At 50.8% G+C, this 231201-nt stretch overlaps 11 protein-coding genes and 1 long non-coding RNA gene across 41 annotated transcripts; 10 read left to right on the top strand and 2 right to left on the bottom strand.

The window, feature by feature from the left end:
* The first annotated feature begins 11173 nt into the window (after positions 1-11173).
* LOC106828186 (protein SPATA31F1) lies at positions 11174-70682 on the top strand. 8 transcript variants are annotated; one of them, XM_070495656.1, is made up of 8 exons: positions 11201-11581; positions 12167-12195; positions 12422-12466; positions 56193-56322; positions 56405-56482; positions 58577-58622; positions 59148-59208; positions 60207-70681. In XM_070495656.1, exons 5-8 carry the CDS (start codon positions 56459-56461, stop codon positions 63973-63975), a joined length of 3900 nt encoding a protein of 1299 aa, XP_070351757.1. In that variant the 5' UTR covers positions 11201-11581; positions 12167-12195; positions 12422-12466; positions 56193-56322; positions 56405-56458; the 3' UTR covers positions 63976-70681. The 8 variants fall into 8 exon arrangements, with proteins under 8 accessions (XP_044612561.1, XP_070351758.1, XP_070351754.1 ...); XM_070495657.1 differs by lacking the exon at positions 12167-12195 and having other exon boundaries at positions 11199-11581; positions 56405-57962; positions 60207-70682; XM_070495653.1 differs by lacking the exon at positions 12167-12195 and having other exon boundaries at positions 11200-11581; positions 56405-57782.
* On the bottom strand, positions 35339-114719 carry LOC123280101 (uncharacterized). 2 transcript variants are annotated; one of them, XR_011497351.1, is made up of 3 exons: positions 114596-114719; positions 35935-36037; positions 35339-35495 (listed from the first exon to the last, which is right to left on the bottom strand). It is a non-coding gene; the product is annotated as an uncharacterized lncRNA (long non-coding RNA). The 2 variants fall into 2 exon arrangements; XR_011497352.1 differs by lacking the exon at positions 114596-114719 and adding an exon at positions 85496-94386.
* Positions 79581-80797, top strand: LOC123280098 (C-C motif chemokine 21). Its single transcript, XM_044756642.2, has 4 exons — positions 79581-79797; positions 79898-80018; positions 80114-80296; positions 80375-80797. The coding sequence occupies exons 1-4, from the start codon at positions 79731-79733 to the stop codon at positions 80397-80399; spliced, it is 396 nt and encodes a 131-aa protein (XP_044612577.1). The 5' UTR covers positions 79581-79730; the 3' UTR covers positions 80400-80797.
* Positions 94515-96281, top strand: CCL19 (C-C motif chemokine ligand 19). The gene is made up of 4 exons (XM_044756643.2): positions 94515-94773; positions 95499-95625; positions 95840-95930; positions 96020-96281. The coding sequence occupies exons 1-4, from the start codon at positions 94713-94715 to the stop codon at positions 96038-96040; spliced, it is 300 nt and encodes a 99-aa protein (XP_044612578.2). The 5' UTR covers positions 94515-94712; the 3' UTR covers positions 96041-96281.
* On the top strand, positions 113139-115279 carry LOC123280097 (uncharacterized). Of its 3 annotated transcripts, none has more exons than XM_044756638.2 (4): positions 113139-114403; positions 114692-114759; positions 114945-115004; positions 115117-115279. In XM_044756638.2, the coding sequence occupies exons 2-4, from the start codon at positions 114713-114715 to the stop codon at positions 115271-115273; spliced, it is 264 nt and encodes an 87-aa protein (XP_044612573.1). In that variant the 5' UTR covers positions 113139-114403; positions 114692-114712; the 3' UTR covers positions 115274-115279. The 3 variants fall into 3 exon arrangements, with proteins under 3 accessions (XP_044612573.1, XP_044612574.1, XP_044612572.1); XM_044756639.2 differs by having other exon boundaries at positions 113139-114498; XM_044756637.2 differs by having other exon boundaries at positions 113139-114759.
* Positions 115280-115420: 141 nt separating this feature from the next.
* On the top strand, positions 115421-119042 carry CCL27 (C-C motif chemokine ligand 27). The gene is made up of 3 exons (XM_014857431.3): positions 115421-118414; positions 118544-118676; positions 118872-119042. Exons 1-3 carry the CDS (start codon positions 118345-118347, stop codon positions 119017-119019), a joined length of 351 nt encoding a protein of 116 aa, XP_014712917.1. The 5' UTR covers positions 115421-118344; the 3' UTR covers positions 119020-119042.
* Positions 119043-119124: 82 nt separating this feature from the next.
* On the bottom strand, positions 119125-133344 carry GALT (galactose-1-phosphate uridylyltransferase). 14 transcript variants are annotated; one of them, XR_011497350.1, is made up of 22 exons: positions 133173-133332; positions 132709-132878; positions 132414-132489; positions 132277-132325; positions 132020-132149; positions 131811-131867; positions 131536-131658; positions 131118-131250; positions 130932-131015; positions 130454-130608; positions 125245-125344; positions 124893-124953; positions 123443-123612; positions 123206-123320; positions 123022-123054; positions 122770-122936; positions 121943-122106; positions 121029-121491; positions 120596-120715; positions 120385-120481; positions 120048-120130; positions 119125-119537 (listed from the first exon to the last, which is right to left on the bottom strand). XR_011497350.1 is itself a non-coding variant. In XM_070495661.1 (22 exons), the coding sequence occupies exons 5-22, from the start codon at positions 132140-132142 to the stop codon at positions 119521-119523; spliced, it is 1971 nt and encodes a 656-aa protein (XP_070351762.1). In that variant the 5' UTR covers positions 132143-132149; positions 132277-132325; positions 132414-132492; positions 132709-132878; positions 133173-133332; the 3' UTR covers positions 119125-119520. The 14 variants fall into 14 exon arrangements, 13 of the variants coding, with proteins under 13 accessions (XP_070351762.1, XP_014712910.1, XP_014712911.1 ...); XM_070495661.1 differs by having other exon boundaries at positions 120048-120157; positions 121029-121170; positions 132414-132492; XM_014857424.3 differs by having other exon boundaries at positions 120048-120157; positions 121029-121170.
* A 3385-nt stretch (positions 133345-136729) lies between these two features.
* Positions 136730-139751, top strand: SIGMAR1 (sigma non-opioid intracellular receptor 1). The gene is made up of 4 exons (XM_044756879.2): positions 136730-137271; positions 137405-137605; positions 137739-137831; positions 138661-139751. The coding sequence occupies exons 1-4, from the start codon at positions 137121-137123 to the stop codon at positions 138885-138887; spliced, it is 672 nt and encodes a 223-aa protein (XP_044612814.1). The 5' UTR covers positions 136730-137120; the 3' UTR covers positions 138888-139751.
* Positions 139752-143477: 3726 nt separating this feature from the next.
* ARID3C (AT-rich interaction domain 3C) lies at positions 143478-151770 on the top strand. The gene is made up of 7 exons (XM_044756765.2): positions 143478-145013; positions 146893-146965; positions 148746-148929; positions 149066-149355; positions 149926-150108; positions 150341-150430; positions 150889-151770. The coding sequence occupies exons 1-7, from the start codon at positions 144423-144425 to the stop codon at positions 150987-150989; spliced, it is 1512 nt and encodes a 503-aa protein (XP_044612700.1). The 5' UTR covers positions 143478-144422; the 3' UTR covers positions 150990-151770.
* A 152-nt stretch (positions 151771-151922) lies between these two features.
* On the top strand, positions 151923-158257 carry DCTN3 (dynactin subunit 3). The gene is made up of 7 exons (XM_014857421.3): positions 151923-152108; positions 153286-153370; positions 154042-154128; positions 155719-155802; positions 157013-157071; positions 157690-157749; positions 157940-158257. Exons 1-7 carry the CDS (start codon positions 152013-152015, stop codon positions 158027-158029), a joined length of 561 nt encoding a protein of 186 aa, XP_014712907.1. The 5' UTR covers positions 151923-152012; the 3' UTR covers positions 158030-158257.
* A 1410-nt stretch (positions 158258-159667) lies between these two features.
* On the top strand, positions 159668-161375 carry RPP25L (ribonuclease P/MRP subunit p25 like). Of its 3 annotated transcripts, none has more exons than XM_044756766.2 (2): positions 159668-159791; positions 160531-161375. In XM_044756766.2, exon 2 carries the CDS (start codon positions 160568-160570, stop codon positions 161057-161059), a length of 492 nt encoding a protein of 163 aa, XP_044612701.1. In that variant the 5' UTR covers positions 159668-159791; positions 160531-160567; the 3' UTR covers positions 161060-161375. The 3 variants fall into 3 exon arrangements, with proteins under 3 accessions (XP_044612701.1, XP_044612702.1, XP_014712905.1); XM_044756767.2 differs by having other exon boundaries at positions 159673-159772; XM_014857419.3 differs by having other exon boundaries at positions 159724-160205.
* Positions 161376-176070: 14695 nt separating this feature from the next.
* On the top strand, positions 176071-216153 carry CNTFR (ciliary neurotrophic factor receptor). Of its 5 annotated transcripts, none has more exons than XM_044756926.2 (10): positions 176071-176303; positions 186325-186437; positions 198022-198106; positions 202282-202515; positions 209078-209195; positions 209372-209538; positions 211222-211385; positions 214703-214883; positions 215267-215435; positions 215515-216153. In XM_044756926.2, coding segments are annotated over exons 3-10 (1119 nt in total). In that variant the 5' UTR covers positions 176071-176303; positions 186325-186437; the 3' UTR covers positions 215516-216153. The 5 variants fall into 5 exon arrangements, 4 of the variants coding, with proteins under 4 accessions (XP_044612861.1, XP_014712903.1, XP_070351707.1 ...); XR_011497295.1 differs by lacking the exon at positions 176071-176303 and adding an exon at positions 177418-177453 and having other exon boundaries at positions 215269-215435; XM_014857417.2 differs by lacking the exon at positions 176071-176303 and adding an exon at positions 177423-178045.
* Positions 216154-231201: the final 15048 nt, after the last annotated feature.

The raw sequence follows: 231201 nt of genomic DNA, 5'->3' as shown, positions 1-231201 counted from the left end.
CCAGGCTGGGAGCATCTGTGGCCCAAGAATCCCCCATTAGGCAGCAGCAAATGGGCCTGGGGCCTGGGGCTGAAGGGAATGTGGCCACTTCCCAATGTGGGGATTTCCAGCTTCTTGCAACACCCACACCTAGGACCTCCACCACAGAGCCTGGCCCAGGTGCCTGTCCTCAAGAGGGAGTGGGCCTGCTGACACGTGAGGGGACTAGGGCGCATCAGCACACCTCTCCTCTGCTCCAGGGTCTCAGTCTGGTGATAGGGTGTGTTGGTTCAAAACTCATCAGCAGAACTAAGGGCAGAGTCAGCCGTGCGAACCTCCCTCACCCCTCACCCTCAGGCACCAGGACCTCCACTGCAGCACCACTGTGCTCCTCGCCCACCCCAGAGGTTGTCAAACACTACCTAGGCTCTCCTGAGAGCTCACCAAGCCAAAACCCTCACCCAAAGGACTGGAACTCTTAGGAGGACACTCACAGCTCACATGTGAGCCATCCAAGTCTCTCTGTTCCCTTCCCCAACGTCTACACCCAGCTCGCCCTAAGAACTGAGAGAGGGGCTTGCTTCTGGGCTGCCAACTCTAAGACATGCATGTGAGGCACTTGAAAAATTAACAAAACCAGCTTTAACGTCTAGAAAAACAAGTGATAGTGACTGTCAAGAACTGTGGGATTGGGGGGCGGGGTGGAGCAAAATGGTGGGGTGAGCTGACCCAGGATTCTCTACCCTCCAAAATACAACAAAGGACTGGAAAAACTGAATTTCAGAGAATAAATCTAATGCCAACATGTTAGAGACCTACAATACCAAGAAGGCGGAGAACACAGACCTTGCTGACGCCCTCGGAGGAGCTGGAACAGGTAGGAGAGAACATCGCTCTCTCCCCTACAGTCTGCAATCCCTGCTGCCTGGTCCAGGAAGGAACGGGTGAGAGGCCGCACAACCGGGGGATCATCCAGGACTCCTGCCGCTGGTTCAGTGGAAAGTCACTGATGGGGGAAAGCTTCCGTGTGCGGGGACCCCATAAACCCAGGGCCTCGGGAAACCAGAGAACAGAACTGATCCGAATCCAGATCGGCGCGAGAGAATAGCAGCCCCTCCCTCACAGAAAAGCACACTGGGCGCCGCCATCTTGCCCAAAGGCAGAGAGCTCAGAACACGCGGCTCTCGGCCCCCATCTAGTGGCGACAGGCTGTAACTGCCACCGAATTCTACCACCACGCGAAAAAACCGCTCCTCTACCATCCAGCAATTTATAAAAGCCCCAGACCAGAAGGAAAACAATAAAAACACAGAATTAAGTCCTGAGGACTTGGAATTAGGTAAACTAAGTGATAATGAGTTCAGAGCAGCTATAATCAAAAGACTCAATGAGGTAGAGAGAAAGACAGAGAAACAAGCCAATGAGTTCTGGAGTTACTTCACAAAAGAGATTGAAATTATAAAGAAGAATCAAACAGAATTACTAGAGATGAAAAACACAATGGACCAGATAAAACAGAATACAGATTCCCTGAATGCCCATGTAGACACCATAGAAGAGCAAATTAACATAACTGAAGATAGACAGGCTGAATGGCTCTAGACAGAGGAAGAAAGAGAACTAAGAATTAAAAAAAAATGAGGAAAATCTCCGAGAGATAGTGGATTCAATGAGGAGTAAGAACTTAAGGATCATAGGGATTCCCAAGAACGTGGAAAAGGAAAATGGAGCAGAAAGTGTGCTTAACGAAATTATTGAAGAGAACTTCCCACATCTAGGGATTGACGGAGAAAGGTGTGTAGAGGAAGCTTTCAGATCTCCTAGCTTTGTCAATGTAAAAAGACCTACTGCAAGGCACATAGTAGTACAATTGGCAAGAAGGAAAGATAAAGAAAGAATACTCAGGGAAGTAAGAAAAAAGAAGAGAATAACCTACAAAGGAGCCCCTATCAGACTTTCAGGGGATTTCTCTACAGAAACCTTACAAGCTAGGAGAGAATGGAGTGACATAGTCAAAGCTTTAAAAGATAAAAATCTTCAGCCAAGAATACTCTATCCAGCAAGAATTTCCTTCAGATATGAGGGAGAAATTAAATCTTTTCCAGGCAAACAAAAGTTAAGGGAATTTGCAACTAAAAGCCCTCCACTACAAGAAATCCTCAAGAAGGCTCTCATACCTGAAAAAAGAAAAAAGGGAGAAAGGTGTCACAAACCACAGACTAGGGAGACTGATGGAGAGAACCAGAACAGGATAGCAAATATTCAACTATAGCATTAGGGTAAAGGTAAGGAAACTACCAAAGCAAGGATGATCTTATCACTCTAACTACAAATTCATAACATGAGTTGGAATAAGAAATGAAAATAATTATTTAGGAGGGGAAGAGCAAAGGGTCTAAATCAGTATAGGCCAAGTAAGTAAGAGACCACCAGAGAATAAACTATATTATACACAAGATTCTAAATACAAACTTCAGGATAGCCACTAAACTAAAAAACAGAACAGAGCCACAAAAAATAAATAAGGAAAAATCTAAGAAACCCAGCATAAGAAGTTGCAGTATTAAATGGGTAGGCTAAAGCACACAGGAAAAGAAACACAGGAAAACAAGATAATGAGTGACAGATTGACAGCATTAAGTCCATATACATCAATAATCACTCTCAATGTAAATGGATTGAACTCTCCAATAAAAAGACACAGAGTGGCAAAATGGATTAAAGAACAAGATCCAACAATTTGTTGCCTCCAGGAAACACACCTCGGCCCCAAGGACAAACACAGCTTCAGAGTGAAGGGGTGGAGGACAATACTTCAAGCTAATAGCAAGCAAACAAAGGCAGGTGTTGCAATTCTTATATCAGACAAAGTGGATTTCAAAATAAGACTGGTAAAGAGACACACAGAGGGACAATATATAATGATCAAAGGGACACTTCATCAAGAAGAAATAACGCTTATAAATATCTATGCACCCAACACAGGAGCACCAAGATTCATAAAGCAACCATTAACAGACCTAAAGGAAGATGTTAAAAACAACACAATTATAGTAGGGGACCTCAACACCCCACTCACATCAATTGACAGATCATCCAGACAGAAAATCAACAAGGAAACAGTGGAGCTAAATGAAAAACTAAAACAATTGGACTTAATAGACATATATAGATCACTTCATCCTAAAACAGCTGAATACACATTCTTCTCAAGTGCACATGGAACATTCTCAAGGATAGACCATATGTTGGGAAACAAGGCAAGCCTCTACAAATTTAAAAAAAATTGAAATAATAACAAGCATCTTCTCAGAGCATAGTGCTATAAGGCTAGAAATTAATTACAAGAAAAAAGCTGAGAAAGGCACAAAGATGTGGAGACTACACAACACACTACTGAACAAGCAATGGATCATTGAAGAAATTAAAGAAGAAATCAAAAAATACCTGGAAACAAATGAAAATGACAACATGCCATACCAACTCATATGGGATACAGCAAAAGCTGTATTAAGAGGAAAATTCATCGCAATACAGGCACATCTTAACAAACAAGAAAAATCCCAAATAAGCAATGTTAAACTACACCTAACTGAACTAGAGAAAAAAGAACAAATAAAGCCCAAAGTCAGCAGAAGGAGAGAAATAATGAAAATCAGAGCAGAAATAAATACTATTGAAACAAAAAAGGCAGTAGAAAGGATCAATGAAACAAAGAGCTGGTTCTTTGAGAAGGTAAATAAAATTGACAAACCCCTAGCCAGACTTACAAAGAAAAAAAGGGAGAAAGCTCAAATAAACAAAATCAGAAATGAAAGAGGAGAAATAACAACAGATTCTGCAGATATACAACGGATTATAAGAGAATACTACGAAAAACTATATGCCAACAGAATGGATAACCTAGAGGAAATGGATAAGTTCTTGAACTCCTACAATCTCCCAAAGCTCACTCAAGAAGAGGCAGACAATTTGAACAGACCAATCACAAGGAAAGAGATTGAAACAGCAATCAAAAACACCCCAAAGAATAAAACCCCAGGACCAGATGGCTTTCCTGGGAAATTCTACCAAACTTTCAGAGAGGATTTAATACCTATCCTTTTCAAGCTATTCCAAAAAATTAGGGAAGATGGAACACTTCCTAACACATTCTATGAGGCCAACATCATGCTGATACCAAAACCTGACAAGCACACCATGAAAAAAGAGAACTACAGGGGCTGGCCCCGTGGCCGAGTGGTTAAGTTCGCGTGCTCCGCTGCAGGCGGCCCAGTGTTTCGTTGGTTCGAATCCTGGGCGCGGACATGGCACTGCTCGTCAGACCACGCTGAGGCAGTGTCCCACATGCCACAACTAGAAGAACCCACAACGAAGAATACACAACTATGTACCGGGGGGCTTTGGGGAGAAAAAGGAAAAAATAAAATCTTTAAAAAAAAAAAAAAAAAGAGAACTACAAGCCAATATCACTGATGAACATAGATGCAAAAATTCTAAACAAAATTTTGGCAACCAGAATTCAGCAATTCATCAAAAGGATCATACATCATGATCAGGTGGGATTCATACCAGGGACACAGGGATGGTTCAACATCTGCAAATCAATCAACATGATACACCACATCAACAAACTGAGGAATAAAAACCACATCATCATCTCAATAGATGCAGAGAAGGCATTTGACAAGATCCAACAGCCATTTATGATAAAAACTCTGAGCAAAATGGGCATAGAAGGAAACTACCTCAACATAATAAAGGCCATATATGACAAACCCATAGCCAACATCATACTCAATGGGCAAAAACTGAACGCCATCCCCCTGAAAACAGGAACGAGACAAGGATGCCCTCTATCACCACTCTTATTTAACATAGTACTGGAGGTCCTGGCCAGAGCAATCAGGCAAGAAAAAGGAATAAAAGGAATCCAAATAGGGAGGGAAGAAGTGAAACTCTCGCTGTTTGCAGACAACATGATCTTATATATAGAAAACCCCAAAGAATCCATTGGAAAACTCTTAGAAGTAATCAACAACTACAGCAAAGTTGCAGGGTACAAAATCAATTTGCATAAATCAGTAGCATTTCTATATTCTAATAACGAATTAACAGAAAAAGAACTCAAGAACACAATACCATACACAATCGCAACAAAAAGAATAAAATACCTCGGGGTAAGTTTAACTAAGGAAGTGAAGGACCTATATAATGAAAATTACAAGGCCTTTCTGAGAGAACTGGATGACAACATAAGGAGATGGAAAGACATTCCATGTACATGGATTGGAAGAATAAACATAGTTAAAACGTCCGTTCTACCTAAAGCAATCTACAGATTCAACACCATCCCAATCAGAATCCCAATGACATTCTTTACAGAATTAGAACAAAGAATCCTAAAATTCATATGGGGCAACAAAAGACCCCGAATTTCTAAAGCAATCCTGAGAAAAAAGAACAAAACAGGAGGCATCACAATCCCTGACTTCAAAATATACTACAAAGCTACAGTAATCAAAACAGCATGGTACTGGTACAAAAACAGGTGCACAGATCAATGGAACAGAATTGAAAGCCCAGAAATAAAACCACACATCTATGGACAGCTTATCTTTGACAAAGGAGCTGAGGGCACACAATGGAGAAAAGAAAGTCTTTTCAACAAATGGTGCTGGGAAAACTGGAAAGCCACATGTAAAAGAATGAAAATTGACCATTCTTTTTTACCATTCACCAAAATAAACTCAAAATGGATCAAAGACCTAAAGGTGAGACCTGAAACCATAAGGCTTCTAGAAGAAAATGTAGGCAGTACACTCTTTGACATCAGTATGAAAAGGATCTTTTTGGACACCATGTCTTCTCAGAGAAGGGAAACAATAGAAAGAATAAACAAATGGGACTTTATCAGACTAAAGAGCTTCTTCAAGGCAAATGAAAACAGGATTGAGACAAAAAAACAATCCACTAACTGGGAAAAAATATTTGCAAGTCATATATCTGACAAAGGCTTAATATATAAAGAACTCTCACAACTCAACAACAAAAAATCAAACAACCAGATCAAAAAATGGGCTGGAGACATGAACAGACATTTCTCCAAAGAAGATATACGGATGGCCAATAGGCACATGAAATGATGCTCATCATCGCTCATCATCAGGGAAATGCAAATCAAAACTACACTAAGATATCATCTTACACCCATTAGAATGACAAAAATATCTAAAACTCATAGTAACAAATGTTGGAGAGGTTGTGGAGAAAAAGGAACCCTCATACACTGCTGGTGGGAATGCAAACTGGTGCAGAAACTATGGAAAACAGTATGGAGATTCCTCAAAAAATTAAAAATAGAACTACCATATGATCCAGCCATCCCACTACTGGGTATTTATCTAAAGAGCTTGAAGTCAGCAATCCCCAAAGTCCTACGTACCCCAATGTTCACTGCAGCATTATTTACAATAGCCAAGACATGGAAGCAACCTAAGTGCCCATCAACAGATGAATGGATAAAGTAGTTGTGGTATATATATACAATGGAATACTACTCAGCTGCAAAACAGAACAAAATCATTCCATTTGCAATAACATGGATGGACCTTGCGGGAATTATGTTAAGTGAAATAAGCCAGCTAGAGAAGGATAATCTGTGTATGACTCCACTCATATGAGGAATTTAAAAATGTGGACTAAGAGAACAGTTTAGTGGATACCAGGGGAAAGGTGGGGTGGGGGGTGGGCACAAAGGGTGAAGTGGTGCACCTACAACATGAATGACAAACATTAATGTACAACTGAAATTTCACAAGATTGTAACCTATCTTTAATTCAATAAAAAAAAGAACTGTGGGATTTTACTCGTTTTGTAAGTTTACAAGCTATCCTTTTACTGTTTCATGAATGCTGACAGAGGATACAATACTCCTAGGTCAGATATAAAGGATTTTATTACTCACAGCACAGCCATAGCAAGACTTTAGCACAGTTTTTTGTATCAGTTCCCCATGTCTACCAAGTGCCATGGGGTGGCACAGGATCTATGATACATGCCCGCACACGTAATAGGCTGTGTTACAGGAGAAGAATACTGAGGTTTGGGGATTCACTGCTTTCCTAGTAAGAAGAAAAAAGCCTGATCTTTGTCCAGGGGAAGATGTTACCTTATCTGTCAAAGTTACTTGTTACAGATACAATCCTGAGAAATAGCCTGGAAACACTCAGGACCTTGCATTCTTGGCATACCCAGTTAGAACATTCAGGAATGCTAAGGGCCCGTGGTGGGTTCATTTCCCAACAGTGACTAACAATGGGTAAAAACAAATGGCTGGTGAAAAAAGACTGGCTTTCCCTCTGCTGGAAGAAGTCCTAGGAGAGATACTCAGATTAAAAAGGAAATCAATTAACAAAGACCCCATGAATTATGCTTAATGATTACTTCTTTAGCTGGTAGGTGGAAGTGGGGTTTTCTGTTTCCTTACCAAGGATGAAAAGAGAGATAAAAGATATCATCATAGGGACAATATGAATGCTGAAGAATTTGTGGTAACTTGAGATGGACTTGGAGGACACTTCAGGGGGCAGGGATACGTGGTGGTAAATAACAGTGGGACAAGAAAGTAGAACAGGCCCTTTTGGCCAAATGAAATGGAAGAAATGAGAGCAGATGACAACCTAAACCTTTCCTTGGTACTCTTTGTGGAGACAGTCTCTAAGTCCATGATTCTCACCTCCTGTTGTTCATGCTTTGTGTAATCCCATCCTGTTGAGTGTGCGTGGACTGTGATTCGATTCTAATCAACAGAACATGGCAAAGGTGATGGGATGTCACTCCTGTGATTACATTACATTTTATAAGACTGTCTCCTGGCATACTTACTCTAGAGACTCTCCTTTCTGGCTTGATGAAGTGACCGTGTTGGGAAAGCCTATGTAGCAAAGAACTGCAGGTTGCTGCTAGGAGCTCTGAGTGGTCTTTAGATGCTGAGGGTGGCCTCCAGCCAACACGCAGCAAGAAGCCAGGGCCCTCAGTGGCACAAGTGGAAAGAAATGAATGCTGCCAACAACCTGAAGGAGCTTGGCAGATCCTTCCCCAGTCAAGCCTTGATTGCAGCTTTGTGAGACCATAAGCAGAGAACGAAGCAAGACACTCGACCCACAGAGACTGTCAGATAATAAATTGTGTGTTTTAAACCACATTTGTGGTAATATGTTACACAATAATAATAAACTAATACACTGCTGTAGTCATGAGGGTAAGAGAAGTGTCTGTCAGGCAGTAAGGCATATGTGAACAGCATGGAATTTGTGTGTGTGCAAGACACATCCATTCTCTGCAGAGCCCCTACTTAAAAGTACAGTGGGGGGGCTGGCCCCGTGGCGGAGTGGTTAAGTTCTGGCGCTCCGCTGCAAGCGGCCCAGTGTTTCGTTGGTTCGAATCCTGGGTGTGGACATGGCACTGCTCGTTGAGCCATGCTGGGGCGGCGTCCCACATGCCACAACTAGACGGACCACAATGAAGAATATACAACTATGTACCGGGGGACTTTGGGGAGAAAAAGGAAAAAAATAAAATCTTTAAAAAAAAAAAAAAAGTACAATGGGATTACTTACAAGGTAGAAGGAAGAGGAGGCTGTTCCACAGTATGAGCTAGGGAAGCAATAGGGAAGAAGGCACTCCTCTCCCTCAGCTCACTCTATAAAGATACATAGCTGTGGAGAATCTGAAGCCCTCCTAAGAGGCTGGAACCACCTCATTCTGCATGTTAAATATAAATTACCACTATGTGCTTTCATTTGATTCTTGATATGGTAGTGGTAGGAATTTGTAAAAGGCTCAAAAATGTACTAACTTGTAATGTAACTTGTAGAACATGGGGAGGGTGTGTCCTCCGGGCAGTAATAAAGCAAAAGAAACCTCTGAAAGGAAGCAGGGGAAACAACCCAAATCAGTGGGTTTCACAGGTAGAAAAAAGAGCTCTAGATTTTCTGAGTTCAGGAAGGAGGAATAATCAAGGTAGTTCCCACTGCTTTATACAGAGCAAGTGTTCAATAAATCTTTCTTGAAGAAATGCCGCAAAGATGATTGGGGAAAGCAAAAAGTTTGTTTGAGATCACAGTGTCAGCATCCTCTCTCTAGTTCAAAGTGGGCCAGTGGAGGCTGAGAAGAGTTATTCTTCAGAACTTGCTTCTAGGAAGTATATAATCATGAGTTCATCAGATCCACTGTGCTTCCTCAGAGGTGGAGCCTGAATGGTGACTCAAGGTTAGCAGGGATGACGATAGGAAACCAAGACAACAGATATGGACCATCTCTGACCACAGGAAAGAGCTACTAAATTTTGGAATTTAGCCAGTTTCCATACCACATCACATTTCTTTGGGATATAAAATTGCTTTTGGAGTAGAATTGCTAGGTCATATGGAAATTCTTTTTAACTTTTTGGGGAATCATGAAACATTTGCCACAGCAGCTGCACCATTTGACATTTCCACCAGCAATGAACCAGGGTTCCAATTTCTCCACATCCTCCCAAATGTGTTATTTTCCATCTTTTTGAGAATGACCATCTGTGGGTGTGAAGTAATACCTTATTGTGGTTTTGATTTGCATTTCCCTAATGACTAATGATGTTGAGCATCTTTTCACGTGCTGTTGGCAATTTGTATATCTTCTTTGAAGAGATGTTTATTCACATCCTTTCCCCATTTTTGAATTAGTTGTTTTCTTGTTGTTGAGTTGTAGGGGTCTTTATATACACTGTATATTAATCCCTTATCAGATACACGATTTACAAATATTTTCTCCCATTCTGTGGGCTCTTTTCAACTTTCTTGACAGTGTCTTTTGATGCAGAAAAGTTTTAAATTTTGATGAAGTCCAACTTACCAATTTTCCTTGTTGTGTTCTGTGCTTTTGGTGTCATACTTAAGAAACCATTATCAAATCCAAGGTCATGAAGATTTTCTCATTTTCTTCTAAGAGTTTTATAGTTTTAGCTCTTAAACATACATTCATCCTTCTGCCTCTCTTTGATATCTCTTCCCAAATAAAATCTGAAAAACAGATTTCATGATCCCAACCTTTGTAACCTTCTCCAAACTGCTTAGTCTCTCTGAGGCTCAGTTTAATTATCCCTCAGGGGACAATTTCACAAGGCTGTTGTAAAAGTTCTATTTTTAAACACAGCTGGTATGGTGCTTAGCATACTGGTGCTCAATAAACCTACAAATCCTTTCTTCTTTCTTTCTTCAAAGGACTTTCTCTTCCAGGACCTTCCAGAATCAATGAATCCACCTTCCCTTGCTGCTTCCTCCCGGATGGTCAAGCCCAGGGCCTCAAGTCTATCTTTGCTTCAGAGGCCTCACTGGTCCTCCCCTCCCCTGCGCCCTATGCTCTCACAGAAGGTCCACTAAAATCCAGCTTAGAGCCCACTAGGCTACCAAGGAGAAAAGAAATTCTAAGGAGGTGGGCGGGGTGATGGACAAAGCGGCGGCCCCACAGGGCCCCCGCCTCTCAACCAGGTTCCAGGGACACAAGTTATGGCACACTGAGCCCTAAAGAAGGTCACGGCCAAAGTCCTTCGGGCATACGGGAAGTTACTCCCGACCTGGACCCCACGGCAGGATCCTCTTCCCCCAGGCAGAGGTTCCTTCCAGGCAGTTCTAGGGCACGGTCTAAGGTCCTCCTTTATACAGAGGGGCTCTGTGGGGTCCACCCCCACCGCGCAGGCTCCTGAGGCTCCCCGGTGTTCCCAAATGATCCACTGAGGCAGCTCCAGAGACCACCCCTGCCCCCCGTAGTCACACAGACGGCGTCTCTGGGGACGGTGCCCTCCACTCTAGGCCTCCCGGTGACAGCAACTGCAGCGAGAGCGCTGGGCGGCTCCATTCACACCTCGAGGGAGGCTCCCACACAACACCTCAGAGTCCTCGAGGGCTGACCGCGGCCCGCAGACCCGCCCCTCAGGGTGTCTGCCGACTCCCCGCCGCCCCCACCCCGCTTACTGGGACGGCCAGGGTGCGAGACGCGGGTCCAGGGCCGGCTGACTCCACACCGCGGGCCGCCATGGCCACTCAAGAGCCGGCGCGCTGAGGGACAGCGCCGAGAGCGGGCGTCGCGGCCTCAGCCGCGGGCTGAGGAGACCGCGGCGCGCTTCGAGCCCCCGCCCCCGCCCCCGGCAGCGGCGCGTGCGCAGGCTCGGGACGACCTCCCCGGGCCGGCGGGCGCGCGCCCCGCCCCCAGCCCTGCGCGTTGAGGCGCGGCGCTCGCTGCTCTGCTAGCGACGTCACGCGGCAGCGAGGCGCCGAAGGACCGTGGGAGGGCGGCAGCTCTGCCCACCTGTGGGTACGGCTGCGGGTGGGCGCCCCCAGCCAGCGCCCGGCTCTGTGGCGCCGGGATTACCCGAGCCCTGGCGCCCGCGGCAGTCGGTGCCTGGAGGCCAGCTGCCCCTCGGGGGTCCCCGCCCGTTGGCAGTGCCCTCTGCGCAGTATCGAGGAGCCTTCGCAAAGCGCTTGGGCCGCACAACTCTTCCCGTGCGCTGTTTTCTGAGAGTGTTGGTCTGCATCTCCAGTCGCAAAGCTGTACCCTGAGGTAACCCGCTCTGCCGCAGCAGCCTATCTCTCAGACGCTCCGGTTAGCATTTCTGAGCTGTAACGTGCACACCAAATTAGGTGCTTTGAAGAAAGTGAGGGTGACAAAAAGAATGTCAAAAGTCAGGAAGCCCTTAACAGCTAATTATAAAGCAACTGAAGAGATGCCAATGATATGCTGAGGATCGTCTTAAGTTATTTTAAATCTTTATAATATACTTCATGTTTCCAAATGAACTCAGTTTTTATGTCACAAATACTATTCACTTCATGGTGTGGGGGATACAAAGAGGAACTCATTGTGTCCTTACCGTCATGAAATTTACCAATAGGGAATATAACATGTACAGTGCTATCTTTAAATGCAAAACGCCGGATACTAAACACTGTACATCTATTAAGTAATTTAAACTTCACAACATCACCATCAAGCACATTTCCACTACTTAGATTATACAGATGTATAATGAGGCACAGTGATTGATAAAACAAGCTGCCTAAGATCACATAGCTAATACATGGAATCTAGTTATTCCAACTCGAGAGCCTATACTCCTAACCATTGGTTTTACCATACTGCTTCCAGGACCACCTTGAGGATATGCAGGATCCCAGGTAAATATTTTTTGCAACGACCCTGTAAACAATTTTTTAAAAATATGTATTATAAAATTCATGGCCCATGTGAGGTATATGGTTTATTAATGAAGATGTGGGACAATGGGTAGAATTGCATATTTGTTTAATATCATAGCAGTGTACATAAAGATTCCCAGTATTGTGTAAGTACTATCTCTTCCTCTTCAAGTCTAAGTACAGTCTCTTTCTGTCTTTGTTTCAGATGCACCATTCCTGGCTGATTTCACATGTCACACATGAGAAAAAGGTAATGATGGTGTTATTACTCACAAGGCCATGACTCTTCAGAACCTGTTTGTCTTGAAGCTATATAGGTCTTTTTGCTCTCTAGTTTCCTAATGCCATTTATTTAAGGCTGGTTGTATCATTACTCGTGACACCACATCATCCATCTTGCCACCTGTGAATACTGGCTTCTACAGACTCTCTCATTGGTTGTTATAGTGTTTCATAAATGATGAGCACAAATGCAAGTCTTACCCAAATGTGAAATGTGTTAGTCAAATGTGAATGGTAATTTGTTTTCTAGATCGTTAAGTTTACCCTTTGGAATTTTATTATGTAAATTTAAAACAGTGTACCTTCCAACCGTGTCTTTTCTTGAATTCTTTAGGCCATAATCACTGCATTCCTAGAATGATCTCTTTCAGTGTTGACTGTACCCCTACCTACTCACACTGCCACCAGCAGGAAGAATAGTTGAGGGGCCATTGACTGATTAGGAAGAGTGATCCCCAGGGCACAGGACTATCCAACCCACCTCCAGCATGGCTTAAGAATGACCAGAGAACAACCCCACGTGATGAACACACTCAACAGACTAGGAATAGAAGGGAATTTCTCCAACCTGAAAAAGGGCATCTATGAAAAACCCACCACTAATGTCACACAATGGTAAAAGACTGAATACTTTCCCCCTAAGATCAGGAATAAGACAAGATTTTTTTTTTACCAGTTCTATTCAACATTGTACTGGAGATTCAAGCCAGGTCTATTAGACAAGAAAAAAAAAAAAGGCATCCGTAATGGAAAGGGAGAGGTACAACTATCTCCATTCACAGAAGATATGATCTTATATGTAGAAAATTCTGAGGAATCCACCAAAAAACTATTAGCACTAATAAATGAGTTCAGCGAGGTTGCAGACTACAAGATCAATACACAAATATCTGTTGTATTTTTATACACTTGCAATGAATAATCCAAAAATGAAATTTAAAAAAAATTCCATTCTTAATAGCATCAAAAAGAATAAAATACTTAGGAATAAATTTAACAAAAGAGGTGAAAGACTTGTACACTGAAAACTGTAAAACATTGTTGAAAGAAATCGAATAAGACACAAAGAAATGGAAAGATATTCCATGCTCATGGATTGGAAGACTTAACATAGTTAAAATGTCCATAATCCCTAAAGCAATCTACAGATTCGGTGCAATCCCTATCAAAGTCCCAATGACATTTTTCACAAAAATAGAACAAAGAATTCTAAAATTTATATGGAACAACAAAAGACCCCAAATAGAGAAATCTGGAGAAAAAAGAATAAAGCTGGAGGTGTCACACTCCCTGATTTCAAAATATACTACAAAGTTATAGTAATCAAAACAGCGTGGTATTGGCACAAAAACAGACACACAGATCAATGGAACAGAATTGAGACCCCAAAAATGAACCTACGCATCTGTAGACGGTGAATTTTTGACAAGGGAACCAAGAACATACAATGGAGAAAAGAAAGTCTCTTCAATAAATGGTGCTGGGAAAACTGGACAGCCACGTGGAAAAGAATGAAAGTAGACCGTTATCTCACACCATACACAGATTAACTCAAAATGGGTTAAAGACTTAAATGTAAGACGTGAAACCATAAAACTTCTAGAAGGAAACATAGGCAGTATGCTCTTTGACATCAGTCTTAGCAGCATCTTTTCAAAAACCATGTCTCGCTAGGCAAGGGAAACAAAAGAAAAAACAAATGAGACTACATCAAACTAAAAACCTGCACCATCAACGAAAACAAAAGGAAACCATCAACAAAACAAAAAGACAACCTAACAATTGGGGGAAGATATTTACAAACCACATATCTGATAAGGGGTTAATATCCAAAATATATAAAGAATTCATACATCTCAACAACAGTAAAACTAACAACCCAATTCAAAAATGGGCAATAGATCTGAACAGACACTTTTCCAAAGAAGATATACAGCTGGCCGACACACGCATGAAAAGATGTTCAACATCACTAGTTATTAGGAAAATGCAAATCAAAACTACGATGAGATATCACCTTACACCTGTCAGAATGGCTATAATTAACAAGATAGGGAATAATAAATGTTAGAGAGGATGTGGAGAAAAGGGAACTCTTATATACTGGTGGTGGGAGTGCAAACAGATGCAGCCACTATGGAAAACAGCATGGAGATTCCTCAAAAAATAAGAATAGAATTGCCATATGACCCAGCTATTCATTCCAATTCTGGGTATTTATCCAAAGAACATAAAAACACGAATGAGTAAGAAGATGTGCACCCCTATGTTCATTGCAGCATTATTCACAATAGCCAAGACTTGTAAACAACCTAAGTCCCCATCAGTAAATGAATGGATAAAGAAAATGGAATACTACTCAGCTATTAAAAAAAAAAAAAAAGATCTAATCTTGCCATTTTCAACAACATGGATGGACTTGAGGGCATTATGCCAAGTGAAATAAGTCGGATGGAGAAAGTCAAATACCATATGATTTCACTCGTAAGTAGACGATAAAGACAACAACAACATAGATACAGAGATTATGTTGGCAGTTACCAGAGGGCGAAGCGGGAGGGAGGAGGGTGAAAGGGGTGAGAGGGCACACGTGTACGATGATGGATGGTAATTAGTCTTTGGGTGGTGAACATGATGTAGTCTACATAAGAATTGAAATATAATGATGTACACCTGAAGTTTATATACTATTATAAACCAATGTTACCTCAATTTAAAAAAAATTAACAAAAGAGGCACAAAACTTGTTCTCTGAAAACTATGAAAAATCATTGAAAAGAAGTAAAGATCTTTTTTATTTTTAAAGATTGGCACCTGAGGTAACATCTGTTGGCAATCTTCTTTTTTTTTTCTTTCTCCCCAAAGCCCCCCAGCACATAGTCGTATATTCTAGTTGTAGGTCCTTCTGGTTATGCTATGTGGGACACAGCCTCAGCATGGCTTGATGAGCAGTGCCATGTCCACATCCAGGATCCAAACCAGCCACCTGGGCCACCGACGTGGATTGCGCAAACCTAACCGCTCAGCCACAGGGCCAGCCCCCTAAAGAAGATCTAAGTAAAGATTTTTTTAAATGCCATGTTCATAGATCAGAAGACAACGTTATTAAGATGGCAATAGTCCCTAGACTGATCTACAGATTCAACACAACACCTACCAGAATCTTAGCTGACTTTTTGTAGAAATTAACAAGATGATTCTAAAATTCGTATGAAATTTCAAGAGACCTTGAATAGCCAAAACAATCATGAAAAAGAAGAATAAAGTAGGAGGACTTATATTTCACAATTTCAAAACTTACTACAAAGCAATAGTAATTGTCAGCATGTTACTGGCATGAGGATAGACATATACATCAATGAAAAAGAATTGAAAGTCCAGGAATAAACCCCATACATCTACGGCCAACTGATTTTTGACAAGAGCGCCAAGACCATTCAATGGGAAAAGAAGAATCTCTTCAACAAATGGTGCTGGGACAACTGGATATCCACATGCAAAAGAGTGAAGGTGAACCCTAAGCTTACACTATATACAAAAATTAACTCAAAAAGGATGAAAAACCTAAATGTAAAAGCTAAAACTATAAAACTCTTATAAGAAAACATAGGGGGAAATCTTCATGACATTGGACTTGGCAATGATTTCTTGGACACAACACCAAAGGTACAGGCAAGGAAAGAAAAATCAGATAGGGGCTGGCCCAGTAGCATAGTGGTTAAATTTATGTGCTCCGCTTTGGTGGCCCAGGGTTCACAGGTTCAGATCCCAGGCACAGACCTACATACCACTCATCATGCCATGCTGTGGTGGCATCCCACATCCAAAATAGAGGAAGATTGGCACAGACATTAGCTCTGTGACAATCTTCCTCAAGCAAAAAGAGGAAGATTGGCAACAGATGTTAGCTCAAGGCCAATCTTCCTCACACACACACAAAAAAAACAGATAAATGGACTTCACCAAAATTAGAACTTTTGTGCATCAAGGACATCAAGATTGTGAAAATGCAACCCATGGAATGGTGATACTGAACCTCTCAATCACAAGTTCACCTCTTAACCTCAAGTTTGTGTGCCTGATGCACAGTAAGCTGATCACTGAGACATCAGTGCCTTGAGATGGAGAAAGGTTTACTTGAATTAGCCAAAATGAGAAGGTGGGAGGATAGGTGATCTCAAATCCACCTTAACAAGAGAAAAAAGCAGGGAGTTTTATAGAGCTAAGGGCCTTGGCAGGAGGAGTTTCAGAGAAACAAAGGGGTAATCCATGTTTCTTTCACTCCAGATAAGCCCCTGGGCAATCTGACTTCTGGGCATCAAGATAGCTGGAGGCTGGTTATCTGGTGATTAAGTAACTTCCCTGAAGGCATCCTTTTTCTTCTGTAAAACAAGCTCATAAATCCTTGTGACCCTTGAGTCACCCCTCAGGTCAACAAGAAAATAGCAAATTGACAAGATTAACTTCTTTTCATCTATGTCTGTGTTGGGAACAAGGTCAAAAAGTCTTATTGAATATTTACAGTAACCTTCAGGTACTCAGCTTCAATGGGAGAAAAATATTTGCAAATCATATATCTGATAATGGGCTTGTATCTAGAATATATAAAGAACTCTTACAGCTTAACAACAAAGTTAACCAAGTTCTAAAATGGGCAAAGGATCTGAATATATATTTCTTCAAAGATAGACAAATAGCCAATAAGTACATGAAAAGATGCTTGACATCATTAGAGAAAGGCAAATCAAAACCACTACGAGATACCACTGCACACCCACTAGAATGGCTCTAATCAGAAAGTCAGATAACAAGTGTTGGCAAGTATTCTTTCTCTAAGAGTTACCAGAGGAGCCTTTTTAAATTTTGTTTTTGCGTAGATAATGCATTCACATTGTTCCAAAAGTCTTGCTCTCTCCCCTTTCTCCACCAAACCCATTATCACCACCTCATTTTTATTGCTTCCCTTAGCGTCTTTTCTTCTATATTCTTCTAGTGTATTGTATGTAAATACAAGCAAATACGGATATATATTCTTACATTTTCCACCTTACTCACACAAAGGGTATGTGTTAGCCTGGGTCCTCTGAAAAGCTGTTGCCAAGACAGAATTAAATGTAACAATAATTCTCAGAGTTGTGACTGTTGCGTCAAAGGAAAAAGGTATTTGTAATTTATAGTAAATATTTCTAAAATTGTTCCCCATAGGGATTGTACCACTTTGCACTCCCACCGGCAAAGTATGAGATTGACACTCACTCTTCGCCTTGCCAAAAGAGTGTGCTGTCAAACCTTTGGATTTGTCAGTTGGCTGTGATGTGATTTTAATTTGCATTTATCTTACTATGAGTAAGTTTGAACGTCTTTTTATGTTTTTAAAAGTCATCGATATTTCTTTTTCTATGGCCTGTTTATGTCATTTGCTAATATTTCTAGTGGGTTATTAGGTACTCTTTATATATAGGTGAGATTAGCCTTTGTTATAAGATTTGCAATTTTTTTCAGGTTGTAATTTGTCTTTTGGCTTTGTTTATGGTGTGTTATGCCACTCAGAAGTTATTTTATGTAGTAGAATGAATATAATCCTTTATTTTATGGTTTCATAGCCTTAATTAGACAGGCTTTCCTCTCTCCAAGTTTCTAAAAGACTTATTCCACATTTTCTTCTAGTCCTTTTGGAGGAAGATTAGCCCTGAACTAACTACTGCCAATCCTCCTCTTTTTGCTGAGGAAGACTGGCCCTGAGCTAACATCCATGCCCATCTTCCTCCACTCTATACATGGGACGCCTACCACAGCATGGCTTTTTGCCAAGCGGTGCCATGTCCGCACCCGGGATCCGAACCGGCGAACCCCAGGCCACTGAGAAGCAGAACGTGCGAACTTAACTGCTGCACCACCGGGCTGGCCCCTCTTCTAGTACTTTTATGTGTGAACTTCTTATGTATGATTTTTTAATTAAACCTTCTATTGATTTGAAGTTTATTCAAGTGTATGATACAAAGAATGAATTCACCTATCCTTTTTGAGAAGGCCACTCAGTTGTCTTAAAACCATTGATTTAAAAGATACATGTTTATTCTACTGATTCTAAATGCCACCTCTATCGTATACTAATATGTATTTGCTCTATTTCTGGACATTTTTGTTCCATTTATCTGTCAGTCTATTCGTGTACAAGTACCATACTGTTTTGTTTTTTGTTTTTTTCAAGATTTTATTTTTTTCCTTTTTCTCCCCAAAGCCCCCCGGTACATAGTTGTATATTCTTCGTTGTGGGTCCTTCTAGTTGTGGCATGTGGGACGCTGCCTCAGCATGGTTTGATGAGCAGTGCCATGTCCGTGCCCAGGATTCGAACCAATGAAACACTGGGCCGTGTGCAGTGGAGCGCGCTAACTTAACCACTCGGCCACAGGGCCAGCCCCACCATACTGTTTTAATAGTTTATTTGATAGCAGTAATCTCAGTACCATCATTGTTCTTCCTTTTGAGAGTTTTACTGACTATTTTTGCTTACTTTCCACCATAAATTTAGAATCAACTTGTCTAATTGCCCCCCGCCAAGAAATCTATTGGTATTTTTTTGGGAATCACATTAATTTATAAATTAACTTAGGAAGAATTTTTTTAGTGTTCCTATCCCTAAGAATACAGTATATCTTTCTATTTGTTCAAAACTGCATTTATGTCTTTGAAAATGTTTTAACGTCTTTCCCAAAAAGGTTTTGCATATGTTATTTCTAGGTATTTATTCCTTTGTGTTGCTATTGTAAAGGGGATTTTCTTCTCCAGTATATCTTCTGATTGTCATTGGTATATACAAAGGCTTTTGATTTCCGCATATTAATTTTGTATTCTGCTACATTACTTTTCTCTCTCTCTCTCACTCATAGTAGTACTAGTAGTAATTTTTGAGTTGATTATCTTGGGATTTTCAGGTATACTTTCAGGTATACTATTACTTTCATCTTACCAATTTTTATGCCTTCAATTTCTTCCTCTTTTCTACTTGTGTTGCCCACTACACCCTCTTCCAAGTGAAGGCAGTGAGCCAGGTGAGCGGGCAGTCAGAGAGGCTGGAAGAGGCCTGCAGTGAGGGTGCTCCTTAGCTTTGCTTTGTCATATTTTTTTTGAAATTACTCTTAACTATTTGGGTACACCTGAGAGCAGCATAAGGAGGTCTTTGCTGTAACTTCGCAGATTATGAAGGACTCTGACCTTGCTGAGGACTCCTGTCTCTGACCTGAGGTCTGTGGTTCCGGCAGGATCCACACGCGTCTCTTAACCAGGTTGCCTGGGCTCCCTGGGGTGTCCCTGAATTGATTTCCAGCTGCCCATAACCTCTGAAATGGAATAAACATTTGTGTGTGGGGTGTAATTTTATCTTTGAACTTGTATTTTGTAAGCGATGTCTGATGGGATCCTGGAGTGTGCATGAGCAGAGGAAACACGTGCTCGTGTATGTCTGCCATCCCTTGCTGCCCCATTCACATAGAGCACTTGCGATGTCCCCGTGAACACAGAATTCTGGTGGACCCATGATGTGTGGGGATTGTTCAAGACTCAAAGTGAATCCAAGGTAAGCATAATATGAAAGCCACTGACTTCCATAGAGTCATGCGCTGGATGTGCACGTAGCAAGACATAAAATAAAAATAATTGAGTTAATTTTGTTCAGTGTTTCCACTGTTCCAGTAAAAATGAAGTACATATGCATGAGTTAGCTACAAAATATGAATTGGGTAATATTGGTGACTCTGCATAAAGGTTAAATGCTCTTATTTGCATTTAAAACTAGCATTGCACAATATAAAGATGAATGGTAAAATTCAGGCTGAGTACTCAAAGTTTTAATTTTTTTTTTTTTTTTGAGGAAGATGAGCCCTGAGCTAACTACTGCCAGTCCTCCTCTTTTTGCTGAGGAAGACTGGCCCTGAGCTAACATCCATGCCCATCTACGCCTACCACAGCATGGCTTTTGCCAAGCAGTGCCATGCCTGCACCCGGGATCCCAACTGGGGAACCCCAGGTCTCCGAGAAGTGGAACATGCGAACTTAACCGCTGGGCCACCTGGCCGGCCCCCTAATTTTCATTTACTTAGAATAACATTAGGCAAGTAAAAATATACCAGGATAGGTCAAGAGAGAGACTATAGTAAAAAGGGAAAAGCTTTATATTTTAGTACCTTTAAAGGCATTTTTTTCCCTACGTTTTGAACAAAGGGTCCACATTTTCATTTTACTATGGGCCCCACAAATTATGTAACCTGCCGTTTTTAACAAGCCTCCCAGTGATCCTGATGTAAGGCCAGGACTGAGAACTGCTGGAGCAGATGAGCTTTTACAGTTCCCGTCGCTGAGAGTCCTTGGGATAAGGAGCTTTGGTGGGCAGGTGCTGCCCCCTAGTGCCTCTGGCTGCCATCTAGCGATAGTCCTACAACTGCATGGCGGTTGCTGGTGATCTTGCTGCCTAATACTACTCTGGGGCTTCCTGTCCAACTCCCTGGAAATCTTAGCCCTTGGGCATTAATAAAAATGCTCGTGTATGAAAATGCTGCTGCTTCAACACACAAAAATATGAAAAGAAAAACATCTGAAAAGAAAATTAAGAAAACAATTCCATTTACAAGAGCATCAAAAAGAATAGAAAACTTAGGAATAACTTAACCAAGGAGGCAAAGAGTTGTTGTTTAATAGATGCAGAGTTTCAGTTTTGTAGGACAAAAAGTTTCTGGAGATCTGCTGCACGACAATGCAAATACACTTCACATTACTGAACTGTACACTTAAAAATAGTTAAGATGGTAAATTTTAAGACCTGAAACCATAAAACTCCTAGAAGGAAACATAAATAATAAGTTCCCTGACACTGGTCTTGGCGATGAGTTTTTGGGTCTGACTCCAAAAGCAAAGGCAACAAAAACAAAAATAAACCAGTGGGATCACATCAATTTAAAAAGCTTCTGCACAGCAAAAGAAATTATCAACAAAATGAAAAGACAACCTATTGAATGGACTGAAATATTTGCAAATCATCTATCTGATAAGAGGTTAATATCGAAAATATATAAACAACTCATACAACTCAATAGCAAAAAAACAAACAATCCAATTAAAGAATGGGCAGAGGATCTGAATAGACGTTTTTCCAAAGACGATATAGAGATGGCCAACAGGTACATGAAAAGATGCTCAACATCACTATCAGGAAAATGCAAATCAAAACCACAATGAGATATCACCAAACACCTATTAGAATGGCTATTATCAAAAACACAAGAAATAACAAGTGTTGGCAAGGATGTGGAGAAAAGGGCACCCTAGTGCACTGTTAGTGGGAACATAAATTGGTGCAGCCACTACGGAAAACAATATGGAGCTTACTCAAAAAAAATTAAAAATAGAACTATCATATGATCCAGCAATTCCACTTCTGGGTATTTATCCAAAGAAAACAAAAACATTAATTTGAAATGATACATGCACCCTCATGTTCATTGCAGCATTATTTATAATAGCCAAGATATGTAAAAAACCTGTGTCCATCAATGGATGAGTGGATAAAGAAGATGTGATATGTATACAATGGTATACTATTCAGCCATAAATAAGAATGAAATCTTGCCATTTTTGACAACATAGATGGACCCTGAGAGCATTATGCTAAGTGAAATAAGTTAAACAGAGAAAGGCAAATACCGTACAATCTCACTTATACATGGAATTAAAGCAAAAAAAAAAAAAAAAAACAAGCTCATAGATACAGAGAACAGATTGGTGAATGCCGAGGGGTGGGGGGTGAAGGGGGCCAAAATGTACAAACTCCTAGTTATAAAATAATTAAGTCGTGGAGATGTTATGTACAGTATGGTGACTCCAGTTAATAATTTGTTGTTAGTGCCATGAGTCAATTCTGACTCCTAGTGATCCTGTGCACAGCAGAGCAGAGCCCCGCCTGATCTTTCTGCACCATCCTCTCATCTTCCGGGGCTACATCAGACGATGCTTCGCTTCTATTCACAGAGTTTTCATGGCCAACTTTTTCAGAAGTGGGTGGTCAGTTCCTTCTTCCTAGTCTCTCTTAGTCTGGAAGCTCTGCTGAAACCTGTCCACCATGAGTGACCCTGCTGGTATTTGTAACACCAGTGGCATAGCTTTCAGCTTCACAGCAACATGCAGCAGCCACAGTATGACAACCGACAGACGGGAGGTGTGGTTCCTTGACCAGGGAATGAACCCAGGGCACGGCAGTGAGAGCGCTGAATCTCAACCACTAGACCCCCAGGGCTGGCTATAGTTAACAATACTGTATTGTATATTTGAAAGTTGCTAAGAGAGAAGATCTTGAAAATCCTCATCACAAGAAAAAAATTTTTTGTAACTATGTATGGTGACAGATGTTAACTAGACTTATTGTGGTGATTATTTCTCACTATATGCAAATATTGAATCATTATGTTCTACACCTGAAACTAAAATAATATTATCTGTCAATTATACCTCAACTTTAAAAAAAAGGATGGTAAATTTTATGTTGTATGTTTCCTAGCAAAATTTTAAAATTAAAAAAATAGCAACATGCTTCTCCGTCTCCAGCCCCTAGTATAATGCTTGGCACATCTTAGGTTTTCACAAGTATTTTCTGAGAATGAAACACAGTAAAACTTCTTCATAAGGTTTCTGTGGAGGGACAAAGTCACATCGGTGGTATGTCTATCTGTCAGGATTTTTCTTTATGGGGCCCTGATATGACCCATGGCACATATAAGTCAGTAACTGTGAACAGTTTCCTGAAGAAATTCTATTACAGTAATTGTGGTACTGTAGCATTATCATGGAAGCAGGGTCTGGCCTTAGCAATTTTCTAGGAACAAACGAATATGAATCCTTTAGAGCTGTGTAGCCATCCACAGTCCACAGAGGCTTTTCATGTCCTTCATCTCCCTTGCTTGCTGTTCACTATAGACCGTGAGGCAGGAAGGGCAAACATGAAGATCCACATCATTAAAAACTCAGTACACAGACTATGCCAGGAAGACCATGATCCCCCTGTCCTAGCCACACAAGCATCCCCCATCAGTGAGCACCAAATCAATAAAGAAACCTCTGCTAAATGCCCACTCTGCACAAAGATTGTCTTTGGCTCTAATTCCTCAGCTCTGAGACAGAGGAGCCAGGGCTTGGTAAGTTCCTGGAGAGGAGTTTGCAGCAGACAGTTTGAATGCTTCATGGGATGACAGTGGCTGTGGGTTATCTGTGAGGTAAACAGTGCACTGGTTGGGGCAGGTGCAAAGTTTGCAGAATTGGATGGTTTTGCATGGGACGAGGTCAGACTAATGGGAGGCTGTGAGCTGTTGCAGCAGCATAGAGGGCAGCAGCAGCATAGAGGGCAGCAGCAGCTGCAGGAAGCAGGAGCAGGTTGGGTAGGAGATATAGTGCTCTGTCACCTCCTCTTCATCCTGTTGGTGAGAGAGAGTCCCACCCTAGCGTTCTGGGGATGGCCGAATGCACAACAGCTGACACTGGACCTCTGAGATTGACAGCAGTTTATTCATCATGTATATCCACAACCCAGGGGAGGAGGACACCAAACACCATGCAGCGCCACACTGGGCTGCTCTCAGGAGTAGCCTGAACAAACAGGGGCTGTGGGAGGCGGTCTTTGTTGTAACAAGAGGACGAGGTGACCCTTGGTTCCCACAGGAGGATGTGTTTGGCTTATTTGAATAATTCCAGAGGCTGCAGGGAGGTGAAGCCCATTAATTTGAGGAGGGTCAGGTGCAGCTGGTCCAGTTCATGGGGAAACTAGTGAGGTTTGGGGCCTTTACCCTGGGTGAGGGGCCCATCCGGTGAGAAGAGAACTCATAGTTAGGCCTTTGGGACCCTGTAAGGCTCAGAGATGTTAATGCAGCATGTGACATTTTAGGCCTTACAATACATATAGGCAACAACAAAAGATTAAGCTACTTTGTAGGTTTCCTGACCTATTAAACACAAGCTGCTTTTCACTTGTATATTCACCTTGTTTGATTTTTATTAACCAATCATTCAGTGATCTTCAGTAGAAAAAGTCTTGTTCTTAGATTATGAAATTTTCAAGTGCAAGAAAGTTGTTGAAGGAGCTCAAATCCATCCCATGTCAGGTGGGAATATTCCTAAATTATCTTAAATGTAAGGATCTTTTTGGTTTTGAAGACATGATAAAAAAGACTAAAAAGATAACATGTAGTAATTTGTTTCTTTGTCTTAAATCATTTTCTAACTATTCTTATTTACACCTAGGGAAAAAATCCTTCATGTTAATGGAGTTTTTTGGTAACATCTTTACTGAGATATAATTCGCATACCATACAATTCACCCACTTAAAAGTGTAAAATTCAGTAGTCTTTAGTATATTCACTGAATTAGACAACCATCACCACTCTCAATTTAAGAACATTTTCATCACCCCAAAAGAAATCCCCTATCCTTTAACCATCACCCCTCAACCTTCCCATCCCCCAACCCTAGGTGTTCACTAATCTACTTTCTGTCTCTATAGATTTCCCTATTCTAGACATTTAATATAAATAGAATCATATAATATTGGTCTTTTGAGATTGGCTTCTTTCACTAAGCATAATGTTTTAAAGGTTCATCCATGTTGTAGCACATATGAATATTTCATTCCTTTTTATGGCTGAATAATATTCCATTATATGGATATACCACATTTGTTTATCCATTCATCAGTTGATGGGCATTTGGGTTGTTTCTGCCTTTTTGCTATTATGAATAGTCCTGCTATGAATATCGGTGTACAAGTTTTTGTGTGGACATGTTTTCGTTTCTTTTTGGGTATATGCCTAGAATGGAATATGAGCCACATGGTAACTCTATGTTTGACCTGTTGAGGGACTGCCACACTGTTTTCCAAAGTGGCTGAACCATTTTACATTCCCACCAGCCGTGTATAAGGGTTCCAATTCCCCCACATCCTCACCAACTCTAGTTATTATCTATCTTTTTTATTAAAACCACCCTAATGGGTGCAAAGTGGTATCCCACTGTGGTGTTGATTTGCATTTCCCTGATGATTAATGATGTTGAGCATCTCTTCATATAGTTATTGGACATTTATATATCTTCTTTGAAGAAATGTCTATTTATGTCCTTTGCCCATCTTTTGGATTGGGTTGTTTGTCTTTTTGTTGCTACATTTATATATTCCTTATATATTCTGGATACTAGACTCTTATCAGGTATATGATTTGCGAATATTTCTCCCATTCTTTGGGTTGTACTTTTTTTTTCTTTTTTGCTGAGGAAGATTAGCCCTGGGCTTACATCTGTGCCAGTTTTCCTCCACTTTATATGTGGGTCATTGCCACAGCATGGCTGATGAATAATGTAGGTCTGCACCCAGGAGCTGAACCTGCAAACCTGGGCCACCGAAGCGGAGGGTGCCGAATTTAATCACTATGCCATGGGGCCGGCACCCTTTGGGTGGTCTTTTCACTCTTGATAGTGTCCTTTGATGCACGAAAGTTTTCAGTTTTGATGAAGTCCAATTTCTCTGTTTCTTCATTTGCTTATGCTTTTGGTTTCATATCTAAAAACAATATTGCCAAATCCAAGGTCATGAAGATTTCCTCCTGTGTTTTCTTCTAAGAGTTTTATAGTTTTAGCTCTTAAATTTAGGTCATTGATCCATTTGGAGTTAACTCTGCATATGGTATGAGGTAGGGGTCCAAATTCACTCTTTTGTGGATATCCTGTTGTCATAGTACCATTTGCTTAAAAAGTTATTCTTTCCCCCACTCTCTTAATGATGTCTTTTGATGAATAAAAGATCTTGATTTTAATGTAGACTGATGTATCAGCCTTCCTTTATGGTTAGTCCTTTTAAATTTTTCCTGTCCTCGAGGTCATGAATATATTCTTCTATGTTATATTCTAGAAGCTTTCTGATTTGTTGTGACTATCCTAAAGCAAAAGGATGGGCCTCCACCCAAAATTTGGTCCAAATGTCAAGACTGATAATGCCATAGACACACATCAAGAGGGTGTGAGAAGTTTATTACTTAGATAAATGAGGTCTCTGGGGAGAGCAGGGCAGGCCTCCAAAGCAGATCCTAAGCAAGCAAAGAAAGGAGACTGGCTTGGCCTTTTTATGGTGGATTTGGCATTGGGGCTGGGGTGAGGGTTCCCAGTGTGGGCAGGGCCTTGTGTGGTTTGAATCTCTCACCAGTACCGAAGGAGACAGCAACCAGGCTTTCTTATCAGTTTGCCTAGATGGGGGGCACAAGGGGAAGGGAGGACTGAGGCTTTAAAAAGCTGTCAGCGGTCAAACATCAAGAAATGAATCAGACTCTTTATGACATGGTTTTACTTTTGTCGATTAGATATACTGTCATTCTGGAGTTAAATTTTGTGTATAGTTTGAGGTAGAGCTTGCTGCTGCTGCTTCTTTTCTTTTTTTTTTTTTTTTAACGTATGGCTATCCGAATGACCTGGGTGCATTTACTTGAAAGTGTCTTCCTTTCTTCACTGTTCTGCAGTGCCACATTTCTCATAAATCAGGTGTCCATGTATATAGGTCTGTTTCTTATTCTCTATTCTGTTCCATTGTGTCAGTTCGTCTATTTTGGCACGAGTATCTCATTATCTAATTACTGTATCTTCATAATAAGTTCTTTTATTGAGATATAATTGACATATAACATTGTATTAGTTTTAAGTGTAAGCTTTAGAATAAGTTTGATACCTGGTAAATGAGCCCCTTTGTTCTTCAAGATTGTCTTGGGAATTCTTGGTTCTTTACATTTGCATACACATTTTCAAATCAGATTGTCAATTTCCACCAAACAACAACAAAAGAGATTATCACTGATATTTAAATTATTTCATTGAGACCATAGATCAATTTGGGAGAAAATGACATCTTTATAATATTGAGCTATCTAATACAAAAACATGATATATTCCTCATTTGAGTCTTCTTTAATTTCTCTGAATGATGTTTTATAATTTATGCGTGGAGCTCTTACACAACTTTTGTTAGATTTATTCTTGGTTATTTGATTATTTTTGTTGATTTTGTAAATTGTATCATTTTTAAGTATCTTTTCTAATGGTTTGTTACTGATGTGTAGAAACCTACTGATTTTTATATCTTGGTCTTCTATCCAGAGATCATGCTAAATTCACTTATTTATTCGAATAGTTTTCATCTATAGATTCTCTTGGATTTTCAACATATGAATCAAGTCATGTGTGAATTATGGCTGCTTTATTTCCTCCTTTCCAATCCTTACCCCTTCCTTCTTTCTCATGCCTTATTACACTGGCTAGGACCCCACTATAATATTGAAGATAAAGAGTGATGGCAAGCATACTTGTCTCATTCCTTATCTCTGGTGAATAGCTTTCACCATTTCCCCTTTAAATATGACATTTGCTTACTAGATATTCTTTATCAGATTTCATTTATTCCTTGTTTGAGAAAACTTTTTTGTCATAAATGGATGTTTAATTTTATCAAATTCTTTTTCTGCACGTATCAATATGATCATGCAATTTTTCTTCCTAATTCTTTTAATGTGAATTGCAGTGATTGCTTCTTCAGTCTTAAACTGGCCTTGCACTCCTGAAATAAACCCAATTCAGTCATAGTGTTATTGCTTTGATATATCATTGGATTTGGTTTGCTAATATTTTGTTTAGGCTTGTAAGATCTATGTTCATAAATGAGATTAGTCTGTAATTTTCCTTTCTCATATTATCCTTATCAGATTTTGGTATCTTATGGCTGGAAGCTAAGCTAGAGGCACTGGCCATCCCAGATGACCACAGTTCAATCAGAAACCGAGAGGATTCAAAGTGGATTCAGTCCCTGTGAGACACGTCTATTTCCAATCCATACTTATTGCTGTGGGCCTGCAGGGTCCCAACCAAAAGTCTGTGGTGTTTACCAGAGCCCCTCCTCCTTATCAGGCCCTGAATTCCAATTCTTGTTCCCTCCATCCCATCAATCTGTCAAATTTTCTGTTCAGCTTTTTAGCTTCTTAGCTCCCATCATTGACAAAAGCCTTAAGAAGGACAGCCCCAAATATCAGGCTTACCTCTGCAAACTTCCCTTCTCACGTGAGTCTTGGCCCCATAATTCTTCACCGTTTTGGTACTGCCTTCAAACAGATTTTTTTTTAACAGACTTTATTTTTTAGAGCAGGTTGAGGTTCAACAGCAAAGTTGAGAGAAAGGGACAGAGGTTTTCCATATATGACCCCTGTCCCCACACACACACACACACACACACACACACACACAGCCTTCCCCACTCTCAACATCCTGCAACAGATCAATACATTTGTTACAATCACTGAACCTACATGGAAACCTCATTATCACCCAGAGTCCTTAGGTTACATTAGGGCTCACTCGTGGTGTTATACATTCTACAGGTTTGGACAAACATAAAGTGACTTGCATCCACCATTACAGTATCACACAGAGTAGTTTCACTGCCCTAAAATCTTCCGTGCTCCACCTATTCATCCCTCCCTCCTCCCTAATCCCAGGAACCACTGATCTTTTTTACTCTCTCCACAGTTTTGCCTTTTCCAGAATGTCATATGGTTGGAATCATGCAGTACGCAGCCTTTTCATATTGGCTTCTTCCACTTAATGATGTGCGTTTAAGGTTCCTCCATGTCTTTTCATGGCTTGATAACTCATTTCTTCTTAGTGCTGAACAATTTTCCATTGTCTAGATGTACTACAGTTTGTTCATCCATTCAGTGAAGGACATCTTGGTTGCTTCCAAGTTTTGACAATTACGAATAAAGTGGCTTTATAAACATTTGTGTGCAAGTTTTTGTGTGGGCATAAATTTTAAACTCCTTTGGATAAATACCTAGGAGCACAATTGCTGGATCATGTGGTGAAAGTATGTTCTGTTTTATAAGAAACCACCCAACTGTCTTCCAAAGCGTCTGTACCATTTTGCATTCCCACCAGCAATGCGTGAGAGTTCCTGTTGCTCCCCACATCCTGGACAGAATTTGGTGTTGTCAGTGTTCCAGATTTGGCCATTCTAATAGGTATGTAATGGTATCTCATTGTTTACATTGGCATTTCCCTGGTGACGTTTGATGTGGAGCATCTTTTCATATGCTTATTTGCCATATGTATATCTTCTTGGCTGAGGTTAAGGTTTGTTAAGGTCTTTGGCCTGTTTTTTAATGGGGTTGTTTGTATTTATTGTTGTGTTTTAAGAGTTTTTTGCATATATTAGATAACATTCCTTTATCAGCTGTGTCTTTTGCAAATATTTTCTTCCAGTCTGTGGCTTGTCTTTTCATCCTCTTGCCAGTGTCTCACAGAACAGATATTTTTAGTTTTGATGAAGTCCAGTTTACAGATTCTTTCTTTCATGGATCATGCCTCAGAAAGTTTTTTTGTTTAATTTGTCAGTCTTTTCTAGTTGTTCTTATTAGGAGGGATGGTCTGAATAAACTTAATTTATCATTGGATTTGCATATCCCTAATTGTTTACTTTGAAATGCTTTTTAAACTATAGAAGGACAGTAGCGTATTCAGAAAAACAGGAAAAATATAGTCACAACTTTACCCCCTCTCAGACACTGCCAACCATCTGGCCTTTCCTTCTGGTCCTTTTTCTCATGGGCACATTTTTACACACCTTTACTAGTACTGGTCAAATGATTTTGCATGCAGGTTTTTTCACTTATATCTCATCATTCTACCTAGCTACTTCTTATTGTAAATATCAATGTTTTCCTAAAGCTATTAAGCTCCTTTTTTTTTTTTTCAATTCTCCCAAGAGAAGACCCACAGCTACTTCTTACCCCCAGTGAACCACCTGGCCTATGGAAAGTGAAACTGAATGATGGATGGGAAATGGAGTAGCTCACACTGCTGGTCCTCCTGACTGTGGCTCCCAGGTTTGGCCAGTGGAGCGGTGGAGCCAAGAAGCCAGGTAGAGGGGAGTAGGAATAGGAGGTCTGATCAGCATCAACAATGCCTTAGCTGTGAAACCTGATCTTCAGCCTATTCCAGCTCCTTCCTGCCCTCTCCCCTGCTCTGCGTCATGGAAGTTAGGCTGTCAGTTGTCTGCTCCATGCTCCAATCCCTCCTCTGCTTCAGTATACCCACCCTGCTCCTGTACATCCATCCCAGGAATGCTGCCAGCCACTGCCCAAGTCTGCTAGTTAGGAGATGGCCTTGTCTCTTCTGCCCCTGTGCTAAAGTACGCCTGTCAAGTTGTACCTAACCCCTGCCTTCTTGTTCACCACCTGTCCAGCTGGTGGAGCAGGTGATTATGAGTATGTTATGGGCCTGGGTAAAAAAAAAAAAAAAAAAGCCTGACAGATGATACTCCCTCCTCCACCTACTAGGAACGTTCCTGTGCCAAAGATTACCTGCTTTCGTCAGGACCTGTTCTTTAGAGAAGCAGCCATTAGCCATTTTTCTGCCCTGATACATTTGACAAATGATATTCAAATGCTCAGTATCCCTCAGTGCACAGTTTCCAGCATACATGCTGTAACTCTACCCCTTTCCCTCCCACACAGCAAAGCAAATGTGAATGCGAGTATGTAAAAGTGGTGCATTATGGAGGTAAACTTAAATCATCTTTATTTTCACTGGGTAAAACATTCACAGATGTTTGGCAGGATATTATTTATGACAAAACATCGAGGCTGAAAACCAATGCTTTGGAGAAAAGTAGTGATTTTTCTCCTCATCAGAAAGCAGCTACTGAGCACCTTCTGATGCACAGCACAGATCCATGTTGCAACCCAATATGCGGTTGGTCATAAGCAAGCTAACTTTGTTATAGTTTTTACCCCAAATATAAACTTGCTGCTCCATGATTTTATGCATTACATCTTTCTCACTCTTACACAGAGGCAGTTTATTGGTTCTTCAAAATCCCAAGCCTGTTTATTCTCCAGTGAAGTCATTGAGATAATTCCCAGAATCAGGTATCCAATTGTACTTTGCTCCCCACTGACCGCCCCATGGCCCCTCCCTGTCTCCAGCCCCTAATCTAGGGTACTTTTGCCATCTTAGAATTGAGATTGTTGGGGAGATATAGGAAAAGAGTGAAGAGGGACGAACCATCTCCCCAGGGAGAAAGGGCAACCGTTTATTAGGCCCCTCTATGCAACCCACGCAGTAATGTACATTCTTTGCTCAAACTCAAGAACAGCTGTAAATATAGAGAGACACTCCTAGGAGACTTGTGGGGTGTTCCCTGACATAAGAATGATGGCTAATGTCATGGGTCCTTCCCAAAATCCCAGGTCCTTAAAAACAATTCATGGCCCTCAAATTCCAAGGAATAGATGCCAATGAATAGAAATGGCTGGATCACCTAAACCCCTTCTTTCTGCTGTTATCTGGAGAGGTGAGGGCAAGAAGCCGATAGGAACTTTAGGGCTTAATATGGTATAAGCCTCCTAAATGGACACTCTAGAGAGGTTTAACCCCTTTCTGTGCTCAAAATTCAACTTTTCCCATTCTGTATTAGATTGTGGCCCTTTTTCAATATAAAAACTCGTGCTAACCTCAAGGTGCTTTACAGAGTTTACTACTTTGTAGAACTGCAGTGCCATGTGTCACATAGGATACGATTGAAATATTTATAAAAGATTTGTAATTTTTGTTAAAGCATTTATATCTAGAGATATAAGGTCTTGAAGCAGAAGGTGTACACCTGCATGAGGGCTTGGGGAAAATGTGCAATCCAAGTGAGAGAATATATCCTTACTGAAACGGTTTCTCACAGCTGCCTTTAACTACAGTACTGTTGCAAGCCACCTTTTCAGACAGTAAATAGCTGAGACTGGCGAGCGTCTGTTGTAATTACTCAGCTACTCACCTCTGCCATGTAGGGAGAAAGCAGCCATAGACAATACCTCAACAACAAAGGGGCGTGACTGTGTTCCATTAAAACTTTACTTATAAAAACAGGCAGCTGGATACTTGAACTCTACTACATTGTCTTGTGTTATGCCTTTATTATAGGTACTTGTCGTGTTAAAGTGTGACTTTTTTAAATGTAAGTGTTCAAGGCAAATTTGTGTAAATAAAGTGCATAATTTTTCACCTTGGACAAGAAAGTAGTGGGCCCACCATATTCACTGATGTAGTTAGTAGTTGTTTTCTCCCTGTGATGTTTGTGGCAACCAGGAGTTAACTGAGGCACAGCTCTTTGTTGGGGGCCCTGCAGCAAAGTTCCTGATTTGCTTAGAGGGGTCTACTCTGTGGAAATGCTGAGAGTGAGCAAGGAGAGAGCTGCTCCAGGACTGGCCCTGGGCAGGGTCCAGGCTCTTTGGGCTCCCTCCCCTACCATCCTGCAGGCCACTCCCCCCCAGGTCTGTTGTTCTGATCTGGGGTTTGCAGGAGAGCTCTTTGGGTGACTTTCACCTACTCCTTTTCCAGGTGAGATTTTCTTCTATATTCATGAAGTTGAAAGCGGTTAATATTCCCTTCAGTCCAGATACACTTGCTCTGTATCTTGCTGAAGTTTCACAAAATACAAATATAAATTTTTGCCCCTCCAGTACTGAAAAAGATTTTCTCCCATTTTTATATTTCCTTGGACATTTCAAAAGTGATTTTGAAGAGAAAAGAATTAAATGGCAAAGGAAATCTAATTAAATGGGTTCACTGCTCATTGGCAGTACTCTTATACCACGACTCCTCTTCTCTCAGTATTTTCAAGAGTTTTCTCAGGAAGAGAGGACATGGACCAATCACACTGACCCCTCACATATCTTAAGAGTGCTTTCTGTTCCCTGTGCCCCCCCATTTAAAATTTTTATCATGAAATATTTAAGCTGTACTATTTGTCTTAGCTCCAGTTCCCTAGAAAACAGAGCCCAGGCAAAGCTTAAGAACCAATCCTTTCTAGGGAGAGTGAGGGCAAAGGGAAGTGAGGCAGGAAAGGATGGGAAGCAATTGTAAGGTGGTGCATTACAGAGCCAGCCCAGCTGTCACTTAGCCACAGAGGACATCTCTCGACAGGCAATACAGAAACACTGTGCCTTGTAACCATCTGTTAGAGATGGAGACCAGAGGGAGACTTCATCTGCCTGTCTGGTAGCCAGCCTCCAAAATGGCCCTCAACAATCCTGTCATATTTATAATATTTTTATTTATATTATATTTATAATATAAATGTGCTATTATAATTAATATAAATATATATTTGTGTGTTCCCCATACTTTTTTAATAAAAATAAGAGGATACTATATACACTTGTTTCATTATATACAAGAGCATATATATCTACCTCATCATTTTCTCCTTTTATTTTGGTGAGGAAGATTCACTCTGAGCTAACATCTGTTGCCAATCTTCCTCTTTTTTTGCCTGAGAAAGTTACCCCTGGGCTAACATCTGTGCCAGTCTTCGTCTATTTTGTATGCGGGTTGCTGCCACATGGCTTGACGAGTCATGTAGGTCTGCAGCCAGGATCCAAACCCGTGAATCCAGGCTGCCAAAGTGGAACACGCCAGACTTAACCACTACACTATGGGGCCAGCCCCTACCTCATCATTTTTAATGGCTGCATAGTATTCCACCATATGGATATATCATGATTTATTTAACCAGTCTCATGTTTAAGTTGTTCCCACTTTTTCACTATTATAAATAATGTTGTAAACACCCTTGCACGTAGTCTTTGTGAGTTTATCTATTAGGCAAACTCCTACAAGGGGAAATGGTAGGTCAAAGGCTATGTGCATTTTACATTTCCTTAGGTACCCTAAATTCACTCCAAAAGTCTATTCCTATTTATGTTCCAACCAGCAGCATGTAAGCAAGCCTTTCCCACACCTTTCCTAACATATTTTACAATCAAACCTTTTTCTTTTTGTCAATCTGAGAGATGAAAATGGTATTTTCCTATTGTTTTAACTTGCATTTTCTTATTATGAGTAAGGTTGATCAGTTTCAAGAAGTTGAATAAGAGCCAGCCCTGATGACCTAGCAGCTAAAGTTTAGCACACTCCACTTCGGTGGCCCGGGTTCAGTTCCTGGGCGCAGAACCACACCACACGTCTGTCAGCAGCCACACTGTGTCAGCGGCTCACTTGGAAGAACTGGAAGGACTTACAATTAAAATATACAACTATGTGCTGGCGCTTTGGGGAGAGAAAAGAGAGAGAGAGAGAGGAAGATTGGCAACAGAAGTTAACTCAGAGCAAATCTTTTCCAGGCAAAAAAAAAAAAAGTTGAATAAAAGGTTTCTTCTAGAAAATCACCTCAAAACAACAACAAAAAGAATCGAAAACTGCTTCTTAGATGAAATTGAGAAACACCTGTAACCCAGAACTATGGTACATGAAAACAAAAAATAGTTGGAAGAAGTGTAAGTGCTCTGGCTCAGAAAATGTAGTCAAACCCAGGAGCTTCCAGGGTTTCTTTAGGGATTCACCGATGCCATCCAACTTCCAAGCACTGTCCATTCTTCTCCGTCATCCTCAGATACTGATATTTTATCCTCTGACTTGTTGCCTCAGGATCACAAGATGGCTGCTCCAGATGTAAGCATTGTGTCCACGCTTCTTATTCAAAGGCAGGAAGCAGAGGCATAGGTTGGGGAGCTAAACACAGGTTCTCATATCCAGTCTATTTTATCAGAAAGCAAACTCTTTCCCAGAAGCGCCCCCCCAACAAATCTCCTCATATATCTTATTAGTCAGAACTGTGTCCACGTGTCCATTCTTAGATGTAAAATAGTCTAGAAATTGGGAATCTGGCAAAGGGGATCAATTGTTTTGACATGTATTGTTGATTAATAAACCATCCCAAAGTGAGTGGATTAAAAGACAATTACAATATTTTATTATTATCTCTCGCTGTTTGGGTGATTGACTGGGGTCAGCAAGGCAGTTTTGTTTGGGATCTGTCCACAATTGCAGTCAGACAACACTGGTGCTGGAATCATCGGAAGACTTCCTCATCCATATATCTGGTGCCTGGATTGAAAAGATAATCAGCTAAGCGAAATAAGTCAGAGGGAGAAAGTCAAATACCGTATGAGCTCACTCACTCATAAAAGATAAAAAAAAAACAACTAACAAACACATAGAGACAGAGATTGGATTGGTGGTTACCAGAGGGGAACAGGGGAGGGAGGAGGGCAAAAGGAATGACTAGGCACGTGTGTGTGGTGGACTGTAATTAGTCTTTGGGTGGTGAACACGATGGAATCTACACAGAAATCAGAATATAATGATCTACACCCGAAATTTATATAACGTTATAAACCAATGTTATGCAATAAAAAATTAATTCATTCAATAAAAAAGAATCAAATTAGATATGATACTAGAGTGGTTTAATGTTTGCTTAAGAAATAAATAAACAAATAAGAAATAAGAAGATAATCAGCTGGGGCTGGAGCACCGGGGGCACCTTAGGCATCTTGCTCTATTTCTGTGTAGTCTCTCCTCATGATCTTCTGGACTTCTTACATGGCTCCTCAGGGATTCAAGGGCACATGTCCTGAGAAAAAGAGCTAGGCAGAAGCCATTATTGCCTTTTAAGACATACCATCAGAAGTCACATAACATTACTTACTCCATCTTCTGCTTGTCAAGTGAGTCACAAAAGTCTGACCAGTTTTAAGGGGAGAGGAAACAGACTCCATCTCTTGAAGGTGGAGTGACAAGTTTCAGGAAAAGCATGTCAGACTAGAAATATTGTGGTGGCTTTGGGAAATGTAATCTCCCTCAACTGGCTTTTACCAATCATGATTCTTCCTGAGGAAGAGGGCATACTGCAGCCCTGACTGAAAATTAGGATTCATCATACATTGCTTGCGGGAATGGGAAATGGTGCAGCCACTTTGGAAAACAGTTCAGTGGTTCCTCAAAAGGCTAAACACAGAATTACCATATGACCCAGTAATTCCACTGTTATGTAGATTCCTAACAGAACTGAAAATAGGTGTTGAAACGAAACCTTGTACAGGAATGTTCATAGCAGCATTGTTCCCAATAGCCCCAAAATGGAAACAACCCAAATGTCCATCAACTGATGAATGGATAAACAAAATGTGGTATAACCATGCAATGGGATATTATTCAGCCATAAAAATGAATGAAGTGGGGTCAGCCTGGTGGCAGTGTGGTTAAAATTCTCTGTGCTTCGCTTCAGTGGCCCAGGGTTCGTGGGTTCGGATCCCGGGTGCAGACCTACTCCTTTCATCAGCCATGCTGTGGAGGCATCCCACGTACAAAGTAGTGGAAGACTGGCACAGATGTTAGCTCAGGGCTAATCTTCCTCAAGCAAAACAAGAGGAGGATTTTCAATGGATGTTAGCTCAGGGTGAATGTTCCTCACACACAAAAATGAATGAGGTACTGATACATGCTACAACATGAATGAACCTTGAAAACCATTATGCTGAGTGAAAGAGGCCAGACACAAAAGGCCACATATTGTATGAATCCATTTGTATTAAACGCTCAGAATAAGAAATTACATAGATACAAAAAGCAGATTAGTGATTGCCAGGGACCGGGCAGAGGACAGAATGGGGACTGACAGCTTAATGGGTACAGGGTATATTTTGGGGGTAATAAAAATGTTCTGGAATTGGTGTGATGGTTGCACAATGTTGTGAATGTACTAAAAGCCACTAAATTGTACATTTTAAAATGGTTAGGGGCCAGCCCCATGGCGGAGTGGTTAAATTCGTGCCCTCTGCTTCGGCAGCCCAGGATTTCACCAGTTTGAATCCTGGGCGCGGACATGGCACCATTCATCAAGCCACGCTGAGGCAGTGACCCACATGCCACAACTAGAAGGACCCACAACTAAAAACACACAACTATGTACTGGGGGGCTTTGGGGAGGAAAAAGGGAAAAAAATGTAAATAAATAAATAAATGGTGAATTTATGTTATGTGAATTTTACCTCAATTTTTCAAAAAGTTAGGGTTCAGTTAGCTAGAAAGAAGTGGGAGAATCAGTGGTTGGCAGCCAATTTCCTGTTTCATGAGGAAGAGAAACCCTATTGGTCTGGAAAAGTCTTCATTTCTCTTTCATTTTTGAAATTTATTTTTTCGCTTGGTGTAGAATTCCAGGTTGACATTTCCTTTCCTTCCAGCACTTTGAAGATGTCAATCTACTGTCTTCTAGCTTATGTAGTTTTTTTTTTTTTGAGTTCATAATGGTTTACATCACTGTGAGATTTCAGTTGTACATTATTTCTTGTCTGTCACCACCTAGATGCTCCCCTTCACCCCCTGTGCCCACCCCCCACCCCCCTTCCCCTGGTAACCACTGAACTGTTTTCTTTGTCCATGTGCTTGTTTATATTCCACATATGAGTGAAATCATCTGGTGTTTGTCTTTTCAGGCTGGCTTATTTTGCTAAGCATAATTCCCTCCAGGTCTTTCCATGGTGTTGCATATGGGATGAACCTGTCTTTTTTTATGGCTGAGTAGTATTCTATTATGTATATATACCACATCTTTATCCAATCATCAGTTGATGGCACTTGGATTGCCTCCATGTCTTGGCTATTGTCAATAGTGCTGAAATGAACATAGGGTGCATATGTTACTTTGGATTGTTGATTTCAAGTTGTTTGGGTAGGTACCCAGCAGGGGGATAGCTGGGTCATGTGGTAGTTCTATTTTTAGTTGTTTTTTTGTTGTTTTTTTTTTTATTTTTCCTTTGTCTCCCCAAAGCTCCACAGTACATAGCTGTAAATATTTTAGTTGTGGGTCTTTCTAGTTGTGGTACATGAGATGCCACCTCAGCATGGCCTGATTTGAACCAGTGAAACCCTGGGCCTCCGAAGCAGAGCATGCAAACTTAACCACTCGGCCACAGGGCCAGCCCCTATTTTCAGTTTTTTGAGGAATCTCCATACTGTTTTCCATGGTGGCTACACCAGTTTGCATTCCTACCAGCAGTGTACGAGGGTTCCCTTTTCTCCACACCCTCTCCAACATTTATTATTTTTAGTCTTAGTGATTATAGCCATTTTAACAGGCATAAAGTGGTATCTTAATGTAGTTTTGATTTGCATTTCCCTGATGATTAGTGATGATGAACGTCTTTTCATGTGTTTAACGGCCATTTGTATATCTTCTTTGGAAAAAATGTCTGTTCATATCCTCTGCCCATTTTTTGATTGGGCTGTTTGTTTTTCTTGTTCAGTGTGTGAGTTCCTTATATATTCTGGAGATTAACCCCTTATCAGATAGATGATTTGCAAAAATTTTCTCCCACTTGGTGGGTTGTCTTTTGGTTTTGATCCTCGTTTCTTTTGCCTTTCAGAAGCTCTTTAGTCTGATGAAGTCCTGCTTGTTTTTCTTTTGTTTCCCTTGTCTGAGAAGACATGGTATTGGAAAAGATCCTTTTAAGTTCTATGTCAAAGAGTGTACTACCTATAGTATCTTCCCGGAGTTTTATGCAATTTCTTATGCTGGGTTTCTTAGATTTTTCCTTATTTATGATTTGTGACTCTGTTCTGTATTTTATTTTAGTGTCTACCCTGAAGTTTGTATTTAGAATCTCATGTATATTCTATTCTCTGGTGGTCTCTTACTTACTTGGCTAATACTGATTTAGACCCTTTGCTCTTCCCCTCCTAAATAATTATTTTCATTTCTTATTCCAACTCGTGTTATGAATTTGTAGTTAGAGTGATAAGATCATCCTTGCTTTGGTAGTTTTCTTACCTTTACCCTAATGCTATAGTTGAATATTTGCTATCCTATTCTGGTTCTCTCCATCGGTCTCCCTAGTCTGTAGATTGTGACCCCTTTCTCCCTTTTTTCTTTTTTCAGGTATGAGAGCCTTCTTGAGGATTTCTTGTAGTGGAGGGCTTTTAGTTACAAATTCCCTTAACTTTTGTTTGCCTGGAAAAGATTTAATTTCTCCCTCATATCTGAAGGAAATTCTTGCTGGATAGAGTATTCTTGGCTGAAGATTTTTATCTTTTAAAGCTTTGACTATGTCACTCCATTCTCTCCTAGCTTGTAAGGTTTCTGTAGAGAAATCCCCTGAAAGTCTGATAGGGGCTCCTTTGTAGGTTATTCTCTTCTTTTTTCTTACTTCCCTGAGTATTCTTTCTTTATCTTTCCTTCTTGCCAATTGTACTACTATGTGCCTTGCAGTAGGTCTTTTTACATTGACAAATCTAGGAGATCTGAAAGCTTCCTCTACACACCTTTCTCCGTCAATCCCTAGATGTGGGAAGTTCTCTTCAATAATTTCGTTAAGCACACTTTCTGCTCCATTTTCCTTTTCCACGTTCTTGGGAATCCCTATGATCCTTAAGTTCTTACTCCTCATTGAATCCACTATCTCTCGGAGATTTTCCTCATTTTTTTTTAATTCTTAGTTCTCTTTCTTCCTCTGTCTAGAGCCATTCAGCCTGTCTATCTTCAGTTATGTTAATTTGCTCTTCTATGGTGTCTACATGGGCATTCAGGGAATCTGTATTCTGTTTTATCTGGTCCATTGTGTTTTTCATCTCTAGTAATTCTGTTTGATTCTTCTTTATAATTTCAATCTCTTTTGTGAAGTAACTCCAGAACTCATTGGCTTGTTTCTCTGTCTTTCTCTCTACCTCATTGAGTCTTTTGATTATAGCTGCTCTGAACTCATTATCACTTAGTTTACCTAATTCCAAGTCCTCAGGACTTAATTCTGTGTTTTTATTGTTTTCCTTCTGGTCTGGGGCTTTTATAAATTGCTGGATGGTAGAGGAGCGGTTTTTTCGCGTGGTGGTAGAATTCGGTGGCAGTTACAGCCTGTCGCCACTAGATGGGGGCCGAGAGCCGCGTGTTCTGAGCTCTCTGCCTTTGGGCAAGATGGCGGCGCCCAGTGCGCTTTTCTGTCAGGGAGGGGCTGCTATTCTCACCCCCGATCTGGATTCAGATCAGTTCTGTTCTCTGGTCTCCCGAGGCCCTGGGTTTATGGGGTCCCCGCACACGGAAGCTTTCCCCCTTCAACGGGTTTCCACTGAACCAGTGGCAGGAGTCCTGGATAATCCCCCGGTCATGCGGCCCCTCCCCCGCTCCTTCCCTGACCCGCAGCAGCAATCCCAGTCTCTAGGGGAGGGAGTGAAGTTCTCTCCTACCCGTTACAGCACCTCCAAGGCCGTCAGCAAGGTTTATGTTCTCCACCTTCTTGGTATTGTAGGTCTCTAACGTGTTGGCATTAGATTTATTCTCTGAAATTCAGTTTTTCCAATCCTTTGTTGTATTTTGGAGGGGAGAGAATCCTGGGTCAGCTCACCCCGCCATTTTGCTCCACCCCTTCAATCTTCCTGGAGTTTTATTTTTTCAGGACTTATCTTCAAGTCTTTGATCCATTTTGAGTTCGCTTTCTGTGTATGGCATGAGATAGTGGTCTACTTTCATTCTTTTGTATATGGCTGTCCAGTTTTCCCAACACCATTTATTGAAGAGACTGTCTTTTCTCCATTGTATGTTCTTGGTAACTTTGTTGAAGATTAGCTGTTTGTAGATGTGCTGTTTTATTTCTGGGCTTTCAGTTCTGTTCCATTGATCTGTGTACCTGTTTTTTGACCAGTACCATGCTGTTTTGATCACTATGGCTTTGTAGCACATTTTGAAGTCAGGGATTGTGGTGCCTCTAGTTTTGTTCTTTTTTCTCAGTATTGCTCTTGCAATTTGGGGTCTTTGTTTGCCCCTTATGAATTTTGGAATTCTTTGCTCTATTTCCATGAAGAATGTCCTTGGGATTCTGATTGGGACTGCATTGAATCTGAGATTGCTTTGGGTAGTACAGATATTTTAACTATGTTTATTCTTCCAATCCATGTGCATGGAATCTCTTTCCATCTCTTTACGTCATTGTCTATTTCTTTCAATAATGTCGTATAGTTTTCATTGTATAAGTCCTTCGTCTCCTTAGTTAAATTTATTCCTAGGTACTTTATTCTTTGTTTTGCAATTGTAGATGGGATTGTATTCTTGAGTTCGTTTTCTGTAAGTTTATTAGAGTACAGAAATGCAACTGATTTTTGTAAGTTGATTTTGTACCCCTCAACTTTACTGTAGTTGTTAATTATTTCTAATGGTTTTCCAATAGAGTCTTTAGGTGTTTCTATATACAAGATCATGTCGTCTGCAAACAGCGAGAGTTTCACTTCTTCACTCCCTATTTGGATTCCTTTTATTCCTTTCTCTTGCCTAATAGCTCTGGCCAAAACCTCCAGTACTGTGTTGAATAAGAGTGGTGAGAGTGGACACCCTTGTCTTGTTCCTGTTCTCAGAGGGATGTCGTTCAGTTTTTCCCCATTGAGTATGATGTTGGCTGTGAGTTTCTCATATATGGCCTTTATTATGTTGAGGTAATTTCCTTCTATCCCCATTTTGTTAAGAGTATTTTCATAAATTGCTGTTGGACCTTGTCAAATGCTTTCTATGCATCTATTGAGATGATCATGTGGTTTTTATTCCTCATTTTGTTAATGTGGTGTATCACATTGATTGATTTGCAGATGTTGAACCATTCCTGTGTCCCTGGAATAAATCCCACTTGATCATGATGTGTGACCTTTTTGATGTATTGCTGTATTCAGGTTGCCAATATTTTGTTGAGGATTTTTGCATCTATGTTCATCAGTAATATTGGCCTGTAGTTTTCCTTTTTTGTGTTGTCCTTGTCGGGCTTTAGTATCAGAGTGATGTTGGCCTCATAGAATCAGTTAGGAAGCATTCCATCTTCCCTAATTTTTTGGAATAGGTTGAGAAGGATAGGTATTAAATCCTCTCTGAAAGTTTGGTAGAATTCCCCAGGGAAGCCATCTGGTCCTGGGCTTTTATTCTTTGGGACACTTTTGATTACTGGTTGACTCTCTTTACTTGTGACTGGTCTATTCAGATTCTCTATTTCTTCTTGATTCAGCTTTGGGAAGTTGTACAAGTCTAAGAATTTATCCATTTCCTCTAGATTGTCCATTTTGTTGGCATATAGTTTTCCATCGTATTCTCTCATAATCTGTTGTATTTCTGTGGTGTCTATTGTTATTTCTCCTCTTTCATTTCTAATTTTATTTATCTGAGCTTTCTCTCTTTTTTTCTTTGTAAGACTGGCTAAGGGTTTGTCAATTTTATTTATCTTCTCAAAGAACCAGCTCTTTCATTGACCCTTTCTCCTGCCTTTTGTGTATCAATAGCATTAATTTCTGCTCTGATTTTATTTTATTTATCTCCTAATGACTTTGGGGCTTTGTTTGTTTTTCTTTTTCTCTTTCAATTAGGTGTAGTTTGAGATTGCTTATTTGGGTTTTCTCTTGTTTGTTAAGGTGATCCTGTATTGCAATGAATTTCCCTCTTAATACGGCTTTTGCTGTATCCCATATGAGTTGGTATGGTATGTTTTCATTTTCATTTCTCTCCATATATTTTTTGGTTTCTTCTTTAATTTCTTCAACGATCCATTGCTCGTTCAATAGCATGTTGTTTAGTCTCCACATCTTTGTCCTTTTCTCAGCTCTTTTCTTGTAATTAATTTCTAGCTTTATGGCATTGTGATCAGAAAAGATGCTTGTTATTTCAATTTTCTTAAATTTATTGAGGCTTGCCTTGTTTCCCAACATATGGTCTATTCTTGAGAATGTTCCATGCACACTTGAGAAGAACATGTATTCTGCTGTTTTTAGGTGGAGTGTTCTATATATGTCTATTAAGTCCATCTGTCTAGCTTTTCATTCAATTTCACTGTTTCCTTGTTGATTTTCTGTCTGGATGATCTATCCATTGATGTGAGTGGAGTTTTGAGGTCCCCTATTGTTGTGCTATTATTAATGTCTTCTTTTAGGTTTGTTAATAGTTGCTTTATGTACTTTGGTGCTCCTGTGTTGGGTGCATAGATATTCGTAAGTGTTATTTCTTCTTGATGGAATGTCCCTTTGATCATTATATACTGCTCCTCTTTGTCTCTGTTCACCTGTTTTATCTGGAAGTCTGCTTTGTCTGATATAAGTATTGTGACACTTGCTTTCTTTTGTTTGCCGTTAGCTTGGAGTATCATCTTCCACCCCTTCACTCTGAGCCTGTGTTTGTCATTGGAGCTGAGATGTGTTTCCTGGAGGCAGCATATTGTTGAGTCTTGTTCTTTAATTCATCTCACCACTCTGTGTCTTTTTATTGGAGAATTCAATCCATTTACATTTAGGGTGATTATCAATATATGAGGGCTTAATGCTGCCATTTTATCACTCGTTTTCTGGGTTTCCTGCATTTCCTTTGTTTCTTGTCCTGTTTATTTTGGTCTACCCATCAAGTTATGGAGTTTTTTATGTTGTGTTTCTTTGTTTTCCTCTTACTTATTATTTGTGTCTCTGTTCTGCTTTTTTGTTTAGTGGTTACCCTGAAGTTTATATTCAAGATCTTGTGGACAAAATAGTCCCTTTTCTGATGGCCTCTAATTTCCTTAGACTAAATCGATTCAGTCCCTTTCTTCTTTCCCTCCTAAGTTTTTCTCACATCTTATTCCATGTTGTGTTATGAGTTTGTGGTTAAAACGACCAGATTATCTTTGTTTTTAGTGCTCTCCTTCCCTTTGTCTTTAATGCAATACTTCAGTATTTGCTATCCTGCTCTGAATCTGTCTACCTATTTAACTCCATGCTTTGTAACCCTTTTCTCCTCCCTTTTTTTTCCAGGGATGAGGGCCTTCTTGAGAATTACCGGGGGGGTGCGGGGGGGGCATGGCTGCAAACTCCCTTAGCTTATGTTTGTCTGGGAAAGTTTTTATTTCTCCATCATATCTGAAGGATATTTTCACAGGATAGAGTATTCTTGGCTGAAAGTTTTTGTCCTTCAATGATTTGAATACATCATTCCAGTCTTACCTAGCCTATAAGGTTTCTGCAGAGAAATCCACTGAAAACCTGATGGGGGTTCCTTTGTAGGTCATTTTCTTCTGCCTTGCTGCCCTTAGTATTCTTTGTCATTCAGTTTTGCCAGTTTCACAACTATATGCTTTGCAGTAGGTCTTTTTACATTGACATATTTAGGAGATCTGGCAGCCTCTTCCACATGGATTTCCTTCCCTAGGTTTGGGACATTCTCCACTGTTATTTCTTTGAACAAGCTCTCTGCTCCATTCTCCTATTCTCCTTCTTGAATACCTATAATTCTCATGTTGCATTTCCTAATTGAGTCGGATATTTCTTGGAAACTTTCTTCATTTCTTTTTGGTCTTAGTTCTTTCTCCTCCTCTATCTGGAGCACTTCAACATGTCTATCTTCAATTACACTGATATACTCCTCCATGGTGTCTGTTCGAGCATTCAGGGAATCCATATCTTATTTCTTCCATTGTCTTTCATCTCTAATATTTCTGATTGATTCTTCTTTATAGTTTCAATCTCTTTTGTGAAGTAGTTCCTGAACTCGTTGAATTGTTTCTCTACATTCTCTTTTACCTCATTGAGTTTTTTGATGATAGCTGTTTTGAATTCTTTGTCACTTAGATTACATATTTCTGCATCCTCAGGACTGAGTTCTGGGTACTTGTATTTTCTTTCTGGCCTGGAGATCTAATATAGTGTTTGATATTGCAAGAGGCTCTGTTTTTTCACATCCTGGCGTTATTAGGTCGCAGTTACCACCTATCACCACTGGGTGGGGGTCAAGAGCCCCATATTCTGAGCCCTCTGCCTTCAGCCGAAATCCCAAGGGTTGGAGCTGTGCTGGACGGGTGGGGGGAGGGGCTCTTTCTCCTGCATGCTCTCTGGGTTTCCTCCCTCTGCTCTCCTGGGGTGTTGGTTTGATGAGGTCACCCCCCATGAAAGCTTTTGCCCTGGTAGAGGGCTTCCATCTAGGCTGCAAGAGCCCTAGGGAGTCCTTGACGTTCCCACAAACTAATGCCCCCTGCCCCGCTCCTTCCCTCTCAGAGGCCTCCAACCACCCCATCACAGTCTTTAGGGGAGGGAGCGAAGATTTCTCTTACTCTATTCCAGCTTCTTTGAGGGAGGCTCCAGCCTCTCCGCCATCCATCATATGGCTGTGTGGATCCCTCTGACGTTTTTTTGGGTTGAGTTTGGATGTTCTCTGTTGGAGTATGGATGTTTTTTTCATTGTATATGGGGGGGGGGGCGATTTCTGTGAGATCTCACTCTGCCAGGATGCTGATGTCAAAGCCTAGCTTATGTAGTTTTTGATGAGAAGTGTGCTATATTCTTATCTTTGTTCCTCTTTATGTAATGTTTCTTCTTTTTCTCAAGCTGCCTTCAAGATCTCCCTGTCTTTAATTCTCAGCAGTTCAAATATGATATATCTAGCTGTATTTTTAGTTGTTTATCCTGCTTAGTATTTGTGGATCTTGGATTTGTGGTTTGGAATCTGTCATTAATTTTGAAAAATTCTTGGCCATTATTTCTTCAACTATTTCATTTGTCCCATTCTTTCTGTCTTCTCCTTCTGGGATTCCAATTGCACATATGTTAGACTATTTGATATTATCCCACGGATGCTGGATGCTTTGTTTTGTTGTAGTTCTTTTTTCCACTTTTTTCCTTTTGTTTTAGTTTGGATCATTTTTATTGAATTATCTTCAGATTCACTGATTCTTTTCTCCTCTGTGTCAAGACTACTGATGAGCCAGACAAAAGAAATCTTTATCTATGTTACCATGTTTTCTATTTCTAGCATTTCCATTTGCTTCTTTCTTAGAGTTTCCATCTCTCTGCTGAAATCACCCATCTGATCATGAAGGCTGTCCACCTTTCCTACTAGATCCTTTAACATATAAATCATAGTTCCTTTAATTTCCCTGTCTGATCATTCCAACATCTGTATCAAATCTGAGTCTGGTTCTGTTAATTGCTTTGTCTCTTAACAGTGTGTCATTTTTCTCTTCTTTCTTTGTATACCTTATAATAATATTTTGTTGAAAGCTGGACATCTACTGTAAGGCAGTAAATTCTGAGTTTTTATGCCTGGAAATGGGCACACCTTTCCTTCCACTATGACTTTGTGAAAGAGATCGACTCAATCTACTCAGGAGCTGACTTGCATTTGGGGGGTTTTTTTGCCATGGATACTTTCAGTTCTCAACAGGCTTCAAGTTTCTTCAACATTCACTACCTGTGTTTATAGTTGAGGTTGGTTTGCCAGAGGTTTGTTTTTCTTGTTTTGTTTTTTTTTCTTTTTCTCCCCAAATCCTCCCAGTACATAGTTGTATATTTTAGTTGTGGGTCCTTCTACTTGTGGCATGTGGGACACCACCTCAGTGTGGCCTGACAAGCAGTGCCATGTCTGCACCCAGGATCCGAACCTGTGAAACCCTGGGCCACCAAGCAGAGCATGCAAACTTACCACTCAGCCACAGAGCTGGCTCCAGCCAGAGGTTTTATCATTGTCCGCTTCACCCTCAGCTTTACATTTTCCCCTTGAGCCTGCTCTTCATAAAATGCCTCTTTCCATGCTCTTGATGCTATTTCAGCAGTAGACTGCTGTGACTTGTTACTTGATGCTTGTTAGCTGGCTTGGTGGTTGGGGGCAGGAGAGGGTGCTCTCTGTTTTCTGACTCACCATCAGATTTAGGTAGACACTGTACCCCTGGGTCTTAGGGGTAGGGCCTTCTCATCATCCTATGCCATCCTCTGCTGGAACATTGCTAATGGTCTGGGCCCAACAGAGGTAGAAAGTGTTGTTTCTTTTTTCCATTTCCCCAGCTGCAATAAGTCTTCACCAATACAGATTTACTGCCTAATGACAGGATTTACTGCCCTTCACCTAGTAGCTTAAGGCTTTTATAACAAAGACAGGGGAGAAGGATCTGGGTAGGGCTTGGTGCCTTTCCCTACAGTGGCTGCTTTTCCTTCCCCCAGGCCTGGGCCACAAGGGAAACTTTCTCAGGACTCGGACACTGCCCCCAATATTTCTTGTGAACATACAGGAAGGTCAGTGGAGAAGAGCCTGAGAGTGAGTGTGAATTATCCTTGTGCTTGTGGCTCCTAGAGTTTCTGTATTTTCATGCTGGCCTGCATTCGGCCTTTAGCAATTCCTTAAAACTTATAGCTGAATTCTTACCAGCTTGATGGTGTGTGGGGGGGGTGGAGTCAACCCCAAATAAGCAAGTGCACCTGTGCTGTCTCCTGAAGGCACCTGCTTTCCTCAGATTAAGACAAATGAGGTTGTCCTGGAACCTCAGCTCTGATAAATTCAAAAAAAGTTGTGAAATTTCAGATTGCCTTGTGATTTCTTTTGTTGAAATAGTGAAAGCTATGCTATTTCCAGCTTTTCTTTGTCCTAAGCAGAATCCCAAAGCCCCTGATAAACCCTGTTCTGTAGTTAAATCTGTTACATGTACTTGAGTAAAACTCTTAATACAGGTACCAACTTCACTTATTACTCAGAAATAAATTCTAAATGCAGCAAAGGTGTAAACATAAAAATTGAAACCATGAGTACCTGAAGAATTGGGGAGAACTTCATTATAACTTCAGTGAGGGAAAACATTTTTAAGCTTTCTTAAAACACAGAAACCATAAAATAAAAGAATAATAATAAGACTAATAAATTCAACTACATAAAATGCAAAAATTTCTACATGGCAACAAATCATTGTAGAGGCCGGACTGGTGGTGTAGTGGTTAAGTTCGTGCACTCCACTGTGGTGGCCTGGGGTTCACAGGTTCAGATCCTGGGTAAAGACCTAGCAGACCTACACACCGCTTATCAAGCCATGCTGTGGCATCATCCCAAATACAAAATAGAGGGAGATTGGCACAGATGTTAGCTCAGCAACAATCTTTTTCAAGAAAAAGAGGAAGATTGGCAACAGATGTTACTCAGGGCCAATCTTCCTCACCAAAAGAAAGAAAGAAAGAAAGAAAGAAAGAAATCATAAACATCAAATAACAAACTGAGAAGAAAAATATTTGCAACACTAATTTTCTTAATTTAAAAAGCACTTATAAATCAACAAGCAAAAGATCAATAATCTGTGAGCAAAGAATAGGAACAGATATTTAACAGAAAAGGAAATAAATATACAAAAGTGATTAGCCTACCTTAAACAAATCTGTAAATTTACAAGATACAATTACCACTACTCAGGTTGACAAAGATTAAAAAATCAATAATATTGAATCAACAAGCATGAGACAGAGATGGTGTCAAGATGGCGGTGTATGCAGACTCTGAACTCACCTCCTCCCATGGACACAGTGAATTTACAACTACTGTTGGAACAATTACCCCTAAGAGAGAACTGAAAACTGGATAAAAAGAATCCACACAACAAAGGACAGTACTGACTGAGGTGGAAGAAGCAGAAATTCTTTTCTGGAGAGAAAATAGCCACCTTTGAGCTGCAACACTTCATGACAGGCCAGGAGCAACCTTAAGGTATGAAGTCTTCCCTGGAGGAGTTGGGGAACTGAGCAGGGGAGTGTTACCATAATAAGCAGCATTTGGACTCAGCACAACCAAGACAAGTGTCATAATACCTGTCTTTGCTGGCTATTAACTACAATGGGGAATACCCCCAGAAAAGCTATCAGACATAAGTGAAAAAAAGCCTGCTCTTAAAGGGCTCATGCACAAATTCATTCATTTCAGACAGCAACCTAAAATCCCCAGAAAGAAAGGTGCACAGTCCTTTGGTGAAGAGACTCACCTGATAGGCTCTGGGCACATCTCAGTGAGAGTTAAGATCTCTCCAGGGACTGAGACACTGGCTTCAGCCATTATTGTGACCTAGCACAGGCATGCTGATGTAGATGCTGGCAGACACCATTGGAGTTCTTCCCCTAACCTGTTAGCCTAGGGTCTGCCACACTCACTAGAGCACCAATGTAATCCAGCTCAGCCAGGGCAGGCAGCCCACCCCAGGGACTGGCCCCACCCAACAGCAAGCCCTTGGGCAAGTTGTGGGCCCACATTAGCAGGGTACCTGGAACCTCAGCAACCGCCCGAGTGTGTCCCCCTTGGTGGAGCAGGGCATGCACGAGGAGTGGGCCTGCTTGGTGGAGTTTGTGGGGCCTCTGCAGTGGGGCGAGTGGGTCCACTTCCATGGGCCAGGCCACATATGCAGGGCAGGACTGTGTTGATGAAGTGTGCGGCCCTGTGGGTGATGGGGCCTGACACCTGCAACAGACTTGTGCTTCTAAACAGCCACATAAGGGATCGGTCCCACCTTCCAAAGCCTGAAACAATTGGGTGCTCTCATGCCTGGAGCCAGGCCTACTCAACTGCAACCCTAAGAGAGCTGACAATAGCCTTGCAGGCCAGAGGCCTACAGCAATTGTAAGCCCCTGAGCCTAGCAACCAGCCATGCTGGGGGCCTACTCACTTAACAGAAAAACTGCAACATGAACGTGCTATTAGACCTTGCAGCCAACTGTGCTGGGGCTCCCCATGCCCAATAAAGAGACTGAAAGGACCATAGCAGCCACACATAGCTGAGCATTACAACCAGCCAGCCAGGGGGGCAGCCTGGCCTCCCCAGGCACCTGCAGCAAAAGAAACCCTGCCATAATAGAATGACACACGTAGTCCACACAGGGGACACTCCTGGAACATCTGGAACTGCTGATGAGAGGGAAGCACACTGCTGGGCCTCATAAGGCATCTCTTACATAAGGCCACCTCTCAAAGATCAGGAGACACAGACACACACAGGTATAAGCACAGAGAAAGAGGCAAAATGAGGAGACAAAGGAATATGTTCCAAGTAAGGGAACAGGACAAAACCACAGAAAAACAACTAAATGATACAGAAATAAACAGTCTGAGAAAGAGTACAAACAAATAGTCATAAGGATGCTCACCAATCTTGGGAGACGATGGATGAGCTAAGTGAGAACTTCAACAAAGAATTGGAAAATATAAAAAAGACCAAACAGAAATCAAGAATACAATATTGGAAATGAGAAATTCACTAGAGGGACTCAGTAGGAGAGTAGGTGATACAGAAGAACGGATCAGTAAGCTGGACAAAGAACTAGAGGAAATCACCAAAGCTGAACAGATTTTAAAAAAAGAATTAAAAAGAACAAGGACAGTTTAAGGGACCTCTGGGACAACATCAAGCTCACTAACATCCGTGTTATAGGTGTCCCAGAAGGAGAAGAGAGAGACAAAGGGGCAGAGAATCTATCTAAAGAAATAATAGCTGAAAAATTTCCTAACCTAAGGAAGTAAACAGACATCCAGGTACAAGAATCACAGAGAGCACCAAATAAGATAAACCCAAAGAGGCCCATAACAAGACACATTATAATTAAAATGTCAACAATTAAAGATAGAGAATCCTAAAAGCCACAAGAGAAAGACAACAAGTTATGTACAAAGGAAACCCCATAAGGCATTGGCTGACTTCTCAGCAGAAACCTTACAGGCTAGAAGGGAGTGGCACAATATATTTAAAGTGCTGAAAGGAAAAAACCTACAGCCAAGAATATCCTACCCCACAAGGTTATCATTCAGAATGGAAGGAGAGATAAAGAGTTTCCTAGACAAGCAAAAACTAAAGAAGTTTATCACCAAGAAACCAGCTTTACACGAAATGCTACAGGGATTTATTTAAGTGTAAAAGAGAAGACCACAAATAGGAATAAGAAAATCATCCAAAAACAAAAGGCAATAAAATCACTGGTAAAGGCAAATATACAATAAAGGTAGAAGATCAACCACCTATGAAGCTAATATGAAGGTCAAAAGACAAAAGTAGTAAAATTATCTATTTCCATGATAAGAGGGTAATGATACACATGCACAAAAAAAGAGGTTAGATATGATATCAAAAACATAAAATGTGTGAGGAGGGGAGTAAAAGAGTAGAGCTTTTAGCAAGAGGTGAAACTAAAGAAACCATCAACTTAATATAGATTGCTATATAAATAGGTTATTATATATGAACCTCATGGTAATCACAACCCAGAAGCCTATAATAAATACACAAAAATTAAGAGAAAGGAACCTAAACATAATACTAAAGAAAGCTATCAAACCACAAGAGAAGAAGAAAGAAACAGAGAACTACTAAGACACCCAGAAATAAAGTAACAAAATGGCAATAAGTACATTCTTAATCAATAGCTACTTTAAATATCAATGGACTAAATATTCCAATCAAAAGGTATAGTGAGGCCAATTGGATTAAAAAACAAGACCCATATATATGCTACATACAAGAGACACAATTCAGACCTAAAGACCCTCACAAACTGAAAGTGAAGGGATGGAAAAGGATACTCCATGCAAATGGCAATGAAAAGAAAGCTGGGGTAGTAATACTTATCTCAGACAAAATAGACTTTAAAACAAAAACTGTAACAAGAGACAAAGGAAGGCACCACATAATGATAAAGGGAACAATCCAACAAAAGGATATAACACTTGTAAGTTACCATGCACCCAAGATAGGAGCACCTAAATATATAAAGCAATTATTAACAGACATAAAAGAAAAAATAGCAACACAATAATAGTAGGAGGATTTAACACTCCACTTACACCAACAGATAGATCATCCAAACAGATCAATAAGGAAATGTTGGCCTTAAATGACACATTAGACCAGTTGGATGTAGTAGACATATACAGAATATTCTATCCCAAAGCCACAGAATACACATTCTTTTCAAATGCACATGGAACATTCTCCAGGATAGATCACATATTAGGCCACAAAACAAGTCTCAATAAATTTAAGAAGACTGAAATAATACCAAGCAGCTTTTCTGACAACAATGCTATGAAACTGGAAATCAACTGCAGGAAGAAAACCCAAAAGGCCACAAATATGTGGAGATTAAACAAAATGCTACTGAACAACGATTGGGTCAATAAAGAAATCAAAGGAGAAATAAAAAAATAGCTGGTGACAAATGAAAATGAAAATATGACATGCCAAAATTTATGGGATACAGCAAAAGCGGTTCTAAGAAGGAAGTTTATAGCAATACAGGCCTACCTCAACAAACAAGAAAAATCTCAAATAAACAACCTAGCAGTGCACCTAAAGGAACTGGAAAAAGAAGAACAAACAAAGCTCAAAATTAGTAGAAGGAAGGAAATAATAAAAATCAGAGCAGAAATAAATAAAATAGAGACTAACGAAATTGAAAAAATCAATGAAATTAAGAGCTGGTTCTTTGAAAAGATAAACAAAATTGACAAACCTTTAGCTGGACTCACCAAGAAAAAAATAGAGAAGGCTCAAATAAATAAAATGAGAAATGAAAGGGGTGAAATTAGAACAGATACCTCAGAAATACAAAAGATTACAGGAGAATACTATGAAAAGCTATACACCAACAAATTGGATAATCTGGAAGAAATGGATAAATTCTTAGAAACATACAACCTTCCAAAACTGAATCAAGAAGAAATAGACAATTTGTATAGACCAATCACCAGTAAGGAGATCAAAGCAGTAATCAAAAACCTCCCAAAAATTAAAAGTCCAGGACCAGACAGCTTTCCTGGTGAATTCTACCAAACATTCAAAGAAGACTTAATACCTAACCTCTCAAAATCTTCCAAAAAATTAAAGAGGAGGGGAGGCTTCCTAAGTCATTCTACGAAGCTAACATTACCCTGATACCAAAACTAGACAAGGACAAAATTAAAAAAAGAAAATTATGGGCCAATATTACTGATGAACATCAATGCAAAAATCCTCAACAAAATATTAACAAATCGAATACAACAATACATTCAAAAGATCATACACCATGATCAAGTGGGATTTATTCCAGGGATGCAGGGACAGTTCAACATCTGCAAATCAATCAATGTGATAAACCTCATTAACAAAATGAAGAATAAAAATCAGATGATCACCTCAATACATACAGAGAAAGCATTTGACAAGATACAGAATCCATTTATGACAAAAACCCTGAAGAAATGGGTATAGAAGGAAAGTACCTCAACCTAATAAAGGCCATATATGACAAACCCACAGCTAATATTCTCAATGGAGAAAAACGGAAAGCTATCCCTCTGAGAACAGGAACCAGACAAGGATGCCCACTTCCATCACTCTTATTTAACATAGTATTGGAAGTCCTAGCAAGAGCAATCAGGCAAGAAAAAGAAATAAAAGGGATCCAAATTGGGAAGGAAGAAGTGAAACTGTCACTATTTGCAGATGAAATTATTTTATATATAGAAAACCCTAAAAAATCCTCCAAAAAACTTTTAGAAATAATAAATGAATACACAAAAGTTGCAGGATACAAAATCAACATAGAAAAATCAGTTGCATTTCTATACACTAACAACAAAATAGCAGAAAGAAATTCAGTATACAATCCCATTTACAATCGCAACAAAAAGAATAAAATACCTAGGAATAAACATAATCAAGGAGGTGAAAGACCTGTACACTTAAGACTGTAAAACATTGTTGAAAGAAATTGAAGAAGATGCAAGGAAATGGAAAGATATTCCATGCTCTTGGATTGGAAGACTTAACATAGTCAAAATGTCCATACTTCCTGAAGCAATCTACAGATTCAATGCAAACCCTATCAAATTTCCAACAACATTTTTCACAGAAATAGAACAAAGAATCCTAAAATTTGTATGGAACAACAAAAGATCTTGAATAGCCAAAGGAATCCTGAGAAAAAAGAACAAAGTTGGAGGTATCACACTCCCTGATTTCAAAATATACAAAACTATAGTAATCAAAACAGCATGGTACTGGCAGAAAAACAGACACACAGATCAATGGAACAGAATCAAGAGCCCAGAAATAAACCCACACATGTATGGACAGCTAATTTTCGACGAGGGAGCCAAGAACATACAATAGAGAAAGGAAAGTCTCTTCAATAAATGATGTTGAGAAAACCAGTCAGCCACATGCGAAAGAATGAAAGTAGACCATTATCTTACACCATACACAAAAATTAACTCAATATGGATTAAAGACTTGAATGTAGACCAGAAACTTCTAGAAGAAAACATAGGCACTACGCTTTTTGACATTGGTTTTAGCAGCATATTTTCAAGTACCATGTCTGACCAGGAAAGGGAAACAACAGAAAAAATTGACAAAAGAGACTACATCAAACTAAAAACTTCTGCACAGCAAAGGAAACCATCAACAAAATGAAAAGACAACCTAAAACTTGGGAGAAGATATTTGTAAACTATATATCTGATAAGGGGTTAATATGCACAATATATAAAGAATTCTTACATCTCAACAACAAAAAAACTAACAACCCAATTCAAAAATGGGCAGAATATCTGAACAGACATTTCTCCAAAGAAGATGTACAGACGGCAACAGGCACATGAAAGGATATTCAACATCATTAACTATCAGGGAAATGCAAATCAAAATTACAATGAGATATCACATCACGCCTGTCAGAATGGCTGTAATTAACAAGACAGGAAATAACAAGTGTTGGAGAGGTTGTGGAGAAAAGGGAACCCTCATACACTGCTGGTAGGAATGCAAACTGGTACAGCCACTATGGAAAACACTATGGAGAGTTCTCAAAAAATTAAGAACAGAACTACCATATGACCCCTCTATTCCACTGCTGGGTATTTATCCAAAGAACATGAAAACACAAATGTGTAAAGATCTATGCACTCTTATGTACATTGCAGCATTATTCACAACAGCCAAGACTTGGAGGCAACCTAGGTGCCCATCAAGGGACAAATAGATAAAGAAGACGTGGTATATACACACAATGGAACACCACTCAGTCATAAGAAACGGTGACATCTGGCCATTTGTGACAACATGAATGGGCCTTGAAGGTATTATGCTAAGAGAAATAAGTCGGAGGGAGAAAGTCAAATACCATATGATCTCACACATAAATAGAACATAAAAACAACAACAAACAAACACATAGAGATAGAGATTGGATTGGTGGTTACCAGAGAGGAAGAGGGGAGGAAGGAGGGTCAAAGGAGTGGTTAGGCACGCATGTGTGCTGATGGATGGTAATTAGTCTTGAGGTGGCGAACATGATGCAATCCACACAGATATCAAAATATAATGATGTACACCTGAAATTTATATAATTTTATAAACCAATGTTACCACAATAAAAAAATAAACATGGGAAGAAAGTACACTTTACACAGTGTTGGTGAGAATGCACATTCATACAATTGGTGCGGCAATAAGGCAATATCAATATTTAAAATACTCACACCCTTTCCTCCATTAATTCAATGCTTATGAATTTCTCCCATACATATACTCATACCCATGTACAATGACTTATGTACGTGAGGTTTGTGTCAGCATTATTATTCAGAGCAAAAGATGGTAAACAACTAAACATCCATCAATGTGAAGTTGAAGGTAAGTTATGTTATAGTTCTATCAAAGACTTTACAGCCAACAAGGAAAATTATATATGTAAGATATATTCACATTATTAAATAAAACAAAGAGAAAAAAATACCCATCATAAGTTTCCATTTGTCAAGCAAAATATATCAGTTTATTTATGCTTCCTGTGCTAAATTAATTCTGAAAGATGACAGGGGGAAGAAAATTCTGAAGGATACACATGGATGACAAAGGAGAGAGAAGGGGAGAAAGAGACATACTACATACCTTCTTTTGCCTTTTGAGTTTTGTACAATGTATATATATGACTACTTTTTAGAAACCAATTATTTTCACTGATTTAAATCAATTAAATGCACTGGCTCTTCATCAACAGGCCGCACCTCTGCACCTCCAGTCTTTCCCCACAAGTCCCCTGAGTTCGCCCACCTGCACCTCTGCTAGAGCTAGATGCACTTCTTACTGCCACACTCCGTGCCCCATTCCTCAGGGTTCTGCATCTGTTGGTAAGTTTCTCCCCCACCTGGAACACCTCCTTTCCCTCACAGCCTGCACCTTTAGAACCAACTCCAACGTCACTCTACGCAGGAGCCCTGTCTGACCACCCTGGTCCTCACTATACCTTCCCTCCTCTGAAATGGGATGTGTGTGACCTGGGCTTTACAAGTGAGTATATAATTCTATTTGTTCTAGATTGTCGGCTCTTGCTTCATGTGAATTAGTCTTATCTTGGAAACTAGATTAAATGGCTTGAGAGCAAGAAGGCAACATGACTCATATGTCTTTGTACCCCTGACACTGCCCACCTTAGGGATGAGCACAGACTGAGGGCTAACCATGCCAGCTTGGTGGAGGATTGGATGCTACAGGGAGGACCAATTAGCCTCTTCAGAGATGGTGAGCCCAAGGATTTTTGGCTGTGACAGACCATGATCACTAGGCCAAGATCCTCTCAAGGAAATGCCGGAATCCTGGAGTATTAGAGAAATACGACAATATCGACAGAGGTCAAGAAGGGAACATAAACATGTAAATAAATGCACAGAGTATAGGAGTGATGGGATGCAGGGAGCAATTAGAAAATGTGCCCTGCTCAAAGACGTCAAAAAATCCAGGTTAAAAAAAAAACACAACAACAAAAAAATCTCCTTCAGGGAAACAGTATACATCCAGAGCAGATGAGTAGATCTAACCACGATCAGCAACTAGTTTATGACCTTGAGTCAGAAGTGGCCACTAACCCATCTCTGCAGGTAGCCATCACCATGAACAGACAGAATTCTCTAACACGGTAACAACAGCTCTAGAAAACTCTTAAAAACTCCTAAAGTAAGTGAGTCTCATTAGTGCCTCCATGGAAGGCAGTGTTTACAATCTCTTCTCACCACACAGACTTCCTCCACGTCTGTAAATTTCAAGGTATTGCCACCTTGGCCTTTCTCTGCCACATCAGCCTTGGTCCCTTCATAAATCTCTAATTGCCCGTCGCCCACTGCCTGTAATAAAAAGCTCTCCATTTCCAAGCATAACCAGACTCTGCCCTCCCTCATCTCGTGTGTGCTTCTAGGACATATTTCCAGTATCGGGGCAGCAGCTGGTGGAGGTTCCTCTGTCCCAGCCACTCGTCCTCAAAAGTGCCCTGTGTCCCTAAACACTGTTTTCTGGGGATGGGTGACCAGACAGTTGTCGTGAAGGACAGAGCTGAGCCACCGGGCTGGTGTAGGGTGTGGAGAGTGAAGACAAAGTGGGAGCAGACACTGCCTGGGAGTGGGCACCTTTGGGCTAAGGCTCGGCAACCCTTACAGACAACCAGACTCCCTCACCTACCGACTGCATCAACACATAAGCTTCCCGAAGACAGGTCAAGACTCTGTCACTACACCTGCTTGTGAAACAGAAGGGCTCTGTGATGCAGTCTGCTCACCTGGTTCCGTCTTCTGTGAGGCGTACCACTGGGAGTCATCAGGTACCAGGACCCTGACTGCCTAGAGAGAAGGATGGTTGGTCTCCTCATGCTAATCAGGTTTAGACCATGTTGAGCCCTACTTTTGTTTATGGCTCCATCTTCATTATTACCCTAATTATCTGGCAAGTGAAAAGGAGTTATGATGGATTAAGGTTGGAACCAAAAAGGAGCTGCTGCCAGGTAGGGAAACGCTATGACCATGACAGAACTAATTAAGCCCCAGATAAGAAGCTTGTCAGAGTCTCTCTTTTTACCCATCCCCTCCCTCAATTTTTATACCACAAATTCAGTTACTCTTAAATGGCACTGCTCTTCTCAGAGTCTAGAAATAATTCCTTACCAGGCCATCCCTGCAGTGTATTCTAATTGAAAAATCAAGAACCTATCAGGCTTGGGCTGAGACTGAGATGAACTAGAATCTACTCACTGGATCTCAGTAGATCTCTCAATATGAGGGACTTTTCCAGTTAGCAGTTCAGTAAGGTAATTGTTAGCAGCAGTCCTTTGGCTTTAGACCTACACACCCTTTAATCTGTTCCACTCTGTCTCTTGTTTCATCATAAGCCTGAGGCAGAACTTCCCCTGGGAAATAACTGGGAGGTAGAAAGTAAGGAAGAGCCTCGAAATGCTGGGATGAGAAAAGGTGGAGTACGGAAAGGAAGGTTAGGAAAGTCAGTAAAATACAGACAGATATATAGAAAGGGATTGGGAAATGAATATTTCCTTTGTCTCATTTTGGACTTGAAAAAGAAAATGGAGCGCCAGCTTCACACTCTAACTTTTTTGTCTTTAAGCGTCACCGAAAAGCCAGGCAAAGGGCTAGAGAGGCAGCATCAAGAGGTAATCCCATTCTCTGCTCTGGCCCCTCCATTGTGTGTGTGGTTCCCATGGATCCTGTCCCTCTAAGACCCCTGATGCCAGGAGCCAGTGCTCTCCCTACTGAAGGCTCTAGCTTCCCAAGTCGACAACTTCTCCCAGAAGACTTTCTTGGGTGGAAATCAGAGCCTGGGAAGCTTCCAAAATTCTCAACCTTCCCCCCGGGAATGAAGAATGAGGAAGTAGGGCAGAAGTCCCTAGCTGTGTCATTTACTAGTTTTATGACCCTATGGCGGTAAATTCATCTCAGTTTTGTCATCCAGGAAATGGGCATCTGATGATCTGGCCTCAATCACAGTGTGCTGGTGATGATCAGATGACATTGGGTCCCGGACAGCACATCATAACTGGCTAAGTTGTATGCAGACATGTCTTAGAGCATTGACTCTTGGGGTTTCCAGTCTCCTCTCATTCAGAGGCCTTCAGCTTCCTATAGGATGTCCCTGAATCCTCTCCCATTCCATGTAACACTGTCTCCCGTTTTCTCAGCCAGGAGAATTTCCCAGGAGGAAGCTGAGAAGCCATGGGAACTGCTCTCTGTCATGAAAAGGTGATCTCTTGCTCTTTGCAGCCTCTCTACTGCCAGCCTGGCCTGTGATGAGTTCTCTCCTTGACTGGGTGCAGGGATGAGGAGAGGGATAATGGCAGGGAGGGAGCAAGACACAGCGGAGGCTGGAGCACTGATGGAGAGGGTTGCCAGGGCACTGGGGGAACAAACATCTCCGGAGGGAGGAGTCTCCCAGTTCTGCTCGGGCCTGGCTCACATTGGTCCTGGAATTCAGGATTGACTAGTGCATGATTCATAAACAACTCTACATGGCCTTGCGCTCAGCCACAAGACAAGCTATTGAGGTGAAAGAATGGATAAAGAAGTGCATAAATAAGTCCTCATTGTCATACTCTCTTTACAGCTACACCCTTTCGAGGGCAGACCCCTCGGAGTCTGGCTGGGCCCTGCTGACATTACCTCCTCTGGTTCTGTCTTCAGGGAAGCCAGTCCCTGAGACAACCCTCAGACAGGAGCCTGTCATCTTATCCTCTTCTTAAGATCTCCAGAGCATGTGGCTGTCTCCCAAGAGATGTTGTGTGCACCCCAGAGCCCCCAGAATGCAGAGTTCCCACAAGCACCTCATGTTCCACAGTTTGGCAATACTGAATAGCAGGCTGTGGCCTTCTTAGCCCCAAATGAAACTGATTCCAGGTTCCCCCTGGTGATGCCCCATCAGCTACCACTGGCTTCCGCTTATCCTAGTTCAGCTTCTCAACACAGGCCAGCAGAGAATTCGCCCCACCACTGGGTCTCGCATGGCCCTGCGCTCCCACGGCTTCTCTGACACCTTGCCCAACAAGCCCCAGAACTTCAGGCAGCACACCACAACTTATCAAAAGCCATTTTCCTAGGAAGAAAAGTAGATGGGTAAACAGCCAGGCAGTGTAGGCCCGAGGGCCTCCAATGATAGGGAAGGGCAATGCCAATCTTCAGGCCACACACTTCCAAAGAGGCAAGTGTCACTCCATCAGTAACAGCTGCCACGTTTCCCTTCCCAGCCAGGGCTGGCTTCCTCGGGAGGGAAGTGTGCGGCGGCTCCTGTGTGCAGATACCTGCTGCCAAATCTGCAATGCCCTGGCTCTGGAGATTCAGCAGCTGCTGGCGGGTGAGAACAGCCTGATCTCTTCCACTTCATCGAGGCCATCGCAGGGTTCCTCTTGCCTAGAGATGTTGTCCCTGTCTACTGTGTCTTTCGAGCAGAGTCTGCAGCATCCTTCTCCACAATCCAAAGAGCTTTCACTTCCATCTGCAATCCCCACAGTGTTGCAATTAATGGATCAGAGATCCTTAACACAGTCCGCTGCCCAGTCCGCTGGTGCAGTCAGCCTCCACCATTACTGGGCTGAACACCTCCAGCGGGGGCAGGAATTGCAAGTGCTCGAGATGCCCAGGGGCCCAGAGATAGAGTCTTCTTCAAGATTTGAGGAGCCTGTGGTTCCAGGGTACCAGCAGAAGATGATGCAAAGCAACCCCAACCTTGTCTGTGGGAACAAAGGTCAGCCACCATTGAATCCTCAGGTTGCTCTGCTGACCCAGAACCCAGAAATCGCTACCCTGACACATCCTGTGGGCTTGCATATGGTCAGTGTCCTCCCTGCCCACCTGCCATTCCTCAGTCCTCATGTCCTGAGGTTTCTAGAGGTACATGTAAGAAAATGGATGCATTTCCAGAGGTGGGGGCTCCCCCGACGAGTGGAGGAGTCCCTGAGGCACTTTATGCCAAACCCACCATTGTTTTACCAACCTGTAAGTGAGCAACCAGTTTCTTTCATCCAGAGTGATACTTCTCAGATCTCTGTTGAGGAATGTGGGACCATTTCCTACCAGACCTGGGGTACATGTATGGCTGGCCAGCCCACCCAGGCCTTCTGGGTTTCTGAATGGTCCATTGTGGACCCAAAACAAAGACACCACTACCAGCAAATCCCAAACCATATGACTCTAGCCTTGCCCTCTGCAGCCCTTAAGGACTTCAGTGGCCTCTATCCACTTCCTGGGCCACAGGCTCATGACGCAGTGGGCACTTCAGAGCAGAAATACAGCCAGCTATTCTGTGGCCTCCCTTCTCTGCACAGTGAGTCCCTGGTTGATATCTTCTTTGGCTCTCAAAGTCTCTCCATAAATGGGAACTTGTCCAAGCCTCCTTTGAAGGATCCTTTTCTCTTCAAGGAGCTCTCCTTCCCTCTGCCATCTAAAATTCCACCACACTCAGCCCCACCCTCTTCCCCATCTTCCCCAAATTGGGTCACTCCGTCTGACCACCAACAAGCTCAGATCAAGGTCCCATTTCTGACACTGGCCCAGTGTCAAGCCCTGGAGTGGCATCTGCGGCAGAGGCAGCTCCAGCTTCAGTGGGGTTTGCCAGCAGTTTTCCAGAGATCTCAGCACACTCAGAGCCCCGGGCAGTATAAGCTCTGTGACAAAGCCCAGTCTCCTGAGACTGGGAAAACTTCTTCGCCAGGGAAGTCCAGCTCAGTCCTGACCAGAGAACTCCGCTTCTTCCCGGAGCATGGCCGGAGGCTGCTGGGATTCCACCTCCAGAGGCAGCTGATTCACCATCGCTGGGGCCTGCCCCAGAAGATCCAGCAGTCCATCCAGTTGTTCCTGTCCCCCACTGACCAGCAGACTCTGTCCTGGAACAGCACGGCCCAGGCCAATGTGACTGTTCCCCAACCTACAGCCCTAGAGGTCATAGGGGCTGGTGACCCATTCTCACCTGTCACGGACCCAGTGTCAGGCCCTGTGCCACACTTACTCAACCAGGCCAGGGCAATACTGCAGAGTCACATCAACTCCAAACGTGGGCAGATTCACCAGGGCAAGGTCCCTGCCTGTGTCTACAGCTCGTGGGAATGCATCATTCCCGGGGGCCTGGAAGGGGCTCCCTTCACCTGCATCCCCGAAAGCAAGCCCCTCGAGGGACAGCCAGCCACTGACTCTGATCTACAACAGGAAGTTACACCCTGGATGCCAACAGCCCTCGATCAGCAGCAACGAGCCTCTGAAGATGCTGTCAATGAACATCCTAAGCTGCCCCGGGCCCTGTCCAAGGGGTCCCTTGAGAAACTGGAGACGACTTTAAGGCACAAATATCTGGCCTTCTTGTCAGGGCTGCCCACTCTCTATTATGTGGCTCTGTCCCGGGCCACGGCCCCAGCAATCACTACTCAAGCTCTAACCCCAGAGAAGGTGCCTGGGCCTGTCGGATTCCCCAAAGAACCTGTGACTCAGGTGACCTCATCTGAAGAGCAGTGTCGAAGTCCTGGGCCATGCTTTCAAGATGCCAACAAGACTTGTGCAGACTCTGCAGATGAGCTGCAGGCTGAAGTGCAGGTGGAAGGAATGATCGAGACCGTGCCTTTAGAAAGCCAGACAGAGTCCGCTAGCCCCTACTCACTCAAGAAACCCATCTTGGCCAAACTAAACTTCCACCTGAGAAAGAAGATCCTAGAGATACAATTGGGAATTCCCATAAGGGCAAAGGCGTCCAGAGAACAAACCGTAGCAATCCCAGAGAACACATCCACACAGGAGTCTCCTGGGAGTCTAAGCAAGCCAGGAAAAACACTGCTCCAGGAACTCCCCAGCAGACTAGACACTCTTCGTGCCCCAGATCCAGCATGGCTCCACTTTAGAGAACAGCTGGCCAGTGAGTTAAAGGCATTGCAGCAGAGCCAGAAGCACCCTAGTTCCACAGCAGTGCCCCATGGTTCTGCCCACTGGGCCTCCAAGATCTCACAGCCCAGTGAGGAAGCGACAGAGGCCCAGGTGCTTTGCATTCAGCTGGAGGCCAGTGTGAACCACCCCAGCCCGGTGCAGCCCCGGAGCCCTGAGCCCCACAGCCCTGGCAAGAGCAAGGACTCAGCCCAAGTCCCCATGCTGGCAGGAAACAGAGAGGACCCAGGGAAACCCAAGTCAGCAGGGGACCTCGGAGAAGGGGATGCGGGGTTTGGGCTCTCCTCAACAAGAGAAAACGGCCACCCTGCTGAAGCCCAGAGGCCAGAAGGCATGCTTCTGCACAGGATACCCGACAGCCCCTGGCGACCGAGACCGAGCTTTCACCTTGACGCTCCCTGTCCACACAGTCGCCAGCATCGCCCTCAGCTTAAGCTCCTGGAGCTGCCTCCAGGAGTCGCTGCGGGGAAGCAACCTGAGAAGAATGACCTGCCAAACAGTCAAACCAAGATCAGTGTCATCCTCAAACCAGCAGCGCTGCCTGAGCACACCCTGCCTGTGGTGCCCCAGGCATCCCAGGCCCAGCCTTTCCTGGGCCAACTCATTCAGGGTCAGCCACGGCAGGGCCAAACTTGGCCAGGTCAGGTTTTGCAGGGGCAGGTGATGCCAGCCCATCCTTATAAGAGGCCTGGCCTTCCAGAATCTGGCTTGAGAAATAAGATGAAATCCTTTCTGCACTGGATTAACCCCAAGACAAAAGGCAAAGGGCACAAGGAATCTGTGTTCTCCACAGCTGAGAAAGTGGCCAGCACCACACAAAATGTAGAAAAGAGCCTGGCTCCAGCCAAAAGTCCCACAGGGCGACCTAAGAAACCGAAGACAAGAGGGGACCCCAAGGCCCAATCTACCCCCACTGAGCAGCACGTGGGCCTGGCCTTCTTGGATAACCCTCCTTCCTCAGATGGTAAGCTCCAGCACTGCTCCCACTCCCACCAACTCCACTCTGCCTCAGTCCTGGGCCACCCCCGCCACTGCCCTCGCCACTGTCCTCGAGTGGCGTGTGCCCCCACCCAACCAGGGAACCCACCCTAACTCTCAACTGTCCCCTCAGAGGGAAACATTGGCCTCCTCCTCAAGAAGCCCAGTGCAACCAACAGACTTTGTAGGCTCCCAACGCCTGCATCCCTTGAAGAGGACTGATACTGTCACTTTCCTTACTGTGCAGGTGCGGACGAGCACCACCCGAAATACACTCCATAAGTTAAGCAAAGAGTGGTCTGTCTGCGCCTTCTCTCCACTGGGGAGGGTTAAGGGAAGGCATGGGGGAGGCTAAAATGTCCTCCCTCTCTAGGGAAGGAGCTTAACCCACACTTAAGCTGGGTCAGCATTCCACACAACTCCACCCAGCCCCACCCTGGACTGTGGGTAAAGGGACTCAAGCAGAGAAGGAAGCCCCTTGTCAAAGGTGCATTGAACATAAAGGTCAGGCTTGAATTCTATCGTGGTGTCCCATGACATCCTTGGACCCAGAGGAGCAATGTGGACGTGAGGACAGTACCGACAAGAAGGAGCAGCCAAGATTCATACAGGCACAATTCACTGAGGACATCTGTGTAGGCCCACAAGCTGGAGGGAAGCTTTTAGAGGAGTGTCACAGTGTTCCACCCTTAAGGAGGTGCTTGGGGTTTATCAAAAGTCCACAGCTAATATGACACAATGTCAAAAGCAAATGACCCAATCTCCCCCTCTCTGCTCCCTGTTGGTTAGTGGTTAGATCTTTCTGGAGAACTCATCTGGGAGGCTGCTGTAGCTTTCTTGCCTATATCCCACCTCCACTGCCTATCTGCTGCATGGAATGAGTGACACCTGGAATGAAGATCACAGTAGGACATGGGGAAGGACTTGTGCCCCATCCCACCCCCAAGAGCAGGCAGGGAGAGAAGCAGGGAGGAGGAGCATGTATATGGAGGTCTGAGTACCTGGGACAGAACCTGACAGGTTCCTGACCAGGATATGATAGAGGAGAAAAGCCAATTTCCCTTGAACTCAAAAGAACCTAGCTCCAGGAAGCCAACCCAAGGTCCAAGTGCCTTAGGGGATGGAGGTGAATAAACTGAGTTTCTTGTTGCCCATTGTATAATGAAGAGCAGAGAGTTGAGCCTTGTTGTCCAAAGGCAATGAAAATTAATTCAAAATTTCTGAACACTCACCCTCCACCCCACCCAACTGTTTCCCAATGTCAGGGAATGGTATAACTATAAATCCATGCTTTTGTTCAGCCCAAACATGAAGTCAGTCACTGGGTTCTAATCTTAATATCTCTCAACTTTGCCCCCTTTCTCCTATTTTTACTGACTCTGCTTGTATTCAGTTTCTCATCCATTCTTGCCTAAATAATTACAATAGTGTCTCATATCCCCAGGGTTTAGGATAGTGGCTGGTGCATAGTAATACCTTAATAGTACTTCAATCCAAAGTCTAGCCTGGGGAGACAGACACATCATCACACTAGTATGATGAGGGAGTGGAATGGGGGATCCTGCCACAGAAGGAAGTACACAGCTGATGAGGACCCCAGAGGGTCACAGTAAAAACAATCCTGGGGCCAGCCCTGTGGCTGAGTTGTTAAGTTCACTCGTTCCACTTTGGCGGCCCAGGTTTCACCAGTTTGGATCCTGGGCACGCACATGGCACCGCTCATCAAGCCATGCTGAGGCGGCGTCCACATGCCACAACTAGAAGGACCCACAACTAAAACATATACAATATGTACCAGGGGCCTTTGGGGAGAAAAAGGAAAATTTTTTTTTAAATCTAAAAAAAAAGATCCTGAGAAGCATCTTACATTCAACAATTAAAATATTTGAGCACTTACTATATGCAAGGCACCAAAGCAAACACAACAATGAACAAGATACAGAACTTCCACAATGGAGGTCATGATCTCATGGGATAGACAGTCTCACATGCCCAATTGTCTCAGCAACACATACACTTGGATCCCAATATTCATCTCAAACTATAGAAAAGTGAACTCCTGATTTCCCACTCCCACCATCACCCAATCAATCAAAACCTGCTCCAATCACAGTATTCACCACATCAGTTAATGGCAGCTCCATCTTTCCAGTTGTTCAGGACGGAAACACTGGTGTCATCCTTTAGGTTTTTTTCCTAACAGTCCACATCCAATCCATCAATAATCCTATTGTCTCTACCTTCAAAATGGATTCAGAACATGCCCACTTCTCCTTCTGCTGCTGTGATTCCTACAGTAGTATCACAGCTAATCTCCTAGCGCCTTCCTGAGACCATACCTTCAAAAGTCCATTCTCAATGCAGAAGCCTGATGGTCTTCAGGGAGTATCCTGACTACAGATGACTGGTGATAGATGATCGATAGATAGATGGATGGATAGATGGATAGATAGATAGATAGATAGATAGATAGATAGATAGATGTAAAACCACAAGACAAGACATGATCACCAAGGAATGAGTGTAAATGAGGGAGAAATATAAGGACTGGATTCTGGGACATTCCAAAGTTAAAAAATGGGGGGGAAATGTAGGAACCAATAAGCAGAGACTGAGAAGTAGTAGCCAGTGAGGCAGGAGGAAAACCAGGAGAGTGCTATACTAGAAGCCAAGAGAGGAAAGCATTGCAAGGAAAAAGTGTTCAATGGCATGAAAAGTAGCCAATTGGGCAAGTAAGATGAGGACTCAGAGTTAACCATTAGATTTAGCAAAACAGAGATCACTCATGGCTTTGAGAAGAACAGACTCAGGTGAATGATGGAGGTGAAGGCATAAGTAGAGTGGATTCAAGAGAGAATGGAGAGCAATTGGTGATAGCAAGTGTAATCAATTTCTTCAAGGAGGTTTGTTCCATAGAGTGCAAAATAATGAGGAAATAGGACCAAGAGGGTTTTTTAAAGGTACGAGATATAAGCACGTTGGATGTTGATAGAAAAGATCCAGTAGAAAGGAATAAACTTATGATGCAGAAGAGAAAGGGAGAACTGTTGCAGCAACGTCATGGCGCAGAAGTAATGGAATAGGGGCGAGTCCCCAAGTCGCTAAAAGCACAAACACTTCACTGTTGGTAATTAGAAGGTGACATTAATGAAGAAGGACTTTGTACATCAAGAGAAGAAAGGTTTCTGCACAATTAAGAGAGTGGGGACAAAGACCTAGAGGGGTAAAGGAGAAGCTGGTAAGTGATGATGATGGCACGAGGGAACGGGCAATATGGAGAGCCAAAGCCAGAGATGGAGAGGAATTCTGGAAGTTACCACGACAGGTTATTTTTTAGGGCCTAAGAAGTCTGTACCAGCGTCTGAGGCCAGGTGGGCAGAAAAAGTTGTTGACATTACTGATCACGTGTGTGAAGCAAGTACTCTTGGAACAGTGGAAGAGAGAGCAGAGAAAACTCTAGATGCATGGAGCATGAGGAAAGGATGGGGCTTAACCCACAGAAACAGGGCAGGTGTGGCATCCTAGGGTTCAGGAAAGGACTAGGCAGGCTTGGAGGTGGGAAGAGAGAACTAGAAAGCAGAAAGACAAAGAGGTTGCCCTGAGTGGATGAGATGGACCTCTGTTTTGGACACCCCATATCTCTCAGACAGTGGCACCTCTGCATTCACCTTCTGACCTAGAGGAGCCAATAGCTGAAGGAAGTGCAGGAAGTATTGTAGCTTCATTATGAAGTGGTAAAGGGGACTGGGGGATGCTCCTGCCTCAATTGATTCCTAAGGAAATCCAAAATGACTCAACATCCCATCAAACCAGGAGGTAGTGGGGGCAGGACTCTCTTCCTCTGATAGGACCCTAACACTTAGCACAATGTGTCCACTGCTAGCAGGATGCAAAATGCCAGGAAGGGAAGAGGCATGAATGTGTCCCTCCTCTGAATGGTGATTGTGTACCCAAGGGATAGAGACCCAGCCCCTATTGTGGCCTCCAGGGTCAGGAAGCACAAGGCCCCAGTCTGCTGAGCCACCACCCTCCAGGTGTTTTCCTAAAGCATCCTCAAAGATCATAGGAGGTCTTGTGACAGGCACATCCTCCATGCCTGATGGAAGTTGGGCAAAGCGCCACAGAGCAAGGAGACAAGAGGGAGGCCCAGAATGAAGGGAATGACCCAGAAGGGTCACAGCCGCATCAGGTGGGAAGCCGAGGTTAATGTGCACACATCCTGCTTTAGGTGGATCAGGTCCTTCCCATGGTCCCCCACAGGCTCCTACCAGTGTCAGAGCAGTGTGAGTTCACAGTGCTGACCAAAGTCCTGCAACAAAGGGTTGGGAACAGAGAGATGAGCTGGAACCAAACCTTCAGGATTCTCAATTCTCAGCAAAGTCAAGAGCTGAGAGAAAACAAGGTCAAAGCCTATGACTCATGCAGGATTTTGTGGGATGTTGTTGAAGGATGAAGCCTTGGTCATCCCATCCCATACCGCTAGCACAACCCCCACCCGCAGAGCCCCCTACGCTCAAAAGAGGTAAAATGAGAATAAAATGTCTCATGGCAGGGCACAAAGTCAACTATTTACTCTCCAGAATTGGTGGTAGATGCTAGGAATATATCAACGGTTGCTTGGGAACTTTGGAGTTCACCTCTGGTCCTCTGAGGTGCCATCATGTCTTGGTGGACAGCCCTGACCTCCTGGAGCCCTTCTCTTGGCTCAGCAGAGGGCACTTCAGAATTCTATGGAGAAAAGTTCAGGCAACTGACCACCTGCAATGAAGGAGAGGGGCTTCTCCACAAAACCACTTCTCCTCTTAAACACTGAGTCCTGCAAGTTAGGGACCACGGCTCTCTCTTTTTTTTTTTCCATTTAGTCGCATTTATTGAGCACCTTCCATGCACCAGGTACCTAATATGTGCCTGGGAGAAGATAGAAACAGTCCCTGCAGTCTTGGAGATTATGATTTTAGAAATGGCTTGCCTGGAATTGCTGGATGTCTACTAGTCAATATTTTTGGTTACAAATTTTGGCAAAAAAAAAAAAAATTTATTGGCAGGATCATGGGGAGGCCACAGAATCAATGGGAAGCTAGAGAATCAGATCAGGTAACTGGTATGCTGGGAACATGGCTCTCTCATTTTTGTACCTGCTGACTGCAGCCCACGCAGGGATGGCAATGAACACAGGATGAGAACAGGAATAGACTCCATAGTGATGCTGCTTCTTGTACCATATGAAGGGGGCTGGGCCTCTGCTCTCTACCAGCCATCCAAAGCCAAATGCTCGACCTGGGCTCAGGGGCCCATGGCATAGACCAGGCCTGTCAGAGAAGGAAGGACAAAAATAGTTCCTCTGTCCACAACAGGGAGAGGAAAGATGGGAGGAGAGCCTTGAGAACGAGTGGAAATGTGAGGAACGAGCACAATGCAGGCATGTAAGGTCCTGGGGGACGCAGAGGACCAGATCCCTACCAGGTCTCCCTGGGCTTGGAGAGGACAGTCTGTTCCCATCTCCAGAGACAGTGGGGCCAGGACTCTCAATACTTGATCTGGATGGGAGCATGAGAAGAAACAGGGGGCCTGGGAAGGGGCCAGAGGGAGAGCTCTGTTTCCAGGAGGAGGGGTGGGTGCTGCCAACTGCCCCCCTTTCCTGCCTTGTAACCCTCCTCCACTGAAACTTCTCCGAGTCCACGGCCAGGCAAGGAGCATATTAGGGGCTTTCCAGAATGTATCACTCCCAAGGTCAAGCCAACTACAGAGGCCACAGGGGCGGGGCCCTGGGCAGGCAGCTGGACACACAGGAATCCAGACGGCGGGAAGGGAAGGGAAGCCATCCTTGCGGTAAATAGTGCTGGCAGCTGGGGTGCATCAGGGGAGAGAGGCAGGGAAAGTGAGAGGACAGAGCAGAATGCCACACACGGTCAGAGACATGTGGACGCAGACACCCAGCCCAATACATACATAAACAGAAAGACACAAATTCAATGATGCCAGAAACTCATGAAGATTACCCAGGGACATGGCCAGGAAACACACCTAGAGACATGAACACCCTGAGTCAGACATGCTCGAGCAGACACAGGCACAAACACACATACAAACACATAGACAGGCTTGCACACATGCGAACAAAGACCATCTTGTAGACCCACAAACCCAAACGCAGTCCAAATCCATCCTCAAACTGCTCTCCTCCAGAAAGCCTCCCAGGCTGCCTCAGACCAGCTTCTTTATGCTTCCTCTAAACTCCAGTTTGTAATTTCTGTCCCATTGCTTGTCCTTTAACAAGCATAGTCCTGCACTCACATGCATACCCCTGGTCTCTACAACTTGGCTGTGTGTTCTTTTTATTTTTTCTGCTTTATCTCCCCAAAGGCCCCAGTACACAGTTGCATATCCTAGTTGCAGGTCCTTCTAGTTGTGGCATGTGGGACGCCACCACAACATGCCCTGACGAGCAGCGCCATGTCCATGCCCAGGATCCAAGCCAGCGAAACCCTGGGCCGCCACAGTGCAGCGCATGAACTTAACCACTCTGCCACAGGGCCAGCCTCTTTATGCTTCCTCTAAACCCCAGTTTGTAATTTCTGTCCCATTGCTTGTCCTTTAACAAGCATAGTCCTGCACTCACAAGCATACCCCTGGTCTCTACAACTTGGCTGTGTGCTTTCAAAGAAATGACAAGGTCAGCAAGTGAGTCCATGACCTACACGCCCATCCCCATCCCTACGATGTCCCCAGTTTACTGCACAGACCTGACCCCAAGCCTCCCTGACGCAGCAGATGCAGACCTAAGGGGAGAGTAAACCAGACAGACACACCCTGTCTGGGTAAGGCTGGTGGGTGTCACAGAACAAATCTTTTTTTTTTTTTTTTTTTTAAAGATTTTATTTTTTCCTTTTTCTCCCCAAAGCCCCCCGGTACATAGTTGTGTATTCTTCGTTGTGGGTTCTTCTAGTTGTGGCATGTGGGACACTGCCTCAGCGTAGTCTGATGAGCAGTGCCATGTCCGCGCCCAGGATTCGAACTAACGAAACACTGGGCCGCCTGCAGCGGAGCGCGCGAACTTAACCACTCGGCCACGGGGCCAGCCCCCACAGAACAAATCTTTACACAGCCCGATGCTCACCCCTAACTACATCCAATCTGTAACCACTATGTCAATGCTATCGAAGCATAGTCCTCACTCTAACCCTGACTCTAGGCAGCTACACACTGAGTAATGTCTGCAGCTACCAGGCACACAAATATCACACATTAGGAAGGCATGGGTCATTTGCACTCCAGGAACTCAGCAGCTCCTTCAGTAACACCTACATCGTCATCAGGGCAGCTTGTCCCTGGAAGGCTCAGTGTGCAGCTGGGAACCCAGGAGCACCAAGGTACCCATGCCCTTTGACCCCTGTTAACATAGAAGCCCAGGGGGCTCAGGCCACCCCAAGCCCTGTTCTGGGACTAGCCCAGCCTCTGAGCTGAAATTCCTGCCATACCCCTCCCCTGCTCCTGCCTGCCAGGCTGGGAGCATCTGTGGCCCAAGAATCCCCCATTAGGCAGCAGCAAATGGGCCTGGGGCCTGGGGCTGAAGGGAATGTGGCCACTTCCCAATGTGGGGATTTCCAGCTTCTTGCAACACCCACACCTAGGACCTCCACCACAGAGCCTGGCCCAGGTGCCTGTCCTCAAGAGGGAGTGGGCCTGCTGACACGTGAGGGGACTAGGGCGCATCAGCACACCTCTCCTCTGCTCCAGGGTCTCAGTCTGGTGATAGGGTGTGTTTGTTCAAAACTCATCAGCAGAACTAAGGGCAGAGTCAGCCGTGCGAACCTCCCTCACCCCTCACCCTCAGGCACCAGGACCTCCATTGCAGCACCACTGTGCACCTTGCCCACCCCAGAGGTTGTCAAACACTACCTAGGCTCTCCTGAGAGCTCACCAAGCCAAAACCTTCACCCAAAGGACTGGAACTCTTAGGAGGACACTCACATCTCACATGTGAGCCATCCAAGTCTCTCTGTTCCCTTCCCCAACGTCTACACCCAGCCTGGCCTAAGGACCAAGGGAGGGGCTTGGTTCAGGGCTGCAAGCTCCAGACCCCCTCCACTGAGCTTAGGGCTCCAGAGGGCCCATGGGATGGGATGAGCCCAGGCCAGCAGCTGAGGGCAGAGAAATGGCTGCGTGCAGACTCGGGTCCCAGAGAAGGGTAGCACCTCCTCTCGTTATCTCACCCTCTCTCCTGGGGACTGTGTCTATACCTGGGCTCTACTCCCTTCTAGGCTCCCTCAGTGCCTCCCTCTCATGACCTCACCTCCACCCAGTTAGGCTCAGACACCGGCAGCCCAGCGTGGGGCAGGGGCTTGCTGTCACCTTCCTGCTCCGAGAGCAGCTCTTTCCAGCCCTGGCTATCTGTCCAGCCAGGCACACACTTCCGGCAAAGCCCCCACTGTTTCGCTCCCTTCCCTCAGGGCCCCTAACTTAGGTTCTAAGGCCCAGAAGCAAGCAGGCCCCAGAATCTTCAGGACGAACCATCTCCCTGAGGCTGGTCTACCACCGCAGGCCCAAGTTCAGAGGTAGGGACTTAGGTTGGATCTAAGGAAGAGCTTCCCGAATCTACTAAAGGCAGTCACAGATGGGACCTATGGGGGCTGTGGACACCATCTGACACAAACAAGAGGACCCTCATAACGGCATAAACAAGGGGAAGGGGTGGGATGTCTCGGGAGAGAGCGGGAACCCGGGGTTTCAGGGGAGGAAACAGCACAGTCCCTGACTCTCCCTGCCATGTGCCCCCTTTGCCCACCAGCTGTGCCTGGACAGAAAGTCCCCTCCCTCAGGAAGGCTGGGGTGCATCACCCCAGCTTCCTCTTTCCCCAGACCACCTTTGTTCCCTTCCGCTGGCTCTGTGCCCATCTGCACTTTGAAATGGGGAGCAAAATAGGCCCACGTGGCTCTCCCAGCCCCCACCACCAGACGCTTGGAAGTACCGGGAGAATGTGGGAAAAATACAGATTCTTTGGCTCTATTCTGAGAGTCTATTTAAGATGGTCTGCTGTGGTGCCTCTAATTCCGCATTCTTAATAAGCTCCTCATGTGCAGCCAAGTTTAGAAACAGTGGAAACATCTAATATGCTATGACTCCAGAATCATCTACACACACCCCCACCAGGGCCCATGCTATCCTATCTCTCTGGGAACTCTTCAGAGACAGGCTGCTCACTACTCAGCCACTTCCACAGAGGGTGGGGCAGCTGGGGAAGGGGAGATTGGAGAGACGGGAATTAAAAGCTTTCTGGTGCCAGGACCTGCCATCAGACCAGGTAAAAGACCCAAGAAATATTATCTCCTTGTTGTGGCCCAGTCCTGTCCCAGGAATGTCGGCCTCTTGCCAGTTGGGGCACTCCCTGCCCTGCTGAAGGTCTCAGCTTGTTGTAAAACCTCACACTCAAGAACTTGGTTCTCTCTCTCAAATTCACTCAGATCCCAGCCCCTTTCCTCTACGAGCCTTGGGACAAAATACCATGTCCTCATCCGCAGCCCACAATATCTCCAATCCCCACCCCTCTGCGTCCCATCCTCCCCGAACACCAGCACCCCTATCATGGCACAGTCTTCCTGTCAGTGCCCTGCACCTGGCCCACCCTGTCCTGACTGCACCCCTCCCAATCCTTGTCCTCGCCACATCGCCCCATGGTCTCTCCGGCCCCATCCAAGCTGCCCTTCAGGACACTGGGATAAGCCTGGGCATGAGGGGCATGCTGCTGGGTTTAGCACTCTGGGAACCAGATGAATTTTCCAGTCCTAACGTGGTGAACACAACTCTGAGGTCCCAATCTGGTTTTACACACAGATTCTAAGTCATGACCCAATAATCCGCGCATACCATACACCAGCATAAATTCCAAATGGATAAAAGATTTTAAAATGCTAAAAATTAAACTGCAGGAATGACAGCATGCAGAATGGCAGAGTAGGAGGCTCTAGGGCCAGTCCCTCCACCGAAGCAACTATTGAGCTGGAAAGTACAATGAGAATCGCCTACCTCAGCACTCTGCAACCTGACTGGACACTTATTCTGGGGAGTGCTTGATGAAGGGAGAGGATGCTGATCTTTCATAAGAGAGCATCATGCATGAACTAGTGACCAGCTAGCGCTGTGGGGATAGCAGCCCACATTCCTGGAGTGGCTGGCTGATGGCAGAGAACCTTGTCTTCCAAAAATTGGGAGTCCTGCATTTTGGTTGGTCTGGTGCTTCTCTGAGGGACAAGTTGCCTTGGTTTCAGCCCTCTTGGGCTGCAGCAGCTCCCACAGTGGCATATGTCAGAATATTTAAAGGGACAGAAACCTTTTAGTGGGATAGGGGAAGAGAAGCCTTTGTCAGGTCAATGGCTGACCCCAGAGATAACAGAACAGAAACTTCAGGGGCCACACACAAAGAATACACATTTGGCAAAAATCATTCAGAAAAATCAAAATGGAAGGCTGCAGCCCTTAAAGAGTAAATATCTACAAGCCTCAAGGAGTGAAAGAATCAGATTTCCAGAGCTACCACATTCTAATACTCAGAATGTCCAGTTCTCAACAAAAAATTACAAAGCGTATAAAGAAACAGCAAAGTATGGCCCATTCACAGGAAAAAAGGATTTAACAGGAACCATCCCTAAGGAAGCCCACACACTGGACACACTAGGTGAATACTTTAAATTAACCATCTGAAATATGCTCAAAGAGCTGAAGGAAACCATGGGCAAAGAACTAAGGGAAACCTGGAAAAGGATGTATGAACAAAATGAGACACAAATTATTAAAAAAAAAAAAAAGGACCCAAATTCTAGAGTCAAAAATACAATAACTAAGATGAAAAAATTCACTGGGAGAGTTCAACAACAAACTTGAGAAGGTCAGAGGAAAGAATCCACACACTTGAAGATAAGGCAGTTGAAATTATTGAGTCTGAGGAGCAGAAAAAGGAGAAGAAAAATGAAAGAGTCTGAGAGACATGTGGGATACCATCACACATACCTCACCAGAGGACTCCCAAAAGGGGAAGAGAGAGAGAGCAGGGCAGAAAAAATTTTTGAAGAAATAATGGCCAAAAATATACCAAATTTAATGAAGGTATGAAAGTACATATCCAAGAAGTCCACAAATTCCAAGCAGGATAAACTCAAAGATATCCACAACAAAACACATTATGGCAAATTGTTGAAACCCAAAGACAATTTTGAAAGCAGCAAGAGAAAAGTAACTTATTATGTACAAGAGATTATCAGTAAGATTAAAAGCTGATTTCTTCTCAAAAACCATGGATGCCAGAAGGCAAGGGGATGATATATTTAAAATCCTGAAAGAAAAAAACTGTGAAACAAGAATTCTATATCTGGAAAAGCTATCTTTCAAGAATGAAGGAGAAATTAAGACATTTCCAAATAAACAAAACTTGGGGAAGTTCATTACCAGCAGAAATGCCTATGAGAAATGCTAAAGGGAGTCCCTCAGGCTGAAACCAAAAGACAATAAATGGTAACTCGAAGCCATACAAAGACATAAAGGTCTCTAGTAAAGACAACTATATAGGTAAATGTAAAACCTAGTAGATTGCATTTTTTGTTTGTAACTGTTCTTTTTTTCCTATGTGATTTAAATGGCAAATGCACAAAATAATAATTATAAATCTATGTTATGGAAACCGTATGTAAAGATGTAATCTGTGACAATAACAATATAAATTGAAGAAGAGCTAAAATATATAGGGGCAGAGTATTGTATACTGTTGAAACTAAGTAGGTATTATTCAAACTAGAATAAGTTTAACTTGTTAACTGTAATCCCCAAGGTAACTACTAAGAAAATAACTACAAAATATACAGAAAAGGAAGAAGAAGGGAATCAAAATGGTACACTACATAAACTTAATTGAATACAAAGAAAGGCAGTAATGGAGGAAATGAGGAAGAAAAATCAGCTAAGACACATACAAAACAAATAGCCAAATGACAGAGTTAAATCCTCCCTTGTAACTGATTGCTTTAAAGTAAGTAGATTCAACTCTCCAATTAAAAGGCAGAGAGTAGCAGAATGGATAAAACATGATCCATCTACATGCTATCTACAAGAGACTCACTTGAGATACAAAGACAGAGTTTGAAAGTAAAAAGATGGCGGTGGTGGGAATCTCATGCAACTAGTAAACAAAAGAGAGCTGTGGTGGCTATATTACTTTTAAAGAAAATAGACTTTTTGTCAAAAAAGGTTGTAAGAGACAAGGACACTACATATTGACAAAAGGTTTTATATGGTAAGATATAACAGTTATAAACAAACATCAGCAGAGCCTCATAATATATAAAGCAAAAACTGACAAAACTGAAGGGAGAAATCAACAGTTCTACAATAATAGTTGAAGATTTTAATATCCCACTTTCAATAAAAGATAAACCAACCAGACAAAATATCAATAAGGAAATAGAGAACCTGAACAACACTACAAATGAATTAGACCTAACAGACATACACAGAAAACTCTGTCCAACAACAGCAGAATATACACATTCTTCTCAGGTTCACATGGAACATTCTCCAGGATAGACCATATGTTAGGCCACGAAACAACTCTTCATAAATTTTAAGATGAAATGATACAAAGTATCTTTTCTGATCACAATAGAATGAAACTAAAAATCGGTAACAGAAGGAAAATTGGAAAACTTACACACGTGGAAATTCAACAACACACTCTAAACAATGAGTCAAAGAAGAAATCACAAGGAAAATCAGAAAATACCTTGAGACAAATAGAAATAAAAATTTCCCTGTTTGCACTGCTTTCACTGCATCCCATAAGTTTGGTATGAGGTGCAGTGAAAGCAGTGAGAACAGGGAAATTTATACCTGTGAATGCCTACATTAAAAAAGAAGAAAGATTTCAAATCAATAATATAACTATACACTTTAAGGAGCTAGAAAAAGTCGATCAAACTAAACCCAAAGATAACAGAAAGAAGGAAATAATACAGATTAAAGCATAAGTAAATAAAATAGAGAATAGAAAGACAATAGAGAAAAATCAACAAAACCAAAAGGTGGTTCTTTAAAAAGATCAACAAAATTGACAAACCTTTAGCTAGACTGACTAAGAACAAAAGAGATAAGACAAATTATTAAAATCAGAAAGGAAAATGGGGACATTACCACTGATTTTATAGAAATAAAAAGGATTATAAGAGGATACTATCAACTGGGTAACCTAGATGAAATGGATAAATTCCCCAAACACACAAACTATCAAAACTGACTCAAGAAGAAATAGAAAATCTGAATAGATCTATAATATGTAAAGAGACTTAGTCATCAAAAACATTCTAACAAAGAAAAACCCAGGACCAGATGGCTTCACTGGTGAATTCTACCAAACATTTAAAGGAGAATTAGCATCAGTCCTTCTCAATCTCTTCCAAAAAACTAAAGAAGAGGGAACACCCCAAAACTCATTCTATAAGATCAACATTACCCTGATACCAAAGCCAGACAAAGACACTACAAGAAAAGAAAGCTACAGACCAATATCCCTAATGAATACAGATGCAGAAATCCTCAAAAAAAATTAGAAAATCGATTTCAGCAGCATATTAAAATCATTATGCACCACGATCAAGTGGGATCTATTCCTAGAATGCAAGGATGGTTGAACCTATGAAAATCAAACAGTGTACCACACCACATTAATGGAATGAAGGGGGGAAAAATGATCATCTCAGTTGATGCAGAAAAAACTTCTGACAAAATCCAACACCCTTTCATGATAAAGACACTCAAAAAACTAGAAATAAAAGGGAACTTCCCCAATATGATAAAGAGCAGATATGAAAAACCTACAGCTAACATCATACTCAATGAGGAAAAATTGAAAGTTTTCTCCTAAGATTGGGAACAAGACAAGAATGCCCACTTTAGCCACTTCTATTCAACATAGTTCTGGAAGTTCTAGCCATAGCAATTAGGCAAGAAAAAGAAACAAAAGGCATCCAAATTGGAAAAAGGTAAATATATCTCTGTTCACAGAACATGATCTTACAGATTGAAAACCCTAAAGAAAACACAAAAAACAGAACTAATAAATGGCTCCATCAAAGTTTCAGGCTCCAAAACCAACATACAAAAATCAATCGAATTCCTATACACTAGCAATAAACAATCCTAAAAAGAAATTAAGAAAGCAATTCCATTTACAATAGCACTAATAAGAATAAAATACTTATGAATAAGTTTAACCAAGGACACATAAGACTTGGACACTGAAAACTACAAAACATTGCTGAAGGAAATTAAATAAGACCTAAATAAACAGAAAGATATCTTGCGTTCATGTATTGGAAGATTTAATATTGTTAAGATAATAACACTCTCCAAAGCAATCTACAGAGTCAATGCAAGCCTCATCAAAATCCCAATAGCGTTTTTTGAAGAAATAGAAAAACCTATCCTAAAATTGATACGGAATTTCAAGGGACTCTGAGTAAGCAAAACCATCTTGAAAAGAAGAACAAAGGTGGAGGACTCACACTTCCTGATTTCAAAACTTACTGCAAAGTTCCAGTAATCAAAACTGTGTGGCACTAGCCTAAGGAGAGACACGTAGACCAATGGAACAGAGTAGACAGCCCAGAAATACACCTTCACATATATGGTCAATTGACTTTTGACAAGAGGGCCAAGACCATACAATGAGGAAGGACAGCCTTTTCAACACATAGTGCTGGGAAAACTGGATGTCCACATGCAAAAGAATGATCTTGGACCCTTACGTCATACTAAATACAAAAAATAATTCAAAATGAATCAAAGACCTAATTGTAAGACCTAAAACTATTAAACTCTTAGCAGAAAACATACGGAGAGGTAATGTCAGCAAAATGGGAGACCAGGAGATAGCAGCCTTCTTCCCCCACAATGCCAATTAGACAGCTATATAGGAACATAAATAGCCCCAGGAGGGTGCAAGAGTTCACCAAGATCCTACACTAACACAGTGGAGCAAAAAACAGAGAATAACCACCCAGAAAGGAGCACTGGGGAGCTCAGCTTAGCTGAGACGTCTGGGAAGGGCCAGGAACAAAGACGGATGGGGCGGTCCACAGCGGCTGCTCTGCAGAGGACAACAGCAGCTTTCACCACTGAGGAAACCAACAGCCATCCCCACTGTGCACCCCCTGGAGACAGATTTGGCAATATATTTTTCTTAGATATGATACCAAAAGCCTAGGCAAATAACAAAAAAACAGAAAAACTGGACTTCATCAAAATCTAAAAATTTTGTGTGTCAAAAGACACTATCAAGAGAGTGAAAAGACAACCCACAGAACGGGAGGAAATATTTGCAAATTGTCTGTCTGACAAGGGTCTCCTAAAGAGAATGTGCAAAGAACTCTTACAATTCAATAACCAGATTTGCATTTTAGGAGCAGTGCTCAGCCTGCTGGAAGGAGGGGAGAGCACGGAGCCTGGAGTGCAGTGAGGGGACAGTCACAGTGTCCGGGGAGAGGTGGTGGGGCCTGCACCCGATGGTGGCTGGGGAGGGAAGGAGGGCCTGAGGGATTCGGCTGATGCTGGGGAGGCCGACTCAGGCGGCCAGGGCACTGATTGGCTGTGCGCAGTTTTCGTTTCCGCATACTAGTCAGGCTGGGTGCCAGGACAGGATCTGCCGCTCAGGAAGGAAAAGGAGGGAGATCCTTACTCTTGCCTGGACAGAGTGGCTGGGGATGGGGGAAGTGAAAGTGTCCGCCTGCATAAATAGGCAGCAGACCAGTCCCAGCCCACACACAGACCCCCAACTTGGAGCTGAACCTCTCCCACAGCTCGGGTCTCATCCTCACCCTCGACCACAGTCATGGCTCAGTCGCTGGCTCTGAGCCTCCTTGTCCTGGTCCTGGCCTTCTGCATCCCCTGGACCCAAGGTATCAAGGAGGGAGTTGCCTAGGATGGGGGCAAGGGGCTGGACAGGCCTGGGGGGAGCCTACAAGCAGCCCCTGGCTCACTCTGAATCCCACCCTGCAGGCAGTGACGGAGGGGCACAGGACTGTTGCCTCAGGTACAGCCAGAGGAAGATTCCCCCCAAGGCTGTCCGCAGCTACCGGAAGCAGGAGCCAAGCTTGGGCTGCGCCATCCCGGCTGTCGTGTGAGTGGGCGCCAGGGGGTGGGTGCCGGCTGGCAGCTGAGTGGGGAGGGCACGGTGGGCAAGACTGGACAGGCTTGCTAATGCCCGACCCCCAGGTTCTCACCTCGGAAGCGCTCTCAGCCAGAGCTGTGTGCCGACCCTAAGGAGGCCTGGGTGCAGCAGCTGATGCAGCGTCTGGACAAGCCACCAGCCCGACAGAAACCAGTCCAGGACTGCAAGAAGGATAAAGGGGGCTCCAAGTCTGGCAAGAAGGGAAAGGGCACCAAAGGCTGTAAGAGGTGAGGAAGCTGAAAGGGTGGGGAGGGAAGAGACGGGAACCTCCACCAGCCCCTCACACCCCTCATCTGCTCTCCCAGGACTGAGACTCCGAAAGGACCATAGCCCAGTGCCCAGCCTGGAGCCCAGGAGCCCACACCACCTTACCAGGGCTTTGAGCCCCAATCCAAGGGGCAAGAAGCGGGCCGGAAGAAAGGAAGGACTCGGCCACAGAACAGCCAGCTGGTGCAGACCTCCCTCACCCCTTCTCCTGCAGCACCCTCCCCTTCTGTATTCCCTGCCCTACCCTGCATGGCTGAGCGGCCCACACCGGGCCAGGCCCAGAGAGGCAGAGGAGGGAGAGTCTCCCAGGAAGTGTGAGAGGAGGCAGCAGGACTGTCCCCTCAGAGGAAAGGTCACCCAGGATACTGGACCTGACCCTGCTCCCCACTGCAACCCACCCCTTCCTTATAAATGCAATTTGTACCTTACTGAACAAAGAGCTGTTCCGGCCTCCTACCCGAGCATCTGTTCCTGTGTGTTTGTGTCCACGGGGAAGCCAGTGTCACTACAGTGTGGGGTCACACACTCTGGGGTCCCAGGCAAGAGCTCAGGCTGGCGAATTCTATGTTCTCAACTACTGCGAGAGTCTCTTTGCCTCCCAGGTGCCCACACCTGTGGGCGGTAGAAGGGAGGCTGAGGGGCAGGGTGGGACCTGAGCTGCTCCTGGTCTCTGAGAAATCCCTGCCACTGGGGAGACGGTGACCCAGAGCACACACCTCACTGCCCCACCTCCCCATGGCGCTGCAGCCCTCTGAGACCCTGTTGAGATCCTTTCCCTGACTATGTCCAGCATACCCTCCCTCCCAGCTCTACCAGGGACTGCCTCACCTTTGCTTGGGACCAACTGAATGTGAACCTCCAAGAGGGACCTCCTTGGGAGGGTCCCCAGGAGGGAGGCTGGAGCCCGGACCCGCCTGTAACACAGGCAAACACAAGTTCTACTGAAACCTTCCCCACGCAGAGTTCCAGCCCTGGGAGCCCTTCAGAGCCCCACCCCTCCCAAAGAGCCCAGAGGATTCCCTCGTGCCCCAGTGATCAAGATGATCAACGACCCCTGGAGCTCGGTCTGGCCTCTCCCCTTTGTTTAATGGGGCTGTGCTCTCTGTTCCTATCTGGCCTTCCTGACTCCCTCAGCTGCCTTCCAGTTGGGAAGCCTCCTCCCCTTCCTTTCTTTTCCCTTTCCCCCTGGCAGGGACCCAGGGAATTTTAGCCCCTTTAGTCTCTGGAGGCCAAGGAATAAATCTTGGTGGCAGGTATTTGGAACCCCAGAATTCAGATGCAAATCAGTCTCCTCTCCCAGAAGACTCCTGCCTGGCTCTCCCCCACCTCTTCAGCCCTAGAGCAGAGATCCTCCTAGTCCCCCCCTTTGCTCCAGGCAGGGGTAGGGAGGACCGTCAGATGGCACCAGGCCATGTGGGAAAGAACGAACAGATCTTGAGAGGGGGCAGGGAGCGGGAGGAGGCTGCCCCCACCTCTCCTCCCTGGGAGCCTGAGCCTGTCACAGCCCAGACCACTGATCATGAAGTCTTGAAATGTTTGCTGTCTGCTCCTCCTGAGGCCCGTGAACACAGGGCTCCTCCCCACCTATCCTCGTGCAGCAGGTGTGATCTCAGTCTACAAACTCAGGTGTGCAAGAATTCCTGCATCTTAAAATGGCCTTTCGATGAACTCGATTCCTACTCCAAGCCCCTGCGCTGGAGTGCTAGGGAGAAATTCAGCATCAGGCGCTCTTGGGATCCCATTTGCCGAGGGCTGTGCAAAGCTCACAGAAACCTCAAGGCACAGGGGAGACCTCCTACCTGCCCCCACACCATCCCGTCATTGGACAGCAGTCTCATCAACGCTGTGGCCCCTGTGGTCACAGCGGCTAGGACTCTCCAGGTCCTACACTCTCAAACTTAGCTCTGTGCCCCCTTTCAGACACGAGAATTCAGCTGGGAGACACTCTGGGCTTACATCTGGCCACCAGACACCTATCAGAGCCGTCTACTCAGTTCCTGCCATGGCTCCATCAGAGCCAGGGATCACAGCCCAGTGCCCACGCTGGCTGGACCTGGACACCAATCCCTCCCCAGCCTTAAAGAACTCTCTCCAAACACTCCCCCTCTGCAACCCCTCCAGGGCAGAACCTCTTCCCAGGCTTGCTCTGGACTTTCACGAAAGCAGAGAGGCCTCTGACATTAGGATGCCTCTCTCTCAGCCCTGCCAAAACCCTTGCCTGCTCTAAAGAGAAAGGACACACAGGCAGAACAAACGAAACTTCATGTTTCACTGAGCTATCCTGCCACACTTACAGGCCTGCTATTTGCCTCAAGCCCTGCCCTGAGTAGAGATGCAACAGAGTATTTATTCCATCAAGAATGAGGGGCCACTCTCCTTGCCTGCCTTCATCTTTGACAATGTCGTCGTGTTCTTCCTTCTCTCTGTAAGATGCATAATTTTTAAAAATATCAGGGGCTGGCCCCGTGGCCAAGTGGTTAAGTTCGCACACTCCGCTACGGCGGCCCAGGGTTTCGCTGCTTCAGATCCTGGGCGCAGACGAGGCACCACTCATCAGGCCATGTTGAGGCAGCATCCCGCATGCCACAGCTGGAAGGACCCACAACTAGGATATACAACTATGTACTAGGGGGCTTTGGGAAGAAAAAAAACCAGAAAGAAAAAAAAAAAAAAAAAGATTGGCAACAGTTGTTAGCTCAGGTGCCAATCTTAAAAAAATAAAAAATAATAAAAATATCAAATAATACATGCTCATGATTTAAAAAAAATATCAAAAATATCAAAAGGCTTCTGCTGAACCACCATTTCCTACAACTTTTAACTGTTAAGTTACTTCTTCAAGGATTTAGTGCCACACGTCTAAATACTTTGTACATACCTCTGTTTCTTGATTTATCTATTTTGAATATTACCAATGGACTGCCTATTACATAAATATATATATTTTTTTTTTGCTGAGGAAGATTAGCCCTGAGCTAACATCTGTGCCAATTTTCCGCCACTTTATATGTAGGTCGCTGCCACAGCATGGCTGACAAGTAGTATAGGTTCGGGCCAAGGGTTTGGGGCCTGTGAACCCCAGCTTCTGAAGCTGAGCACACCAAACTTACCCACTACGCCACGGAGCTGGCCCTTGACTACCTATTATAAAAGGTGGAGATTTAGCTCTCTTACCAACCCTCCCTATCCTCTAAATCTACCACCATATTTAGATCACAGTCAGAATTTACATTGTTATGACCATGTAAATGTTGTTCCCTGCAGAGCAAAGTAGCGTACTGTACTTGCTTTTCCTTGTTACTCACCTATTTGTTTTTCTTCAAAGTTCTAATTGTTCCTCTTCTTTATTTAATACATCTATATCACTATTATTATAGCCTCAATATTTTTCAAATGCTTCGTCATATTAGGATTAAAGACAATATTTAAAATATATGTAATAGAAGAGAATATAGGTGAGTGTGTTAATAACCTTGCGGTAGAAAAGAACTTCTTATACGAGACATAAAACCGTAAGGGAAAAGATAGACACCATTAAATTCAAAGACAAGCAGGAGTTCAGGGTAAAGATGACAAATTAGAAACCTACGTTGAGTTTTACTCCTTCCTGAGCCCCAACTAAAACTACAGCAAATGTTTAGGTGTGTGTATGTGTGTAGAGGCATAAACCCAAAAGGACCCAAATAGGAGGGGAGATAAATGTAACTTTCCAGAACACTGCTGCTTATACAAGTAAATAATTCTGTGAAAATAGGTCTAAAGCATAAAACGAAATTATAAATTTGGAAGACTGCCAATGCCTTGCTAGCTCATAGAGAAAAATATTTCACTGAATAGTAGTATGCCAGTGTTCAAGAGGAACACAATCAATCGCTTCTACTAGAAATGTAAAAGGAAAAGAAAAAAAGATTCTAAAGATCAATCATCCCCCAAACTTACAAAATTATCATCCCCTAAACATGAAAACTCATTGTAATGCTTGGAATCCTGAGTTTTCCTTTGACACTAAAGCATGTCATTGCTTTAAAACTGAGTCATCACTATCTTCTAACAGAAAGTCACCTTCAGGGCATCCAGAAAATTACTAATACCACATTTTAAAATTTGATCGCTATCTCTTCCATGAAATGACAACCCACACACTTATGAAATGGTGGGCCGGCTCCTTCTTATCAGTGTTGCCTCAGAATTGGACGCTTCCTGCTTCTCCTGGGCCACTCCCTCCTTGTGAATACTTTAAAGGCCCTTTGATACTAATGTAAAGGACTGACAGGGCTTCTAAGATCTCCCAGAATGACCGCTAACAGAAACATCTGAACAACCTCAGTCGTATGAACCTGAAACTACAGCCAACCTAAGCAACCAGATCTAACACTCTCCCACCCTATGATCCCTGGCTAGCCACCATTTCATTCTTCTCTCATCAATCCAGCCTTTAGAAGGACATGATCACCAATGACAGCTTCTTTCTTTTGACATCTTCCTTTTAAAAATTAAAAATGGGGCAGTCTGGGGTACCCGCACAGCACCACTGACACATTCGGGTCTTCTGCTGTGCTTCATGGCACAGCCAAGTCAGAAGGACTGATTACACTTCCTATTTATGAAAGCTCAAAGTTAATGTTTCCTAGCCTTCATCAATTCCCTGTGAAAATGCCTTCAGCTTCAGCTGGCCTCTTTCGTGATGTTCTTTTCCTTTCCCACATGCAGGTGTTATTTCTCCTTGTATTCTGGGGGAAAATGATGCTGTTTTGCTAAAATCATCAATTCTTCCGTCTTTGGAATCAGTCCTGACCAATGAATTAGCATTTTTACAGATGCTGAAATTGCCAAGCCTCTTTTTCTAACGCCTATTTTTATAATTCTCGTGATGTCTACTCTACAAATGCCCTACAGACATCGTGTTAACTATGTCAAGAAGCTGAAAACTTCCTTTTCTTCAAGACATCCGTTTCTCAGTTGGTGGCAAACAAACCCCAGGGAAACTGCTGCCATGTTCATGAAGACCTTTGCTGTAGAGCCATGGATCTGCTAATAGTAAGTTTCAATCCAAAATTAAAGAACAGCGAGACTCCACTTCCTATCACCTGAGCAGCCCGCCCAGTTTCGGTTAGGCCGCCCCCTCCCCACCCCGACCCGCGCGGTGGAACTCCACGCACCCGCGAGATCCGCGTTGCCCCGCTCCGCCACCAGGAGGCGGCATCGTCGCCGCGGTCCTCTGTCCGCCGAAGGCAAACTGCAGGCTTGCGGACTGAACATTCTGTTCTCATTTCCTTCATCTTTCTGGGATCAGTTTTAAAAATTCCTTTCATTATTCATCCTGGAATGTGTCTCATGCTAGGCCGGAGGTCTAGCATTTTCCTGTGTCCACTGATGAGCAGGACAAACTCCTTTTCCGCCCGCGTGCAGGTTGCAGCCCTTCATCCCCAGGCGCCGAGCATCCCGCCCGGTACAGTAGGCTCCCATGAGCCTCCGCTGAACAAAGAAACCTTTTCTTAGAATTGGCGCCGTAACCGCAGGGTTAAGGGTTCAGTCGCTGCAGGCTACTGATGCCGTGAAGGCGGTGCCGGAGGTGATGGGACTTTCTTGGGCCTTCAAGGCAAACGTTAGGGCACGCCCCCCACGTCAGTCGCCCCGCACTCAAGGCGAGTGCGGGGAGACTCGGGGTCGAGGGCGGAAATCAACACTCGCGGACCCACGGCCTTCGGCCTCCCCGCATCTCGGCCGCCCGGCGAGTGCCCGCGGGTCCGGGGCCTGAGCGCGGGCGGTGGCGGGAGGGCCGCTCGCCCGGCCTGGGTCACGGCCGCCAGGCCCATCGGGCCCGTGCTGACCCCACGTCCCCGGGTGCGGGCCCCCCACAGTCCGAGTGTCCCCTCCGCACGACCGGCCCGCACGCCGGGACCTGGGGGCAGACCGGGACCTTCGGCCTCGGGGTGGGCGGGGGCTTGGAGCAGGGAAGGCTCCGGAGGCCGGCCCAAACCGAGGGGCTTTGAGCCCAGTGCCCATCCCATCCTCTCAGAGGAGCCCGCCAGGTCCCGCACTCCGCCTGGCGAGGGCAGCCCCGGCCCGCCAGGGCGCCCCGCACCCTCCGCCACAGCCGCGCCCCACTCCAGAGCCCCCTTCCCAGGCTGCGGCGCCCTCTGCAGGCCTGGAAGCGGGGGCGATCAGGCACACACAGACGTGCACGCACGGCCACATACACCACACACATACACACACACAGACACACACACACACACACACCTTCCGGGCACGCGAGTCACGCACAGCCCCATGGACACAGCTCGGGATGCGCACATTCATCCATCCAACAAACAGTTACTAAGCATCTAGTAGAGGTTCTCTCCCACAGTCTTTCACTCCCCTGTACTCCCATCTATACAGAGGATTTGGTTGACTCCCCAGGCCCAGCTGCTCCCTCCCCTGCCCAATGGCTAAGGCGCCCTCCATGCATGGTCTCCGACCCCTAGGGCATGGATCTGGTCAGACCAGGGAGCAGGAAGGCTGGGCCGGCTCCCTGGAGGAGGGTGGGGCTGGGCTGGGCTGAGCTGCCTGAGCTGGGAGGAGATTTGTCCCAGGCTCACGTTGAACTCTGGCGAATTAGGTGAAGCATGTAGCACACTGAGGACTCTGTGTGTGTGTCCAGAAACTGTTTCAAAGCCACCTCCTTGGCCTCCAACACCCCACCCCCATTGGATCATCTAAACCAACGGCTGGGCAGTGGGGCTTTAAACTTTCCACCCATGGGCCTGTGTCCTTTCCCTTTTTGCCATGATGGTGGGACCACCATAACACCCTGACAGCCCCTCTTCCCTGATTCCTCTTCCTCTCCCTGATCTGTCAAGGTTGGGGACCTCCAGGACTTGGAACTTGGACCTCTTCTATCTATACTCACTCCCTTGGAGACCTCATCGTCTTATGGCTTTAAATACCATCCATGGCTCCCAAATTTGTATCTTCAGCTAGAATCTCTCCCCTGAACTTCAGACTCACATGACCAACTATCCACTTAACATCTCCACTTACATGTCCAAAATGCAGCTTCATCTTGACAAATCAAAACAAGACTCCCGATCTTCCCACAAGCCCATTCCTCTGCAGCCGGTTCCACATCTTGGTAAAATAACTCATCCATCGTCTTGCTCAAGCCAAAAATGTTGCAAGATTCTTGCCTCTTCTTTCTCTCACATCCTATGCTGAATCCCTCAGCCAAGCCCATTGGCTCTACCTTCAAAATATTTCCAGAATCTGACCACTTCTCACCAGCTCCTAGAAACAGATCGCGTCCTCCCTGGGTTATTGCAACAGCCCCTGACCCAGTCTCCCCGCTTCTACTCTTGCACCACTTTGCTCTAGTCTCTATCCAGCTGCCAGAAGGAGCCTTTAAAACAAATCAGATCACGTCAGGCCTCTGTTCAAACCCCTCCAATGTTTCCCCATCTCACTCAGAGTAAAACATAAACCCTGCAGTGCCCCTCAAAGCCCTCCCTATCTGGGCCCTCTTATTGTCTGACTGTATCTCCTACCACTCCACTCTTTGCTCACTTCCCTCCCATGACATGGGCCTCTTTTCTATTCCTCAAGCACACGCTTGCCTCAGAAACTGCACACTTGCTGTTTTCTTGACCTAGAACAGATTCCCCAGATCTCTGCATGACTCTCTCCCTCACCTTCTTCAGATCCGCTCCCTGCTCAAGCGTTATCAGTAACGGCTTCCCTGACCACCCTCCCCAACACTCTCTATCCCCCTGGCCTTCTTTATTTTTCCTCATAGCACTTAGTGCCATCTGACACTCTCTATGTTTTTCTTGTTTGCTTACTGTGTGTCTCCTTCATGAAAATAAAAAATTTGCAAGAGAAGGGATGTCTGTTATGTTTACCGCTGTATCCCAGGGCCAAGAACAGGGTCTGGAACATAGGAAGCCCTCAATAATATTTATTGAATGAATGTGGTACAAATCCCTTGTTTATTATTATTTCATGATTTCACTCTTTCCTGCTGGTTCTCAGGATCTTTCCCAACAGGCATTCCAGGAAGACAGTATTGAAATTTAATTGAAACCTCTACGCCGCCTCTGCACTATACTCTTGTATCATTTAGGATCTTGGCAGGAAACGAACGCCATGTCCAAAAATGTTTAAGGGAAAAGAATTTAGTAAGGGCACCACTTACAGAGGTGAGGGCAGGATTGTTGTAGGCAGCCACTGCACATGACTTAGTATAGCTCAGGCCGTCTCTGCTTCCTGACAAAGTTGACATTAAACGTATGGCCTGAAATTGTGCCCACTCAGAGCACCTTCCTGTCGCCACTGTGTTACAGGGCCACCCCTGAATGTAAGCAACTATCTACCTCTGACAGATGCCAGCATACCTTAGAGACCCATCTGAAAATCTACACCAGGGGTATTCTCCCTCTGTTCATTGTTTGTACAGAACTTCTCCACGAAGGCACAAGTGTGATCAAAAGAAGCAGCAGGAAACAACACAAGTAGGAATCTGAGCCACCTGCCCATCCATTACTCGCGCCGTCTCAAATGTCTAAGGCTTGTTCTCATATGCACAATGTCCATTTAACAATGGACGCTGCTGTGCACATCCAGCTATGTGATTTGCCATAGATAACACTCTTAGGTCGCATTGTCACTGGGTGAACTATAGTCTGAGATTCAGACCAGGACGCTGTGGCAAATCAGGAGCTGCTTTTCAAACAAAAAATAATCGTTAGCAGAAGAGGCATGGCCCTACTCCAACACCCTACGGGTCTTTGCTCTAATTCTCCTATTGCTGCTCCTACAGCACCCTTCCTCAGATGCAGACTATGGGAATTTCATTCGATTTATGAGTCATTAGACTCAAGCAGCTTTCCCTGGAGCCCAGACCTGCTGCAGACCCCTTCCTTGCTCTGGGCCTCATTCAAAACTGTCAGCTTTATGCCATGTCCAGTAAAAATTTCGGAGCAGTACACCTAAATATGGTAAATGTTCCTCCAAAATCCAAACTGTCCCTTAAGCACTGTGCCTCTTTCTTCATGGTGAAGGTGCAACACCCGCCAGATCACTGTTGTTCAGCTGCTCCCTACCCTCAACAAGCCTAGAAATTCCACCTGAATTTTTGTAGGATTTCTTTCCCTCCCTCTAGCATACATGGGTCTTAGTAAGGCATTTAGGGTGATTGCTATTTCTTGCGTACCAGTAAGATATTATCAGTTTCAAGGACCAGTCTGATATTCTGTGCAATATCAAGATTATCTCATGATAATCAGAGCAGGTAAGCTGACATATCCCTGAGGAAAAACAGTAAAGGTATATTGCTGTCATTCCAGTTGAAAAGGAACTGATTTCAAAGGTCTTTAATTGCCTGGTATAGAAAGAAGGCATGTGCTAGAGTATTGGCTGTAACATGCTGTCCCAAGGGCTGAGGCATCTTTTAAGTCTTTGAAGGTGCTCTAATCTTTGCAACTTCTCTAGCAACACAGCATTGCTTTAGGTTTACTATTGTAGGGGGAACGTGATGGGGCAGGCAGAGTTCAAAGGACTTCCACTTGGCCCTTCCTACCATAATTTTCCTCACTCCATGGTCAAGGAACCAGTGTGGAGATCTTGCTAATTACCAAGGATACCATTCTACATGCTGAAACTAGAGAAATAACCACTGGACAGGTCTTACAGACCCACCGTGAGATGGACCTGGACCAAGATCCTCTATCAGCTGACCTCCATAAACCCTCATCTGACTGGTGCACCACAACAGGGATTTGAGTCTCCAGGACTAATATTAACACGAGACAGTATCTAATAAGCCCCCAAAGGTCTGAGTATTTCCTCTTCCCCAGTCATAGTTACCCTGGCAAATGACAACAGATCTCTCTGGAGAAGGTTTAGAGCAGTGATTCTCAAATTTTAGTATACATCAGAATCACCAGAAAGGCTTGTTAAAACACAGATTGCTGGGCCACTCCCAGAGTTTCTGATTCAAAGGATTTGGGGCAGAGCCCAAGAATTTGCATGTCTGACAATTTCCCAGGTGATGGTGATGCTGCTGGTCCAGGGACCACACTTGGAGAACTACTGACTAGGAGAAAAAATTGAAGACTCCACCTGTGAAGGACTCAGGCCTTCCCACCCCTCACCTGATAGAGGGGCTTCAGGTCTGAGGAACTGACTGAAGAAGAGGAATTGGGTCAAAGACTGTAAATCCCAATATAATTTGGATCAAGTTTCTCCCCACCAGGCCTAGAAATTTTCCACCTATATGGGTCAAGTAGCACATCAGGAAGCTGTCCATCTATTTCACTCCCAGGGACACTATGATCAATTAGCTACCACCACAGATCCATGTGGGCAAAGCACCTGGATTACCACTTGTCCCTGCAGCTTATATAGTAATTTCATTCACCTTACTGCTCATGGTTAGGTGCCAAAATCTGGCCTCTCACACTCAAAGATTCCATTATTCCCCTTGAAATAAGATTGCTCAGTCTCAAGAGGGCATCTCCCATTCTCCTCTCCCGCCTACTAAAGAAGCCACCACAGTGCTGTTCAAGGAAGCCAGTGTTCTCCCCTCCAATGCTTTTCTTATTCTCCTGGAGAAGGAAGTAACTTTCTGGGCCCTTAGAGATGTATAGTTAGTGGTTGCACATAATAGGTTCAATCCAACATTCCAATCTCTCTAACCTGTGTACTCCTTCCTCTACTTTGTACTCAGAGTATAGTCTGAGGACGAGTGGCATCAAGCATCACTTAGAAGTTTGTCAGAAATGCAACATCTCAGGCTTCACCTAAAACCTACTCAATCAGAATCTACAGTTTAACAAGATCCTGTGTGATTCATATGCACAGGAAGGTATGAGGAGCAATGTTCTACAATATGCCAGTGAGGTTCTAGCTTCTCAGCCTCATTGATCATAGGTCACAGTTGAGTCCAGCCTCCCAGTAACCAATCCAAACGACTATGAACACCACTCCCAGGTGCTCAAATCTCAGATGCTCAGCTAACACAACAATACTCAAATCCTGGATGAGGGCATCCATATCAAGAAATTTGCTGTCCCAGGTCCCCAGGATTCTTCCAGTACAGCTGACAAACTCCTGCAACTCCTTCAGCATATATGCTCTTGTTCTTGGAGTACATCTGGTACATTCCTGAGTAGGCGATGTTAGGACCAGACTCTCACTATAGGCCTGGAGACTAGGAGGGGTGGTCAGGATGGGTCTGGAAGAGAAAATGCATGCCCTTTTCCAGGGCAAAGTTATTAACAACATTTTTTAACGGAAGGGAAGGCTGGTCATTCATGGCGGGCAGGGGGAGGGGGAATGTTCTTCTCCCAACAAATAAGGAATCTTTCAAGGGGATTTGGAGGTTCAAATTCTCAGCTTTGTTCATCTCTGCCCAACGTCCCCACCCCAAGTGTCACAGTACTACTCTCCCAGCAGTGCCCTTCTTCTAGCACAAGGGATATGGTACGGTTGTGCATTTACTTGGTGTTGCAACTCTACAATCCAGACAATCAGGTCCTGGGCTTCATCCTCAGTCATATCTACCGCGGGGTCACAGAAAGATTCCTTAAGAATTCCATAGAGGTTATCTGGATCTCCACCCATACCTTGAGTTAGAAGTTCACAGTATTCACCTTATCTTTTTCTTATGTAATTTTGCTAGCACAATCAGAAACACGCAGCCCACCCAATGATGTATGTGATCACCATTGGAAATCACCATTTGTGGCCATAGCAATTAAGAGCCTCCCTCATTTGATCTGCTGATGTCCTTCCCTCGACCAACACTCCACCCTATGCCTCACTGGGGATAGTCTAGGTGACTGTGATGCTTCTGCAAGCTCCAGATGACTAGCATCCTCTTTCTGCAACAAGGAGATTATCCATAACTCATCAAATTACAAGCAACCCAATGCTAGGATCCAATTCTGGGAGTCTATTTCTGGGTACCACTTACTTCTGGTACCATTTACTGTATCAGTCAGGATCCTGGCAGGAAACAGATGGCACACTCAAAAAAGTTTAACCAGAAAGATCTTAATAAAGGGGCTATTTCAGTGGTAGGGTCAGAATTAAGGAAACAACACGGGGCGATGAGGCACTCAGGGTTTAGCAATAGTGGGGAACCATTACCATACCAAGGCCTTAGGGGTGAGAGGAGGGAAGAGTGTTTCAAGAGCCTTAGAGATAGACCCACGGAGAGGAGGCAGCCCAAAAGGATCCATGACTGTAGCTCAGTAGTTCTCAAAGCTCAGCATATATCAGAGTCAGCTAGAGGGTGTGTTAAAATACAGCTTACTCCAGCAGGTCTGGAGTAGGACCTGAGAACTTGCATTCCTACTAAGCTCCCAGGTGATGCTGACGCTGCTGTCCAAAGAACACTCTTTGAGAACTGCCAGAGAGAAACGATTCACTGTCAGAGCTACAAGATGAAGATTTAGGGAGTTAATACTCCAACCTCTCTCTCCTACCACCCACTGATCTCCTGCTGCTGCTGCCTGCCCTGGGCCAAACCCAAACAGAAGCTAAAGGGCAAGTAATGCAGTCTGTAGAGGTCAGCCTTCCAGAGAACAGAGCAGGGCAGAGAAGAGTGGAGAATGGAGGTGGGTGGGGCAACAGAGAATAAACAGAACTGCCATAACAGAGAAGCATAGATCAATGGAAAAATGGATGAACTGGCATGTATCTTAATGGAAGGAAAGAGTAATGCTAATGGTTAATATTTAATGAGGGTTAATTATGTGCCAGCCTCTGAACAAAGGGCTTTACTTAGATTACCTCATTTACTCCTAAGAAGTACCTCTATTACCATTCCTATGTTACAGATACGGACACTAAGACAGGGAAACTGGATAACTGACACATGGCCACACAGCTAGCGAGTGGCGGAATCTGAATCCCAACCTGGGCATGCCGTCTGTAGAGTCCCACTCCTCCGTACTGTCTATGTCAACGCACAGTTGGCAGACAGGCAGTGGGGACAGTAGTCAAGTGTATAAACTTGAGAGCAAAGACACCTGAGTTCAAGACACTTGCAGACCTTGTGCTCTGAGCCTCATTCCTTACGGGTGAACAGAGAATAATATGATAATAGTAAAAATGACTTCCTAGTTTGGTTGGGAAAGTTAAGCAAGGTAATGGTGGTAAAGTCCTTGACCAGAGTCCAGCACATAGTAAATAATCAGAAATACCATTACGACTATTATGAACGGACGGAAAGGAAAAAGTCAGCAAACTTATAAAGGAAACATCCCCCATCCAGAAGAGGGTCCAGAGTGTGGGTGGGGATTGTTGAGTGGGTGTCCCACGTATTAACTTCTCTTCTGAGGCCTTCTCTTCTGGTCTATCTCTGGTCTTTCCCATAAGGATGGGAAATCACCCTCCCCCATCTGTCGATTCCTTGAAATTTGGGGATTTGTCTGAATAAGAGCAGGCCAGCCCCTCTCCTTAGAAATCCCCTCTTGGTTCCCAGGATCCACAGGAAGAGAAAGATGAAGGGGGCTATTCTAGGCCAGGCTCCCTCCAGCTGTTCTGTTGACCCAGGTGCTGGACATACGAAAATGGCAAATAGAGAAAGGGGCAGTTCTCGCTGGGCCAGAAGGTTGAATCCCAGAGGCCTGAGATGTGGGATGAGATGCTGAGCTTACTTCCAAGGAACCTTCTCTTTCAGCCAAGCTTGTCCCTGGTTCCCAGATGATGGATGGGCAGGCACTGTAATGATCTGGGGAGGCTACCCCAGGCTCCATGGTTGTTCTGAGGGCACCAGGGAGCCTTCTTCACCACCACCCACACTGGAGAGAAGAGAACCACAGAGAAGAGAGTACAAAGGAAGGATAAACCTAGGGAAAGCGGCACAACTCCTCACTCTGGCCCCCCAGTCCTGACCACCATTTCTGAAGGGCAGCTCTGTGGTTGATGATGCAAATGCCACCAATGAGGTGACAGTGCAGACCCTCTCTCTGGAACCGACAGCACAAGGTCCCCTTCTCTTGGCCAGATGCAGTCTGCTTAGGTTCTCAGAGCTGAAGCCAAGGAAAGCAGAAGAGGGGGGAGCTGCTGAGGGGGGAAGAGGGAGAGCAGTGTCAGGTTCCCTCAGAAAGAGGGGGCCAAAGGGGAATCCAAAGGGGAATGGACACACAGGGGGATTTCTGAGCAGAGAAAGTGAAAGTTCTGGGCCATAAATAGGAGGCAGTTGCAGCCTCACACAGGGTCTGACTCGCACATTCCCAGACACCCTCATCCCCCAAAAGGACGCCTGTGTGCTTCCCGTTGCTCCCTCCCGCTCCCAGCCAAGTCTCAGCCTCGCACACACTCCTGCACACGCCCAGAGATTTGCTCACACTCACACGCTCGCTGTCCGTCCGCCTCTGTGCAGCCTCCATGGCACCCCACGCAGCTGTGCTACTGGGCCTCAGCCTGCTGACTCTCTGGACCTCCCCTGGTAAGGCTGAGTGGGGCTTAGGGCGGGGGGCTGGGGGGATGTCTGGATCTCAGATGGCTTGGTGCTGAACGTTATGGACACTGTGAGTTCGGGCTGCGTGTTTCAGTGAACCCGGGAGTACCTTGTGCCTTGTGTGTGTGCCTGTGAGTGTGGGTGTATCTGGGCCTCTCACTTCCAATGTGCGTCTGTCTCTTGGTGTATCCCAGGGTGTATGGCTGCCCCTCTCTCTGCAGACTCTACTTCCTGCTGCCTCAGTTTTCCGGGCAGAAGGAGAGAACAGTATATATTTGCTTGAGGTGGGGAGAATGGGAGACACTGAGGCAGGGCTAATAGTCAAGGGATCTAGCAATTCATGAGTCCTCTAACACCAGCCTCCGGCAACTCCACCTCCACCCCATTCCCCACCCCCACCGCCACCAGCCCCCCACCAACAACGGGAACATTAACTCTTAACTCTTCCTTTGTGGAGAAGTTGAGAGGTCCTGGGAGAGAAGTTGGGGTGATCAGGGCAGCAGGAAGGCATTGTGGGGCTCAGGGAAGAGGTTGTTTACCCAACAGCTTAGAAGTACCTCAATATGTTTAGAAACAAATAGGGCCCTAGAGGTGCATGCTGGCTGAAAATCATCTAGCTGCCTCCACACACACACAGGCGTCCTTAATCCCATCTAGGGGCCTGGCTTCCCCTCCTCAGGGTCCCCGTGCCCTGACACTACTTTCTTTCCCAGCTCTGGGTGGTGCCAACGATGCTGAAGACTGCTGCCTGACTGTGAACCAGCGCCCCATCCCTGGGAACATCGTGCGAGCCTTTCGCTACCTCCTCCTCAAGGATGGCTGCAGAGTGCCTGCCATTGTGTGAGTTGTGGAGAGGAGTGTGTCTAACCTCATCTCCCCCATCAGCCCCTGGTGATACCCACCCACATCTTCTTTCTCTTCTCCTTGCCAACCCAACCCCTCTAATGAAGACCCTGAAACAGGTTGCCACATGTGGTCCCCAGCCTTGCCCCTCACTCCAGGGCCTGCCAGAAAGCTGGGTTCCACAGCTCCATTCTCTCTGACCTGACTCCAGGTTCACCACAGTGAGAGGTCGCCAGCTCTGTGCACCCCTACACCAGCCCTGGGTGGAGCGCATCATCCGGAGACTGCAGAACTCTGTAAAGGCAAGCCTGACCCTCCCCAGTCCTGCCTCCTCCCTTGAGCACCTGCCCAAGACCCCAGCCCATGACCTTGTCTCTCCTTCCTCCTCCAGAGTAAGCGCCACAGCAGTTAGCCCATGACAGTCCCGGAGGAGGCCCTGTGTCTGAGTGAAAGGATGTGAATCACTGTGACCCCGGGGAAGCCAGGACCAGAAGGAGCTATCAGGCCTCCAGCTCCCCTGCACCAGACCTGACCCAGCTGGGTTGTCAGTGTGAGTGCGAGCGAGAGTGAGGAGGTGAGGGGCAGGAGCACAGCTCCTCCTCGCCCAGACTGCAGTGCTTCCAATAAAGGCCACTGGCACCCACGGGTCGGTCTGTCTGCTGTCTGTTTGCCGTCTGTCCAGGAGGACCAAGATAGGAAGCGGGAGATGGAATGGCAGGATCTGTTTTCCACCCTGCAGACTGAGCAACCTCTTCATTGCCCTCCACCCACCCAACACCCTGCATTCTCAGGATCGGCCCCCACGGTCAGGGCCCCACCTCATGTCTCCTCACAGCCCTCTCACACAACATGGTTCAGCGAACTGTGTCAGTTCCCTGAACGAGCCAAACTCTCTCATGCCTCCCAGTCTTTGCTCTCCAAGACAGGTATTCAAGCATCCAGGTGTCTCAGGGATCCCATGTCACAGGGGGAATTTCATGACCCAACCCAGCACTCAGGGTTGGGGGAGGGACAGGAGGCCCAACTCTACTGCCTTGGGGGAAAGGACCCATCCACCCTTGCCATTCCCTCTGTCTGGAACACTCTTCCCATCAGTGTCTAGATGACTCTTCCTCCAGGAAGCCTTCCCTGATGCAGGCTGGGTTAGGTAGCATCCTTCCCTCCCAAGCTCCCAGGGCCTGCTGCCCCCTCTTCTGGAGCACTCATTGCGCTGAGTTACAAAAACTAGCTTGTTGACGTTCTTGGACAAGGATCATGTCTATTTCCAATTCCACTGTCGCCCTGGTAAAAGGGAGCCACTCAATAAATATTTGTCTTGAGAATGAATAAATACGTGAGGAAAGGTGCCACAGCCAGCAGGGAGGGCCCATCTGTCCCTGTAGAATCGGAACTCCAGGCCAGCCCTCCTTTCTGGTACAGTCAGTCTGGACCAGGAGCAGCCCCATCCGGGCAATTCTGGGGCCATGCTTCTCAGGGACACTGATAGACAGACCTGAGAGTCAGAGGTCAGGGTGGGAGAGGTTTGAGAGTGTGGAAGAAGGAGCAGCCAGAGAGCCAGGGAGATTCGACTTGCAGGAACCCCCCAGCCCAGCCCACAGTCCACCTGGGCCCCAGGGCCAAGGCAACACAGGCCAGGGGAGTCACAGGGAAGGAGTCTCAGCTGTGGGAAATGAAAGCCCTGTGACTCTGGGAGCATCCCACAGGGCTGCTCCAGGAGGAGTGGGCTCCTCATGCTTGGGAAGTTCCCTGGGAAAGCTGGCTGATCTCCTGGCTATGGCCCCTAAGGGCCTGTCCAGCTGGGAACAGCAAGTCTGTGCCACTGGGGTTGGAATGGCAGCCAGGACGCCAGACTGAGCATCCTTGCCTGGGAAGAGGGGCCATCATTAGACCAGATATTCCTCATCTGGTAACAAAAGCAGGCCTGAGCTGGCCTGGACAGCCTGGGAAGGGAGTAGTAGGGAGAGGCTGTGCCAGCCCCTCCTCACTGAGCTGAGAGCATGGCAGCTTCTTCCTCCCCTCTGCTCACAGAATAGCTGTTCAAAACCTCGCATACTGCAGGTCCTGGAGTCACAACGAGTGGGTGGGATGGGGATAGTTTGCAGGAACAACTGCTCTGGCTGGGAAGTTTGGCCTTGCTGCCTGGGGGAAATTACTTATCCATTCACGCATCCACACATCCACCCATCCAGCTGTCTCTGCCTCCATTAGACCTCCACCCACCCATCCACCCACCCCTCCACCTACCCATCCATCCATTAATCCATCCATTAAGTCAGCCATGGAGTTCACAGGTCCCAGCTGTGGACACCATTTGGACCCTGTGCCCTGCTCACCAGCAGGCAGAGGACAAACACAGGTGTCAGGGGGACACATTGCTTCAAATTCTTCTCAGTTCCCAGTGAAGCCAAGTGGAGGTCAGCCCGCCAGAGAGGCAGTCACCACCCCTCCCTCTGGCCCTTTGGGGAACACACAGATGGAGCAGGGGAGGCGAGGGTGGGACCCCGCAGGGAGGGGCTGCCAGGACAGAGACCCCCAGACACTACCTCCCTGACACTGCCACAGAGGGGTCCAGGAACAGTCAGGAGCTCAATGCCCAGCCCCCAACCCCACAATCCTGTTTCTGCTCCTCACTGTGCAACTCTGGGCAAGTCCTCTCCTCACTCCCCACCAACGCCTTTGTTGCCCATCTGTCAGGCAGGGGCAGGGGCTTAATTTTTAAGAGTCTCTCCAAACAAAGACTTCACTCCTAAATATTTGGGTCTCAGGCAAACCCCCAGCATTCACACAGGCCCCCCCAAAGTCATGCACATCAGAAATGTCCCTACTTCCTGGGGCCCCAGGGACCACCCTCTAGGAATAAAGGGAAGCTGAGGTTCCTAAAGAGAGAAAATAATCCAGGAGCTAGTGAAGCAGCTAGAACAGCCCTGTGCTGGACCCTGGAGGCCTGGAGAAGGAAGAATTTGGATAAAGCCTGAGGGGTGAACCCCAGAGCCCTGCGGGGAGCAGGCATGCAGACCTTGCCACCCCTTCTCCAGCCAGTGCCTTCCCTCCTGCCTTCCTCCCTCCCTCTTTTTTTTTAACATATATATCAAAATATTTTTAATTACGGGACTCTTCCATTCAATATGATGCCAGCCTTCTTAGTCATTGACAAAAAATTCAATTCTGGGCACGTAAGTCAAAAATTCAAACATTACTTTTATTAATTGTACAAATGAGAATAGTCTATTTGTTTCCCGGTTCTTTCCTCCCACTTTCTGACAATCTTGGATATAAGCTCATAGGGATTATCCCCAATTTACAATAGGGTTGGCTGGAAAAGTTTTCAGTTGGCTGTCTGACACTGTGAAATAAGTCAGATGGGGAAAGCCAAATACTGTATGATTTCACTCATATGTGGAAGACAAAACAACAATGATAAACAAACACATAGATACAGAGAACAGATTGGTGGTTACCAGAGGGGAAAGGGGGTGGGGGAGGGAGGAAAGGAGAAAGGGGGACATGTGTACGCTGCTGGATGGAAACTAGGCTTTTGGTGGTGAACACGATGGAGTCTACACAGAAGTTGAAACATAACAATGTACACCCAAAATTTATATAAAGTTATAAACCAATGTTACCTCAATAAAAAGAAAACAAACACCACCACGACCAAGTATTGAACACCTATGTTATATCAGTCTTTGATGCACCATATAGCTGCATTTCCCCCATATTTTCCAGTTAGTTCCATACTAAGAAAGAAGGAGGGCATGCTATAACCTCCTCCCCCACTTCCTTCTCTCTGGAAAGACCCTCTCAGGACCCACAGCTTAGGTTTTTTCTATCAATATTCTGGTTATCTACTGCTTGGGATAAAGAAATCTTTGAAAACTCTACTGAGGGCCTCACCCCCATTTCTAACAAAATGCATCATGAGTTTCAGACAGCCAACTTGAAAACCTCTCCCTCCCTTTTTTGCCCACCCCCAGTCACCAACCCTCCTGGGCACTGCATCATACCCCCTTATCTCCCTGCCAGATGCATCCGCTTAGCCCAGCAACCTGTGACTTGTCCCGCCCCACTCAAACATTCTCAGCACTCTGACTTCATCTCATCAACACCTGCTCCCTGTTTCACTGTGATGCCCTGACAAGTGTTGGATCTTGTTTGACCCCGAGTTCTGGTGGGCCAGCAGCCTACCTGCTGACCTGACAACAATGAAGCTGCCGGCTCTCTGAGGGTGGTGTGGACTCCTAGCTCCCCGACCACAATACTGGGACCTTGCTGCCTGCCTGCTTCTTTGTAGACACTTTCCTCTCTAGGGCACATGGCACTTGCTACAGGGTTTAAGGCCAGCAGCTGTGTGATACCTCCCTCCCCTGAAGGCCTGTGGTCCCAGCAGCCAACAACTGCCTAAAGGGACCTGACACCCCTGTTCAGGGAGCTCCCAGTCTTATGTCCCGCTATGTAGTGGACAAAAACTCCCTGTCCTGTCTATCGACAGAGTTCCCAGGGGAAGGGATTGGGCCTGTCCATCTCCACTGCCAACATGCCTGTGGGCTGGCACAGAACAAGCCCAGTACACATTTGATTAACAACAAATGGAACGGAGCACGCCCGTTCCCACGATGCGCCCCCACCTCTCACACCTGGAGCACATCCAGTTCTCAAGACAGTGGGGCTGCCGCTGTGGCGTGGGTAAGGGTTTGGTCAGAGCCAGCTCCAGACGGTTTCGATCATATTTTTACCATCTCAAGTTCGATTTCTCGGTAAACCCCTACCCCTAGCCCCCCTTCTCTGGTCTCCGGGAAACTCAGAAACAGCCAGAAACCCTTGGAAATAACAGTCTCACAAAGGAGCAGGGCTCCCAAGTGGGGAGTGTCCCTCGAGCCCCTCTGCAGGAAGACGCAGGCCCCTCTCTGCTCAGAGAACTTCCTCGATGGCCCTGGGACTTTGTCCACGTGGACGGACATGGCTCTGTGGTTCTAGCTAACTCTCCACCAGCGCCTCCTAGGGGCCGGGCGCGGCTTCCGTGCCGTCGTCATGCTTCGGTTACAGCTGAGGAAATCGAGGTGCGGAGGTGAAGTAACGTGCCGGGCTGCAAGCTGGCAAAGTGGCAGAGCCGGGGGTCCCAGCTGGGCAGTTTGGCTCCAGAATCTGAAGTCTTAGCCACTATGCATACTCTCTCAGTGGACCCATCTCCTAAGTAAAAATGGGGAACAAAAGGGCAGGGTCAGGTCCGAGGAAGTGGCCCTCAGGGAATAGGGAAAGCTGTTACTTTGGGCCGATGGCCAGGTGCCAGGCTCCAAGCTGAGCCCTTTGTGTGCATTACATCACTGCATCCTCAGACAACCCTAGGAGCACTGGATTACTAGTCTCATTCTATGTATGAGGAAACTGAGGCACACAGAGGTAGACTGACCTCCCAAGTTCATTCAGCTAGTGAGTGGCAAGGCTGAGGTCGCAGCCCAAGTCTGCCTGACCAGTAGCACTTGGGTTGAGGGTTGAGGGCTGAGGGCTGAGGGCTGGGGGCTGGGATGTCCACTTGGGTTGGAAAGACTTGGCTCGCTAGGAAGGGCCGGGAAAAAAAGAGAGAAGCTGGAGGCCTCAGGTAGGACCCCATGGCTTGAGCCTCCCGGAGGAAGTGGGCATGGGTTCTGGAGGTCTGCTCAGGCCTCACTTTTCCCAAGAGTGGGCAGTGGAGAAGGGGATCAAGCTACAGCTACGCCCACGTCCTCACTTCCATTCCCAGGGGAGTATCAGAGGCCAGGACCTGGTGACATTGAAAGGAAAGGAGGAATGGAGGGACAGGGCTGGAATCTGAGGGCAGGGGCAGGACTAGGGGTCCTGTGGGCGGGGCTTCTGGGGGAGGGGGCAGGCTTCTGAGCTGGGGCCTCTCTGGTGGCCTCTGAGCCAGCCTGGCTGCCACGTCTGCAGGGGAGAGCATCTCAGGACGGATGGGGTGGGATCAGACTCCTGAAGGACTCGCTTCTAGGGGCCACTTCAATCTCTTGAGGGGCCAGAGACAGGCAGGACTGGGGCCAAGGGCAAGGGCAAACACAGAGCCTCTAAGGATCCAAGCAGCTGGGAGAGTCAGACCCCTCAGCCGCTTCTGTTCTTAGAAACTTAGAGTCTCCCCTGTGCTCCCATGGGGAGGCAGAAGATGTGAGCTGCCCTGCGCCCCAACCTGCCCAAGTGGGATGGCTCTAACTCCAGCAGTTTCCACACTGCCCTACCCAGATAAGTGGACAGCCACCTCAAGACATGTAGTAGAGCCAGGACCATGCAGACAGCCCTCCAGGACAGCACGGCGGCACCACTGAAAGGTGATACCAAATGCCAGTGCCACCCCGACGTCCAGATGCCTGGGGCCCCTGCCCAGCACTCCATGTTTTAGACGGCCCTCCTCCAGCCCTCCTCCAGTCACAGCTCCAGACACAGGGCAAGAGGACACGGGGCTGAGAGGACATACCCACTGGGGGCCCATGCTTCTCCTTCTTGACCACATTTCAGGAACTGAAAGCCAGAGAATGCCCTGCCCCAGGGGCCCCACGCAGCTTCCAGAGTCCATGCAGGCCTCTTGCTCAGGTCTGTCCTTCCTGGGATGGACTATGTCACTGATGTGCACACTACTAGGTGGAGAGGGTGGCCAAGAGGTAGCTATTTGCAGGAAACGTGGAAGGAGCTTGTATCTATGGGGCGGCAGTGTCCACCCTCAGGACATGAGGCCAATCCTGGCACAAGATGGAAGGAAGGTAGGGCAGGAAGGGGAAGGGGACAAGTAGGGTACTGGACCTTGGCTGTCCCCTTACCACCTCATTCCATCATGGAACTCCAAGGAGTCCAAGAATTCTGAATCTGAACCTGGCTTTCAAATTGTTTTGAAATTAGATTTTTCAAGGTAGTTAGATAGATACATGTTTATTTGACTATTTGTTAGCTTGATTTATAACTTTTCAATGTTTAGACACATGGTAAGTGGGCCTCCACTTGTACTGTTGCCACAAAGTTTAGGTGGTCAGCCTGCCAGATTCCACCTCTGGTATCACGGCCACAGCTGCCCCTAGAAAACAGACATCACTTCCGCCACCATTCCTACCACCGCCAAAACGGATGCTCCACTAACCCTGCTCCTTGGCATCACTACCAGCTTCCTGTCACAGTCCTTGGAAGGTGCTTCTGATTGGCTAAGCCTAGGTCATATGCCCAAGTCCTAGCTGCAAAGCGGGCTGGGAAAATTAGGATGTGACCTCTGGGGATTCTGTGATGGAAGGCAAGCTCTTCCAGTGACCAAGACTAATAAAGCAGGAAATTCCTCAAACATAGAAAGGGGTTAAGGTTGTGGGCAGTGAAAAAATGATAACTACCTCTATAGTCCACCCTATGGCTATCCAACATCAACATTCATTCTTCTTCCCAACCCTAAACTTCTTAAAAATCTAAGAGTGTTACCTAACATAATATTACTTTTGCTTATACAACCAAAACAATTCACCTCTCCCGAAAGAGAGACTACTCAGGGCCTTGGCAATTACCACACCTGTCTTTGTCACTTGGGCTGCCATAATAAAATACCACAGACTGGGTGGCCGAAACAACAGAAATTTATTTTCGCACAGTTCTGGAAGTTAGAAGTTCAAGTTCAAGGGGCCAGCATGGTCAGGTTCTGGTGAGAGCTCTCTTCCTGGCCTGCAGAGGGTCACCTTCTCACTGTGTCCTCACACGGCAGAGAGATCTCTCCCTCTTCCTCTTCTTAGAGGCCACAGTCCTGTCTGATTAGGGCCCCACCCTGATGACCTCATTTCACCTTAAGTACTTCCTAAAGACCCTATCCCAGATACAGTCATGTTGGGAGTAGGGCTTCAATGTACGAATTCTGGGGGACACAATTCAATCCATAGCAAAACCCAGTTCTACTTGTGTGTGTGTGTGTGTGTGTGTGTGTGTGTGTGTGTGTGTGAGGAAGATTTGCCCTGAGCTAACAGCCATGCCAGTCTTCATCCACTTTATACGTGGGATGCCTCCACAGCGTGGCTGATGAGTAGAGTAGTCTGCACCCAGGATCCGAACCCTCAAACCTGGGCCACTGAAGCAGAGCATGTGGAATTTTAACCACTCAGCCACAGTGCCACCCCACCCCCACCCCCAACAAAATCCAATTCTAAATCCAAGATCTGGAAGTGACATCCATTCCTCCCCTAGTTTTGCTGTAATCTCATCTCCCTATTCTACCACCTGAGAACCACCACCAAGACACCTGATTGGTTAGGATAGGCTGGGTTACGCTGCAACAACAAATGCCACCCAAATCTGAGTGGCTTAAGGCAACAAAATTCTATTCCCCATGCACACCAAGCCTGCTGTGGGTCCAGGCGAGTCTCTAGCACAGCTGTGCTCCATACAGTGGCTCAACATTTCAGGCTGCCTTGATCTTTTGGCATGCTCCTTCATCTCAACACATGTTCCATGATCATTCCAGCCACGGAAGACAGCAAGGGGAATCCTTGCTTAAATGCTTCTGTCCACAGATGACACATGCCACTTTTGCACACATTTCATTGGCTGAAGTCGGTCACAGAGCCATGCCCAACATCAACGGGGCAACTGCCAGAAGTAAACCAGAATCTTCATGAGTACGAGCAACATCACCACAAGAACCTCTATTCAAGAACGGAACAAAGGAAGATGAAAGAAAAGGGCAGTGAGTGGAAGAAAGAGAGACATTTCACAACCAGGCAGGAAATCTGCATAAAAGCTACAGTCTGAAACTGGTCCTGGGGCTGAGCTGGCATTTACTACTTCCTTCCTGTATTAGTTATCTATCGCTGTGTATCAACTCACCACAAATTTAGCGGCTTCAAAAAATCCAAATTTATTACCTCACAGTTGCTGTGGGTCAGCAGTCCAGGTACAGATTGGCTGGGTCCTCTGCTCGGGGTCTCCCCAGGCTGAACTCGGGGATGCAACCTCATCTCAGGCTCAGAGTCCTCTTCTAAAGCCTCTGGGTGTTGGCAGTTGTGGTTGTAGGACTGAGGTCCTCAGTTCCTAGAGCTGCCTGCAACTCCCTGCTACATGGCCCTCTCCACAACAGGACAGTTTGCTTCTTCAAGGCCAACATGAGAGCATCTTTTGCTGCTCCTTATCTCCAGACACTTTTTTAAAGGACTTATCTGATTAGGTCAGGCCCACCCAGGATAATCTCCCTTTTGACTAACTCAAAGTCAATTGATTAGGGACCTTAATTACATCTGCAAAATCCCTTCATTTTTGCCATATGGCAATAGCTTAATCACATGTGTGATATCCTATCATATTTACAGGTAAAGAGGTCAAGGGGAACCCCTCAAAGAAGGATTATACAGGATACGCAAACCAGGGGACAGGAATCTAGAATTCTCTTTACCACCCTTCCTCTATGACTTATTCCTTTTACCTCCAACTGGCACTTCAGCCAGTTGATATTCTATGCCTGTTAAGGGACCCAAACTTTCACACCCAAGGGATACCAGCCCCTGGTGGTCCAGCTTGATGAAGGTTACAGGGGTTCTCCATTAACTTTGACCACTGGGCATGACGTCACTAGGAGGTACCCCAGGTACCCCCAGGATCACCTGGGTGCCTTTACACTCCTCCACAACCCCATCTTGTAGCAGCAGCCTTATTTCCCCTCAATAGTCAGGATTGACCTCCCAGGCCAGTGTGATAACTCCACATTCACCCCGTGGCATGAGAAGCCCAAGCCAGATGATAGCCTTAGCTTCCAATCTAAGAAAACCACTCCCCTTCCAGAAAAAACGAATGAGATGTTCTGCACACTAGAAAAACGTTCTTCTCCACTGTCCTTCAGGATCACCCTGAATGGAGCTTTAACATTATAGTGGTCCACCACAAGCTAGTCCAAGCAAACTGTGCAGAACCATACAAGCCTGGCTCAAAAATGGCTTTGTGGGTCAATGGCCATAGGGAAGTTTCCATGGGCTATAGGTGTGGACTGATGCAAGGGTGGCGATAACCCAGGAATGGGCATGCTGGGAGTGTAAGCACCCTCACTGACCTTGTACAGCATGGCTATCACCACTGGATCTGCTGAGCTAAAAGGCTGAGCAGCAGAGGCTGGCACTGCTACCACCTTTACCATCACCACTACCAAAATGGATCCCTATGGTCTCTTCTCCTTTTCATCACTAGCTCCAATTTACAGTCCTGAAGGGTGCACCTGATTGGCTGAACCAGGCCACGGGACCACTCCCTAAATGCAGGGGGAGTGAGAAAGTGAGTATCCAGCCTATCAGGCTTTTATGTGGGAAAGAGGTTCAAATGTGGTCAGTCAAAAACAACACAAAGGTCTGCTACAACATATAAATAAAAGAACTTCAAATTGGATATATGTATGAAAGACACAACAAAAAAGGCTAAGAATGATAAAAATGGGAAGAGATGGCAACGACATGTTTTACATTTAAATAGGGTGGTTAGGGAAGGCCTCTTTGAGGAGACAATAGTTAAGCTAACACCTAAAAGAGAAGTCAGCCGCTCAAGGAGAAAAGACCAGTGTGGCTGGAGTATAGTGGGCAAGGAAGAGAGGGTACAAGGTGAGGTAGGCCAGGGAGGCCGGGGTCGCATGATCCGAGTCTTTACAGGACACAGGAAAGAGTGCCAATTTTGTTAAGGCTATGAAAGACGTTAGCAGATGAGTAACATGACCTCATTAACAGTTTAAGAAGATCCTCCTGGAAGTTTTGAAAATGAGTTCTATAGGGCAGTGGGAAGGTCAGAGGGCTCTTCCAGTAGTCCAGGAAAGAAACGATGCTGACCTGACCCAGCTGGTGGCAGCTGGAACAGAGGAGGGTTCTCGACATACTTGTGAAACAGAACAGCAGGCTGAGCTGATAGCTTATATTTGAGGCCTGAGGGAAAGGGGAAAACCAGGATGACACCAGTCTGCAGGCCCAAGCAGCTAGAGGGATGGTGGTGACATCCTCTGCAGTGGATGACTGGAAAAGGAGACCAGCTGGGAGGGAGGTACTGGGAATCGAGAGTTTGGTTTGAAATAAGGTGTCTTTGAGAAAGCCAAGAGAAAATCCCAAACAGGCAGTTGGTTCTACAGCCTGGAACCCGGAAGAAAATCTGTACGTCACTTCCAGTCCTTCTACCTCTTCTTTCCTTCACTCTGGTTGGCCACCAAGTCATGAGCTTTGTGCCTCTTTATGTCTGTGGTGTCTGTGTCTCCCCAGCCCCACAGCTACGGCCAGCCCTGGCTTCAGCCTCCCTCCTCCAGGCAGGAGCAGTACCTGGGCTGGTCATCCCCACGGTTCCATCCTCCGGAATCTTTCCAAAGATAGATCTGACCAGAAATAACTTCCCCAGTCCACCTTCCCCGCACACATAGCTTCTCTCCCCACTTGCCCTTCCCCCACCTCACCCACAGTGGGATTAATCACAAACCCGATCCCTCCTCTGAGCCTTGTGCTTGCTTTTCATTCTCCCTGGAATGTCCTCCCTCCTGCCTCACCCATCCTCATGGCTCTACAGAGCTCCTTCCACCCTGCAGCCTCCCCTCTGATCCCCCAGGGCACACCATCTCCAGCCACATAGGTCACCTTCTGCTTTGTGTTCAGGGGCCCTTGTTTCCTGAGCATCTCCCAAGCAAGCTTAGCCCAGGCTCAGGAACCCTGGGGCTCAGAGTGGCCCAAATTGCAGGAAACAAAGGAGAGGGGGTGTGTGGGAAATCCTGACAGTGGTGTTACTTCAAACTCCAGAGGGCAAGAGGCAGGGAAGGGGGGTGTGCTATTGCTCAAGACTTCCCCCATCCTGGTGTCCCGTCACCTCCGGAAGTCCTATGCAATGTGCCACCCACACTCTGAGCCTGCAGGGCCAAGCCTTCCCTCTGGCTGGGCAGGGACCCTCTGGATATGGACAGAGGCTTTGGAGAAGGAGGTGTGAAGCAGACCCCTTCCCAGGATCAGGGACTTTCAGGAGCTGAGTCATCTGGTTTCTTGCTCATTTCCAGCTCCTTTCTGGAACAAGACAGCCCAGCCTCCTCAGGCCAGAGCTCCCCTTCCACAGGCCATGAGTCCCATATCCCCTTTCTCCTATATGCTAGACGCCCTCTGCAGGCCCCAGGAGGCTGAGCCCAGGCCAGGAGCCCCATATCCCATTTTCCCTGTGCAATGGATGCCCCCTGCAGGCCCTTGGAGGCTGAGAGCCACGAAGGGATGGATTGACAAGCAGTCAGAACACATGCTCACACAAACACACAAGTGCTGACACCCTCATCACCCACATATGTCCATACCCACCCCACACACAGGCATACAGTCAATCACTCACCTACATCAAGGACACACCACGGACATTTAAGCATATAATCACAATATAGACACAAAAGCACATACATGATTACACATACACACAGTCATGGCCACAGACACACAAACATACATGGGCACAATCTTTCCTCCTGGAGAGGAGTGTTTGTTTAGAAGAAATAGGCTGAAAAGCCCCCTGGGGAACGGGTGATATCCTGAGTGGTGGACTTCATAAGAGGGTCCAGCTTCCAGGTCTCATAGGGCCAGTTGACTGGGGAGCCGTTTGTTTTGCTGGGAACTAGAGTGACTTTAGGTTTGGAACAGGGCAGATAAGAGTTAGGGTAGAGCTTCTAGAAAGAGAAATTTGGAGTTGGCAAGAGCTTAATCTATGTAACTTGTATGCAAGCTCATTCTTAGAAGCTGGGCTCCTGAACTCAGCAAGCCAGACTGAGCTGTCCTCACCACATCCCGAGATGCCCTAAAGAGAGAGAGGCCTTCGGATACTGGTGATACATGGTAGGTGATGAATGAGAAAGGGGGACGGACCGAACTTTCACCGACTGCCCACTGTGAGTCAGGCACATGTCCTACCTCACTAGATATATATTATTCCCATTTTACAGATGAGGAAACTGTCACCTGTTCCCTGTTTATGTCCAAGGTCATAAAGCCAAATTCTAACACAAGAGTCTGAGGATGAAAACCCATTGTTTCCGCTACATTAGTAATGGCAAATGCAAGGCATACATGTTCCCACTCCCAACTCATGTTCTCAACAATGACAGGACGTATGCATCTTCCCCACAGATCTATACCAAGGCTCAGCAAATTATGGCCCCTGGGCCAAATTCAGCCTGCCACCTGTTTTTGTAAATAAAGTTTTATTGGAATACAGCCATCCCTCTTCATTTACAGATTGTCTATGGCTGCTTTTTGGCTACAACAGCAAACTGATTAGTCACTACAGAGGCCAGCAAACCTTTAAATATTTACTATCTTTTTACTTTTACAGAAAAAGTTTGCTAATCTCACCCAAACCCAGCCTTAGAATTGGAGTTGGCAACTGGGACAAGGCTTACTGCCTTTGGTATCTTAGCATTGAAGGATGGTCAGATAAATAAATGAATGGGATGGATGGATTGATGGATGGCTGGATGGAGAGATGGACAGACAGACATATATAGGTAGTATACCAGAGTTTTGCTCCAAATGCCAATGTTCTGCCATTTATAAGCTGGGAAACATTGGGTAAACTAATCTTTCTGAGTTTTAGGTTTCTCATCTATAAATGGGGATAATAATACAGTAATCATTATTCAGAGCTCTTTCTCCTGCAAAAGACAAAAACCCAACTTAAAGTAGCTTAAGCAAAAAGTTATATTTGTCATATCACATAACTAGATCCATTAAGATGATTTAGTCTACTTCAGCCCTACTTGATCCAGGGGTTCAAAAGATGTTATCACCATCTCTTAACTTTATTTCTAATTCTTTGTGTGGGGGCCTCATTCCTGTTATAGACAGGTGCTCTTCCAGCAGCAGCAAATATGGCCACTGGAAGCCTCAAGTCTAGATTTTTATAGTGAATGATCTAAAATAGAGACCCTCTTTCTCCTAACATCAAACCCCATGAAAAGCTCTGATTAAGGAGCTTGTGACACATACTCAGTTCTTCAGTATATTACAGTGATGGGGAATGGGGTGCTCTGATCAGGGTACTGTGGTTGACAGACCCACCAAGACTATACGAAGCAGGAGAGGAGCTCCCGAAAGGAACCTTAAAAAGGAGTATAGAACAGTGTCTGCATGAACAAAAACATAGCTTATGGCACTCTACTTCACAGCTTTGTCATGCAACAACAAATTTAAAGTATTTAGCAGGGAGCCTGGCACATAAGGATCAACAAATGTTAACTATTACCATAAATGATAGATAGATAAATGGACGCCTTACTAGATGCATAATGGTTGAACATACAGATGAATAAGTGCAGATGAAGATATGAAAAGACAGATGAAAGGAAATATGGAAGAAGGAAAAATGGACCAATGAAGAGACAAAGATGGGTGGACATATGGACACATGATGGATGGATAGATAGATGGATGGATGGATGGATGGATGGATGGATGAATGATGGATAGATAAGCCAGAAAAAAATGGGCCCACAGTTAAGTGTGTCACATCATATGCTCTACGGCTGGGAATGGGAAACAGAATAGCACTCCACAATTAGTCTTTCCTTAGAGGTCTCCTCCTCTGGTCTCTGTCTCTTGGATCTCTCTCATCAGTTGGGAAAAGTATTTGCTCCCCTCTCTCATCTCTAGATTCCTGGTCTGTAAACTGACCAGCCTCTTTTTCCTCAGAAATCCCCTCGTAATTCTCAGGATAGGTAAGGCATGGTTAGAAGAAGGGAGTGTTCTAGGCCAGGCTTATCTCAATCTATTCCTCCAATTCAGCTTGGAACACAGGAAAATGTGTCAATGGGGAGAGGGGCAGTACTGGGTGGGCCAGGAGGGTGAAGCCCTAGAGTCCCAGGATGTGAGGTAGGGGAGCTGGACCTGCTCCCAAAGAACTTTCCCTTTACCTCTGCTTGTCCAAGGGATGAGTGAGTCTCAGATGATGGATGTGGAAGCACTGAGATAGGCCTACGGAGACCTGGGGAACCTGGGAGGGGACCTTCTCCAGCCTTATCCCGCTTCTTGTGATTGTCCTCAGGGAATCTAGGGGACCAGCTAGGTCCCATCCTTCCCACTCCAGGTGTCTTAGGACCACCGAGAAGAGGTGGAGGTGAGGAGAAACCTGGAAAAGAGGGAGGCACTCTTTACTGAACCTCTAATCCTGAACCAAGCCCTGACCCCTAGCCTTAAGTCTGATAGTTCAAATACCTCGGAGGAGATAACACTGCAAACCTTCCCTAAGGGCAACAGTACAAACCCTCCTTCCTTCTTCCAAACTGCTGATTGCTGAGATTCTCAGAGCTAAAGACAAGGAGTGAGAAATGGGGGAATGGGGACAGGGAGGCTACTGAAGAGTTATGAAAGGGAAAAAAGGTTCTTCCAGAGAGAAGGAGACAGTGGGGAGCATATCCAGTGGAGAGGTATCCTGCGACCAACTCATGTACTGCAATTCAATTCGGACACTAACTACCCAGAGTTAGCGTTAGACTCCACAGGTTTAAGGGCACAGTCCCAAAAAACCTGCCCCCACTTGAGCTGCCAGCTACAAGTGGGGTCCCCAGGCCACCTGCATCTCTGACCAACCAGCTACAAGTCCTGGATGTTCTCACAATGCTCCTCAGGTTCAATAATTCACTGGAGTGGCTCACAGAACTCAGGAGTGCTACACTTACAATTAGTTTTTTACAAAAGATATAAACCAGGAACAGCCAAATGAAGAGATACACAGGGCAAAGTCTGGGAGGGTCTCAAATGCAGAGTTTGCACACTCTCCCCACGGAGACACACAGAGCACATCACCCTCCCAGCACGTCAGTCAGTATGTTCACCAACCAGGAAGATCCATGAGCTTTGGTTTTCATTGAGATTTCATCACACAGACATGAATGAATTGTTGGCCACATGACTAAACAATCTCCAGCCCTCCTCCCCTCCCCGGTCAGGCTGGCTCAAAGCCCCATCTCTGCAATAACATGGTTGGTGTTTCTGGTGACCAGCCTCCATCCTAAATCATCTCATCCCTTAGCATAAACTCAGGTGTGATCCAAGGGGCTCATAAATAACAAAGATACTCCGATTACTTGGGAAATTCTAAAGATTCAGAGTCTCCCTCTCAGGAACCAGGGACAAAGGCCAGACAAATTCTTTATTATACAACAGAGGGAAGAAATTTCTAGGCACAGAAAATAAAAGCTTCAGGCAGCCATAAATAGGAGATAGCCACAGCTTCACACAGGCTCACACATGTACACTCACATGACCCTCGCCATCACACTTCTGTTCACTCTCCCCCATCCAGCCTCACACAGTCTACACAGGCTCCACACAAGCAGGACTCCCACAACCCACACACATGCTGCTTCCAGAGGTTCTACCCATCTGTCCGTCTCTATCCATCCTCCATGGCCTCTTGCGTAGCACTGCTCCTCTTCTCAGCGTGCTGACTTCTCGGTTTCCCCTGGAAAGGGGAGGGGGTAAAATGGTAAGGTGAGGGGTATAGCCAGGACCAGCACACAGGTCTCAGGGAGTCTGTGAAGGAGACTGTGAGTTCAGGTCAACACCCAGGTCTGACAGTGTCTGTGATCCTGAGAGTGTACATGTACCACCAAATGGGTATGCCCTCGTGACCGTGTGTCCCTGTGCACTGTGGGTATATCTGTGCATTGTGTGTGTTCCTATGCAGACTACACATGGGCTTGTGTGGTGTGGGTGTGCCTGTGTCCTGTGTGTGCTCCTAGGTGATGCAGATGCACCTGTGTCCCAGGTGTTCCTCCACGTATCAGTGCCTGGATAGATCCTGGGCCCTGGCTGTCCTTCCCTCTGGAGGCTCTGTCTCCTCCAGCCAGGGTTTCCAGAGGAAGAGGACAGTGCACACAGGTGGGGGAAAGAGGAACACTAAAGCTATGGCACTGGACACAAGTGTCCTGAATTCCAGTCAGGGCTGTGGCCTTCCCACCTCAAGCCCTAAGGCTAACACCAGCCCCAGGCTCTGAGTGATGCCAACTCTATTTCTTGGTGAACCAACACTCACTTCTTGGGAACATTTTTGGTGCCTTTTTGTTCCTATCTCCTCCTCAAGGATGACTACAGGACACTGTTTTCTTGTGGGTGGGACATGGAGAGTAACGGACCTCCCTCCCATTCACCTCCTCCATCACCTCCACCTCCATTCACCATCTTACTTCCCTGCTCCCTGCCGAGTCCCCTGTCACAAGAAAACCCCTGAAACAGGTTCCCAGATGTGGTCCTCGGCTCTTCCCATCACACGACAGCCTGCCAGGAAGCTGGGTTCCACAGCTCCATTCTCTCTGACCTGACTCCAGGTTCACCACAGTGAGAGGTCGCCAGCTCTGTGCACCCCTACACCAGCCCTGGGTGGAGCGCATCATCCGGAGACTGCAGAAGAACTCTGTAAAGGCAAGCCTGACCCTCCCCAGTCCTGCCTCCTCCCTTGAGCCCCTGCCCAAGACTCCAGCCCATGGCCTTGCCTCTCCTTCCTCCTCCAGAGCAAGCGCCACAGCAGTTAGCCCATGACAGTCCCGGAGGAGGCCCTGTGTCTGAGTGAAGGGATGTGAATCACTGTGGCCCTGGGGAACCCAGGACCAGAAGGAGGTATCAGGCCTCCAGCTCCCCTGCACCAGACCTGACCCAGCCGGGGTGGGGCCCAGAGTGTCAGTGTGAGTACGAGTGAGAGTGAGCAGGTGAGGGGGCAGGAGCACAGCTCCTCCTCGCCCAGACTGCAATGCTTCCAACAAAGGCCGCTGGCACCCACCGATCTGCGTGTCACTTGTCTGTCTGTAGCCCAGGCAGGGGAAGACAGGTCTGAGATGGAGAAAGAGGGTGGGATGAGGGGAGGGAGTAGGTGTATCCATTCTCCACACTTCAGCCTGAGGGAACTTCCGCTTCCCTTATTTCTGGTCACTCTGTCCCCTACCGTCCAGCCACAAGGCTCCCTCCACTAGCCGGGGCAGCTATTTCCAACCTCCCACACTGGGGTAATTCCTCTTTCTGGGCTTTGCCGAAGCACCATCTCCTTCCCCCAGCCAGTCTGCCGCGTTTATTGTAATGATCTGATGGTCCTTTTCGATCCCCCATCTCCAAGCCAGATGGCAGCGCTCTGAGGGCAGAGACTCCCTCCGCTTGTCTTCTCTACTGATGTAAGCCCAGGCCCAGCACAGTGCCTGGCACATAGCAGACGCTCAATAAAGATTTGTTGATTGAATGACTGGAGGAACAAAAGTCACGGGAAGTAGCTCTCAGCTCAGAGAGGAAAGGTTGCGACCCTCTGGCCATTAAGGGACCTGGCCCAGGCCACTCAGCCGACAAGTATTCTGGGGCCTGGCCCTTCTAGACTGGGCCGTCCCTGGAGACCTATTCCTCCTCAGCCCAGGGTCAGACAAGTGCAATGGGGCCGACAAGAAAGTCCATCCGCAGGGCAGAAGCCAAAGGCGGCGGGCGGGGATTGGGGAAACAACTTTGGACGCGTCCCAAAGCCCTTTTCTGGCGTCTCCCAGGGTGGGGCGCCAAACTCTGACGCCATCCTTATAAAGCGGGTCCTGTGCCCCGTATCTGATTAAGAAATCCCGACTCCACCCCTTCAGTGACAGGCCTGGCCCCACCTCCTCGCTTGACGTTCCCTCTCCGCCACCTCTGAAGAAAGGCTGGCCCCGCCCCTTCCGGGTGACAGGCAAGCCCCACCCGCCGCGCGCGGAGTCCCTGTGACGTAACCGTAACGGCAGTTTCCGGGGTGGAGCCAGGGAGGGCGGGAGTTTAGGCTGCGCCGACCCTCAGCCCCCCTCCAGGTGACCTCAGCCCCCGAAATTCTTCACCCGGGGCCCCGAATATCCCAGCCCCATGACCGCCCAGCCTTCCGCCCTGAGTGCCCCTCGCCCCCGAGGTGACCGACCTCCTCATCCCTTAAGGTCCAGTGCCTCCCAAACCTCCAATCCCACCCTGTCCCGATGTGGCAACTGCGGCTTCCCGGGGGCACCTACCTCAGATTACCTGGGAACAAGTCAGACCGGTCCCGGGAATGGCCGAGAAGGGGGCCCGGGGCTGGGGAGGCCTTGATCCATCGTGCCGCTTCCCAGGAGACGTTCGGAGCCCGGGACATGTCGGGATTGAGGAGATACGAGGTGGCGCTGGAGGCGGAGGAGGAGTGAGTGGAGGCGGCTCCGCGGAGGAGGAACCCAGCCGCTCCGGGGGGGGGAGGGCGCGAGTTCCCCGCGAGCGGGAGGAGCGGGGGGCGGGGCCTCCTGGGGGCGGGGCCGCGAGGGGAACCGAGGGGCGGGGCCTGCGGGGTCAGCCTGCCCCGCCCGGCCCGCCTCTGCCCTCTCTCCGCAGGATCTACTGGGGCTGCTTCTACTTTTTCCCCTGGCTGCGCATGTGGCGGAGGGAGCGGAGGTGAGGGGCTGCGATACCGCGGATCCGCCCGGTGCGTGGACGCGGCTCGGTCTCGGAGGGACGATCTGGGCGTCCCCGCCCCTCCTCATGCCAGTGTCGGGTCGCCCCACAGCTCGGCGCACCCCCGGGAGCAGAAACTGGAGCCTCTGCGGGGCCTGATGAGCTGTCTGTCAAACGGGCTGGGCCCTGCTCCCCAGCGCTCCGGTCGCGGCCTCCCCCGCCGCACGCCCGCCGCCACTGCCCAGCCCGCCGGTGCATTAAAGATTTAAACCGAAGTCCGCCGTGCTGCCCTCCTGACTCTTACGCCGCCGCCGCCGTTCGGGCTGGGAGCCCCTCTCCAGGCTGACCAGTTTCCTTAATGACAGGGCCTCCCCCAACCCCCCACCATAGGGTGCCCTTCCATGTAAAGGCCCCCGTTATTCCCAAGGATCCCTCGTCAGTGTCAGGCATCCTATTAGTATAGTGACCACCCCCCCCCCCCACACACACACACACGGCGGGAACTAAATAGTCTTGGCCTAGTCTTCCAACTTATCCCCACATTGATGTGTTCTCACTACCCCAGCTCTCTGCTACCACCTTCTTCCTAACCAAGACTTTGCCATTTGTCTGAAGAATCTTCTTTTCCTGGGAGTGGATCTAAAATATTTTAAGCCCAGCGTTGTAGGAAGTAGGCTGTAAGAGGAGAGGAAGATTCCTAGAAGCTGCCTCACTCAGCCTGCCAACAGGGAGTGACTGAGACTGTTGGAGATCTTTCCTATAGTTGATACCCTAACTTCCGGCTCCTCCAGTCTGATCCCAAGTTTAAAGACGCTTGGCATCAGCCCACCTAGCAGTTCTTGCTACCTCCCTAGGAGAACCCAAGAGCCACTGCCCCCTGCCATCCCTTTCTGTCTTGTCACCTAGTGAGCCTGCTTTCAGTTAGGGACTGACCCTAGCCTAAGAAAGGGCACCAGAGGATTAAGTTAAAGAGACAACAACCCAGTTTGTGGGTGAGGGCAAAGCTAACTTTCAGCCTGGGGCTGCTGCTGCCTCAGCAGGTTGTGGCTGGAGAGAAGAGTTGGCCCTTTCTTTGGAGAAGGCAAAAGAGAGAGAGATGGGTGCATACCAGGAAGAATTCATTTCTTGCCTTCTCAAGTCTCTGGACTGACTGGTCCAGGAAAGACAACAAAGTATGTGGCAGATGGCCAGCTGATGGAGCAGATCTGTGACAAGACAATGGCACCTCAATGGCTACACCCAAGTTCTGAGGCACAAATCCAGTCTGAAGGGTGGGAAGAGAGTCCCTAAGGCCTCTGTACTAGAAGTTCAAGATGAGTGACCTCTGGATTGTGGCCACCTTCAAGAACAGACCTGGGCTCTTGAGCCATTGCCTCACAATGTCCACATGAAGAACCCCATCAATAGTGGAGTACCCTGTACAGCCCTGGGCCTGCACCTCACCAAGACACTCAGAATTCCTCCTGAGTACCCACAACACAAACTCTGGGGAAGAGCCTTCAAGCCTCATCCTGGACAGGAGGGAGAAGCTTGAGTTGTTCAGCCAGAGAGGGGGACTAGTCCCTACTCTTGGAGCTGATGGTTGTCTCTGAATTGCTACAGCAGCCCTGCAGCAGAAAGAGATGCCTAGGGAAGGTGCGCATCCCTATTCCAAGAGAAGGCCTGCCCCATAGAGCGTAGCTGGCCACAGAGCAGAAGGCTGCAGAAGGCACCCCTGCCACAACCAGATAAGAGCTGGATTCCTGGGTTATGACTCCGTTTATGTTTCAAATACAGAGCAGGACTTGAGGGTTGAAATCCCCAGACCAGGAGTGGGAAATTCTTCAAGGTGCCAGGGGCACTAAACTTAGCAGCTTGCCCTTACCCTAGGCAGTTCCCAGCTTCCTAGAAAGGACAGGAGGAGGAGGAAGAGGAGGAGTTTTACACTGGCGGGGTGAGAGGAACTGGGGAGTGAGGGCTGGGTATGGGATTAGGAGAGAAGGGACAGAAAGGAGATGGGAGGTTGCGGCTTTAGTAAGAGGATGGGGTGCAGAGGGTGTAGTGGTTGTTGATGAGGTATTACAAGACCTGGGTGGGGAGGGGGGATGTTTCTCCAGGCCCACAGTGGAGAGAGGCTGGAATTTGAATAAAACAAAAGAGAGGTAATTGAGCTCTTGAGCCTGATATCTCAATAAGCCAGAGACTGAGTCTGGAAACCCCAAGCCCTTGCTGGCAAGAGGCTGGCATGTCTGGGACAGGACTAGGCAAAAACAGGAAAGTAAGGGGCCAGCCCCAGGGGCCGAGTGGTTAAGTTCGCACACTCCGCTTAGGCGGCCCAGGGTTTCACCGGTTCGGATCCTGAGCACAGACATGCCATCGCTCATCAAGCCATGCTGAGGCGGCGTCCCACATGCCACAACTGGAAGGACCCACAACTAAATATACACAACTGTGTACTTGGGGGGCTTTGGGAAGAAAAAGGAAAAATAAAATCTTTAAAAAAATAACAAAAACAGGAAAGTAAGATTTCTTAGGTCTTTTACTTGTTTGGCAGCAGCAACCTGGCACTAAAGAACCTTTTTCTTCCCTCATCTGCCCTCCCTATCTACCCCATCCTTCCTCCTTGTCTCATCTTCCTGGGGAAAACAGCCCCCACCTCTGCCCCAAGGCACCTGCAATACCACGACAAGGGCTTCCTCTCAGCTTCCCTGAATGTGACTGACCCTAGCCAAGACTCCTCCTCAGCCAGAAGGGCCTGCTTCGGGGACCAGTTCCCATCAGTTTCTCCTGATAAGACAGGCAGGCTAGGGCAGGAAGTGGGGACGGGGAAATGAAGGCAAGTCGGCACTGGCCTGCCCTCTGCTCCCACCCCACCCACAACTTCCCCATCAGAATTTGTGTGTGCTAGTATGCTTGTGTGATTGGATGATTGTGGAAACACAACTGTGTGGTTGTGGGACGCTGAGTATAAGGCAGGGCTGTGTGATTCCGCCTCTAGTTGTCTGACCATGCGAGGCTGACCGAGGGATTGAGGTGCTACCGTGATTGAGTAGCTACGGGTATGTGAGTGTCAATGGCCATCACTGGATGCCACTGGGGATCCTTGGCTGCCCTTACTCACTGTACTCTCAGTCCCCATATTCTGCACTATCCCTCTCCCCAGCTTCTCTGCCCAGGGCTTAAGAACCCAGGGGGAACAGCATTCCTAGAAGAAGAAGTGATCTGTGGCAATTAGGGCCCAGGAGTGTCACAGGATGAGTAATACATTTCCACCTGCCTCTGACTCACCTGGTGCCCCAGGTGAAAGGCATCTAGATAAAAGGTAGGGGAAGAGCAGAGAGAAGGACCCAGGCTGAGCAGCATGAAGGGGCCCTCACCTACCAGCAGCCTCCTGCTGATACTGTTGCTCCTGAGCACAGACCCTACAGCAGGTGAGTGTTTGGGGGTCTACAAGGCCAGGGGTCTGGGTGAGTGGGATGGAGGGAAAAGGGCCTAGAGTCCAGCCTCCAGCTGTCTGAGGGACAGGAGCCCTCTGAACACATGGCCCTGTTGCCTCCTAGCAATTCTGCTGCCACCCAGCACTAGCTGCTGTACTCAGCTTTACCGACAGCCACTCTCGAGCAAGCTACTGAGGAAGGTCATCCGGGTGGAAGTACAGGAGGCTGATGGGGACTGTCACCTCCAGGCTATCGTGTAAGCTTTGACCCTGCCCCTAATACTGTCCCCTGACTCTGAATCCAGTCCCAACCCCTGATGCTGATCCCAACCCCAGCCCCAACTGCTAATTCTGATGTCGACACAGGTTTTCATTTGGCCTTTTCCCCTAACCCCTGGACCCCAACCTTGTCTCCAAGCTATGACCATGACTTTGGACCCTTCCTTTCCCAGGCTTCACCTGTTTCAACGCAGTGTCTGCATCCACCCTCAGAACCGCAGCCTGGCCCAGTGGTTTGAGCGCCAAAGGAGGAGGCTCCAAGGGATTGTGCCCAACCTGAATTTGGGGCTGACAGGGAAAATGGGCCAGGGCCCCCAATAGCCAAAATAATAAAGCAGCATTGGATAGTCATCTCTGAATGTGGTCTCCAAGTTCTATGCACTCTCCTGTGAGCCCCGAATCTGGAAGACATGGCAGTCAACAGAAGAACCTCCTCATTCTCTTTATTCACACCTTCAGAACCCCTGCCGGGGGCAAGGCCAAGAGGCAAGGACCCACACATACTCCTCAGGCACCTACATACATACATTCAGAGAACACATGTTCCCTGCCTCACATACTCAGGGGCACACATGGACATAGACATTCACATCTACACACATTCCTCAGGTGGACCTCCAGCTCTGGGATGAATCAGAGGTCCAGGCACCTTTCAGACGGCAAGTTTAGAACAGAGTCTCATAGAAATGGGCTCCAAACAGAAGTTCCAGCTGAGACCCCCACTCCATGGGGATCTACTGTCCTGCCTGGGTTCTATCTGTCCGTCCATCCACACCAGCAAGACAGTTACAGGTGGAATCAGCTGAAGCCCTCCTGGATCCTCTATAGGTTTGGGGCTCCTAGAAGAAGCAGGAGGCAAATCAAGGGAGATAGTAGGACTAGATCTTGGCCCAGACACCCTGAGAATGAGGGAGGGGACCCAGATCTGAGCCCAAGAATGGACTCACTCCAAGAATCAACAGGGAAGCCCAGCTCTGAGTGAGCCCCAACACCCTGAAGATGAGAGAGAAAACCTAGCCTTGGGCCCAGGTACATCAAGAATAAGAGAGAGGACCCAGCTCTGACCCAAGACAGATGGATAAGGATGGATATCCAACTCTTAGCCTAACACCCTGAAAATGAGGAGGGAGTCCATCTAGGAGCCCCAGTACTCTGCGAGAGAGGGAAAGACCCAGCTCCAAGCCCAGGGACTCAAGAAGGAAAGGCCCAACCCTGAGCCCAGACATCATAGGACTCAATTCTGATTCTCAACTCCCTTACAATGACCAGGACATCTGGCTCTTAATCCAGACCCTCTCAAAATGAGGGCACACATCACGGAGTCCAAAATTCCTGGAGGTCCTACTCACCTGGAAGCTTATCCACTGGAATCATTGGGGCCAAGAACCCAGGCTTTTGGGGTCCATCCTTCCCACCTGGTCTCAGCCGCAGCCTGGGGCATAAAAAGGCAGCTGTCTCCCTGACAGTGGGGAGCTTCTCAGTATCCTCCAAAAGGGTTCATTAGTAAAGGGTCAGGAGGGTAATCAGAATCATAAAGTTGGGGGCAGGGGAGGAGCTCCAGAATCAGACAGGTTCAGTGGGAAGTCAGTCAGTGGGCAGTCATGAGGGGTGGGGATGCACATGGTCTATGGGTATCAGAGCATCTACATGGGATCAGAGGCTGAAGGGCCATTGGCAGTTACTTACCAGAGCCCCAGTGCCAAGGCCCCAGCTGCCAGTCCCAGGAAAGAGAAGATTCCCAAAGATGCCAGCACCGCCATCTGTTCCAGGGGGTCTCTGTGGTCTGGGGGGAAGGTCACATGCCACTGTGAGAGCGAGCCCGCCTGACTAAACTCAGCACCCTTTCTCTCTGGGGCTTTCCATCGTCTACAACCTGTGCCATTCTGCCCAAGCTCACCAAGTGGCCGAGGGTCTGGCAGGAGGGAGGGCCTCGGGGGAGCGGGGCTGGCCACCTGAGGCTGCTCCTCCGGCTGCGTGTGGGGCTGGCTCCCCGCTGGCATCTCCTTCGGGAGGGGCCCTGTAAGCAGGCAACACCTGAGAACTATCCATGCCGGGTGGAGGCCAAGGCCAGGCCTGGCAGGCAAGACCCGGGGCCGCCAGGACCCAGGGGCGGCCAGGACCCAGGGGCGGCTCAGAAGCGGAGCCTGACGGGGCGTCGCCAGGCTGGAAGCTGAGGGCCACGGCTTAATCGAGGGGAGGTGAGGAGGCAGGCAACCCAGGGAGAAGCTGGACCTCAACCCCACCTGGGCGGGCCTGCCCTGGCCGCTAGCGCCACCCAGGCCGCCCAGAGATGCTACTGGGCGGCCCTCCCTTTCCGCTCGGTCTCTCACCAGTGCTCGGAGTGCCCCAGGCTTCCGGGCTCCAGGCGCTCCAGGTGCCAGCGTCCAGGAAGTCTCGCGCGCTGACCCGGACGGCGTGGGGCAGGCCGGCCACAGCGTCCGTGATCACCTCCTCCAGTCCCGCCGGCTCCACCTGGGAGGGAGGGTGATTCATGGGCCCGTTATTCAGCTTGTAAGCACCACGCCTACCTGCCCCCCAGCCCCCGTCCGCAAAGAGCACCCCTTCTTCCCAGGCCTGGCCGTCAGCCTGCGGCAGCCATCTGGACTTCACGTGGGGTGGCCCGTGGTGTCAGGCCTACACCTAAGGTGTGGAAGACAAAAGTGCACAGTGGTGATGCAGACAGGCTGTGCCCTCAGACTGCCTGGATTCAAATCTTTGCTGTACCGCTTACTGGGTGACCTTGGGCCTCTCTGTGCCTCAGTTTCTTCATTTGTAAAATAGAAGTGAATACACCTAAACGAGATAACACATGTAAAATGTGTAGCATGGTGCCTGGCAGGCAGACAGCGACCAACAAATACTAGTTATTATCTGAGGCAGCCGCTCCCCAACCTGATGCCAGCCAATCTTTGACATCTCCAGATAGGAATTCACCACAACTCTCATCTGGAGATAGGAGTGTTTGTATGAGGATTTGCCTCTGGGTGAAAGGCACTCCTTTTCCTAGAAAAGCTATTTTTAAAAAGTCACTGCTGTCTTCCCACAGATGGGCCTACATCAGAGTTACAGCCCCGCAGGGCAGAGGCTGGGTCTGTGGTCCCCGCTGCAACCCCAGTACTGAGCACAAAGCCTGGCCCATGCAGAGCACTCCGTAGGGAGAGAGGACCCGGCTTCAGTGTACCCGGGAACATGAAACCAGAGACACGACCCACAGCCCCAGACTGCAACACATCCCAGGCCTCACCGTGGACCAGGCTGGATGCTGTGCTGGACGGTACTGCAGCCGGAACTTGAGCAGGAAGTGGGGCTGGCGGGGCCAGGAGGCAGGGTACGTCCAGCTAGCATGCAGGCGGCGAGGGTAGCCAGGTACAGACTCTACCCGCAGCCCCTGGGGTGGGTCAGGGCGCACTGAGGGCAGTAGAGACACAAAGTCAGGGCAGGCGGCAGGTACCCATCCCTTCCCCAGCATGTCCCAGGGGAAGGTGTGTGTGGACCTAAAGGTACCCGAGGGAGACACTTCCAAGGGGTTGGGGAAATCTTAAGCTTGATCATCCATTAGGCTCACGACCTGTCTGTCATCCCTATTATAAAATGAGCTGAGATTTAAGACGGCTTTTTGAAATGTTCGTTGAGTGAATTAAAAAGCGATTCTGCTTTCCAGCCAAGGAAGATGATGAGTTGGCCCAAATTCCAGCCAGAGCGTTAGTGCCCTCCCCCTCCCCACACACAGATCAAGAGCAAGGAGGGGCCAGCAAGGGCTTCCACGGGGTAGGAAGAACAGGAGATAAGGCTGCCTTCAGCATGGGCTCTAAAAGCAGAGAGGCAGCCCCAGGGCTAGGCAGTCAAGAAGGACTTGTGGGGAGGGGTAGAGGCAGTGGCCCCTGGGCTCTGATCTCTTTGGCTTCTTAGTCCTCACAGGGGCCCATCTGTGTGCTGCAATGGGGTCCATGTTGGGAGGGAATGTTTGGGAATTCTGGTGGGGGAGGTTCTGTGTTGGGATATCTGTACTCTGAAATCCGTTTGGGGTCTCTGTGGTGACGACCTGGGGGTGCTGTAGGGGTGGGTACTCACAGATGTTCTGCAAGCTCACATCCAGCAGACGTGTGCTGGCCCCCAGGGGGTTCACCTCAGTCACATTGATCCGGTACTGGCTCCAGAACTCTGCCCCATGGACTACACAGCGGGCTGCCCCTGGGGGGTCCTGTGGGCACGGCCAGGGCCCTGTGGATGGACTCATCCTAGGAGGGAGGATGTGGTCTTGGGCTTTGGAAATGCTCATCGTGGGATCCAGCTAGAGCCCACAGCTTTTCCCTCATGTCCTACCTCTGGCCATCAGCTCCTGGCACTGTCTTCTTCCTGGCAGGGAGGGCGCCATCTGAGGTCAGGAAGGAAAAGAGGGTCCTCCCTCTCTCTAAGCCTCCCTCAGGACCTCCCTCCATGCCTCAAATACCCACACTGTGCCGGCACACCCAGCTGTACAGGCATCCACACCCCATCGCATACGCACCTGTAGGAAGTGAGGTAGCGGGTAGGTAAACCGCTGACCTGGCTGGGACTCCAAGTGCAGGAGAAGTTCTCATAGTCAGCTGCTCGGCAGGAGACAACCGGGCGGGCTGGGGGGTCTGGAGGCAGAGGGTGCAGCTGGAGACTGAGAAGTCCCAGGTCCTCCCCATCTCCATCCTGAGGGCTCACTCAGGAGCCCCATATCTCATCGCTGCCACCCGACGCTCTCTCTCCAACTCACAGCCCAGCTGCAGGGTCACCATGCCCCCAAGTGCACCATCCAGGGTCTGGCAGATGTAGGTGCCCTCATCAGCGCTGTCTGCCCGTGCCAAGACCAGTTCATGCCCTAGCCCAGAGCCAGGTCCCTGGAGCAGCCTTGTCTCCCCGTCCCGAAACCAGGACACCGGGGCCCTGGGGGTGAGATGAGGTGATGAGAGAGAGGGAAGATTCATTACTTATTTTTTTTTAATTTCTTTTTTAAGGAAGATTAGCCCTGAGCTAACTGCTGCCAATCCTTCTCTTTTTGCTGAAGAAGACTGGCCCTGAGCTCACATCCATGCCCATCTTCCTCTACTTTATACGTGGGATGCCTACCACAGCATGGCTTGCCAAGAGGTACCATGTCCGCACCCGGGATCCGACCCGGCAAACCCCAGGCCGCCAAAGCAGAACGTGTGCACTTAACTGCTGCACCACCGGGCCAGCCCCAGAAAGAGGGAAGATTCAAAGTATAAGTCAGACGATGCCCCAGCTCTCCATTGGCATCTCACTGTGCTTGCAATAAAACCCAAACTCCTTTGCGGCTTGCAAAGCCCCTGGTGATCTAGTCCTTGCTTCCTTTCCTTCTTCAGCTCCTCCCTCCCCACCTAACCTGCTGCACCCCAGTCACATTGGTGGTCTTTCTGTTCAAGAGTGCTGAGCTCACCCCCCCCTCAGGGCATTTGCAACAGCTGTTCCCTCTGTCAGCAATGCTTAGACCCCAACCTGTGCATGGCTGCCTCCTTCCTGACTTTCAGAAAGCAGCTGCAATGTCACCTCCTCAGAGAGGCCTTCCCTGATTACAATAAAAAGTAACCACTCAAGGGGCTGGCCTGGTGGAGTAGTGGTTAAGTTCACACGCTCTGCTTCGGCGGCCGGGATTCGCAGGTTCGGATCCCGGGCGTGGACCTAGCACCACTCATCAAGCCACACTGTGGCAGCATCCCACATAAAATAGAGGAAGATTGGCACAGATGTTAGCTTAGGGACAATCTTCCTCAAGCAGAAAGAGGAAGACTGGCAACAGATGTTAGCTCAGGGCCAATCTTCCTCACAAAAAAAAAAAAAAAAAGTCGCCACTCAGGTATCTTCTTCCACATCACTCTCTTTTGATTTTCTGCCCTGCAGGTGTTACTACCTGGCAAGATTCTTATTTGCCCCACCAGGAGGTAAGCTGTGTGAGGGCAGGCATCTTGCCTGGCTTGTGCACAGCTGTGTCCCAGGGCCTGGAATAGACCAGACACTTAGCAAGTGTTTAGTGCAGGTTGTTTGAAACTTTCTACTGAATAAGGATGGTGTGAGGGTTAGACGGACAGATAGAGAGGCTAGGATTACTGACCAGGGGCGGGGGGTGGGGGTGTGAGGGACATGAGAACTGGGCAGAATCAAGAAAGGGTCACGAGTGTGGCCCAACAGGCAGGTGGGGCACTTACCCAGCTGTCACTCCAGGGCAACACAGCGTCATGGACCTGCCAGGCTGCCCATACTGGACTCCTGTGGAGGGCACTTCTGAGAAGAGGCTCTTCCTTTCCCTCTCTCCCACCCCCCACTGTGTGAGAGTGACAGGGTAAGGGGCGGGCTTTGAAGCCCTGGATGGGGTCACTGGGTCTAAGCATCACATTATAATCTAGGGACAGAGGTCAGAGGACAGGGTAGAGAGGGGATGTTGCCAAGTTGATATCAGGGGGTGGGGGGGGGGGTCACAGGTTAGGCATGGGAAGAGGCCACAGTAAGGGTGGCAGGTCACAAGTCAGAGCTGGGGTCATGAAGCAGGCTTCTTCTCACCTGGGGGGCCCCAGGCCTGGGGGCAGGGGGAGGACGCAGACACCAGGGCTGTAGCCACGGCCACCAGGACCCTGCTCAGCCCCGAGTAGCTGCTGCTCATCTGTGGGGAGAGAGGCAGGGTCAGCAGTCCCCCATCCCCGAGGTGGGGGGCTAAAGGCTGCCTCCTCCTCTTCCAGACTGGGGCTTTCCACGAGGTGAATGGAAGTACTGAGTTGGGTAGGGATATCGGAAATCATTGGGGGATCTGACCTAAGGTCCCCTTTCCATCAGACACCAGCGCTGCGCATGCGCACGCGCACACCCCCTCACGCCCTCCATCTCAGTCCTGGGCTTAGGGCCCAGAACAAAACCCGGAGGCGACAGACTGTGCCAGCACTGCTCCCCGCACCACCCTTGACGCCCACCCCTGGCACCAAGTGCTGGCACCAGCTCGGTCACTCCCATTAACTCCTCTCCAGTCCAGCTGTAGGGAATTCCGGTGTCCACCCCCACCTGGCCTAGGGCTACTCATTGCCACTGACTGACCTGAGGCAGCCCTCGTCATCCTGGGGCGGGGGCCTGTAACGGTGGGTCTGAGCCCACCCTGTCCCTCTGCCATGAGGCCTAGCCCTGCTCTGGCTGCCAAGCCTCTTCTCGCCTGGGCCTGGCTCCTTGCTCTGGCTCCTTGGGCCACTCATCTGGGCCTGACTCTGGAATCTTGTTGGTCTCGAGCCTGCGAGGCTGGATGGGGCTAGGGTGCAGGCTGAGGCTGTGGAGTTAAGCAGATCCAGATGCCCTGGCTGCTGCCAGAGGCTGGGGGCGGGCGAGGAGCCAGCAGATGGAGACAGGGTGGCGGGGATGGAAGAGAAGGCTGAGAGGAGCTAGGAGCCTGCAGGGACAAGGGCCTGGGGTGGGGGTCACAGGACCAAGAGATGCTCAGAGATCAGGACTCAGTGAGGCAAGGGCGTGGCTGAGGCAGCAGGAACTCAGAAAGGCCAAGGAGGTAACCAACCATGTCTGTACGGAGGTTGGGGGGTGCTAGGAGAGAGGGATACTAGATGGGGGAAAGCAGGAGGAAGGGTAGCAGAAGTGGCCTTGACAGGAGAAGGGGCAGATGGGTCAAGTGGCGAGGGCTCCAAAAGAGGAAGAGCACAGACCCCCTCCCAAGTAGAGGAGAGAAAGGGCCTCCACGTGTCTGTGTGTCTGTCTGAGTGTGTCTAGTGGCTCACCCCTGACCCCCCAGCCACATTTACCCTGCTCAGCCCCACCCTACCTCGGTGATCCCAGCAGCTGAGTGTCCATAGCCTCCAGGACTTCCTCCCACCAGCTACAGCACCCGTCTCAGCTCCACTCAGTTCTGAGACCCCAGAATCATCCCCTCCTTAGCCTTCCCTGCCCCCGCCCCTCTGTGCCCTGGAGCTCAGCCGCCCCTAGCCAGGCCCCCTCCCCCCTCCTTCTGTCCCATCCTTCTCCTCCCTCCTCCCCTCCCACCCCCTCCCACCAGAGGCCCTGGGAAGGGAAGAGGCCTCCCCCCGAGTCTGGAAAGGAAGCCACAGGCGCAGCCAGGGCCAGCAAGAGGGAAAGGAGGGCTGCTTCTGTCCCCATCATAAGAGAGTCCCTGTGTTTTCACACAGCCACATTTGCTCGTGGACTCACTAGGCTCAGTCAACAAAGACACTCCCTTGAACACACGTGGACACAATCAAATGAAAAATCAGACACATACTCAGCTCCCACTCTTTTCACTCCCAAGCAAATATTTCCTCAGGGCACAGCTGGCTGTGTTTTGAGGGGAAGAGAGGCCCCAGGTTGGGGGATATAAAGAAAAGCCAAAGAGTCCAGCTCCCCCTCCCCTGGACGTTCCAGCAGTTTCTCACCTCCCCCTCCACTCCTTGGGCCCCAGCACCAGGAAATGCCTTTGGTCCCTTGGTGCCAGATACACAAGACCCACACTTACCCTCAGACACACACTCTCAGATACAACCACTCACAGTCACGCCAACACACGCAAACATCCTCACTCAAACTCACACTTAAATTTACACACAGCCATCACTCACACAGTCACACGCACGCACTTAGCATGCTGCCCCTGGGATGGGGTCACAGCACCCCCTGAAAGCAACTCCTCATCACGGTTTAAGCCCCCTCGTCCACAAGCTCTTAGCATGGCAGATCCTGCATCTCATCAGCATTACGAGCCCCCAGGTAGCCAAAGAGACAAAGGTGATCAGGGAGTCAGGCTGAGGAGCAGAGAGACAGAGAGAAGCAGAGAACGAGAGAGGCAGATCCGAAAAGCAGATACACAGAGGCACCTGAGGAGACCAAACTGTGAAGAGACACAGAGATGATAGCTCTAGGAAGACAGAAGGAGAGAAAAAGAGATCTAAGGAAACTGAGTCCCCCTGGGAAATGGCACACAGGGAGCCAGTAGAGCAGCGGCAGAGGTTCTGCAGCACAGAAAGGAGGAGGGGAGCCCACTGTGCTGGGATGGGTCTGTCCCTGATGGACATTAGGTAGAAAGGCCAGTCTCGCTGGCTATGGAAGTGGGTCCCCAAGGTAGGAACTCTACTGCCACACAGTCTAACAGTCAGGACCCAGTGCAAATCTCACTGGCTGCACTACTGCTGAAGTCACACATGGGCACACACAAACCCAGCCACCTACTCTCACCCTGGCACAGAGAGTCTACACCCCACAGAGACCTTCCCCAAACATATGCCCTGATGTGGTCACAGGCCCTCTCAGACACACAAATACACCACCCGGTGTCTCCTCCCAAACTGCACGCTGACACACAGACACATAATCCCACACTTGCACAGCCACATGCATACTCAGCCACATACACACTCACACACGCAGTCACATTGGCAGACGTTTGCACCAAATGACACCCAGTTACAGAGTCTCACACACTGGCATCGTCACACACAGCCTCACAGTCACACACGCTGACAGTCAGTCAGTCACTCGGGGCCCTTCTGATCGTGCGCCACCCCGCCCCGCCCTCCGGGCGAGGCTTCCTCCCTACCCCGCCGCCCGCCAGGCCTCACCTTCCGCGGCCGCCGCCGCCAGCGCCCTCCGCCCTCGCCCTCTGCCCCGGCCTCTCCTCCCTCCCGCCCGGGGCCCGCAGTGGGGGCGGCTCCGCCCAGGCGCCAATGGAAGGAGAGGGGTGAAATAGGGGGGGTCTCGGCCCATTGGAGCCTCCAACTGCCAATCACCTCCACCCCCACCTCTGCCGGACACTTCCTGTCCCGTCCGGGACTGAAGAGGTTGCTGCTGGGGGACAAGGGTCTGGAGCTGAATTCTTGGGTCCTTGCCTGAAGGCCTGTCCTCCAGGGACAGCAGGACAGGAAGCTTCCAAGCCCCCCTCCCCCCACCCCCCCACCCCCAGCTGGCCGCAAACAAAGCCTCAGGGTCAGTGGCTCAGGAGCCACTGGGCAGGTGACTGAGAAGCTGAAGGTGCCCCTGACTCCAGATAAGGAAGGAGGCCTGGTGAAGGGCAGTGGTTTTCAGGCTTTGCTGGACATTGTGGTTTTAAAACCGCCAAGGCACACTCCAAACCAATTAAATTAAAATCTCTGGAGGCTGGAGCTAGGCATCAGTAGTATTGTTTAAAACTCCCCAGAGGATTCCAAAATGGAGCCAAGTCAAACGTGTAGGGTCAGGGGTGTGTGTGCATGTACCTTAAAAAATCAGCAACCCATCCAGGATTCTCATCCACTCCCCAGTCACTGAGGACTCAAGGGAGATGTGTACCATGTCTGTCTGAGCTCCTCCCAGACCAGAGCAACAGTGCAAGTCCCAGACTTTCCCCTCCAGGGTCTCAAGGAAGAAAGAGCCTGGACTGGAAGGCAGGCAGCCAAGGTTCTCTGGGCCAGGTCATCACTGTCCAGCCTTGGTGTGATTTCCCCTTCCAGAGACTTAGTTTCCTTGAGAGAAGAATGGAGACAAAAAGTGTTCTGGCCATCCTTGCACTGCTCACAAGCCCTGTGCTCACCTAAAAGTCTGGAGGACACTAGGTGGCATCAAGTCTCCTAGGTTGCATGGCCTGTTTTCCCACGTGGCTGGTTCTACAGTCTTGCCAGGGAAACAGGTCCAGAGGGGAGGGGGTAGACCCAGGGTCACTCCAAGAACCATCCACTCCTTCCAGGGCCTGGGGCTCCTAACTCTGGCAGCCCTTTCCTTTCCAGAGCTGTTTTACTCCCCTGTGCAATGACTGGGGCACAGGGCAACAGAGGTGTGCAGAGCCTGCACATACATGGCACACGTGGGAGTCTGGAGAAGCCAAGGACACAAAGCCACGTACACGTTCCCTACCCGCCCAGTCAGCCCCTGTGGGCTGGAGCAGAGCCAAGCTGCAGCCACTCACAAAGCCAGGATTCTGGCCAGCAGCCCAGGGTCTGGCCACTGACCACTGGGACCAGGATCCTGCTTGCCTGCTCCCCACCAAAACCCCGGGCCCAGGTTTGGTGAGCTGACACCCTAGGGGTACTGGTGAAGGGGGCTAGGGCCTTCCCAAAGCCTCAGCCACAGACAAGAACACAGGATTTTAACAGTTTCTTAAACTAGGATGCTTTGTTATTCCAGGAGTAAGAGAATCTATAGGCCAGACTTAACAATGAGTATTAATTTCATTCAGAGATTTGGGGTGGAATTTTTGTATCCTTAAGTCTTTGTAGATCTGTAAGCAAAGAAAAGCTGTGGCTGGAGCTGTGCCTTCAGCCTTTAACCCCAGACCCCCAAGGGTTAGAGTTCACACTCCTCTGGCATTAGAATATGTGATTAAAGTTACAGAAGCATAGTTTTATTGATTCCACATCTGCCCAAACCCTAGGCCCTGGTTCCCTCAGGCAGAAGGCCCTGTGGTCAGCGTGGTCAGGCGATGGCTGCTGTCTCCCTGTCCTTCTGCCCCAGACTGTAATGAACCTCAGGAAGTGCCCTTAGTCTCTCCGCAGCCTGGAAGGAGGACAGGGGGCAATCAAGGAGGTTAAGGGCTGCTCAGAATGGTGGTATGGAGTTCTGAGTGCCTAGGAGATGCTGGGAAGCGTTTGTGGGAGCGGGATGCTATGATAAGGATTGCTGGAATAATCAGAGGATGAAGGAGTTGAGCAGCTCCCAAGTCCCTAGGAATGCCCAGGCTCTAGGGGTTCTCAGGGTCATGACTGTTGGGATCCCTTGAAGAAATGGGAAAGAAGAGAGGACCCAGGATGCTCTGAGTCCTGACCTGCTCGGGGGTGAGATCCCTCTGAGCCTGGGCAAGCATTTCGTAGCCAACCATGAATTTCCGGACGGTGGCAGAGCGCAACAGCGGAGGGTAGTAATGAGCATGCAGCTGCCAGTGGTCCCAGTTGGCTCCAGCCTCTGATCCCGTGGGAGCCCCTGCCAGGAGAAAGGCAGACATGGCCAGGGAGGCCCCTTCCTTAGTTCGTCAGCCTAGCTCCTACCCCTAAACCACGCTAGGTACCTGAACACTACATCTCCCAGCATTCTCTGCCAGAGAGGAGACCAGGCATTGGAAAGCACATGGGAGACATAGTTTCACCAAGTTTGCTGCTCCACCCTCCACCCCAGCATCCCTGCTCTGGACACTTCCCCCAGCCAGTGTTTCAAAGCCTGCTGGGAGTTGCTGTCCACTGGGCTGGGCCCCAGGAGCCCAGAAATGGTGTTGGGGCTAGCTAGATATGGGTGCTCAAAAGTCTCACCGTGCCAGCCCATTGAGTAGGGAAAGGATGTCTCAAACAGGTTGTCATACTTGGTCAAGAGCTTCTTCATGATGGAGGCTAGATCTGGAATCAGAGCCTGACTCTCAGCCTGGGGCCCAGATGTTGGCCCCACCAGAGCCATCCCCATCCAGAGCCTGGCCCCAGGGCTCCAGTTGGCAGACTCACCATCACGCTCAGCAGAGGTCAGCTCAGGCAGCCGCCGCACATGCCGACGGGGCAGCAGCAGTGTCTGGAAGGGCCACACTGCCCAGAAGGGGACCAGCACTAGCCAGTGCTCACTGGTTAGGACCAGACGTTCCTGGGCAGACCAAATGGATGTGAGGTCATCAAGGCAAGTGTGAGGGGTCAGCAAATAGGCAGGGGAAGCAGAAGAAAAAAATGTCCCCAGAATCTGATATCTTCTCACCACCTCCACCATTACTGGCCTAGTCCCAACCACCATCATCTTTCCTTTAGATCATTGCTATGGCCCCCCAGCAAGTCTCTCTGCCACTTCCCTTCTACCCATCTCCTTGACACACCTCTCTCTTTTTGGGGTGAGGTTAGGGGCTCCTTGGGGACACAGGGCCTGGCTTTCTCCCACCTTCCTGAGTAGTTCCTGGCGGCCATACTCCATTAGCAGGGGCTCTCCATGCTGACTCTGATAGGCCTGCTGAGATCGTTCCTCACGCTGGGCAACATCTGGCAGGAAACTGCTGGCCCACACCTGTCAAGGGGCAAAAGCAGAGAAGAGCAGGCAGATCCTTCATCCCCAAGCCTCCACATCATTCCTCTGTCCATCCCTTACTCCAGTTCCCCTCCCCACAGGGCTGGCTCAGACTCAGCCCAGAAATCCAAAGGAGCCCCTGACACACTTACCTGGCAGTGGGGGTGAGGATTGGAACAGCCCATCATGGCTCCTTTGTTTTCAAAGATCTATCAGGTAGGGGTAAGGAATTTTAGTAGCCAAAAAGACATCAGTCAACCCCTCCTGACCACACCCTAAGGAAACAGGCATGTCACTTCCCAGAACCAAAGCTGCAACATCCTCTCCCTGCCCATCCAGAGGAGGGGGCGACCTCACAGACCTGCACCCAAGGATACTGGGCACCCAGCTCCTCTATGACTGAGGCCCACGCATCGACAACAGCACGGATCTCAGGGACTGACATGAGTGGCAGCGTCACATCCGACCAAGGGTGGAAGCACATGACCTTACTAGGTGGAGAGGGAGGGAGGGAGGGATGACATAGGTATAAGGCTTGGCTGTGCTGGGGGCAGGGCGCCACTCCAGTGCTCAGTCCAGGCCTGGGTTCAAGGTCTGAGAGAAGAAAGCCATAGTTACCAAACTCCTCGAGCAGCCTCGGCTTGGAAAAGGGGGTGATCACTGGGTCCTAGGATAAAGGGCTATCACTCTCTGCAACAGAAGTCCCCCTGAAGGCCAGCCTCTCTTCCCCCCAACAGCGGCTAGAGCCAGCTTACCTGGATTGGGGGCATCAGGCTGCAGAGCTGGGAAGTCGTTGTCAAACAGGAAGGTGCCATCATAGTGAGGATTCACCTACTGACAAGGATGGGCTAGAAGCATTGGCTGCCCCCTACCACCAGTCGTCTGGTGGGCTTCAAGCGCTGGACAGACTACAAGGGGCCCATTCTGGAGTCAGAAAGACTTCGTGGGATATGACCCAGAAGGAGGTCCCCTACCCCATGGGTGAGGGGCAACTCTAAGGCGCAGTACTCCCCCTGGCCCAGCCTGCAGATGTGAGCTCTAAAGGCTTACCTCTCCATTGGCCCGTGTGGCCCCGGGACACAGAGGGTTGTGGGGGTCATGGCGGGGCACTGTCTTCAGAAGCGAGGGCTCCACCTGCCCCTGCCAGGGCCGCTTCATGCGGTGAGCTGACACCAGTACCCACTCATCTTGTAGCGGGTTGTAGCGGATATGCTGATGCTCTGGGGGCAGAGTCAAGGTCAGTCAGCAAAGTTCTCTGCTCCCTCCCCCCGGGGTCTCAGCCCGCAGCAGGCCCAAGCTCGGAGGCCCCCTCTCGGCCTGGTCCAGCTCAGGAGCTAAAGACCCGGACCTGGGAGTTCCCAGCGCCAATTAGCCGGCAGCCCCACCACGGGCGTGTCCCTTCGCCGCGGGCCGGCCGGGTGGGCGCGCCGACTTCTGGGTAGGGACCACAACTTCCTAAGGAAGGGAAGGGCTCGGCTCCGCGTCACAGCGAGTCCCGGCCGCCCTGCAGTTACCGCTCGCCCGGAAGGCTGTAGCCGTGGCGTCCGCCTCTGACGCCTGCTGGCGCTGCTCAGGACCCTCTTCGTTGCGCGACATGAGGCCACCGACGCGATCGTCTGGAACTTCTGCCCGGCTGCCTCGCTCGCATCTCTAGGTCAGCCCAGCCCCGCCCCGCCCCGCCCCGGTGATTGGCCAGCCGCCAGCACGTGATGGCAGGAGGGGGCCGCCCTGCTCCCTGGGGGCGGGGCTCAGGACTGCCTGGCACTTTAGGGGCCACTTTGATGATCCCACTCCATTCCAGGGCCAAAACCACTGTCCTGGAAGAACCTCCGTGAAAGCTGTTCCCTGCAGATCCCTCAGCTCCAGGACGCTTACAGGATTCTTCGCTGCATGCAGACATTCATTCGGTCATTCATTCAGCAAACATTTACCAAATGTCTACAGTGTGCCAGGCACCTCTCCATGTCGGCAAAGGGACGGCCTTGTGTGCACAAGTCAGGCATGGCCCTCCCGTAGCTTACATTCCAGGGTCAAGTAAGGGTAGAGCCCTGGATCCACAGGGTTCTCACTTACCTACTCAGTGGCTATGGTGGAGGAGGGGCAACCTGGAGGGGATGGGGAGGCTTGATCTGCTTTAGCTGAACCCTGGCCTCAGGTATTACCTGGAGGAGTGGGTACCACACTATAACCGTACCCTATCCCCGCCACCGTCTGGGTGGGGTCAGGAGTGTTTTCTTTACATGCTCCCTTCCCTTCTCCAACTTTTCCTTGGATCAAACCAATTGGCTAACAACTCAGATTAAATTATTTGATAAAATTAGGATATCAAATTAGGATAAAATTCAAATTAATTACTCCCTGGCCCTTTTAAAGAGCCATCTAAATATTGTCTGAACCTCCTCCCCATTTCACAGTGGCGAACAGAGGCCTCAAGGGCACCCAGGAGACGAGTGGCCAAGCTGAGATTGGAACTCAAGTTTCCAAGGCTTTTCCTGCTTCTCTGAAACGCCTCTGATACTTCAGTGAGACTCAAGACAGAAACCTAGTGAGCTAGGCAGTAGCAGGGAGGCCCCCTCCCCCAAGCCAGGCCAGGCCAAGTCAGGTGTTTTGCAGCTCAGATATAACAACTGGGTCATGGGTCACTTAGGTAACCTCTGCCCCAGGGTCCTCACACTGGAATCAGAAGAGGCTGCTAGGTAGGGGGCAGGGAGCAGGGAGCCGAGAAATAGGATTTTACCTGTCCCACTGGCTGCTCATGGTATGGGGGAAAGGGGGATAGAGAAGACCTGCTTTTCTACTCTCAGTTGTCTTTCTTGTTGATTGGATTTTGGAGGCAGCCCCATTTTCCAAAGAACACCAGTGCTTCAGGGCCACTCCCTGGATCATGTCAACTAACTCCTCAGCCCCTTCAGGAACATCTCTTCAGGAGCATGTCCAAAATTCTCCTCTCTCTGTGTCTCCCCAAGGTCACTTTTGGGGGGAAGAAGAGAATGGCTGAGATGGCGCCAATCCAGCCCTTTCCCTCCAAGCTCCCAGAAGTGTGATCTCCTCTACAATATTTAGGGAGATGGCTGTGACCCCAGGTCCTTATTCCCCTTCCTTGGGTCACAGACCCTCTTAAGGCCAAAGGACATTCCTTTTTCTTTTTTAAACATGTGTGCTGGAGAAGCTTTCTTTTCCTTTTTTCTTTCTTTTTTTTTTTTTTTTGAGGAAGATTAGCCCTGAGCTAACATCTGCTGCCAATCTTCCTCTTTTTGCTGAGGAAGGCTGTCCCTGAGCTAACATCCATGCCCATCTCCCTCCACTTTATATGTGGGATGCCTACCACAGCATGGGGTGCCAAGTAAGCAGTGCTATGTCCGCACCCGGGATCCGAACCGGCAAAACCTGGGCCGCCAAAGCAAATGTGCACACTTAACCGCTGCACCACTGGGCTAGCTCTGGAGAAGCTTTCTAAAAGACCAGATAAGGGAGCGGCAGACCTAGACAGTCCCAGAGCACTCCTCCTGGAACAGAGGGACAGAGGCCAGATTTGGGGGCTAGTCCCTGTTACTCAGGATTCTTGGAGAAGTCAGTTCAGGAGTGTCACAGAAGCCAGAGCCAATACAAAAATATGTTCCTTTAATCCTGCATTCTCCTCTGAATAATCCCTTCTGTATCTTTCCCTTGGCGAAGTTTCTCAAAAAATGGTCCATCTTCCCAACCTCTTCTTTTACCTCCACAGTACATTGTAACATGTCTTTTGCCCTGTATTAGTCAGGGTAAGTAATCTTAGTTGCTGTAACAAACAACCCCAAACTCAGTGACTTAGCACTACAGTCCACTGTGGGATAGAGGGGGCGCTCTGTCCCATGCTGCATTCAGAATTCTCCACTAACAGCTTAATTCTATGTAACTACGATAATAGATGAGAGAAGAGAGAGAATGTAAAGAATCTCACAGAAGATTTTAGGAGCCAGACAGGGAAGTGGCATACATCATTCTGCCCATACTGCATTGGCCGGAACACAATCACATGACCTCATCTAACTACAGAGTAAAACTGTGGAATGTAATCTGGCTGCCCAAGAGCAAAAGGAATGGATTTGTGAATGTATAGCATCGTCTTTGCTACAAGCCCCTATTGAGAAACCGGTTGACAATTTTCCTTCATTTTACTGGACCTCTCAGATATATTTGACTGTGCTGACTCTTTTTTTTTTTTTTTTTTGAGGAAGATAAGGCCTGAGCTAACATCTGCCACCAATCCTCCTCTTTTTGCTGAGGAAGACTGGCCCTGAGCTAACATCTGTGCCCATCTTCCTCTATTTTATATGTGGGACACCATGGCTTGACAAGCACTGCATAGGTCTGCACCCCGGATCCAGGCCCACGAACCCTGGGCTGCCAAGGCAGAATTAGCGAACTTAACCGCTGCGCCACTGGGCTTGCCCCTATGCTGACCTTTCATTCCATCACTCTCATGTGTGAGGCTATGCTCCTCCAGTTCTCTTCGTCTTTGTTGTATTTAGATAACACATATGACAAAATGAGGCAGACACTAATTTTTTTATAAGTATTAACTCACTTAATCTTCATCACCATGAAGGCACATGCTATGAGGTAGATACTTTTATTCATCCCATTTTACAGATGAGAAAACTGTCATAAAGAGGTTAAGTAACTTGCCCAAGATCACACAACAAGCAGGTGGCAGAAGCCAGGCTTTTAATCCAGTCCTCCCAGCTCCAGTTTCTTTCTTAATCACTGCCCTGTGCTGCCTTTTCTCTCTTTCGCTTCTCTTCCTTTTTCACTCCCCTGCCAATAACCCGCAGCAGGTTTACAGGGCCCTGCTCTCACATTTTGTGCTTCACAACAAAGAATGAATTGTAGGCCCCTGAAGACCCCACGCTGTCTTTCTCCTCGGTGCCTTTGCTCTTGGAGTAGATCTCGTTGGCTGGACGGCCCTTCCCATCTCGCTTAAAGACACTGCTCAGGTGTCACCGCGTTGAGAAAGCCTTCCCTGACGTTCCCAGGTTGGAGTCGCTCCTCCCACCTTCTGTGCTAGCAAAGGCCGGCCTTGACAATCACCAGTCCCGGAAGGCTCCGCTTCCGGGCTCGCCCGCTTCGCCATCAGTGAGCCCAGGAGGGACAGTCCAGTCCGGGTCTCGCCGCTACCCCCACGTAGGACGGCGCTCGGAGAGACCCAGCTCGGAGGCCCTACGGCGGGCAGCTCGGCGGCTTACGCCCGCCCCCTCACTTCACGCCTGCCCCGCCCCTCGGCGCTCCCCGTTCCCCGCGCGGAGGTGGTTCAACCCGGGGGGCGGTGCCCGGGCACCCGGGCCGCTCCGATTGGCCGCGGCGGGCCGTACCACGGCGGTGGCGGGGGAACGGGCGCGCACGGCGCTCTGCGGGCTCGGCGGCCGTGAGAGTCCCGGCCTGAGGCTCGCTCCCGCGCAGCGCTGAGCCAGGCCGCCGCCGGGATGCAGTGGGCCGTGGGCCGGCGGTGGGCGTGGGCCGCGATGCTCCTGGCCGCCGCGGCCGTGCTGGCCCAGGTGGGCCGGCTCTGGCTGGGCACTCAGAACTTCGTCTTCCAGCGCGAAGAGATCGCGCAGCTGGCGCGGCAGTATGCGGGTGAGCCGGCGGGGGAGCGGGCGGAGCGCCGGGGCGGGGGAGGCCCCAGCTCAGCTGAGGGTTCCGGGGCCCTCGTTCCCGAGTTCGGGACCGGTGCTGGCCCTGACCCTGTTGCTCCTCTGCCCCCCGCCAGGGCTGGACCACGAGCTGGCCTTCTCTCGGCTGATCGTGGAGTTGCGGCGCCTGCACCCAGGCCACGTGCTGCCCGACGAGGAGCTGCAGTGGGTGTTCGTGAACGCGGGCGGCTGGATGGGCGCCATGTGCCTTCTGCACGCCTCGCTGTCCGAGTACGTGCTGCTCTTCGGTACCGCCCTGGGCTCTGGCGGCCACTCGGGTCAGTGCTGGCGGCGGGCTGGACTGGGAGGCTGGGGCAATCCAAGGGCCCACGCCCTCCTTTCTCATGTTTGACCAGACCATGTGATGGCGCGGTCACCCTGATATTCAGTGTCCATCTGATTGTCCCTCAGGACGCTATTGGGCTGAGATCTCGGATACCATCATCTCTGGCACCTTCCACCAGTGGAGAGAGGGCACTACCAAAAGTGAGGTCTTCTACCCAGGTGGGTAAGCAGGCCGTGTCAGATAGTGGGTCCCTTCATTCTGGGGTGCATACAGTTGGGGGAGAGAGCCATGGCAGAGAAAAGGGGTGCGTTGTGGGGCCCGCCCCCTGGTTCCCTTACCCTCCAGATAAGCCACAGGTGGTTGGTTGAGGCGCCGCTGAATGCCTCTGTTGCTTTCCTCTGTCAAAAGGAAGTGAAACATAACAGCTTCCTGTTAACCATGTCTGATTTTTATCTGCCTATTTTAACTCATCCAGTATTCCAACAGTGGTTGGGGAGACAGTTGGGTAATCAGAAATGCTCTCCTACCCCTAAAGGGAAGGCAGACAGTTGTCTTCCTTTTTTTATATGGTGAAACATTTTACATAAAAAGTAGAGCTTTGGGCTTCAAGTAAGTTTGAGGCTGAGTGTTGGTATGGCCTGTAACTGAACAGCTGCATTTCTCAGACAGCCTCACGAGTCTTACAACTACCCCTCCCTATCTAACAGGCCCGGCCCAAGTTTAGCTAAATTTCTGCTTGACATGTGTGAGGCTTGGGAATGCAGACTTCCATCACCCCAAACGATGGCCCATGGCCAGGTGAGGTGGCCCCACTTGGCTTCCCCCAAGAGAGGACAAGAGCCAGGTGATGCCACAAAGGAAACTTTAGGAGTGGCCATCTTGGCCTCTTCCCCCTCCAGATGCGCAACCAGGCCAGTCTGGTAAGGCTTTTTCCTTTCCTGAAGTTCCCTCTCCATTCCCTGCCCCTAGTCAGCCTACGGGCCAGGGAGGTGACAGCAATGGAAGAGCAGGGCTGGGCTCCTGATGTGGGTGCTCCTTATCCCCCAGGGGAGACAGTGGTGCACGGGCCTGGTGAGGCAACAGCTGTGGAGTGGGGGCCAAACACGTGGATGGTGGAGTACGGCCGGGGTGTCATCCCATCCACCCTGGCCTTTGCACTGGCGGACACAATCTTCAGCACCCAGGACTTCCTCACCCTCTTCTATACTCTTCGCGCCTATGCCCGGGGCCTCCGGCTTGAGCTCACCACCTACCTCTTCGGCCAGGACCCCTGACCAGCCAAGCCTGAAAGAGGACCTGTGGATGAACAGGAGCAGGCAGGCCCATACACAGCCACTTGCTGGAGCCCATGTGAGAAGACAAGGACATACTCACAACTTGCAGATACTGAGTTCCTGGTGTACGAGCAGGGACATACATGCTTATACAACCAAACATAGAGACCTGTGGGAACATATGGGACACACATTCAGATCCTGAATCCCATGTGTATGGCACCATCATGCATTCACACCCATCCAGAGAGGGAGCCCCCCGTATACCAAGGGGGCCAGTCATGTTCAAACACACATACCACAAGCTTGACTCACTAACTCAGGCCTTTCCAGAGCTTCCCTGCCCCTAGTCAGGGCTCTGGAGTTAGGGATGGGGGTGGATATTACAGTCTGCCTGGGTCTGACTCCTCAACCCAGCAGCAATTGGGGGGAGGGGGTGAGGGCGGAGAGGAGCTGCCTTTGGAGGCCCCCTTCACCTGCAGCTATGATGCCCTTCCCCTTCAGCCCCCGTCCTCACCATATGCCTTACCCCATTCTTTCCCCTGCTATGCAAGTGCCCTCATGGCCTGCCCCCCTCCCTTTCAGCAGCCAGGTCAGCTGGGGAACCAGAAGAATGTTGAGAATGCTGAGGTCAGGGTCCTTCTATCCTGAAAGACCTCCCATTCCTCCCTCAGGGGTATGATGAGGAGGCCAGCCTCAGCCTGAGACCCACCACTGGAGAGAGGTGGGCCTAGGTCCAGGAGACCAGCCCTGGCCTAGAGAAGGCCTTTTCTGTACACACCCATCATAGCTTCCAGACACTGCCCTTGCTGTGTTTCTGTCCATCTGTTTGTTCTGTTAATAAAGACCTGTAGAACAGTTCCATTTCCTTGTGTGCCTGAACAGCAGGAAATCTGCCAGCTCCAGGGGGATGGGGGCGGGGGGCACTCAAGAAGGTCCCTGCCTTGCTGTGTGATTCAATGTATAAGACAGTGGCTTTGGACTGTAATAAGGACTATACTTTAGTGTGCCCAAGAATCACCTAGGAGGCTTATTGACTCTACAGATTGCTGTGCCAAATCCCCAGAGATAAGTTCTGGGCTGAGGCCTTGAGATCAGCGTGTTTAATGAGATCGGCTCCACCAGTTTTGAATGCTGCAATTTAAGAAATTCAGAGCTGGGTGAGGTGCTGTGTATCTTGGTTTGCCTCTGCCAGTGCCGCCCTGGAAACAGTCTTGGGAATCCTGCCCTGGATGGCCACAGGGTGGCAGTGTGTACCCATTTTTGAACTGAAAGAGGCATAGTCATTTTCCATCTGCTTTTTTCTGGGTTTCCTGGGTATCATGTCCACCCTGACCCAGAGCAGGAGTTCCTCCTCTCCAGTCTTATTCTCTAGGACCCCCCCACTTCTGTGGAGGCTCCCGGCGGCGGAGGTGGGGGGTGTCCTAGGTCAGTGAGGCTGGGACTAGAGGTACCTTAGGTACACTCACTCCCGGGGACCCTGCACTTACCTTCTTGGTTTTTTTTTATTTTTTTAGATTGGCACCTGAGCTAACAAAGCCCCCCAGTACATAGCTGTATATTCTAGTTGTGAGTGCCTCTGGCTGTGCTATGTGGGACGCCACCTCAGCATGGCCCGATGAGCGGTGCCATGTCTGCCCCCAGGATCCGAACTGGCAAAACCCTGGGCTGCTGAAGCGGAGCGCAGGAACTTAACCACTCAGCCACTGGGCCAGCCCCTGCACTTGCCTTCTTAAATTTTGGGTCCTAGGCACCTCACTTGCCTCACCGTCCTGGCCCTGCTCTAAGGTTGAGTGGGGCCTGGGCCACTCTCACTTCTTAGGACTCCTAGTATATTAAAAAGGGAAGAAACATGGTTATAAAAATTGTATACAGGTATTCTAAAAGTTTGACATTCTAGTGAACAAAAGTACAAAAGACTACTTGTATAACTATTTGGAAACAACATAGAAAGTCTAAATTTGTGACTCTGAATGAATGTGAGGTCAAGGCCAGCTGGCCATCCTGACACCCTACCACCATGTTGGCCGTGACACGTCCTGGCTGGGATCTCTCCATTGATCATGGGTTGCAAAGTCAAGGCTCGAAGGATTTCTCCTACGCTGTAACCCAGCTCTGCCTCTAGGCTCAGAGCCCATATCTGTCAGGGATGCCTCCACTCCCCTTGTCATCCCTCCCACATAGGACTAGGCTCCCAGGTTCCTACCCATCTCTGTTGCTAAGCCCAGTGGTTATTTCCTCTCAGCTTTCATTTAACATAGTTCATCACTCTTAAAACACTTGGCTTCCAGGATACTACTCTCTTCCTTCCTTGCCTCCTTTACTAGATCTTTTTTATCTCCTCAACCTCTGACTTCCCAAGACTTAATCCTCAAACTTCTCTATCTACACCTCTCCCAGGTGATCTCAACCATTTCTTGACTTTAAATACTATTTATAAGTCTTCCCCCCCCCCAGTTTTATTGAGATATAATTGGCATATAACATTGTATTAGTTTACTTATTGCCATCTAACACACTATGTATTTCCCCCACTGGAATTATACTATTATAATAGGGACTTCGTTTTATTCACGCCTGTGTCCAGCATTCCTGGCATAAAGTAGGTGCTCAGTAAGTATGTGTTGGATGAATGGAGGTCTAGGTCTGTCCGTCTTTGTCTCTGTGAGGTGTAGGATCAGATGAGGGCTGCGTGGTGGTGAGAGACAGCCATTCCTCATCACAAACAAAGAGAGAGAAACCAGGTCCCACTCGGGCTTATTCCTTCCCCTCAGCCTTTCTCAGTTGTAGCCCTCCTGGCTCAGCCCCCAAAGGTGGGTTTACTATGCTTGATTGATTCTTTTCTTTGGGAAGTAGGCGCCAGCCCCTTGCCCCTCTCCTCTCCCTCTGCCCTTGCAAAAGAATCTCCAAACCCTCAGAACTGGAATTTCCCCAAGCCAGTTCCTACCTTTCCCAGAGGAGTCTTACCTTGTACCTCTCTCCAGGCACCTTCTCTTCTCTGAGCAGCCAGGGGAAGCTATGTGGGGAAAGGGGAACAAGCTGGGCACAGGAGGTCCACAGATCTCTAGGCCCCCAGGAGACCCCCAGGGCATGTTTGTCTGCCTCTGCACCTTCACTGATTCTCCCCTCTGTGGGCCCAGCCTCGCAGAGGGGTGGGAAGAGGAGGGGGCTTCACTCTGCCCCAGGAGAACTCTTACCACACAAAGCTGCGGGAGAAGGGGCATCAGTACTGAAGGTGGTTGGATCACCAAGGCTTCTTGGGGGGAAGGGGGGTCTGCCTGGCTGTCAGGTCTGAAATCTGGGCAGGAGGGCACTGGAGTGAGCCCAAGGTATGAGTAGGACTGAACCTCAGTGTGGGCAGGGATAGGCCAAAGAGAACAAGGACCTAGTGCGGCAGTTGGAGCTGGGCTGGGGATAAGGGTGGAGGCTGGAGATGGGAAGAGCAGGGAGGTGTCACCTACCACAAGCTCCTGGTGAGAAGAATTGGTGGTCCAGGCCTGGGCAAGCTGGGTCTGAATGGAGGGGACTGATGGGGGGTGGGGGAGGCAAAAGTCACTCCTGAATTTCTGCCTTCTAGAGGAATCTTGGCCCTGGGACCAGTGTGCCTCACTGGGTGCGAGGTCAGGGGATGATCCCGGTGCTGAGTTTGGCATAGCAGAGTTTCACACCCCTGCCAGGTGTGACCTGTACAGATGTGTGTTTTCACTCACACTCTTGGCATCACCTCCAGGTGGCCCTCATGCTTTTGGTAGGTTGATGCCCTTGGGCACTGGAAGAAACGGGAATGTATAAGGATGCCTGAGGGGGGTGGGGTCCATGCTGCTCAGAGGAGAAACTGTGGCCTGCCGCTCAGGACCCCCAAAAAAAGAACAGCATCTCAGCATCTGGGGGACGACTGAGGGTAGAGTGGGCCTGAAGCAGTCTGGCCGAAGGGGTCTGGAGATACAGACTGGGGAGTCAGGCACACATGGGTGGAGAATGCATGTGAAGATGAGCAGGCAAAATGCTGATCACTGTTGAAACACGCTATGAGTACCCAAGGTTCGTTATACTATTCACTCCTCTTGTGTATACGTTGGAAAATTTCCATAACAGAACATCAAAAGAGCTAAAAAACGATGTGCTTGTGTATCTGCATGTGGTGTGTGCACCCTGCTGTGGGTGTAGAATCAGCTCAGAGACCTCTGAGAGTGTGAGTGCAGAGGTGTGAGTCCACCACCCACCGGGGGCACATACTGTTGTGCAAACTGCAGCATGCATGCAGTTGGGGATAGCATCCGGGCAGGGCAGGGGGAGAAGCTCCTGTTCTGTCCAGGTCTCCCACACTCACCCCAGCATCCTGCACAGTGATTCCCTTCATGATCATAGCCTGCCCAGGCCATTGGCGCTGCGGCGTCGGTGTAGCCAAGTACGTGAAACAGGGCAGCTGTGCGCCTGAACTTGTGACAGGTGTGTTGGTGTATGAAAGCGGCTGTTTGTGTGTGAATGCCACGCACTGAGTGTGGGTGTCGGGGACACGACTTGTGAGGCTAGGCGGGGCCCTGGTCCGGAGTCCAGTAGCCGTGGACCCCTCATTCTCCTTTGCAGGATTTTCGGCAGCTCTCCAGCGCCCCATTCCCCCGAATCTGGCTATATGGAGGGTGGGAGACACCTGTTGGTGGGCTGGAGCGGCAGAGCCCACCGGGGCCTCCCCGTTTGCGCCTCCGCCCGCCCTGCCCCGCTGGGGTCCCGCCCCCGTGGCCGCAGCCAGCAGAGCGGCGAGTGAGCGCACCGCGGCCAGAGGAGCGCACGGCGGCGGGAGCGCACGGCGGGGACCCGCGCAGGGAACCGGGCCGAGGCAGGGGCCGCCCGAGAGGCGTGCGGAGCAGAGGGAGAGCCGTGGAGACGCCGGGGGCAGCGGGCCGCGCCAGGCTGGTGAGTGCGGCCGCGGGGTGCGGGGAGCCAGAGAGCGGTGGAGACCCCGCCGTCCCCTGCCCGCGCGGTCCCGGCCCCGTCCCGGGCTCTGTCCCCGCCGCCCTCTATCCCCGCGCCTCCTCGGCTCCAGTCCTCTGCGTCTCTGCCCCATCTCTCCGTCTGTCCCCCTCTATTCACTGTCTCGCCCTGTCTCTAATCTCTCCTTTCTGTCTCTGTCTCCTGCTGCGTCGGTCTCTTCTTGTCTCTCTCAACCCCTGTCTCACTATTTGTGTCTCTCGGCCTCTGTCTCTCTGTCTCTGTCCCTCTCTCTGGACTGCCTGTCACTCAGGTCTTTGATATTTCTCTCTTGTTCCTCTCTGTTTTACCTTCCCTGTCTCTCTATCCAATATCTCTATCAGTCTCACCTCTCCCCATCTCTGTCTCTCCATTCTTGTCTCTGTCTGATAGTTCTGTCTCTCCCGGCTTCTGTCTCTCCTTGTCTCTTGGTCCCATTTCCATTTCTATCTCCCTATCTCTCTGTCATTGTCTCTCTCTGCTGGATCTCTCTCTCCTCCATCTCTCTCTGTTTCTTGGTTCTTGTCACCCTTTTTGATCCGCTCAGTCTCTACCTGTCCTCGGCCAATGCCCATTTCTGTCTCTTTGAGTCTGGTCTCTCTCTTTCCTGCTCCTTCTACCTCTCTGTCTCTGTCGATTTCTGGGAAAGCTCTTTCTGCCTTTTTCCTTAGGGCCCCTCTGCTCTTCCCTGAATCCATGACCACCTCCCCTTGTGTTGGGGGTTTTGGGGGCAGCAGGGCCCAACACCCATCATTCCCTCCCCCACAGGCGGCCCTTTCCTCAGGGCCCCGCCTGGTGCCAGCCCCCCCACCAGCCGGGGGACTGCGCCTGGAAGCCGTAATGGAGGCCCTGCAGAGGCAGCAGGCAGCCCGACTGGCCCAGGGGGTGGGGCCATTGGCCCCTCCACACCCACCACCACCTCCTCCTCCGGCTCCCTTGCCTGGTCCCCGGACCCTGCAGGCCCCTGAGGGGGCCTTGAGGGAGGTTGGGGCTGAGGAAGAGGAGGACGCAGAAGAGGATGAGGAGGGGGAGGAAGCTGGGACAGAGGAGGAGGCAGCCAAGGAGAGCCGTCCAGGGACCCAGGACCCCAGCTCACCTTCCAGCCAGCCACCTGGACCTCATCCCCATGAGTGGACCTACGAAGAACAGTTCAAGCAGGTAGGACCACCTCAATGTCAGGCCCTCCCGCCCCACCCCTCCTCTCTGGGCAAAAGCAGAGCCAGGAGATTAGTAGCTCCCCCACCCCCACTGCCCTCTGCAGGATGGAAAGACAGAGACACAGAGACCTGCAGAGAGACAGGGGGAAGAGACCAAAGGATAGATAGTGACAAGGAGGGAGAGACAGACACCCAGAGGCATGGAATAAACTGCATAGGCCTACACTAGAGGTGCGGGAGCCACCCAGAAACGTGGAGGCCCAAAGACTGGAGGCTCCCGGGGAGCTGGAAGGGAAAGTGGGAGGGGTGTAGGAGCCTTCAAGAATTCTTTTGTGGGAGGAGGATCTGGGGACTGGGGATTCCAGGGCCAGCACCATCCTACCCTACCTTCTCACACATCAAGTCACAAGGTCATATTCCAGCAACCAGTGGGGGTGTCCTGGGCTGCCTGCTTCTATCTTTGGGAGCAGAATGGAGGTTGCCACTCGTTTGGCAAGCTGACCCCCCCCCCCTTCTTCTCTTCCCTGTCACACTCCCCCCATCCAAATCCTCTCCCTGGCCTGAGTTCCCTGGGTGACAGTTCCCAGCCTGTGATGGCCACTCCAGCCGCAGTGTGACTAAAGGGCCCTGGTACACTTGAGAATGACGAGATCTTATTCATAGGGCCTTAATTTGAGGTTCTTCCTCCCTGCGGAGCCCATCTGGATGTTATTCTAAGGCACTACTCCAGGCTGTCACTATGACAGTATTACCCAGGCCTGTGACTCTAGGTGTGCTATTCTGGTGGTGTTACTCGTAGGGTGTTGGTCTTGGGTATTTTCCAGAAGTGTTAATCTGTGGCTAACACTCTGTGGCATTAGTGTAAAACTGGGAGTGTTACTCAGGGCTCTGTTACTCTGGATATGTGGCTCTAGCCAGTGTTTCTCCTGGGTATAATTCTGGGGATTATTACTTGGAGAGTGTGTGTTATTTGCAGGTATCCATCTAAGACTTAGGGCTCAGTTCTTGTGGGAGTGTAGCTTTAAAGGTAGATCTTTGGGGTTTTTTACTCATGGGTGTTTTTTCCCTCTGAGAGTTTTTATTGGGGGATGGAGTGTTACCTATGGGTGTTACTCAGGAACTGTTACTCTGGGTAAATGACTCTGTTACTCTAAGGATTGTTCCTCCTGGGTGGTATTTGGGAGGTGATACTGGAGGTGGGGCTCCAGGTGACTGGGCATGGGTGGGATGACCCCTGGGCCTTTCAAGTCCTGACCCCACAGATGCTGGGTGGTACAGGGCCATTGCCTCTGTGGCAGTTTCTGTAGTGGGCAGATCACTGTCCCTGGAAGGAGATCAGACCAGAAGGTGGACTGAGGGGGGGTCCCAGGATTCAATCCAAGAGCTTATGTGCATCTGCCCTGCCTGAGGGATGCATTAGAGGCATCTTGGCCCTTCCTCCCCACCCCTGGCACACAGAGATGAGATGTGAACAGCAAGAAGCCCTTGCAGGAATGAACAAGAGCAAATGAGGGCCTGAGATGGGTCTGTCTGTTTCCTCCGTGTGGAACAGAACCCCAGCCTGTCTTCCTCCCTGGGGCTCTGTGCATGCCCTGGAGGGCAGGCTGAGCCTCCACAGCTTCCTCCCTTCCCCTCCTCCCCAGATGGGTGGTTTGAGCTGCCCAGGGCACCACTGGCCAGTGGAGGGTGGTCTCTGTATCTATTAGAAAGAAGTGCCCCTACCTGCCCCCGGGGGAGAGAGTCTAATGCCAGGGAGTCCATAGTTCAGACCCTACTTACCCCATTAGCTGGGGACCCTTATTCAGGGGACAACCTGAGCTGGGGTCCCAGGGGGAGGCAGGGATCAGCAGAGCTGGAAAATGACCTCAGTCCTTCCCCAGCTGTACGAGCTCGATGCAGACCCCAAGAGGAAGGAATTTCTGGATGACCTGTTTAGCTTCATGCAGAAGAGGGGTGAGTGAGGTGATGTAAGGGAAGGACCCCCACTTACCAGGTTTGAGGAAGAGAGACCCCAGGGTTCAGTCCCCAGGTTGGGTCCTCTCTGCAGAGGCCTGAGTTTGGCAGCACCTATCCTGTGGGCCCTCAAAAGCATCTTTAACCTCTGACCCTGCCCCCCTCCTCCACTCAGGGATTAATTAGTGGCCAGCCCACTGGCAGGTTAATGAGTATGAGATCAATTGGGATGGTGGGAGGGGGACCTGGTTGGGGGCTGGCCTGGGGTGGGAGGAGTTCCCAGGACTGGGAGGCTGGGATGGCCTTGGCCCTCTTTCACTGGCCTTTCCTGCAGCCTTGTCTCTCCTCAGTTTCCCCTTGCTTCAGGAACGGGACACCCAATGTGCTCTACAGCAGGAAGAACTGGGATTAGACTGAAGGAAGGACTTCTCAAGGGGTAGATTGGGGACCATGTGGGTTGGGGCTGTGGAGGAGGAAGAATTCCTTTCCAGGAAGCTCAGAGCTAGAAGAGAAGGCAAGAAGGGTCCAGGAGGGGATCAGGGTGGGCGCAGTCCATCACTTAGGCTTCTCCCCAGATTCATGGGTCCAAAGACTGACTCATTATCTCTCTCTACAAAGCTAATTAACTCACTCGGAGCGCGGCCTGATAAGCCGCTAATTAACTGGCTGCACTGCTCCCCTCCTTAGTGCAGCTGCTGGCCAAAGTCCCCCGGGGCCCCCACCCCAGGCCCGGCACTCCTTCCAGTCCCTTCCTAACCGGGGACCCTCCGTGGGGCCCCAGGTCCTTTGCTCCCCAGAGAGGCCCAGTCATTCTGGTCCCAGTGTCCCTTCCCTGCCCCTTCCTCGAGGTCTCCCCTCCACTGGGGGGGGGGGGCGGGGGGGGGGTAGGTGGTCTGAGCGGATCCCAGCAATCTCCCCCCACCCCCACCTCTGCCTCCCTCCGCTCCCTCTGCGGGGGGAGGGGTCCCGCGGGGCCGATAATTTCCCCCCATTAATCAGGCCGCAGCTAATTGTTCGGGTCCAAAGGCGGCGGCGGAAGGGGACGGGATCGGTAAGGAATTAACTGGGGCCCATCGCTCAGCGCAGACAGGCCCCTTTGTCAGGACTGGCCGGCGGGGGCGGCGCGGGCTGCGGAGTTGGCCAGCCGAGACCGGGGCTGCGGCTTCTCTCACCGCCGTGCCGGCCTCGGGCAGCCACCCGGGCAGCTGCTTAGAGGAGTCCGCCCTGCAGCACTGTCGGGAAGTCCTTCCCACAGTCTACCCAGGGGTCGGCAAACTAAAGCCTGCGGGCTACATCTAGTCGCCTGCGAGAAAAGAATGGTTTTACATTTCTAAATAGTGGAAAAAATTAAAAGACGAACATTTCCGGACTTGTGAAATTCGAATTTCAGAGTCTGTAAATAAAGTTTTATTGGAACACAGCCGCGCCCATTCCTTTAAATTCCTCGATAGCTGCTTTCGGGCTACAATGACAAGAGACTGGCCCGCAGAGTCTAAACCATTTACCATCTGGCCTGTTACAGAGAAAGTTTGCCCACCCCTGGTCCAGCCTCCTGTCCTTCCTGCTACAGTGGAGGTCTGGGGCTCTGTGGGGTCTACCTGGAATCCCACCTCCCCATTCCTCCCTCTTCCCCTCCTTTTTCGAGCGAGGGTCCCACCCTGAACTCAGGGTCCCGCCCTGTACTCGAGCGTCGTCTAGGCAGCGACTCCTTCAGTCCCCAAGGATGCCCGCAAGACAGGGTCTCATTCTAGTGCCCTGACTCTCTATCCGCCCCCACCAGGGACGCCGGTGAACCGCGTGCCCATCATGGCGAAGCAGGTGCTGGACCTGTACGCGCTGTTCCGCCTGGTGACGGCCAAGGGCGGCCTGGTGGAAGTCATCAACCGCAAGGTGTGGCGGGAGGTCACGCGTGGCCTCAGCCTGCCCACCACCATCACCTCGGCCGCCTTCACTCTGCGCACCCAGTGAGGCCGGGCGCGCGCGGGAGGGGGCGCGGCGCCGGGCGGAGGCGGGGGGGTGCAGCTCGGAGCGCCTGGGGCGGGCGGCGGGGCGCGGGGCTGGATCAGCTGGGCCCAGCCGCCCGCCCCCGTCCGTCCGTAGGTACATGAAGTACCTGTACCCGTACGAGTGCGAGACGCGGGCGCTTAGCTCTCCGGGGGAGCTCCAGGCCGCCATCGACAGCAACAGGCGCGAGGGCCGCCGGCAGGCTTACACCGCCGCCCCGCTCTTCGGCTTGGCCGGACCGCCCCCTCGGGGCTCTCTGGGCCCCGCCTCGGGTCCCGGTTCGGCCCCGCCCGCGCCCCCGCCCGGCCCCCGCCCCGCCCAGGGCTCCGCCTCCGGCCTGCCGGCTCACGCCTGCGCGCAGCTGAGCCCGAATCCCGTTAAGAAAGGTGTCGGGGGCGAGGGGCTGGGATTTGGGGGTCTCTGAGACCTAGGGGGCGCCGAGATATAAGGAACTTTACAAATGTGGGGACTCTGAGGTCTGGGAGGCGTTGAGGTATAGGGTAGTAAGGACTGACAGGGCATTGAGGTTTGGTGCACGCTAATGTTAAGGGGTCCTGAGGTTTGGGGTCAATGGAGCCTTGAGGGCTCTGGGGTACAGGTTACTGCGGTGTGGGATTGAAGCTAAGGAAAAGGTCCTTTATCCAGAGCAGCTCCATTCCACACCTCTCCAACCAGTGCTTCCATTTGCATGTGGTCTGTGCCTCCTGTGACCTGAATTATTTAACGACCAAGAGCAAGGAAATTCCCCCCACTTGTCTTGGACCAACCTAGACATATATATTGGCCCTTTGGGCTCTCCAGCTTCAGAGCCTCTAGGCTGAGACTCTGGTTGGAAGGGGAGCTTGAACTTCAAGCTTGAGCTTGGGTGACCTCCCTTGGTCCCAAGCCTGGGGAGAGAACAAAATGCAGAGATGGAGCTGCTTGGGCCAGGGGAGCTGAATGACCTGTTCTTCCAGAGGAGAGTGGAATCCCAACCCCTCGACTGGCACTGCCTGTGGGCCTGGCCTTGGGACCTGCACGGGAGAAGTTGGCACCAGAGGAGCCCCCAGAGAAGAGGGCTGTTCTGATGGGGCCCATGGACCCACCTCGACCTGGCGCACCCCCCAGTTTCCTGCCCCGTGGCAAGGTTCCCCTGAGGGGTGAGGAGGAGCTTGTTGCTGTAAGGGCTTTGGGCCTGTGCACTGAGGGAGGATACACCCATTACCTGATAAGTGTTGGAGATGGCACAGATAGCTCTCTCAACAGACAACTGTGTAATTACCGGTGTGGGGCTGAAGTGCAATGGGGGCTGTCTACAGCAATGGGCGCGGGAGCTGGTAAGTTTGAAGTCTTATTCCCCAAAATTTGACTCCCCTGCCCTCTCCTGGACAGAAGAGCGGCTGGATGGGCCTCTTAATCTGGCAGGCAGTGGTATCAGCAGTATCAACATGGCCCTAGAGATCAACGGGGTGGTCTACACTGGTATGGGTACTGCAGGCTGTCTACACTGGCATGAGGTCAGGGGTATTTACACTGGCATGGGGATTTTAGACTTTCTCTCCTAGCATGAGGTTCAGGGATAGCCAAACTTGCATGGGTAACATGGGGTTCAGGGGATTGCTACACTGGCATGGGTTAAAGGGGTGTCTACATGGCATGGGGTCTAAGGCATGACCTCTCTGGCATGGGTACCATGGGATGTCCACCTCGTCATGGGCCTATGTATCAGTGTAAATATCTCTTGTTTACCTGTTCAAGGGTTTCTATATTGGCATAGGAGTCTCTAACTCTAACAAGCCAAGGGGCTTGTCCTCATTGGTTTGTGGCAGGGGTATGTTCTAGTGATCAGGACACTGACTTTTGTTTCCCTCTTCTGTTTCTGTGCCCTAACCCCCTCCTGCTTGTGTTTGCCCTCTACCATCTCCTCATCCCTTTGCCAGGCATCCTCTTTGCCCGCCGCCAGCCTGTGCCAGCTTCCCAGGGCCCAACCAACCCTGCACCCCCACCCCCTACAGGGGCCCCTTCCAGTGCCTCACCCTGAGAGCTCCCGCTTGGAATTAAGATTTCCAGCCCCATTGCTGAGGGGGAAAGAGACACCCCCACACCTTGATTCTTCCAGGGTGCCCACTCTAGGACCCAGCCCTGGGAGGTGACCACTCCCCCCCCCATGCCACATAGACTTGAAGCCAAAGAGTTTTCTTTTGATGTTACATCTACCTCATTATAAAGGGAGGGCACCTCCTCCCTGGCCAACTCCAGCAGCATCTACCAAAGGGTTCTGCCTCCAGTAACCTCCATCATGTCCTCATGTGCCCCCCTGTGTCATTGTCATCTCTAGGACCCTATCTCTTCGAGTCAGACCTGCTTCTCTCCAGGAGCCAGGTGGAGGGTTGGGTTGGGGTGTTGTGAAGGATATGTCCCTTGGGTCACATATGGATAATAAAGCTGCAGTCCCTCCCTTTCCAGTGCCTCCTCTCCTTGTTTGGGTCTGGGGTTTGGGGAGGAATTATGTGGTGTACACTGCTGCATTGGGCCGGGAGTTCTCAGAGGGGAAGACAGAATAGCAAAGGTCTCTGAGAGTAGAAGAGCTGGGTCTCATGAATCAGACTGCCTGAGTTCAAATCCCGATTCTCCCATATAGTGCGGGGTGGCCTTGGGCAAGACACTTAATCACTTGAACCTTAGAAGACTCCAGAAGATTATGGTATCTCATAGGGCCTCTTACTGATCTATGGGAGCAGACCAATCTTGTCATAATGAGTGTATTTATATGTGCGACCTCGGGGAATGGGGTGGGGAAGCCTTTTTGGTACCCTGAAATTAGAAGAAGAAAGGCAAAGTTTGTCCTGACAAGCAGGAGCTAAAAACTACGGTAATGCCTGACAGGTACCCATTGCCTAGGTAACCAGACAATTGCGGATCACTTCCGGCACAGAAGGCCTGAGTCGTGACGTCACTTCCTGTATAGAGGGGCTCCCTTGCGCTCGGATTGGCCAGCCTTCTTTCTGAGGACGGACGTCCCGCCCCCTGGCTGTGCTCGGGCCGAGGCAGGGCGGCGGTGGCTATGGCGGCAGTGAGCGATGTGCAGCGGCTCCAGGCCCGTGTGGAGGAGCTGGAGCGCTGGGTGTACGGGCCAGGCGGGTCGCGCGGCTCGCGGAAGGTGAGCGATCTGGGGTCCAGTAGTCCCTTCTGGGGCAGAGCAAGAGCCGTCTCCCGGCCTGGTCCTAGGACTGGGTGCCACCGCTCCTGTCCCGTCGCCCGCAGCCCGGCCTCGGAAATAACAAAGATCCGAGACCTCCCGAGCACATCGGACCCTCGAGGTCCTTTCCATGGAGGGCGCTGCAGGTTATTAGGTCCACTTGAGATGGGCTCAGTGTGAACTGTGGCCGAGGCTGCGCCCCTGCCCTCGCGAGCTAGTTGGGGAGACCTGACACACTCGAGAAACTAACGAGAGTTTCAGTAAGAGCTGAAGTCCACGACGGAAGGGCCGTCACGCAGCCCTGCGCAATTCATCGCTAAATGAACTGTGCAGAGAGAGGTCCATGGAACCCCCGAGGAGGCAGAGCAGAGGTGGCTGAGGAAGGCTTCAGCGGGTGAGAGATGAGGTCTGAGAGGGCCCGGATTAGGAGGGGAAGAGGTTGAGTACTGAATGTTCAGATATGGACCGGCTCTCCTTCACACCAGTCACTGAGTTTTGACAACTGTGAAGTTCAGTTGCCCTCAGATCCCTTTTTTTACTATGGGAAGATGTTTTCCTGAAGGTGGCGTGTCAGGCATATCCTGGAGTTGAGTGCATCAGAGAGGATGATGTCTGTTTGTAGACTTCTTGTGGAATTAGTTTTCACCAGCAGGTTGTGCCCTATTTGAGAACTGACTTCTCCAAACGTTCCCTCCCTTTGACAGCTGTGATACTAACCCTCCTGGTTTTCCTCTACCTCTCTGGCTGCTGCTGCTGCTCCGTCTTATTTGCCTGCCCACATATTTGACCCTTGAATATTAGCATTCCTCACCCTCTACTCTTAAAGCCTAGGTAGGTTCAGCCAGAGAGGTAGGAACCAGGGAATATATAGTATGTGCTAGTGCCCCCTAAACTCTAACATAGTTCATTACCTCCCCAGTCAGACTTGAAGCTCCCCAAGGAGTACATGATTATCTCCCCCTTCACACTGAGGTTCTCTGGAAGGTAGTGTTGCATCTCCTTTAGTACAAGAGAAGGGGACCAACCTAGAGTGCTGGGACGAGGCGGTTTGAGAGTCTGAGGGAATGAGGGTTCTTTACCTCTTCCAAGCCTTGAGCCAGGAGGTGAATCTTGGAATTAACTTCCACTTCCCTTACAGGTGGCTGATGGCTTGGTCAAGGTGCAGGTGGCTTTGGGGAACATCGCTAGCAAGAGGGAGAGGGTGAAGATTCTGTACAAAAAGAGTAAGTGCTTCCGTGGGGGGGGCCTGCCTGCCCTCCTTCCATGCCTATGCTTCCTGGGACCTGGCCCTGGCCCTTTGGGGATAGAATGTGAAGACATTTCCCTCTAATAGTGTGAATTGGGGTGTGATTTCTACTTTGTGATTAAACTCCAAGCCCATGACAGTGTCCTAAGTTATGGGATAAGAGCTCTGCCTGAAAGATCTCCTTGATGGAGGGAGGAGGGGTATGGGATTTCCACAGGCAAGGTTTATAGGTGGGAAAGAAATTAGGCACTGAGAGCCCCACCCAGCCTTGGCTCAGCCATGCCTATTGTATTTTGTCAGAGCTAGCACCCTACTCAGTAACTAGAAATCAGATAAAGCTCTGGCTTGTCTTGGTGGCACTGAGGGGCAGGTGTCCCTTCACCCCTGGTGAAGATAGGTCACTGGGAATGCTGAGGACTCCCGGGGTGGTGGAGGCAAGTGTGTTCCCAGCTTTAAAGTTTGAGGTCAGCTAACAGGTGATCAGAGGGGAGAGACAGGGAAATAGGGTTGGGGGCCTGCTGAAGGACACTGTGGGTGTCGGCTCCTCACTCAAGGCTCTCCCCAGAGTTGATCACTCCCCTAATGTCCTTCACAAGACAATCCCCACTCCCCAACACTATTCCATTTTCCATCTTGCTACTTTTCTAGTTGAAGACCTGATCAAATACTTGGATCCTGAGTACATTGACCGCATTGCCATGCCCGATGCCTCTAAGCTGCAGTTCATCTTAGCAGGTAGTGCTGGACAATGTGTGCACATGCATCTGGGGATGTGGATTGTGGGGGAAGCTGGGGACAGAGATGGCCTCTCTGTCAGTCCTCTCATGGATACAGCCCTAGAAGCTGCTCTCTGGAATTCTGGCCTGGCTCTGGGCTGAGGCTTGAGGTGGTCCTGTGGTCCTCTAGCAAGCACTGGGTGCAATATACTTATGCCAGCTGCAGGCCATGGTGCCAGCGACAATGCAGGCTGCTCCAATGTTCTATCAGTGTTTTGCCTCTAGGATTTTCCTTCAGAAACTTCCTCTCTTCCGCTTACTAGACAGAAGCGTCTAGGAAAGGGCGAGGGCAGACAGCATTGCATTTGGGACAGGTGAGAATATTGGCATGAGTTTCAACATCTTTCTTTCATGTGAGAAAGCTCTGGGATTTCAGAGTTCTAGGCAGGAACTGTTGTCTTAGCGATGTCTGCTAATCAGTTAGTCAGCCACTCCACGAGGTAGGGTTTGCCAAGCACCTGGATTTGTTCATTCATTCAAAGATATTTACTGATCATCTGCTGTGATCCAGACTCTCCTAGGTGTGAGGTTTACAATGATGAACCAGGACGTCTGTGAGCCATTGTGGTGGCTCAGGCACCCAAGTTCAGATCTTCTCCTGCACTGACTCTTGAGTCTAGCCTCTCCGCCCTCCCTGTTGCCATGGCCTCAGTGTTCATCCTCTCATGTGTGAGCAGTTGTAGTCTCCTAATTCCTCTTCTTGACCCTAGTCTTTCCCTTCTTACATGTGGTCTAGTATCATCTTCCCAAAGCATTTCCAACATGCTACTTTGTCTGCTTTAGAACCTCAGTGTCTCTCTCTGTCTCCTTGCAAGGATGAGGTCCTAATTCCTTAGTCTGCCCTTCAGGCTTTCTACAGTCTGCCAGATCTACCCTCCCATCCAGCTCTATTTCCTGTACTCTCCTTGCTCCAGTTCAGCCAGTTGAATTCTTTTTCCTCTTCTAATTGACAAGCATTCTTGCCTCCAAACGTTTGACCTAACAGTCCTCCCTTCTTCAGCACCCTTCCCACTCTTTGCAACCATTGAAATCCCCTGTGCAGGGCCCAGCCTCGCTCCTGCTCTCCTCGCTGGACTCTCCTGTTACTGTCCTAGCTCTCCAGGAGCTTGTATTGCCTGTGCCTCTCAGAGCCACTGAGCAGAACCTGCCTGCTAGTCTGCCACATGTCTTCTCTTTCAGACCTCCCTGGGAGCCCTCGAGTGTAGGGACCCAAGTCTGAAGTACTTTGTTTCCTATGACCCAGGAGCAGCTCACTGAGTTTGTTGATAAGAGGCTAGAGGAAGAGGCCTTAGAGTTAAAACTTGGAGAAGGGTGGGATTTGGAGAAACTTAGAGGCTCCTTGGGCTCAAGATGGGTCAGACTAAAGGCATCCAGGAGAGGTGGGGGCAGAATGGGGGAACGTGCACCTAGAGAAGGGGGCAGTGGGCAGAGTAGCTGCCCCAAGCTCCAGGACCCAGCCATCTCCCCTGCTGGGTCCTCAGCCCCTTGCATGGGGTTGGCAGCGCCCAGGCTTGCCTCATTGCCCCTATCTTGTCTGTTTATGCCGCAGAGGAGCAGTTCATCCTCTCCCAGGTCGCACTCCTGGAGCAGGTGGAGGCTTTGGTGCCCATGCTGGACAGCGCTCACATCAAAGGTACCTCTTGGGCTGTAGCTGCACTGCTCTGCCTGGGGACGTGGGGGATGGGCAAGACGTCCCTGTGCCTCAGGTTCCTGAGGCTTGGGCTAGGTCTGCTCCTTGTCTTTACCCTCACCCTGGGGGGACCTGCCACCTGCATTGGGGTTAAAATTGCCAGGGTGGAGAGCTCAATTTCAGAACCTCAGGCAGTTCGGGCCTAAGGACACTAGTGTGAGCCCAGCAGCCCCTAACTCTGGGGATTCCTTCTTTTTTTTAAAAGATTTTATTTTTCCTTTTTCTCCCAAAGCTCCCTGGTACATAGTTGTGTATTTTTAGTTGTGGGTCCTTCTAGTTGTGGCATGTGGGATGCCGCCTCAGCATGGCTTGATGAGTGGTGCCATGTCTGCGCCCAGGATTCAAACCAGCGAAACCCTGGGCCGCCGAAGCAGAGCGCGGGAACTTAACCACTTGGCTACGGGGCTGGCCCCTGGGGATTCCTTCTGCCTTCCACCCCAGTCCTTAGCATCTGTCCTTCAGGGTGCTGCAGAGCCCAGATTCTACTGAAAGAGTCCCTGCTGGTGTGTGAGTGTGTGTGATTCTTCCTGCCACACTGCTGGGAGCAGCCCCTGGAACTGGGTTTTGATGAGCAGACAGTGGCTTTAATTGAATCCAGATATCCATCTTCTCTGGCTCTGGAGGTATTTTTCCCAGCTCCCCGTCCCTAGCCTTGGTCAGCTACCTGCTAAGCATCTGACAGCCTTAAGCTGTGGGCCCAGCATGGTGGCTGAGGCTCTGGGTGTTGGGTTCCAGGTGGCCTGCTTAAGGACCTGGCATTCATCCTCAGCCCACCTCCAGGCTTCCTGTTCCCTAGGCCAGGCAGACCTGGTCCCGCTGGGCTGGGAGCAAAGGGACAGATCCCAAGATAGGCAAACCTCTCTTTACCTGGCCTTGCTGACAGCACTGAGGTGGAGGTACGGGGCAACTCTGGGGACCCCAAGGTTCTGTCTTCTCCTAGGGGCCTGTATGTTCCCCTCCCCTTTGGGTCCTAGAGTAAGACTAGGGTGGGCAGGGAGCCCCACCACCACCTCCAGCTGCAGCGGTCGATGAAGCCTAGCGTTCGTTTAGCTTCTCCACTCAATACTCTAATCCTGCCGAAGACCTAATAGACTATTGAGCAGTCCCGGGGGAAGGCACAGCTTCATCGGGCAGTGTGCGTTGTGTTTTACAGCCGTTCCTGAGCATGCCGCCCGCCTGCAGCGCTTGGCCCAGATCCACATCCAGCAGCAGGTTTGGGAGGGGAGAGGACTGGAAGGGAGGTGGTGAGGTTCCTAGTCCACACCACTGCCACCTGGGGAAGCAGCCTCAGGCTCCCCTGATGTCAGCTCCAGGGGAAACTTGGGGGGTTAATCCTTTACCTTCCATCTGCCTTACAATGGGAAAGGACTTCCCTAGGGCCACATCCAGGTCTCCCAGGATCCAGGATCCTGGTAGGGCTATTCTGAGACACCAGAAGGTTGACGTCAGGAGGCACCCAAGAATTCCTGTGGATTGTGTGTCCTTGACTGTGGGTAGAGGAGCTGTCTTTTCACTATTCCCAGGCCCTCGTGTAAAGTTCAAAGAACGTTCAGAAATAGGGGACGGGGAGGAGAAGACATATACTAGCAGGAATGTTTCCTTAAATGTGTGGTCCACTCCCCCTTCCATCAGCCTTAGGACTGCTGTTGGGGTACCTATCCTGGAACCTGAAAGTGCCCCTTTAGATATTTGCTCCTTTTGTCTCTGGGGTAAAACATCACCTTTTCTGGGCTCTTTGGGGAGTGAGGGTCCCTGATAAGGCAGGAAGGTTAGTGGGAAGTGGTGGGGGCTTTGTCCAACTCCTTTCTCTGCCATACCTTGGCCCCACAGGACCAGTGTGTGGAGGTCACTGAGGAGTCCAAGGCTCTTCTGGAGGAGTATAACAAGACTGTATCCTTTCTGCTCAGCTGGGCCTGGAGGAGTGCTGTCCAAAGCCCTATCTTCTTGCTCCATCCCTAGCTCTGTCTCTCATCCCATCCCAACCAGCCTGTCTTTCACCTACCTGCTCCCATACCCTTTTGGTAGATGCAAAATCTCTCCACTCCCTCAGACTCCTGTTCTCACCTTGACCTATGACCAGACAATGCTTCTCTCCAAGCAGTTCGTGCAGTGGGATGAGCTACTTTGCCAGCTAGAGGCCGCCAAGCAAGTGAAGCCCGCAGAGGAGTGATGACTGCTCTCCATCCCAGGGTGGGCCAGGGCAGCCAGGCTCCAGGGCCCTGTGTCAACCTGCTCTTGTAACAGGGCAGAGGCAGCGCTGTATTTATTGGATTCGTGGCCTAGCTGTCTGCACTCAGGTGGGGTTCTGAGGTCAGAGGTCTGGCTACTTGAGACTTGCTATTTGCACCCCCTCCCCTCATCAGTGTCCTATTCCAGTGATAATAAACTGTAGAGATCACTGGAAGAGTGTGCTGGCTTCCTGGGCTCGGATCGGGATGGGGGTCCGGGAGGGGTGGTAGAGGGCGGAGTTGTCAACCTTCGTAGTGGTTGGACCAGGAGCTGTACTACTCATCCTGGTCTGGCTTTCTGGGAAGTGTAGTGCTCTCAGGATGAATGCGCTCATTTGACTGATGTGAGTGGAACATTCGGGTATGTATCCATTTGTTCCATATTTACCAAGTACCCTCTAAATGTCAGATGCCATGCCAGGTGGGGAGGACGCAGGGAGGGGCCACTTTATCCCTGCTCTGCACAGGCTAGCCAGGGAGACAGTCAAGGAAAAGGGCAGTCCCACCAGGTGGGCACAGTGTCCCCTGGAGCACAGAAGAAAAAGGGATGGGGAGGCAGCCCTGAAGGGTGATATGCAGGGTCTTTGAGAGCCAAGGGAGCCGCATGTGCAAAGGTAGAGAGGAGCCTTGAAGTTTCTCCCTTGGTGCCCTAAACCGAGAAGGGGAGCCCAGAAGAGGTTTGGACGCAGGGGTTTGGGGTTGGCCCCGGCGGCGGCCCCCGTTGGGAAGGGGAGGGAGCACGAAGAGAAAGCGGAGAGATTGACACCTCACTCTACCAGGTGTTTGCTGCCCCCTTGTGGTCTCCGGGTGCTGTGGCTCCTGGTCCCTTTCCAACGGCCTGCCGGCCACACGACCTGCGCAGTCTCCGGCGTCTTAAACTCGGCATGTCCGAACGAAGTCTGAAACCGGGAGTCATCCCAGACTCTTCCCTCCTTCTCCGTCTGAACAGTCGCCAACTCCTTACCGAACCTACCTCCTAATATCTCCCAACTTAATCTACTTTTCTCCATTCCCACTGCCACTTCTCTGGTTCATTCTTTCAACAAGTCATTTAACAGATATTTGAGGGCCTGTTATACGCCGGGCACCGTACGCGTCTCCGTGGGCACGCGCCTGGGACCCTGTGGCCTGGAGGCACCAGGGCTTGTGGCCCGATGTCGCCACCCCCTACTGCAGCCAGAGAGCAGTGCGTAGGACTGGTTTGGCCCCTGATGAAAGACCCCCCCGCCGCCCCCTCGTGGCTGGCCAGTGCCCACAGGATGAGGTCGAAGCTGACAATTCGGTGACCAGGCTCTCGTCGCGCAGCAGCAGCCCCTCCAGCGGAACCTCTCGCCCCGGTCCAGAGCGAACCCCGCCGCCTAGCCGTTGTGACTGCGGCGTGCTCAGCCGGCAACGCCAGCCCTGCCACCTTCTAACGGCCAAACCCTCCCCGCCCTCCGGACGCGGGACCCCGCCGACGGCCGCTCCTCTCCGCCCAGCAGGGCGCCCCTCGCCGGGCGTAACCGCGGACCGCGCGTGTGCGCAGGGTCGCCGGTCGCCGGCCGGCCTGTTTTCCCGCGGTGGCCCCGCCCCACGGCCCTCAGGCCCCGCCCCGCCCGGCGCGCGCGGCCCCGCGGCTTCGGCGCGCTCCCGGCCCGCGCGCCATCTTGCCTCCAGGCCGAGCTCAAGGCGTGCGGGGCCGCGCGGTGAGAGCCGGAGCCGGGGGTAGGGGCGCCGGGGGCAAGGGGCGCAGAGGCGGGGCCGGCTCCCTGCTGCTGCGGGCGGCCGGTGGCGGTGGGTCCGACACCGGGAGTAGCCCAAGCCGCCCCCGCGTCGAGCGAGCGTCCACCCCCGTGCTTCCGAGTGACCTGGGTTGGGGGGATCGACCTGGGAATCTCCGGGTCCTGTGATCCCGAGTCGGGGGAGGGGCCGGTTCTGTGTTGGAGGAGCATTTGGTGGAGGGCTCTTGGCCGTCTCGGGCGCGTGGGGCTCAGGGGCTTGGCTCAGTCCTCCGGGGGCACGAAGTGAGGGGCCCTATCTCTGTCCTTGGGGGACCCGGGTGAGGAGCGCTCAGTCCTGTTCTCAGGGAGTCTGGGGTCGGGCCCGGGCCCTGTCCCAAGGAGCCGAAGATAAGGGAAGGTCGGTCCCAGTCTTAGGGAGGTTGGGGTGAGCGGGCTTGGCCTGTCCCGAGGGCCCAGTGTTTGGGGAATTTGGTTGTGTCTCAGGAACTCCAGGGTGGGGGGACGGTTTGGGCCCTGTCCGGAGGACTAGGGATGTATGGGGTACAGCCCGTTCCCAGGGTGAAGCAGGCATGGCCCCTGTCCCGGGAGGTTGGGGGTGAGGGCCTATGGTCCCGTTCCTGGGAAACCTGAGATGAGGAGGCGCAGGGCGGGGTCCTGGAGAGCCGGGGTGGAGGGATGGCCGGGGGCACACTGCCTAGCGTTCACCTCACGCTTCCCCGCAGCGGGCATCGAGAGGACCTTCGCCCGGCCGTAAGCAGGATGGAGCACTACCGGAAAGCTGGCTCTGTGGAACTCCCAGCACCTTCCCCGATGCCCCAGCTACCTCCTGATACCCTGGAGATGCGGGTCCGAGATGGCAGCAAAATCCGAAACTTGCTGGGGCTGGCACTGGGTCGGTTGGAGGGCGGCAGCGCCCGGCATGTGGTGTTCTCAGGTTCTGGCCGGGCTGCCGGGAAGGCTGTCAGCTGTGCTGAGATTGTCAAGCGGCGGGTACCAGGCCTGCACCAGCTTACCAAGCTACGCTTCCTGCAGACTGAGGACAGCTGGGTGCCAACCTCACCCGACACAGGTCTAGATCCTCTCACGGTGCGCCGTCATGTGCCTGCGGTGTGGGTACTGCTCAGCAGGGACCCCCTGGACCCAAATGAGTGTGGCTACCAGCCCCCCGGGGCACCCCCTGGCCTGGGCTCCACACCTAGCTCCACCTGTGGCCCCCGACCCCGAAGAAAGCCTCGAGATACCCGCTCCTGAGGACCTGCTGAACAAGCTCTTCTCCAGGCCTGAAGGTCTAGGATGGCTGTGCCTTCTCTCAGAAGCCTCTGTAACTGCTCGTCATCTCCATCAAGACTTGAATGCACAGAAATGGGCCTCTCTGTCCTCTTTCCCCTTCCCTCTGGCGTGTGGAAAGAGACTGCTATGAAGAGTGACAGGTGTGGGGTCTCTGGCGGGTCTGGATTGCTTAAGAAGGGCTCATTCTGCCTTCTACCTACGGTGCCTCTGATCTGCCTTCTGACAGAGGTCCAGGGAGTGGGTTATGAAATAAAGGTTCTGACCATTTGTCTGATGAGCCTCTGCTCGGCCTGCTTTGCGAAGGTGGGATTAAGAGAGTGGGAGTCCTTGCCCTTGCTCCCAGGAGCTCACAGGCTGGAGACAGGAAGGGTGCAGCTTAGGCTGCTGCTGGGAGGATCAAGAGATGGTAAGAAGCCTCAGGCAGTAACCTGACTGTATCAAGACCCCTGGGTGGCTGTCTGCCACCTGCTTTGGGCTGGTTTACGGACTCTGCCGGGTCAGACATTTTTCTCCATCTGCAGCATATTTTATAGTGTAGTGGTTAAGATCATGGTCTCAGGCACCAGACTGCCTGGATTTGAATCCTGGTTCTGCTACTTACTAGCAAGTTACTCCTCTGTGCCGTAGTGTTCCCGTAAAACAGGATATAGTACTTACCTCATAGGGTTGTTATGAGGAGTAAATGTAGAAATATTCACATATGACTCTTAGATACCACCTGCGCATATAGTGCTGTATAAATGTTAATTGCCATCATTATTAATGACTCAGCTTACAAGCAGCTTTTTCCTATCTTAAAAAATCTCAATTCCACATCTCCCCTCCGGGTCTCACCCTTGCCTTTTTACACCTTTCTGCTCCTTTTCTGCTTCACCTTGGCCTTAGACTCTCAGGTTCACCATGGGCAGGTCCGGGGCATGAGGAGAGAGGTGAAGATTGCAGTGGTAGCCAGGGGGCTGCAGGGGCCAGAGCAGGACTGTGGGCAGTGGTAGACTCAATGGAAAGCTGAGTCAGTTGGGGCTCCCACTGGATTTTGAGGTCTTCTCCAATGTGTCCAGTAGCCTGGGTGTCCAGTCTTCAGGAATTCTGGGCTCACCTCACATTGTGGCAGGGTTGGCCCAGCAGTTTGAGAGTGTTGAAGTAATGTCTGGCTGAGTCCGGGCAGGAAGGGTCGAGATGTTGGGAGGGATGGAGTTGAGGGACTGGAGGCGTCAATGGGACTTAGAGCAGGGATGAAGGGACCACAGGACCAGCAGGCTGTGGTCAAATCTTTGAACACTGCATCCTTTGCCTTCCAAGGTAGGTTGCCCAGAGTGATATGGAAGATCTTGAGAAAGAGAAGGTGATGGAGATTCAGGGGATATTAGGAGAGAGGAAACCGTCTCAGCAACTGCCCAGCCAGGCCTCTCAAATGCAGAGGCTCCTGGAGCATCTAACACCCGTAGAGGCTGTGGTAGTGCCTTGGGTCTTGCTACCAGCAACTGCCTGACTTCTGATTCTCTTTGTGACTAGTTGGGGGATTTGCTTCCTCCCACCTTCTGCGTATTGCCTTTTCTCTAAGCATCTCCACATGTGTGGAGATTCTACGGTCAATAGCTCTCTGAGTGTTGTGGTCCCTGGAGCTTTGGGGTGTCCCATCCTGATCCAGCCTGCTGTTTCCAGGGTGGAATGATCACGTGGACTAAGCACGGTGACCTGGAGTGCTGAAGGAGTGACTCAGTAAGGTGGCATCACAAGTTTGGGAGTCCTAAGAGGTGCTCCAATTGGGCAGCTCATCAGTAAGGTGCCACCTGGGGTCTCCAGGTTGATGGCAGGGGTAGTGTGGAGGGAAACTGAGCTGGGGACAAAATCCCTTGGGAAGAACAGGATCCACAGCTCAGAGAAGCAGGAAATAGGCCACAGGCTGATGGAGGGATGGCTAGTGATTCTGGGCTGTTTTCTCTCCTTGGCCTCTACAGGGGCCAACTGGGGCCCGCGGGAGGAATTGTAGGAACGGAGCCAGAGAGTGAGGCCTTTAGAGTCAGAAAGCCTGACCAGGATTTGGAAGGAGCATAAAAGTTACATATAATTGCTGATTCAATTTCTCTACTTCCCACTTTCTCCTTAGTCCACTGCTGTATGGCTTCTGCCTCCATCATCCTTAGAAATGGTTATGCCTTGGCACAAAAGGTAGGGAAACAGAGACAGCTGTTTCAAGAAGTTGGATTGTGAATGGGAGGAGAGAGGTGATAACTGGAGAGGAATGTGGGATACAGAGAGAGTTATTTCTTGCTTATTTTTAGTGAATTAGCAGAGACTTGAGCATGTTTGTAGGCTGATAGAAGAAGCCAATAGGGAAAGAGATCAAAAGTGCAGGAGATTGTTTAACTCATACGGGGAGACTGCTGAGGGGGTGGAGGGGAATGGGATCCGGAAGCATGGAGGTACGGGCTTCCCGAAGGGAAGAGGAGCGATGACTCCCCGTACCCGAGGGAAGGAGTTAAGGATGGGCAGCATGCAGGTGGATGGGGAGGTGAAAGTGAGACGTGAGGGAGTTCAGAGTTCCGAAGGCTTCTATCTCCTCTTGAAGCAGGGCTCCAGCTCTGCTGCTGCACGTGGGGTGAGGAGGCTGGTGGGAAGGAAGTATGAGGTAGTTGTTGCAATTGGGAGAGAGAACTAGGAGGGTACAGGAGGATGACCAGGCAGCACTAAAGCCCAGAGGAAGCTGGTGACCATGAACTTGGAGTGTCATCAGTCAGGGTGTGAGCTCCAGCAGTACCCACAGGACAGGTGAGGACTCAGAGGAAACACTCGCATTCTTCCAGACTGAGGTGAAGACACTGGAATGATGGAAGGACAGTGGGGAGACTAGCAAGAAAGTACATGTAGTGAAGGACCAAGGGGTCCCAGCTGGGTTTAGGAAAGAAGTGAAGATAGAAAGGGGCGGGGGTCAGTGGCCCGAAGGTGCCCGTGAAAATGTCTTGGGTGGCGTGGGGTGAGATGGAGTAGTTGAGAGAATGAGGACAGGGCATTGTAGCTCTATCAGGTTCTAGGGCTGCCCTTACAAAGGACCACAAACTGCGTGGCTTAGAACAACAGAAATTTACCATCTCTCAGTTTTGGAAACTAGAAGTCCAAAATCAAGGTGTCAACAGGGCCATTTTCCCCCTGAAATCTTCCTGGACTCTTCCTAGCTTTGGGTTTGCCAGCAGTCTTTGCTCCGTCTTGGCTTTTACTTGCATTACTCCAGTCATTCATCCTCACTTCATCTTCCCTTTGTGTGTGTCCATTTCTGTGTCCAAATTTGTCCTTTTTAGAAGGACACCTATCATATTGTATTAGGGCCCAGCCTAATGGCCTCATTTTAACTTGATTACCTCTGTAAAGGTCCTATTTACAAATAAGGTCACATTTTGAAGTACTAGGGGTTAAGGTACTGCATGTAAACTTCAACATATCTTTTTTGGAGGGACATCAGTCAACCCCTAACAGCAGCTAGAGGATGAGGTGGAGGAGTCAGTGGGTTTGAGAGTTTTAGGAACTAACAGGACTTGGTCGTGGGCACGAGAGTGGATAGCTGGGTGGCCTGGAGGAAAAGTCACTAAAGATGAGGTTAAGGAATTAAGAGGCCAGGCAGGGTAGTGGTGTGTGGCTGGTGGGGAGGGAAGGAGGGTCAGGTGGGCAGTGCAGTCACGCAGGACGGAATGTGCTGAGCGTTCTCACTACCTGCCTTAGAGGTGGCATCTATGGCGAGCTTGTTAGCCTTGAAATGGGGACTTCAGAACATAGTATGGTGGAGGAGTTCTGTACCTCCCATATCCCAATAGGCAGCAAGTCCTGCCTATTTTGCTTCCTTCCGAGGCCTCTCTCCATTCCCACAGCCTCTGTTGGTTTGTGCCCCTCATTATCTTGCAGCAGTCTCTTTAGTGGTCTCCCTGCTTCTCTCTCCTCTGAGCTCTCCTCCAAACCAAGCCACTGGCTGCTCCCTGTGTTTAGAATGCTCTTCTGCCAGATCCTGCACGGCTGTCCCCCTCCCTCCTTGAAGTCTTTGCTCAAATGTCCTCTCAACAAGGCCTACTCACCACTCCATTTAAACCTTCAGGCAAGCACTTCTGCTCTCCCGCACCCTGCCTTTTTCCCCCATGTATGCTTTTTCCTTTTTGCCTTCTAAACATAATTTATTCCTTGAAAATAATGTTTTTTGTTTATCGTCTGTCTCCTGATGAGAATGTAAGCTCCGAATGCACAGGAATCTTTGTTCTGCTCACTGGTGTCACCTGAGGATCTTCAGCATTGCTGGTACATAGTGGGTGCTTGATAGATATTTACTGAGTGGATGAATGAATGTTGAGGCTCCATGTGTGTGGCCACACTCAGATCTGTCATTTTGCTCTCTTAGCCTCCCCATGCCCTGATTAAAGGACAAGATCCAAATTCATTCACTGGATGGCCTTAAAGGACCTCCTTGCTTGGTCACTGCCATGGCTCAGTCCATCTTGGCCTGGTCCACTTGGATCCTGGGCTCTGGCCGCCCTAACACCTCACTCTTCCCACGTGCCATGAGATTTTCTGCCTCTGAGCCTTTGCTCTTGCCATTCTCTCTGCTTGGAACTCATCAGGAGTGTTCAGAGGACACCAGTGCTAGGCTCTGAGAGCTCCCTCCTCAGGGCCTAGCTCCCCACCCCCCACTCCCCAATTCCCACTCCCCACTGTTTGTTTGCACCACCAGCCTGGAGCTTAGGGATCAAGCCTGATTCCCCAGGGCATCTCTGGCTCCCACTTTTGTCCTTGCACTGGGAAGGTGATGTTTGGCTGCGCTTCTGAGTCTGGCCACAAGGTGGCAGCATTTGCAAAGGGACAGCCCATCCCTGCCCTTTGCAGGGTCTGTGCAGAGGTCCTCGGGAGCCCCAAGACACACCGAGGATAGCCTAGGCTTGAAATTTGGCCCTCAGTGGGTTCAGTGACTTCTCAGTTATTCAACAAACAGCTTATCATCACCCACAATGTAACGAATATAGTCTCTGGGCTCAGAACCTCCAGCCCCACTGAGGGCTATAGCCACATATATGGATAATTTCACCATTGGTGTGATAAGTACAGAGATTAGGGAAGTTCATTAGACTTCAACAGTGCAGGGCCCTTCGTCCAGTCTTTAGGGGCAAAGCTTCAAAGAAGAGGAGGTGATGCTGTGTAGAATCTTGAAGAAGAGCTAGCAGCAAAGTAGAAAGGACATTCTGGGTAAAGTGCAGTCATGAGCTAAAGCATAGAGGTGAGAAGAGCACAGACGGTCACTGGAGCATGATGTTCGAGGCAGGGAATGAGAGGAATGAGGCTCGGAGGTGGGTGGGGGCCAGGCTGGAAGGGCCCGAGTGCCTGGCCAGGGAGCTTGGGCTTTTTCTTGAGGGTGGTGGGGAGTCACGGAAGGCTTTATGGAGGGAGTGGTGTGGAATATCAGACTGGTGTTTGTGAGAGAGGTCTGGCTGCTACAGTGTGGAAAGTGGTTTGGGGACACACGGCGGGAAGAGGAGTGAGGAGGCTGCAATAGGGATCCAGGGGGAGATGGTGAAGCCAAATTATGACTGGAGCAGGCCCTGGAGAAGCCCTCTCAGCCCACTCTCTCCCCACCATTCGAGCCGCAGCAGCCCTTCTGTTCCTGAGGCTCCTTTTGCCCGTACCCTAGCATGTCTGGTTATTCTGGCTGGAGCCAGGGTCTCTCTGAGTTTCCATGTGGAGGCCACAGTGTCCTAGGTCCCTCTCTGTTGGTAGGTGTGTCAGCCTTCAGCTCCACCTACACCCCAGCCTCTCTCCATGTGATCCTTTCACGTACTCCTTTCTTTGACAGAAACACTCAGATAGGAGTGTGACTGAGGGGCCCCCTCCATCAGGAGCCAGGGCGAGCACTGATCACTCCCTGCCATGCCCCTCCCCGAGTTCATGTGTGCACGTGAGTGTCTGTGTGTGCACGGGTGCGTGCATGCAGGCATGCGTGTGTTCTGTTGGCAGGACTGATGCTGAGGGACAGCACCCGGCAAGGGGAGGGGCATCACCTGAAGAAAGGTCTGGAGGGAGGAAAGTACAAGCGAGTGTTTGGGGAGCAGGGGCAATGTTGTTAGCAGGGTCTGGCAGGAACAGGTCAGGCCCTGCGGGGTGGGGCCTGGAGCCATGACCATGTACTGCAAGCAGGGGGCACCACAGCCAGGTTTGGAGCAGAGATTGGGAGAGTCACCTTCATTCACAGGCTCATGAATATGCACAGAAACCTGTTGAATTATGCAGACAGAAAGGATGTAAATGTCTATGCAAATTTGGTGCTGCCCTCCCTGTTGCTATGGAAACCAAAGAATAGCAAGGGGGGCCCAAACCCTGGGGAGACCAGGCTGGAGAGACTGGAGACCTGGAGACTCTCCTCTGTCGCCACCTCCCCTTCCTGCTGTTTTGATCCCTTTCTCTGCCTCACTCTGTCTTTGTCTCCTTTTGCCTGGCTCTCTCTCCATCTCTCTGCCTCTCTTCATCTTTCTGTCTCATGTGTCTCTCTCTCTGTCTTCTCCATCTCTATGCTCCATCTCTCTGCCTTCTCATGGTTTTTTCTGTCTCCCGGTCTCTGAGTTTCTCTGTCTGTCTGTGTCTGTATATTGTCGAATCCGTGTCACTGTTGCTCTGACTCTGAGACACCATGTTTCTCTCTGACTTCATGTCTCTCCCTATCTCTGTCTCTGTGTCTTTGATTCCAGGGCTCTCCCTCCTTCTGCATCTCCCTGTCTCCGCATCTCTGACTCACATCTTTCTTTCTCTGCATCTCTATTTTTGTGTCTGACTCTGTCCCTGATTGTGTCTATTTCTTGGTGTCTCTCCCAGGTCCTCTCTTCGCTCTGATCCTTCTCTCTGAACCCCTCATCCCAGTGCTGATCTCTGTCTGACGGGACGGACAGGAAGCTGCACATCTGTCCTTGCCTGATGGGATGCTCCACCCACAGCCCAACTGCCCACATGTTCAAGGATTCCTAGGCACTCTCTCCACGTAAAATCCTGCTTCAAGTCTGTCCCCTGTTACAGTGTTGGTACAGGATCCCCATGACAGGCCCAGGCTGGCTTCCAGGACACCAGGGCTGCTGTCCCCGCCTCTCTTTGCTGTGTGACTGCCTAGTGTTTCTCTGTCTCTGGATCTGTAGTCCCAGCTCTCTCTCCTTGGAGCTGGTGGGCAGCTTGAGGCAATGATGTGTTGGGAATAGGGAACTGAGAGGCGAGTCTTAGTGGTTCACCCATCTGGCGCTCTGCCCAAGGGCTGACATGAGTGGTCTGGCTAGGGCCCAGGTATGGAGGCGTCTGGGGCTAGTTGAGACCAATCCTGCCCCCAGAGAAGACTCTCTCCTGAGCCACAAGTCAAGTGGCAGCCTTTCCACAGTCTCTCCACACTCCCGCCTGCTGAAGCCCTGGCCATCCACTCCCTGTTGGGCTCCTGTTGCCCCACCTCCACTGGTCTCCGTTTATGGAGCACCTATTCCACACCATGCCTCTGCCTTCACAGAACCACAGAGATACAGAAATGACATTTGGACCTTTTGTGTCCTCTCATCCCCCCAAGAAGGGGCTCTCTGGTCCAGGTGAAGAACACAGACTCCTCAATCCCCATACTTTCCTATGCTTGGTGGCCTCAGTTTGGGGGTGCAAAGCATATGTGGCTGCCAAAGTCATGGGTCAAGGTTAAGAGAGACAGAGACACAGAGATAGAGACAGAGAGAGAGATGAGAGGAGCTGGATTGATGGAGGCAACGTGCCTCCATGCAGGGTTTGAGATAGGGTAAGGGAAGCTCAGAGCAGGATGTGGGGCGAGGGTGGGCCAGAGTATTTTGAGAGCAGGAAAGCCACCCTGTGTAGGGGGATGGCTTCCCCTTTCAGTCCTGGGTTCCCGGCAGGCTGCCTTACTTCCAGGCAGGCACTAGACATGGGGGATCTGGCCTGAGCCCAGGTATGGGGGCGGTTGGAGCAGTCAGGGCAAGTCCCCCCTCTCCAAGAGGCTGCCAGGCCGAGCCCCCCGCTCTCCTGGCCTGCTAGAAAGGACGCAGACACAATCACTCGTCCCCTGACTGTGATTCACCCATGTTCAGGCCCAGGCGTGATCCTGCTTCCAGGAATTCTGTGTTTGAATTAAAGACCTCCCTGGACGCCCCACCCCACCCGACCTGGGCCAGCTGTGCCAACCTGGGAGGAGCAGGTTCAAGCAGGGCTGGCTGGGGGGCTGCCGGCAGAGCCAGACACAGGGAGGGAAAGGGGGGCAGGGGAAAGATGCAGGGAGACCAGGACTGAGAGACAGAGGATGATGGAGATGGAGAGATGAGGAGAAAGACTAACAGAAAGAGGAAGAGACATAGAGACATGGTTGGGTCTGATGAAGGGAGCTTTGGTACCACCGGGCTGGTGCTGACACTCGGATGGATCATCTCACTAACTGAACCTTCACGACAGTCCTAGGAAACAGGCACTATTGTGATCCCCTTTTACTCTGGAGTTCCTTGAGGCACAGAGACCTTAAGTTACTTGCCTGAGGCCACTAATCCAGGAAGCGATGGAGTAGGTGTTTGATCCCCTTAAGTCTCACTGAAGAGCCCAGGAAAGAGACAGACGTAGAGACCCAGGACAGGTTCCCAGCCCAGCACTCACAGGGAGCCTGGGGAGCCTGGAGTCATCAGACAGCTGTGCAGGGGGAGGGCCTGCCCATCCGGCCACAAACATGCAGCTTCCTGTCCTCTCGGTCAGAGGTAAGGACTGGGACAGAGGGAGTCAGGGCAGGGAGAGAGATGGAAGGGGAACTCTGTCCGTACTGGCCTTCCTCCTTCCTACCCCCTCATGTGCGGCCTGCCCTGCCCCTGCTTCAGACCCAGCCAGCCAACCCCTCGCTCACGTGGGGCCCAGGCTTTGAGACTCGTTCTTCCTTCCCACATCTTTATTGAGCACCTGCTAGCTGAGAGGCACTCCTGACCACATCTCCTACCTCTCTTTTCTCTTTTGCTATTGAGAAATCCTTCCCATTGTCTGCTTCAACCCCCTAGGATAGGTTCTGCAATAAGGGATTATGATTAGAATTTGGGGATGCTTCAATATGGGGGGTTAGCCTGGTAAACACTGAGGTTGTCTGAGCACAGAGAAGAGGTCCCCGAGGGCTGGCTTCGGGTACCTTCTGGCTGGAGGCCCCTTCTAGCTGGTTTGCGGAGGAGGGTCATCAGCCCAGCTGGTGGGGGCCTGGAGAGCTGAGCTGTCAGCAGCAGGGAGGATGGGGCGAGAAGAAAACCAGGAGCTATCCTGGGGGAGCCGGGGAGTCGGCGTTATGGTTTCTAATGTCTTAGCCCTGGTTTCAATTACCCCCAGGGTCCCCAGGGTTCCCTGACCGCTGCGGGCTCCTGAGCTCGAAGAAGGCTCAGGACCCTCCTGGGAGGCCAGAAACCAGGGGCTCAGGGATGGAAGTCTGGAGGCAGGACTTCATCCTCTTCTTCCCCTGTGCCTGGCTGAGAGAAGCCCCCAGACCAAGCAGGGCTCCAGGGACAGAGGGAGGCTGGAGAAGGGGGCCTGCACTCTGCTCCCGGGCCCCTGTGGAGCATGTAGTTAGCCAGCTCCAAAGATCCAGCTTGGTCCCGCTGGCCCCACCCCACTCCTGGCTGCTGAAGCCCAAGGCTCTTTCTTGGCCTCACCAGGCTCCTTTTTGGTCCCCTGACAACCCTGACTCCTGGCATTCCTCCTACCTCTGGGGCCAGCGCACCTTCCCTGCCCTCTCTGTCTTTTAATCATGGTTCCCAGGGTTTCAACCTCAATCCTCCCCTCCCTCCCTCTCTCTCATCACACCCTTTCCCTGGTCCCTGACCTATCTCATCATCCCAGCACCCTTATGGTGCCCAGGTCGGTCTGGGTCTGAGACTTTGATGAATGCCCACACAACCAGCACAAACCGGGTGCAGGGGCACTGGGAGCTGTTGGCTGGGGACTGCACACCTCCAGCCAGCCAGCCCTCTCGCAGCTTCTCTGCTCTCCCATCCTTGCCCTTGCTGGCCATCATCACACAGACCCCTCAACTGGACCTGGCAAGCCCCAGCTCTCTCTCCAGCTCATGAATGGCACCATCACCTCCCAGTCACTCATGCCCAAAACCGGGAGTCCTCTGTGCTTTTGTACACAATGTTCCCTCTGGGCCTGGCACACAGTAGGTGCTAATAAATGTCTGTCGAACCGAATTTAATTCAATTTTCTCTCCTGGACTCCCCCTCTGCCTCTTTCTGTTTCCCTGGGACATGGTGTCTCTGGCATTCAGTCTTTAAATCTCCAGTTTCTCTCTGCGTTCTGAATCACCACAGTTGAGTTTCTGGGGAAGTTGGGGCCTCTCTTCTCCCTGTCTTCCTACCCCAGGGGATCGCAGGCTGGTGTGGAACAGAGCCGTGGGAGATGAAGGCTGGAACCAATCTTGGGGCCCCGGGGCCCTCACTCCCATTTGGAAGTCCCAGTCTGTTCTCAGGAAGGCAGCTCAACAGCAGCGTGGATCAAGGCCAGACTCTGGGTTGACCCCGGAAGGGGACAATCTGTGAAGACATAGGCCTCCTCCATGAAGAGCTGGGGAGAGGGGCTCAGGGCCCACTGGGGTGGGGAAGGAGGGACGTTCTATTTCTGAGCAGAGAATTAGTTTCATGCAAATTTTTGCAACACACAATGAAAAACTGCATCTGTGGTTTTGCAAGTCTGCCCCGGCTCCCACCTTCAAACACATAATCCCCTAACCTCTAGTTTCCTTGTCCTCCCTTGTCCCTCTCCCCTACCCGCTCTGGGTCCTCTACCCCTTCTCTGACCATCTGCCTCTCTTTCCAAACTCAGCCCAGACCCTGGGATCACCCAGGAGGGCGAGGGTCCTTGGGAGAGCAGACACTGGCCTAGGTGTCCAGGGGGTCTGTTCTCTGTGTATAGGGCGATATGGGGTTCCTCCAGGGTTCGTGGGAACAGATGGAGAAGATGAATCTGAGCGCCCACCCTCCCTTCCCAAAGCCCTTCCTCTCTCTTCAGCCCAGTGGCCCAGCCCCAGGGCAGGCCATTGGTCTCTCTCCTGTAGGTCACTGCACACACTGCCTCCCTAACTGCCCCACCTCCAGCCTTGGCCTTTCTCACCACCCTCCACCCAGCAGCCTCATGACCTTGCTAAAATGCAGATCTGGTTCTGTTCCTCACCTACTTTAAGTCTTTCCAGGCCTGCAAAGCCTTGGCACCAAAGGCACTTCAGGATGTGGTCTCTGAGCCACTCAGGCTGCCTCAGCCTGCCTTCTGGGTCTCTGCTTAATCCCTCACTGGGTCCCATCCCTCCAGCTGTGACCCATTCAGACAGGCTCCCTCCCCCGAGCCCTGAGACTTTACTCCCTCAGGTCGAGGTTGTGCTTCTTGCTTGCATCATTTATTTATTCATTCAACACTTATTTAAACCTATTTCAAATGTTAGTAGCACCTGTTCTGTGCCAGACTCAGCTCTAGGTGCCTGGAGATGGGGGCCACACACACCACCCAGGTAACTAGGCCGTTAACATCACACCAGCCACCATAAAGAAAAAGAGGATGGCACCATGAGAGAGGGCACATGGGGCTTAGTCCAGTCTTTTCTTAGGTGACATTTAGGCTGTCACCTCCTGCCTGAGGGGGCTGTGGAGTCAGACACGGCACTGTCACATGGACAAATTGTATACTTACCTATTTGCTCAGTATCCATCTTCCCTGACTAGAATGTGAGTCCCATGAGGGCAGGAGATCTTTAAGCTTTTTTAAAGGTAAAAGGTAAAGTGCACAAAGCTTAGGAGCACAGCTCAAATTTTGTCATATGTGTGTATTCTCTTGGAACCCCCTCCCACAAAGGTGACTGCGCTCCAGACTTCCACAGCCATGAATGCGTTCTGCCTGTTCTTGAGCTTTATATGAATGAAATCATTCAACAGGCACTCTTTTGTGTCTGGTTCTTTTTTCTTCCTTTGCTTAACATCTTGTCTGTGAGCTTTACCATTTTTGTTGTGTGTAGCTATGGTGGGCTCTTTTCCGTTGCTGTAGCTGTGGCACAATCTATTCATCCATGTGGGTAGCTTCCGGCTTGAATCTATTATGAATAAAGCTGCTGCGAACCTTCTTGGTGACCATGTATGACCATTTCTTTGGGGTGTGTGTCTAGGAGTGGAATTGCTGTGTCACAAGGCGCATGGATATTCAGCTCAGATCCTGCCAAACGGTGTTCCGAAGTGGTTGGACCAACTTGCCCACGCCCAGCAATTGTTCCACATCCTTGAGAGGGAAGGGGTTTTTGTCTGGTGGCTTCACTGCTGTATCCCATCACTTAGATCAAGGCCTGGCATAGAGTGTGTGCTCAATACATATTTATTGACTGCCTTCTGAATGTGGGAGCCCTCAGCATTCCTGGGGTCCTGCGCTGGCCCAGGCAGTAACTTTCTGTGTGACTCTGGGCAGGTGACTCCCCCTCTCTGAGCTGTTTCCCTGTCTGTAGCATAAGGGGACCGACTCTAGGGGCTTTGCTTTCCAGGGCAGCTGGGTGCTGTGAAAGCTGGACACCTGTCCATTCATTTGCTCCACTTGTATTGATTAAGGTCCTACTATGTCCCGGGATGGTGAGGGTGTGATCTGTGACATGCCACTGACAGCCTCTTTCGGGTCACCCAAGACCAAGGGTCACTGCCCATCTTGTCCCCAACTCATCCTCCTGGAGCCTGTCCTCCTCCCTCTGTCCAGCCCTGACCCCAGGGAGAGGGGGTCTGGACTAAGCCTGTGGATGGAAAATGTGATTAATAATCAAAAAAAACATCCAAGAGACCAGGAAAACAACTTGGGGAAGGCTCCTCGCCCAGGGGAGGGGGGCCATGTCCTCGGCCTCGGGACAGCTCCGGCCGCCCTCCCGCCGCCCTTTCTGGGAAGCTGCCACAGGAGTGGGTAATTTTAGCCAAAAGTGAAAAAAAAAAAAAAAAGCTACCCTAATTATTTATGAAAAAAGATGCCCCCCAATATAAATTATGCTTCCCCTGGGGGCTGCCCCTTCTCTGTTCCTCCCCTCCCAGTGGTCCCCCTCTTTGGTCAGGGTAGGAGGCCCTGGAGACACTGGGCTGGGGGCAGGGGAGGAATTTCAACATGAAATGTTTTGTTCATTAACAGAGAACACAGGGGGAAATTCCCTCTCTGCCTGGGCCTGGGCAGCCCAGGCCGATACTCAAAAGCTATTGTGAAAAATCAGGTCTGGGCTGCAGGGAGCAGTGGGGGTTATGTGGTGGGGGACACACAGGCGTTCTCTCCTCGCTTAGACTCCTGACTTTCAGGGGTTTCCTGAGCCTTAATCCTTCTTCCTTTCTGGGATTTGACTCCCAATGTCTCAGGTTGTCCTCAAACTTCCTTCTTAGCAAAACAGGAGGAGCTGAGGTTAGACTGGAGTTAGAACTTCCAGCTACAGAGGAAGGAAGGATGTCAAAGGGAGGAGAGCAGGCCTTGGACCTCTCCAGATAATTTAGGGTTCGGATAGAATAGGCTGGGACGGGTAGGCAGCAATTTGATGGGGCCTGGGCCGGGGTGAGAGCACCTCTCTCTCCCAGGGTGGCTTTGGAGGCCCCGGGGAGGAGGGGAGAGGAGATAGCAGCTGGGGGGTGGGGGGCCAATTCCAGGCTAAATACAGGATCCCCCATTAAGGTTCCAGCCCTCTCCCGTTCTCCACCTTTAGGGAGTCTTCGCCCTTTTCTGGTGCCCGAGGTTGGCAGGGTCAGGGCGCACTTAGGCCTCCAGCCAGCGGCCAGATTCCAGAAGGGGGTCTGCAGGATGTGGGTCTTGTCAGTGGGCCCTGGGCGCAGCCTCAGGATGGTGTTGGGAGCTGTCTCAGGATGGGGGTGACTCCTCCCTGGGGGGCTGGGCTGGACCCTGAGTGTGGGGGGTGCTCTGGGCCCCCCTCCCTGGCTCGGCCTGGGGCTGTGTCGGATCGGGTTTCTCGGCGCCTGGAGCCTCCGCGAGGCCGAGCTGTTCCCGAGCCCCGGCCAAGCCGCCCCGGGCGCTGGCACTGCGTGAGGAAGCAGGGGGGTGAGGGGGAGCGAGGGGGGGCGCGGGCGTTTACGTAACTGCAACCGCCTCCCGGAGCCCGCCCCGACCCGCCAAATCCCAGAGTGGGACTTGGTGTGATTGAGAGCGTGTGTGGCTCTGCGTGTGTGCCTGTGGGACACGCGCTGCGGCTGAGTACATGGCTGAGTGTGTGACCGTGTGTCTGTGTGGCTGTGGCGCATCAGTGTGTGATTCCGGGAGTCCCAGAAATCTTCTGGGACCTCCAGCTCCCAGCCCCGAGCAGGGGACCCTGACTCCCAGTGCGCCACAGTGAGGTTGAATATACACGTGCGACTCTGAGACTGGGTGTGTGGCTTTACATGACATCGTGTTCGTCATTTGTGGGTGAGACAGAGAGCCTGTGTGTGAGTGATAGTAACTCTGGACGGCCAAGTTTGTGCCGCACGGTGGGACTTTCTGTCGGTAGAGCAGCTTAGAAACGAGCAGAGCACCGTTTCCGAGGAGCACAGGAAAAGGCAGACCACGGGAGACGGGGTGGGGCTCTCCGTCCTTGAGGACACATCAGGAGGAACGGGGAAAGGTCCCTTCTACTCAAAGGCTTGGGATGACACGGTCTACTCCAGGGGTGGGGGGTGATCTAAGTTTAGGTCACCTGCTAGGGTGGAGCCAAAAGTCCCGCCGCAGAGCCCTCTTTCACTGTGGACGTAAAACGCCAGGGACTCAACGTCAAGAACTTCCCCCAATTTCCCAAGGCCATTCAGGGTTATCAAATCGGGGATCCCCATCACTTGCAGGGCACTACAGCTCCGAACTGTGGGCATTATTTCCTGCGGCCCCGCACGAAACAGACAGATGGTGAAGACGGGGTGGGGCTGGGGGGAGGGTGTTAGTGAAGTGGGGTTTGGCTTAAGGATAAATGCGCCATGACAGAGAAGGGGGCTGGTGCAGAGCAGGGGAGGCCGGCGATACGGGCTCCTAATACAGCTGGGGAGGAGTCAGGGCCAGCTCCCGCTAGGGCTTTGAAGGCCCGCCTAAGAAGCCCGGCTTCGCCCCATGGTAGTGGGGTCCGGGAGGGGTCAACGCCGAGGCTTAGGAAGCTCCGAAGCTCGTGTGCAGATAGGGCATTGGAGGCGGCAGGAGCGGGGACCCCCGAGCAATCTGTTGCCCAGCTCAGGTGGGAGGAGAATCGGTTCTGGGCCAGGCTGTGGCGGCTGGAGCGAGAGGGGGCCGCACCCCCGTGGTTCGTAGGTGGGCGCTGCCTCTGAGCAGCAGCCTCAGCCTGCGCGGGAGCGCGCGTCCCGCACCGCCCGCCAGGTGTCGCTGCGGCCCCGGGGAAGCGGGCGCGGCCGCCGGTGCTGCGCCCGGACGAGCTGCGGATTGACAGACGCCGGGTCCGGTCCGATGTGCGCCTCCCGTCCTCGCTAACCCGGGACACACCGACCCGTGCGCCTCCCGGATCCCGGCTGCCCGGCGCGGACCCTGCTGCGGCACCCGCGGACTTCTGCACTGCCGACGGCGGCCCCCGCGTCCCCGGGCGGAGGGGGGACGTCGGTCCGGCGCGGAACTCCCCATCGCTCTCAAGCGGGCAGAAAGAGGCCGAGTCCCGACACCGGGGGGTCCGGGGGTCCAATCACCCCACCAGTGACCGCCCATCTCGACGCCCGGCCTCCCCTGAACACCCAGCCTCGCAGGCCTGGTTTCGGCACAGGGGGAGGGGCGCTTCCCGACGCCCCCCCCCAGCCCCCCCCGCCCCGCAGACCCAGTCGCTCAGCCCCCGCCCCTCTCGGTGCCCACCGCCTGGTCCCCATCCGCGGCCCCGGGACCTAGTGGCTGCGGGCGGGAGCGGCCGGAGAGCGCACACCTACTGTGGGTGGGGGGGGGAGGGCGGGATCTCAGCTGGGCGCCGCTACTTCCCTGGGTGTCCCTAAGCCCCCGCCGGCCCTCTCTGAGCCACAGCCCCGGCTGACCCCTGCGGGTTGCACTGGGGGGATTCTGCGGCCACGGAAGTGAAAGTGAAAAGCCCGGGCAGTGGCGGGAAGAAGGTTTTTCCTCTGCAGTGGGAGTCCCTGAGGCGTTTGTTGGGAAAGGGCCCGGGCGCTCTGGGCAGCCTACTGGGGAAGAGAGTGAGGAAACAGCGAGAAGTTTCCTTCCCCTCTCCCCGCCCCCAACCCGGAGCTGCTCCCCGGAGGGGCAAGGCACGGGATTGTGGGTCAAAGGTCAGGTGAAAAATCCAAGGGGTGGAGATGGGGGTGGGCCGCTTGTTCCCCGCCTCTGCCATCCACCACTTTCTGTTGCGCTCTCCCGTGGCGTCAGACGTTGGTCAGGTTGTCTAACCTTAATCCCCCCTCTTGTAGCCAGACCGGAGGCCCGGGGGCGATGCAGTGAGCACGCCGGCCCCTCAGAGGCCCAGGCTGCGAAGGAGAGCTCGAGGGTGGACCTCCACGCCAGAGTCGTCTGCCCTGCGCTCTGGAACTGCCCGTCCTGGCCAGAGGGCGCACCCTCCCGACCCTTTTCATCCCAGCGGAGGGTTCTCCCCAGGCCCTAGATCCCGGAGTGGGGAGGAAGGAGAGGGTGGTTGTGGCGGTGGCACTGGAGACTCGGTGGGAGGCGAGGGCCTGGGCTCCCAGCCTGGTGCGTCCCGGGTCCTGGGAGCGTAGAGCCCCCTTCCCTCCGCCAAGGGGTGTATGTGTGTGTGACCGGGAGGGGGGCATTGCCGGCGGCGGTGGGAAGAGGGCAGGGGCGGAGATGGCTGGTCTCCTCCCCCCAAAGTGGGGCTCTGGCTCGCGCTCCTCTCACCGAGATGCCGGCGGGAGGGCCGGAGAGTTGGCCCGGGGTGTGCCAGGCTGTCGGTACGCGGCAGTCAGGGCCTGCATGTGCGAGTATGCGCAGCCGAGACCTGGCCAAGGCTGAGTGAGGGTGAGTGTGAATGAGCGACCCAGGGGGCTGGGTGCGCGCCCCGCGGCCCCAGGGGATCCGGCCGAGTGGGTGTGGGTATGCATGCGCTCGCGTTTCCGAGCCCCGCGGTCGGGGCTGCGCGTGAAGCGCGGGGGCCACAGCCGTCTGGAGGGCGTTCCCGAGAAAGGGCGAATGTGAGGGGTCCACGCATGCCAGTGCGGGTGACTGTGCCAGTGGGGGGAGGGCGCGTGCCACCGCGACGCGGGTGGGAGTCCGGGCTCACGGGCCTGCGCAGGGTGAGTGTGCCCGCGCGAGCTGACCGCGCGTGCCAGGCGCGGGAGCGTGCCAAGGCGGGGGCGCGCGGGGACCGTGGCAGGGAGGGGGTCGCGGCGCGCGGCCGCGGAGGCGCGGGGAGACAAGGCAGGAGGGGGAGGGGAGCGAGGGCGCGCGCGGCCGAGCGGGCGCCCGCGGTCACATGGGCGAGGGAGGGAGGGAGGGCGCGCGCGCGCGCGCGAGGGAGGGAGGAGGATGGGGGGGTTAAAGCCGCCGAGCGCCGGGGAGCCGGTGCAGAGCGGGCGGCGGCGGCAGCGGAGGCGGCGGCTCCAGCCGGCGCGGCGCGGCGCGGGGCTCGGCGGCGGGATCCGGCAGCGGTGCTCGCGCCGCGCTTGCTGCCTCGCTCCCAGCCGGGGCGGTCGAAGGGCGAGGCGCGGAGCCCCGGCGGCCCGAGGGCGCGGTGAGTACCCCGCGGCGGACGCGCGCGGCCGGACCCTCCAACCCTCGCGCCGACCGGCAGACCCGCGGCCCGCGGGCGCGCGGGAAAAGGGGGGGACACGCGTGGGCCCGCGACTCGCGGGGGAGACGGGAAAGTTCACGGGAAACTTTGCCTGCAAACTCGGGGGCGGGGGCGCAGGAGAAGCGGCCCCCCACGTCCGGGCGCGCCGGGGGCTGGGCGTGGTGGTGGTGGGGGCGGACAGGCGGCGGGGGGGTGGAGGTGGCCGGGGCTGATTGTCCTAGCGTCCCTGTTCTCCCTCACCCTGCAGCAGCCCGCGCGGGGTCTGGGAGAATTCCGGAGCTGGGGGGTCGCAGTGACCCCCGCGCACCGGGAGGCGGCTTCGTTCTCTGGCAGAAATCTGGACTTCAAAGCGCCCAGGGGTGTGAACGGACGGTTGCGCGTCTGCTAGTGTGTGTGTGTGTGTGTCCGTGTGAATCTGCTTGTGTGTGTGTGTGCGCGGGTGTGTCGGCGTGAGCCTGCCTGTGGTTTCCTCGTGAGTCCGCCTGGATGTATCTCCATGTAGTGGGTCTCCTCCAGTGTGTCTTTGTAAGTCTTGTTGTGTGTCCGTGTGAGTCCGCTTGTGGTGTATCCCCGTCTCTTTGTGAGTCTGCCCGTGTGTGTCTCCTCCGGTGCGGCTCTGTGTGAGCCGGCCTGGGTGTCCCTGTGCTGCTTGGAGTAGTGTATCTGCCCGTGCGTGGGGGCTGGGCCGAGGGGAGGTCACCAGACGGACAGCTCTCCTCCTCGGCTTCTCTCCTCTCCTCTCCCGAGCCTCTCCTCCTGCGTCTCGCTCTTGCTCGCTGTCTGGCCCCCTCCCCCCTTCAGTAGCTTCAGGCGGGCAGGACTATTTCACGCCTTGTTGAAAATTCAGGATTTTCTTTCTCTTTCCACCTAGTCTCTCTCTGTCTTTGAGAAGCGTCTGTGTGTGTCTGTGTGGCTGGCAGCTTGTCTGCAACACTGGGTGTGTGTCTGCATGCTGCTGTAGGAGTGCGTCTGTAACACTAGTTGTTTTGCCTGTAATACTTGGTATACTTGTGTCTGTGTCACTGGGGGTGTTCATGTGGCTGTAATCACTGAGGTGGTGGGGGTCCCAAATGCTGGGTGTGTTCTTGCATCTGTAATTGCTGTATGTCCAGGAGGCCTGAAACACTGAGGGTGTTTTCGTGGGTCTAGCTCTGGCTGTGATGATGTGCCATTGCACGTGTGGGGATGGGGCTTGAACGATTGGGTATTCCTGGGGTGTAGGGCTAGCCAGGGCTTGAGGGGTGGAGGGGCCTGTGTGTCTCAATAAAGTCTACCTCCCTGTGTCCACTGTCACAACCCCCACACATCCTCTGGACTGGTTCTTGGTGCTCCTGATCAGCGTAGGTGATGTGGAGTAAAGCTCACACTCCATCAGGGCTGATGCTCCGGCTGGGATCCCAAGTCTTGTACAAGGACTCGGAGCTTAAAGTTCACACTCAAGACTTCTTGGGGCTCTGGAATTCATACCCAGATTCACACTGGGACACTTAGACTCATGTGGACTCACACTTACGTTCCAGTGCTCATATCCAGCTGTGCACTTCAGTCCTGTGGTTCACCCCCAGGCTCACGCTGGGACTCTAGGCTCACACACTCAGATTCGCATTTCTATCCTGAGGCTCAGACTGACATGGAGACCTAGGGCCCACACTCAGACTCACACCAAGACTCTGGAGCTTACTCACATCCACACTTACATTCTGAGGCTCCCACCCAGACTCACACGGCTACCCTGGGGCTCACATGTGAACTCAAGGACACATGGGACACTGGGGTTCATAGACTCACACTCAGACTCACACTAGGACTCTAGTGCTCACATGCAAGATTCTCACTTCCATCCTCGGATCGCTTAGGAACTCAGTGTTCACACACAGACTCACGTGAAGAACCTTAACTCACATTCAGAGTGCCCTTAAGACCAGGGGCCCACACTCAGACTTACACTAGGACTCTGATGCTTATACTGACTTCTATGGGAATCCTGGGACTCACTCTGAGACTCACACCTCAGTCCTGGAGCTCACACTCAGGTGCACACTGGGACCTGGGTTCACACTCACACCTATACTTCCATCTTGGCGTTCACACTTGGGACTGACATCCCTGGCGATTACGTTATACTCGCTTCCATCCTAGGCTTATACTCACACTTGCACGGGACCCTAGTGCTCACACTCAGACTCTTGCTTCGCATGGGGGCCCTGGGTTATGCTTCCCTCCTGGGGCTCACCTTCAAACCCACACCAGGACTGCGGTGCTCACATTCCCGGTGGAGCTTAGAACTCATAGTCAAAGACACCCGGTTCTTGGTTTATGGTGTATGTCGGGACAGTTCAGGTGAGGAACAGATTGCTGCAGGACCTGTCTCCTCCAAAGTGGGGACGGGAGGGGATACATGCTTGGTCACGCCCCTCACTTGGGCTGATGGAGAGGGTGGTGGACCCAGGTACACCGTTCTGCCTTTCCTTCCACAAGAAGACTAGGCTCTTGGCAGGAAGGTGTGAGGGGCTTCCTGGTACAGGGGTGATATGTACTCTCCGAATCCCCCCGTGCCATGTACACACGCATGCCCCTTAAATGGTTCACAGCGCCCCCTCTGTGGTAGAGAGGGTCAGCTGTGGCGAAATAAGACACATCCCCCAAGACGTTGCCCCCATTCCAGTCATCCTTAGGATGGGAGGGGTGTGAAAACTGAATTGGTGAGGGTAGACTTCTGGCTCCTTTGACCCCTCCAGGGGGTTGAATCTGATTCTAGGGAGATGGCAGCCCCAGATGTGTGGCGAGAAGGTGGCTGGAGGAGGAGACTGGACTGAACGCACCCCCCTTCTCTCCTCTGCTCTGGCTGGAACCGGCAGGGGCCCAGTTAAGCTGCATCTCCCAGCGGCTCCTGGAATGCCTGTCGAGTCTTACCTGGCTCCAGGGTATGCCCAGCTTCTCCACTCTGTTCCCCAGAAGAGCAGTAGCGCCCCCCACCCCGGGGTGGGGCTGGGGGGAGGCTAGGTTGCAGCCAACCCTAGGACTTCACCTGCCTTGGCGACACTGCCCGGGGCTTTACACGCCCTCCCGTTATGGAGGCCAGTGGGTGGAGCTGCCTGAGGGGCACTGTCACCCCAAGGGAGCCCACACAGTAGGGAACTGGCCCTCAGGCTCAGATGGCTCCCTGTCCCTGAAGGGGACACATGCTCTCCAGCCCCCCTAGGGAGGTGGGGGGCTAGGAGGCAAGGCGCCCTGCTCTCTGCCCCCCCATGGCGGGTTGAAGTGTAAATGAATTGGAAACATATGGAGCGGATTTTCTTTGAAATGCAGATGGGTTGGGGGGGACCATGTGTGCCTGGTTTGGGGGGGGGTCCCAGAGAGCAAAGAGACTGAGGAGAGCTGACCCCTCCTCCAGACCCACCATGGGGTGAGGGGAGAGGGGGAGACCTCAGCTGTGTAAACTGTGGCCCTGGGTGACCACACCCACCCGGGCTCTGGCTTCCTGTGGGGAGAGCCCCTGGGAGACAAGGGGTGCCTGTGGGCTGAGAGCGCTGAGGTCATCACCCCCTTTACCTCTATGGAGGGCAAAGAGAGCCCCCAAAGCACAAGCCACGCTGGATTGGGGTCCCCAGAGCCAGGAGCTCCAGGGGCCCACGTAGGGGAAGGGTCAGACCCTGCTGCTCCCAGAGGCTGGGGCAGGAGCCATGGTGGAGGGAGCTGGAGTCGGACTGTGCTGGTGGCTTCTGGTCAGCGCCAGGGCCCGACCTGGGGTTGAGGAATGGACGGAAGAGTCCTCGGGCCTGCCGGAGGGGGCTGGTTTTCAGACCCGGAGCGGTCAGTGTGTCCCCTTGTACGCTACCCCACTTAGCAAGGCTGCAGTGGTTGCCAGTGAGCTCGCTGGGGCCCAGGGCTGGGTCTGCCTTGCTCACTGCTGTCCCCTGCCCCCAGCACAGAGCTGGCACACGGGAGGAGCCAGTGCGGAGTTAACAGGACACCTTTTTCTCTCCGTTCAGGCTGCGTGCTCCTGGTGGGCAGGACTGCATCCTCAGCTCCCGGCACAGTGCCTGGCAGAGATTCGGTGCTCAGTGCATGCTGAGGAATGAATCATTGGGTGGGACACGCCGCGGGGAGGGGGGACTCTCTGGGGTTTGTGGCTTGAAACCTAACAGCCTCTGTTGCATACCCTCTTTGGCTCCAGTGACCCGAGTGATCTACAGGCTAGACTAAGGGAAGGACTTCCCTGCACTCAGGGCAGGAGTGCAGAGGACAGGCAGATTCTTACTTGAAAAGAGCTGGCCTAGGGGCGACTGGGGCCGGCAATGACCCTGATTCTGTGGCAGAGGTCGGAGGTCACCTCTGTCCTCTCTCCAGCTTTAGGATTTTTCAGAAGGTTGGAAAGTCCTTTTCTTCCCCCCCCCCCCCCATGGGTGTGAGCGTGTCCCTTGCTCTCTTTAGGTCTGGGTTTCTTGGACTCTAGCTGAGGCAGTGGAGCCCACCTCTGAGCCTCCAAGGCTGGGCTCTGAGGTTGTTTAGCTGCTCTGGGCACCACGGACTGCCCGTATTGGTTATTAACGTCTATTTGAGAACACAGGGTTCAGATCCTAAAAATACCTTGTCCGGCTGGAGCCTAGGAGTTGCCGACCTGGGCTCGTGTAGCAGTGGCTGCATCTTGATCCGATAGATGCAGAGCCAGGAGAAACTAGGAGAATGTGGGGAAACTGAGGCAGCATGGATGGGAGATGCACAGGAGACAGAGCCTTTGTTTTGCATGGAACAAAGGTTTATAAAATGAATGGTGCCAGTTAGTCAAATTATGGCAACATTTAGGGAAATCTGTTATCCTACACTGCAGAGAACTTCCTTCTCAGAGAGTCTGGAGACGCATCTGATATCAGACATAAAAATCAAGGAGTCAATAGTAACCATTTCAAGTCCAGCTTCAGGATGTTCCAAAATAAGTGTGTGGCGAAGAACAAATCTTCACCAAGTAGCTTTTTCTGAGCCACTGCCCCCATGCCTACCTCCTGGACTCCTTCCCTGTAGCCCGAGTTCCAGTGAGGGTCCTGCAACCCCCCTTTGATAGCCCCCTCACCTCTAACCCCAGGCCTCTGTGTAGCCCCTCTCCCCAGGAGAGGAGCCGCACAGTGGTCCCCAAAAGGTAGGAAGAGTCCAGCCTATGAGGGCAGATGCCGTGTGACCTTGGCCCGTGAGCTGACCCCTCTGGGCCCCTCCATGAAATCTCGGGGTGGGGGGCCTGGGCCCTGGCCCAGGCCTGGAGAGAAGGCGGTTTTGGCACCCATCCAGGCTCCTGACGTCAATGACTCTCCAAATAATGGAATCAATATTTGGGGGGGGCAAGCGTGAACCAGGCCCCAGCGATTAGAAACAGATCAGCACAAACCCGCAGCTGATTCTGATAGAGCTGCCTTGGAGAGCGAGGGTGGGAGCCTGGAGAATGTGGACCTAGGGGGCTCAGGGATGGGAGGTGGAGCCACCAAGTGTCCAGAGTGTGAGGGTACACGAGTGGGCAGAGATTCTGGGCTGCCTGGGTTGGAAAGAGGGGGTGGGGACCCCTGTACTGGTCCCTTCTTCCTTTGAGCCTGTGGGGTTCCCGGGCGTGGGGAAGTTAGTGAATGGAGACTTCTTTCAGCCAGGGAGTTATAGAGAGTAGGCCAGGGGAGTTCAGAGTTCCTCTCTGCGCCCCAGCCCTGGGCCTCTAGACCGTATTAGGGGCCACAGGTTATATTCAGGGTAGGGGTGCAGTTCTGAGTGAGACCTATGGAAGATGACCTTTTGCTTGGAGGCAGAGGGCATTCATGCAACATAGAAAGATGGGTATTCCCCCTGAGACTGGGAGGCGGGCCTCCTCCATCAGCCCGTGTCCTCTCAACCTCCTAGAAGGCAGCAGGTGAGGGTGGAGGAGGTTATGGGGTCCATAGGGGGCTGGCCTGGCGGCAGCTGACAAAAAACAGGAAGAAGGGCTGGGGGAGCGGCTGTAATTACGGGGCATTTATTATTAATCAGATGAAATTGCTGGAAGCAGCTGGTGTAATGTGCGTAGTGATACAGACTCTGCATGCCCCCCAACACGTGCGCACACACTTACACACACGCCACACATGGCTTGAGCCTTGTCTGCTTTCACAGTTGTGTTCTTATGCAGGTTGGGTGGCTCTCTCTGTGTCTCTGTGGCTGTGTCTGATGCTGTGGATTTGTCTGTGCTTTTTCAGGGCAGCCCGTAGCCTGCTCTCCCTCTGTTGTCTCCTTTCCCACTGTCACTGTCAGTCTTTGGCCCGATGGCGTGTTTCTCTGTCTCTGGCTCCCTCTTTGGGCCTGTCTCTTGGTGTGTCTCTGTCTGTTACCGTGAGCCAGCCTGTCTCTAACACCTTGGTTTAGTTTCTGGCCACCTCTCCCTGGTTGGTGGTGTCTCTGCATCTCTGGGCCGAGCTGGGTGACGTGGAGTGCTTTTCTCGTGTTTAGGCATCTGATCTGGCCTTTGGCAGATACATCTGGGACCTGTGTTAGGAGGACAGGGGCAGCTGGACCCTGAGGATGTCCTGAGGTCTTGTAGAAGGTGAGGGCTCTGTTAAGTGACTGAGCCTGTAGAAGCAACATGGCCTTGGGTACAATGCCAGCTCCCTTACCAACTACCAGTTGTGTGACTTTGGGCAAGATGCTCTTGCTCTCTGAGCCTGTTTCCTCATCTGTAAAATGGAAACAGGATTACCTCCAAAGGTGGTTTTGATGACTGAGTGCAAAAACGTAGATTAAGTACTTATCATAGTGTCTGGCTCATCTAGGACCCTGAACAAGTGGTAGCCGTGCCTGTCATTACTGGGAAAGGCACTGTGCAGGCATAAGAGAGATCTACAGAGGCAAACTGGTGTAGCAGACAGTCTTTGGAACTGGACTTGGACTCAAATCTGTGCTCTGGAACCGATCAGCTCTGTGGTCTTGGGCAAGTTGCTAACCTCCCTGAATCTCCACTTTTTCAACTGTCAAGTAGGAATAATAATAGAACCTACCTCATGGAGAAGTCATGAGGATTAAATGAGATAATGCATATAAAGGGCCTAACACAGTTCCTGGCACGTAACAGATGCTCAATAAATCACAGTGGTGATGAGACAGAGGAAGAGGATGGTGTGATGGTGGGTGCTTATGCCCTGCTGGTGGCCATGTGTCTCCATGTGAGCACGCATGGGAGAATGTGTGTGATATGGAGGTACTTGTGTCTGTGAACTGGTTGTGTGGGGATTTTGGATTGTGGGTGTGTCTGAGTGTGGGTCTGTGTGGGAGTCGGGCCACTGGCTTCTGGCCTCTCTCTTTCCGTGTGTGTCAGAACCTTGGGTCAGCAAGGTGTGCTGGAGGGAGTCTGCACTGCTCCCAGCTTTTCCTCTTCTAGATGCTTATCCGATATCTGCCTCAGTCTCCCCTTCTCACAGTGGGGTTGTGAGTATGGAGTGAGCTCTGAGTTGGATTAAGGCCTGTGGCTCCTCTCTGACCTTTGTGCCCTTTGCCCTTCTAGAATCCAGCCTTGTCCCGTCATCCCGCCCCCTTGGTTTGGAAGTCTGGGGAAGAGTTTGGTCTGGAGGAGGAGGAGGAGATTGATGCGCTCGGTGTGCGGCCAGTGGTAAAGAGGTAAGTGCTGGGGACCAAGGCCAGCAGGTCAGTCTCAGGACATCAGGCAGGTGCAGGTGCGGTGGCGCTGGAGGTCTGGGGACATGAGCAGAGGAAGGCCTGTGACGCGTCCTCCTCGTCCCTGTCTTTCTTCTTCCTCCTCCATGTCCTTCCTCCGGAGGCTTTTCATGCCCCCATCATAGGCCTGTAGAGGGGAAGAACTTTCCCCAGTCATGCAGGCAAGGGCAAAGCCAGGTCAGAAAACTGGGTTCTGTCCTGAGGGGCTGCAGCCTGGATGTGAGGTATGTTTCTGTCTTGTCGCCAAGCTCCCTCTGCCCCCAAAGCATCTCTGTGGCTTAACTGGGGGAGCAGCCGGGCTTGGAGGAAATGGGATGGGAGGTCAGAAAGTCCAAAATCTTCTGGGGCCAGTCGTGGGGCTGGGCCTGACTCTCCCCACCTTTTATTCAGGCCAGGCAGGGCCCCCGGATTGGCAGCCCCGGGGTGGGGGTGTCCAAGGACTCCAGGCGCTGGAGCGGAACGGAAGGGCCTATTGTCCAAAACCCGCCAGAGGCCCACAAAGGCAGGCGGGCTTTTCATCTCAGCTCCCAAACAGACTGGCCATTTTCCTGGCCTGGGAGTGGGGGGGCACTGACCCTTCAGCACTAGGACTGGGGTGTTGTTGAGGGTGGGGTGGGGTATCCTAGGCTGACACATGGCCATAAAAGGGACTTAAAATGGAGCTGGGGTTGTGAAGAGGAGGCGGGGAGGCTCCAGAGGGCTGCAGAGAGTTAAGCTTCCATCTCACTGTTCCCAGAGGACCCAAGGACACGGAGTCGGGTATCTGACAGAAGTCTGGATTTACACAATAATAGATAATAAATATTTATTGGGGGCACACCTGGGAGGAGTCTGATGGCAGTTGAGAAAGTGAGCTACTGAGCTGTGAGGGCACATAATCCTCCCTCCAAATTGGGAACACTTTAGGGAGCCGGAGCAGGGGCTGGAGAAGAGAAGGCTCGTGGTCAGGCAAGGGAATGGGCTCCCTGCAGCAGGAGGGACTGAGGCCAGACGCAGGAAGGACTTTCTGCCAATGAACAGTAGCTCAGATGCCCTGACCCTGTCCCTGGGGATCCCGGAGGATCGCAGAGAGCAGGGGAGCTGGAGAACCCCCCCGGGTTAAGGCTGAGGCAGCTTCTGTGGGGGCCGAGGAGGAGGCCAGGAGGGAGACTTGGCAGTTCTGTCCACCCTCCCCCACCAGCACCTCCAGCACCACTTTAAAAACAGCTTTTTAATTTAACAAAGTGGATGAAAAACTGTTTTTGGAAATAAAAGGTATCTGCTGTCTCCCAAGCTAGCGCTCAGCCCTTACCAAGAGCCTCTCTCTGGGTTTCTCCCACTGCCCGTGGCTCCTTCCCCCTCTCTCTGTCTCTGTCTCTCTTTTTTTTTTGTTGTTTCTGCTCCTTGGCCCACAGCTTCCCCTCGGCCTCCCGTCGCCCCCTCCCTGCCGTGTCAGCCTCTGTGGGAGTCCCATCCTCAGTCTCTCATCCCCATGTCTCTGCATCACCTTCTGTCTCTCCTCTCCCACTCTCTCTCTTCCGGGGCTTGTCTCTCTCCCCTGCTTCGTCTCTGTCTCCCAGCCTGTCTCAATCTCTGTCTCCCTTCCCCCCCCCCCTTCTCCCCCAACTCCCGCTCTAAATGGGTCTATTTAAAACACCCGACGCTGCCAAGTCAGAAAAGCTCTCCTGATAAAGCGCATTAGGCGGAGGGAGGGAGGAGGAGGGAGCCGCGGGCGGATGGATTGATCCAAGCCGTAACCCCATTAATCAGGCATCGTGGATCCCCCTCCCTCCCCCAGCTTCAGCCCCTTCAGAGCTAAAAGCCCCTTAAATATTTATCACCCCTCCCCCATGGGGGCGAAGGGAGGGCTGTGTGGCCCTTGGTGTGAGCATCCCCAGCTGCCTCCTGCCCCCCAACTGTGTGTGTACACATGTGTGCATGAACACACATGGGCATGTGTTCATGTGTGCATGCATGGGTGTGCACACCTGACTGCCCAGGGCCCAGCTGCCTTCTTGCTCCCTGCCATCTGAGCAGCCTGGTCCCCTGAGCAGCCCCTGGGGACCCTAGGAGTCTGGCCTGGCTCCTACCCCTCCAGAAGGATTGTGCATGCAGAACAGGGAGAACTTGGGGTCAGTTGGGGGGTCCTCATGCCTCCCAAAGTGCGGTCACTGGAGGACCGGGCAGCATTGCACCGTCATTCTCAGAGGGCAGGAAGGTGAGCTGGGGTTCAATGCCCAGATTCCCCAAATTCCCAGTGCAAGATGTAACTTGGGGAATGAAGTTGGGGACTCCATGCTCCTAAAGTGCAGGAAGGAAGCGGGGCTGAAGTCCCCCGTTGATTCTCAGAGAGCAAGAATAGAACCTGGGGGCGGGTTCGGGCCTCCCATTACCCTCAGAAATGCAGGAAGGTGACCTGGGCCTCGGTGGGAGTCCCGTCATCCCCAGAGAGAAGGCGGCTGCTCTCAGGGGTGACAGGGGACTGAGTCCCACATCGCCAGCCTGCTGAGGCCCCGGCAGCAGAGGTCAGCCCTGAGACAGGCAGGGGGCTGTCGGAGTTGTCCCGAGGCGCTTTGCCCCGTGCGGGGGAAGGGAGGCCCTGGCTGGCCCCGGGGTGAGGAGGGGCCGGCCTGGAGCCGGGAGGGTCCCTTCCCCCTCGCCTCCCCCTGCATCAAGTGCCACATCTCCTCCTGACTCAGACAATTAGATTCAAAGGATGACCTCACTGCCTGCCGTCCCTCACTCGCTCCTCCGCTCGCCCGCCGCGCGCCCCTGCCTCCCTCCTCTGGCCCGCGCGCCCCCCCACCCCGCTCCCTCGCGGCCCGGCCCCTCGCCCGCCCGCGCCCGCCCGCGCCCGCCGCGACCCTCGGGGCCGGGACGCCCCAGCCTCCCGAGCCGCCCGGCCCCGGCCCCGATGCCCGCGGGGGGCCGGGCGGACCACGCAGCGCCGTAGGCACCGACGGGGCGCCTGCGCGGGGACCCAGGTCAGTGGCCGCACGGCCGCAGGGCCGGAGAACTTGTCACCCCACCTCCGCCGCCGCCGCGACGCCCCCGCCCGCCCGCCTCGGCGCTTCCCGCGCCTTCCTCGGCCCCCGCCCCCCGCGGATGCTCGGCGCTCCCCCTGCCAAGCTGTCTCTCTCTTCTCCGCTGTCTCCCCCCGCCGCCCCCCTGCCTCTGCAGCCGGTGGGAGGGACTGGGACTTCCTGAGGTCCCGGGGATGGGGCCGGGGCCCATTGGCTGCAGCCGGACCAGGCCTCCCAGAGAGGAGGGGGCTCTGGCTATGTCCATAGGCCTGGGGGAGGGGACCACCATCTGGGTGGGAAGGGGGCTACTGAGAGAGAGGCCCAGGCTGTGGGGTGACACGCAGACTGTGGGGATGAGCTCCTGATATCTTTCTTTTCTCACATCCTGTGGGCCTCTTGCCTGGCTTCAGTTGTCCCCACCTCCTAGCCAACTCAAGTCCCCACTGCCTGGTTTCATTTGGCCCACGTCCTTCGGGGTCCTGCGGGGCCCTTTCACCTGGTCCTCTAGACCCTGCTGCCTGCCTGCCTTTGTTGCCACTGCCTGCTTTCCAAAAGTCCCCCGTCCCCCGTCCCCCCCCCCCCCGCCGCCTGGCTCTCTGGGACTGCCCTGCCTGGCTTCCATGGAGCCCTTGTCAGGCTGCCTTCAGGAGCGGGCACCAGGGCCCAAGCTACACCTGGAGTGGCAAGTGGTGAGGATGTCAACAGCATTGCCAATTGTTCCTGGGTTGGGGCCTGGCCAGCACAGCCTGGATTCCATTCTGCCTGGACAGCGACACAGCGTCCCTCTCTCGTGATGGGGACGGGGCTGCAGGGCCCAAGGACACTTTAGGATTCTTGTCCTCAGTGGTTAGTTAGGGGAGCGCCAGCTTGGCCAGTGCTGTCCCCATCTCTCTTTGGGCCTGATGGTGATGACAGGGCTTTGGCAGGGGCTGGGGATTGAGGGCGAGGCCCCATCTCCTTCCCCTTCCTGCTCCTCCTGCAGCTAGGGCTGACATGCTGGTGCCCTTTAGACACAGAGAGGTTTTGAAGAGGCCTGGGATCACACAGCAGGGAGCTAAGCTGAGGGCTGCTGCTGTTCACCATCCTGGGGGGGGGGGCAGGCAGAAGGGGCCCGGGGGGTGGGCTGGTTTCTAGGGTTTTCCGGCTCCTGCTGCTACCAGTGCCACCATCTCTTCATCCAGGGGCTTCCTCACTCTTCCTGTCTGGCCTGGATCTCCCCTCATTCCCAAATGCTGGTGAAAGTGGGTTTAGGGGACGAAGGAACTGCCAAGGGAATAATCGTCTATTTCCTCGGATTTTTAGGGACCAAAAAGTTCCTCCTTCCCTTCTCTTTCCTGCCTTAGGCCACTCTGAGCTACACCCACTCCCACCAAGTGCAGCCCCTCAACCCCAACCCAAAGTCCCAGCATAGAGTGACTATTCTGAGTGTGTATCTGTGTGTTCCCACCGCCAGGTGTGGGGATGTGAGAGGCGGAGGGTGACCGCGGGGCTCTGAGTTTGCGGAGGTGCAAGGGTGTCTGTGTGGAAGGTGGACTGTTCCGAGTGTGTGATGGTATCCATATGTGAGATCGTGACTTTTTGAGTGAGTGCATGTGAGAGTCTGCGTGTGTGACCGTACACCAGTGTGTGCAAGGCCGAGGCAGCGGTGTCCACATGGGAGACAGTGATGTGTGGCTGCGATGGCAGACTCTGTGTGCCACCGTCTGCGAGAGGCCACCTGGGTGTGTCTGTTGAGCTCTGGCTGTGCGTATGTGGAGCTGGGGGCTTTGGCAAGCCCTGCTGGCTGGTAGTGAGAGTCCAAGTGTGTGCTGTGTCTTGGGTGAAATGAGCCCTGGGTGCTGGGTGACCCTGAATTGCTGGTGTGTGTGTGTGAGCATGTGTGCATGTACTCATGCCTGTGTTTACCCATCAGGAACAGATTGCGCTGGCTTCCCCACTGTGCGGAGGGGAGAAGGGGAGGAAGGATGGCTTGCTTTGCCCAGCAGACCGGCAGCTTCCTCAGAAGTGGTGTGTGCCGTGTGTGTGCACATTAGGGGTGCAGGGAGAAGAGGACACTGTTGCACCAAGACAGTTGAAGTTCCTGTTCCCCCCACTCAACTCTGCTCTGACAGAAAGACCGTCTTCAGTTCCTTTTCTTACAGACCATGCTTCACAGGCACTGTTGCCCCCGCCCCCCACCCTGTGTGTGTATGTATACAAGCTTGCAAGCATAGGCCTCTCTGTGTGTATTTGAGGGTGTGTCTGCACCGTAGCAGTGATGGGGCCAGAGGTGGGGTGTAGTGGGAGATGCTGAGGCAAATAGGTCTTTCTCCTGGCCCCCACGTCTGGAAAGCTATTCTGTCCATCCTCGGTCCCCATGGAGGGCCCTGCAGCCTCCCTCCTGCCCTGGCCTCATCTGCGAGCCCTCTCCCCCGTCGGCTCCGACCCTGCTGCTCTGTCCCCCCTTTCGTGGAGTTCTTCCAGCTGTCTAACCTTCCACTGCAGCGTTCTGTCCTTCCAAGAGGGGCAGCCCCGCTCCCCGCAGACTTAACCTGACTGGTGTGTGGGCCTTTTCTGGGTGGAGGGGTCCTCCTGATTCTTCTAGAAGCCTGAAGGGACTCTGGACTGGGGTTCGGGGGTAGGGGTTTGGCACTTGTGCCTCGGGTTCTGTGAAGCTGTCCAGAGCCCATGTGGCTAAAGGGAGGATTTGGACTTACCTGCTCCTTCCTGCTCCCCATTTGAGAGGCAGGGGATTGGACCAGATGACTTTTGAGGGAGAAAGCCCAGACCTTTTGCACCTAGAGGGCTGCCTAAGCACAGGTCTGCATGTATGTGCGTAGACAAGCCTGTGCCCAGGACAGCAGGCAGCATGCAGGGCCCTGAGCGGGGCTCCCATGTGGGCACGGGCTAGTGGGGTTCAGATTCTCACCTCCTCAGACACCTCGCAGCTGCCCGGCCAGGCCCATCATGTGGGCCTTCCCCCCACAACACGCCCGCACACACGTGCAGCAGGGCACGCACATGCTGATCTCAGGGTCCCCACGGTGCAAGAGGCTGGGGGTGGGGGGTTTGCGCACTCCGAGTCCAGGCTGCTGCCAAAATCCATCGGAATCTTGTCCCCCCCAGGCCCCCATCTCCGGCTGTGTAGGTCACAACAGCAGGTGCGGATACCCACCCCCCCAACTCTCTCACATTGGGCCGCCTCCTTTTCCACAACCTACGCCAGCGCTGGAGCTGGGGGACCGCTCTCTCTGCCTCCCTCCTGGCCCCCCTCCCACTGGTGCTCAGCTTCTCCTGCCCCTTCTATTGGGGGAGGAGGGGCCCCATGTTTGGGTGGGGTCCTTTCCCCTGAGCACTGGGGCTTGTCCCTGGAGTGGGTGGGGATGTGGTAGCGTAGGAGGAGATAAGGCTCAAATCCTGAACTTGGGCATGGCTTCTGGCTCCTATGCCACTTGGGGTGGGGGCACCAAGGGCTGAGAGGAGGGCCAGGTGTGGATTCAGAGAGAGAGGAGAAAGAACAGAGACAAGAGACTCAGAGTCAGGAGGGAGAGACGCCACAGGGAGTGGGAGTCCTCTCCATGGCCAGCCGGCCCCAGCCCAGGAGCTGGCCTCTGACCCGGGCCCGCCCCCTCGCCGGTGGGGGGCCTGCTGGGCCAGCTGCCAGGGGCCAGGCCTCCCTCCTCAGCCTGCCCCCCCAGCCTCTGGACCGCTCAGGCCTCTGCCCCCGCCCCCACCGCCCACGCTGTCCAGGCTGCCTAGGCCTGGTGGGATCTGGGGGCCTCCCGGCCTCAGCCCCTCCTCCCCCTCCTGGAGCTTCCCGCCCGCCCTGACTATCTCTCCTAGGCTCCCCCTCGGCCAGGGCTGTTCCTCCCTGCCCACTACGTCCTTGTCCCTGGCCCTGCCCCTGCTGTCTCTCATTTTCTCTCTCCATCTCCAAGGGTAGGTGTTTTTTCTCGCTCCACCCTAACCCTCTGCAGGTCTGAGGCCTCTGTGTTCCCCAGGCCTTTGCATGCGTGTCCTGTTCTGTGTTAGTCCATGCGTGTCCTGTCCTGTGTTCTTGTCTTGTTCCCAGGATGGGTCCTCCAGGGCCGCTGTGGGGAGAGGGGAAGGGACGGTCCCCAGAACCAAGAGTGCTTGTCCTGCACATTGAGGGATTCTGAGGGGGACTGGAAGCCATGGCGATGTCACTCTAGCCCTGCACTGGTCAGATGCCTCCATCAGATGAATGTTCCTGACCTCATCCCGAGCCATGAGGGGAGTCCAGGCCAGTCACTTTCCTTGGATTTCAGTTTTCGGAGGCACTACATGGGGCCTGCCCACTCATTCATGGTCAGGCTCGATTGAGCCTTCCTGACCCTCAGTGTACCCACACCAGCCAACACCCTAAAGCTCAGAGCACGCTGCTGCCCATCACCACGGACACTTAGGGCTGGGCCCCAGTCAGTGGCGCTCAGAACCCCCCCACCCTGCATGTGGCAGGGGTTCCTCAGGGTTGGGCTTGTGTCACCTAAACCACCTTCTCCTTCTGCAGGGATGAATAGGGGCTCTCCAGAACTCACACCTGCCCTCCCTCAGGTTCTGTCGTCAGCTGGGGAGGGGTGAGGGAGGGGGCGCAGGCCACTTGGGACCTTGCTGGGGCTGGCCAGAGGGGTCTTGGGCCCTGGATCCTAAACCAGACTCAGAAATGGGGTCTTTGAGGTCCCTGATCTGGAGTCTGTCACTGTGTGTGTCGGTGTCATTGCTGGTGACTCTCAACCTCCATGGTGCCAGTGTTACTGTGGACTGGTGTCATTCTGTGACAGTCCATGTTACTGAGTTTGACCGTCAACATCTCTGTGTCACCGTGGATGTCACCATCAGTGTTACTTTCTCTGACTGTCGGTCTCATTGCCTCTTCAATTCTGAGGTTACTGTCACTGTGAGTGTGTCAGTGTCAACAGGTGTCATTGCCTGTTGGTGTCATTGTATGTGACTGTCACTCACTACATCATTGTTACTGTAGTGACTGTCAACACCCCGTATGTCATTGTCAGCTGTGCAACTGTTGTCATTTTCACTGGGCGTTGTCACTGTGTAATGGTGTCTCCGTGTCCCAGTGGGACAGTGACAGTAGGTTGAGGGCCCCAGATTTGTCTCTTGACGTGTCACTCTGTATGTGTTGTGGGGCTCTGTGTCAGGAGAGATGCTGGGCTGCTTGTGCTGACGGGGTTTGGGCTGCTGGGTGCTGTGCTGTTTTCTTGCTGGTGGGGTGCCCTCTGTTCCCTCATTCTGGGCCCGGGGTTGGAGGCCAGGTTGGCCCCTGGAGGGTCTACAGGGAGCCTGGGCCAGTTTGCATAGCCTTTCTCTGGGGCTTTATGGGATTTATGCTCCAGATCTATTCAAGAGCCATGGGGTGTGGATTCGGAAAATTCCTGGGGAAGATGCTCTTTGCCCTGGGATGGGTGGCCTGAGGTGAGCTAGGGCCAGGCGGAAGTGGAGCCTGCATGCCTCTGGCCTTAGCTTCCCTACCTGGGAACAGGCCCAGCTGGGACAGTGAGGGAAGAGGGAAGTGAAATTGGCCTGGGGCTTTCTGGATCTGCAGGGACAGCAGTGGGTGGGGTTTTAGTCCACCCTTATCCCCAGTGCTCCTGGCTGTGCAGGCAGAAGTCCCACAGCCCCCAGGAAGGCCCTGCTCTTGTCTCAGATCATTGGCGAGTGCTGCTGCACCGACACTGTCCTCCCCTCGCACTGGAGGAGATGAGTGGGCTTAGAGAGACGCTCTGGGGTGGGCACGAGACCCTGCCAGTGTGTCTGTTGTTCTCTCTGGGTCTGTCTCTCCTTCTACCATTGAACCTCTGCCCATCTCCTGTGCTCCCCAGCTCCCTTCCCGCGACTCTTCCATTTCCCCCATTTCTGAGTCTCTTCTCGTCCCTCTGGGTCTCTGCTTATGGCTTCCCCTCCCTCCCTTGCCTGTTCCCCACTCCTGGGGTCTCTCTCTTTGCTGGGTGCCGTGAGCCATGCAGTGTCTGTCTTGGTACCCCATCCCCCACTCTCTGCAGCACTTGCTCTCAGCAGCGCCCGTCTCCCATGGCTGCAGCCCCGTTGGCCCAGGGCCCGGCCCTTACAGTAACTCATCGGGCTGATGGAGGCGACTTTGATGAGGAAGCCACCCCTCCCCCAGCAGGGGCCCAAGAGTGTGTGTGTGTGTGTTTGCTTATACCCGTGTACACCCATGCCAGGCTGTCTCCTTGTCCTCACTCCCCAACAGGGACCAGGAAGGAGCTGGGAGCAGAAGGCCACTCTCTCCCTCTTCTGCCGTCCTGTGGTCTAAGCTCCGTCTACTCTGCCTGCCCATCTGCCTCCCCCTGCCCTGGTTCCTGCTCCCACGTGGTGGGCACTGGGCCTGGCACTAAGGCGGCGTATCTTCCTGGCTGTGAGGAGAAAGGCATGGGCAGATGGCAGAGATGGAGGGGGAGAGCCTGTGGGCTACCTGCAAGGTTGAGATGGGGAACCAGGTAGGCGTCCAGCCTCTTGTCGCTCTCCCCAGCACCAGCTCTGAATTCAGACAGCCCCGGGTTCCTTTCGGGGCCCCACCGCCTGCTGCCTGTGCCTTTAGCCATTGTTGTAACCTCCTAGGCCTGAGAAGTAGCTGACGAAGGGGGCGTGGCTGAGGGTCAGGAGCCAGGCCAAGTGGTAGCTAAGGCCCCAGGAGTCACTGACGTGGGAGGGGTAGCCACAGCCGCATGGGGCCTGGAGAGGAGCTGTGCCAGGGAGGGGCAGTCGCAGCACCTGCGGCTGTGGCTGGAGGAAAGCCAGGTGCAGATGAGGGGCTTGCCTGGCGAGAGGCGAGCACAGCAACAGTCAGGCAGGCGCCCTCTCCCATAGAGGAGCCCCTGGAAGTCAGATTCTCTCCAACTCCCCCCCCCCCCCCCCCCCCCCCGCTGCTACAGGCTGACCCCCGCATTTGTCTCCCCCTGCTGTAGCTCTGTCTGCAGTGTCTCTGGCTGTTTCTCTGGCAGTGTTTCTGACAGTGTCTCTGGCTGTGTCTGGCAGCATGTCCGACTGTGTGTCTGAGTGTCCCTGGCAGTGTTTTCAGTGGTGTAGATACTTCCCGAGTGAGCATCTGGCTGTGTCTCTGGCTCTCTCTAGCTGTTTTTCTGGGTGTGCGCCTGTTTGTGTCTATCAGTTTCTCTGGTATTTCTCTGCCTGTGCGTCAGGCAGTTTCTCTGGCATGGTTTCTGACAGTGTCTCTAGCTCTCTGGCTATGTCACTAATGGTTTCTCTGCCTGTGCTTCATGCTCTTTCTGGTGATATGTCTGCTTGCATCTGGCCTAGTCTTTTACAGGTTTCTGGCGGGTCCTTTGGTTGTGTGTTGGCTGTTCTCTGACCAGGTCTCTGGCTGGTTATCTGGTTATGTCTACCTGTTTCTCTGGCTTTGTTTGATTGTGCCTCACAGTCTCTCCAGGATATCTCCACCGTGTTCAGAGCTGTTTCTTTGGGGTTCTGTCTGGTTGTTTTGGGCAGTGTCTGGCCAGTGTCATCTCTGATGGTGGCCCTGGTTGAGAGTCTGGCCATATCTGTCTCTGGGCCTCTGCTTCTGTTGGTTGACAGTCCCCCTCTCTCAGACTGGGGTGAGAGGGTCAGATTTGGAGCCTTTTCAGCAGGAAATAGTTATTTCTCTGCCCTCAGGTGTAAGCGTGTGCTGGGGGAGAATAGGAGGCAGCTGGACCCATCCCAGGAAGCAGGATAACAGGGAGAGGGGGCCACTGGATCCATCCTGGCTCCTGGGGACACATCCTGAGTGTGCTTTGTCTACCCGCATGGGTGCGAATAGACAGTGATGCCCATCTGCTGGGCTAGGGCCCCCATATGGCTGGGGCAATGTATGGGCTGGGACCCCTGACGAGGACCTCTTTGTGAAACTCCCTCCTTCTTCTCTTGGTTATTGGTGTACACTGAAGCAAGAACCACATCTGACCTCGGTCACAACATACCCCTGTCCTGCTCCATGTGGTTCTGAACTTCCCACAACCCAGTGGCAAGGCCCACCGGGAGGGGAATGCAGATCTGAGGGGCTCCTGAGCATCCAGGTTTTGGGCTTTCTCCCCAGGAACACGGCGGGGGGCTTTCCATTCAAGGCAATTTGGAGAAGCACGGGCGTCCAATTAAGTTAAAACATTACCCTTTCAGTTTGTGATGTTTGTAGCTAATTAGCCAACCTCACCAGTGAAGTTATTATTTTTTAGAAGAATGGCCCTGGCATTACCAATGTTCTATAACTCATCCGTGGCGGACTGCATCCTGCAGCCAGCAGCCTTATCGAACAGCAAACCACTGTAGGTTGCCTTCTACCGTCTTAGCAAACCTTTACCTACGGTTGCCCATAATGTTGCTTTCTGTTGCTTGAAAGAGGATCCTGAGCCCCATTAAGAAGGGCATTTGTCTCAGGGTGCCCTGGCTGTAGGGCTGGGATTTCCCAGTCCTGCCTGAGAGCAGGGGGGGCTCGCCAGGAAGTTCCTGCCTGGGCTGATGCTGCCCCTTCTCCTGCCACCCGTTTCTCCCAACAGATGGCCGCTCCTGTCCGTTGGGCCTGTTGTGCTGTGCTTGCTGCCGCTGCTGCTGTCGTGTATACCCAGAGACACAGTCCGCAGGGTAAGTGCTGGGTTGGGGGGCTCCCTGCCGACCCCCTCCTAGAGCTGAGAATGAACCCTCCTTGGCACAGCTGTATGTACCCACCCAAGAGCCACACAGTGGCACATGCTGGCATCATCGCATGAGGGACGTGAGTCATATGACACTGATATGCAAGGTGACCCACTGAAGTCTCATAGACACAGTCCTCCAGTCACTCCTAGGTGGTCTCATGGTGATGGTATCTCTGGCCTGAGATATCTGTTCCTCTGCCCACTAGGGTGGATGTAGGGTACAGGCAGGTGGGATGGGAGTTGGGGATGGCTAGGGCAGGGCCCTTGGACAGTATCTGGTGAAATGGTGTCCTCTGGGGGCTCGTGGGGGTTTGTGAGGGGCACTGAGAGAGACAGTGGGCAAGACTACTTCCCCTCATCCTAGAGGGAAGATGGGAACAGAGACGGTAGACTGGGAACAAGGTGTGGGGCCAGGCAGGGTGAGCAGTAGGAGAGGGCTGGCACACTGAGGCAGGGGCGAGGTCTGGCAGCCGGAGTGGCTGGAGGAGGCAGGGATTGCTCAGGCTGGGCCTTGGCAGCCTCCTGCCCTCCACGACCGCTTGTCCCATGAGGGCTGAGTCCTCCCTGCAGCCCACAGGCCAATGAGCTCACCTCTGCTGGGAAACAGGTACCCTCTTAAGTCCACCACCAGCCTTTCTACTGCTTTTGAGGCAGCACCTCACATGGCTACATCAGGACGAGGTCTGACCTCAAAAGCTCTCCCACAGGCTCTGAGTGTGGGGAGCTCCCCCTTTGATGGATCCTGCACCTGACCTCAGCTGGGTTGGGTAGAGGCTGAGAGGGTGGGGACATCTCAGGGGCCCAGGCACAGAGCAGACCTTGATGGTTAAGTTCTGCCACCCTCAGGCTGTAGGTTCAGGAGGGCAGGGGGTTGAGGCTCCTGTGGCCTCTTCCTTGTGAGGCCAATACTGGGACCTGGAGAGCCTGACCCTCACTGGCCTCTCCTCAGGGGGGAAGGGGTGGACGGAAGGGAACACCAGGCCAGCTTATTGACCTCGCCTGCAGTCAGCCTGCCCTGGGCTCCTGTGCTGACCCCACCTGCCCGGGCCTCCCAGTGGTCACCCCCATTGGCCTGGCCCTTCCCCTGTGTGTAGAGGCAGAGCCACATGTGACCAAGGCCTTGGCATAAGGCCATATCTCTGAGAGTGTGTGTCAGACTGTCCTTGTGCGTTAGGCTGTGGTCTTGTGTGGGTGTGACCATGTCCCTGTTGGAGAGCGTTTCTCTGTGTGGTTGTATCCTTGTGGGCTGTGCCCCATGTGTGACATTGTCTGTGTGTGACCATGCCCTTTGTGGGGCTGCTTCCTTGTGGTTGAAACTGTACCCCACCAGTGAGTGTGATTGTTTCTGTCTCTTTCTGTGTTTGTGTCTCCTTGTGTAACTGTCTCCCTAAGTGTGAGACTGTGTCCCCGTGTGTAAGTCTCCCTGAGTGTGAGACCATGTCCCAACCTGTAACTGCCTCTGGGTGGCAATGCCCTTCCCGTGCATGCACGTGATCTTGTATCAAGTGTTACCATCCCTGAAGTGGGACAGTGTCCTTGTGTGGCTGTGACCTTGTGGACGGTTGTCCTGAGTGTGCTTGTTCTTTGTGGTGACTGTCCTCGTCCTCTGTGTCTGGTGATGTGAAGTTGCTTGGGACGCCTGGGAGGACTGCTTCCGGTATGTGGTCCCCATGTGAGCCCGTGTGCGCAGGTGTGAGGGAGCCATCGGCTCTGTCCCTCTGCGTTCTCCATGTCCATGACCTCATCCTGTCTCTGTCTCTCATCTTGGCTTCTAACAACCTTTTCACAGCTGATTCCTTCAGCGCATTTGTCACCGCGTCAGGGCCAAGAACCCCATCCTCCCCCTGCTGCTTGATTTAATTTCTGAAATGGACAGCACATCAGTAGGGGCACCCACGGGGCGGGAGGAGAGCTGTCCAGAGACAAAGGATTAAATCATTGCCATCTTTGGAGCTGTTGCATGGCTGTGTGTATTACCATTGTTGTGTTAGTGTAGCAGTTGTGACACTGTGATTGTCATGTCATGTTGCCCCCGCCGCCTCTGCGTTGTGGCCTGTGGTTGTCTTCTGTCATTGTGTCGTCATTTTTTCATGCCTGCCCTGCCCTCGCATCGTTGGTTTGTCACTGTTGTCGGGTTGTTTCCATTTCCTTTGTGAGGCAGACAAGGTGTCGTGGGGAAGTGTAATCCGCCACCACTGTGTTTCTTCTGCTGTTGGGCGGCTGTTTCCTTGTCTTGTGGTGGGACCTGCCACGCATCTTAAAGGACCATCTTGGGTCCGAGTACGTTCTGAGCTGCTGTTGGTCAGTGTCGATGTGTTGCCGCTGGGACCATGATGGCCACACCCCCTCCCCAACGGTCAGTTTTCAGCCTTCTCCTCAGGCAGCTGGATGCAGAGTCTCTGCTGGGGGTGGGGGTGGGGGGGTGCAGGCAGAGGGGCTTGGCATGTTTCCTGGAAGCTCCAGGTTTTTGGAAGGGAGGCTGGAGGGGGGCTCAATGTCTAGGGCTCGTGGATTGGGGGGGCTCTATGGCTTGAACCTTGGACACTGGGCCTCTGGTCAGGGGGAGGCCCCCATTCAGTCTCTGGTCCAGCCTCACAGCTGTGGCCTCCAAGGCCCCCAGCCGCCGCCCTTCCGCCCGTTCATCCTCGGCTCGGCTGGTCCCCGGCCCCACAGATGAGTGGTCAGGGCTGGCCAGGTTTCCTGCTTCCCTCTCCTCGGACAGGGACAGAGAGGCTCAGAGAGGGGCAAGACAGAGACAGGCGGCCGGGGAGAGACCCCAGCGCAGGGAGGGTGACAGAGGCAGCAAACAGGGACAGCTGTTCCCATGCAGAGAAAAACAGTACTGGGGAGGGTGCTGAGACAGAGGGAAAATGGAGGGAAGGAGGGCGGGCGGCATAGGGGGCTCCCTACCCCCTGCAGGCCTGAGGGTGTTAACAAGTCTAATTAAGAGGCCACTGGCCCAACTTAATTGGCTCGTTAACAGGAATTGCCTCTGAAAATCCCCCACCTCAGCGGGGTGGCTCTCTGGACGGGAGATGTGAGGGAGTGTTAACGAGGGATCCCACAGCCCCCCCACTGCTGCCCCCGCCCCCCTTGCTCCTTCCCTCCCACCTCACTCCACAGATCCCTGGACCAGGGAGGCGTCTGTCCTCACGGGCTTAGGGGGCAGGATGAGGCGAGGAGACGGCATCTCCCGGCTCTGCGTGCCTGCTGCTCTGCTGTCCTCTGTAGTTGGCATCTAGGACTCTCTCTGTTCCACTCGCCTCCCGCATCTAGTGCTGCCTCCCGACAGGTGCTCCTTCCCGCCCTTCCACTCCGGTCTCCTGGGCTCAGTCCATCACGCCTGGGTTGCCGAGGCCAGGGCTGGGGTTCGCTTTTGGCTCTGACAGGCCCCTCCTGGGGGCAGGAGAGGAATGGTCAGAGAGCTCCCTGGGTCCCAGCACTCCCCACCCCCACCCCAAGCAGTTCCTGCCTCAAGAAGTTGACAGCTGCCAGGAGGTCCCCAGGGCTCCCATCCTCGACCCTGCCCGTTCTCCCTTCTCCTGCTGCTGCCCAAGCCCTGGGTGGCTGGGGGAGGGGGGCTTGTCAGGGGGCCCGAGCTGGGGAGATGGAGCCAGGAAGGACAGAAAAAGACAAGGATGGAGAATAGAAGGAGTTGGGGAGAGACAGAGAATGGGTCCAGAAGTGGAGCCCCTCAGCTCCAGCTTGCCTGGGGAGCAGCTATCAGTGATTGGGGCCCGGCCTGTTGGGGGGTTGGGGGCAAGAGGTTAGGGTCATAGAGGTCAGGAAAACTTTAAAGGACCTAGGGGTTGGAGGTGAACTGGGTTTTCACCCAGCTCTAACCGCTCCCAGCACTCTGCACAAACTCTCACACACACAGTCCCCAGACATGCACACACATACAGACTGGAGACTCTCACATACCTGTACATGTACACAGCCACAGAGAAATTTTGCACACTCCTTATCTCCCCAAGATGCACACTGTCAGACACGGAGACTCTCAGCCTGGACGCCTCACGTGTGACATTCACAGGCTGTCATTCCTGCACATTCACCTGGGAGGTGCTGGACAGAGTTGTGACCCGTAACTTTTGCCCTGTGCCCACCCCACCCCCACAGAGGCACCCCATGTGCAGTACGAGCGTCTGGGCTCAGATGTGACCCTGCCGTGTGGGACAGCAAACTGGGACGCAGCTGTGACGTGGCGGGTGAATGGGACTGACCTGGCCCCTGACCTGCTCAACGGCTCTCAGCTCGTGCTCCGTGGCCTGGAACTGGGCCACAGCGGCCTCTACGCCTGCTTTCACCGTGACTCCTGGCACCTGCGCCACCAAGTCCTCCTACATGTGGGCTGTAAGTGTTGCTCCCATCCCTTCATCCGACCTCCCCACTCAAGGGGGTTGTCAGTGAGGCTCAGACCCTTGGCCCAGATTAGGTCCCCTTCCTGTTGGGGCGGGCGAAGGGCTGCAGCACCCTGACCCTTGCTCTCTGATCCTATCCTTGCCTGCTCTTCTGACCTCTGAGCCCAGTCGTGCCCACTGAGTCCGGACCCCTGGGCGTTTGGTACATGTATCCCACTCCCCACCCGAGGTCTTTGAGATCCTGAAATCCTGTTCCCTGTGACAAGATAGGCAGAGGACGGCTGACAGGGCGTGGCCCATCTGGGGCCTGGTGTGGAGGAATCCTCAGGCCACAGCTCCGAGCTGCAGTGGCCCCACTCCGCTGTGTGCTCCCACGGGGCCTGGCCCTGAGGGCCTTAGGGATGAAAGTGGGATATCCGGTTATGTGGGTGTGGGAATGGGCACTCTGGGAGGCCCCAGGGAAGAAGGAAGGCTGCATGGAGTGGGAGGCACATGAAGACTTGAAGGATTTGGAAGACACATTGAAAAAGTCATTTCTGGCAGAGAGCTGAGTGTGACTGCAGGCCTCAGAGGCTGGGAGGACATGCAAAGGCCACTTGGGCTCGTGTAAAGAGGGGAAGGGAGCTAAAGGAGAGGATAGGGCAGATCATGATTAGGGTCATGTTCTTAAAAGATCCCTCTCACTACGGTGAGGAGATGCAGGGTGGACGGGGCAAAGCCAGGACAGGAAGGAGACTGTTGGTGGGATGCAGGAGAAATGATGGAGACCGGGAACCAAGGCACAGAGTTGGAGAAGTTGAGAGGGGGCGGTTGGACCTCCAGGAGCTGGTGATGGATTGGAGGCAGGGAACACAGGAGAGCAGAGAGCAGGAGGAGTCAAGAGGGCTGGCGGTTCCTGTCACCGCAGCAGAGACCAGGCGGGGGGGCCTGGAGGAGAGGAGAGTGTGTTCCTGTGGGAGGAGAAGATAGTGTGTTCCATTTGGGTTTCCCTAGAATCAGATCCTGAGATGAGAATTTGTATGCAAGTAGTTTATTTGGCAGGTGATGGGAACACCATAAGGGGATGGGAAAGAGACAGAAAAAGGAAGTTATCCAGAAAAAGGAAGTTAGCCAATAAGGGGAGTTCTGCAGCTGTTGCCTCTGGGCATCTGGCGCTTAACCCACTGGGGGAACCCTGGGAGCCCAGGCAGAATGTGCACCTGGGGGTTCTCCTGCCTGAGGAGCTCAGGCGCTGGTCCACTGACTCCCGCCCACCCTTGGTTGCAGTCTCCTGGGTTGGGGGTGGGGATGGTTTATTCCCCAGCACTTTTGGCCCGATGCCTCGCAGGCGGTGCAGGCTTTTGTGGCCACAGAAAGCTCTTAGGCAAATAACTGCCAAAGCGGCAGCGGGTACCGCAAAGGACCTGCGGCACCACAAACATCTGCCAGGACATGTTGGGTTGTGGTCCTCGGGGGACAACCGAGGGTTGATGGCTTGTAGCCAGTGATCTGAGGGCCTGGGACTCAGGGAGAGGCCTGTGCTGGCAATGGGAGTTTGGGGGTTTGTCAGCATCAAGGCCATGTGAGGGGGTGCAATGGCCAAGGGAGGGATTGTGAGATGAGGAGAGACGAGGACCCAGCACTGAGCCCTGAGGACCATCACTGTGTAAGGGGTTGATGGAGAGAAATGAGCCATAAGAAGGAGCCAGCAGGAACGTAGAGGGAAGAACAGGGGAGTGTGATTCTGGAAGAGTCTGAATGATGAGGTTATCAGTGTTGCTGTGGGTCAGCTGGGCAGGCACCCAGACCTCAGCTAGAGGCACCCACCAACAGAATAAACACTCTGAAAACAGTTCCATTTCTTTTCTCCTTGAGCCAAAGATTCAAGCTTCTCTGGCCTCACCCCATTTGAGTCATGCACCCCACTGTCCGAAGATGGTTCCTTTACTCCCTAGGAGCTACTGAAGGGAGGACACACCTGAGGGACCCGGGAGCTGGCCTTTTCCCCATCGTCAGGAGATCTGTGACCGCCTTGGGAAATGTTAGGCTGAAAGGTTGCTCAGGGTCCTCCACAAAAACACTGACCCACCGGCAGGGATAGGGGAAAAGTGAAAATATTTTTTGGTGGGGATATTCTGTCCCCACAGAAGAGCCTTTTGTGTGTTTAAACTGGAGAGATGGTGCTATTACCAAACGTCTTAGTTGCTAGCCACGGGTGGAGTGCCCCCCTGTCGGCCAGCTTGAGAAATGCAGGACCAGCCTACTGGAGTCCTTCCTGGGCCACCACAGGGTCCATCAGGAGTGGAGCCAAGCCCTGGGCCCTCACACGGGGAGAGAGGCCATCCACTGAGTGCCATGGAAGAAGAATGAGGCCAACTTCGTACAAGTCACCACACTCCTGTCTTCTCAGTTTGAGTCCCAGAAGCCCTCAGGATGGACAGGACTGGCTGTGATGGCTGGGTCTTGGTGATCCTGATGACCTGATCTTTTGAGAGGTCATTGGAGGGGAATTGCGTCTGGAAGTAATGTCTGTAGTCCATACCCACAGGACACTGTGACCAGGGCCCAGACCTTTCATATCCAGTGCTGACCCTTCCCCAGGCCCTGACTGTCAGAGGAGAGCTGGCCGTGAATTCGCTGTAGAGGTACTTATCTCTCATGGCCTTATTTCCTTCTAAAGAGCTGGCCAGAGGAACAGGGGACATTCATCATGATTGTCTCAGTCACTTTATATTAGTAACAAGAGACTGGGTTTGGCAACACTCAATATGAAATTATCCTTCTCGCCAGCTCTCAGAGAACAGGACAGAGTTACCCCTGATTTGTGGGTCTTTCAAACCAAACATTATTTAATATTTATCCTAAACATATAAGATTTTCATGTCTCTATTTCCAAGGGAACCTGATCATAAAAATATTCTGTTGAAAGTCTCCGGAACCAGGCAGATCCCTGACTGCTTTCTCCTGAGCCACCTGCCTGCCCTCTGGTGGATGCTCACAAGCAGCTCTAAGGAGCCCCCTCCCCAGGATGGGGGAAGGACCCCCCACATTAGGAAACAGGACCACAGGGTTCCTTTAGGAGCCGCCTTGTTTACTAGACACTGATGATTCACTGTCATTCTGATTTTAAGCTAAAACAAACCAGAGATTAATTGACTAATTTTAAACGGACAGTTCCTTGCCCAGTTTTAAAATCTTTGATTGGTCAGGATGGGAACTCTAGACCCCCTGGTTCAGCACTGCTTCCCCCTCAGCTCTGTTTGCTGGGAAGGAAAGAGCAGCCTGTGGTTGAAGAAGATGCCGCCTGTGGAGCAGTGACGGGTGGGAGGCAGGAGGAGGATTTGGGAGTCAGGAGATGGGGTTCCCCGAGGAGTGTCATGAGATAAAGTTGGGGCAGGCCATGGGCCCCGAATACCAGGCAGGAGGAGGAGTGTGGGTGGGGCCCGGGCAGGGCTGGAGCTGGAAGGGTCACCCTGCCCCACCCGGCCTGCTCTGGCCTGGCCAGGGGTGTGGGCAGCCTGCCCTCCTCCTCTCCGGGCCGGCGGGCAGGCCTCGTGCGTGCCGGGGGCTCCAGCCCAGGCGGGCTGGCGAGATGAGAGGAAAAACATGCGGTTTGGTGGGCTGGACATGGAAAAACAAGCCAATTAGGAGGAAAACAAACAAACCCTGGGCCAGCGGGGGCACACGCACGCATACACACGCACACGCGGCCCCGCATGGGACCCAGGGACACCCTGCCACAGGCTGATGCAGTCATTCGGGCATCTCAGGAGCCCCCACAAGGGACAACTCAGGCTGCCTGGGCATCCAGGAGCTAGCCTGTCTGCCCAGAGTGTGATATTATGACACGTGTGCATACAAGCTTTTGCTTACACACAGCCTCTAACATGCTCTTAGACGGTGTTCAGCTCATACATGCAAACACACTTGGAATTCTGGGCATCTTCCCACACCCACAGTTTGAAAATACATTCAGGCTGAAGCTCCATTTCAGATACAGTGTTTCAGGTATGTCATCTTGCTGTCACTGGTTTCAGACACAATGGCGCGTCTACACGTGTTCTCACAGTGCGCCTCAGCCACACGGCCTCACACGTACAGACAATCTCAAAATCCCACAGCCTCGCCCTGAGTCACACACAAACCCCATCATCCAGTCACACGCAGCCAATTGCACAGTCACACGGCGGCCCCAAGTCTGTCACACACACGAAGCCTCTCAGAGTTACACACACAGCCTCACAATTGCAGTCTCTTAAAAACAGCTTCTCCCCCAACTCACAGCACGCTCACAACGGCCCGATCGCACTGTCCCACAGCCTCGCGCTCGGTCTCCCAGCACCCCCACCTCCGCCCACCCAGCCCCTCAGCTGGGCTCCAGCTGCAGCAAGTCACTCCTTTTCTTCCTTTTCTTTGTTTTTCTTTCCTCCTTTTCCCTCTGAGAAACCTGGTCCCTGTCAGGAAACCCAAGCCCTTCCCTGCTCAGGGCCCAGGGCCAGGCAGGAGTAGCCAGATGACAGACAAAGCCCGGCCTGGCCCCCCGGCCCCCCATGACCTGCCCAGTCAGAGTGGGGAACTGGTTGAGGGGGAGGCTGGTCTGAGGGGGAAGAGGCAGAGGGGAACGGAGGAGAGTGGTAGTGGGGAGGCTGGCCGGGGGAGGGGGCCTGCAGCCCAGTGCCATGGCCTGCTCTGCCCTCCCAGGTCCCAGGCGGCAGGGAGCTGACTCTGCAGGCTTCAGTCCCGCCCCCCCCCCCCAGCGCCCTTCTCCTTTGAAGCTGGGGGTGAGGGGGGGTGGCAGCAGGAGGGGGGAGTGGAGGCTTCTCGGCCGACCTCGGAATGTCCTTTCCTCCTGGGGTGGCTGCCAACTCTGGCCTGGCCCACAGGCCCCCACAAGGCACTTCCTGTGTGTCCTTGGCCACCCCCCACCCCACCCCCACACCTCTGCGCCCCTGGACAGATAGGGAAGGGATGGGAAAGGCACACAGGATGAACATGGAGCAGACACAGGATGGACACGGAGCCGGGAAGGCTTCCCAGGGGAGGCACACAGCAGCGGGCAGAAGGCAGGTTGCCCCTTGTAGGGGCTCAGCTGGGCGCTGGCTCTCCCCTGCAGACCTGGGGTGCGGGGCCGCCTCTGCTCACAGCACGACCCACTCCACCTGCTACACTCAAGTTTCCTTGATGCCTCTCTGACTCCCTCATCTCAGTGGCTGCAAATCCAGATCGGGCCCTGGGGGTTCTGCCCCGGGACCCTCTGCCGCTCCATGAATACTGAACATGCACACACAATCACAGCGTCACTCAGAATCACGTGCACACTGTGGATGAAAGCCCACAGCTCCCCATGTGTCAGCATGGCCACTCGGCAAGCATAGACATGCACTCCCCTTCGCCGTCCCTGGCTTATTGAGCTGCCCCCCTCCCATTTCCTGTCCACCTGTCAGGCAGGGGGTGGGGGGAGGGCACGGGAGGGAGGTGTCAGTGTCCCTGGAGCCACGGACGGACATTCCTTGCCTGGGTCGGATCACAGAAGCTGCCTCCTTCCAGGAACCTGAGCCGGCTGTCCTCACGCCTTACCCAATGCCTGAGGATGGGACAGCTGGGCTAAGTGCTCACAGCAGCAAAAAGAGTGTGGTTAGACAGCAGAAAGGACTTCCCAAGTCCTGCTGTGTGTGTGGTTATGTAAGTGGGTATCCCATCCTGGGGTTTAGCCCAGCTCTGGCTTGCTCTGTGACCCCAGGCAGGTCCCCATCCCTCTGGGCGTCCCCTTTCCAGAGTGAAGGCAGCTGCTGACCAAGTAAAGGGCTTCTTAAAAGGTTTGTGATGGAGAGGCTGGGGGATGGGGCTGTGGGGAGGGGAACAGCAAGGGAACAGCAGCTTCCTCTCCACAGGCACGTGCGCACACACATCATCCATAGACACGCACTCTGAGAGCTGTGCATGTAGACAGACACTCCTCCATCTGTGCCCACGTTCCATCACAGGTCACTCACTCGTGTCTCACACAGACACACATGTAACATGCTCACCCATGCACACAGACACCTACACATGCAGACACACGTGTGAGCAGCTGCCCAGTGCTGTTGTGCCTGTGGAGCCACCAGACCTGTCCTTGTGTTTCTCAGTCGCCACTGAGACGCCTGGGATGTCTCTTCTCGAGGGAGTGCACCATGATCACCCCAGCAACCCCTCAGCCTCGGCTGCACAATCTTCCTCTGGGAATGGACACAGTGTGGCAGGAGCTGTGGGGCGGGGCCAGTACCCCTGGACATCGCCTCCATCCCATGACTGATGAGCTGAGCCCCACCGCCCCTGCTCCCCACGATTCCCGCCTCCACCGAGCAGGTGGGGGGGACTCCCTCTGCATACAGCCCTTGTTTTTCTTTAATTAAACATCTGGCTCTCTGTGGCCTGGGAAGCCTCAGACCCTCGCTGACAGCACCCCCCCCACCTCTGGCATTGCTGATGGGTTGAAGGGGGAGAACTGGGGTTCTGGGGCCCACCTGTCCCCACACTAGTGCAGGGGACTGAGGGCTCCAAGAATGCCCTGACTGTGCTGTCCTCACTCCCAGTGCCGCCGCGGGAGCCCGTGCTCAGCTGCCGCTCCAACACTTACCCCAAGGGCTTCTACTGCAGCTGGCACCTGCCCACCCCCACCTACATCCCCAACACCTTCAATGTGACTGTGCTGTGAGTAGACTCGCCTGCGACCGGGTTCCAACCCTGACCTCTGACCTCTCCCATGGCCCCCCCCACCATGCCCTCAGTCCACACCCTAGCCCAGCCTTGGATGTAACCTTCCCCCAGCCTCTGCCCCACCTGACCCTTGATGTTGATAACAGTGCCTGGGCCTCACCCTTCCCCAGGCATGGCTCCAAAATTATGGTCTGTGAGAAGGACCCAGCCCTCAAGAACCGCTGCCACATCCGCTACATGCACCTGTTCTCCACCATCAAGTACAAGGTCTCGATAAGTGTCAGCAATGCCCTGGGCCACAACGCCACAGCCATCACCTTCGACGAGTTCACCATTGGTGCGTGGGGGGGTGGGGAGGACGGCCTGCTGCATATTCCAGTGTGAGGGTGGAAGTGGATGAGTGCCAGAGGATATGAGCATTGGTGAGGACGTTCACATGTGTACATAGGTATATGTGGCATGTATGTACCTGTGCACATGTATGTATAGCACGTATGTACCTGTAAACAGGCAAGTGAATGTCCTTTACCTGCAGGGGCCCAGAGACCCCTCCAGCAGCTCTTCCCATCATCTCTCTGGCTCCCAGAGCATGCAGGAGGGGGAGGGGGGCAGGCTGGGCCAGACCCTTGTGCAGCTGCAGCCGCCACCCCTCCACGCTAATGGCTTCCTTACGGCCTGTGATGAATGAGGTGTCAGAACAGGAGACAGGACTGGGACAGATACTGCCCTCCCCCCACCCCCTTCCCAGCCAGACCCTCTGCCTGCCCCTGCCCCATCCCAGCCAGACCCTCTGCCTGCCCCTGCCCCATCCCAGCCAGACCCCCTGCCTGCCCCTGCCACATCCCAGCCAGACCCTCTGCCTGCCCCTGCCACATCCCAGCAGAGCCCCTGCCTGCCCCTGCTACATCCCAGCCAGACCCCCTGCCTGCCCCTGCCCCATCCCAGCCAGACCCCCTGCCTGCCCCTGCTACATCCCAGCAGAGCCCCTGCCTGCCTCTGCCCCATCCCAGCAGACCCCTTGCCTGCCCCCACCCCATCCCATTAGACTCCCTGCCTCCCCCTGCCCCATCCCAGAAGAACCCCTGCCTGCCCCCACCCCATCCCAGCCAGACCCTCTGCCCCATCCCAGCAGACCCCCCTGCCTGCCCCCGTCCCATCCCAGCAGACCCCCTGCCTGCCCCTGCCCCATCCCAGCCAGACCCTCTGCCCCATCCCAGCAGACCCCCCTGCCTGCCCCCGTCCCATCCCAGCAGACCCCCTGCCTGCCCCCGTCCCATCCCAGCAGACCCCCCTGCCTGCCCCCGTCCCATCCCAGCAGACTCCCCTGCCTGCCCCCGTCCCATCCCAGCAGACCCCCTGCCTGCCCCCGTCCCATCCCAGCAGACCCCCTGCCTGCCCCCGTCCCATCCCAGCCAGACCTTCTGCCTGTGCCTCCACCCCAGGGCTGGGTCCCCAGCCAGACTGTTTCTACATGAGCTGGGCCCTTAGATGCTCCCATCAGACCTCAGCCTGTCTCCAACCCAGATCTGCAACACCTATGGACTGTCTTTTAACCTTGACCCACAGAGCAGCTTCAAACCCAGACTCTGCCATGGAGGCTTTGTCTCAGTTTGAACTGGAAAAGTTTAGGTGAAAATCGAGGCTTAGGGGGAGTGTATGATGCTGATGCAGGTGACGACGAGGATGATGGTGGAGCCATCATATACGCTTAGTAACTGGGATGCTGGTCATCACGAGGATGGGGTTGGGATGATGGGATGAAATTTGGGCTGCTGATATCATGAACTGATGACAGTGACTGTAGTGACAGTCATTGGTGATGACGGGACTGTCAGAGGTGGATATAATGAGATGGTTGTTAATGGTGGTTGCCAAGACTGACAACAGAGAAGAAGGATGGCAACTGTCATGATGATGACACTAGGTGACAATCTGAGGTGGTGGACAGGGTGGCTGGTGTTGATGAAGTGCGGTTGTTCCCAGAGATTAGTGTTGGAATGAAGCTCTGTCTCCTGAACAGTGAAGCCTGACCCTCCAGAAAACGTGGTAGCCCGGCCAGTGCCCAGCAACCCTCGCCGGCTAGAGGTGACGTGGCAGACCCCCTCGACCTGGCCCGACCCTGAGTCCTTTCCTCTCAAGTTCTTCCTGCGCTACCGACCCCTCATCCTGGACCAGTGGCAGCATGTGAGTGCCCTACCCAGATCCCGAGTGCCTGAATCAGAGCGGCATGGCATGGGAGGGACAGGTCCCCACCGGCAGCTGTTCCAGTGTGAAGCCTGAGGGCCGTCAAAGAGGCTTTCCGAGGGGAGAGGGTACCAGGTGGGCCGGGAGGATGGATGGGGCTGAGGGAAGTGTCCTGATCTAAGGCCGTTAGGGGTTCCCACTGACCCCCTAGTGCAATGGCAACACATCTGTCTTTGTGACTCCTGGGGTAGTGGAGAGAAATGCTGGAAGGGAGATGGCAGGCAGGGAAGGCAGTGTTTCCCTTTCCTCTGGCTTTCAGCCCTGATCAGGCATCTTCCTCACACTCTGGCCCAGGCTCTGGGCCTGTGCTGGACCCAAGGGGCAGGACTCGCAGATGGGCTCAAGGGATCAGGCAATGGAGTCAAGCTTGGTCCGGGGTGTGAGTTCAGGCCACAGTAGTGTCTAGGGCTCCAAAGTCAGATCTAGCTTAGAGGTCAGCATAAGGTTACGGGTCAGAAAGTAGCCGGGGCTGAGAACCAAGTAGTGGACAGAGGGCAGTCTGGGGTCAGGCTGTGGTCTGGGATGTTGATCAAGCTACAGGAGAGGCCTCTGGAGGCCAGGGGGTTGGGGCATACTTGAGTTTCTCTCCTTGAGAACCGTGGGCCCATAGGGTTCTGGGTGCTCTGCGTGGCCCAGGAGGTCTGTGGGCCAGGAGTGGCCCAGGAGGGAGCTCCATGGGGCAACCCAGGCTGGCACCTGGGGGTCAACCTGTACCCCCACCGCATCCACCAGGCCATAGCCCCATCTCCTTATGTCCCCCTCCCAGCTGGCCTTTAAAGTGCGTAATTTGATTCCAGGGGCCTGTCCAGGTTGCAGACCTAGCCCCCACAAAGGCTGCTCACATGCTTACATGTTCCCTGACAGAGTCCGGAGTCCCTCCCGCCTGGCCAGCTGCCCGCGACTAATGCATTGCTAATAACCAGGGTCTAGTTTCACAAGCCCCCCTCCCCTGCTAACGAGCTACAGGCAGCAGCCCCGCGCATCGCAGCGCACACGCCTTGCAGTGGACCTGGCACACTGCCCACCACACACGCGGGAACATGCATGCACACACGTGGTCCCCAGCAGGAGCCATGCTCTGTCCATGCATGTGACTAACATCTCGAGACCATGTACCGGCCTGCACCATGGGTAGAACTGACCCCCACACTGACGTGGGCAGAGCAAAATATGCAGGCTCCATGGCGAGACCACACGTGGCCTGTGTCACTTGCTAGCCCCATTCTGTGTCTCATTGGCATTGCAGTTGGCTAGATTTATGGCTCTTTTGAACTTGAGTTTTGCTCTGAACAGAATCTCTTCTCCCTGCTCCTTAATCTTGGAGAGAGGCAGGTGTATGATTGGGAGGGCGTGCAGAGGGGAGAGCAGAGAAAAACATCCCTTGGATTTTCAGGAGGAAATGAGTGATGCAGGCCAGGAACTGCACAAGAACAGGCACCATGAGATCTGGCAGGGTATGGACAAGGGGGAGGCGAGTACTGGAACCCAGCATGAGTTCCTTGCATCTCCTGCTCTGGCCCTAACTCAGCAGGCAGGCCGGGAGGGCTTGTCTGACATCTGCTGCAGCAGACCCGATGGGGGACTCTGAGGCGAGGCCGATGCCAGCCAGCTGAGGAGCCATTCTCTTAAGGGGTGGATTAAGGGATCAGTGACAACCTAGCAAGAAGGGCCCAGGCCTAGAAGATGTGGCTACTAGAAGAGCATTGGGCTCCTGGGCCACATTCCTAGAGGTATGGTGCCCGCCATAAGCCCACCAAGGAGGTGGTAATTTGATTTGTTCCCCTTAGCTCTCTCCCTCTGGGGAAAGACAGATGCAGAAGTCTGGGGACGGAATCTAAGGATAGGCCTGAGGGCGAATCCTAGCAAGAGGGAGAAGGAACTGAAGGAGCTGGGGCTACTCATCCAGAGGGGCTCTTTGCAGAGGTGGCAGTGGGCCCCGGCTCCAAGAGTGGAGGGTCTCTGGGGCCTACTGGCCTTCCAGGGTTGGTAGTAAGACTCATTGAGCCCAGGTCTGGGCCTAGAAAGGCTCTCACACTGACTCTGACCTTTACCAGTGCCTCTCACCTCAGGGCCACAGACCCAGGGGACTTGGAGGGGCTTCCCGCTTCACTTGGACCCAGCTGCCCACACATGAGAGCGCACACACACGGGCATACTCACAGCCTGTCCGGTCAGGTAGCCCCGACTCCGGTATTCTTGGGGGAGGATTGGAACAGGGACCAAAAAAGCCCTGAAGCCAGACGTGGCCCAGAGCGGCCCCCTCCTCCGCCCTCGCCGGCTGCCCCTGTTTACGAGGCGGCTTAATGAGGCGGCGGGTGCCGCTGAAATGAACCAGAGCCCAGCCTGGACCTGGGAGGGGCGCCGGACAGGCAGGCCAGCCTGGAGGGTGGGGGGAGACCAGCAGGATGGGCCCGGCTGGCCGTGGGTGGGGTGCTGATGCCTCCGGGAGGAAATGGAGCAGCTGTCCTGCTGTCCTGTCACCCGGGAGCTGCCCCCCACCCCCATCAGCCTCAGGCAGGGCGATAACTACAACCATGCTGAGGCCTTCTCGCGGGCGGAGACCCAGCTGGGGCCAGGCTCTGGGTGTACTGGGCATCTGGGAAGCCAGCCTCTGAGCTGGAACCCATGATAATGACAGAGCTGGCTGAAGTCTGGTACTTACCATGTGCCCTAGTCCTCGTTACAGCCCTGTGAGAAAGATCGTTAACACTATTTTACAGATGGGACCCCAAGGCACTGGAAGTCAAAGAACCTGCTCACCTAGCTGGTAGGGGATGGAGCTGAAAGTTGGACTGAAGCAGCCTAGCTCCATGTCTGTGTTTGTAATCTTCCTTCTGAACTGCTTCTTGATGGGAGAGGGCAGCACAATGCCACCCCCTCTCTCACCCCATGACTTTTGTCACCTCCAGGCTGGGACTGAGGTCAGGACTCAGTCTGGGGGTTGTGAGAGAGTAGGGATGAAAGCAGAGTCAAGACCCTAAGAAAAGTCCTCCTTATTCTCCCAGAGGCATGCTTCCAGTCTCCTTAAAGATTTCCTTACCCTCCTGCAGGACCATCTTCCCTCCCTCGGGGTCTCCTCCCTGAGACGTCTTCACTCTCCCACAGGAGTCTTCTCAGTGGCCCCTCTCTCCCCTAGAGAAGTCCTCGTTTCCTCCAGGGGTGTCTTCACTGTTCTCTCTCCAGAAGCGTTCTCATTTCTTCTGGGGGTGCTTCACTCTCCTGACCCCCAGACCCCCTCTCCTGTGGTCCGGCTGCAGGTGGAACTGTCCGATGGCACAGCACACACCATCACAGATGCCTACGCTGGGAAGGAGTACATCATCCAGGTGGCGGCCAAGGACAATGAGATCGGGACGTGGAGTGACTGGAGCGTGGCCGCCCATGCCACACCCTGGACTGAGGAGCCACGACACCTCACCACTGAGGCCCAGGCCCCGGGTGAGCCTGCCCCTGCACTGTTGCCTGGCTCTATCCTGCTCCTTCCAACTCCTCCCGGGACTTGGAGCCTTTGCCCCAGGGGTCTCCATACTCTGTGTGGCTGCCACATTCCCTTTGGTCTGTCCAGCCCCTGCTGTTCCTGGTCCCTGCTATCTGGACATTGTTGGTAGGGGCCATTGGATGGAGGGGTCATCTGTGAGCCTTGGGGAAGCAGGATCTGCCTGATGGATGAGGCAGGGCACGGTGGAGAGGAGGCAGGGGCCGTCTGGGTGGGGAGGCCACACTGGTCTGGCATGGGAAGCAGGACGGTGTGCCTCAGGACCCCCAGATCTGGGTGGGACTCCAGCCCTGGCCCTGCCCTGAGTTTCCCCACTGTTCCCCAGAGACCACGACCAGCACCACCAGCTCACTGGCGCCCCCGCCCACCACGAAGATCTGTGACCCCGGGGAGCTGGGCAGCGGTGGAGGGCCTTCGGCACCCTTCTTGATCAGTGTCCCTGTCACTGTGGCCCTAGCTGCTGCTGCCACCACTGCCAACAGTCTCCTGATCTGGTAGGTCGAGTGAGGCTGGGTGGCTGAGGGGAGCCTAAGGGGACCGTCATCCCTCACAGCCCCTGCCCTGTCTCCCCAGAGCCCGGCAGCCCGTGAGGACATGCCAGCGCACCTGCAGAGGAGCAGGAGGCCGGAGCTGAGCCCGCAGACCCCGGGTTCTGTTTTGCACACGGGCAGGAGGACCTTCTGCATTCTCCTCAGACACAATTTGTAGAGACCCCGGCGGGCCCGGGCCTGCCGCACCCTAGCCCCACCACACCACACCGGCCCTCCTCCCTCCCTCATGGGAGGAGGGCCATGCAGCTAACCCACCCACCAAAGACACCCCACCCCCGCCCTGCCCCCTCGGGCTGGACCCTCCAATGCCAGCGACTCCCAGGAGCCCTTGGGGGGCCTGAGGGGAGCCCCTCACCTCCACAGATTCTCCTCCTGCCCCAGCCTCCTGTCTGTCCCAGGGTCTCTGTTGCCACCATCAGATTATAAGCTCCTGACGCTGGGGGGGCCCAGCCATCACCCTCCCTCCAGCGCTCACACTTTTCAGTCCCCCCCACCCCTCTTTTGTACAACCCCCCTTCCCTGCTCCTACCCCACAGTATTTAATGCCCTGTCAGTCCGTTCTAGTCTGACTCCATGGTAACTTGCTGTATTTGAATTTTTTATAGATGTATATACAGGGAAGGGGGGTGGGGGGTTCTCATTAAACGCCACCATTTCATGAGTCCTTGGAACAGACCCACTTTGGGAGGGCATCCCTCTTCCAAGGATCACTCCCCTTCCAGGCCTGGGGGAGGGAGGACATTCTAGCTGGAGAGAGACAACTCTCTCCATGGAGGGGGGAGAGGCAACTCAGCCCCCAGGGAGTGTCTGGGCTTTCTGCTTCTTTGGGGGTAGGGCTCCCTGGAGGCCGGGGACAGAGTTGGGAATGAGAGGTCCCAGTGAGACAGGTCCCACATGGGGGTGTCCAGTCAGTCCTGGAAACTGCTCAATCCTGGCAGGGCAGAGGCCTGTCAAGGGTCGTCTGAGCTGCCTTCCACGTGGGCCCAGGCCTGGGCTTTACCCACAGGGACAGAGATACAAGAAGCTGAAGAGACCCGGTTTCATGCTTTGGGAGGAGGCTGGGGGTTGTCATCCCTGCCATCCAGGAGACACAGTCTAGGGGTTCTAGCAGGTCAGGCCTGGGGATCAGCCAGGCCACAGGGCTCAAAGAGCAGAGCATCCCGGGCCTGGGCAGGCAGGGAGGCTGCCTGAAGGAGGCCCTTTGGAATGCGACTAGGGATGGCACCAGTGCTTGAGGACTGGAAGTGTGCAGTGCCAGCCTCACCCTGGTCAGGATGGTGTGAGCAGGGGTGAGCAGGCTAAAGTTTTACAGGATGCCAGTCCTTGGTCCAGCTCCACACCCAGCCACAGCCCTCCAGTCCCCACGGTCTCTCTCATTTCTCCTCAGAGGAGGGACCCCCTGGCTGCCTCAGGCCTCCTCAGGTCCAGCCCCCTTGTGGAAGCCACTCACTGCGGCTCCTTAGCTGACAATGCTGGGGGCTGGGGCCGAGTTGGCAGGTACCTCTGGCCTGGGGGTGGGGGCAAAGGGTTAGACCAGAGCCCCAACCTGGGGAGCTGGGCTTGGCCTTGCTCTGGGTGGCTGGAACAAGAAGAGAGAAGTGGAGTCAAAGCCTTGAACGCAGTGACCCACGCACACACTCCCCCTGTGGGGACTGAGCCTCACACCTCCACGGAGTCACTGATCCCCTGATTTCACACGCACACCCCAGGTCAAACCTTTTTCCTCAGACCAGGGTCAGGAAGTGCACAGTCCTTGCTGGTCTCCCCAGCCTCCCCTGGGATCACTCCCTGGGAAGAGGGGTTCACGGTGCCTTGAGCACTGATGAGTCAGGGCTCTCGGGACTCAGCAGGATGAGGGGCTCAGCGTGAACGTGGCAGGCTCTCCAGGCCAGGCGCTAGAGGAGGAGAAGGGTGTTCCAGGTACGAGACCCCCTTGAAAGCAAAGCCTTGGTGTCAGAGGAGAGAGGCCTGTGGCTCTTCAAGCCAAATGGCCCCAACGATGGGAGTGCATGGCTCCTGCTCACAGGGAGAGGCTCCCAGGGTGGACGGCCTGAGAAATGGCCGTGGACCAACCTCTGTGCCCTGAGCTCCCACATCTGCCTGTCTGGTCCCTATGAGGTGCGGCTGGGCCTGAACCTGTCCTTCAGGTCCAGCAGCAGGGGAGGGAGCAGGGAGTCATTAACCCTCAGGAATACAATGTTGTGGGATGGAGCTGAGCCTCCCCCTTCCCTGTCCCTGTGGTAAGGGGTCTGAAGTTACAAGGGGTCTCTGTCCTGTGCTGCCTTCCTGCCTTGAGAGCCTTGGTCAGCCCTGACCCACCCGCCGCCCACCCAGGCTTGGGCATCAGCAATCTGGCCTCCATTAGCAACATGGGAAAGCAATTATGTGGGGCCTGGGGAGGAGAAGGAGGGGAGAAGGGCTGCTGGAGCCTCAGAGGCCGATAGAGAGGAGAACTGGGGCGTCTTCCTGCCCCAACCCCAGGAGAGACCCAGCCCTGTCCCAAGCCCGGAGGTGGCTAGAGGGGCAGTGTCGTTGCCTCTGACTGGACTGAGCCTGGGGATGGTCATCCCTCCTGGGGGGTCCTGGCCCTTGACCTCACAGAGGCTGCTCACCTTGGAAGGTCTTGGCTGCTGTCTGCTGCTGCCTCCAAATGCTGTCACTTCACATCCGTTATTTCCCACGGTGGTTCTGAGGAGCTAGGGATAAGTATAGACGTCAGTTCTTGGAGCTAAATCAGAACCCAGAGAATTAAGACACTGCTGAGGGGGCCACCAGGGGAGGGGGCCAGCGTGCACACAGCTCAGCCTCTCAGCACACAGTTCGCATTGCTCCCCAAGGTGCATTGGGGATGGGAACCCCCCATGCCCCATTCCTACAACACCCCCGTCCTCTTCTCCCTGAACCCATCCCGTCTCTGTCTGTCTCTGTCCCATTCCCATCTCTGAACTGTGTCTTTGTCCTGGTCCCTCTCTTTGTGTTTCTCTCTGCGTGTGTCTGTCCCATCTCAGTCTCTCTGTATGTCTCCATCTCCTGTCTCTGCTACCTTCTTTGTCTCTCTAGCCATCTTTCTCTGTCTCCATCCTTGTCCTTGCCTCTCTGTCCCTTCTCCCTTTCTTTCAGTCTTCCCTTGTTCTACCTTCCTCCCTGTCTGTCTCTGTGTGTCTGTCCCCATCTTGGAGTCTCTGTGTCTCTCTCTGTGTGATTCTCCATCCCTATTTCTGTGTCTGTTCATCTTCCCTGACTCTCTCAGTCCTTCCTTCTCTTGCCTCCTTCTGTGTGTTCTTGCCCTGGTCCAGACCCCAGCCTGTGGTCGCTGTGCCTCTCTGGGCTGAGCTGGGGGCTGTCCTGGCTTCTGCTGCCCCCTCTCGGCCGCCTGCCTGCCCTTCATTCCTGCTCCCAGGCAGGCAGCTGTCGGCACACACAACCCACATCTGCCTTCCAGCAGCCAGCAGGAGAGGGAAGTGGTCGGGATACGCTAGGCAGGAATTCCTCCTGGGCAGCCTCCAGCCCTGAGAACGCCCCGGAGCCGGTGAGCTCACTCCCTCCCTAGGCCGGGACTCTGAGGAAGTCTATCCAAATGCTTGGCTCCAAACCCTAGCTCTGCACCCTGCACCTGTGTGTCTTTATGTCTTGAGGCCTGCATGCCCAGAGCTGTTGGACCTGGCCAGGTAGAGAGATGACCCTCGGGTGGTGGCACCTGTCTGGGGATGCAGGAAGGATTGGGGTGTAATCCTCACATCCTTCCCTGTCCTCAGGGGAGGGTGGAGGGGAAGGAGGTCTGAGGAAGGGAGACTTATGGAGCCAGTCTGAGGAGAGAGGCTGGAGGGGACCTTATCCGACTGTCACTCACATGGGGAAGGCTAATCTGAAGGGGAGTGGGTCTGAGAGGGCCTGTGTGACAAGATTACTCTGAGGAGAGGCTGGTCTGTGACATGCTATTGAAGACATCTAGTTTGGAGGAGGGGAGGCCGATCTAGAGAGTGTCAGAGGGTCCCGTCTGAGGAGAGACTACCCTGAAGGGTCTGAGACTAGGATCACCAACTAGTCCTGGTTTGCCTGTGACTTTTCTAGTTCTAGCACTGAATATCTCGAGTCCTGGGAAACTTCTCAGTCCTAGGCAAACAGGGACGGTCAGTCACTCTTCTCAAGAAGGCCTTGCTCCACAGTGCTGGTCTGATGGCAGAGGCCCATCTGTGGAGTGAATCTGTGGGGACCTAGTCTAACAGCGCTAGTCTGAGGGGAAAGGCTGTTAGGCTAGAAGCTTCTTTGGGCAGGAACCAGGCCAGGAAGCAGGTGGATAGTTAGGGTCCTTCCAGAAGGGCAGTGGCTTGGGGAGTAGCCACCAGGGGGCAGGGCAAGCTCTCAGGAGAATCAAAGGCAAAGGCCCCAGAGAGGGAACCAGATAGTATGGGGCTGTGTGCAAAGTGTGCCCGCAACAGGGTGTGTCACTGTGCCATCATGTGCGAGTTGGTGGTGATGGTGTACAGCTGTGCAGTTCTGTTTCTGCATGACTAGGTGGCCAGGGGCACATCTGTGCTGTGCTAGCGTGTAGCCTGTGGTAGAGAGTGAGCCTAGTGTGGCCATGGCCCAGGCCTCACCTGTGGCTCTAGGGAAGAGAGCAGGAGCACCTTGGGGCACCAGGACAGGGAGGTGGTGACAGAGGAGCAGTCAGAGAAGCTTCCCTGGGAGGGGCTGGGCTGGGGAGGAGAGACAGGAACCAGCTTCCCTACCTGTGCCTGCCCCTGCCCACCATAGTACTCCCTGAGTCCAGACTCAAGGGCTAAGTGCTTGGTTACACACACGGCAGCCCCCAGGCCAGGCTGCACACCTAGGCCCTGCCTGCCCTCCTCTCCAGCCTCTCTCCTCCTGCTCCCTTCACTCCTCCAGCTGGACACCCCCAGCCCACCCCGCTCCCCGCTCATTGTTCCTCTCTCTCCTGCTTCCATGCCTTTGTTCATGCTACACCCCGCCTGAGGTTCTCCTGGGGAGCATTTGCGGTCCCTCTGCTGCTGCCTCCATGAAACACTCCCTGCTCATTCCCTCTTTACCATGAACTGAAGACCCACTATGTGCTGAGGTCTAGTCCTGTGAGCTCCTGTCTCATCCCAGGGACTTGAAAGTGCTGGGGGCTGGGGGCTCCCAGGGTCTTGCCCAGAGGAGGGGTCTGAGGGGAGCGGTATGGACAAGGCAAGGCTGGGGATCTCTGGGTTAGGAAGGCAAAGAGAAGCCGTCACAGAATCCCTCCACCCACTCCTACCCTCTAACTCCTACTTAGAAAATGAACAAAAGCCAAAACAAACTGACACAAAAATGCTGCTACAAACTCAAGTCCAACCACACAAGGAAATTCTATTTATAAGCCTTAAAATGTGATAGCCAAGGAAAGTAACAGAAGATTCTGGTGCAGTGAGTGAGTGGTATGTCTCCTAACCCCATGTCCAAAAGTAGCACTGAGAAAAGGTGAGTCAACAAAACACCAAGAATTCTCACTAATATCTTGTAATTTGAGAGAAGTAGGCTGTTGAGTGAGTAGGTAGACTTAGGAAAAGTCTGGGAAAAAAACCTTTGTAAGTAGAAGCCCGTATGTTCCTCCATGAGACCTCAGGAGAGACAAGAATTGCTGCCGTGGCTTTGCATCTTCCAAGGTATAGGGCCAAGGTTGAGGGGACAAGCCAAAGCCTACAGGATGGGATGTGCCCCACCCCCATGCTGGAACAAGATCCCTAATAGGGCCTCAGACGATAGACAGCGCTCAGGCCCCATCAAGGTCAGCAGGCAGGCCCAGCCAAGCTACCGTTGGGCCACAGAAATGGGGTGGGTGAGTTTGAAAGCAATAGCCGGCTTTCAAACCATAGCTCCCAGGGGAAGAGAAACTGGTTCAGAAGAGAAGGGAAGGGGTTCAAGGACCTACACTCCAGAGCATGGGAGGTGTTGGAAGAGGGAAGGAAATGGCATGGTCTTTAGACATACAGACCATAGCGAATATAGGTAGGAAGGAAAGAAAGGGAGGGAGGTGGGAGGGAAAGGAACAAGGAAGACAGGATGCAAAAAATAGATGAAGAACCCAATCTAGAAGAAAACACAACCAAAGGAATTAAAGCAGATTCCTGGCAAGTTCTTCCTGTTATAGAAGCTTTAAAAATAGTATGAAATCAATAGAAGAAGAACTCAAAGGCAAGATGATAAAACAACAGGATGAGAGGAAAAGGGAGATTACAGAACTAAGGAAAAATGATAAAGGACAAGAATAATACCATTATAGATGTAATAAATCAGAAACAGCAAAACAGAATAGACGTGGCTGAAAATCAAAGTAATGTGTAGGAAAGGCTGGAGATATTGAAAGCACAGGTGAAGGGAGAAGGTAAAGACGTTAAAGCAATTAGAGTGAAGTTAATAGACAGGACAAAGACAAGCCACCATAAGCATAGTTGTTGGCAGCCCTAAAGTAGCGCTTCCAAAAATGGAACAGAAAGAGATATTAAGATATGAAATGCAGAAAAGCTTTCCCTGAAACGAAGGGAGAACTGAATATTCAGATTGAAAGTACACACCATAAACCAGAGAAATCGATACAGAATAATTGACAGTAAGACACACTGAGTTAGTTGCCAAACTTTGAGGATAAAATAAAAATACTTTAGGAACCTAAGCAGAAAAAGCAAGTCACGTACAGGGGAAAATTCAGTCTGATCTCAGGTTTCTCCAAGGAACGTTTGACAAACAAAGATATTGAAGCAGTGTCTACCAAGTTCTGAGGGTAGAAAATGGTGACCCCCAAACATAACCAACAAAATGGTTGATCTCAATCGTGAATTTGGGGCTACAGAACTCATGAGCCCTTCTAGAAAAAACTACTCAAGGATAAAATCTAGTCAGCCAAGAGATGAATCAAAATAAGGAGCGGAGGAAGGGGGATTTATGTTAAAAGGACTGGTGGTGAACCTTCATTCCATTTAGGTTAAGATTAAAGTGTGGGAATTTTAGTTACAGAACAGAATTAAACATTATAAATCCTCATAAAGTAAAAACAACACTGACAACATAATCTGGAGGGCAGAGAAGGGGTGGGAAGGAGGACAGAAGCACTAATCACATTTTCTTTCGTGGTTCAGAGCAACTAACAGCAGATAAACCAGAAACATAATGGGAAAAATCCTGCTCCAATCTCAATCAAAATCGTTTTCCTTAACCTGAGAGGGATCTTTGAGGGATGAATATTTTTTGAGGTGGAGAATTATTTAGCTGAAGTTCGCTATTCCTTCATTTTTACTTTAGCTTGTTTTCCCTCTGTTGAATTCAAGTAAAAGTATACTTTGTACTTTTGGTTAAAAAAATAGCTTCTGTAGTATGCCTCAATCTTATGTGATTTTTCTACCTGTCTGGCTCTCTTTCTACACCTCTCTCTCTCTCTCTGTCTCTCTCTCTCTGGGCTTTATGCTTATCAAATGTTAACATTGACTTTTTCTGGGTGGCAAGATTTTGAGGGATTGGTAGCATTTTTCTTGTATTCTTTTTTATGGCTTAGATAACTTTTAAATAGTAAGCATGTATCTTTTTTCAGTCTGTTTTTTAAAAAGACCATCTATCTATCTGTCTGTCTATCTATCATCTATCTATCTATCTATCTACCTATCTAATCTATCTGTCTATCATCTATTTCTTTTTGTTTAAGGCAAATCACTTAACCTTTATGAGCCTCATATTCCTTATCTTCAATCTGGGGATTGAAAACAAGATTTACATTAGAGGATGTTTTGAAGATTGTGGGACAATATGCTACCCTCCTTGTGATAGCTGAATAATGGTCCCCAAATATGTCCTCATCCTAATCTCCAGCACCTGTGAATGTTAACTTATATGGCCAAGAGATTTTGCAGCTGAGTTAAGTTAAAGATCTTGAGATGGGAAGATTATCCTGGAGTATCAAGTGGTCCCAATGTAATCACAACCATCCTAATAGAAAAGAGGCAGGAGGAGTCAGAGTCAGAGGAGAAGGTGATGGGATGATGGAAGGAGAGACTGGAAGATGGAGGAAGAGTCCACAAGCCAAGGAAGACAAACAGCCACTAGATGCTGAACAGGCAAGGAAATGGATGCTCCTCTCAGAGCCTCCGGAAGGAACCAGCCCTCCCTACACCTTGCTTTTAGCCCAGTGAAACTGATTTCAGACCTCTGACCTTCAGATTGTAAGAGAATAAATGTGTTGTGTGAGGCCACTAAATTTATGGTAGTTTGTTACAACTGCAACAGGAAACTAATACACCTTCCTATGTGCTTTTCCCTTGGCCCAAGCTGACCTCCCCATCCATCTCTTTCATTCCCCTAACTCCTACCTGTTCAATATCTGATTCAGGTTTCCCTGGCAATGCCTACCTTTCACTGCTGCCCAGAGTTGGGTGTGCATCCCTCATCACAGCACTCAAGACTCTGTGTTGTAGCTGCTCAGGGACAGATCTCTCTCCCTCCTGGGCTGGACATATGCAAGGACAGGGCCAGCCCAGGCCGCTCTGCCTACCTAGCCCAGCAGAGGACCCAGCGCGGTAGCTGTTAAATGAACTGATGAATAAATGAGGGCTAGGTGAATAGTTGGTACCACGTAAATAACAACTGTTATCTTTCCTTGGGGTCAGGATCTCTCCCTTCGCTATTGCTACCTGGCTCTCTCCCATCAGTCTGTCCCTACATACACACACTCTTCCAATGGCTAGAAAACTAATCTGTGTCTCTCTCTGACTTCTTTCTTCAGTCATTGGTCCAAAACACATTCACTGACACCTATTGTTTGAGACTATCATTAGATTTACCTTTGTGCCTGCATGTGTGTGTGTGTATGTTGTGTGTGTGTGTGTGTGTCTTACGAAGACCTATGAACCTTTTTATGTGTATTTTCCTGGATATGTGGCGTGTGTCTTTTTATGGATGTCTGTTTTCATGCGCATGCCTGTGTCTGTGGGTAGGCTTGTTGTTTCTGTATACATGTCTCTTTGCTTGTGTGTATGTGTGTCTCTGCTTTGTGGGTTGTGCATATGTGTGTTAATGTGTGTCTGTATATGCAGGGAAGGACACATTTCTGCCCCCAAGGGCTCTGACCCCCTGCGGCAGGAGGTGGTGTGCTGGGACAACACACTGCGATGTTACCTGAGGTTTGTTCAGCCCAGGTCTTCCCTGTCCTGTCACAGGCTGAAGGCTGGGCCTTCTTTCTCTCAGTCTCTTGGGGTGAGGATCTCAGGCCCAAGGCTGAGTCAACCACACACCTCTTCCTGACTCTGGCCTTCTGGAAGCCTAAGCTTCTTGAGGGGGTTATGCCAAGGAGAGGGGAAAGGCAGCAAAGCAATCCAGAGAGTCCGCCAGTTGAAGAGGGGTCTGTGTTTGCATGGGCAGGTGGGACCCACAAACACTCCCTAACAATGCCTTAGGAGTGGGTGAGGGTGGGCTCGGGAAGGGAGGATCCAGGGCGTTGAGCTCCCAATCTGGGCATCTCAGCAGAGACCAGATGAATCACAGCATAAAATACCCAGGACCTCTGCACAGTTGAGGAGGATGGGGTGAAGAGGGGCCCCCCAAATGACCTTCTGACCAGTGCCGAGGGCTGGAACCTGGGAGAGGAGTTAAATTTAGTTTAGTTTTATCATTTTAACCATTTTTAAGTGTACAGTTCCATGGCATATTCACATTGTTGTGCAACCATATATTTAGTTTAGTTTTGTTTTTTAAAGATTTTATTTTTCCTTCTTCTCCCCAAAACCCCCCAGTACATAGTTGTATATTTTAGTTGTGGGTCCTTCTAGTTGTGGCATGTGGGACACCGCCTCAGCATGGCTTGATGAGTGGTGCTAGGTCCGTGTCCAGGATCTGAACCGGCGAAACCCTGGGCCGCCGAAGCAGAGCACACGAACTTAACCACTCGGCCACAGGGCCAGCATATTTACTTTTTATAAAATAAACATTACCAATTTTGCACTCCTGAGTACACCCACCACTGGGCTCAGGTGTCATCAGAAAAACACATACCGGAGGTAGAGGGGTGGGCTGTGGAGAGACACAGGACACTCTCTACCCCAGGGGGAGGGGCAGGGCATGGGAGGGAAAGGCTGGAATGGTGAGGACGGTCCCTGTGGTTGGCAGTGGCCCAGTGGGAGCTGGGGCTGCAGAGGTGGTGAAGCCAGGCAGTATGGGCTTCAAAAGCCAGGCTGAGGTTCAGGAGGTTCTGCTGAGAGCCAGGGGGCTTTGGGAGCTGGGGAGACCTGGAAAGATGTGTATTTGGGAAAGACTGCTCTGGGGGCCGTGCAGAGGAGAGTAAGGAAGGAAGAGAACGTGGAACCTGTGGTGGCTGAGAGCATGCACAGGCCTGAGTGAGGTGCTTTGAGTCAATGAATGATGTGGACGGCCTGAGAGCAGGTAGGAAAAGGACCAGTCCTGGGGTAGGGAGCGCGGTATGCTTTAGTCACAGAGTATAAAGTGGGATGGATGCAGGATGGAGGTGGAAGAATCTCGTACAACCCTGTTGACTAGGAGATAGTAGGACTGTTTATTGAATCAGTTAGTGGACAAGCCTTGGGGAAGTTGATAATAACCATGGCTCAGACATTCAATCATTTGCCTTTGGTCACACAGCAAGTAAGGGACAGACGAGCTCAGACGGAGACATGGCAAGCGTAAGGCACTAGTGGAACCTCTTGGTAGAAAGCATCTGGTCAGCAGTTAAGAGAATGGCCTCTGGGGTCAGACAAGGCTGGGCTCCTGTTGACCTTGGACAAAGTGATTAATCTCTCTCAGGCTCAGTGTCCTTAAGTGGAAAAATGGGAAAACAGCACCTACCTCACAGGGTCATTGTAAGGATTTAACAAGATGATGTATATAAAGAAATTAGCACAGTGCCTGCCATGTTGTAAATGCTCCATAAATCTTAGCTCTTAATCACAATAGCAGAAGCAGCAACAACAATAAATACCAGTCTGGGAGTTGGGAGAGAGGTCTGGGTTGGTATTAAAGCATTGTCAGCACAAAAATGGGCCCTGAATGCAGAGGAAAAGCTCACTTAAGGAGATGAGAGGAGAAGAGGGTGGGTGCAGAAAGCACAGCCAGCCCACCAAAGAAGCTGAGGAGGGGCCAGAGAGGTGAGGGAGACAGACAGCATGCTGGAGCTGAGGGCAATGCAGCAAACCAGGGTTTTAATCCAGACTCCATCACTGCTGCCGTGGGGCCTTAGAAAAACGCCTCGATTGCTTTCAGCCCCGGTTCCCTCATGTTATCCGTGGACTTGTCTTGCACGCAGCTGAGGGACACCTGTGACGAATGCAGAGCTCTGACACAGTCTAGATGCTTAATAAACAATAGTTGTTGTTTTAGGAGGAGGAATAAATGTTCCCAGAGAGAACAGCTTCATGGAACACAGGGGAGATAGTTTCAGAAAGAGATCAACAGCCTCAATGCTGCCAAAAAGTCAACAAAGATAAGGACTGAAAAGTATTCATTGGATGTGATAATGAGGTGAAAGTGACCTTGGTGAGGCAGCTTCAGGGATGGTGAGCTCAGAAGGTGGGGGCAGTGGCTGAGGAGTGATGGGAGGTGGGGAAGGTCGCTGGGAAAGCAGGTGACAGCTTGGCAGGGAGGCTGAGGAGTGAGCAGGCGGGTAGGGGCAGCAATAGGTAGGGTTTTGAGATGGGGAAATCAGCACACGGCAAGTGTGCCTGCCCCAGAGTTTAATTGTTTGTGTCCCCTGCCCCCACCTGCTGAGGATTGGTTCCAGCCTTGGGCCCCTTTGTTCTCCACACAAGGCCTCTCTGTCTGGGCATAGATCATGGTGCGATCCCTGAGCCCGGACCTGGGTCACCCAATGCTGTGGCCAGGCACCTACTCTCTGCCCTCCTTTCCAGTGTGGCCTGGGAAAAGTTGTGACAAATAAAAATGGCAAGTAATAGGATATATTGGAGTATATGAGGAAGCCATTTTGTGTAAACCTAATTCGGCCTGACCTTGTCCTTCCAAAAGGGCCTGACCGTGGCCGTTGAGCATGCATTGTATATCTGCTTTAGATATTCCTATGGCAAGAACCAAGGCCCTTGAGATAAAGGTGCAACTTCCCTCCCCCTCCCAACGTTGGCATCTCCTTAAGGATTAAGCGTCTTTCCTTAGGCTAGAAACTGATTGCTGTGCTCACCTGTGACCAACCAGCTCGAGACAATAGACTTGCCTCCTGCTACGCCCTCCAAGAGAGCAGACCCACTACCTGCTGTGTCCATCAAGCGCTGTGCCGACAGGGCAATCTTGTGACTATTGTGGGAGGGACATTTCAATCATATGTGAAACGTCCTGTTTGGGGATATATAACCACCCTGTATACCTCACTTCTTTGGTGCCATTTCTTCCTTTGGGAAGAAAGGCCCCGGGCCATGGTCCTCAGATTTCAGCTCAGAATAAACTCTCCCAAATTTTCATTTATAGATTGGTTATGGATTATTTTCGTCGACAGTTGAAATGGTTCATACCTTCTGCCGGGGCTTCCATCCCTGTCCCTGCCTGCCTACATCTGCACAGCCCAGGGGAGATGGACAGTAATAATAAAAATAGCTATCAATTATATCCTGGTTCCTTCCCACCAGTATGTAAACCTGCCCATGTAAGAAACAAATAAGACATTTTTAGAAATTAAAAAAAGTTTCCTCTGGTTCTACATCTTTCTGTATCTATTCTCCTTACTCCTAATTTTTAGTCAATCTTCTTGAAAGAATCATCTATATTGCATCAACTTCTTACTCACTCTTGAAACTGCTAAAATCTGGCATCCACCGCAATCTCCACTGCCCACTGCCCACTGGAACTCCTTCTTGCCAAGACATCAACAACCTCCTTGTTCTTAAGTCCATTAGTCCCTTCTGTATAAACTACTGGACCGCTCTCTGACATTTGGATTGCTGACCCCTCCCTCCTCGAACTTCTGTCCTTTCTTGGCTTCCCTGAAACTATGTTCTCTCTTGGTTTTCCTTCTCTCTCTCTGACAGCTCCTTCCTTATTTACTTTGCAGATTTATCTTTTCCCGTGCATCCATAGATGTTAGTATGGTGGACTTCTTTATATTTTGTTTAGATGGCCCTCCCTTCTGGTGGGAACTGCCTTTCACTCATGTAGTCATCAAGGGAGCCACCATATTATGACCCTCCCACAGATCATTGGTGCAGGGAGTGGCAGCTGACCAAAGCCAGGCTGATGAGAGCAAGTCCTTAGGAATTTTGGAACTGGAACTGAGAAGGATAAGCTGGAACTGGAACTGAAAGAGACAAGCCAACATGTTGTTGGGTACCTAGATTTAAGCTGTGAAGTTGAGAATTGTCAGAAGCTGAATTTATTATCACGTGGACTAGAGAAGCATAGGAAGCTTGTCTGGAGAGAAAAAAGGAGAGAGAGGAGGCAGGGTGGGGACAACATGCAAGGCTTCCCAATTCCTCTGACTCTCCTGCTGTACCTCCACCCTGATTGCTAGGATGTCTCAGTTTCCTAATCAGGGAACCAACATTGAGAACAGTCAACAACTTAGTTCTGCAATTCAGTAAGGCTACATAATGATCTAGCCCTACCAGTCTGACACACATGTCCTTAAGCAAGTTAAATACTCTGGTGTCCCCTAACTGCGTGCAGACCACCTATTTTGGATGTCCCTATCCTGCCAGGCAAACGTGATGGTCCCTCCCATTGTAAAGTGAGTTTACTGGAATGCGGGTGAAGCAAGGGAATCATTCCAGGGCAGGCTAAAGAAGAAAAGCTTGTAGCCCTGGAACTCCAGCCTATGATTTCCCATGAAGCCAGAAGGCATAGGCAGAGGGACTGAAAGAGCCCCCAGACACAGCGCTAAAAAAAGAGTAATTGCTCCAAGAACTTGTGCAGGCCCCATATCTTCTTGGCAAAGCTTCAGAGAGCATGGTTCTACAAAATTCTAGTATTGACTATGTTAGTAGAAATCTGTTGTATTCATGGATGCCCTTCCCCTTTTAAATAGTTTTTCCATGTGGGAAAATCCTAATTTTACAATCCAGCCTCCTCAGTATAGAAGTCAGAACTAAAATTCCAGCATCCCTTGCAGCTTGCTACCTCCCCGACGTGAGACTTTGATTTGGAAGTGAGCAATATGAGGGAGGTAAACATCACTAAAGTTCACCAATGTTTCTGGTTCTTCTCTCCTTCTGAGCACCAGGAGGATTGCATTTCCCTTGTCACTTGATGTTAGGTGTGGCCATGAGATTTGTTTTGATCAATGCAAGCTGAGCAGAAGCCAGTGTATGCTTCTCCTCACTGTCTTCTGCCACAGCAAACTCTGAGGGTTCCTATCAAGAAGATGGTATCAGCATAAGAGGTGGAGCCTCAATCTCTGAATGACCACAGTGAGCACGACTCCCCCTCCCCTCTTCACGAATGCTGGAACTGTAGCCTGAGCAAGAAATACATCTTTATTATTTTATGCCAGGAAGTTCTGGGGGTTGTTTTAAACTACTGTGTTACCTAGCTAATCCTGACCAATAGAGGAAGGAAGCAAGTTGGACATACGACTTCAGTTTCTGCTGTTGCTGGTAGTACAAGTGTCCAGCTTCCGGGGGTGGGAGTGGGAACAGCAGTGGTTTCCCAGTGGTTGCAATATTGAGCTCTTACCACAGAAGGGCCGAAGAGCTTGTGAAGCTGGCAGTCAAATTGAACTCCCGGTGCTTAGTATTTGGAGTGGCAGTGGCTGTGGTTTCCTCATCAGGTTGTGTGGTATGGTTTGGGTGTTGTTCCTAGAAACTTAGCCTCAAGTCCATTTCCTCAGCCCTCCTAACAATTCTGAGCTAAATAATATCTTTTAACAAATCCATTTTATGCTTCAACTAACCAGAGTGGATTGTATTATTTGTGAAAAAGAACTCTGGCTGATAAAATTACTATATTAAATAAATCTCATGTTCTATCAATTATAGGAGGCAAGTTATTTTATGAACTACTAAGAAAAGAAAAGCCTAAAAAACTATTACATGCCATTAATTGTAAGCCATATTCTGATTTGAGTTGTTTAAACCAGAAAAAATGTGGCTTAGGATAAATGAAATATGTTATTAGCAAAAGGAATTCTCCCCCAGATGAAACTGACAGACAGCTGATTATGGTTTTAAAAGAACTGTATCATCTGGGAGGAAAAATAAAACCACACCCAATCCTCATAAATGCAGAGATCTGTGATTGCTCAGTCCCAAGATAATCCCTCAAACACCACCAGAAAGTGCGGTGCTAATCAGTACAGTGCCCCACAGAGAATTCCTCTACAATGGCGCTCTCAGAGGACTGGATGAGGGATCTCATCCTTGTGGGCAAAACCTAGAGCAGCCAGATTGGCTGTACTCTGATTGAACTCTGTAGCCAAAGAACTGAGTCAACAAACAGATGCCAAGAAATTTCCTAGTCCCATTGTTTTCATTGTTATTCATGGCCAAAAAATGTACGGATGATGCTCTAGATTAGTGAGCACTGTACAGTGCTTTCTTTTTACTCCATTTTATTGTCTCTTTCTTCCATCTCTAAATATCAGGAGTTTTTTGGGAGGGGTGTAGGAATGGTTTAAAGATAGCTCAAAGGCAGCCCAAACAAAGGTAATGTGATTATTAGACACCATATTCATACCTTATAGAGACCTGACTAGAGCATGAAAGGACTTTACTCAAAGAACCTAAATATGAAGAACAGTGGT

This window comes from Equus asinus, chromosome 23 (genome assembly GCF_041296235.1).
Source record: "Equus asinus isolate D_3611 breed Donkey chromosome 23, EquAss-T2T_v2, whole genome shotgun sequence".
NCBI lineage: Eukaryota > Metazoa > Chordata > Mammalia > Perissodactyla > Equidae > Equus > Equus asinus.
The sequence above is the reverse complement of the archived record's forward strand: the minus strand, read 5'-3'. Positions and strand labels throughout refer to the sequence as shown.

Coding starts and splice junctions, on each gene's coding strand:
- LOC106828186 (XM_044756627.2), top strand. CDS start 12,422: ATGCACCATTCCTGGCTGATTTCACATGTCACACATGAGAAAAAG. Junction 12,467..56,192: donor ATGTCACACATGAGAAAAAG/GTAATGATGGTG, acceptor CTTCATCAACAG/GCCGCACCTCTGCACCTCCA. Junction 56,323..59,147: donor TCAGGGTTCTGCATCTGTTG/GTAAGTTTCTCC, acceptor CCGTTTTCTCAG/CCAGGAGAATTTCCCAGGAG.
- LOC123280098 (XM_044756642.2), top strand. CDS start 79,731: ATGGCTCAGTCGCTGGCTCTGAGCCTCCTTGTCCTGGTCCTGGCCTTC. Junction 79,798..79,897: donor CTGCATCCCCTGGACCCAAG/GTATCAAGGAGG, acceptor CCCACCCTGCAG/GCAGTGACGGAGGGGCACAG. Junction 80,297..80,374: donor GGCACCAAAGGCTGTAAGAG/GTGAGGAAGCTG, acceptor CTGCTCTCCCAG/GACTGAGACTCCGAAAGGAC.
- CCL19 (XM_044756643.2), top strand. CDS start 94,713: ATGGCACCCCACGCAGCTGTGCTACTGGGCCTCAGCCTGCTGACTCTC. Junction 94,774..95,498: donor GACTCTCTGGACCTCCCCTG/GTAAGGCTGAGT, acceptor TTTCTTTCCCAG/CTCTGGGTGGTGCCAACGAT. Junction 95,626..95,839: donor TGCAGAGTGCCTGCCATTGT/GTGAGTTGTGGA, acceptor ACCTGACTCCAG/GTTCACCACAGTGAGAGGTC.
- LOC123280097 (XM_044756637.2), top strand. CDS start 114,563: ATGTGGCAACTGCGGCTTCCCGGGGGCACCTACCTCAGATTACCTGGG. Junction 114,760..114,944: donor GCGCTGGAGGCGGAGGAGGA/GTGAGTGGAGGC, acceptor CTCTCTCCGCAG/GATCTACTGGGGCTGCTTCT. Junction 115,005..115,116: donor ATGTGGCGGAGGGAGCGGAG/GTGAGGGGCTGC, acceptor GTCGCCCCACAG/CTCGGCGCACCCCCGGGAGC.
- CCL27 (XM_014857431.3), top strand. CDS start 118,345: ATGAAGGGGCCCTCACCTACCAGCAGCCTCCTGCTGATACTGTTGCTC. Junction 118,415..118,543: donor GAGCACAGACCCTACAGCAG/GTGAGTGTTTGG, acceptor GTTGCCTCCTAG/CAATTCTGCTGCCACCCAGC. Junction 118,677..118,871: donor TGTCACCTCCAGGCTATCGT/GTAAGCTTTGAC, acceptor TTCCTTTCCCAG/GCTTCACCTGTTTCAACGCA.
- GALT (XM_014857424.3), bottom strand. CDS start 133,254: ATGTCGCGCAACGAAGAGGGTCCTGAGCAGCGCCAGCAGGCGTCAGAG. Junction 131,659..131,810: donor ATCCTCACCCCCACTGCCAG/GTAAGTGTGTCA, acceptor GCCCCTTGACAG/GTGTGGGCCAGCAGTTTCCT. Junction 122,107..122,769: donor TGTGAGCTTGCAGAACATCT/GTGAGTACCCAC, acceptor TACTGCCCTCAG/TGCGCCCTGACCCACCCCAG.
- SIGMAR1 (XM_044756879.2), top strand. CDS start 137,121: ATGCAGTGGGCCGTGGGCCGGCGGTGGGCGTGGGCCGCGATGCTCCTG. Junction 137,272..137,404: donor GCTGGCGCGGCAGTATGCGG/GTGAGCCGGCGG, acceptor GCCCCCCGCCAG/GGCTGGACCACGAGCTGGCC. Junction 137,606..137,738: donor GGGCTCTGGCGGCCACTCGG/GTCAGTGCTGGC, acceptor ATTGTCCCTCAG/GACGCTATTGGGCTGAGATC.
- ARID3C (XM_044756765.2), top strand. CDS start 144,423: ATGCCCATTTCTGTCTCTTTGAGTCTGGTCTCTCTCTTTCCTGCTCCT. Junction 145,014..146,892: donor ACGAAGAACAGTTCAAGCAG/GTAGGACCACCT, acceptor GTCCTTCCCCAG/CTGTACGAGCTCGATGCAGA. Junction 149,356..149,925: donor CCCGAATCCCGTTAAGAAAG/GTGTCGGGGGCG, acceptor CTGTTCTTCCAG/AGGAGAGTGGAATCCCAACC.
- DCTN3 (XM_014857421.3), top strand. CDS start 152,013: ATGGCGGCAGTGAGCGATGTGCAGCGGCTCCAGGCCCGTGTGGAGGAG. Junction 153,371..154,041: donor GAAGATTCTGTACAAAAAGA/GTAAGTGCTTCC, acceptor CTACTTTTCTAG/TTGAAGACCTGATCAAATAC. Junction 157,072..157,689: donor AGATCCACATCCAGCAGCAG/GTTTGGGAGGGG, acceptor TTGGCCCCACAG/GACCAGTGTGTGGAGGTCAC.
- RPP25L (XM_044756766.2), top strand. CDS start 160,568: ATGGAGCACTACCGGAAAGCTGGCTCTGTGGAACTCCCAGCACCTTCC.
- CNTFR (XM_044756926.2), top strand. CDS start 198,022: ATGGCCGCTCCTGTCCGTTGGGCCTGTTGTGCTGTGCTTGCTGCCGCT. Junction 198,107..202,281: donor CCAGAGACACAGTCCGCAGG/GTAAGTGCTGGG, acceptor CCACCCCCACAG/AGGCACCCCATGTGCAGTAC. Junction 202,516..209,077: donor AGTCCTCCTACATGTGGGCT/GTAAGTGTTGCT, acceptor CCTCACTCCCAG/TGCCGCCGCGGGAGCCCGTG.